General features: G+C 43.3%; 3 protein-coding genes across 15 annotated transcripts; 2 read left to right on the top strand and 1 right to left on the bottom strand.

Annotated features, from left to right (window-relative positions):
- Positions 1-4,405: 4,405 nt before the first annotated feature.
- Positions 4,406-10,779, bottom strand: COMMD6 (COMM domain containing 6). Its single transcript, XM_039365843.1, has 6 exons — positions 10,624-10,779; positions 10,277-10,342; positions 10,115-10,191; positions 9,744-9,912; positions 7,031-7,183; positions 4,406-5,100 (listed from the first exon to the last, which is right to left on the bottom strand). The coding sequence occupies exons 1-6, from the start codon at positions 10,705-10,707 to the stop codon at positions 5,050-5,052; spliced, it is 600 nt and encodes a 199-aa protein (XP_039221777.1). The 5' UTR covers positions 10,708-10,779; the 3' UTR covers positions 4,406-5,049.
- A 64-nt stretch (positions 10,780-10,843) lies between these two features.
- UCHL3 (ubiquitin C-terminal hydrolase L3) lies at positions 10,844-34,419 on the top strand. Its single transcript, XM_039365837.1, has 9 exons — positions 10,844-10,988; positions 11,112-11,123; positions 11,273-11,401; positions 13,304-13,460; positions 14,630-14,715; positions 17,470-17,517; positions 29,941-30,016; positions 31,977-32,035; positions 34,210-34,419. Exons 1-9 carry the CDS (start codon positions 10,947-10,949, stop codon positions 34,291-34,293), a joined length of 693 nt encoding a protein of 230 aa, XP_039221771.1. The 5' UTR covers positions 10,844-10,946; the 3' UTR covers positions 34,294-34,419.
- A 7,769-nt stretch (positions 34,420-42,188) lies between these two features.
- On the top strand, positions 42,189-191,914 carry LMO7 (LIM domain 7). 13 transcript variants are annotated; one of them, XM_039365765.1, is made up of 34 exons: positions 42,191-42,449; positions 94,523-94,593; positions 101,607-101,676; positions 120,262-120,368; positions 136,496-136,526; positions 139,129-139,242; positions 140,368-140,566; positions 143,795-144,047; positions 146,119-146,415; positions 146,670-146,807; positions 147,501-148,223; positions 150,304-150,333; positions 155,091-155,208; positions 156,514-156,656; positions 158,036-158,447; positions 159,514-159,810; positions 160,554-160,668; positions 161,413-161,574; positions 162,337-162,521; positions 163,701-163,758; positions 165,520-165,576; positions 165,723-165,764; positions 168,136-168,161; positions 169,508-169,612; positions 171,919-172,011; positions 175,025-175,848; positions 175,903-176,304; positions 177,910-177,966; positions 179,268-179,314; positions 180,194-180,413; positions 182,745-183,044; positions 185,646-185,754; positions 188,347-188,449; positions 191,386-191,914. In XM_039365765.1, the coding sequence occupies exons 1-34, from the start codon at positions 42,393-42,395 to the stop codon at positions 191,406-191,408; spliced, it is 5,988 nt and encodes a 1,995-aa protein (XP_039221699.1). In that variant the 5' UTR covers positions 42,191-42,392; the 3' UTR covers positions 191,409-191,914. The 13 variants fall into 13 exon arrangements, with proteins under 13 accessions (XP_039221683.1, XP_039221742.1, XP_039221699.1 ...); XM_039365723.1 differs by having other exon boundaries at positions 42,192-42,449; positions 175,025-176,304; XM_039365732.1 differs by having other exon boundaries at positions 42,193-42,449; positions 168,139-168,161; positions 175,025-176,304.
- Positions 191,915-258,790: the final 66,876 nt, after the last annotated feature.

The raw sequence follows: 258,790 nt of genomic DNA, 5'->3' as shown, positions 1-258,790 counted from the left end.
GAATAGAATTAGAGTAGAATAGAATAGAGTGAGAATAGAATAAGAATAGAACAGAACAGAATAGAATAGAATAGAATTAGAGTAGAATAGAATAGAATTATAGAATAGAATAGAATTAGAGTAGAATAGAATAGAATAGAATAGAATAGAGTAAGATTTAACTAGACTAAAATAGAATAGCATAGAATAAGAATAGAATAGAATAGAATAGAATAGAATAGAATAGTTGGAAGGGACCTTGGAGGTCTTCTAGTCTAGTCCAACCCTCTGCTCAGGCAGGAAACCCTATAGTACCATTTCAGACAAATGGTTGCCCAATCTCACTTCACAACAGATCTTGCTGCAAAGTGCAGCTTCACATTCAGTTCATTGTCCAGTCTCTTCTTAAAAACTCCCAGTGTTGGAGCACTCTGCTGCAGGCAGGCTGTTCAAACTGATTAATTGTGCTCACTGTCAGGAAGTTTCTCCTTAGTTCTAGGTGGCTTCTCTTCTTGATTAGTTTCCATCCGTTGCTTCTTTTCCTACCCTCAGCTGCTAAGGAAGAAGGAGCAGGAGCCCCCCACCCAGTGGGAGCTCTGGAGGCCACCCCCATCTCTTGGGGGCCCGAAAGGCACAGCACCTCTTCTTTCGTCCTTTTGTAAAATCAGAGCCTTAGTATCTCTGCTACTCGCTTGGGCGGCTTTAACAAAATGTAAATAAATCAATTAGGGCCAGGCGCGCTTTGAAAATGCTTTAGATTAGACCGCCCTCGAGCGGGACCAGCTGCTCCGGGCTGCAACACAACGGGACTCGCCCGAGTTGCGCCTGTCACAGCGGAGGATACATGCCCGGGCTTGCTGACAACCCCACAGCTTGCGCGTTTGCCTGGGAAACAGCATCTGTGCACTCTCGGGAGCTTCGCCTTGTTGGCGAAGGTGCAACAGCGGCCAAACACCTGGTTCTCTTGCAGAGACGTCGGGAGCAGGCCGTGCACACACCTTGGCGTGCTCTTCGCGCCAGACACCTGCATGCACCGGGCGATGAGAGAGGCGGGGGTTTCCGAGATAAAATGCCTTTCTTTGTAAATCAAGCATGGACCTCTTCCCAGCACCGTTGTGGCGGCGCCCCCTTTGCCTCTGTCGTGGTCGGCGGCTGGGACAATCCCTCTTCAAATTCTTTCTAGTCTAAAACAGGGGTAGGCAACCTCGGCTCTTTTATGACTCGTGGACTTCAACTCCCAGAATTCCTGAGCCAGCATGGCTCAGCTTGGAAACCTCTCCCTTTCCCCTCAGCATGGCTGGCTCAGGAATTCTGGGAGTTGAAGTCCATGAGTCATAAAAGAGCCAAGGTTGCCTATCCCTGGTCTAGTGTTTCTCACCCTCAGTAACTTTTAAGCTCTGTGGACTTCAACTCCCAACGTCCCTCAGCCCGCATCCTGAGGCATTCTGGGAGTTGAAGTCCACAGGCCTTTAAACGTTGCTGAGGTTCAGAAACAGGGTTTTTGTATTACTGAGCTATCGGGGCCATCTGAGCCTGTGGCTTTCCCCAAGTTTGATGTGTTTTATTGCCTCGTTTCTTGGATACGGTTAGAGTGAATAGGTTTACTTAGCGTCTGCGCTGACTATTCTTTCGTAATAAATGGGTTTCAAGTGTGTTCGTAACAGCTTCGTTGATAGCCATGCAACACATGGCTCTTTTTTAAAAGAGCTGCCAATTCTTTAATTTCCAATCTTAAATGTAAAAGTTTGGTCCCTTTTTTTGGGGGGGGGGGTTGGAAACTACAGAGTCAGGGCTCTTAAGGGTGGGTGCTGCATCCTTGAAGCTGCTGACTTTAGACAAGGAATGCTCCCTTACCACAATAGCTCAGGATGCCACTGGGAATGGGCAGGGGGAGAAGTAGGCCTTTGTCCTCAGGCCACGCTTCTCAGCTCTGTTAACTATTGGAGGGAGGGAGGGAAGGAAGGAAGGAGAAAGGGAAGGTGGAAGGGGACGGAGGGAGGAAGGAAGGTAGAGAAGCAGGGAGAGAGGAAGGAAGGGATAGGAGGAAGAAAGGAGAGGGAGGGAGGGAGGAAGGGGAAGGAGAAAGGAAAAGTGGAAGGAAGGGAACAGAGGGAGGGAAGGTGGAAGGAAGGGAAGGAAAGAAAGAAGGTAGCAGGGAGGGAGGGAGAGAGGAAGGAAGGGGTAGAGGGAGGGAGGAAGGAAATGGGGTAACTTTTCAGTTGGGCTAAATATATAAGCACCTGCTTTTGTCTTATAATATCCAAAACTTCTCAGCTCTGTTAACTATTTGAGGGAGGGAGGAAGGAAAGGTGGAAGGAAGGAGAGGGTGGGAAGGTGGAGGGGAGGGAGGAAAGAAGGAAGAGAGAGAGGAAGGAAGGGGTAAAGAAAGGAAGGAAGGAAGGAAGGAAGGAAGGAAGGAAAGAAAGAAAGAAAGAAAGAAAGAAAGAAAGAAAGAAAGAAAGAAAGAAAGAAAGAAAGAAAGAAAGGGGGTAACTTTTCAGTCAGGCTAAATGTATAAGCACCTGCTTTTGTGTTATAATATCCAAAGCCATTTATGTGACTCAGCGTTAAGGCCGAGCAGTGTAAAACTTTAAACCAGAAAGAAATGTGGGCTAGGCCAAGTAAGTAGGTGATAAAATCCAACTGCGTCAATCCACTCCTATCAGTGTGCAGAGATATAACTCTGAAGGAGAGAAACTCTGGACTCGCCTTCTACTTAACCTCTAGAAAAAAAATTAGATTATCCTGAAAGGAAAACCTTTAAACTTGAATGAGAAGTTGCAGCCAGCTAGCAGCACCTGAAATTTATTATTATTATTACTTGTCAAGAGACCGACAAGTGGAATCCAAAGTCCTTGGAACGGCTGCTTTTCTCTCATCGAAGAATCCCAGATCCTGCTTCTCTTCCTAAGGGCCTCCCTTGGTTTCATGCTGTCCTTTTCTGCTTTATTCCATTTGACTTTCATTGCTTCCAGAAGGCCACCAAGGAGAAACTGCTAGCCCGGAGAATTGCACATTTATATGGTGAGAAGCATGAAAAAGCATCTTGATGGGGGGGGGGGAAACACACCCTAGAAGGGTCTGCCTGCCTACTGCAGCAGCTCAGAACCACTGCCTTCCCCCCCCCCAGCACCAGACACACCCTGCTCTTTCTGCTGACCAAAATCTTGGTTTTCAGCTGGCATTTATTTATGGTTCATGAAAAAAAACCCATGAAAAGAACAGAGGTTCTGCTTTTGTAAAAACACAAGACTCTCTGCAAGATTTCCCCCCTCCCCCTTTTGGTGTAAATAACTCAATGGTGATAGCAAGTCATCAATGGATGGAGCCCTTTCCTTGGCAGCACAGATGCAGTGAGCTGAAGAATTTCTTTTTGTAGTCAAGGATTATTCAAAATTACACAGGTGGCTATACAGACCCATGCTTTTTTTCCCCCGTTGAATCAGTGGTATCTCCTGACAAATGCCTGGGCCATTTCTTGGCAAGGTTTTTCAAGAGTTGTTTGTCCTTCCTTCCTTCCTTCCTTCCTTCCTTCCTTCCTTCCTTCCTTCCTTCCTTCCTTCCTTCCTTCTCCTCACTCCCTCTTGAGAGAGGGGCTGGCCCAAGGTAATCCAACTAGTTTTGTGTCCAAGGCAGGACTAGAACTCTTTCCTTCCTTCCTTCCTTCCTTCCTTCCTTCCTTCCTTCCTTCTTTCCTCCCTCCCTCCCTCCCTCCGTAGGGGCTGGCCCAAGGTAATCCAACTGGTTTTGTGTCCAAGGCAGGACTAGAACTCTTTCCTTCCTTCCTTCCTTCCTTCCTTCCTTCCTTCCTCCCTTTCTTCCTTCCTTTCTTCCTTCCTTCCTTCTTTCCTCCCTCCCTCCCTCCGTAGGGGCTGGCCCAAGGTAATCCAACTGGTTTTGTGTCCAAGGCAGGACTAGAACTCTTCCTTCCTTTCTTCCTTCCTTCTTTCCTCCCTCCCTCCCTCCATAGGGGCTGGCCCAAGGTAATCCAACTAGTTTTGTGTCCAAGGCAGGACTAGAACTCTTTCCTTCCTTCTTTCCTCCCTCCCTCCCTCCTGAGGGGCTGGCCCAAGGTCATCCAATTGGTTTTGTGTCCAAGGCAGGATTAGAACCCTTCCTTCCTTCCTTCCTTCTTTCCTCCCTCCCTCTCTCCCGAGGGAAGGGCCAAGGTCATCCAATTGGTTTTGGCAGGACTAGAACTCACCGTCACCCAGGTTCTAGTCGGACACCTACACCAAACTGGCTTTCTATGTTTGGAATTAATGTGGTAGGTAACCTGACAAATGTAATTTATTCAATAAAATGTGATCAGTTGACTTAGTCTGATAGATAAGCTGGAGCAGCAGTTAAGAAGGGTCGGTATGAAACACCCAGCCCAAAATTGGCAGAACAAAGGCAGCAGAGAGACATAAACAACAGCCTCACATGTTTTCCACCCTTTTATTAAGGAATGGAAGGTTGCCTTCCAGACCCATTGGATTTTTTCCAGGCAGAGTTCTAGATGGTGACGGGTACCACTGCTTTCCCAATGTAGCTAGTTGTAGCTAGTTGTAGCTAGTTGTAGATGCAGAGATGAAGAGAACTAAGACATTATAGGAAGCCATATCTTGGATAGTTCTCCGGACATTATTGGGTTTATTTCTCCTAGACCAGGGGTAGGCAACCTTGGCTCTTTTATGACTTGTGGACTTCAACTCCCAGAATTCTTGAGCCAGCCATGCTGAGGGGAAAGGGACAGGTTTCCATGCTGAGCCATACTGGCTCAGGAATTCTGGGAGTTGAAGTCCACGAGCCATAAAAGAGCCAAGGTCGCCTACCCCTGTCCTAGACTTCCCTGGTCTTCTTCTGAGTGGCTGAGATAGGTTCCACCTAAATTCTGGGGTGAAGCGGGAGGTCCATTTTAGGAGGAGGACTCATGTGTAGAATTTCACTCCATACCAGACAGTTTGCACCTCTTCAGCTGGAGAAAGCCATGGTGGAAACCAAAAAGAAGAACAAACCTACATCTCTTTCTGGAGAACCATTCTGTAGAACGATCTCTTAGGAGGCAAGGGAAGACTGGACCCTTGTTCAAAATGTCTCAAGAACGCTTGCCATTTCCTTGAACTGGCTGTGGAAATTCTAAAGGGAGAAAAAAACAAAAGAGAAATCAACAGGCACCAACAAGGCCTGGTATGGTCACACTGAAAAATCTTACTCTAGAGCAGTGGTTCTCAACCTGTGGGTCGCGACCCTATTTGGGGTCGATCGACCATTTCACGGGGTCACCAAGCAAGGCTGTCCGCCATTTTTTTTCCTCTTTTCCGGCGGGTGCCTTAACTCCCTTGGGCTGGGCCAGCTGGTGGACCAGACGGTGGTCAGCCTGCTCCGTCTCTGCCGCTTGCTAGCTACGCCTCAGCCGGCACAGGGAGTGGCACCACGCATGCGTGGCACTCCCGGGCAGGGAAAGTCCTCGACTTACGACCGGTTGGGTAGTCCTCGACTTACGACTGGTTTAGTCCTCGACTTACGACCGGTTTAGTCCTCGACTTACGACCGGTTGGGGGGTCACGCCATTAAAAAGGTTGAGAACCACTGCTCTAGAGACACAATGTACTCCACAGCACGCCACACATGCATGCATGGCCAACACATCCCTCATTTCTTTTCAAGCCTGCTGCCTCTCAGCTAACCAAGGGCTGAGATGTGCCTACATCACGGCTGCCAGGAGTTCGACAGTTTGAAACTCACTGGCTCAAGGTTGACTCAGACTTCCATCTTTCCGAGATCGGTAAAATGAGGACCCAGATTGTTGGGGGCAATTTGCTGACTCTGTAAACCGCTTAGAGAAGGCTGTAAAACACTGTGAAGCGGTATATAAGTCTAAGTGCTATTGCTATCCCTTCCTTCCTTCCTTCCTTCCTTCCTTCCTTCCTTCCTTCCTTCCTTCCTTCCTTCCTTCCTTCCTTCCTTCCTTCCTTCCCTCCCAGTGGTTAGAATGGAGTATTGCAGGCTAACTCTGCCCACTGCCAGCAGTTCGATCCTGAATGGCTCAAGGTTGACTCAGCCTTCCATCCTTCTGAGGTCAGTAAAATGAGGACCCAGATTGTTGGGGGCAATGCGCTGACTCTGTAAACCACTTAGAGAGGGCTGTAAAGTACTGTGAACCTGTATGTAAGTCTAAGTGCTATTGCTATCCTTCTTTCCTTCCTTCCTTCCTTCCTTCCTTCCTTCCTTCCTTCCTTCCTTCCTTCCTTCCTTCCTTCCTTCCTTCCTTCCCAGTGTTTGGAATGCAGTATTGCAGGCTAACTCTGCTACTGTGAAGCGGTATATAAGTCTTAGTGCTATTGCTATTATAATCATTAGCATGTTCACCTTTAACTCAAAGCACCACATTGTAAACATTAGCACAACTGGCTTCAGTGTTAGCAACAGCCAGTGAAACAGCTGGAAAGCAAAGGGAAACAAATGCATGCTTGCATATAAAGGTTTACCACCACCCTTCCCCCCCACACAAACAGACAGATACACACTATGTTCCAATGAATCCCTAGTGTGCACAAAATATAATGTCCGCACAGCACAATTAAGACACTTTGTGTGGGGGTTTTTTTCCAACCTCTTGATATTGGACAGACTGAATAAATCTGATTTGCTAACTATTCCTGGTATTGGATGCTGGGCCACCAGGAATCCGCATGTAATTCAACTGTGACTAAAAAGTGCATTTCTGAAAGAATCCAAGTTCCACTGCAGCTGAAAAACTGCCAGGGGAAACAAAAAGACCCAGGCTACACAGGTGACAAAACAACCATTTGAATCTCATTGGTTGACATCCACTCATTCTGAAATACTTAATTTAATGCAGAACCTTCATTTCACCTGCACCATTTCATATGTTCAAATCATCAGGCCACGTTTTAATCCTCTTCGCCCATTGTCTTCTGTTCTGAGGATGAGCTGCTACAGAAGCCAAGCAGCAGAAGCCGTGTCTGCTACAAAGCGTGAAAAATACACAACGGGGCACGTTTTTTCAAAAAAGGGCAAAGATCAGGAAAGGCTGTTTACAAACCTGAAACTGAGAGATTGTCATTTCAATCGTTTTGCAGGTGACGTTCCCCAAACTGTCGGCAACTTTGAATGCCACTGTCACACAAGGCAACTTCAAGGATTTGCAGCTGTCGGCACTAATGGCCATTCCCAGCTTCCACTGAAAATCAATAAGCTGCAAAACAAGAAATGACTATTTTGGGTATTTGCAGTTGAGTCACCATCTTTGGGGAAGGAAGGAAGGAAGGAAGGGAGGGAGGGAGGAAGGAGAAAGAATGGATGGATGGAAGGAAGGGAGGAAAGATGGAAGGAAGATAGGAGAAAGGATGGAAGGAAGGAAGATAGAATGGATGGAAGGAAGGAAGGAAGGAAGAATGGATGGATGGAAGGAAGGAAGGGAGGAAGGATGGATGGATGGAAGGAAGGAAGGAGAAAGAATGGATGGAAGGAAGGGAGGAAAGATGGAAGGAAGATAGGAGAAAGGTTGGATGGAAGGAAGGAAGGAAGATAGGAGAAAGGATGGAAGGAAGGAAGATAGAATGGATGGAAGGAAGGAGAATGGATGGAATGAAGGAAGGAAGGAAGGGAGGAAAGATGGAAGGAAGATAGGAGAAAGGTTGGATGGAAGGAAAGAAGGAAGATAGGAGAAAGGATGGAAGGAAGGAAGATAGAATGGATGGAAGGAAGGAAGGAGAATGGATGGAAGGAAGGAAGGAAGGAAGGGAGGAAAGATGGAAGGAAGATAGGAGAAAGGTTGGATGGAAGGAAGATAGAATGGATGGATGGAAGGAAGGGAGGGAGGAAGGATGGAAGGAAGGATGGATAGAAGGAAGGAAGGGAAGAAGGATGGAAGGAAAGGAAAGGAAGGAAGATAGGAGAAAGGAAGGAAGGAAGATAGAAGAAAGAATGGAAGGATGAAATGAGGGATGGATGGGAGGAAGGAAAGAAGAAAGGAAGATAGGAGAAAGGATGGAAGGAAGGAAGGAGAAAGGATGGATGGATGGAAGAAAGGGAGGAAGGAAGGAAGGAAAGGAAGTACAATAAAGGTGTCCTTTATTGTGTGGGGACATCTGTCAAACAATCATCCTGAAGGACATTTCAGGTGAGCCGTGAAAGGCAAAATTCATGCTGGCTCTACCTGGCCCCGACCCCGATGCTTTTTCAAGCCTTGTGACTCAAAGTGGTAATACCTCCTCAGTCTTAGAGCTTCTCCGAGGACTTGGTCCCTCTACTCTCAGACCAATCTACTTCACAGGATTGTTGTTCTGGAGATGAAAGGAAGAGAATCTTTTCCGCCCTGGCCCATTGGTTTTCAATATCTGATGGGCTCAATTTCAGAAGAGATGGAGTTTAAAAAAAATCGAAGTGATGATAAAAGTCTAGATTCCAGAACAGGACTAGGTGAAAGCCTCAAAATCTCCAGGCCTAGCTAGAGCTGTTTCCTTTAGGAAGGCAGGAGGGTGAGTGGTTACAGGTAATCCTTGATTTACGACCACAATTGAGCCCCAATTTTCTGTTGTTAAGTGAGACAGGTGCCCCATTTTACAACAGCTGTTAAGTGAATCACTGCAGTTGTTAAGCTAGTGAAACGGTTTTTATGCGAAGCTGGCTTCCCCATTGACTTTGCTTGTCAGGTCACAAAAGGTGATCCCATGACCCCGGGTCACTGCAACCGTCATAAATACAAGTCAGTTGACAAGAGCCTGAATTTTGATCACGTGACCGTGGGGATGCTGTAACGGTGGTCAGTATGAAAAACGGTCAATCACTTTTTTCAGTGCCGTTGTAACTTTGAACAGTCACTAAATAGGTGGTACCTTGCTCAATAGTAGTAGTAACTGTGAGAGGGATCTCGGAGTCCTAGTGGACAATCACTTAAATATGAGCCAGCCGTGTGCTGCAGCTGCCAAAAAAGCCAACACAGTTCTAGGTTGCATTAACAGAGGGATACAATCAAGATCTCATGAAGTATTAATACCACTTTACAATGCCTTGGTAAGGCCACACTTGGAATACTGCATCCATTTTTGGTCACCACGATGTAAAAAAGATGTTGAGACTCTAGAAAGAGTGCAGAGAAGAGCAAGAAAGATGATTAGGGGAATGGAGGCTAAAACATACAAGGTATGGTTGCTGGAATTGGGTATGTCTAGTTTAATGAAGAGAAGGACGAGGGGGGACATGATAGCAGTATTCCAGTATCTCAGGGGCTGCCACAAAGAAGAGGGAGTCAAGCTGTTCTCCAAAGCGCCTGAAGGCAGGACAGGAAGCAACGGATGGAAACTAATCAAGGAGAGAAGCAACCTAGAACTAAGGAGAAACTTCCTGACAGTTAAAGCAATGAACCAGTGGAACAACCTCCCTCCAGAAGCAGTAAATGCTTCAACACTGGAAGTCTTTAAGAAGAGACTGGACAGCCAATTGTCTGAAATGGTATAGGGTTTTCTACCTGAGCAGGGGGTTGGACTAGATGACTTCCAAGGTCCCTTCCAACTTTATTATTGTTGTTACTGTTATTATTATTATATGAATATTGTAAGTCAAGGATTACCTGTAGTGTTGGAACAGGACTGGGAAGACACAGATTATAGTTCACCCTCCACCATGGAAGGTCCTTGGTTGGTATGGGGCCGACAGGGCAGTAGTTGGGGGATAAAACCGAGGGATATTTGTACCGGAGCAAGGAAGGAGACCAATCTAATATGTAGCACTTTTAATTTCCTTTTATTCTTTACCTGCCCAGCTGCTGCCACAGGTACTGCATCCTCCAATTCCACCAGGGATTTTCTTTTCTCATTCCACACCTGCTGGATCACCTGGCCAGATTGTTGCGGCAGAAAGCTGAACATTTTGCCTAGCTCCGTGGAAAATTCTTCGGAGGTGAGTTTATTTTTTGCTGCTGTGCTATAAGCCCCCCCCCCAAGCAAAACAAATTGTCCTCTTAAATTTCAATCTCAGCAACTTATATCACTCTTCCCCCCACCCTTCTTTTGGCCAGGGGATGCCAGCCTTCCCCCCCCCCCACAAAGAGTCCAATGGCCCAAAGTAATGGGCAGGGAGACCCCCAGCCTAGCTGGCTGGTGGAGAAGGAACAGAGGAAACTTACCCAAAGAGCCAGGAGAGGGCCTGCAGCGCCTGGGCCAGGTCGCCCGGGGCTACTTCCACGCCGGCTGTATGGCACCTCTTGGAGAGAAAAGCAGCTGTGGGGGTGGTCCTTCAACAGCCCACCCACCCACCCACCCACTCCCCATTCTGTCCCTAAGCTCACCTGGCATATCTGGGCGGCATCAAAAGCGACCCTCCCAGATTGCAGCCGCTGCACGGCTCGCTCGCACTGTGGAAAGAAGGCAGGTGGAGACCCCTCTGCAGACCCCAAGAAGAGGTAGCGTGGACCGGGATGGTGGGGGTCCCGGGCCCCCAAGAGGAAGCTCCAGCCCCACTCCCACCCAGATCCCTGGAAGGAAGGAGGAAGGGCAGACCCCTGTATAGGTATAGGATCTCCTGCTTGAGCAGGAGGCTGGACTAGAAGACCTCCAAGGTCCCTTCTAGCTCCATGCTGATCCTAATCCTGCCCTCTCGGGCGGAGGAGGCAAGGACGGGGAGGGGGGACCTCACCAGCTCCGCCAGCAGGTCCTGCGGGAGGGTCGCCAGCGCGGCAGCCCCGGCTCCCCCCGCCTCCCCCGGCGCTACGGGCGGCATCACGGAAGTTGCGCAGTGCAGGGAAGCCACCGGATCGAGGCACTTCCTCCCGCCCCCCCCCAACAGACACACACGGCGGGAAGGGGCGGGTGGGGCGGGTCTCTCCGCTTGACCACTCCCAGCAGCCCCGCCTCCCGGCGGCTTGGACGAGCCCACGCGGGGAGGGGGGAGACGCCGCCTTCCCCGAGCCTTGGTACAGGCCGGGGCGGAGCGAGATCCAGGCAAGAAGCCGGCCTGCCATGGAGGTTCAGCGCTGGCTGCCGCTGGAGGCGAACCCCGAGGTAGGTGGGAGGGGGCGCGTGGGTAGGTGGGAGAGAGGGAGGGAGGGAAGGGTCGCGTGGGTTGGACGGTCGCCTGTGTCCGGACCCGGACTGACCCGCTCCCCCCACCTTTCTGACTTGCAGGTAACGAACCAGGTGAGCTGCTGCGCCGCGCACGGCGCCCCTCGACGGTCCGCATCCCCCTCGGGTCGGGGGGTCTCCCGGGTGTGGGAGGGAAGCGAGGAAGAGGTGGGCGGCGGAGGCGATCAGCCCATCTGCCCGCCCGTCCGTCTGTCTCCCGGCAGTTCCTCCGGCAATTGGGCATCCACGCCAGTTGGCAGTTCGTGGACGTCTATGGGTCCGACCCGGAGCTGCTCGGCTTGGTGCCCCGGCCCGTCTGCGCCCTGATGCTGCTCTTCCCGGTCACCGAGAAGGTAGGTGGAGCCGGGGCTCTTTCCCCGCGGAAGGGGCTGCCCCCTCGAAAAAAGGTCTCAATGCAATACATTCAGAATAGAGCTGGGAGGTCATCTAGTCCAACCCCCTGCTCAAGCAGGAGACCCGGAGGACTCCTGATCCCTCCCTCCCGCACAGCCAGTTAGCTCCCTACCCACCTCGGGGTTCCCCTCTAGCTTCCAAATTGCTGGGCGTTCTGGGAGTTGTAGTTGTAGCCCAGCTACCCCTGGAGGGTGAAGCAGTGCACATACTACCGGGTCCTGTAGTCCTCGACTTAACAACTATTCCCTCCCACGCAGCCAGCCAGCCAGCCAGCTCCCTACCCACCTCGAGGTTCCCCTCCAAGCTTCCAAGCTGCTGGACATTATGGGGGTACTTACAACTATTCATTTAGTGACCGTTTGAAGTTGCAATGGCACTGGAAAGACTTATGACCGTTTTTCACACGACCGTTGGTTGCAGTGTCACTCGGTCACGTGATCGAAATTCAGACGCTTGGCCACTGACTCATATTTATGACGGTCGCAGTGTCCCGGGGTCATGGGATCCCCTTTTGCGACCGTCTGACAAGCAAAATCAATGGGGAAAACCAGATTCACTTCACAACCGTGTTACAACCTGACAGCTGCAGTGATTCAACTGTGGTAAGAAAGGGTGTAAAATCGGGCAAAAGTCGCTGAACAACTTGTCCTACTTAACAGCCGAAATTTTGGGCTAAAAGGTGATCGTAGGCCAAGAACTGTGTGTATTTGGACTTTGAGACTTTCTTGTCTGCAGGACACCCTGCGTGCAAAATAAAGGGGCATCCCCCCCCACATATATCTTTAAATCTTCTCTCTTTAAAGCCTTTTCAGCATCTTCAAAGTGATACCGCCCTGGGATATCCTTCCTCTACTGTCCTCTCAAATGTTCTGGGTAATGGGCAGAAGAGTGGCTTTAAAGACTGCTAAGCAGAGGGAAAGACAAATGTTCATGGCCCGCAGCCCTCCATAGAAACAGAATTGTCGAAAATGGCCTAGTTTTCTAGCTCTCTGGAAAGTAAAATGATAGTGTTTCTAGCAAGGTCACACAACACAAGGAAGGTGGGAGAAATGTGCACTTGGTGTGCGTTAGGGTGCAAACCAAGGGAGGGCATTGCAAGGCCTGCGGAACCTTCCAGTTGATAAATTTAAAAAAACAAACATTCCTTTTTAGACCCTGTAATCCAGTGGTTCTCAACCTGTGGGTCAGGACCCTATTTGGGGTTGAATGAATGCAGTCCGCCATTTTTTTCCCCTTTTCCTTAGGTGTGCTACTCCCTTTTATTCTATTGGCTTTTGAAAGCCAATAGAATAGACTCTCTTGAATAGAATCTAATTCTATTAGCTTTCAAAAACCAATAGGAATTGTCCAGGCTGTCTCTGCCTGCTGAGCCCGCCAAAAGTCCCATTCTGCAAACGGTGCTGCACCAGTTGAGTAGTCCTCGACTTATGACTGGTTGAGTAGTCCTCGATTTACGACCGGTTGGGGGTCGCGGCATTAAAAAGGTTGAGAACCACTGCTGTAATCCCTTAATTCGGGAAGGGGGTAAACTGGATGGAGCTGAGCGTTTACTGGCCAGATGCCCTTCCTGAAGCCACATAGAGTTTGTAGCCGATATTTTTTCCTTTGTGCCCTAGCTCTACCTAGAATTGAACTCTCAACCTTCCGAGTGCGAGGCGAGCGCCTTCACCACTAGACCACCATGTTCTAGTGGATAAATGTCTTAGAACAAACTTTTTCCCCTGGGTTCTTGAATGTCTTTTCTTTCTTTGATGAGCGCTGTTTATTTTTTCCAAAATGGATGCTTTGAAAAGGGGAATTTGAAAAAAAAAAGTCTCTTTTTTTCCTTCCTTGCTGCCTAGTATGAAACATTCCGGATGAAAGAGGAAGAGACGATCAAAGCTAACGGACAAGAAGTCAAACCGGGTGTCTATTTCATGAAGCAGACCATCAGCAACGCCTGCGGAACCATCGGCCTCATTCATGCCATTGCAAACAACAGGGATAAAATTGACTTTGGTAAAGCTTTTCCCTTCTCCCAGGTTACTCTTCCATGGTTGGGAAGATCGGTGGCAACTTTTATGATCCAGGGAAAGGAATTTACAGGGCAGCATATACACATAGTCCTCGACTTACGGCAGTTTATTTAGAGACCATTCGAAGGTACGACAGCACTTGAAAAAAGTGACGTATGACCCTTTTATTCACACTTACGACCGTTGTGGCATCCCCGTGGTCATGTGATCAAAATTCTGATACTTGGCAACTGACTCATATTTATGACGGTCTCGGTGTCACCTTTTGCGATCTTCTGACAAGCAACGTCTACAGGGAAGCCTGGTCTACTTAACAACCAGGTTACTAAACAGCTGCAGTGATTCACTTAACAACGGTGGTGAGAAAGGTTGTAAAATGAGGCAAAACTCATTTAACAAGATGTTTTGGGCTCAATTGTGATCGTAGGTTGAGGACTTCCTATACTAGCCAGAACACATTATCTTGGATAGGCAATGCTGGCTCTTTTATGACTTGTGGACTTCAACTCCCAGAATTCCTGAGCCAGCCATGCTGAGGGGAAAGGGAGAGGTTTCCAAGCTGAGCCTTGCTGACTCAGGAATTCTGGGAGTTGAAGTCCACAAGTCATAAAAGAGCCAACATTGCCTACTCCTGCGCTATCTTAACCATTCTAATGATGATGATGATATCCATTCAATTATGTCCAACTCTTGGTGATTCTGTGGGCCAAGTCTCTCCACATAGTCTGATCTTACACTGCTTCTTTGAGTTTTTATGTTGTCTGGCTCGTGTCTGGATGCCATGTTGTTTGGCGTCCTGGTTTCCTTTTATCGCTCACTTGTCCAAACAGAATTGCTTTCTCCAGTGAATTCCCCCCCCCCCATGACACGGCCAAAATTAGCGAGACCCAGTTTTGTAATTTCCACTTTAATGAAAAGTAGCTTATTCATTCTGGTATACATTCCGTAGCAACGTTTCCTGGTGTTTATGTTCTGTTTGTCAAGTTGATAAGCTAGAAAACATCTTGATTTGTAGTGTTACATGAGTGTTGTTTTCAGTGTCATTTTACCTGCAGTGTAAAAAAGAAACATTGGAAAGCATTGTGTGTCAGTGTTCAACCCGTCCCTTTGAATGTTAATTCTCTTTCTTTGTATTAATGCTGCCTCTTTTAGAAAAAGATTCTTCGCTGAAGAAATTCCTGGACGAGTCGGTGCCGATGAGTCCCGAACAAAGAGCCAAATACCTAGAAACTTATGAAGTGAGTGATGATGTATACTTGGAGGGCAATCTCTTTTCTGTTGCAGACAGTAGTCATTAAATCGGATAGGGCAATCCCAGCCACAATTATAGTGACATCGCTACAATATTAGTCTTCTCAAACTGAACTTTCAAACTATTAGAATCCTTTGCCGGTGGAGCTTCACAGTTGCCTGTAAAAGCGAAGGGTTTTTTACTGGGATGTTTTGCTGCATTATATGATACCATCTAATGCAGGTAGTCCTCGAGTTACAATTGTTCATTCAGTGACCGTTCAAAGTTACAACGTCGCTGGAAAAATGACTTGTGACCAGTTTTCACACTTAAACGACCAATGTAGCGTCCCCATGGCCAAGGGATCAAAATTCAGATGCTTGATAATTGACACATATTTATGACGGTTTGCAGTGCGTCCCGGGGTGACGTGATCGCGTTTTGCAACCTCTTAAGAAGCAAAGCCAGATTCGATGAATAGCAGCTTGACTAATTTAACAACTGCAGCCATTCACTTAAAGAACTGCAACAGGAAAAAATCGTAAAATGGGGCAAGTTCGGGTAACAAATGTTTCAATTAGCAACAGAAATCTTGGGCTCAATTGTTGTAAGTCGAAGACTGCTTGTGTCATGATAAGGAGATCGTCATAAAGGCATAGGCTAAGATGTTCAATATTTAGAGGAATACCCGTTCCCTTTTTTTTTTTTTTTTTTTTGTATAAAGGCATGAGTTATCCATCACAAGCCACAAAATTGTTTACAAATCCAACAATGGTTCATTTGTTACCTTCTAGGAGGAGGGGGCTCCGTGATATCTGAAGTAGAACATCCAGATTCAGTCCCAGTTTTGTTCCATACAATATTAACCTTGTGAATTCCAAAGCTTCCTCCCTCCATTATGTATTAAAGATGGACAGTGATTAATATTTATATGTTACTTATATGTAAGAGTGTAGGTCTATACCAGGGGTAGGCAACCTTGGCTCTTTTATGACTTGTGGACTTCAACTCCCAGAATTCCTAAGCCAGCATGGCTCGGCTTAGAAACCTCTCCCTTTCCCCTCAGCATGGCTGGCTCAGGAATTCTGGGAGTTAAAATCCACGAGTCATAAAAGAGCCAAGGTTGCCTACCCCTGGTCTATACATATGTTCCATAGAGAGCAAGCAACTAAATTTCATTTTTAATGGGTGCTGTTGTGCCCACAGGAAAAAAATGACCATAAAGGTTATCTAATTTAATCTCATTGGGGTTATCTGAAATTCAAGTAGTATTACCTTGATTATCAGTCATTATACAGCTAGTCCTTGACTTACAACACTTCATTTAGAGACCGTTCAAATCAACTGAAAAAAGTGACTTATGACCGTTTTTATCGTTATGATCTTTGCAGCATCCCCCAAGTCATGTGATCAAAATTCAGATGCTTGCTGGCAACTGACTCATGTTTATGACGCAGTGCCCCAGGGTCATGGGATCAACGTTTGTGAACTTCTGACTGGCAAAATCAATGGGGAAAGTCAAAGTTGCTTTACAACCGTGTTACTAGCTTAACAATTGCGGTGATTCCATTAACCGTTTCACAAAAGGTCATAAACGTGGGGCAAAACTCACTTAACAAATGTCTCACCTAACAACAGAAAATTTTGGGCCATAAGTCAAGGACTACCTGTACCTGAGTCCTGTGCAGCTTGTAAGCCAAGCTATCCATCAGCTTTGGAAGAATGCTACCTTTTTAGGGTGGCAGGCCAAGAGACATCATCATCATCATCATCATCATCATATCTGTAATACCATCAAACATCCACATCTGCCTATCCCAGGTCCTTGGTAAGGACTCGATAGGTAGACAAAATGTCAAATCCAGTCTGAACATCAGGCTGACTATGTGATGATCCATAATAATAAAGTTGGAAGAGACCTTGGAGGCCATCTAGTCTAACCCCCTGCTCAGGCAGGAAACCCTATACCATTTCAGACAAATGGCTGTCCAGTCTCTTCTTAAAAACTTCCAGTGTTGGAGCATTCACCACTTCTGGAGACAGGTTATTCCACTGGTTAATTGTTCTCACTGTCAGGAAGTTTCTCCTTAATTTCAGGTTGCTTCTCTCCTTGGTTAGTTTCCATCCGTTGCTTCTTGTCCTGCTTCAGGTGCTTTGGAGAACAGCTTGACTCCCTCTTCTTTGTGGCAGCCCTTGAGATATTGGAACATTGCTATCATTATTATTTATTAAATTTATTTGCAGACCATGATTCGGTCCTTTCAGTCTCCAGTCAAAGCTTACCTTCCAGCAGAGGCTGAGGACCTGCCAGAACCTGTTTGTCCTGTTGCTCAACTCCATTTTTGAGCTGGCACAACCCACTCAAAGAGAAACTCCCTGTCCCGCCTTTGGGCAACATCTGAGAAGAAGAGATGCCCAGCTGGTTGCCCATTAATCTTGACTGCAAAGAGGCTTCTGTGTTGAGCCCAGAGGGAGGGCTGCGGAAGAGGCCTTTTCTCCAGGTGGAATTCCAGCCCTACCTGGGCTTGCGTTGGTCAGAAAGGGCGGTTTGCTCTTTCCGGTCGTAAATCCTGGGGCTGCTTTGGGAGACAATTTGCAACGTTTCTGGTGCTTTAAGAAAACAGCAGAATTCTTCTCACTTCAGAAACTGGTGTTTGGCAAATTGGGTTATCTGTCAGATGATTGGGTTGGTGGGGGCTGAGGGGCTTTTGAATCGGGTTGTTCCCCGGCCATAAGCTAACAGTCTGTTTTGAAATTTCAGGCCATCCGTGTGACGCACGAATCCAGTGCTCATGAAGGCCAGACTGAGGTACACAATTCAATTATTCCCCGAGTAAAGCTTTTGATGTGATTTTTAAGAACAAGCAGTGACTTGTATCCTGCCGTGGTCCTGAAAGGGAGTGGGATAGAAGAAAGTTCTAGAACAGCACTTGGTTTAATTCAGTTGAGCAGGGGGCTGGACTAGAAGACCTCCAAGGTCCCTTCCAGATTCTATTCTATTCTATTCTATTCTATTCTATTCTATTCTATTCTATTCTATTCTACTATTCCATTCCATTCCTTCCTGATGCAGTCTCTGAGTTGCATTGGTTTTTTTTTAATAAAGCTGCTATGACCCAAGGCAAGGATTTGCACGAGGCCTTTAAAGAGACTCTTTGTATTGGGCTTAGTGAAAACTCTACCCTGTATCTCTATGATGATTCTCAGTCATCCGGGTCACAGTTGTATCAAAAGTGGTTTTTATTTTGGACTGATTTATTTTATTTTATTTTTTTTGTGGAAGAAGAAAACATGAACCTTCCAGGATAGGAAGCAAAACATCTTCTTCCTCCCCCCGCCCCCAAAAGGTCCAGTTGCCTTTTCAAAATAAAAACCACTTTTTGATTCTACCTTGGATGCTGGCTTCATCTGGGCTTGCCTGTGGCCCTTTGAGGAGTTGAGATCTGTTTGTGGGATGTTCCTGCCCAAGGAAGGAGAAACTGCCAGGCTAATTCTGCCCTTCATTTGTAGCAGCCCTGTAGGCCTCACCCTATGGCCTAGGCCAGGGGTAGGCAACCTTGGCTCTTTTATGACTTGTGGACTTCAACTCCTAGAATTCCTGAGCCGCATGGCTCAGCTTGGAAACCTCTCCCTTTCCCCTCAGCATGGCTGGCTCAGGAATTCTGGGAGTTGAAGTCCACAAGTGATAAAAGAGCCAAGGTTGCCTACCCCCGGCCTATGCCAACCAAGCAGATGGAAGAGAGTTGTTGGGACAGCGGGAAAGAGGCAGAAGTATAACTAGTTTTTTTGCTGACCAGTCCCTCTGTACCTGAGATGAGAAATCTCTGCTGCCTGACCACTGTGACCAGCATCTAGATGACTTTGCAGGGGGGAATTCAGCAAATTCCCTCTAGGAGGAATTATAGCTGGCAACATTAACTGTTAGCATTAACCATGCTTCTTTGCTTTGAAACTGGCTTCTTTCCGTGTCTCCTTTTAAGCTCGGACTCCACTTGGCTTCTCAGCCAGCTTTAATTCTTTAATTAAGCTTTAATTAATCTAGAAGGCTCTCGGTCATCTTTAAGCCAGGACCCACAGACATTGTCACCATTTTTTTTCCTAATAAGCATCTAAAACTGTACAGCTGTACTAAGTATTTGGAAAAGATATATTTCAGCATCCCAGTATTTGTACCTAGGTCTTATGTGACTGCTTCTCCAACTGTTTTACTACGTTTTTCTTCTGGCAAAATGGTTGCTCTTGTGCTTGCAGATAAAAAGACCTGGGAAGCAACTATGCAAAACTTGCAAGAATGCAGCTTTTTGACAGAAGTGCTTATAAAACTGTAACCTGTAGCCTGACCAATAGTTGTAGTTCTGCCCCCAGTTTTTTTCTAAGAGTCTGATTAGCCATTCATGTATGGTCCACTATCTGCTCATCTTACTTACAGCTTAAAAGACATGATCACCTCAAATGCAACATCTGAAAGCAGAGCACAAAGGTTGATTTAAAAATCAATGTGTGTAGAGTATAATAGTCCTGTAAAACAGATGGTTTTAAGTATCATACTTTTTTTTTGGCCCTTGTAATTTATTGATTGAGCAATAACACAAAAGAACTAGGATGAGCTCCTGGTGGAACAAAAAACTTTTGAAGTTTGCTAATATCCTAGGAATTTTTAGGGCATCATTTTTGCTTCTTTCATAATATTTTTTCTTCCTGTTTCTGATATTTATTTTTATTTACCAGTTTTATGTTATTTATTTGTTTTGTTATTCAGTTGCTTAGACAACTGCTTTTTAAACATTTTACAACCTTTAATCAGTAAAATCTACTCAGAATAATGTAGGTAAACCTCTGGGTTAAATCTGAAAAAAAAATATCCTGCTTGTGTTTGCTTCCTGAATGCAATTTAAAAAAAAATAAAAAATCAAGTGATTTAAAGATGCTGTTGCTTGAGTGTTCAAGTATTGAGGTCTTTGGCAGCTTCCCAAAATAGAAAGTGGGTCTTTTTCAAAGAGTCTCTGGGGCAAAGCTTACTAAGAAGGAAGGGGTAGAGTCTCAAAAAATTCCAGTCTCTGAGCTATTTCCTGTCTGAAACCAAGATCTCTTCAAGGTACATTTGGAATGAATATGTTTATTTTCTTTTTAACTGCCTTCCTGTGAAAGGGAAACAAACATAGATCTTTTTGCTTGCAGGTTGCAGGATGCAAAAGACTCAACATTTTTATTGGTTTGGCAAAGAGGCATTGTTATTAGAATAGAATAGAATTCTTTATTGGCCAAGTATGATTGGACACACAAGGAATTTGTTTCCGGTACATAAGTTCTCAGTGGACATACAAGCAACAAGTGATAAATCATGATCATAATCATCATAAAAATACATTCACCATAAATCGTAAGATACAACAATTATGATAGTCATAGGATAGTAAATAAGCAAACACCATAAATCATACTAGGATACTAAATGAAGCAATTAATATAAATGGTAAGATACAAGCAACAAAGTTATAGTCATAAGAAGATAAGGAGATAGATAATAGGAAAGATGAGAAGAATAAAGTTAGTACAGCCTTACTAAGTAGTTTGACAATGTGGGAATTAGTTGTTTAGCAGAGTGATGGCATGGGGGGAAAAAAACTGTCCTTGTGTCTAGTTCAGTGGTTCTCAACCTGTGGGTCGGGACCCCATTTGGGGTCGAATGACCATTTCATGGGGGTTGCCAAACAACGCAGTCCACCATTTTTTTCCCCCTTTTCCTTAGCTGTGCTACTCCCTTTTATTCTATTGGCTTTTGAAAGCCAATAGAGTAAACTCTGTTGAATAGAGTCTAATTCTATTGGCTTTCAAAAGCCAATAGGAATTGTCCAGGCTGTCTCTGCCCTGCTGAGCCCACCAAAAGTCCCATTCTGCAAACGGTGCTGCACCAGTTGAGTAGTCCTCGACTTACAACCGGTTGAGTAGTCTTCGACTTACGACCGGTTGGGGGTCGTGGCATTAAAAAGTTTGAGAACCACTGGACTAGTTGTTTTGGCATGCAATGCCCTATAGCAGGGGTAGGAAACCTTGGCTCTTTTATGACTCATGGATTTCAACTCCCAGAATTCCTGAGCCAGCATGGCTCAGCATGGAAATCTCTCCCTTTCCCCTCAACATGGCTGGCTCAGGAATTCTGGGAGTTGAAGTCCACGAGTCATAAAAGAGCCAAGGTTGCCTACCCCTGCCCTATAGCGTCATCTTGATGGAAGAAGTTGAAACGGTTTAGGTCTAGGATATGAAGGATCTATAGATATTTTTCTCAGCCTTCTCTCTCGTTTGTGCAGTATACAGGTCCTCCATGGAAGGCAGGCTGGTTGCAAATGTTTTTTCTGTGGTTCTAACTCTCCGTTGAAGTCTGTGTCTATCTAGTTTGGTTGCAGTGCCAAACCAGACAGTTATAGAGGTGCAAAGGACAGACTCAGTAATTCCTTTGTAGAGCTGTATTAGCAGCTCCTGGGAAAATCCAAGTTTCCTGAGTTGCATTCTGTAGCAGAACCCCTAATTGTTCATAGTGTAAAGAATCATTCAAAATGCCACAATCATATCATCCCGAAGCCTAAGTTCAGAGGATGTTGCGTTATGCAAGATTATTTTTGAAGAGAAAGAGCATGGTATAATTTGATAAGAAGTACCCTATTAAAGTGCTGTCTCTCCCAGCATGGGCCATCTAGAGAATTGGAGGATGCTGCCAGTGTAGTCAAGATGATGGCTGTCCTAGTAGGATCATGCAATGCATGTTAAAGATGGTGGGCCTCAGTCATGAAAGACGTGTGTTTTCCTTTCTCAAGGACTCTCTCCTTGAGATCAGGATTGGAATAGCCTGGATGAGTGACGTTTGTCTTCCCAGTTCTGGAATTTTTTCAATCAATTCAACCAGTATAGAGCTGGAAGGGACCTTAGAGGTCTTCTAGTCCAACCCCCTGCTCAAGCAGGAAATCCTATATCCTTTCAGATAGGTGGTTGTCCAATCTTTTCTTAAAAACCTCCAGTGATGGAGCACTCACAATTTCTGTAGGCAAGCTCTTCCAGTGGTTGATTGTTCTCACTGTTAGGAAGTTTCTCCTTAATTCTAGGTTGCTTCTCTCCTTGATTAGTTTTCTCCATTGTTTCTTGTCCTGCTCTCTGCTGCTTTGGAAAATAAGTTGACCTCCTTTCTTTTTGGCACCCCTCAAATACTGGAACACTGCTATCATGTCCCCCCTAGTCCTTCTTTTCTCTAGACTGGCCATATTCAGTTCCTGTAACCGTTTTTCATATGTTTTTGTCTCCAGGCCCTTAATCATCTTAGTTGCTCTTCTTTGTACTGTTTCCAAAGTCTCAACATCTTTTTTGAAAGATGGTGACCAAAACTGGATGCAGAATTCCAGGTGTGGTCTTACTAAGGCTTTATAAAGCGGTACTAATACTTCATGTGATTTTGATTCTGTGCCTCTGTTTATACAACCAAGGATTCTGTTCGCTTTTTTGGCTGCTGCCGCACACTGCTGTCTCATGTTTAAGTGATTGTCCAAGGTCCCTCTCACACTTACTGTTTTTGAGCCAGATTTCGCCTAATCTGTACTTGTGCCTTTGTTTTTTCCTGCCTAGGTGTAAAACCTTTGGTTATTTTGAATGGAACTGGCTTGCATGGGCCTCGGGCATTGCAGCTTTGTGGGTAACGTAGATCATCTTGCAGAGGGCCAGTTGGCTGTTCCTCGTGCTCAGATGTGATTTGTGTCCGAGTCTTTTAAAATGACTATTTGCCAATACAAGAACATCCTCCCTAAATTGTAGAAGTGTGATTTGGATCATGTGTGCAATTATAACAGCATTATATATTCAAAAATGCCAAAAGCTCTGGGCTGGGCCAGGGCCTTTGAATCTGTGGAAATCGGAGCTCCGTTTAGAAACTTTGTAGGAGGTGTCCATAAATGGATTTGATTTTATTTATTAAATTTATTTGCTCCCTGGACGGCTCACTCCTTGACATACTGGCTGGGCCTGAAAATAGCAGGAAATATTGTTATTTACTGTGGGGGCAAAAGTACAGATAATCCTTGGCTTACAACCATTATTTAGTGACCATTTGAAGTTACAATGGCAGTGAAAAAAGTGACTTACAACGTTTTTTCACACTTGCGAGGATCTCACGTGATCAGAATTCAGACACTTGGCAACTGACTCATATTTATGACGGTTGCAGTATCCCGGGGTCATATGATCACTTTTTACAACCATCTGACAAGCAGTCAATAAGGGAAGCCAGATTCACTTAACAAACATGTTAGTAATTGAACAACTGCACTAATACACTTAACTCTGACAAAGTAAAGGTCGTAAGGAGCCCTGGTGGCCCAGTGGTTAGAATGCAATATTGCAGGCTAATTCTGCCCACTGCCAGGCGTTTGATCCTCCTCGGCTCCAGGTTGACTCGGCCTTCCATCCTTCCGAGGTCGGTAAAAATGAGGACCCGATTGTTGGGGGCCATGTGCTGACTCTTTAAACCGCTTAGAGAGGGCTGTAAAGTCTAAGTGCTATTACTAAAATTGGGCAAAATCACTTAATAACTGTTTCACATAGCAATAGCAAAGTTGGGCTCAGTTGTGGCTGTAATTCGAGGACTACTTGTAGCCCTCTCTGGGTTTCTTCAAGACTGGTTCTTTCATGGTTTAATGACAGGGATTAAATTTGGAAATGGGGCAACCATCATAGGTGGTTAACTGTGGTGAAGCCAGATCAGGTTTCCCAGGTTGAGGACAATAGAACAAGTTTATTTCTTGATTAAATGTTCTTTACTCCTACTTTACTCCAGGCAAAACAGGTGCCATTCCTCTCCCTTCAACTTAGCCCTACAAATAATAGTCTGCTGACGTAGGATTGTGCTCATCCTACCTCAGCAGGCTATTATTTGTAGGGCTAAGTTGAATGGCACAGAAGGGTTGACTAGAATCTCCCAGTAAGTCTGCATAGCTGAGGATGGGTTCAAACTGGTTCTGACACCTTGGCATCTACACACCACTGGCTGATAATCAGGACTATTTTGGAAAAGGGCAAGGATCAGCTGATCCAGATTGTGAATTAAAGATAGTCCTTGACTTACGAGCAGAACTGACCTGGACATTGCAACTGTCATAACTACAAGTTAGTCAGCAAGCGTCTGAATTTTGATCACGTGACCAGGAGGATGTCCCAACAGTCACAAGTATGAAAAATATGGTCAGTTGATCAAAGTTCTGGTGAGATTTGATCAGAAAAAAAAATGTTGTCTTTTGTCTTGGAAGCAAATGGGTAGAAGTGGAGCAGAATCGCATCGCTCTTCATGAGCTTGTAGTAAAAGCAGCCCAACATTATGCCCGTTACAAAGACGCTGCTTGTCCCGAGTATAAATGGACACCCTTCCTTCAGTTTATATTCAAATTTGCAGTCACACATCCATCATTTTGATTATACTTGTGCATATCACGGTAAATAAATTCATGGTCTGAAGAATCGACCCGGATCAGTCCCCCATAGGTTGAAGGCCTCTTTGGAAAAGGTGAGGACTATTATCTCCCCAGCTGGCACTGGGCTATGAAAGAGACTAGCCTAGATTCCTCTTCTTCTGTGGGGGGGAGGGCGGGGGGAACTCGTGGTCCAGCACCTTCACCTTTCCCTCATGGCACACTTGTATGGCTGCATGTGCTTTGGGGGAGGGCTATTTTATTATAAATGTTTTTGTTTATTGTTTATGTATGTATTTATTTATTTATTTATTTATGAGACTTATATACCGCTTTAAATGCAAGCACTCTCTAAGCAGTGTACACCAAATGGCTCCCTTGCCATTAAACATCCCCTAGACCAGGGGTAGGCAACCTTGGCTCTTTTATGACTCATGGACTTCAATTCCCAGAATTCCTGAGCCAGCATGGCTCAGCTTGGAAACCTCTCCCTTCCCCCTCAGCATGGCTGGCTCAGGAATTCTGGGAGTTGAAGTCCACGAGTCATGAGGGGGCCATAGTTCCCTCGTGCTGGCTCAGGAATTCTGGGAGTTGAAGTCCACGAGTCATAAAAGAGCCAAGGTTGCCTACCCCTGCCCTAGAATCATCTTCTTACCACCGAAAATGAGTTTGCCACCATATTGTCAACAAGAGAGCTTGCTAGAATTGGGAAGTAGTTAAAAGGGGGGGGGGAAAACACGACTCCCTTCAGCTGAGATGGCAGCCAAACCTTGTCGCATCAAGTTGACGAGGGGATGTGGGGGGACCCTGCTTGCCTGATTCCGCTTTCCTTGCACGTCCAGACAGCCCAGAGTTTTATGGGGGGGGGGCTTATCTCTCCCCTCTCTGCATTCCTTCCTGAGTCTTGTTTTTCAAAGCAAAGTTCACCTGCTGGAAAAGCCATTTCCTCCTGATTGCCGAGCAGTCCAGAAAAGGCACACTTGAAGTCAACAATTGTTGGAGAAGGAAAAAAACAAGAGTGATTGAGGAAGCCAAGCCCTTCCCCTGCCAGTCTGGGCCAGGGCTGAGGAACGCAGAGCTTCATCCAGCCTGGGCAATTTCACTCTGGGGAAGCCACGCAGCAGCCAGACGAGTGCCTGGATGCCCTTCTGGTGCCTTCAGGCTGATGGGAAAAATCACACCCGCATCAAACAACACCAGTTCGATTGGTACCACCTGCCACATTCATCAGTTCACTGAAGCCGGGCACCCCACAAGCAATTCCGTCAACGGACACATTGATCTAAACCAGCCTATGAACCCCTCAGAATCCAAATCAACCGCACAGCCAACCGAGATGGCACCAACCCTCAACCAGCCCATGCAAGCCCCCCAACTAGCAGTTCACCTCCCAATGACCTCATGCAACCTCATCATAACACCTATCACAAGATTCTCACTGATGACTCACACCTGACCCATCATAAGACCCTCAATTGACACCCCCACACCTGAAGCCCTTATGAACAGAAGAACATTGACACTGACGTCCCCTATGTCTGTTATACAGTAGTGGCCAAAATTGTGGAAACCTTTTGGGAAAAGTGTATTTTTCAGGTTTGATGGCTAATAACATCACTTTTGTGGGGGCATAGTACCATAAAATTATATATCAATGGAAAGACAATTTAATCAAGAATGTAATGCAACGTAGTTTGTTCAATTATCTGTACTGTATTCTATGAAAAGATATAGCCAGATAACCAGAAAAAGGAAGCACAACTTGCTTAGGTTGATATCAGGTAGCTTTCCTTCATCTGATTGTAGCCAATGAGCATGAGTGTTTAGAGAGCCAATCGGGTGTCAGTTTGTTTTGGTAATGAGCCAATCAGATCACAGTAGGATTCAGAGATTGATGTCATGTTTTGAAGCTGAGAGGAGGACATTTGTCAGTGTGTTATGTGATCGCTATCAAGTTGGTTGGGTTTTTTTTTCATATAACAAGTTTTATTAATTTTCCATTTTTACAAACCTTCAAGTATTTAAGGAAGCAACATGTTGGTTGGGTAATACATAATCCCATAACACGCTTATCCATACTTATATCAGTTTACATCATCAAAAATTTCCTGTTTCCCTTAATCATTATAACAAATTCAAATTGGTAGGTTGCTAGTTATAACTCAATCATTTAAAACATTTATAAAGAGCTTTTAGATTATATATCTCCAAATCCTGTTTTTAACTTTTGTCTGGTTTCAATTAGAGTATTTGAGTTAGCTTACTGTCCAATAATGTTTAGATTTCCGATAGCCCACGGTTCCCTTAATTCATACAAAATAGTATCATCTCTAAGATACACTTATTGTTTATTCCAAAAAATTGGGGTTTTTTTTTCCCCTTTCCTTTAGTGAGCTTGAAAAATGTAATAAAATCAAAGTCATGGTGCAAAGAGTTGACTGGTTGCCCAGAAAGCAATGTAAAATGGAATTATTAAGTGAACAAGGCTACAATTATAAAGAAATTAGAAGAAAAATGGGTGGAAACTTAGCCAAAGGTGGCATTTCTGCTGTACACTTTTCCCAAAAAGTTCCCACAATTTTGGCCACTACTGTATATTCGTTACCTAGCGTGGTAAGGAAATGTTCTGAAACCGACCCACATGCTCAGAGAAAGAACCTTCACCCTCATGCTTTCTGCTTCTGGGAAGGTTCACGTGCATCAGACCCCAGGGAAGTCGGGCTCCAGAAGTTGGGCTCACCTGGGCTGTGACAGTCACAATGTGCCCCCTCTTCCCTCCTCATCTGGGCCAGAGTTGGGGGTGAAGGTGGCTTCTCAAACCATTGTCCAGTCATAGCTCGGATTTAGAAGGGGGCTCAAGATGACCTCACAGCTGTTCTCTGGACCAGGCTCCTTGCCCGCAGTTGGCGGTTCCAGCAGATGCTTGGGTTGGGGTGCTCTTGGACCAGAAAAGCAAAGTTAAGGTAGCTAAGGGGCTGCTCCCTTCCCTTCACAGCTATTTTTACACCCCCCCAAAAAATGCAAAGTGCAGGACAGTGTGAGGGAAATGGAGAAACTCGGTCAGAAATTGCCAGCAAGCGGGAAATCCAAGCAGGAAGTGGGGGGGGGGAGGGTCCATCATAGTTTTCCCTGGGAAGGTCTTGCTTGGCTATGAGTAAATTAATTTTGCCTATGAATGATGTCAATAAAGGAGAATATTTGTAGCTGAGGCTTGAAATGAGGGGTCCTTGGTGTTCTCCAAGCTTGCTTGTTTTCTTGCAGACGTTTCATTACCCAGCTAAGCAACATCATCAGTACTATCCTGATAGGGCAAACCACTTGGATATAAACAGAGAGCAAGCCTCATTGCTTCTAGCACTGGTGATGTTACCTGGTTTGGGTAATGAAACGTCTGCAAGAAAGCAACCAAGCTCAGAGAGCACCAAGGAGTCCTCGTGCCTACAAATGCCTGTCCTGCTTAGGAAAATAAAAATAAAAATAGACGCCTGTTTTCATGGGGTTTAAATGGCAGCTGGTTGCGGGCCACCGAATTGGGCTACATTGCTGGGCACAAGCTCTACCTGTAAAGTGTGTCTTTTTTCAATATTTGTATAGTCCTTGCCTGGCTTCTCCTCCTCCTCCTCCTCCTCCTCAACCCAGCCTGAATTTAGCCACTGCAAAAGGAAGGCCTCACCCTTGCATCGCTCAGCCTCCTTGACCCTGATCAGACACAGCCCTGTTGCCTGTGCCAAAGCCGCCAGCCCCATAGAGGAGGCCACAAGCCCTCCTGTCTGCCTGCAGAGTTGGCGGCCCACCGTCCCATTACCGTCTCTGGGGGACCCCCCAGCTGTAAGTTTGGTTTCTCTTCCGTCTCTGCTCGGGGGGGGGGGGACAATGCTGTGGCTTCCTTTTCCCAGTTCACGACATGTCTCCACCTCTTTGAAGCCTCCTCTGGGTTCGCTTTTCATTCTTTGAGGGTCCAGCAAACCCAGATCTGTACAGCTTTGCTATCTTCAGACCACTCCTGAAAAGTTCAAGGAAGTAATGGGGAACAAAGGCTGCTCCGTCTTCCTTGGATTTCTTCCTCCCTCCCGGTTGGTGCTTTTCTTGATTTCCAGACCTTCCAAGCTGGTCTACTTGGTTTCCTGAGTTCTCGCTTCTCTGGGCTTCATAGCAGTCTCCTCTCCTTCTGTTCTTCAAGCGAGGTCTTTCAGGAGTGATGCAAAAGGTGACTTCAGGATTCTGGACTATTCTTGGCCTTCTCCAAACGCCAGCAGCAGCCTTCTTTTTCTGCCAGTCAAAGATGATCGTTCATTCTTTGGCTTGTTTTTTTCCCCCCCTTTCAAGTAATTGGGAAGACGTCTTTCACTATAACTCAGCTGCTTAATGTACTTCATATGTTCTTATGATGTGGGAGTCAGGATGTCTACCGAAGTAGCGAAATCTCTGAGAACGTTGGTTAGGCTTCTTTGCAGAGCGAATGCAGAGGGAATGATGGAGTGTAGGTAGATAATATGATAGGGAAGAATGAAGATACGGGAAATTGTCCCTTATTCATTTATTCCTTCATTTTTACTTTATATGTTGGAGTGCAGTGGCCCACATGGTTAGGATGCTGGGCAGAAGGTTAGCGAGCCCATGTTTGAGTTCCGAGTGTTGCTACGGGGCAGGGTGAGCTCCCGTCATTCACTTCAGCTCCTTGACAGGGAGATGAAAGGAGCCCCCATAAGCATTTTCTGGGCAATTGTGATGTCACCAACTAAACCTTAACCAGTGCCTCTGACACAAATGGGATTTTATATGTTCTTTTGGGCTGCAAGTTGCTGCTAGTTCCAGGGTGTCTGACCTGCCCGCTACACTTGTTCCAATAATCTTCATAAACTTTATCTCCAGTCCTCAGTTTCATGTATGTGGGCTGCAGAATAGTATAAATTTGGACCACAGAGTCCTCCTTGAGATGTTTCACGTCTTCAGGTTTGGGGGCCTGGAGTTGGATAGTGGGCATTTATCAATCAGATGCAAGACAAGGTGACAGAAACTTGATTATATGGGAAGAAAATCCTTTGTCTATGCATTTCCATACATACATACATGCATGCATGCATACACACACACACACACACACACACACACACACACCTATATCTATCTATACATACATACATACATACATACACACACACACACACACACACACACACACCAAGATTTGTAAATAGCCTCATTCCACTCCAGGCGGCTTCCAATTCATTGAAATAACGCAAGAGAGCAAAAATGGAAACTAGGTTAGGAAGAAGAAGCACATCACCTGATAATGAAAGTGCAGTTTCTATAATCAACAAGAATGCACTGGATGTCTATGGAGATTCTCAGTCATCCAGGTCATGGTTGTCCCAAAGGTGCTTTGTCAAAAGGCAACTGGACTTCATTTGTTTTTCCTTGAAGATGTTTCACTTCTCATCCAAGAACTGAAGACGTTATATGCATGAGAAGCAAATCATCTTCAAGGAAAAACAAAGAAAGTCCAGTTGCCTTTAGAAAAAGCACCTTTGGGACAAAGCACTGGATGACATAGCCCCAAACCAGCATCTCTTCCCCAAAGGCCATCTGGAAAATGTGTTCTTTGTGGTTCACCAAAGTGCCAGTAATGAGGGAATGACCCCCAACATGGAAGGAGCAGATATGCCAAAACTGGGATCCAGGTTTTTCTGGGGTTGAAATGAGTTTTTGAGTAGAATTACTTTCTTTTCCAAGCCTACAGACAAGTTTTCTGCTCATCACTTGTACAAATTTTATCCTCTTTCTTGCAGGCACCAAGTATAGATGAGAAAGTAGATCTTCATTTCATCGCTTTAGTGAATGTTGATGGCATTCTTTATGAACTAGGTAAGAATACTGGATGCAAGACCCTCCATGATGTGTGCTGGCTGACTTTAGTGCCATTAATTCATTTAGTGCCATTCCTTAATTCGCCTTGTCCAGGGAGAAGCAGTGACCGTTTTCAAGAGGACTTAGTTTTTCTTCCAGTGTGGCAACAATATTTCTCGTTTGAGAACCACAGCTATAAACTGTGATCATAATAGCTTTAAACAAGGAGGAACGGATAACAGGAAGATACATTCATAAATATACATGTCTCAGGGTAATGTTGCAAGATCCTAATCTGAGTCACTGGGGTCAAAAGCTTGTTCTTCCAAATTTTTGGTCCCAGTGACTGACCCAGAATGGATCTTGTAAGCTACATTGAATTCAGAAGGCTTTTTTTTTTGATGTTTGCATCTGGGTGTTTTTAATTAATGTCTTCACACTTATGAGGATGGATTCTTCAAGGACTTGAATCGTAATTCTGGCACTTCTCCTGGGGCAGCACCTCCCATCCAGTGCCAAGAAAGACCCCAGGGAGAGAGGAAGGGAGGGTGGGTCTTATGGGGGTAAGGATCCTGCTGAAGAATATCTCTCTCACATATCATGAGCTCGGGCTGCCATGTCACTCCATGCTTTCTGGGAGAATGTCTCAGAAGCCAATGAAAGGCTTTTTAAAGCAAATTTGCTTTCCTCAACACCCAGCTGTTTGCATGCTCAGTGAGAGCTTCTGCACCAAAGACAAATTCCTTCTGGTGCTCTTGGTTCCTGGGTGGAGGGGGGGGGGCTGCATTCACGAAGAAGCTTCAGCTGTGCTATAGAAAGCGGTCAGTTTGCATTTGTGGATGACTTGTTCAAATGCCATTTCCCAGAATAGACTGGGAGAGGAATCCAGAGGCCCTTGGTCAGTGAAACGGGGGTGTGGTGGGGTGCCGGATGGCTCTGTTCAGCTCGATAGCTTGTTGAATAGTCCCTCCTTTTGGAGGTTAGCCACGTAAGTAAGCTGAGCATTTGTGGCATTTTAATCTGGTTTCAGATTCCTCCATGACAGAAATATAAAAAGGGTTACCCCCATTAAGTGATTTGCAGGGCCTGAAAACAGAGACAGTCTGACTTGACATAATAGGGGCTTCTGCTGTGGTGGAAAACTGGCATCCTATCCTTGGCCACTAAATTAAGTTGGGTTGGAAAAAGCAACACCATGAGGTTCAGTTACAGCTCAGCCTATCTCTGGATTTCTCACATGGAAAGGATGGGCTTTAAAGGAAATAAGTGTCCGGCACTGGTCCTCAGGGTGACTTGGACCTGGAGATATCCTTAATCAGAATAGAGCTGAAAGGGACCTTGGAGGTCTTCTAGTCCAACCCCCTGCTCAAGCAGGAGATCCTATACCATTGCAGACAAGTGGCTATCCAGTATCTTCTTAAAGTTCTCCAGTGATGAAGCACCCACAACTTCTGGAGGCAAGCTGTTCCACTGGTTAATTGTTCTCGCTGTCAGGAAGTTTCTCCTTAATTCCAGGTTGCTTCTCTCCTTGATTAGTTTCCATCCATTGTTTCTTGCCTTGCCTCCTGGTGCTTTGGAAAATAAGTTGACCCCCTCCTCATCTTTGTGGCAGCTCTTCCAATACTGGAATTCTGCTGTCACGTCACACCTAGTCCTTCTTTTCTCTAGATTAGCCTGGGATTTTTCGGGCATTCATCCAATAAGATGCCCAAGAAATTCCAGCACTTTGGAATCACTGTATTTGGAATGCAGATAAAGATAAGGAAGAATTAGAAGACTATCTAATACCATTCAACCTTGAGGGTCCAGGATCAGTAGCGGGCTTAGAGGTCTCCATCCTTGAGTGATGGTAATTGGCAGATGGCATGACCTTATGAGATGTTTGGTTCAGGATCAGTGGGAGGCAGTCATGGAGCTGGGAAGGTAGAGCCCTTTTCTTTTCTGAGCAATGAAGAATGACTTTTCTGCATCCCAACAGATGGACGCAAACCTTTCCCGATAAACCACGGGCAGTCCAACATCGACACTTTTCTAGAGGTAGGAATTCTCCACCACTTGCAACCGTATAATAACAACAACAACCTACAAATAGAAAAACTGTGGCAAAAGCAAGCAAGGGTAGTACTAATAGTCATAGGCACTTTGGGTGCAATCCCAAAATAACTGGAGCACCACTTGAACACCATTGGCATTGACAAATTCGCTATTAGTCAATTGCAAAAGGCGGCCTTATTAGGAACTGCTTCCATCCTGCGACGAGATCTGTAATACCATCAAACATCCACATCTGCCTATCCCAGGTCCTGGGTAAGGACTCGATAGGTGGACAAAAATGCCAAATCCAGTCTGAACATCGGGCTGATTGTGCGATGATTAATAATAATAATAATAATAATAGTTGGAAGGGACCTTGGAGGTCATCTAATCCAACCCCCTGCTCTGGTAGGAAACCCTATACCAGTCATGGTGAACCTTTTAGAGACCGAGTGCCCAAAAACTGTCCCGCCCCGGCCCACCCCATTCCACTGCCCCGCCTACTCCATCCCCGCTCTGCCCCGCCCCCACCCGCCCACAGAGCCACCCACCACCTCCACGGCCTACCACAAATTGCCCAGGCAGTGCTGCAACACCATGGCAGCCACTCCCTTTGCCCGTGCCCCGGAGCATCATCTGTGCATGAGGGCATGAGGGCAGAGTCTTGTCCTTGCTGCCCGGCTGCCAAGTCCTTGGCTGCACTGCTCCACACAGGCCGCTGCCTGGGGACGGCTCTCCTCCAGGGAGCTGCTGGTGAGGAGGGGGGCATGGGGGGGAGGCGGGGCTTGGGCAACAGCATGCGTGCCCATAGAGAGGGCTCCGAGTGCCGCCTCTGACACACGTGCCATAGGTTTGCCATCACTGCAAACAGACAAATGGTTGTCCAGTGTCTTCTTAAAAACTTCCAATGTTCACAACTTCTGGAGGCAGGTTGTCCCACTGGTTAATTGCTCTCACTGTCAGGAAGTTTCTCCTCAGTTCTAGGTTGCTTCTCTCCTTGATTAGTTTCCATCCGTTACTTCTTGTCCTGCCCCTCAGACACTTTGGAGAATAGCTTGACTCCCTCTTCTTTGGGGCAGCCCCTGAGATATTGGATCACTGCTATCATGTCATCCCTGGTCCTTCTCTTCCTTAAACAATTATTATTGGGTTTCCTTTAACAAACCAGCGGGGACTCATTGCCCTCCATTTTAGAAAGACTGAATCTCCTACTCTAGAAAGACAAAGGTAGTCCTTGACTTACGACCACAGCGGCACCCAAAATTTCCCTCGCTAAGTGAGACAGTTGTTAAGTGAGTTTTGCTCAGTTTTACGACCTCCTTGCCACAGCTGTTAAGCGAACCACTGCAGTTGTGAAGTTAGTAACATGGTTGTTAAGTCAGCCTGGCTTCCCCATTGACTTTGCTTGTCAGAAGGTCGCAACAGGGGGGTCACACGACTCCAGGTAACTGCAACCGTCATAAGTATGAGTCGGTTGCCAAGCGTCTGAATTTTGATCACGTGACCGTGGGGATGCTGGAATGTCATAAGTGTGGAAAATGTTTGTCAGTCCCTTTTTTCAGTGCCCTTGCAACTTCGATCGGTCACTAAACAAATGGATGTAAGTCAAGGATTACCTGTACATAACCTTAAATATGGACACAATGCTTCTAATTTGAAGCACTGTTAATTTTTTAAAAACAAATAGATTCTTCATTGTCTTCCAAAAAAAAAAAAAATTAGGGAGAGGCAAACAGATTTAAAATTCAGTACAGTAACAGAATTTAGTACAGTGTTTCTCAACCTTGACAATTTTAAGGCATGTGGACTTCAACTCCCAGAATTCCACAACCAGCAATGCTGGCTGTGGAATTCTGGGAGTTGAAGTCCACATGCCTTAAAATTGTCAAGGTTGAGAAACACTGGTTTAATACAATGTTTCCCAACCTTTAAGACCGATGGACTTCAGCTCCCAGAATTCCCCAGGCACTGGCTTAGTATATGAAAACTACAGCTTGTTTTCAAAGGCATCTGTAGGGAATCGTGAATTTAATTATATGATTTACTGAGAGCGCCTACGGACCTAAATGCTAGTTAGCAGAGCCCCTTATGAGGCAACCTGCTACCAATAAAAACAGTTGTGTACTCAGAGAAGATGGCATTGTGTATGTGGTTATCTCTTTGTGTGTTCTCTTTAGGATGCCGTAGAAGTTTGCAAGAAATTCATGGAGCGTGATCCAGACGAATTGAGGTTCAATGCAATTGCCTTAGCAGCGGCCTAAAATCACTGTTACGTAAGGGGAAATGGCATCTAACGCACTGTCACAAAAATTATGTTTTAGCCGCAAATCAGCAACGATCAAAATTTTGATAACATGGATGTGAATTAAATTTTGGATTACGCTTTGCTTCCTGTGACCTTTTGTCCGTGTTTACATGATCAGAATTTACAGTGAGAAGCTGTTAGGAAGGCCCTGACTTTAACACAAAAACATGCAATTGGTTTACTGGAAGAGGGGTGCTGTGTACATTTAACACAACAAGACATCCCAGCTCAACTAACTGACCACCTACCCCGAGAATGTTAATTTTAGCCCCATATTGATGCTCCAGATCTTATGGGGGTGTTCCTTGTCTCAATAAAGGAGAATATTTGTAGATCAGGGCTAAAATGAGGGGTCCTTGGCGCTCCCTGAGCCAAATTCAGGGAGCACCAAGGACCCCCTCAGTTCCTTGTCTGTTACAATAGAGGTCTCCAAACATGGCAATTTTAAGACTTGTGGGCTTCAATTCCCAGAATTCCTCAGCCAGGGATTCTGGGAGGTGAAATCCAGAAGTCTTAAAAGTTGCCAAATTTAGAGACCTCTGCAAAGGAGGGGGGGGGGGAAGGGAAAGACTACTGCAAAACGAAGTTGACAGAAATATAAAGTAAGAAAAGAATAAAAGTAACATTTTAACATGGCTATAGAACAGCCACTTAGATTTTAAAAAGTAAATTCAATGGGATTTGTTGTTGTTAGTTGCGAAGTTGTGTCCGACCCATCGCGACCCCATGGACAACATTCCTCCAAGTCTTCCTATCCTCTACCATTTTCTGGAGTCCATTAAAGTTCATACCTACTGCTTCAGTGACTCCATCCAACCATCTCATTCTCTGTCGTCCCATTCTTCTCTTGCCCTCCATCTTTCCCAGCATTTGGCTCTTCTCCAGTGAGTCCTTCTCATTAGGTGGCCAAAGAACTTGAGTTTCAACTTCAGGATCTGGCCTTCTAAAGGGCAGTCAGGGTTGATCTCCTCTAGGACTGACCGGTTTGATCGCCTTGCAGTCCAGGGGACTCGCAGGAGTCTTCTCCAGCACCCTAGTTCAAAGGCCTCAATTCTTTTGCACTCAGCCTTTTAATTCTGTTGCTAAAGAGCCAATCCTAAAGCGGGAGAGGAGGAGAGTCTTCAGGCCAAGATTTTAATCTTAATTCTGGAATGGGAAAGTAGAGCCCAGCCGAGCCAATCTGTTAGCTCTCTTCCAGACTCCAAGAAACCCACAGTTCTTCATCGGCTTGCCAAGTTCTCAGTGTGTAACTCACCATCGCCTTTTCTCTAACGTTTCTAGTTTCTCTAAGGAGTAGAGTTTCAGGAATGTGTGAGAATGACTCAGGGAGGAGAGTCCGGGAAAAGAAAAACAAGGTATTTGGTTCTTGGTCACTTGGTCACTCAGCAGGACTTCTAGCCTCCTCCAGCCACTGCAAAAGACTTGGCCTGGGGTCAATCTTGTCTTTTTTGTTCAGCCTGTCTGAACACCTCTGCCAGCCGGAGGAGGCCCTGCTGGATGGCAGGCCACTGAGTGGACAGCATCAGGACCAAATTGGGAGGGGAAGTAGCTGAGTCCCCTTACAGGTAGTCCTCGACTTAAACAGTTCATTTAGTGACCATTCTAATTTACAACGGCACTGAAAAAAGCGACTTATGAAGGTTTTTTCGCACTTACGGCCGTTGCATGGTCATGGGTGATCAAAATTCAGGTGCTTAGCAACCATATTTATGACGGTTGCCGTGTCATGTGATCCCCTTTTGCAACCTTCAACAAGCAAAGTCAATGGGGAAGCCAAGTTCCACCTACTAACTGTGTTAGTAACTTAACAAATGCAGTGATTCACTTAGCAACTGTGGCAAGAAAAGTCGTGAAATGAGGCAAAACCCGCTTATTAATATATGTTTCACTTAGCGACATATAGTTTGAGCTTAATAGTGGTTGTAACCCGAGGACTACCTGTATTAGGAAAGTTGACGAATGAGCTGGTTATTTTCTGTTATGGTAGTGGCTAATCCAAGAGTAGGCAACCTTGGCTCTTTTATGACTTGTGGACTTCAACTCCCAGAATTCCTGAGCCATCCATGCTGAGGGGAAAGGGAGAGGTTTCCAAGCTGAGTCAGGCTGGCTCAGGAATTCTGGGAGTTGAAGTCCACAAGTCATAAAAGAGCCAACCCCAGCCTACCCCTGGGCTAATCTACATCACCACTTTGGGGCTCACAGGCTTCGTGTGTGTTTACTGTGGCTGGACAAAGTGTTTGAGGGAGTGGTTTTTCCAGCACACTCGGGAGGAGTGAAATATCTCTTTAATTTTAATTTAATGTTGTAGCTACTAAGATTGTTGGATGAGAAGGCACAAAAACAGCCAGGGAAGAGCTTGAAGCCTGGAAAACGGGAGTGCTGATTTACAACAGGAGTGCTGATTTACCACCAGCTAATCAAGTACTGAGGAGGGGAGGGCTGGGCAGCAGAAGCAAACAACAGCCAATGACTTAATAGCCAGCCATCAACAAATACAACCTTATCCTGGGACACTTCATTCGTGAAATGTTTTCCCTTGAAGTACTCAAGCATCAGGTGTCTGGAGATTCTCAGTCATCCAGGTCATAGTTGTTTTTTTCAAAAGGCAACTGGTCTTTCTTGGTTTTTTTCCTTTGAAAATGTTTCGCTTCTCATCCAAGAAGCTTCTTCAGTTCTAACCGAAGAAGCTTCTTGAACGAGAAGCGAAACTTTTGAAAGGAAAAAAAAAAACAGCAAGAAAGTCCAGTTGCCTTTTGAAAAAAAAGAAAAGAAAAGAACCTTCGGATGGCACATCAGGTTTTTGTGAGATTTGCCCAGTTGTTCCAGAAGCTGCTCCTCCCCCCCTCCCCATATCCCAGTGAGCCCAGGGCAGGGGTAGGCAACCTTGGGTCTTTTATGACTCGTGGACTTCAACTCCCAGAATTCCTGAGCCAGTCCTGCTGAGGGGAAAAAGAGTTTCCAAGCTGAGCCATGCTGCTCAGGAATTCTGGGAGTTGAAGTCCACGGGTCATAAAAGCCAAGGTTGCCTACCCCTGGCCCAGGGGAAAGGCCTGTATCATCAGCCTTGCAAAAGTCCAGGGAATGCTATCCTCGTCCTTCTATTCTACGTGCCAGCCATCTTTGCAAAGCACTTCCAGTTCATGCTATGCATAGCCTCAGTGATGACAAGCAGACCTATTAAAATGCAAGTGTTTCTTTGATTTGGGCTTATTGTTAGATTGCTAGTGGAAAATGAGTCTTTTTTTAATGGGTTTTCAGACGTTTGGAAACACTGATGGAATTCATTTGTCTGCACTGTGTACTGTACGGTTAAATGTGCGAAATATCCAGATGGTTGGAGAGAAGTAGGGTGTGTATGGGGGGATTGACTTACAAGAGTTCATTTATTGACCGTTCAAAGTTACGTCCCTGAAAAAAGTGACTTATGACCGTTTTTCACACTGGTGACCGCTGCAGCATGTGATCAAAATTCAGATGGTTGGCAACTGACTCGTATTTGTGATGGTTGCAGCGTCCCCCGGGGTCACGTGATCCCCTTTTGCAACCTTCTGATAAGCAAATCAGTGGGGGAATCAACAACCGCATTGGTAACTTAACAAAATGCAATGATTCACTCAACAGCTGTGGCGAGAAAAGTCGTAAAATGGACACTTAATAAATGTTTCGCTCAGCAATGTAAATTTTGGGCTCAGTTGTGGGCGTAACTTGAGGACTACCTGTATCTGTTAGCTGAAACATTTGTGTGGACATCTCTGAAGAGGGAAGGTCACCCGAGGTCATCCAAATATCAAATCTCCCCGCTGACATCTCCCTGGTTGGACTTTCCAGGAGAACAATAGTTGTGATTGATATGGACACAGTCAACAAACGCCTTCCTTTCTGTCGCACAAAGGCTGCACAAAGGCTGCCTTCTCCCATGTGGGGACAAAGCCGCCATCTCTGAGTCAGTCGGGTGATGGTGTGGACCATCTAAGCTTACGTGAATATGGAAGCAGGCCTTACCCTGTTGCCTTCATGCTGACAGGGAAATGACTTTCCAGGATGGGTTATGTAGTGTTGGTCTAAAGCAGGGGTGGGGAATCTTGGCTCTTTTATGACTTGTAGACTTCAACTCCCAGAATTTCTGAGCCAGCCTGGCACAGCATGGAAACCTCTCCCTTTCCCCTCACCATGGCTGGCTCAGGAATTCTGGGAGTTGAAGTCCACAAATCATAAAAGAGCCAAGGTTGAGGACCTCCCTGCTCTAAAGTTTACAATAATCAAGTCTCTGCCAATTCCTGAGATTGTATTCTGCGACTTAATGACATTACAATTCTTATTTCCTCTTAGCACGGCCCTTAAGCCCTTTGTAAACCTTTTGTAGTGATGAAATGAAGCATGAAATAATGGAGTAGGCTCCTGATCAGCATCTTGACACGCTCAAGAAACAGACTTGAATGCTCTAAATTAATTGGGGAGTTCCAAAGAAAGCTGCTTTGTTGTTGTTGAAAAAGAATAAACGAACACTGCTAGGGCTATAAAATACACGCAGTCCTCAACTTACAGCCACAGTAGAGCACCAAATTTTCGTTGTTAAGTGAGAGATTGGTTAAGTGTGTTTGGCCCCATTTTAAGACTTTTCTTGCCAGAGTTGTTAAGGGAATCACTGAAGGTGTTAAATTGATGACACGGGTTAAGTGGATCTGGCGTTCCCCGCTGATTTTGCTTGTCAGATCATGTGACCCCGGGACACTGCAACAATCATAAATATGAGTCAGTTGTAAAGCAGCCGAATTTTGATCACATGACCATGGGGATGCTGCCACGGTCGTAAGTGTGAAAAATGGTCATAACTCCCTTTTTTCAAGGCTATTGTAACTTTAAACAGTCACTAAACAAACTGTTGTAAGTCAAGGACTACTTGTATCTTGTTCCTGAGATTGCATTCTGCAACTTAAATGACATAATTCCTACTTCCCCTTAGCCTGATCCTTAAACCATGTTATAAACCTTTTGTAGAGAGGAAAGGTGCATGAATTAATGGAACAGGTTTCTGCTCAGAATCTTGACACGCAGAAACAGCCTTCAATGCTCTAGATAATTGGGGTTTTCTAAAGAAAGCTTTTCTTTTGAAAAAACAAAATGCTGGTAGGGCTATAAAATAACAAACAGATGCATAACATTCCTCTCTGTAAATACATTTGTGGTAGGGATATTGGATGGACCGCCCTGTGCTATTAATCTATACTGCAACCTAATAGGAATATCTTACTATGTTTTTTTTTTTTAAAGAGCAGTTGCATTTGATACATTATTATTGAGTAAATCACAACAGGCCAATATACTAAGCCATCAGGTCTGTTGCATAAGCTATGATGGATGGAGTTGGGGGGGGGGGCTCAGCCAAAGCAAATTGGGACTTTGTAGTACCCGGGTCAGCAAAGAGGACTGCTGGGGTTTTCCTACCTCTTCAGTAAGCGCATTCCTAATTCTTTGGAAGCCTCCTTCAGGCAGGAAGTGGCTTGTGGTGTGCAGACGTGGTGCAGAATAAATCGCATCTGTAGCCCACAAGCTGCGTTCCAGATTTGCCTCTGGAAGAAAACTCGAGTTCACAGCTGGAGGGCAGAAGAGAAGAATTTGGGTTTTGCAAAGCCCCAGTCTAGAGCCAGTTTGGTCTAGCGCACGGGTCTTCAAACTTGGCCCTTTTATGACTTGTGGACTTCAACTCCCAGAATTCCTCAGCACAGGCACACTGGCTGGGGAATTCTGGGAGTTGAAGTCCACAAGTCATTAAAGGGCCAAGCTTGAAGACCCATAGTCTAGTGCAGGGGTAGAAACCAAGAGATGGGAGTTCTAGTCCCGCCTTAGACATGAAAGCCAGTTGGGTGATCTTGAGTCAGTCACTCTCTCAGCCCAATAGGATTGCAGTGGCTGCAATAGGTGGTGGAAAGTATATTGGATATGTTTGCTACCTTGAGTTGTATGTGAGGGCTTCTTGATGCCCTCTGAGCTTGGTTGTTTTCTTGCAGATGTTTCATTACCCAAACTAGGTCACATCAAACTTGGCCCTTTTATGACTGGTGGACTTCAACTCCCAGAATTTCTCAGCCAGCATGCCTGGCTGAGGAATTCTGGGAGTTGAAGTCCACAAGTCATAAAAGAGCCAAGGTTCCCCACTCCTGCTTTAGACCAACACTACATAATCCATCCTGGAAAGCCATTTCCCTGTCAGCATGAAGGAAACAAGGACCCCTCATTTCAACCCTGAGCTACAAATATTCTCCCTTTATGAGTTGTATGTGTATTATGCTTGGATGAAAGAATCAATCTGTCTATCAATGTCCCCAGTGCTTATCAGGATTCATGTCCTGACCAGCCACTCACGGTTTGGGGAATGGCGCTGGGACATAGAGCATAGAATAACAAGAGTTGGAAGGGATCTGGGAGGTCTTCTAGTCCACCCCTTGCTCGAGCAAGAGATCCTAAAGCAGGCACGATTGCTCCCGGAGGGGAGTTTATCCCAAAGTACACAGCTAAATGTCTATGGAGATTCTCAACCATCCAGGTCATGGTTGTCCCACAGGTGCTTTTTCAGAAGGCAAGTGGACTTCCTTTGTGTTTCTTTGAAGGCCTTTCCCTTCCCATCCAAGGAGCTTCTTTGGCTCTGACCACATGGTGGGCAACGGAAGGATTTATATTCCTGGCAGACAGCTGGTCATTTGCACGAGGACCCTGAGGACACAGGTAAACCTCCAAGTGGCCCCAACGATTCCCCTAAAACAGTGATGGCGAACCTTTTAGAGACCGAGTGCCCAAACTGCAACCCAAAACCCACTTATTTATCGCCGGATGCCAGGTGGGTGTGGCTGGGGTGGTCATGGCAGATTGGGTGGGTGTGGCCAAATTGGGCATGTTGATGTTGCTCATGGGGAGGGATGCCTGTGGGGGCCGGGCAGGGCTGGGGGAGATCCAGGGGGTCTCTGGCAGGTGGGGTGATGGGCAGGAGGCTCGCCCTGCGGGGTGAGGCGAGGCAAGGCGAGGCAAGGCAGGGCGGGGGTGCCATTGTCACAGGGCAAGGGGAGGCAGGAGTGGGGCAGCTGCTGCCTGACACCGTCAGCCCCTCCACACAGAGGCCAGCGAGCGCATGGGTGCTGGGATGCATCTGACTATGTGGGACCTCGGCGAGTTAGTGGGCGGCTAGTTGAAGAGGGATGGTTGCCATCTCCGGGGCATGATGCACGTGCCCACAGAGAGGGCTCTGAGTGCCGCCTCTGGCACGCGTGCCATAGGTTCGCCACCACTGCCCTAAAACAGTGTTTCCCAAACTTGACAATTTTAAGACATGAGGACTTCAACTCCCAGAATTCCACAGCCAGCGTTGCTGGCTGTGGAATTCTGGGAGTTGAAGTCCACATGCCTTAAAATTGTCAAGTTTGGGAAACACTGCCCTAAAAGAAGGCAAAGGACCAATATACATCCTTCCATTCCCCACCATCCAGTGAGAGCCGAAGAAGTCGCTTGGACGGAAAGCGAAACGTCTTCAAAGTCAAACAAAGAAAGTCCAGTTGCCTCCTTGGGGGGGGGGGGAAGCACCTTTGGGTCTCGGAGGGGCGCGCGCACCTAGCTGCCCAAGGCCGACCGTCCCGCCGAGAGAGGGCGCGCTCACAGCGCAGAGGGGAAGCGTCTGCCGCGCCCTCACCTGCCGCCAGGTGGAAGCAGGCGCGGGGACGGAGGGCTGGAGGGAGGGGGGGGGGGCGCGCCTGGATGCTCCGCCGCGGTCCCGGACGGGACGGGGCGGAGCCGGCGAGGCAAGCAAGCGCGCCGACAGCCGAGCTCGGCTTCACTCGGCGCTGCCGGCTTGGCTCGCGCGGAGCGGTGGCTGGCTGGGACGCCGAGCGCTGCCCGCTCCCTGCAACCGACGTCGAGGCAAGCGGACGACGGACGGACGGACGGACGGGGACCCCGGCATCCCCCGGAGCTCCAGGTTGCAACTCCCCAGTCCGGCGTCCCCTTTGGGAGGTCCCGGGCGCCCTGCAGGCTCCGCTCTCTCCGCCTCTCCACCCCGCAGCCTCGACTATGGACGGCCGAGAGGACAGGCGCGCAGCCTTCGTCGAAGCCCGCCGCTGGGTCGAGGTAAGACGCCGGGTGGGAAGGAAGCCGGGCGCTTAAGCGCGGGAGAACCCTCGAGGGCAGCGCAGCGGCGGAGCTGGGGACGGGGGGGCCTCTTAGGAGCCTCTTCCCACCCCGTGGCTGTCGCGGGGGGGGGATGCTGACCTCGGCATGTGGTGCTTCCCTTGGCCTCCCGCTTCTCCCCCCCCCCCAGGGCTTTTAACGGCTCCCCCGGCCGTCTGTGCGAGGAGCTGCTGGCGCTGCTGCTTCTCTTGGTGGGAATCCTGACTTCTCTTCAGCTTCTCCTTCGTGTCTCCCCAGCCCCGGGGCCGTTTTGCTGCCTACCTACCCTGTGCAACCTCTGAGTAGCTCTGTGCAGGCAACATTGCCCCGCTCAGGACAGAGGGGGAAGCTGGACCCTTCTGACTGAGAGGTCCTGGGAGGAAAGCCGCCTCCTTGGGAAGCCAGCAAAAAGTCTAAGAGAGGAGTGAGCAGGGAGCTACTCCCTCCCTGAAAGCCTCTTGTAACGTACCCCAAAGCTTCTGACTGGCTTCTGGCTTCTTTCCCAGAGAACAGCCAATGATGGACATGGATCCTTCTTTGTAGGCAGGAGTGGCTTGTCCCCTACTATGCCAAAAACCCTACAAAGTCCTGAGGAAGTTTAGGAGGGGGGGGGCATTTGTGTGTCTCCGGAGCCTTTGCCCGAAAAGGCTGAACTTTTCTCTCCTGAGCAATAAAGAGCCGGAGGGAAGGGGTGGGGCAGGGCCCATAGTAGCTGCCTTTAGGCTCTCTCAGCAGGCAGGTCTTTTAGCCCTCTGCTCAGAAATCTACCCAACAAGCTTCAGTTACTTATTTATTCCGAAGATTTATACGGCTGCCCACTCATTCTCTGCCACTCTGGGTGGCTTACAAACAACAAAAAGCCCAACACAGGTAGTCCTCAACTTAACGACCACATTTTTCTTTATTTTCAAATTTTATTTATAATACAGTTAAAAACAAACAAACATTGGATTTAACGTGACATTCCAGTATATACATTCTTATCAGATTATTCCACTTTTTACAATCAATTCTTCATCTCTACATATACATCTAAGTTTTATATACAATACTTGTTCTAAAATAACATATATTTCTATCTTAACCTTCGTCTTTAATCCCGACCGTCCTCTTCAAATTCCTCCAGCGGTAAAATTTATCCCAGGTTTCATAATAAACTGATCCACATTTATCTTTTAATATCATTGTGAGCCTGTCCATTTCTGCGCATGCTAATATTTTCTGTATTAACTCTTCCTCTGTGGGAATTTCCTTGCTCTTCCATTTTTGCGCTAAAGCAAGCCTAGCTGCAGTCAGGATGTGTAGCAGCAGGTAGATTGTTCCCTTGTCATATTTTTCTGTCGTTATTCCCAACAAGAAGAGTTCAGTTTTAACTCTAAGTCCAGTGAACTTAATGACCACAATTGACCCCAAAATTTCTGGTTGCAGATCCCTTTTGGGCAGTGCTACTGTAACTTTGAAAAGAGTCACTCAATGACCTGTTAAGCGAGACGTGGGTTAAGACGGTGTTGCTCCATTGTACAACCTTTCTCGCCTCGGTTGCTCAGTGAATCACTGCAGTGGCTAAGTGAGGAACCTGGTTGTTAAGCAAAGCTGGCTCCCTCCCTTGAACTTTGCTTGCCAGAAGGTCACAAAAGGGGCTCGTGTAACCGTGGGGCATAGCAAGGGTCATAAATATGAACCAGTTGCCAAGCGTCCGAATTTTGATCATGTGACTCTGGGGGGGCAGATGCTGCAATGGTTCTAAGTGTGAAAAATGGTCATAAGTCCCTTTTTCAGTGCCATTGAAGGGTCACTAAATGAACTGTTGTAAGTCAAGGACTACCTGTATACAAGAATAAAGAAGGATTAAAACCCCCCCCCATTCTCTTGGTGACAAAACACAATCAAACAAGCCAGCTTGATGGGCTCCCTTCTTCTTTGGGTTCCCCAGGCCCATTAGCAGAACCAGGGCTTCAGGGCTTTGCCAAAGAGTGTCAAGGGTGGGAACCAGTCTAAATCTCTACAGGGATGATGCTCCAAAGGGAGGGAGTCACCACGGAGAAGGCCCTTCTTCTGAACCCCACCTTAGGAGATGGGATTGGCAGCATTTCTTTCCTCCCTGCTCCAGTGGGTGGTGTGGATATAACCGGAAGAGATGGTCTCTCAGATAACTCAATCCCAACAAGTTGTCCTGTTGAGGTGACGGAGTGACATCTGTAGTTGATGCTTGATGGAGAACCCTTTGGGAATCGGGAGGGGCCCCTTGGAACTGCCTGATTCACAAGGGGTCCAGTTTGAGAGAAGCAAATGGCTTCCGTTTCACCACAAGCATCGTGGTCTTCGGGCTTCCGGCCTCCTCATCTCATCTCACTGAGTCTTGAACAAGATTATCATGAACTTTGGAAGTTACAGGGTGCATTTTGTTAGACTTCTGACAGAAAAATAGATCTGAAGATATTTTCTCTAGGGTTTCTTTTTTTTTCTTTTTCGCCTGAGAAGTGGATCTTCTGGAATTTTAAGTGCAGCTCTTGTCCCTTAGCCTGTTTTGGCAAGCCAAGGTCTCAACGCGGAGACTTTGAACTAAGTTTATATTTATGGTCTCTGGCTGGGAAGCACAGATCCAGGCTTCCTACGCTGCTGCTGCCGCTGCCGCAGGTGTGCTGGGACCCAGACTGTGCCATTAAATTCCAATCACGGCCAGTATTTCCAAGAGGAAGTGGCAGCTTCCTGGATATTGTTTTGGCCTGAGGTGAAAACTTTTCTGGACAAAGGTTGGCATTTCCCAAGGGCTGCTGAGGGGGAATCCCACCCTTTTGCTTTTAACCTGTGACTGGATTCCAGAGAGAGGCTTGTTGGAGCCAACTTCTTAAATGGCTCTCCTGTAATCCTCTAATGGCTCTCCTGTAATCAGGGATCTGTTGAGATTGCAAGTAACAGAATGTGGGAAACCGGACTGAATCAGGATTGGAATAGAGCTGGAAGGGGCCTTAGAGGTCTTCTAGTCCAACCCCTTCTCAAGCAGGAGACCCTATACCATTTCAGACAAGTGGCCATCCAGTCTCCTCTTAAAAACCTCCAGTGATGGAGCACCCACAACTTCTGAAGGCAAGCTCTTCCACTGGTTAATTGTCCTCACTGTTAGGAAGTTTCTCCTTAATTCCAGGTTGCTTCTCTCCTTGATTAGTTTCCCTCCATTGTTTCTTGTCTTGCCTTCTGGTGCTTTGGAAAATTAGCTGACCATCTCTTCTTTGTGACAGCCCCTCAAATACTGAAATACTGCTATCATGTCCCCTTACCAGGGGGAAGGCAACCTTGGCTCTTTTATGACTCGTGGACTTTATAACTCCCAGAATTCCTAAGCCAGCATGGGGGAACTATGGCCCCCTCATGACTTGTGGACTTCAACTCCCAGAATTCCTGAGCCAGCGTGGCTCAGCCTGGAAACCTCTCCCTTTCCCCTCAGCATGGCTGGCTCAGGAATTCTGGGAGTTGAAGTCCACGAGTCATAAAAGAGCCAAAGTTGCCTACCCCCGGCCTAGTCCTTCTTTTCTCTAGACTAGCTATAGCCAAATCCTGCAACTGTTCTTCATATGTTTTAGTCTCCAGGCCTTTGATCATCTTAGTGATTGTGGGAAGCTGAGCTACAACTTCTCCAGAGAATACCAGAGATAATTGTCTTCCAAGCAAGTGGCACAAAACATAGTTTATCGCAGTCATTTCGGACTGGCACTTGGTTAATCTTTCGTTAAACTTACTGAAACTTAACAGTTATCCTCAGAAATCAGCCAGTAATGAAAACCAGCTCTTGTTTCTGAGAGCAGGTAATTGGATGTCTCGGTATAAAACTCTCTCCTTATTTTTCCGCTGATACAAACTTGTCTTCAGTTTTAAAGGATCGGTTTATCCATCGCGGCTAATGCCTCTTAATAGGCTTATTCTCTGTAAATCTTTTCCCACCTTGTAGAATTCACCAGAACGACTGCTGCGCCTTACAGCACGTTCCGTGATTTTTCTCTTTAAAGGAGAATATTTGTAGCTCAGGGTGAAATGAGGGGTCCTTGGTGCTCTCTGAGCTTGGTTGTTTTCCTGAAGACGTCCCATTACCCAAACTAGGTAACCTCATCAGTGCTAGTTGGGTTGGGTAATGAAATGTTTGTGAGAAAACAATCAAGCTCAGAGGCCACCAAGGACCTCTCGATTTGAAGATTATGAACCCTTTTCTAAAAAGCAAAAGGGCTTCAGACTTTTCATCCTGGGACTTTCCCCGTGCATTGGAGAAGTTTTTAGAGAAAGTCACCTAAGATGGCAGTGGGAATGCCCAAGAAATTTAATGATGTTCTTAGTTGCGAAATGGTGTCCGACCCATTGCGACCCCATGGACAACGTTCCTCTACCCTCTTCTGGAGTCCATTTAAGCTCACGCCTCCTGCTTCAGTGACTCCATCCAGCCACCTCATTCTCTGTTGTCCCCTTCTTCTATTGCCCTCCATCTTTCCCAGCATTAGGCTCTTCTCCAGTGAGTCCTTCCTTCTCATTAGGTGGCCAAAGTACTTGAGTTTCAACTTCAGGATCTGGCCTTCTAAAGAGCAGTCAGGGTTGATCTCTTCTAGGACTGACCAGTTTGATCTCTTTGCAGTCCAGGGGACTCGCAGGAGTCTTCTCCAGCACCATAGTTCAAAGGCCTCAATTCTTTGGCACTCAGCCTTTCTTATGCTCCAACTTTCACAGACATTTAATGGGGGAGCCGTCTAAATGTGGGAAGCAGCGGAACTTAAATGAAACATGGGGATACTGATGCTAAGGAGGAAACCAGGCTTGGACAGGGTTGTCCTCCCCTGAAAAACCTGGCTTGTAGCCAGAAAAAGTCCCTTTGATCCTGATTTGCCCTATGTGGGTGGTAGCTGGACTGAGATCTGCCTTTGCACAATTGTGCCTCGTGCATCAGCCATCGCCGTTCAAGATCGTTGAACTTGGCAGAGGTTGCCTGCTCCTTTTCTATATCTCTGCTTAATGTCTCCTGGGGGTTGTCTTTTTTTTTGAGGGGGGGCTAATTGAAAAAAAGTGTCCAGAAGCTGAATGTAAGGCAAAACTCAACTACGGTACAAAGCAAGGAGCAGGGATCTTACGGTGTCCACTGGCTCGGGATACCAGTTACTTAGCATTTAATTGTTTTACGCCATGGTGGCACAGGGGTTAGAATGCAGGGTTGCCGGCTGACTCTGCCCACTGCCAGGAGTTTGATCCTGACTGGCTCAAAGGACCAGATTGTTGGGGGCAATATGCTGACCCTGTAAACTCTGTAAAGAGAGGGATGTAAAGTACTATGAAGCAGCATATAAGTCTAAGTCCAAGAGACTTGGTGGTGCAATGGTTAGAATGCAGTATTGCAGGCTAACTCTGCCCACAGTCTGGAGTTCAATCCTGACCGGCTCAAGGTTGACTCACTCTTCCATCCTTCGGAGATTGATAAAATGAGGAGCCAGATTGTTGGGGGGGGGGCAATAGGCTAACTCTGTAAACTGCTTATAGAGAGTTGTAAAGCAATGTGAAGCTGTATATAAGTCTACATAAGTTTTATTGCTGTTACTATTGGTCTTGGGCTTTAGTTTTTCACATGGTTTACAACCTGGTTTGGAATGGCTGCCTGGTTAGAATCAGTCTGTCTCTGGAGATCCGCAAAATATCTCTCTCCCCCCCCCTCCAGTAGAGCCCTGATTTTCTTGGGGTATGTATGGCAGAAGATCCTTCTCCTTTTTTTGTTGCCCCCAGCCCATGGCGGAGATTATTCAGGACCTGCATTTATCAAGCACTGCTCACCCAGCAGCCAGAACATCTGTAGAAAGACCTTTCCCCCCCCCTAGACTTTTTCCGTTGTGGAAAGATTATAGCGCCTGTTTTGATGTTCCCTTTAATCTTCTGTTTCAAACTTTACATTCTGTAAGTATAAAGCGAGAGCGAAGCAGTGTAGATAGATGCCTGTGTGCGCTGAATCCAGAATTATTTTTTATACAGCCTCTGCTTTAAATTGTCTGCCTCGCAGCGGCCACATTTCCAATGTTTATTGTAATCCTTTCAACCCCCGAGCAGTTTGTGTAAGTTGATATCCTTGATACTTAAAGAAAAATGTATTTTAAGGCTAGAATCTAAACCATGACTCTTCTTGATGGATAACACATTCTGCAAATGGGCCCCTACAATTATCCCGCCTTTCCACTGCCTGTAATGCCGACAGGGATGGCAGGGGCCATTTGAAATAGGAAAAGTCAAACACAAGTGTGTGTGTGTGTGTTTAAAGAAAAGAAGTGGAGAGAATTTCCACGGCGGAGCTGAGAGTAGGGAACAGATTTTTTTGTTTATTTTAAACACTGCAATATTTAGATGTAATTGCAAGAATACAGGAACCATTGCAATAAGATGAAGGATCTTTATTAAGCAGTGATAGAAAAGGTTGGGTGTCCTCAAATAGCCAGAGGTCAATCCAAGTCCTTCCATTCTTGCAGATGTGCTAGACTAGAACCTCCATCATTCCCAGCCAAGGATGCTTAGAGGACACCTAAAGGCAGGACCAGGAGCAATGGGTGGGCCCTTGGCAGAAGGAGATCCAACTGGAAATGAGGAGGAATTTCCTGACAGTGAGAACAATTAATCAAAGCTTTCCCTCCAGAGTTGTGGGTACTCCGTTGCTGGAAGTCTTCAAGAAAAGATTGGACATCCATTTGTCCAGGATGGAATAAGCCAAGGTCTTTTGCTTTGAGCAGGGGGTTGGACTAGAAGACCTCCAGGTTACCGTTCAACTCTGTTATTCTGAGTAGCGTTTCGTAGGTATAAAATGTCTGCGCCTCATGTCAGCCCTTTCCTCTCTAAGGAAAATGTACTACAGTTCCCATCATTCTCCTTAGTCCAGCTCAGTCAGGGAGTGGTGTCTTGAAAACTCATTGAATATTGCTCTGAAAACTCTTACAGCTAAATATGGCCAACTGCATTGTTTAAATGCAGTAATTTCCGTGGCAGCCCTCTCAAATGGACATAGAATTGATCTTTCTTTTCTTTTCTTTTTTTTTAAAATAATTTTTTATTTTTCCAAACTCTCCCCCATACATATACCGTGATATTTATCAGATGTTAATATATATTCTTTTTACATTCACATATAACAGTGATTCTCAACCTGTGGGTTGGGACCCCATTTGGGGTCGAACGACCATTTCACGGGGGTCGCCAAACAACGCAGTCCGCCATTTTTTTCCCCTTTTCCTTAGCTGTGCTACTCCCTTTTATTCTATTGGCTTTTGAAAGCCGATAGAATAGACTCTCTTGAATAGAGTCTAATTCTATTGGCTTTCAAAAGCCAATAGGAATTGTCCAGGCTGTCTCTGCCCTGCTGAGCCTGCCAAAAGTCCCATTCTGCAAACGGTGCTGCACCAGTTGAGTAGTCCTCGACTTACGACCAGTTGAGTAGTCCTCGACTTATGACCGGTTGGGGATCGCGGCATTAAAAAGGTTGAGAACCACTGACATATAAGATACTTTTAATAAAATGAAATAAATACATACACATGACTTTTGGTGTTGCTCTCCCATTTCCCCTTTCACTGTATCCACATTCCTTCTTCTCTACCTTCTTTCTCCCTCCCTTTCTTCTCTTCCCTACTTCCCTCTTCTTCCTCTCCTCTTCTCTTTCCTTCTCCCCACTTCTCCTCTTCTCCTCCAACCTTCCTACTTCCTTCTCCCCTCCTTCACTCTTTTCTCTCTCCTCTCCTTTCTTCCCTCTCATCCCTCTTCAGATACAATTCAGGGGTAATGTCTGAGCAACTCCTCTCTCCAAATTTCCCTATCTGTATTATATACAATAAGATTAATTTTCTCTTACATTAATACTTCTATTTATCTAACCTTCTCGGTATATACTTCTATAAATATTTATACAACCTCCAGTTATTCAATACTGTGTCGCCTGGGTCTCCCTCCTTATCTGCTGCTTCTTCTTCCATCTAAATTGATGTTAACTATTTTTTAACCGTATTCTCTTTTCAGCCAATCTGATCTTTCCCTAGGATAGTCCTTGACCCATTTAATGACCGTTCAAAGTCACAACGGTACTGAAAAAAAAGTGACTTATCGCCGTTTTTCCCACTTATGACCGTTGCTAGCATCCCCACAGTCAGGTGATCAAAATTAGGATATTTGGCAACTGACTCATATTTATGACGGTCGCAGTGTCCCCGGGGGGGGTCATGTGACCCCATTTTGTGACCTTCTGACCAGCGAAGTCAAAGGGAAAGCCAGATTCACTTAATAACCAGGTGACTAACTTAATCCCCCTGTGGCGATTCCCTTAATAACCATGGCCAGGACGGTCGCAAAATAGGACAAACTTAACCAATGTTTCACTTAGCAACATAAACTTTGGGCTCAGAACTCACTTAACAAAGATTTCACTTAGCAACCTAAAGTTTGGGCTCAGTTGTGGTTGTAACTCCAGGACTAGTTGACTAGTTTTGTTACAACCCTTTTGGTAACTAGTTAAAGAAACCAGGGATGTATTTCTGTACTGCGATGCTGGCATTCCCAGGAGGAGTGGGATCAGATCAATCTGTCTGGGAATCAACATCTTAATCCCCAAATTTGAAGTGGATTCTTTCTCTTTTTTTAAACAATATTTTATTAAGCTTAATTAAAGTAGGGGAGGGATAGGGTCAATATGGGTATTGGGGTTCAGGGTAAGGTTCAGCGATGGGGTTAGGATAAGGGTAGGTACAACAATGGGGTCACCCCCAGTAACATTTCCACGCTTTAGCAAGCAGACTATTGTCTGAATACAAATATTCAATAACAATAATTAATATGATAGTAAATACTGTAGCTATAATCAATAAAAATAACAGTGATCATAAAGAGTATCAATTAATCAATAAATATCATTCACCATCATTTCTTGCTAGTTTGTTTTGCTAACCATTGATAAAAGTTTTCCCATGTTTTAAAATAGACTGAGTCTTCTTTCGCTTTAATTTCTAAGGTTAATCTATCCATTTCTGCACATTCTAAGACAGTGTTTCTCAACCTTGACAATTTTAAGGCATGTGGACTTCAACTCCCAGAATTCCACAGCCAGCATTGCTGGCTGTGGAATTCTGGGAGTTGAAGTCCACATGCCTTAAAATTGTCAAGGTTGAGAAACACTGTTCTAAGATCTTCCTAATTATGATCTCATCACATGGTGTATTTTCATTTTTCCAATGCTGCAAATGCTATTCTTGCAGCTCTCAATATATGTAATATTAAATACTCATTCTCTTTCCCATGATTGGATCCTAATATTCCTAACAAAAACAGTTCTGGCTTAAATTCTATCTATATTTTAGAAGTGGGTTCTTTCTCTTGAACAAGTCTACAACGATGGAAATACACACTACAGGAGATCCATTAAGTCTTTCCATGTCTGCTTGTTATTTCCCTCCCTTTCCTTGGTGTGACTTGGTGTGACTTTCCAAGGGGGATTTTGGAATCTGTTGATATAGAAGTGAGATAGATAAGGTATGCATCCGGAACACTAGATGTTGGGGGGAATTGTAACAAAGGGAATTGGGGTCATTTAAAAATTTGGAAATGATAAATATTAAACGTTTAATTCCAATATCAACGCAAAATTAAAGCTGGGAAAATTCATAAGGTTATTGATGGTCCAAAAGATGGAATGTTAAAATAAGACATATAAAATTATTGATAAATGTAAGAAAGCTATTAAGTAGCTGATGGCTAGAATAAGAAGTATACTAATTTAAACAGACAGTATGGATTAAGGGGGGAAAAGAGAGGAACTATTGGCTGTAATAGTTGGAGATTTGTATTAATATTCATATGTAATGGAATTGTAACTCAGACACCACGTTGCTTTTCAAAGATATAATTGTAACATTCATTTTGTGGCAAAGGTCAGGCAATGTCTGAAGCCGTGCAAAGATTCCCAGCTGGCAATTGAGTCTTTGAAGGTGCTCTGATGTTAGGCTGGTTGCAACAGAGCCATCTCAACCCCTCAAAATGACTTGAAAGAGAGAACAGAGATGGCACAGAACTTTTGGGGCTGGTTTCTTTCCAAAATGCCTAAAAGAAATGTTGGGGAAGAGAAAGACTGCAGAAAAGCCCATGTCCCTTCCTGTTTACCGGGATTCTCAGTCATCCAGGCCACGGTTGTTCCAAAGATGTTTTTTAAAAAGCCAACTGGACTTTCTCGGTTTTTCCTTGAAGAAGTTTCACTTCTCATCCAAGAAGCTTCTTCAGTTCTGTCTGAAGAAGAACCGAAGAAGCCTCTCGGATGAGAAGCGAAACATCGTTGAGGAAAAACAAAGAAAGTCCAGTTGCCTTTTGAAAAAGTACATTTGGGATGTTTGCCCTCCTGTTACACTCTGGGGTTAGTATTCAAATGGATAGTAACAAAGGAGGCATGAAAACCCCTTGACCCTTAATCTTAAAATAATCGACCTTTCAGTGTTTGTCCAGCATAGATCCAAAGGACATCCACACAAAGATACAACACGCCATCTTGAACCTCCTCTGAAGTGACTTTTGCTTGCCAGAGTGAAGGTCACCTTTCTACAATAACAACATTTATTGTAGGAAAAAAATAAGAGTGTCTTTTTTTAAAATATATTTTATTTTTTTTTTAATTTTAACAAAAAGTACTTAAGACACACCATGGTGTTTGGGTAAACAAACATTTCAAGGTAAAAAACATACATAAACAGCTCAACTTAATACATTCACTATCATCTCTCTATTTCTCACAAATAACATAATAAATTTAATATATTCCATTTCTAGCTTAAATTTAATAATAATAGTAGTAGTAAAGTTGGAAGGGACCTTGGAGGTCATCTAGTCCAACCCTCTGCTCAGGCAGGAAACCCTACACCATTTTGGACAAATGGCTGTCCAGTCTCCTCTTAAAAACTTCCAGTGTTGGAGCATTTACTGCTTCTGGAGGCAGGCTGTTCCACTGATTAATTGTTCTCACTGTCAGGAAGTTTCTCCTTAGTTCTAGGTTGCTTCTCTCCTTGATTAGTTTCCACCCGTTGCTTCTTGTCCTGCCTTTCTGTTACTACTCCACCTGTTTTAAAGCTTTATCAATTTAAAATTACCATAATCAAATATTGTTTTACATCAACAAATTATCACTTCAAGTATCTCTACCAAGTATATTGAAGTTCTTAATCTCTCTCAGCCCTCTTAAAAATAAGAGTTTCTTGATGCGAGGGGGTCTTGCTGATGTACTTCAAACTTTCCACTGATCGCAGAACAAGTATTTGAAAAAGAAAACAGTTCTGGCATTAAACAAAAACAATACACTATTGACTCTCTTTCAGAGTTTGAGCTTCCGCTGTTGCACGTACACTTGTTCAGAAAAGGGAGTTTAGGGTTTGGTATTGCCAAAAGCCACCACCTGCTTCTGTGAAAATCTGGGTATGGAAGCCTCTGGACTTTCTTCGTGTCCATTTCTAGGAGTTGTAATTTTGATTTAGAAATGACATGTTGGAGAAGGACAGTTCCAAAATGATTGCTGGAGATTCTGGAAAACGTGACATGTTTCATACGTTGCGTGATGTGATTGATTTGCTTGATTTAATGATTGGTGTGAACAGAACCATGGTTGTTTGTAAGCCATGGGTTATGCTTGGTCAAGTTGCCTGCAGCTAATTATAGTTGTAATGTCTTAGATTTGTGGAGCATCTGTACTGTGTTGGTCCCTCCTGCAGAAGCGTGTTCCTTTTTTGCCTGCTAGCTAGAGGGGCTTTCTGTCCATTCATATATCTGAGAAAGAGGCCTCTCTTTGGCCCAGTAGCCTCCACCCCATTCCATCTAACCCCTGGTTGAGGTGCAGTGGGCTCTATAGGTCAGCAGCTAATGAAGAAATCTTGGAGTTACCTTCTAGCTGTTGGCATAATCAATTCAGGGATCCTTGGTGCTTTCTGAACTTCAGTCAAATCAATAGAGCTGGAAGGGACTTTGGAGGTCTTCTAGTCCAACCCCTTCTCAAGTAGGAAATCCTATACCATTTCAGACAAGTGGCTGTCCAGTCTCTTCTTAAGAACCTCCAGTGATGGAGCATTTACTGCTTCTGGAGGCAAGCTGTCCCACTGGTTGATTGCCCTCACTGTTAGGAAGTTTCTCCTTAATTCCAGGCTGCTTCTCTCCTTGATTAGTTTCCACCCATTGTTTCTTGTCTTGCCTTATGTATTTTCCAAAGCACCGGAAGACAAAAACTTGGTTGTTTTCTTTCAGATGTTTCATTATCCAAATGACTTTATTACCCAATAATGACTTCAGCAATAGGAAGTGTATGATTTCTGAGAGAGGGACACTCAGAGGTGACAACCACTTAAAATTAGCACCACTCAGCCATTGTTGTGGGAAATGGGCCATTCTGCCCTCAAAATGCCCAAGAGAGTCTGATGCTTAGAGCTGATTCATGTCAGGGTCCAACCATTTCCAGAAACCTGGAACTTTGGGCATGTTCCGTGATCTGAATTCTGTTTCTGTAGAGAGCCTAGAATTAAGTGCTCAAACTATTTGTGCTAATATGAGTGGTGAGTATGTTGCACATCGCTTGATGGTTGACCACTTGGAATACTCCTATCTTCCCTGCCCCTTGAATGAAATACAGATAGTCCTCAACTTACAACAGTTCGTTCAGTTACAATGGCCCTGAAAAAAGTGACTTATGATCATTTTTCACACTTACGACCTTTGTAACATCTCGGTGATCCCGTGATCAAAATTGAGATGCTTGGCAACTGACTCATATTTATGTCGGGTGCAGTGTCCCAAGGTCACGTGATCATCCTTTTGCAACCTTCTGACAGGTGAAGTCAATGGGGAAACTTGATTCACTTAACAGCCAGGTTGTTTTTGTTGTTGTTAGTTGCAAAGTCGTGTCCGACCCATCGCGACCTGATGGACAACGTTCCTCCAGGCCTTCCTGTCCTCTACCCTCTTTTGGAGTCCATTTAAGCTCACGCCTACTGCTTCAGTGACTCCATCCAGCCACCTCATTCTCTGTCGTCCCCTTCTTCTATTGCCCTCAATCTTTCCCAGCATTAGGCTCTTCTCCAGTGAATCCTTCCTTCTCATTAGGTGGCCAAAGTACTTGAGTTTCAACTTCAGGATCTTGCCTTCTAAAGAGCAGTCGGGGTTGATCTCTTCTAGGACTGACCGGTTTGAACGCCTTGCAGTCCAAGGGACTCGCAGGAGTCTTCTCCAGCACCATAGTTCAAAGGCCTCAATTCTTTGGCGCTCAGCCTTTCTTATGGTCCAACTTTCACAGCCATACATTGCAACTGGGAAAACCCTGGCCAGGTTACTAACTCAATAACTGCAGTGATGCACTTAACACCTGTGGCAAGAAAGGTTATAAAATGGGGCAAAACTCACTTAACTGCCTCACTGAGCAATGGCAATTTTTGGCTCCATTGTGGTTATAAGTCAAGGACTATACCTATATCCAAATATCTTGGGTGTCTTGCCTGCATTACATTAAAGGTCCTTGATGAGCAGCTCTCTCCCAAGATAAGTGAGGGGTTGGGAATATTGATGAGCTGGAACTGAAATACCTCCCTGTCTGCAATCAGGGTTTGTAGTGTCATGGCTGTAGAAAGTCTGGGCGGGGTGGGGGGGTGCCTATTGAGTTGGTAGCCTCCCAGCGTATTCCTTCTGAAAATGGCCTTGTGACCCAGCCTTTGGAAAACGGGCTGAAGTCTGAATAGTCAAATGTGTTGCAAAACGTCAGACAGTCTTTGATGGATGCTTGGTCACCAGGAATGCTAGATTTCCGTGTGAAATAAGACGGTGACTACATCTGGAGATTCGCTTCTAGAAATTGGGGGAAACGCAGGAAGGGCCGTAAAATAGTGGGGTTTTTTTTCTCCGCACGAACAGTTTGACTTTCTAAACGGTGAGGGTGTTGAGTTTCCCTGAAGTCCCTCAAGCGTTTCTGCTGTTTTAATCTGGACATCCTGCCTGTTCACGGTTCTTCATTTTGGTTGGCATGGTGTAAAAGTGAGCGATGGGGTAGTTGCAACGGCCCCCCTTCTCCCAAGGGCAGCTGAGATCATGTCTGCAATCGGTCCGGGACATAGTAATTTGGAAGAAATGCTACATTTCTACAAGGGGTTTTTTTTTTTTTTTTTTTTGCCTTTGGAGAAGATCATTTTGCCGTTGTTCCTAGGCAACTGCCCCAGAGCGATGCGGTTTGTGTGAAAGAAAAATATAGCCTTTCAAAAAATATTTTTTAAAAAAATCTGGTGAATGTCAGAAGTAAAACTTGAGGCTGTTTATCCAAAAATCTGAAAGAAATTACTGTAATGTCAGACAAACCACCTGAAAATAACCAGCTCCTGAAGTCAGCCGAGCAGATCAGTTGAAAAAAACAGAACCGTCCATTTTTGCATTGTTACTGTGAGAATTTTCAGAAAGAACAGAGACAAGAAACTTGTTTAATCAGCAACCAGCAAGTATTTTCATGCACTTTATCATCCCATTTTTCTTCCCCCACCCCATTGCCCAAACCTCCAACCCAAATGGAAGACCTTCTTTAATACCATGTCCGAACTGTGATTCCCACCTGCTCTTTCCCCAAATCAGGTTTTTAACCATAGTTAACCAGGGTTATTTACAGACCTCCTGGTTTGATATGCCATGAGATCTGCCTTGATTTGTTGGATTTCCCTGAGTGCCACTCAGTTTACGCTCAAAGCGGATTAATTGTCTTTCTTTGATTGTCGGTTGCCCATGTCGATGGTTAGAAATGCTGCATATACTGAATAATCTTCAAGGACAGGGGTGTCAAACTCAATTTCATTGAGGGCCGCATCAGCATTGCAGTTGTCCTCGGGGGGGGGCAGAGGGGGTGCGGCCTACTGGGTGGCGTAGATGGAGTGGGTGTGGCCTACTGGTTGGGCATGGCCAGCTCTACATCGTTCGCATCAAGGGTGCCTGTGGGAGCCTGGGCAGGAGTGGGATAGATCTGAGGGTCTCTGGCAGAAGGGGGTGGGACCAGGGCAAGCACCCAGGCATGGTCCATTTCTTCATTCCTCACAAAGGGTGACCCCCTCCCCAGCATGGACCCAGGGGGTGGGGCTGACACGGCAGGGGCTGGTACCTCACTGTTTCCAGACGGCCTTGTGGAGCTAAGACTGAATGTGTTTCAGCATAGATGGCCACCACAAAATTGTACATTGGCTCCCGGCTGGCCTGGGCCAGGACCAAGGCAGTGGACCGTTCCCTCACTGTTTCCAGGATGGCTTCACGGGCCACATGAAACCACTTCGCGGGCCGCATCCGGCCCCCGGGCCTTGTGTTTGACATGTCTGTTCTAGGAAGTACGGCTTTTAGAGTTTTAAACACACTTACTGTTAAGGTTAGCAGCCAAGGTTAGCTGTGTTAGGCTGCTATTTCTGGAATTTGCTTTAAGACCATCTTGTCTTTGGTGTTTTCAGGGTTTGCTTTTCTACCAAGGCCAAACCAACAACAACAGGAAAAGATTCATCTTGCACCGAGTTCCTAAATCTACATGAAGAACTTTCCATTGTCCTTAAATCTTTCTTGGGCTTGATCGGTCCAGTTGGGATGTTTTTTTGAGGGGGAAGGGGGGTCAGTCAAGACAAATAGGAGAAGAATCTAAGAAAAAGGCTGCTTGGTCTGTCTTATGGGCCAAGAGCAACTGGAGGAATATTCTGGGATTGGATAATGGTGTGTTTAACTGCCGGAGGGCTGAGTGAAGAAAAAAATCAGATGTTGATTTAGAAAAAGTCTGAAGGACAACACATAACCTACCAGCATCTCCATCAAGCAATGCAATCCTGTTGTAAAACCTGGGTGGGCTTTTTAGAGTTCCTCTGTTATGCTCTTGGCTTGATTCTTTAAACATCTGCTTAAAGGATATGTACAAATAGCTGCCAAGGGGATATTCGTGTCTCGGGGTGGGTGAAAACAGGAGTTGGGCAAAAACTTTTGGATTATTTCAAACTACATCGAGAGACTGCATCTCTGCCAAATCACAAATAAAGGAAGAAAAAAAATACCTTCATGTCAAATGTCAGAAAGGGACACTAGGTTCCTTCCTTCACCCACAAACATGGGGCAAACTGCACTCTTTTCAGATATCATCTTCATGGGCAAATAAGGTAGTCCTCAACTAAACAGTCATTTAGTGACTGGTAGAAGTTATGACAGCACTGAAATAAGTGACTTATGAGCGTTTTTCATACAGCCGTTGCAGCGTCCCCACGATCACGTGATCCAAATTTGGACGCTTGGCAGCTGACTCATATTTATGATGGTTGAAGTGTCCCAGGGTCACGTGATCCCCTTTTCCAACCACCTGACAAGCAAAGTCATGGGGAAGCCAGATTCACTTAACAACCGTGTTACTAACTTAACCAATGCCGCGATTCACTTAACAACTGTGGCAAGAAAGTTCATGAAATGGAGCAAAACTCAACAACTGTCTCACTTAGCAAGAGAAATTTTAGGGTCAGTTGTGGTCGTAAGTTAAAGACTAACTGTATACACACTGTATTTAAAATGGCATTTGCTGTGTTCTTTGATCTGGTGTAGTAATCAGTGCTCAGTCATTGCAGGGTGCAAAAAATGGCTGCTCCCTACGCAGCTTTTATTGTTTATTTAGAGATCACAAGAAGCAAAAGTTTCTACATGGCAACAGCATTTCATTGCCTAAAATCCTTTACCAATCCTCAAGAGCATAGAAGCTAGGGCCAGAAACAGGGAATAGTAATGGCAATAACATCTTGTTGATGCGAGCTAGCTGTTATCAGACTGGCAAGGTCAAACAGAGCTGCGCACTTTCACATCGCTGGCATGTGAAGGGGGAGATAGATCTAGAGAAGAAGAAGCACACAGGCATTGGAAGGGCAGTTTTCCACACATGACCTTTGCCTGGCCCCCACCTCTACAATCTGGTTTTGATTTGTATGGTGCAGGCCAGCGATTGTCCACATCTGTTTCAATGTGAACCACCCTTTCCAGCCCCACTGGATCTGGGATCTCAATGTGGCAATGTGAAGATGCTTCCCTTTGCTCAAGCTGCTTTCTGATCTCACCCCCAGGATCCCTTTTTGTGAGCAGGCATGTCCTCCCTAGAAAAAGAGCAGAGAGGATCAACAAAGATGATTAAGGGACTGGAGGCTAAAACATACAAAGAACAGGTTGCAGAAATTGGGTATGCTTAGTCTAATGAGAAGAAGGACGAGGGGTGACATGATGGCAGTGTTCTAATATCTATCTACTAATATCAACAGTAGTAACTGTGAGAGGGATCTCGGAGTCCTAGTGGACAATCACTTAAATATGAGCCAGCAGTGTGCTGCAGCTGCCAAAAAAGCCAACACAGTGCTGGGCTACATTAACAAAGGGATAGAATCAAGATCACGTGAAGTATTAATACCACTTTACAATGCCTTGATAAGGCCACACTTGGAATACTGCATCCAGTTTTGATCACCACGATGTAAAAAGATGTTGAGACTCTAGAAAGAATACAGAGAAGAGCAACAAAGATGATTAGGGGACTGGAGGCTAAAGCATATAAGGAACGGTTGCTAGAATTGGGAATGTCTAGTTTAATGAAGAGAAGGACGAGGGGAGACATGATAGCAGTGTTCCAATATCTCAGGGGCTGCCACAAAGAAGAGGGAGTCAAGCTATTCTCCAAAGCGCCTGAAGGCAGGACAAGAAGCAATGGATGGAAACTAATCAAGGAGAGAAGCAACCTAGAACTAAGGAGAAACTTCCTGACAGTTAAAACAATTAACCAGTGGAACAACCTGCCTCCAGAAGCGGTGAATACTCCAACACTGGAAGTTTTTAAGAAGAAACTGGACAGCCTTTTGTCCGAAATAGTATAGGATTACCTGTCTGAGCAGGGGGTTGGACTTGATGACCTCCAAGATCCCTTCCAACTTTACTATTATTATTATTAAGTCTGTTATTCTGTCCCAGGTAGCTCTCAGGGTCTCCCACTGTTTGAAGAGACTGCTCTGCTTTTCCTTGCAAGGCTAGAATGGCTCTCCCCCTCCTCAATGTGATCAGGATCCCAGTGACTCCATCCATTGGGAATGGTGGAGCTGCAAGTCCATCACAACTGGAGTGCAACATGGGGGGAAGGGAAGGAGAAACGGAGTAATACTGCTTCAGATTACCTTCTCCAGAATTTACCAATGGTCCCGTTGAGTGTAAGAAAAGAAAATACGCCTGTGGAATTATTCCCGGCCATAAACCCTCATTCTTTTTCGGTGGTTTCTTTAGCTTTTCCTGGACTGCTCATTCTATGGGGTTTTGGGTGAAGGGTCACTTTTTTCCAATTCTACCGGTAGGTCTTTGTGCCAAGCTGGGGCCAGCGAGGAAAATGGGACACATGGCAGCCATCCCCTCTGTAGCTTGGCCTTCGTTTGCCCCACGGCAGCCCATTCCAATCCCCATAAACATCTCTTGACTGCCTTTGTTTGTAACATCTTTACTGCCTTTGTTTGTAACATCTTCTGAGTGCTTGTGATGGGATCCAGATGTGGAGGTCCTGGAAAAGCCAAACAAACCTGATTGCAGTAACAGCAAAGTTGCCTTATTTTTAAGCAGTCGTACACGGAGCCTCTTATAGGACAACTATGCTTCCCTGGATTTAACTTGCCTTAGTGCAGGGGTCTTCAAACTTGGCCGTTTTATGACTTGTGGACTTCAACTCCCAGAATTCCTCAGCCAGTGCCTGGAGTTGAAGTCCACAAGTCATAAAAGGGCCAAGTTTGAAGACCCCTGCCTGAATGAATGGAAATGGCTTTGAAGTTGGGATTGAATGAACTAAGACAGTGGATCGATGCAGAGTCTTAGATATTGGTAGTTGGCCTTTCTTTGTTTGTGTCAGAAGCACCTTCAAATTCTAGACACACAACGTTAAACACTGAGCATGTAAGATAAGTATAAAATAGATCGTAGAAATACAGCACAAAGTATGTGAAATACAGTAAAAAGTATGTGAAATAAATAGGATTATAACTAAATGACACTCGCCCAGTATTGGGCCATTTTCTCAGGCTAGTGTGTTGAAGGACAATGTATGCACCTTAACATATGTGAGATGGATTGTTCTTCTCCACATTCACACATTATTTCCCTTTCTAAGGGAAGCCCCATTTTCTTAGATTGTCCTTGGCAGGCAATCTATTTAGCAGTTTCCATACAGGCCAAGGTTGTTCTTGACCAGATGGCAGTTAGTTCTCTGGCTGTTCCCAGCTGTCTGATAGTGCTTTCTATAGTTCCAGGGTGATCTGTGGCAGCTGGTTGTTAGAAGGGGTAGAAGTTTCAAGAAAGCTGTTCCTCAATTGTAGCCTCCACCTTGAAGGTTGATGGCTGTATAATAGGTGTATTTCACTTTAGATTTCACTTTAACCCACACTTTCCCGGTGGAAATTTGGAGGAAGGATAGCAGCTAGACCACAGGTCGGCAACCTGCGGCTCTGGAGCCGCATGCGGCTCTTTGAGCCTTCCCATGTGGCTCCCAGCCTCCTCTGCCTTTGCAGAGAGAGACAGAGAAAGAGAGAGGCAATTGCACTTCCCTGCTTCTCTCTCTCTCTCTCTCTCTCTCTCTCTCTCTCTCTCTCTCTGTGTGTGTGTGTGTGTGTGTGTGTTCTGGGCGGAACTCCTCCCTTTGCTGTGTCTCTGAAGGAAGCAGGAAGGGCAGGAGAGAGCTAGCTAACCCAGTTAGGCTGACTCAGGAATTCTGGGAGTTGAAGTCCATGAGTCATAAAAGAGACGAGGTTGCCTACCCCGGAGGTTGTTGGACAACAGCTTGAAGCTTGCCAGGTGAGCAGCAGATAGGAGGGGGGGGGGGGAGAAAGAGAGAGAGAGAAAGAGAGAGAGAGAGAGAGAGTGGGGGAAGAGGAGTGGCAGACCAAGGGCAGATAGGGAGGGAGGGAGGGAGAGAGAGAAACAGAGAGAGAGAGAGAGAGAGACCCTTTTGACATCTAAAATGAAGATAACACTGCATATATCCTTTTTTTACCTGTGTGTTTGTGTATGTAATTTTATTCTCTTAAAGCATTCTCTTGGTGATCATTGTTTTAATAGTATGGATATTCCCAAGAGTCATATTTTTACTTTTATTTTTAATGTGTATATGTGTGTGTGTGTGTGTGTGTGTGTGTGTGTGTGTGTGTGTATACACATACACACATACACATATACATACACATACACACACCTATAATAAAGGTAAAAAAGGATATATGCAGTGTTATCTTCATTTTAGATATCAAAAGGGTTTTGCGGCTCCCGGTGTTTTGTTTTTGGTGGGAAACGGGTCCAAGTGGCTCTTTGAGTGTTTTGGGTTGCCTATCCCTGAGCTAGACAATGTACCTTTTGTATAGGGCAGGGGTAGGCAACCGTGGTTCCTTTATGACTTGTGGACTTCAACTCCCAGAATTCCTGAGTCAGCATGGCTTATTCAGGAATTCTGGGTATTGAAGTCCAAAAGTCATAAAAGAGCCAAGGTTGCCTACCCCTGGTATAGGGGTTGGTTTCAGACATCCCATGATCAATTTCACTGCTTCATTTAGAGTTGCATCCACTTGTTTTGTGTGTTTTGTTCTGTACCAAGTGTAGCTCACATATTCTCCATTTGACCTTCTCTGGCTGACTTTCCTTGACTCATGAACCAAGCTTGAATTGGATCAGGGCTGCATCTATGAAATCAGAAATTTATCCTGGAAGAAGACAGTGCTAGCCCCTTCCATATCACGCCCAAGGAATCAACATGGACCATCCCAACGTTGAGTCTCCCTTGAAGGAGACATCACCACTATCTTCTAAGCCGGGGGTCTTCAAACTTGGCAACTTTAAGACTTGTGGACTTCAACTCCCAGAATTCCTCAGCCAGCCCTGCTGGCTGAGGAATTCTGGGAGTTGAAGTCCACAAGTCTTAAAGTTGCCAAGTTTGAAGACCCCTGTTCTAGGCATAGAGATAATGTGGACAACTGAAGGTCAAGATGGCATCTTCCAGAAAGGATCAGATTAGCCATTCAGACCACATTTTTGGGGGACTTTTGTAGCTGATGTGAACAAATGAAATGCCTTTGAAACATCCTTTATTAATTATGATTATTAGAGGTAACAATTGCATTTACAAACACACACACAAATCCCATTTGGAAATGGAATTTTCTTTCCAAGGATCATTTTAATTTGCAGATGCTAGTGGAAGTGGCTATAAATATTAAAGAGTCCAGAACCTCTTTGTTTTTGCTAGTTGATTAGAAAGGGGGGGAAGCCACAAAGTCAGCAGATTCACCTGTTCAACTTGCTTACTTTCTCATCTGGAACCACCACAACCATCATTTCCTTGCTGCTAATCAAATCTCTCCAGCCATTAGGGGCAGCTGCCCACCCCATTTGTCTTCACAGCACCTTCTCTCAGGCCAGGTGGATTGTCTGGAAAGACCCTTTCAAGTGAGCACAATAATATCCCCTTTACTGGGAGAGGTGTGGATTTGACGCTCATTTTGCAAGAGTAATTTTTTCTCCCTGATGGTAACTCCTAAGTATTTTTGTGGCCATCCCATTAATGAAACACTTCATAATTTAGAAGTAGAGACACAGAAGGAATGTGGGTAGGAGGTCCCCAGAGAAAGCAGTTGTGTGTGTGAGTGTGTGTGTGAGAGAGAGCTGTGTTGAAGAGTGGGCTGAGAAAGAGAGCTGAGAAATGCTAGAATTTTTTCCCCCTTATTGCTTGTTTGCGCTTTTGACCCGTGTTCTGCCTTGCCTAGCATGGGGAAATGGCTGTGATTTGTCTTAGAGTCAGATGTTTTCTCCTCCTTGACCAAAAGCTTTCTCCGAGTTTGCAAGGTGCTAAGGTTTTCCTCCGTGGTTCGCAAGGAAAGAGGTGTCAGATCAGGCAGGACAAACTTGATCCACTGAGGTCACCACATCCCAGCTGGGAGTCTGATTAGGGTCCCTCTGCCTCTCCCCTTTCAAGCTTTTCCCAAGGAAGAAAGCCCACCCGCCCTTCCCCTTACTAGCACAGGTGTACCTTCCTGCTCTAAGTACCGTGTTTTCCCGAAATTATATTTTTTTATATTCAAAAGAGGTCTTAATTTCGGATAATATCTTACCTGAGGACCACCACAGCCAGGCTTCCCACACCCCGACACCTGTTGCGCTGCTGCTTCACTTCTTCAGCGGTCGCTTGCCGCCACTTGCAGCCAGATGCCATCTGGTGCATTGCGCCGTTATCTGCTCCTCCCAGCAGGACACCTCATGGCACTTTGGGACGTTTCTACTGCTCACACGCTTTGGGACGCTTCTGCTGCTTGTGCAGCGCTTTGGGGCGTTTCTGTTGCTTGCAGGCTTCGGGCTGCTGTGGACACTGCATGGCTGTTTGGGCCATTTCTGCTGCAGAAACGGCCTGAAGTGCCATGTGGCCTCCTGCAGGGAGCAACAGAAGCAGCCCGAAGCGCTGCACAAGCGGCGGAAGTGGCCCAAAGTGCATAAGCAGCAGAAGCGGACCGAAGTGCCATGAGGCGTCTTGCCAGGAGGAGCGGCAACGGTGCAATGCACCACATGGCATCCAGCCACAAGTGGCGGCAAGTCAAGTAGTGGCGCAACAGGTATCAGGGTGTGGGAGGCCTTGCTGTGGTGGTCCTCCTTGGTAAGGTGAGCGGGTGCAGGGCACATGGAGCAGCTTCACCCTCCTACCCCTGCCTTAGCTTGATTTTTAGGAATGCGTCTTGCCCCAAAACTAGGGCTTAGTTTTGGAGCAGGGCTTATATTAGGTCCACCCCCCAAAAAATCAAGCTAGGGCTTACTATCAGGCTGGGTCTAACTTTCCGGAAAACACGGAAGTTCTGGAAGAAGAGAAGGCAGCCATGGTAGGTCAAATAGGTGGCTACCTCCACAGACTACACAGAGTTGTTCAGGACAGAATAACCTGACAACAGAGTTGGAAGGGACCTTGGAGGTCTTGTAGTCCCACTCCTTGCTCAAGCAGCAGACCCTATACCATTTCAGACAATCTCTTCTTAAAAACCTTCAGTGTCAAAGCATCCCCAATTTCTTGAGGCAAGTTCTTCCATTGATTGTTTTCACTGTCAGGAAATTTCTCCTTCGTTCTAGGTTGCTTCTCTCCTTGATTAGTTTCTATCCATTGCTACTTCTCCTTCCTTCATGTGCTTTGGAAAATATATGAAAGCAGCCCTGAATGGAGTTTAAAACCAGAAAGGAAAAAGAGATGGAAAAAGAAAGGAAGAGAAGAATATAAAAGGGAAAACACTTTTAGCACATTGAATAGGATTTGTAACAACTACCTACCAAGGTGTTTGTTTGGAAAGAGAGAAGCAGAATGGAGCTGGTCTTTTAGCGTGGCTAAATTGTTTTGATTTCTGCTTAAACCCACTGGCATGCCTTCCTTCTGAATGAGACTGAAATACAAGAAGAGAAAACTAGACATAAAATAGACATAAAACTAGACATAAAGCAGCCTCACAAGTTTTCTAAACAGCATTGTTTGAATGCTTTTCCATATCTGTCTCCTAAATAATCCGTATTTTCCTCTATTCAGCATATGCTTTTAGATTGATTGATTCATTCATTCATTAGTTGATTGACTGGTTGTTTTTGGAAAGATTAATCGAACACTATCATTCTGGGTACTTTAGCAGCAAAGTAGCTCTGACCAAATGGTAGGGGAATGGAAGTATTTGTACTCCTTGCAGACAGCTGGTCATTTGCCTTCTTTTATTTAGAGAGTCGTTGAGACCACCTGGAGGTTTATCTGTGTCATCAAAGTCCCCTGAGGGGTGCAAATGGGCCTGGAGCCTTCTTGGAACTGCTGAAAGGACTGTGTTGTAGATTGGAAGATAGATGATGTCGTATCTGCAAGGAATATAAATCCTTGCATTCCCCACCATCCCGTCAGAGCTGAAGAAGCTTCTTGGATGAGAAGAGCGAGATGCCTTCAAAGAAAAACAAGGAAGTCAAGTTGCCTCTTTAAAAAATATCTTCCTGAGATTTCCAAGTCCGGCTTACTTCGAGCACTGGAAATTAGTCAAAGGTGAAGTTAGATACGGATATCTGTGAACTGACCCATGAGAGGCTTGTACGCTGCCAGGAAAATATTTGCATCTTCATGGACATCAACACTGAATCCAGATTAACCAAGTTTTAAGTGTTTCTGTCCAATGCTAAGCATCTCTTTTTTCAAACCACCAGAAAAAGCTACAGCTTCAGATCTGTTCTTTTTCATTGTTTGGTATTTCTAAAAATAGAGCACCGGGCATATGTATCTAGAGATAAGTCCTGCTGAGTTTAGCTAGGCCAATTCCTTTTTTATGGCAATTGTAGGGATGGTGCTGGTCTGCCTCCTTCTGGAAGGCTTTTTCCACTTCCAGGCCAAGTTGCAGCTAAAACTCCCTGGTTGACTCCCACCCAGCTAGTCTCCTGTGTAACCTCAGATACTGCTGGCCCTTGCCATGGAGAAGAGGTCTTGTTGTATCAAGGCTTCCACTCCCCAGTTAAGGAATCAGTCATGGATAGTCAAGGCCATGGTTTTCCCAGTTGCAATGTATGGCTGTGAAAGTTGGACCATAAGAAAGGCTGAGCGCCAAAGAATTGAGGCCTTTGAACTATGGTGCTGGAGAAGACTCCTGCGAGTCCCTTGGACTACAAGGCGATCAAAACGGTCAGTCCTAGAGGAGATCAACCCTGATTGCTCTTTAGAAGGCCAGATCCTGAAGTTGAAACTCAAGTACTTTGGTCACCTAATGAGAAGGAACGACTCATTGGAGAAGAGCCTAATGTTGGGATAGATTGAGGGCAATAGAAGAAGGAGACGACAGAGAACGAGGTGGCTGGATGGAGTCACTGAAGCAGTAGGCGTGAGCTTAAATGGACTCCAGAAGATGGTAGAGGACAGGAAGGCCTGGAGGAACATTGTCCATGCGGTCGTGATGGGTTGGACACGACTTCGCAACTAACAACAACAACAACATGGATCTCCAGATACTTAATCCTTAATTCAGCTCTTGGTTAAATTAAGCAGCAGATGTGACCTGATGAGTAGATTAGAAACTTGATTGCAGCATGAATGAAGCCTCAGACCCAACTCCTCAGGGTCTGCTATGGAGCAGTGGTGCTGTGGCTTGCTAGCCATCTTCTTCTGCTGATCCTGCTGAACTGACAGATACTTGGTGGATGCTGAGTGGCTTTTGAGGCACCAGGACAAGTTTGCTTAATGGCCTCCTATAGCTTGGAGCATCTGTGTCATCCCTCACACCCAAAGGCCCCTGCTCAGTGTTTCTGGTTTATTATGATGCCTTCAGAGCTTGCATGTCACAAAGGAGAAGCTCAGATTTACAGGGGCATCCAACACTTTCAACTAACCAGATGCTAATTATATGAGGGCAATTTGGAAATAAACCTCCATTTGGTTATCAATGACAGACACTCACAAATACAGAACTTTTATTATACGCATTGAAAAACTACAACATTACTTTTTGACATAATCGCCGTTCAAATTGAGGCACTTGTCATACTGTCTTACAAGGTTTGAAATTCCTTAGTAGTCGTCGCTTGGTGCCAAATCTGGGCTATGGGGGGGGGGGTTGATAATCAAAAACATCCCAACGGAACTGCTTCAAAAGTTCTTGGTGCATCTAGCGGTGTGCGGGCGAGCATTATCGTGAACCAACCACACAGAAGTCAGCATGCTCCGACACTTGTTATGGATGGCTGGTCGGAGTTTTGTAATGTTTCACAGTAGACTTCTGAATTGATGGTAGAACCACGCTCCGTGAACTTCACTAGCTGTACTCCTTTGGCATCTTCATACTTGGTGGGATTTTCTATGGCACCACTTCCGGTGTGGTGTTGGTTCATGGTAATGCTCGCCTGTACACCGCTAGATGCACCCAGGAACTTTTGAAGCAGTTCCGTTGGGATGTTTTTAATCATCCCCCCCCCATAGCCCAGATTTGGCGCTGAGCAACCTACTAAGGAATTTTAAGCCTTGTAAAACAATATGACAAATGCCTCAATAATGAATGGCGATTATGTCAAAAAGTAATGTACTGTAAGGTTGTAGTTTTCTAATGTGTATAATAAAAGTTCTGTATCTGCGAGTGTCTGTCATTCATAACCAAATTGAGGTTCATTTCCGAATTGCCCTCGTATTTCACTGGGAAACCAGTGCCCATATTGTATATGAGCCACGTAGCTGCTATATTGTTGGCAGATTCTACCTCCCTCCCTTTGCTCTCTGCTCTCCACCCATTCATCTTTTTGGCTAATCAAATTAATGTGTTAGTCTCGTTGTGTTCCTTCATCATCGTTTATTTCATTGTTCTATTATTCAACTTCTGTTTACACGCCGTTCCTTTTTCTTCCTTTTTATTATTGTAAGCCTCCTGGAGTAGCTCTACGGCAGGGGTGTCAAACTCAATTTCATTGAGGGCCACATCAGCATTGCAGTTGCCCTCAGGGGGCCGGGTGGGTGTGGCCAGGGTGGGTGCGGCCTACTGGGTGGGCATGGATGGAGTGGGTGTGGCCTACTGGGTGGGTGTGGCCAGCTCTACAACATTTGCATCAAGGGTGCCTGTGGGGGCCTGGGCAGGAGTGGGACAGATCTGAGGGTCTCTGTCAGAAGGGGGTGGGACCAGGGCAAGTGCCAAGGCATGGTCCACTGGAGGAGCCTCACTGTTCCTCTCAGGCCATGTGGGGGAGGGCTTATGGAGCTAAGACTGAATGTGTTTCAGCATAGAGGGACACCACAAAATTGTACATTGGCTCCCGGCTGGCCTGGGCCAGGGCTAAGGCAGTGGGGGCCGTTCCCTCACTGTTTCCAGGATGGTTTCGCGGGCCACATGAAACCACTTTGCGGGCTGCATCCGGGCCCTGGTCCTTGTGTTTGACATGTCTGCTCTATGGCAAGATAGGTAGCCAATAAATTTAACAAATAATAATAACAAGAAATAAAGTTTGAGAAGCAGTGGGAATTGCATTTGTTAGTGGAAAACCTATTACACAGCTATGTGGTTTCAGGAAAAATACATGTTTGGGTTGGGAGGTATTAAGGAGGCGGTGACCAAGCCGGGTCACTGAACAGAGTTTTTCCAGTGGGTAGAAGTTACCTCTGCTCTAAGACTAGCCTGCTGCTATGTCTTCTGGGTGGCTCATGCAGCTCCAGTTTTAGATCAGCTGAGACACAGAACAGTTCATCTGGGATGTGGACGCTAGTTGACTTTGATCTGTGCCTGCCTTCTGATTGCAGGAAGCTGACTGAACATCTGACTCGGCCTAGGCCAGTGTTTCTCAACCTTGACAATTTTAAGGCATGTGGACTTCAACTTCCAGAATTCCACAGCCAGCAATGCTGGCCTAGGCTGACTCTTTTCCTTCCCGTCACACAAAAATGCCAGAATCCTTCTTCAGAGGAAGGGGGAAAATGGCACGACAATGACTGTGTTTGCACATATTGGGCAAGCCTGGTGCAATGAGGAAATCCCAACCCCATAGCTAGTTTCTGGTTCAGTGTTGCGTGCAAAGTCAACATTGGATCATTTAAGTAAACATGGTTAATTGTGAAGCAGTATAATTTCGGGTTGTATATGGTGCACATCATCTGTTCCTCCCAAAGGATTTAATTATAACCACATGCATAGACCACCCCAGCTTAAACTCTGCCTGGTTTTATAGACGGGTATGGCATAAAGACCAATGGCTCACAATACAGAACAGTTGCTGTAATACAGCAGTTCTCAACCTTTTTAATGCCGCAACCCTCAACCGGTTGTAAGTCGAGGACTACTCAACCGGTCGTAAGTCAAGGTCTACTCAACTGGTGCAACACTGTTTGCAGAATGGGACTTTTGGTGGGCTCAGCAGGGCAGAGACAGCCTGGACAATTCCTATTGGCTTTTGAAAGCCAATAGAATTAGACTCTATTCAAGAGAGTCTATTCTATTGGCTTTCAAAAGCCAATAGAATAAAAGGGAGTAGCACAGCTAAGGAAAAGGGGGGAAAATGGCAGACTGCATTGTTTGGCAACCCCCGTGAAATGGTCATTCGCCCCAAATGGGGTCCCTACCCACAGGTTGAGAACCACTGCTGTAATAAGACAATTGCCCCTTTCCTCCATATCTTTCAAGACCGGCCAAGGTCACTTAAAAGTGAAAATCTGGGGAGGTTTTCTAGAAATTGAGAGTGGGGGGACCAGGGCCAGAAAAGGCTTGCCTTCCTCCCCCCCCCCGCCACACACTTCCCTCCCTGCCCCACTGTTTCCAAAGAAATCTCTTTTATATTAGTGTGGAAATCTCAAAGGTGCTTTTTCAAAAGGCAACTGGACTTTCTTATTTTTCTTTGCCGACGTTTCTCTTCTCATCCGAGAAGCTTCCTCAGTTCTTGAAGAAGCTTCTCGGATGAGAAGTGAAACATCTTCAAGGAAAAACAAAGGAAGTCCACTTGCCTCTTGAAAAAGCACCTTTGGGACAGCCATGACCTGGATGACTGAGACTCTCCATAGACATTAGTGTGGAAAGAGCTTCCTTGGCATAAGACCTCGCTGTTTATTTGAACTGGATTGCTGATTCGTAGCTGTTTCCCAAAGAGGTTGGACCATTCTAGTCTCCTTGAATTGTTTCCAGATCCGAAAATCCCATCTCTTGGCCTCAGTTTGCGCCTCAAGACTCAGAGCACTGACAGCTGTGCACTTTCAGGACCACCTTGCCCTCCCCTGTAGCTAGGGGACATAAACCAGCCATTTAACAAAAGATGCTCGTCATGACACCATCCTTATGTCGTGTTTATGGATTCTAAACAAGCCTCGGCTGCCAAGGGGTTCTGGTTTTAATCTAATTTCCACCCCCTTTGAATGGTCTTTGGGGTATGCGCAGTAGTAAAGAGTTGTAAGTCCTTTAGTTGCATCCAGAAGAGTGGATTAATGTGCACTCTAGTTTATGGTGGGCTCACACTGCAAAGCCTTTGCTGAGATGTCTTCCACATGCCTCCGTTTCGTACAAAACGGGGCCAAGGATTTATGAAGACGTCTCATCTCGTGCAGTTAGTTCACAGAAAGCTTTTGGCAGAAAAAGCTCGGTAGGGCAGGGAATGAGTGCCAAATACTGTCCAGATTCCTTTCATTTTATTTTAGCTTTCCTAGACCTTCAACTCTTCTGGGGAAAGTCCGCAAAGCATAGAGGCTTGTGCATATGGTGTGCATTAAATCTGCTCCTTGACACCGCTTCCCTCTTTCTTTGAAGAGCTTCTTGATCCTTCTTCATCCTGAAATGATTTGGCTATTGGGTATTACAGCTGTCAGGAACCCGTGTGATTGATGCTGCTTCTTACTGACTCAATATACTGGAGCAGTCCAGAGTGCAGCTTCCTTCCTAAGTGCGGAGGCACAAATTAAAATTAAATGCTTTAATTTTTTCTTTTTGATCCAAGATGAGGTCAACGGCAACAGTAGTCACAATGATAGAGGTTTAGGATTTTAACAGGCATTTCCACATCAGGACAATGTGCAATATTTTGAAAAGGATTGCAGGAAAGTCTGGTTTCAGTGCAGTGAAATTAAACACACAGGCCTCTTTTCATTTCCTTGGACATCTGAACGCTGAACTCCAGCTTGCCAAAGTTATAATTCAACAGGCTGGTTTTCATTTTCCCACAAATCGAATTGTGTACATGTAAAAGAATGCGAGGTTGGATAAAGAGGCCTGCAGCATAATGGCATGGTTGGGCAGAGACGGCCAGAGTTTAAAACACCATCTGTAAAGTGTACAATTAAAGATTGTCTCATGGGGGAACCAATGTAAAGGAATTCTTCATTCTGGGCAAAAGTCCATCTAGAAAGCTGCTAAACTGGCAGTCGTGGGAAGGACATGTCAACATTCAGAATTACAGAACAACAGAGTTGGAGTGGACCTTGGATGTCTTCTAGTATAAACTTCTACCTAAGCAGGAGACCCTTTACCATCCCAGACAAATGGCTGCCCAATCTCTTTTTGAAAACCTCCTTAGTTCTAGATTGGATCTCTCCTTAATTAGTCTCTATCTGTTACTTCTTGTCCTGCGCTCAGGTGCTTTGGAGAATAGGTTGACCCCCTTCTCTCTGTGACAGCCCCAAATATTGGAATGCTGCTATCATGTCACCCCTAGTTCTTCTCTTCATTAACCTAGACATTCCTAGTTTCTGCAACCATACATCATATGGTTTGGCTTCTAGTCCCCTATTCATCTCTGTTGTTCTTCTCTGCTTTCTTTCTAGAGTCTCCACAGCATATAAGGAACGGCTGCTGGAATTGGGTATGTCTAGTTTAATGAAGAGAAGGGTGAGGGGGGACATGAGAGCAGTGTTCCAGTATCTCAGGGGCTGCCACAAAGAAGAGGGAGTCAAGCTATTTTCCAAAGCGCCTGAAGGCAGGACAAGAAGCAACGGATGGAAACTAATCAAGGAGAGAAGCAACCTAGAACTAAGGAGAAACTTCCTGACAGTTAGAACAATTAACCAGTGGAACAACCGGCCTCCAGAAGCGGTGAATTGCTCCAACACTGGAAGTTTTTAAGAAGAGACTGGATGGCCATTTGTCCGAAATGGTATAGGGTTTCCTGCCTGAGCAAGGGGTTGGACTAGATGACCTCCAAGGTCCCTTCCAACTTTATTATTATTATTATTATTTTGTATCTTGGTGTCCAACCAGCAATAGCCTTTTTGTTATTAATGTTGTATTTATTTTATCTGAGAGGAACACACACACCTGTAACACACATCAATCGGTCCAAGTCACACTGACTGTCCTGTTGGTGTTAGAAAGCCTCTGAGATAAGCTCTTTGGGCTTTCAGTGTAGAAGCTATGGAAGAAGCTTTGTCAACCTTCCCTGAATGCCCAAGAGAGAAACAGCAGGGAGGGCTACCAAGGGGAATGGAATTCTCTCCTTGGAGAATTGGGAGCAGCCAGGCAGGGAAAGATCCTCACAAATCCACAGAAACAGATTCTGCTGTCAGAGAAGGAACTTGCTCAAAAAAACCCAGACAGCAGAGCTGCTAGCCTAGAAGCACAAAATAACTTCTCAAAGGATCCATGATTTTCCTCAGAGCATGGAGAAGGGCCACTGGAGTTTTAAGGAGCTGCCAATGGGTGGTTTGTACCGTAGGAGGAGAGGCAGAACCTGGGGATGAAGTCAAGCAAGGAATCAACTTAGAGTCTCTACATAGCCACAAATTGACTACATCTAACTCTTCTTGAATTCCAATGACCCTAGTCCAGGGGTAGGCAACCTTGGCTCTTTTATGACTCGTGGACTTCAACTGGCTCAGGAATTCTGGGAGTTGAAGTCCACGAGTCATAAAAGAGCCAAGGTTGCCTACCCCTGCCCTAATCTATCACCAAGATAATGCTAATTATCAGTTGAGTAAATTCTTGTGCATAGGCATAGTTAGTAATATAATCAGTTTAATTGGAACTTCAGATGTGGTGGTCCTGATCTTTCACACCTGACTGTGTTATAGGAACAGCCTTCAAGGCCAAAGAAAATTTCTAGCCTCCAGCTGCATGGCCCAAGTGGACATACTGTAGGTGGAGGGGCAGACCTGCCAGATGGCAGTTGCAGAAGCTGTTGAATTTGGTAGAGTCTGGGACTCCAACTCTATGGTGTCACCTACCTTTTCAGCATTTCTTGTAAGCTCCCTTTAGGGGAGAGGATGTGCTTTGAAGCCTTCTATTATGTGGGGAGCCTCGTTCCCTCGACCAGATACCCATGCTTCTGTCATTGAAAAGGTAAGAGGGACATCTTTGGGGTGCTTCCATGGGGCACTGCTGGGTGGATAGAGAATGTGTCTTCCTGTGATTTGGCTGCTCTCAGGTGTGCTTTTTATAGTGGGTAGGTTATATTCAGAATAACCTAGTTGGAAGGGACCTTGGAGGTCTTCTAGTCCAACCTCCTGCTTAAACCCCATATGATTTCAGACAAATAGTTGTACAGTCTCACTTCACCACAGATCTTTCTGCAAAGTGCAGTTTCATATCCAAATTCCAACCACTGCTAAAGCCACTCTGCCTTATATTGCATCTGTAATTTTCCAGTGTTCTACCAACTAAGGGTTTTTGCACAAAGCATTTAAGTTTTGGCTGCCAGGGAAGCCCAATCAGAAAGATTACTCAGGTACAAAGAAAAAAAAAATCACTTAAACATTGTTATTAAAACCTGGATCAAAGACAAGGCATTGACCTGAAAGAACTGTCAGCATAGACTCAGTGTATTAACTACTGAGTAAGAATTTCTGCAGCTTATTATAGTATATGATAATGACCTAGGCCAGGGGTCTTCAAACTTGGCCCTTTTATGACTTGTGGACTTCAACTCCCAGAATTCCTCAACCAGGCAAGCTGGCTGAGGAATTCTGGGAGTTGAAATCCACAAGTCATAAAAGAGCCAACTTTGAAGACCCCTGACCTAGGATCAGAAAGAAAGAGGAAAAAATAGTAATTATGGAATTAATTCTTGAAAGCCAATGACAAATTCCCTGAACTCACAACCTTGCACAATCTAACTGCTATTAGATATGGGAATAAATGCAACATATTTTAAAGAAACCTGTTTCTTCACACTTCTGTGAGGGAGGAAAAGAGCATTTACTTGCAAATCCAAACCATTGTTTGCTTCTCAATTTTGGGGGGGGAAAGCTTTTGTCAAGGAGGATAATAGACTGGCTTGTAGCCGAGGAATGCCTGCCGATATATCTGATCCATCGTGTACCAGATCCAGAACTTTTCTGAGTGAAGTTTCGACCTGTGATTCATTTCTGTACACACAGCCTGGTGTGATGGGTTTAGGCAAGGCTTCTACATGGTTCCAGAAAATCTCAGCTAATCATTTACAAATGGCTGAATGAACATGCCCAGATTAATAGCATGCTAATATCTCAAAATGTGGTATGTTATACGCTTTTTTTATATATATCCCTAACAGCATTTCTTTGTTCAGGTCACACCCTTTTATACAATTGTGAGATTATCTTGGTGGCACCGTGGCACTTTGAACTTAAGGAGTCATTTCTGTCCTTGAAGAGGTCAGAAGGTCAAGTTGTGAATGTGGACAGCAAGGTCCAGCTCAGATCTATTGTTGGCCAAGAAGTGACTGGCCAGACACTCCCTCACTCAGCCTAACCTCATAAGACTGTTGGTGAAGGGTTAGAATCAGAGGAGACCCCTTTGCTTGCTGTTGAGAAAAAGATACAATATGAATGCAATCAATAATCAATAGTGGAAAGTCAATCCAGCTGGAAGGGACCTTGGAAGTCTTCTAGTCCAACCTCCTGCTCCAACAGGAGACCCTCTACAATTTCAGATAGATGGTTGTCAATGTCTTCTTAAAAAAACCTCCAGTGATGAAGCACCCACAACTTCTGAAGGCAAGATGTTCCACTGGTTGATTATTGTCACTGTTAGGAAGTTTCTACTTACAGTAGTTCCAGGTTGCTTCTCTCCTTGATTAATTTCTATCCATTGTTTCTTGTCCTGCCTTCTGGTACTTTGGAGAATAATTTGACCCTCCTCTTCTTTGTGGCAGTCCCTCAAATACTGGAATACTGTCACCTCAATGTAGATGAACTTCCAGATGCTTGGCTGGATTCAAGTCACTGTCCACCTTGAAAGAAATGAAGTCCTGCCTGCCCATTAAAACCTCCCACCTGGCAGAGAACATGATGAGAAGCTGAGCAGACAGGAGTTTGCAGTTTGTATATTATGAGTTTTATTAGATATACCATCTCTCTCTGCTCAAAAGCTGTTCCTCCTGCCTCACTGGTGGCAGAGAAGCAATAAAATAACCTCAGGATCCATGTCTACCTTTGGTCTCATAAATCATGGATAAACCTTTATACTTTATTTCTGATAACAAGTGATTTTGATGGTAAAAATCATGAGACTTCTTCGAACTTTGTCTTTAGAGTCATAGAAAAGCATTCTATTTTTGTCCCAAAACTGCTTTTTCAAGAGGCAACTGGACTTTCTTTTTTCCTTGAAGACGTTTCACTTCTCATCCAAACAATTTCTTCAGATCTTGAAGAAGCTTCTTGGATGAGAAGCAAAACATCTTCAAGGAAAAACAAAAGAAGTCCAGTTGCCTCTTGGAAAAGCACCTTTGGGACAACCATGACTTGGATGACTGAGAATCTATATAGACATTGTATTTTTGTGCTTCTTATCTTTACTGCTTATGTGGAAAAAGTCTTCTCCTCCTTCTCCCCACAGGAAAGAAGGTGGGGATACTTCCCAGAACATTTGATGTTGGGCTCTGAATCCGTTTCTTGGCAGGCCCAAATTCCCTTGATTTGTACTATCTCCAACTCTTCTCCCACCTCATTCCTCTTATTCCCCAGTTTCCATTTGGGAAAAGCAGATCCTATCACATGTTGCGTTCTTACGCCCTTTGCCCTGCCCTGGGAGGCAAAATCAGATCTTGGCAAAAAGTGTGGCTAAGCAGGCTTACAAAATATGGAGACAAAACATCCCAAATGGCTGTCCAGCTGGAATCCTCCCTCTGTGGGCCCAACAGGATTGTAAATCTCTCTCTGTCTTCAGAGAACCCCAGAGGAGAGGAGAGCTTTGAGTAGATGACACCTACCACCAAAAGCTGCTCCATTGGCCCCTTTTCTCTTTCCCTGGAGTTATTCCACAGGAAGAGTTCTCTTTGCACAATATGAACTATCAACTTCCATGAGATTAACTTGGATCCCTGCACGGTGAGTAAGAGATCTGCTAGATCCTCTCCTAGACCTTTCCTTCTTTCCCCACCTAGTCATCTCCTTATCTCATCTGAGAAGAATCCCTGAAGGAGGAGACCCCACCTCCAGTAAGCCACCTTGGCCAAACCCTCCCATCTCCATGAGAAGAACTGGAAGAGTTGGCTGGTTTTTCAGGAATAACATGCCTCACAAATTCTACTTGCACTGGAATTAGACTTAGTTAACTTTCTGATCTGGCGTCTTTGAGCAGAGTTCAGTATCTTTCCGTGAGATGGTCTATTTGACATGCTGCTTTATGGAAAAATGGGCTCTTTCGCTCTGGGAGCTGACAGTCTCCTCCTCCTCAATTTAAAATTCCTACTAGCTCAGATTAGCAGAGCTGAACAGCTGCTTCTCTTTCTTTGGGTCTATGAGCAAAGTAGCCATTTTGAACATACAGAGTTTCCTCAGCCTTTCAGCCATGAAGCTTCTGCTCCTTAACTTTATTTTTAGTGCTGACCAGTTTTCCAACTACTCTGAGAAAAGATCAAGACTGAGTGTGGATAAAAATGTCTCCCCCCCCCCAAAACTATGTTTAACCTACCCCACACTTTCAGCAATACAACCTATTTCCCCTTTAAACATGAGTTATTTCTTACAAGTAGCCCTTACAACAGCTTGTTTAGTGATGTGACAGCGGCATTGAAAAAACGTGACTCACACTTACAACCGTAGCGGCATCCCCATCGTCAGGTGATCAAAATTCAGATGTCTGGAAACTGGCATGTATTTATGACAGTTGCAGTGTCCCGGGGTAATGTGATATATATAAAGGGCTCAATTGTTGGAAGCTGAAAGGAAGAAATTGAGCTGTTTGGAATGAAGGCTGTATTATTTCTAGTGTGTAAAGTAACACAAATTTCTGTACCAAAAATTGTGCTCAGGTGCTGAAAATTGAACTGATAATTTGGTTGAGAAAATAGATGGCCTTTGGACTGGCTGCTGGAGAGGGCAATGAAGGGCGATAATGGCCGAACCAGCTTCCTCAGGCTATGTTCGTCAAGGACCTCTAACTGTATTGAAGAACAAGGGACGTGTCCAAACGTTGGGGTGATTTTCTTGGCATCTTGTGTTTTAAAGATTGGACTCTTCTTCCCAGTAGTGAGCTGAGTTCCATATTTTTCAGTCAAGTTTCAATTCATAGAGAAGGGTGGCTGAACAAAACCATACCATGTAAAACATGTACACGGCCACACATGGACTTCCTAGGAGAGGTGTTCACCTAGACCAGGGGTAGGCAACCTTGGCTCTTTTATGACTCGTGGACTTCAACTCCCAGAATTCCTCAGCCAGCTGGCTGGGGAATTCTGGGAGTTGAAGTCCACGAGTCATAAAAGAGCCAAGGTTGCCTACCCCTGACCTAGGCAAACCATGTTTGCATGGGTTTAAAAAAAACAAAAACAAATTCCATTTAAGAACAGCAGAGGTCAGACTGGTTACAACATGAACCAGGATTTCAGTCAAAAAATGCATTCTTTTCCAAATATACTGGAAATATACTTATGTTTAAAGTAGGTGCTCTTAAATTAGATATTTATGTGTATGAATCATTGCCAAAGCAGGTCTTGGAGAACAGGGGCCTAAAGTCTAAAGAAAGAAGCTTCTGATAAGTTATTAAAGGAAAGATTGTTTTGTGCTCATAAGGAGAAAATCATTACAAACACATGGTACTTTTCAGATAATTCTGTCATGCCAGAAAAGCCACATGTTTCCCTGCTTTGAGGATATTGAGGGTAGTCTGAACATGAAAGTGAACAAAAGAAGCTCAGTGCGAGGCTGGTCAAGGAAGAAGAAGCATATCAACAAAAAATGGTGGTTGAAAAATCACCTAACTTAGGAATGTCAAACTCGTGACGTCGCACAACGTATCGGGCCGATTTTGCCATTGCCGGCAATAGGGTGGGCACGGCTTCTGAATGACGCGTCCGGCCAGCAATTTGACACCCGTGACCTAAGTGTCCTCATGGGCTCAGAATACTTATCTAGAGAGAAACTTCATCCTGGAACGGTTAGTTCTAAGACAGGGATAGGCAACCTTGGCTCTTTTATGACTCGTGGACTTCAACTCCCAGAATTCCTGAGCCAGCATGGTTCAGCTTGGAAACCTCTCCCTTTCCCCTCAGCATGGCTGGCTCAGGAATTCTGGGAGTTGAAGTCCACGAGTCATAAAAGAGCCAAGGTTGCCTACCCCTGTTCTAAGAGAACTGAGCAAATTTCCTCTGTTAGTGTTGCTCAAGTATAGGTAGTCCTTGGTGTATAAAAGTTCAATTGCTGACCGTCCAAAGTTACAAAGGCACTGAAAAATGTCGCTTATGACCGTTGTTCACAGTTACGACCTTTGCAGCCTCCCCATGGTCATGTGATCAACATTCAACTGCTTGGCAACTGGTTCATATTTATCACTGTGTCCCAAGGTCATGTGACCACCATTTGCGACCTTTTGACAAGCAAAGTCATAATGGGGAAGCCAGATTCACTTAACAGCCAGATTGCTAACTGATCAGCTGCAGGGATTCACTTAACAACTGTGGCAAGAAAGGTCGCAAAAAATGGGTCAAAACTAACTTAACAAATGTCTCACTTAACAGCAGAAATTTGAGATCAAATGTGGTCGTAAGTCAAGGGCTACCTGTATGCAGCCTGCTGCAGATGCATTAGCACTCAATAATAATAATAATAATAATAATAATAATAATAATAATAATAATAATAATAATAATAATGAGCCGAGGTGGCACAGTAGTTAGAGTGCAGTACTGCAGGCCACTTTAGCTGACTGTGTTCAGCAGGTCAGCGGTTCAAATCTCACCGGCTCAAGGTTGATTCAGCCTTCCATCCTTCCAAGGTAGGTAAAATGAGGACCCAGATTGTTGGGGGCAATGTAAATATATATACATTGCTTACTGGTGTACACCATTTAGAGAGTGCTCGCACTTAAAGCGGTATATAAGTCTCATAAATAAATAAATAAATTATTATTATTATTATTATTATTATTATTATTATTATTATTATTATTATTATTATTGGAAGGCACCTTGGAGGTTATCTAGTCCAACCCCCTGTCAGGCAGGAAACCCTATACCATTTCAGATAAATGGCTCTCCAGTCTCTTCTTAAAAACTTCCAGTGTTGGAGCATTCACTGCTTCTGGAGGCAGGTTGTTCCACTGGTTAATTGTTCTAACTGTCGGGAAGTTTCTCCTTAGTTCTAGGTTGCTTCTCTCCTTGGTTAGTTTATGTCCATTGCTTCTTGTCCTGCCTTCAGGCGCTTTGGAGAATAGCTTAACTCCCTCTTCTTTGTGGCAGCCCCTGAGATATTGGAACACTGCTATCATGTCACCCCCTCATCCTTCTCTTCATTAAACTAGACATACCCAATTCCAGCAATATGTTTTAACCTCCAGTCTCCTCAACATCTTTGTTGCTCTTCTCTGCACTCTTTCTAGAGTCTCAACATCTTTGTTTATATGGTGGTGACCAAAACTGGATGCAGTATTCCAAGTGTGGCCTTATCAAGGCATTGTAAAGTGGTATTAACACTTCACGTGATCTTGATTCTATCCCTTTGTTAATGCAGCCTGGCACTCTAGTGGCATGCGAGCTTAAAATCTGAGGACCATGCACTAGACGCTATGACCCTTTCTCTGTTTCATGGTGACAAAGATGGAGGGTTAAGCTTCAGACCGGAAATGGCTGCAGTGACTCCATTGAGATTCTCAGTCGATGTATCTGCTGGCAGAACTGGTTAGAGATAGGCTTACAGTGAGTGAGGGCAAAACAGAGGTGTGCCATCATTCCAGTAGGATTTCAACACCTCTTTGATGATAGGATTCAGTTTTGTAGCCGGAAGCTCAGGTGGCGACTGAAGTGAGGAGTGCCTTGCCCAGCTTAACCTGATGCACCAACTGCTTCTATCTTTGTAGATGGTCAGATCTGACTTCACTGAGGCACGATTTAGCAACCACCAAATCAGATTAATGCAACACACGCGTTTCACTTGGGGGTTTCCCCTAAGGGGGGACTTTAGAACCGTATTCCATCAGAAAGACAACTGAAAATTTTGGTGGGTGTGTCTGCAGGCCGAGTTATTCCAGAGGTACGGATTTCACTACGAACTAAATGGATTCCATGTCCATTCCAAGTGTGGATCGTTACTATTGGAACCCTAAAAAATGTGGGCTCAGAAGCTCTCCAGGACTATCTTTTCTCTTCTCAGCTTGCCTGTTCCCTGGAATACAACCAAGTTTTTGGGGGGCCATCAAAGAGACCTTTTCAGTTCAGGCACTAAATTCTAGAACACTTTCTGGAGTGTTTTACTCTCTCTGCTCGGGTTCAATCTGGGTCTTCTGTTGCTTCATAGGAAAGCATTTTTTATACCAGCAATCTACATAATTAAAGTTGTCATCTTGCTCTTTTGCCGTATTGTGATTTTTTGTTGGATATTTTGCATTGTTTTGGGTTTTTTTGTAAATATTCTTAAGCTTGTCTTGTTTTTGTTTTGGCTTTGAAGCCCAAAAGTTGCCCTGATTTTAAAAAGTGGCCAGCTGGAACTGAAGAGCTGGAATAGAAACTCTTCTGTAAAGAAATGGTTCATGGAGGTAGGGATTGGTGGGAAGCTTGGAAATTTGCTCGCAAGCCTTAATTAAAGAAGGCTCATTCCAGATGGTGGAGATAGTTATGCTGTAAGCTTTTGCAAGACTTTTCTTTTTCTGTGCCTGGATCCTTTTTGAGATGGGTAGATTTGAACAACATGCAACTGGATATTTTTTTTTTTAAAAATGGCTTTATTACCATAATCTTCATCGTTAAACTAAAAATTATCACAGGGCCTGTTGGATCAGAGTGTTTGGCACCCACAGACAAAATGCAAATGTAGGAGTGTCTCCTTGTCAGTTCTTGGCAACAGGTCCTTTGAGGATGCTGTTTCTTGTGTTGGACCTCAGCAGGTCTCAGATCAGAAGTTGCTTCATTCATTGATCTGATGTAACTCTCCAGGCAATAATTTCCCCCATCTCCCGGGGGATCACATTGCCTAATGGTATGTGGGAATGACCTTGGGGGGCAGGGCAAAGAGACACAGTCAAAGGAGCGGTCAGATAAACAACAACTTAGCCCGCAGCAGGAATGTGGATGGGGCAAGCCTAGGAGAGACCCTCCCTGAGGTGAGACAGTTACAAAATTCTGTTAATGTAACACTACATTATATTGTGGTCCAAGATAATAATAATAATAACAACAACAATAACAATTGTCGATAAGAAAGACAAAAAAGTCTGGATAGTGGATGTGGCAGTGCCTGGAGCCAGCAGAATAGAAGAGAAAAGAGCTGGAGAAGATAACAAAATACAAAGACCTACAAATAGAAATAGAAAGACTGTGGCAAAAGCAAGCAAGGGTAGTACCAATAGTAATAGGCTCCTTGGGTGCAATCCCAAAACAATTGGAGCACCACTTGAACACCATTGGCATTGACAAATTTGCCATTAGTCAATTGCAAAAGGCGGCCTCACTAGGAACTGCTTCCATCCTGCGACAATATCTGTAATACCATCAAACATCCACATCTGCCTATCCCAGGTCCTGGGTAAGGACTCGATAGGTAGACAAAATGCCAAATCCAGTCTGAACATCTGGCTGACTGTGCGATGATCCATAATAATAATGATAATGATAATAATAACAACAACAACAACAACAACAATAATAATAATAGTAAAGTTGGAAGGGACCTTGGAGGTCATCTAGTCCAACCCCCTGCTCAGGCAGGAAACCCTACACCATTTAGGACAAATGGCTGTCCAGTCTCTTCCTAAAAACTTCCAGTGTTGGAGCATTTACTGCTTCTGGAGGCAGGTTGTTCCACTGATCAATTGTTCTCACTGTCAGGAAGTTTCTCCTTAGTTCTGGGTTGCTTCTCTCCTTGATTAGTTTCCACCCGTTGCTTCTTGTCCTGCCTTCAGGTGCTTTGGAAAATAGCTTGATTCCCTCTTCTTTATGGCAGCCCCTGAGATATTGGAATACTGCTATCATGTCCCCCTTTGTCCTTCTCTTCGTTAAACTAGACATACCCAATTCTAGCAACCGTTCCTTATATGTTTTAGCCTCCAGTCCCTTAATCATCTTTGTTGCTCTTCTCTGTACTCTTTCTAGAGTCTCAACATCTTTTTTACATCGTGGTGACCAAAACTAGATGCAGTATTCCAAGTGTGGCCTTACCAAGGCATTGTAGAGTGGCATTAATACTTCACATGATCTTGATTCTATAATAAATTTGATTGATTCTGTAATAAATTTATTAAACCTTACAGTAAAGTAGTATAAGCTCATCTGTGCACGTTTCATATCTGGTATACCTTGCAAGGCTGACCCATTGAGATTGGAAGATGGTCTCCGATTCCCTGACATACATCATGACTCGTGGCTTCCTCCCTCAGTTTCTAGCCCAACAGCCATTTCTCTTTGGCCAGTCTGTAAAATGACTCAGAGTTTGCTGTGAAACAAAGGGAAGTTTCTGTTGCAGGACTTCTGATCAATTTTGCCAGCCCAGATCCAACCTCTGTCTCTAGCACAGGAGTCCCCCAACCCCTGGTCTGTGGACCGGCACCGGTCCGCAGCATGCCAACAGCCGGTCCCCACAAACAAGCAAAGCACCATCCGTGGGATGCAAGCAGCACACAAACCCACCCACCATCCTGGTTTCTCCACAGAACCAGTCCCTTGTGCCCAAAAGGTTGGGGACCTCTGCTCTAGCACACTCCTGATAATCCAGCTAATTAGAATGTCAACCATTATTGGTTTGCTTGTTGCAGGTAGGGTGGAAGGCAGCAAAATCTTTAGGGAAACAAACTCTTCTGTATAGAGTATACATAGTAGAAGGCCCCTTGTGATGGGACTCAAGAATTAGTTCCTTTATCTGTCTTGCTGGAATTTGCAATGTCCTTTTTCACATAGACTGCAAAGGCATGAATAGTGGTCTGTCTGTCTGTCTGTCTGTCTTTCTCTTTCTCTCTGTGTCTCGCTTTCTCTCTCTCTCTCTCTCACTCTCTGCAGAACCAAGCTCAGCCTGACATTTAAACATTGATGGCTAAGCATTTAAATCCACTTGTTAATTTGTTGTTTCGTGCGAAGAATCAGCCATTTATAAAGCCTGAATAAATTCATAGCTCTCACTTTGCCTCCTGAATGCTTTAATTACAGTGGTTTTTCTTGTTTGAAGATTTCAGCAAAATGAACAAAGCCTCACAAATGAGGCATCTTGTGCTTCAGAAAAAAATAAATAAAATAAAATAAAGAAGGCAGCTGTTGACGGAGCTCCAGTAGAAGGTTGTAACAACTGCACATTCTTGAGAGGGAGTTGCACAATAGGTCCACATCCTGTTGTCTTACTGATTTACAGCCTAAAATGGAGCTAGACATACAGTTAATATCAGGTGTCTGATTCCTGTTGAAGTATATCACGATGCCTGTTCTGTGACTTCTGAGATCTATAGAACATGTGCATTTTGCAATAAATCTCTGAGATGATCCCTTGATTGAAGTAAAACCACATCTAAGAAATGCGAGAGACTTTGAAAAAAAAAATCCCTTTTTCTTTGTCGGTCTCTCAGTTGCCTTTGTTCACCTTTCTGGTAACATTTCATAGGATTTGCCCATGGCTTGTTTGGGTGAATTGTGTTGATGGCCCAAATCTTTGTACAGAAAAGGAGGGTAACATTGTCCATTTTGTCTCTAATGTGAATGAATTTAGGTTATGGGTTTGTTCAAAGTGGTTCTTTCACATAAATACGCTTCATCTCTGAATGATGGGCAGTCTCATTTTGGAAATGTTCAGGCAAAAAGGAAATGTTATCAACAGAACGAAGAAAATCTCAGTGGGGGAAAAAAAGGGATTTGATTGAGAATTTTAATACTTTAGCTCTTCATTTGATATTTTCTTCCTTTGGTTTGTAGCCGTAATCTTGTGTTTGAAGTCCCAAAAGTGCTTTCCCGAAAAGCAACTGGACTTTTCTTGAAGACGTTTCGCTTCTCATCCAAGAAGCTTCTTCGGTTCTGAAGAAGCTTCTTGGATGGGAAGCGGAACGTCTTCATGGACAACAAAGTCCAGCTAACTTTTGAAAAAGCACCTTTGGGACAGCCATGACCTGGATGGCTGAGAAACTCCATAGACACTTGCGCCTGAAGCATGAGCTAATGTTAAAAGCATCTACAAATTTGCATTTCTTACTTTAAGTGAAGGGAAAGAAGTATCTTGCCGTACAGGTTTGAAAATAACATTTTTATTTGTTCTAGGAAATAACTGCAGGGTTTAAGGAGCTGAGAACATGGGCAGGATGCCATGGCAGGGCTGCAGAAAATATATATATATATATATATACAGGAAATGGCCTGTTTTTTGTTTGAGTTGCTAGGTGGGGAGGGTTCGGACATGCTTAAATAGGAGCATTCCAGGGGGGGGGGGAGGTTGAAATCCTTGGGGGTCTGAAAACACCAACTTAGCCAGATATATAGAAGGCATTTGCACCACCCTGAGGCATGTGGCACCTTATGTTGAAAATAGCAGGTGTCTGAGTGGTATTTTTGTGTCAATTTGCAGAGAGAAGTCAATGTAATATTATGAAGAGCATGGCTGTTTAAAGACTACCCAAAGATAGTTTGATTTTCAGTGTCTCCTTTTGCTGAGTGGAGAAAAAGTTCTTGGAAGTCCGAGGAGGCTTCTCCTAATGGAAGGCTGCGTCCATGTGCCCAGTTGCAGTTTAGAATAGAATAGAGCTGAAAGGGACCTTGGAGGGCTTAATCTAGTCCAGCCCCCTGCTCAAGCAGGAGAACCTATACCATCTCAGACAAGTGACTGTCTAGTCTCTTCTTAAAAACCTCCAATGATGGAGCTCCCACGATTTCTGCGAGTAAACTGTTCCACTGGTTAATTGTCCTCACTATTAGGAAGTTTCTCCTTAATTCCAAGTTTAGTTCATTGGCAACCAAGTCAATTCCTTTGGCCCCCCCAAATGCCATGTTTTCCCGGAACAGACCTTCACATTTCAACCATTCAAACATCTTCAGAGATTCCATGAATGGAAGACTCCGGTCTCATGTTCAGAATTGTCCTGTGCGGTTGGCTGGGCTGAGTGGCGAATAAATGGCTCAGAGAATTAACAAGAGTCTCAGAGTCTTCCCAATCAGCAGTGGGGACAAGTGAAGCACCCTTGAAGGGGACAGATGTTGACTTTTTAACTATTGCAAAATGCTGGCTGTGGGTGGTTTCTTTTCCTTGTGCAATTAACTAGGGCACTTTTTAAAAAAAATCTACTAATTTCTCCCTTAAAATCTCATTTCATCATTCGGAAGTACATTTCATCAAATGTGGGTATTATCCTCCCGATGTCTTGCCCTGGTGGTCTATGTCCCTCCTGGAGATCTGTATATTCTGCTTAACCCATCTAGACCCTGACCTAGTCTCACCCCTTTCTCCTCCTGAGCCAAAATGGCTTCTTTTGAATCATTCCCTTCCCTTCTTTTGCATCACACCTGTGGCCCACTGCTTTCTCCAGGAACCCTCCATCTTTCCAAAGTCCTTATGCTGATTGCACAAAAGCTGAACTTTTACTGATAGGACAGGGCAGTCTTCTGGAATTGAGACGACTTCTCCTTGAGGGTCTCCAGAGGTTTGAGGGGAAGGTGGCCTTTTTAATATATATTTTTTTAAAGGACCATATTTGTAACTCAGGGTTGAAATGAAGGGAGCTAGGTCCTAACATCCTAGCGCTAATTTGTTGTTGTTGTTAGTTGCAAAGTCGTGTGTGACCCATCGCGACCCCATGGACAACGTTCCTCCAGGCCTTCCTGTCCTCTACCATCTTCTGGAGTCCATTTAAGCTCACGTCTACTGCTTCAGTGACTCCATCCAGCCACCTCATTCTCTGTCATCCTCTTCTTCTCTTGCCCTCAATCTTTCCCAGCATCAGGCTCTTCTCCAGTGAGACCTTCCTTCTCATTAGGTGGCCAAGTACTTGAGTTTCAACTTCAGGATCTGGCCTTCCAAAGAGCAGTCAGGGTTGATCTCCTCTAGGACTGACCAGTTTGATCGCCTTGCAATCCAGGGGACTCGCAGGAGTCTTCTCCAGCACCCTAGTTCAAAGGCCTCAATTCTTTCTAGCACTGATAATGTTACCTAATTTGGGTAAAGAAATGCCTGCAAGCAAACGACCAAGCTTAGACAGCACCAAGGACCTCTCATTTCCTTTTTACCCAGCACCCAGAGAAGAAGCTTGCAGGAGCTTCCTGAAGAGGCAGCTACCCAGAGTGGATGACGGTTAGCTTTGGAAATGGGTTCCTTAAGCTCTGTAGGAGGTTACAGGCATAATAATAGCTTTGGGTTTGTTAATCCTATAGCTGGCATGAGGATAATATACATAGCAACTAGGAGAGGGTAATTTGATCTCTTGTTCACAGAAACATGCCTGAGAAAGAGAAGAGGGTTCTGTCCAACTTATTTAGCTCATCTCAGTCATGTTTGCAGCAAAGTGGTTGGACCAAAGTCAGTTTTGCTCTGGTGGCCCTGATCAAAGGGGGGGGGGGTGCATTTGAGTCTTGCCAGCTCAGAACAAAACCCCTTCCTGAGCTGAGTGACCATACCAAGCTGGAGGGTTCTTTATTGTAATGAAGATAAGAAAAGGATGATTGAATTTGGCTTGGGATAGAGCAGTGGTTCTCAACCTGTGGGTCGGGACCCCATTTGGGGTCGAACGACCATTTCACGGGGGTCGCCAAACAACGCAGTCTGCCATTTTTTCCCCTTTTCCTTAGCTGTGCTACTCCCTTTTATTCTATTGGCTTTTGAAAGCCAATAGAATAGACTCTCTTGAATAGAGAGAGTCTATTGGCTTTCAAAAGCCAATAGGAATTGTCCAGGCTGTCTCTGCCCTGCTGAGCCCACCAAAAGTCCCATTCTGCAAATGGTGCTGCACCAGTTGAGTAGTCCTCGACTTACGACCGGTTGAGTAGTCCTCGACTTATGACCGGTTGGGGGGGGGGCCGCGGCATTAAAAAGGTTGAGAACCACTGGGATAGAGACACATCTTTTATTTTAGAACAATTATTTCTAAGCAAAATGAAATAGAAGCTTTTCGCTACCAAATTGCTTTGGTGTTCTATTCACTATCCTAAATCTAGAGTCCCTTTGCTCATCCAGTTTCGGCTTGATTTATGTCCTCACCTGCTGGTGTTACGATTTTAATGTCTGTCCCAGAGGCCATTTCTTAACAAGAAAGGAGCTTGATTTGGCTGAGTAATATTTTAGTCTTATATTGCACCTAAAATCTTTCCTTCAGTTGTGCGTGGTGGTGGCGGCATATTCTTTTCAGTGTTTCTGAATAAATTAAATCCAAATCTGTGGGAAGCATCAGTCATGTATTCCCTTAAATATGTTTAAGTTATTGTACTTATGAAGTAAGATTAGGAGTTTGGTCGTGCTGTTAAAGTTGATTGAGGGTATGTGTGGTGTCCCAATCTTTTTTTTTTTTTTCCTACTACAGAAATAGCAAGAATACAGAGGAAGGGGTAGATTACAGTTTCTTTGTTGTTGTTGTTAGTTGCGAAGTCGTGTCCGACCCATCGTGACCCCATGGACAACGTTCCTCCAGGCCTTCCTGTCCTCTACCATCTTCTGGAGTCCATTTAAACTCACACCTACTGCTTCAGTGACTCATCCAGCCATCTCATTCTCTGTCGTCCCCTTCTTCTATTGCCCTCAATCTTTCCCAGAATCAGGCTCTTCTCCAGTGAGTCCTTCCTTCTCATTAGATGGCCAAAGTACTTGAGTTTCAACTTCAGGATCTGGCCTTCTAAAGAGCAGTTGGGGTTGATCTCCTCTAGGACTGACCGGTTTGATCGCCTTGCAGTCCAGGGGACTCGCAGGAGTCTTCTCCAAAGGCCTCAATTCTTTTGCGCTCAGCTTTTCTTATGGTCCAACTTTCACAACCATACATTGCAACTGGAACAGTTTCTTAATGGTGCTTAAACCTCAAGGTTTGCTGAAAACATTTCATTAAATTAATCAATTAACTAATTAATGTTTATAGCTACCCAATTCAACCAAATGACTCTGGGCAGCTTGCAATTCTAAAATCATTAATTACCATTTGTTCATTTTATGGGAAGCCCAGATGCTTTGATTCTACTGGAGAATTTAACCTTGGTATTTTAAAGTTCCAATGGAGGTCAGGAAAGCTTTCTTCTGATTTATTGTGTTTATTCTGATCATAACTGGATTCTGCCTTGGACATGCTATGTATGCATGAATAGAGAGCCTCAAAATGTCAACACAGTCAGAGTTTACGCAGGAATCATATATATTTATTGTTGGATAAGTTTTAAAAAAAAGAATGCAAGCAACCACATTATTTGATTCTATCTGCCGTTTAATTGAAGCATGGCTTTCTCCCAAGGGCATCCATAATGCTTTAATTGATAGGGAGGGGAAGGGACCATTGCAGTCTCTTGCCTCTGTTGATGTCATTGGGAAACCTTCTTTGGATCCAGATGCCTCGAATGAATTTTTTTTGCAAAGCTCCTTCATGTGGTGCCACCCCCTCCATAATGCAATGTAGCTTGCCAGAAATGTAGAATCTGTAACCGCAGCTGTGGATGGGTTCCCGTGACAAAAAACCCTTGGCTTCCCAAAAGCACCACATAGTTGAAAGCGCCTCAGGATTGTGGAAATGTGGTGCTCAGTCTGGGATACCAGACTTCAAACACAAGAGAGATTTTATCTGAAGCAAGAATTCTGTAGTTGCTACCAGACATAGTTTCTGCGTATGTTGATTACATATTTTCCACAAGTGTTCATTTAGATGTCATTTCTTGTTCTACCTCAGTGTGAAATCTGTGGAGATGGCCAAGCCATAAGAAAAGAGGCAGAGATTTAATTTCCTTTATTCCCTTGATTAACTACAGCTCACTTTCTTCTGAGACCATTTTTAACTTCTTAGTGCAGAGTACCTGACCTTGAGTTATGGGGCTCTTACTTTTCCATGTCTGCTTAATGCCAGGAAGAAAACAATGAGTAAAGGCTTCCGGGGTGGGGGGGTTGGGGGGTTGGGTTGGGAAGGTGGGAAAATGTTGGTCAGCAAGGTCTGAGTTACACATAGGTATTGTCAGAAGAATAATTGGGGGCTCCAACTTGAGCTGAGGTTGCGCTAGAACAGGGGTAGGCAACCTTGGCTCTTTTATGACTCGTGGACTTCAACTCCCAGAATTCCTGAGCCAGCCATGTTGGCTCAGGAATTCTGGGAGTTGAAGTCCACGAGTCATAAAAGAGCCAAGGTTGCCTACCCCTGTGCTAGAATAAATAAAAATGAGATCCAGACAGTTGTGAGGAAAGAAGTAATATTTACAGTATTCCTAAAAGCAAATAGTTTGCCTTATGGGCAGCTGCAGAGAAATGGGGTACAATGAAACAGTTATAGAGGGGAGCTTATTGTGAATGCGGAAGTGTCTATGTGCTGATTCTAGGGTGAGACTTGAGGGGTGTATATGTATGTATGTGTATGTGTATATATACACACACACATATCTACACATACTTGGAAACCTAATTCTATTTGTGTTTACAGACCATCTCCTTTTATATGTGGAGTAGGTCTGGGTAGCTTATTTGGAGGTTTAAGGAAGTTTGAGTAAAAGATTTTTTTCCCATTTGCTATTTTTACTTGATTAAGTTAATTTCATATTGACTATTGATTATCTAGTGAAGACGCCGATTCTCAGTCCCTTGTGAATTCTGTGAATGTTTTAAGGGAAGATGGAAGCACTATAAAGTGTATAACATATATTTGATAGAAAACTTCCCACAGCATATAAAAGGATGTTTAGCTTAAGGTGTAAAACCAGCCTTAATGGCTGTTATTGGATCGGAACCAGATCATTGTGTTTTTTTCAACAAAGCATAGCCAAACATCTCTGCTCTGTTTCATCTTATGCATGAAAGCAGCTATACGTCTTTGGAAGAAGCCATGATGTGACTTTTTGAGTTTGGCTTGATGCAGTGTGTCATCCAGCTATTTTAAGGGCTGGTGCTGGCAAGGCAGGATCCCCAGTCCCTCGAGATGATTTATTGATTCAGAAGGGTGAGAAGGAGGTGCCTTCTACTCAGGACCCCGAGGTTCTTGCGAACATGTCCGTCTTTGCTCTGCAGTGTTATGTCTGCAGTAAAGTCTACAACCCAGCCAGGCTGGATCTGCCAGTCTCCTGAGAGCTGAATTTATGGATGAGCTTCTGGAAACCTTTGCAGGCAGCCTGGATGCGACATGTTCTCGGTCAAGTTATGTCTGGGAAAACCCAGATTAGAATCAAGTTGGCAGACTGCTCGGTCTTGGTAAGCACACTTGAGCCAGAAGATGAGAAAGTCTGAGCAATTGGCCTGGATAGTCAGACTGAGTTGGCTGATTCTGCGGAAACAGCTTCCCTTGATCTTGTAACATGGGTCTTCCTTTGGACAAGTTTAACGTCGTGGTCTGCGATAAGAATCCTTTATAACTTTGACCTCTTTAGTAATAGTAATAGTAGTAAAGTTGGAAGGGACCTTGGAGGTCATCTAGACCAACCCCCTGCTCAGGCAGGAAACCCTACACCATTTCGGACAAATGGCTGTCCAGTCCCTTCTTAAAAACTTCCAGTGTTGGAGCATTTACTGCTTCGGGAGGCAGGCTGTTCCACTGATTAATTGTTCTCACTGTAAGGAAGTTTCTCCGTAGTTCTAGGTTGCTTCTCTCCTTGATTAGTTTCCACCTGTTGCTTCTTGTCCTGCCTTCAGGTGCTTTGGAAAATAGCTTAATTCCCTCTTCTTTATGGCAACCCCTGAGATATTGGAATACTGCTATCATGTCCCCCCTTGTCCTTCTCTTCGTTAAACTAGACATACCCAATTCTAGCAACCGTTCCTTATATGTTTTAGCCTCCAGCCCCCTAATTATCTTTGTTGCTCTTCTCTGTACTGTTTCTAGAATCTCAATATCTTTTTTACATCGAGGTGACCAAAACTGGATGCAGTATTCCAAGTGTGGCCTTACCAAAGCATTATAAAGTGGTATTTACTTCACGAGATCTTGATTCTAACCCTCTGTTAATGCAGTCTAGCACTATGTTGGCTTTTTTGGCAGCTGCAGCACACTGCTGGCTCATATTTAGGTGATTGTCTACTAGGACTTCGAGGTCCCTCTCACAGTTACTACTATTGAGCAAGGTGCCACCTATGCTGTACTTGTGCATTTGGTTTTTCTTGCCTAAATGTAGAGCCTTGCTTTTTTCACCATTGAATTTCATTTTGTTAGTTAGTGCCCAGTGTTCAAGTCTGTCCAGATCCTTCTGTATCTTAAGCCTGTCTTCTGGAGTGTTGGCTATTCCTGCCAGCTTGGTGTCATCTGCAAATTTGATGAGTTCCCCATCTATCCCTTCGTCCAAATCATTGATGAAGATGTTGAAGAGCACTGGGCCCAGAACGGAGCCCTGGGGCACCCCACTACACACTTCCCTCCAGATAGATGCAGTTCCATTGAGGACCACTCGCTGAGTACTCTTTGTTGCAGCCTTCTGAAACAGAAGTTTAAAAGCAGGAATTCAGCAATCATTTGAGCAAATTTAGTTGACAACACATTGCAAAAATATTTCAGAAAGGCTCTTTTAATTGAAAAATCAAGGCCGGAACCCGCTGGCAAGGGAAAAAATAAATAAATACGAAATTCAATTACATGGGTAGAGTTTTTCCTTTGGGCATCAGATTCATAGGACTCTTTCAGTTCATATTTCTTATAGAAATGAACCGCACCCCTAATTCAGCCAGCTGGAGAGCAAATTTTTTCTTATGCTTTGATCAGATAAGAAATAATTGAACTTAACAGTCAGTTATTTTCTGATGTCATCATGTATTAGACACAAATTGTCTAATGCAGCCTTCCTACCCAATAAACTGAACGCCCTGGGCTATGGCTCCCACTAGCTCCAGCTAGCCTCTTTGAAAATCAGAGAGGGTTGAGCATTGAAAAGGCCCTTTGAGTAAGCAAACAAATAGAAATAAAATACTAGCTATTAAATAGCAATAGCACTCAGACTTATATACGGCTTCACAGTGCTTTATAGCCCTCTCTAAGCAATTTACAGAGTCAGCATATTTCAACAATCTGGGTCTTCATTTAATCGATCTCGGAAGGATGGAAGGCTGAGTCAACCTTGAGCAAGTTAAAATCGAACTACTGGCTGTGGGCAGAGTTATCCTGCAATAGCAATAGGACTTAGACTTATATACCACTTGGTAGTGCTTTACAGCCCTCTTTATGTGGTTTACAGAGTCAGCATATTGCCCCCAACAATCTGGGTCCTCACTTTACCAACCTCAAAACAGTCAGAATCGAACTCCTGGAGTAAGCAGTGAGTTAGCCTGCAATACTGCATTCTAATCACTGCACCACCACAGCCCACAGTCCATTCCAAATAGCTAAGTCAACCTTGAACCGGTCAGAATCAAACTCTTGGCTGTGGGCAGAGTTAGCCTGCAATAGCAATAGCACTTAGACTTACATAGCACTTCATAGTGCTTTACAGCCTTCTCTAAATGATTTACAGAGTCAGCATATTGCCCCAAACAATCTGGATCCTCATTTTACCAATCTCGAAACAGTCAGAATCAAACTCCTGGAATGAGCAGTGAGTTCGCCTGCAATACTGCATTCTAACCAATGCACCACCACAGCCCATTCCAAATGGCTTTATATTTTCACTATTATTTAATCAGTACGCTTTAATCTTAACAAACTTAATCTTAACAATACCCTTTAATCTCTGTCTCTAATGCAGGAGTCCTCAAACTTGGCCACTTTAAGACTTGTGGATTTCCAACTCCCAGAATTCCCCAGTCAGCTTTGTCTGACTTTGATGTCTGCTCCCATCGGACATCAAAGAGGTTTTTGGTCTCAAGCTGGTTGAGACCAAAAATCTCATAAGACCAAGATTGGATATGAATTCTGCAAGAGTTGGGCCGTTCCCCCCATTTTGTATTTTCTCTAAGCACCTATAACAGTGTCATACTCAGCTTCTTCATGGTTGAAAAGAAGAGTCTCCTGCTCTTCAAAGAAGCATAGGTGCTCCTTCTTGAAAGTTACCCATTGATATGTCTAAGTTTCCCATGAGATTGCTCATTGTTATTATTATGTTTTCCTTCGCAGGCAGTTACTGGGAAAAGTTTCGGAAGCAAGGGTTTTCGCGCTGCTTTGGAAAATGGAATCCTTCTCTGTGAGTAAGTATCCTGAGCCAGAAAAAATCCCAGGATTTCTTTGTAAAAAGCCCATACTCATGCAGCTAGTCCTTGACTTACAGCCACAACTGAGCCCAAAATGTATGTGTCAATGCTGCTAATATCGGATGTTTTTGCTTTGACAACATATGGAGATGCAACCATTTTCCCTCTAACGTTTTACTCTTAGAATTAGATGATACTGGGGGGAAGAGGAGGAATGTGGCTGGGAGTTAAGCTAGACATAACAATACTGAACCTAGTATGTGAACCAAGATTATTGACATAAGAGATGATAAGAATTGGCAGCTTGGAGAACTGGGGGGGAAGCCTGCATTTCAAACTAATTGGAGAATGTGATTTATGACAGTTAATTAGAGGAGGGAATTGTGCTTTGATACTATGTGCTCAGGGGAGGGGAACTCAGTTTTTGGCTTTGACTATGTTAGTGCGATGCTATGCTACTCAAATAATGATTCTTTAAGGTAAACAATGCCTTGAGGTTCTTTGAAGAGTTTCATCTGTCGGAACCATGACATTATGTTGCTAAGCGAGGCATTTGTTAAGTGGGTTTTGCTCCATTTTACGAACGTTCTTGACAAAAGGGTTGAGGGAATCACTGCAGTTGTTAAGTTACTAATCTCATTGTTAAGTGAATCTAGCTTCCCATTGGCTTTGCTTGTCAGAAGGTTGCAAAAGGGGATCACCTGATCCCAGAATGCACTGCCATCATCATAAATATGACTCAGTTGCCAAGTTTTAATCATGGAGATGCTGCAATGGTTGTGTGAAAAATGGCCGCAAGTCACTTTTTTTCAGTGCCGTTGTAACTTTGAACAGTCACTCAATGGACTGTGGTTAAGTCGAAGTCTATCTGCACTGTTGTCAATCATCTGAAGCTGCAGAAGCAATTCTGCTTTCATGATGGCCAGACATTTCATGATGTTTTGGTGTCTGATAAATAGGTTTATACTCGGCTATATCTGACCATATTGGGGGAAAAAAAAAATCAAGTTAGCATAGCTGGCTGAGGGATTGCTTGCCTCAAGTATTTCTGCCTAGCCAATATGTCAGGGAGAGTCAATGCAGCCTGAGTCCCATCAATTAAATACAGGCAGTCCTTCACTTTCAACAATTCATTTATCGTACTTTCCGGCGTATAAGAAGACTTTCACAAGCAGTAAAATCAGCACCGAAGTCAGGGGTCGTCTTATACGCCGAGACATCTTATATGCCGGAAATTACGGTAGTTTCCGGCATATAAGATGACTTTCTAGGCATGTGACTCGGCGCCGAAGATGGGAGTCGTCTTATACGCCGGGTCGCCTTATACACCAGAATATACAGTAGTGACCATTTGACATTACAATAGCAATAGCACTTATATACCGCTTCACAGGTCACATGATCAGAATTGAGATGCTTGACAACTGACTTGTGTTTATGACTGTTGCAGTGTCCAGGGTTCATGGACTTGCAACTTTTGCAATTCTCTTGCAAGCCAAGTCAACGGGGAAGCCCAGATTCACTTAACAACTGTGTTACTAACTTAACAACTGCAGTGATTCACTTAGCCACCATGGCAAGAAAGGTCATCAGATGGGGGAAAAACTCACTTAACAATGGTCTTGCTTAGCAACAGACACTTGGGGTTCAATTGTGGTCTTAAATAGAGGATATTGTCGTCCTGTTGTATGACCCGGGTAGGTTATCCCCCAAGAGATGATGTGTAGGAAATGGTTAAAAATGTGGTTGTTCTTCCAGGCTTTAGGATGGGATGGTTGGGGAGTGGCTATGATTTGGGGGTTTTATTGGGAGTGTATAATCTTCTGGCTGGTTGTGACCATTTCTAAATACGTTGTCTTTTAATTGTAAGCTGTCCAATTTGCTAAGGAGTCAGGCGGTCTCAAAATCAAATTAAATTAGTAAACTTATTTGAAGAGGAAACGGGGAAAAGAAAAAACATTGGGGTGGGGAGTGGGCATGGGAGGGAGGGAGCCCATTTGGAGCCCCTAGAAGTGGCCACATTTTTTTCCCCTGGATTCCCTACTTGGTTTCTGAATTGGCTGAAAGGTGGTGATCCAGATCATTGTAATAGTAAGTGTCATTTTTTTTAAAGCTTCCTTTAGATAATCTTGCTTGCTACCTTTCAAAAATTACTGCCCTGGGTCATGTTTGGCAACCTTATTTTTGTCAGAAATGAAATCACTCTGGTTTCAGAAACTCGGCAACCCGGAAACTTAAGTTTTGTTTTTGTTGGTTTTGTTTTTGTTTTTGACAAACTATCTTGCTGCTAAAATACTTCAGACAATCTTTCTCATATGTTCTAACCCTGCAATAAATGTCTCCCGGTGAAGTTTCCTTCCCGTCTTCCCTTTTAATCAATTTTCTTCATCTGGGTACCTCTTGGAAGTGGAGATTTCATACAAACTTTTGAGAGTATCGTTAGAACGCAGGACGTTTTAAAAAGTAAAAAAAAAAAAATTCAAAAGCAGGAACAATGCCTTCTGAGAGTCTTCCACTTTTTCCAAAGGTGCTTTTTCAGAGGGCAACGGGACTTTATTTTTTCTTCGAAGATGTTTCACTTCTCATCCAAGAAGCTTTTTCAGCTCTGACTGGATGGTGGGGAATGGAAGGATTTATATTCCTTGCAGACAGCTGCATTCTTTTAGAGAGTTGCTGAGGCCATTTGGAGGTTTACCTGTGTCCTCAAGGTCACCTGAGTACTGCAAATGTGTGTGAAGCCTTCTTGGCTGCAGGATGTTTTCCGCCCTGTGTTCCTTCATAATACACACAAGGAATTCGTCTCTGGTGCATAAGCTCTCAGTGTACATACAAACATAAGCTCTCTGTGTACATAAATAAGATCTGGATGACTGAGAATTTCCATAGACTTCCATCTTTCCGTTATCATCACCATCACCATCATCATCATCATCATTATCATCATCATCATCATCCTAGTGTTTTTCCTACGAGTGCAGGGTCCACTTTTTGGATAAACAAGTGCCATCTTGTGCGATCAGATGCAGCATCCAGGTCCAACTGGGCATTTTTCATTTCAGCATTTATTGGATCTTGCCCCATTTGCTTTGGCTTTCCATGGGGGCACTTGCCATCTATATTAAAATGAAGGTGATATAGGCAACAATGTGCGGGGCTGCTTGTAGAACATGGCCAAAACACTGTAGGCATTTCCCATACATTTTTTTTATATTGGCATGGTGCCCGTTTGCTTCCGAACTGAACTTTTTTGAAAACTGAACTTCTCCAAACTGAACTTCCACCTTTTTGTTTATGTATTTATTTATTTTCTAGAGCCACCCATTTCAAACAAGTGACTCTGAGCAGAGAACAATGCTAAACAATTAAAACAATTACAATATGCTACAAAAATAAACAATAGAATGGAACAGAACAGAATAGAAAATAGGATAAGATAGGATATAGAATATAAAATAGAGTAGAGTAGAGTAGAGTAGAGTAGAATAGAATAGAATAGAATAGAATAGAATAGAATAGAATAGAATAGAATAGAATAGAATAGAAAAAAGGAATGGAATAGAATAGAATAGAATAGAATAGAATAGAATAGAATAGAATAGAATAGAAAAAAATGAGTGGAGTGGAGTGGAGTGGAGTGGAGTGGAGTGGAGTGGAGTGGAGTGGAGTAGAGTAGAGTAGAGTAGAGTAGAGTAGAGTAGAGTAGAGTAGAGTAGAGTAGAGTAGAGTAGAGTAGAGTACTTTATTGGCCAAGTGTGATTACACACACAAGGAATCAGGTGCATAAGCTCTCATTATACATACAAACATACTGTGTAGATACATATATAAGCTCTTGGTGTACATACAAACAACAAAGTGATTAATCATAAATTATTAGATGCAACCATAAATCATAAGATACAAACAACAAAGTGATAAATCATAAGATACCAATAGGAGAAGGTAATAGGAAAGATGAGAAGGATAATAGCAATACAGCCCTACTACATGGAGAAATATCCTTAAGCTAAAAATAAATATATAAAGCAACTAAGAAAAAAAGTGTTCATAGATGATAATATATCCAGGAAATGGGGCCCTGAACACTTTTGGAGCCCCAGTCCTGGACACAGAACCAGGTCTTCAAGGCCTTTCAAGAGGCCAAAAGGCTGAAGGCCATCCTGATCTCCAAAGGGAGAAAGGTAGGCAGAGAAGGCACATCTCTTCATCTTTTTGCAAGCACCTCAATTTTAACAAGAACATTAATTTTATTGTTTCTGGCAGGCAATGAAATATGAGAATATACAACATTTGGCAGATGGAGACCTCCTTCTGAAGCTTCTTTTATGCTAACGAGCACCCACTTGCAAACAATGTTTTTTCTGATTTGGATAATGCCTTTTAAAATAATTTTTTAAAAAGGGAATAAGGAAAAAAACAACAAGCTTTTCTGGGAAAATGCATTACAGAATCCCCTGGAGGTCGTCTAATCCAACCACCTGCTCAAGCAGGAGGCCCTATACCACTCTGGGCAAACGGCTATCCAATCTCGTCTTGAAAAGTCCAGTGATGGAGCACCCACAACTTCTGAATAAATATGTTTTAACATTCTTGGTTTTCTTCCATTCAGTTGTGTTGTGTCAGATTCCCAAAGTCCCTGGAGTTTTCTTAGCAAAGTTTCCAGCAATGCTTTGCCACTGCTTCTTGACATTGGAATTACTTCAATCTATTTTTATTGCATGGTGGAAAAAAAGGAAAATACAAGCATGGTTTGCTTTGTTTTCTTTGATGGGGCACCTTGGCTTTACAGATGTTCCAGAGAACCAGAAGGCAAGACAAGAAAACAGTGGATGGAAACTAATCAAGGAGAGAAGCAACCTGGAGTTAAGGAGAAACTTCCTAACAGCGAGGACAATTAACCAGTGGAAAGAGCTTGCCTTCAGATGTTGTGGGTGCTCCATCACTGGAGATTTTAAAGAAGAGACTGGACAGCCACTTGTCTCAAATTGTATAAAGTTTCCTACTTGAGCAGGAGGTTGGACTAAAAGACCTCCAAGGTCCCTTCCAGCTCTCTTCTGGTTGATTGATTGATGAACTTATCACCACTTATTCATTGCTGAGCTATCAAAGATAGCTTATGTTACCTTATGTCAGTAGTTCTCAACCTTTTTAATGCCGCGACCCCCAACCGGTCGTAAGTCGAGGACTACTCAACCGGTCGTAAGTCGAGGACTACTCAACTGGTGCAGCACCGTTTGCAGAATGGGACTTTTGGCGGGCTCAGCAGGGCAGAGACAGCCTGCACAATTCCTATTGGCTTTTGAAAGCCAATAGAATTAGACTCTATTTAAGAGAGTCTATTCTACTGGCTTTCAAAAGCCAATAGAATAAAAGGGAGTAGCACAGCTAAGGAAAAGGGGGGGAGAATGGCGGACTGCGTTGTTTGGCGACCCCCGTGAAATGGTCGTTCGACCCCAAATGGGGTCCCGACCCACAGGTTGAGAACCACTGTCTTATGTTGTATAGAAGTATAAACACTGAAGGAATCCTTGTTCTTGGGTACCATGGGGGGATGAAGGTGATGTTGCTTAATTCACTTCTAGTTGATCATAATGCTTTGTGCATTGAATCAACCAGCAGTTCTTCAACCTCACCTAAAGTAGAGCATCCTAGTTCCCTCTCCTGTTCTTAATGTCACTGGAGCTGATTCATAACTGCTCTTTACTTGACAGCTTGGAAGATAAATCATCACCAATAAATGTTCCGTTTAATAGAAATGATCTCCAGTAGACCAGCCATAATAACTCACCGATCATTAAATAAAAGTGCTTATCCATAATTATGAGCAGAGCGGGAGCCAAATGTGGACTGAGTCTGGGTCTCAATAAAATCTATTTTTAGGAGACGTTGGGGCCTCTTCAAAGACAGTCATGTGAGAATCTGGCCATGATGGCTTATTCTGAGGAATTTTGAAAATCTGAGTCAGACTAGGGAACAAATTGGTTTGAGGCACCCTGGAGTAAAGATTTCCTTAGCTTCTCTGTTGTTTATACTCTAGGATCTTAATTCACACTATAGAGTTGACTGTATCCTGTTTCTCAGAAAGAACTGATAAGTACAGTGCAATAACTTTCTGGTATTATAAAGAGAAATGATATCTTTAAGCCTGCAGCAGTCTAATTGTGTTCCAAGAAAGTCAGAACCTTATCAGCAATTTATTCCACAACAAAAGAGGTTTTAAAAGATTTTGGATTGTTGATTCATACATAGTGATACTGAGACCAGCCAAAGATTTGGCAAGAACTATTCACAATCTGGGATGAATTTTTTTGCTTCAACGGAGTTTCCTTGAAAGCAAGAAAATTTTCAAAAACTAATATCTTAGATAGCCAGCTCTGTAAAGCCCATATTTACCATGTTTCTGTCAACGCTGCTAATGTCGGATATTTTTGCATTGACAGATGAAAATGTAGCCATCTTTTTCCCTTTCACTTTTAGAGTTAGATGATGCTGGGAGGGGGGATGTGAATGAGAGTCCAGCTAAATATAACAACACTAAACTCAGTATGAGAATCAAGGTTATTGGGCCCAGAGCTGATAAAGAATTGGCAATCTGGAGAGGTGGAGAGGAAGCCCGTCTTCAAGCTAATTGGGGAATGTGATTTATGACTGTTAATTGGAGGAGGGAATTGTGCTTTGATATTTTGTGCTAGGGGAGGGGAATTCAGTTTTTGGCTTCGATTATGCAGTGCTGATATTATGCTACTCAAATAAAAGATTCTTTAAGGTAAATAATGCCTTGAAGTTTTTTTTGGAAGAGTTTCATCTGCTGGAACCATGACAGTTTCATTATATAGAGTTTTAATTTTCCAATGCTTAAAAATATTTGTATTTAATATATATATATCAGGTATCTAATCTATGCAAAAGCTGAAGCAAACAATAATTTTCTACCTAATGAATTTATACATACATACTAAAAAATGCATTTACATTTTTGATTAACTCTCTCTCTTTCCCTTTTTTAATAGTCTAATTAACAAGATCAAACCTGGCATCATTAAAAAGATCAATCGACTGTCAACACCAATAGCTGGACTGGTAGGTAGTAAAATTATGTTTTGGCATTATAGGAGGGGTGGTTGGCACTGATCCCGGTTAAAGCTTTATTGCCTCATAATTACATATTATTTTTATAGAGGTGATGAAAATTTATTGGTTGCTCTTCATACTGGTTAGCCATGACATGACTAGTAGTTCCATTTTGTAGAAGTTTCTGTACACAAATGTCAAAAAGATAGATAGATATATGCATCTTAACCCTACACAACATAACCTTTTGTCTTCCATTTCTCCTTTCAAATGCAATGTTTTGTCCAAAGGCAAGAGGATCTAGTGGTCAGAAAAGCTGTTGTGGTCCATCAGAAAAATAGCCTGTAAAGACCACAAATTGTGACATTTCTGGGTTCTTCCCTGATGGAAGAGGTGTTGAATTCAGGCAGGCTTTGAGTTTGGTTCCTATGCAACATACCCAGCTGAGCTGAAATGGTCCCAATTCATATGGATGACATATTCTCTAGCTGACTGTCTGTCTGTCTTCAGATGGCTTGTGGCTTGATCTACAGCAGGATGCTGACACTAAGGATTAGATGAGGTGGTCTCGTCCCTTCTACCCTCTCTCTTCTTATGCAACATTCATTATCATTCCACGTGTTTAGGATTTATCCCCCCCCCTTTGATCCATTAACCCCAATCCCACACTATGTGTGCATGTTTCAAAGTCAAACTCCAAAACCTGCAAGGAACTATATGATTTTTTCATAACAAAACAAGGAAGGGAAAACTTTGTGAATTCTGCCCCTAATAATCCTGATCCAGATTAGGGTCCTGTGCACTTAAATTAAAAAGGAGGAGGAAGAGGCAGCCTCTTCTTAAGCATTATGCAATGCAAATCGACACACCATCTTCTAAATAAGGTGAGAGTGTCCTCAATGGTCAGTATTAAGAAGGATTTTTAAATCTATCTATCTATCTATCTATCTATCTATCTATCTATCATCCATCCATCCATCCATCCATCCATCCATCCACCTATCCATCCATCCATCCATCCACCTACCTACCTACCTACCTATCCATCCCTCCATCCATCTATCCACCTACCTACCTACCTACCTCTCTATCTATCTATCTATCTATCTATCTATCTATCTATCTATCTATCTATCTATCTATCTATCTATCCATCCATCCCAGGGGTTCTCAACCTTGGCAACTTTAAGACTTGTGGACTTCAACTCCTAGAATTCCTCAGCCAGCAAAGCAAAACTGGCTGAGGAATTCTGGGAGTTGAAGTCCACAAGTCTTAAAGTTGCCAAGGTTGAGAACCCCTGATCTATCATCTACCTATTTATCTATCAGTCTATCTACCTATCTACCTATCTATCTCTGCAAGGAGCATTTTAAAGGGCTCATGCATACTTTGGGTCAGCCTGTTGTCCAAAGCACCTGAAGGCAAGACACGAAGCAACAGGTGGAGACTAACCAAAGAGAGAAGCAACCTAGAAGTAAGGAGAAATTTCCTGACAGAACAATTAACCAGTGGAACAACCTTCCTCCAGGAGTTGTGAACGCTACAACCCTGGAGATTTTTAAGAAGACTAGACAGCCACTTGTCTGAAATGGTATAGTTCTTCTCTTTGAGCAGGGGGTTGAATGAGAAGACCTCCAAGGTCCCTTCCAACTCTCTTTTTTTGGTTATATCCACTGGATCAAATTCTGGCCTTTCATCCAAAAAGTGGGTGTAGTTTTAAGAACCAAATCTATGACCTTTCTTCAAAATACTGCTCATAGCAAAGTACATTTTTGGGTGTTTATTTGAAAATGTTTGGGGAAGAGATTGATGTCCTTGGTGGTTTTCAAATGGGCATTGTGTTTGTAGGCAGGGCAGTGTTCCAATTAGCAAATTCCATCTGTGCTGCTCTTTATAAAAAAAATATTCAGCGGGCTTTTAAAGCTGCAGCAAATAAACTGAGACATTTGCAAAAGCAAGCACTTGCCTAGGAAAGCTACTGTGGGAATGGCTGAAAAATAAATGAACGGCTCTACAGCCGGTTACAGTTCCTTAGGCAGCCCCAAATCTTTCTGAATATCTACCTCCTGAATATCCTACCTCTTTCCATAGGTCCTGTTTCAAAAGGCAACTGGGCTTTCTTCTTTTTCCTTGGAGGTCATCTAGTCCAACCCCCTGCTCAGGCAGGAAACCTGCCTTTTTCAAGAGGCAACTGGACTTTCTTGGTTTTTCCTTAAAGACGTTTCACTTCTCATCCAAGAAGCTTCCTCAGCTCTGACTGGGTGGTGGGGAATGGAAGGATTTATATTCCTTGCAGACAACTGGTTGTTAATCCTTCCATTCCAGTCAGAACTGGAGAAGCTTCTTGGATGAGAAGTGAAACGTCATGTACGGAAAAACCAAGAAAGTCCAATTGCCTCTTGAAAAAGGCAGGTTTCCTGCCTGAGCAGGGGGTTGGACTAGATGACCTTCAAGGTCCCTTCCAATTTTATTACTATTAAGTACCTTTGGCTCCAAGATCACCTCAGATGGGGACTGCAGCCAAGAAATTAAAAGACGCTTGCTCCTGGGGAGGAAAGCTATGGCAAATCTAGACAGCATTCTAAAAAGCAGAGACATCACCCTGCCAACAAAAGTGCGTATAGTCCAGGCCATGGTTTTCCCAGTTGCAATGTATGGCTGTGAAAGTTGGACCATAAGAAAGGCTGAGCGCCAAAAAATTGAGCCCTTTGAACTATGGTGCTGGAGAAGACTCCTGCGAGTCCCTTGGACTGCAAGGTGTTCAAACCGGTCAGTCCTAGAAGATATCAACCCCGACTGCTCTTTAGAAGGCCAGATTCTGAAGTTGAAACTCAAGAACTTTGGCCACCTAATGAGAAGGAAGGACTCACTGGAGAAGTGCCTAATGCTGGGAAAGATGGAGGGCAATAGAAGAAGGGGACGACAGAGAATGAGATGGCTGGACGGGGTCACTGAAGCAGTAGGTGTGAACTTAAATGGACTCCAGAAAATGGTAGAGGACAGGAAGACCTGGAGGAACGTTGTCCATGGGGTCGCAATGGGTCGGACATGACTTCGCAATTAACAACAACTACAACAAAGTACCTTTGGGACATCCATGATTTGGATGACTGAGAATCTCCGCAGAGGTTTACCCCTGATTTGTTCAGAATGGCACCCCTCTGTTTTTCACAGTCAAAGTAAAAGTGATGCCTGGGGTCATGTAGGGAAATACATTTTGTAGTTACTCATCCTGACCAGGCTCTCTGCCGAGACTTCCTATCTTTGGAGGAATCACCTAATAACACCTTACAATGATTCCATCACCAACATTCTGCCCCTGGGAATTAGGTTTGGAGTTCAAAAATGCCTTGAAACTTTCCTTTTTGTAGAAACTGTTTCTTCCATGAAACTGGAAGGAGCATTCTTTTTCCAAGCAGGGCCCAAACTTATTTAAAGGATGGTAATATTAGGTTTGCATAATGATGACTAAATAGATTATTCTGCATATGTACACTCGGAGCGGTGCATAAATTCCTGCCTGTCCTCCATCGTGAAGTTATTGCTGTTTCCTTATTCTGTAACCACAAACCAAATAAAAATCATCTCCTGTCATGGAGGCAGGACCATCTGCAAGTGGTTCGTGGGTGGTGGCTGTGTTTGCCCTTCAGCTCTGATGAAAGACAGGAAGAATTGTTTATAGAGGATGGAAAACATGGTCTCCCCACCCACCCCTCCAAGAATGGTGGAAGCTACAGGACGGATCGCTGGCTGCGTAGTAGAAGGTCCAAAATCAGCCTGCGTCTGAACAGGAATAGTGATTTTTAGATGAATTGCCATGTGAATTGAATTGAACACAATAACAGCATTGAAAGGGACCTTAGACGTCATTTAGTCCAATCCCCTACTCAAGCAGGAAACCCTACACCAGGGATAGGCAACCTTGGCTCTTTTATGACTGGTGGACTTCAAGGCTGGCTCAGGAATTCTGGGAGTTGAAGTCCACGGGTCATAAAAGAGCCAAGGTTGCCTGCCCCTGAACTAGACCTACCGAATTCTTGCAATGTTTTGAATTGAATTGAATCAAATTGAATTGAAGCCAATTCACCTCAAAAGCCAAGCATAGCTGGTGAACTGCTGGGCTTAGGCCAACATGCATGTGTTAATTTAATTTAAAACTTTTGGGTAGCTGTGTTTGCACTGTCCCACAACAAAGCATGGATTCCTGTTCGCATTAAGTGGTGAGATTTAGATCTGGCCTTTCCTCCAGGAGAGCAGGGCAGAGTACAATAGTCCTTAACTTATGACCACGATTGATCCCAACTGATACTTATTAAGTGAGTTGTGTCCGATTTCCATGACCTTCCTTGCCACAGATGTTAAGTGAACCGCTGCGTTGTTAAACTGGTCACACGGTTGTTAAGAGAATTTGGCTTCCTCATTGACTTTGCTTGTCAGAAGGTCACAAAAGACCCCGGGACACTGCACTCGTCATCGATACGAGTCAGTTGGCAAGCATCTGAATTTTGATCGTGCGACCACAGGGATGCTGCAACGGTCATAAGTGTGAAAAACGGTCATACGTGGCTTGTTGTATGCTGTTGTAACTTCACACTGTCACTCAACAAATGTAAGTCAATGACTGTCTGTACATGTCCTCTCTCTTCTGTTTTTTTTTTTTCATAGCAAGGAGCCCATGTAGTAGGCAGGGCTAGGGGGTGATGTCAGGACTAGACCCCAAGTCATGTAGGGCAGAGGTCCCCAACCTTTTGGGCACCAGGGACTGGTTCCATGGAGAGAGGTTTTTCCATGGACCGGAAGGGGCGTGGTTTCGTGTACTGGCTGCATCTTGCGGATGGGGCTTTGCTTGTTTGTGCGGCCCGGTTGCTGGCATGCCACGGCCCGGTACCAGTCCACGGACTGGGGGTTGTAGGGAGCTTCTGAAGCTGGGGAGGGGCTAGAAATGAGTCCTTCAACTGTAGTCCAGCAATACCTTAATCAGGATGACGCCAGCACATCTATTTCTGTACAGCAAAAGAGATTCCTTTTTTTTTACAGGATTTCTTTTTTATGTATAATAACCCTATCCCCCACCCCTGGGAAGGTAACCAGGGCTCTTCAAATTATAAATCCTTCAAAGAAGATGTATGATTTTGTCATTTTACAACCACAAGTTGTAAATATTAATCTCAACCCTAAATGTCATGGTTTATGAACTGAAGTTCTTCCCATTTTTCCTTTTATAATCGAGGGGAAAGATAAAAAAAATGATTGAGTAGCCTTCCCTAGCACACTCCCTATGCACAATTTTGTTTAAGCTTGAAAGGCTATTAGAGCCGCATTTAATTTGCTCCTATGATTGCCCAATAGCTATACGATCTGTTTGATTTATGGGTAAAATAAATGTTGAACTGTAAATAGTCTAGAACAGCTGGTGGTGGTTGGTAGCATAAAGTCCATTTTCACCATGAAATGCAAACAGAAGAAATGCTATATTCCAGCAATCAAACCTCACATTAAGTAGTTTTCATGAGCATCATCACCAGACACTCCCTTTAAAACTCAACACCTGCTCTGGAGAACCAAGATACCTTTTTGTACCCAAAAGTCCACATTGAACAAAACCCACCCCAAGCCTTTCCTGTCCAGATGTCCTTTTGGTCCTGCCTTGCCTGGTCACAAAAACCTTTCCCACAACCTTCTTCTTCTGTTCTGCTCTAGAATGAACAGTGGGACCTGCTGGAGAATGTAATCTATTTCTTCTGTGCTAAATTACAGATGGCAGTTCCTAAGCCACTGCTGTTAAAATTATATTTATCCCCCGGGTCCTGTTTCCAAAGCGAGTGGTGACACTAGGGCTCAGATTCAGGTTTCTAAGTTTGATCTTGCTTGCAGAGATTTCCAGATATAATTGACTTTGGACACAGCTTGCCAGGACAGGAATGATCCTTCCTTGCTTGAGGTCCTTCTACGTCAGGGGTGTCAAACTCAATTTCATTGAGGGCCGCATCAGCATTGTGGTTGCCTTCGGGGGGCCTGGTGGGTGTGGCCAGGGTGGGTGCGGCCTACTGGGTGGGCATGGATGGAGTGAGTGTGGCCTACTGGGTGGGCATGGCCAGCTCTACATTGTTCGCGTCAAGGGTGCCTGTGGGGGCCTGGGCAGAAGTGGGACAGATCTGAGGGTCTCTGGCAGAAGGGGGTGGGATTGGGGCAAGCACCAAGGCATGGTCCATTTCTTCATTCCTCACAAAGGGTGACACCTCCCCAGCATGGACCCAGGGGGCGGGGCCAACACGGCAGGGTCTGGTTCCTCGCTGTTTCTAGACAGCCTTGTGAAGCTAAGACTGAATGCGTTTCAGCATAGATGGCCACCACAAAATTGTACATTGGCTCCCGGCTGGACTGGGCCAGGGCCAAGGCAGCAGAGGCCGTTCCCTCACTGCTTCCAGGATGGCTTTGTGGGCCACATGAAACCACTTTGCAGGCCGCATCCGGCCCCCGGGCCTTGTGTTTGACGTGTCTGTTCTAGGTTGAGCTTCTCTGATGGTGGAGGGAAGACATCAATTCACAAACTTCAAATTGGGAAGCAATTTCCAGACCGTGCCAGCTTCCCATACCTGAAAATAAAACCTACTTGACTGTCCATCTCTAAGTTGGTTGTATTGTCCACGTGTGGTAAACACGGGAACCTCCTGAGCAATTGGGATCACGTTCACCGTGGTGGAAACACAAACAATGTTGTATTTGTGGCTGATTAAACCCAGCAAAGGCATTAAGGTATTCAAAGGTCTTGGGTGCATGCATTCTTGCTTTCCAATGAGCCCGATGACAAGGGATTATGCCAGGGAGTTGGCAGCTCATCCCCTGGCAGTCTTGAACCCCAAACTGGTTCAGCCAGAAGATGTGCATTCTAGCGAGTGTGAAGCAAAAAGAAACCTCGGAGGATCAGAAAGCTGTCATCTTCTTTTGCTGTCTTCTTGTTGTCGAATGTCCTTCAACATAGGAGACAGTGAGTAGGCAGCCCTGAGAATGGGTGGGTAAAATATGTGCATAGTTGCCCTGCCCTGAACACTTCCTGGCCAGCTATCTGGGAGCTTGTCTTTCTTCTCCATCTCTGGTTTCAAAGTGAGTTTTTTATGATGTGCATCATTGGGGCTAATCAGCATTCCCTTCATTTTTCCTGGCACTGGGTGGGGAAACAGCAAACTTCTGAAACTCTGCCCATTTCGGCAGGCTGTGGGTTGTGGGTTTGGTGAAGTTGATGGGGTGAGAAAGGAGCTACCACCAGCTGCCACAGCAGCCTATGCCTGGGAGAGAAATGAAGGATGGGTCTTAGGGAGCATCAGGAGCCTCCAGGCCGCTGTGCTCTAGGTGGGGATTAACCCCCTTTAGAGCAAGGGTCCCCAAGCCCTGGACCATGGACCGGTACTGGTCTGTGGCCTGTTAGGAACCAGGCTGCATAGCTGGAGGTGAGGAGTAAGTGAGCAAGGGAAGCTTCATCTGTCTTTGCAGCCACTCCCCAGCGCTACCATCGCCACTTCAGTTCCACCTCAGCTCATCAGGCATTAGATTCTCATAGGAGTGCAAACCCCACCATAAATTGAATGTGAGAGGGATCTACAGTAGGTTGCACACTCCTCCCTTCTCCTCAGTCCATGGAAAAATTGTCTTCCTGAAACCGGTTCCTGGTGCCAAAAGGTTTGGGGACCGCTGCCTTAGAGCATTCCTCTCAGTGAGGAAGAAAAGTTCCTAACAGTGAGGACAATTAATCAGTGGAACAGCTTGCTTTCAGACATTGTGGGTGCTTCGTCACTGGAGATTTTTAAGAAGAGACTGGACAGCCACCTATCTGAAATGGTACAGTGTCTCCTGCCTGAGCAGAAGGCTGGACTAGAAGTATTAATACCACTAGAAGTATTAATACCACTCTACAATGCCTTGGTAAGGCCACACTTGGAATACTGCATCCAGTTTTGGTCACCACGATGTAAAAAAGATGTTGAGACTCTAGAAAGAGTACAGAGAAGAACAACAAAGATGATTAGGGGACTGGAGGCTAAAACATATAAGGAACGGTTGCTAGAATTGGGTATGTCTGGTTTAACGAAGAGAAGGACGAGGGGGGACATGATAGCAATGTTCCAATATCTCAGGGACTGCCACAAAGAAGAGGGAGTCAAGCTATTTTCCAAGGCGCCTGAAGCAGGACAAGAAGCAACGGGTGGAAACTAATCAAGGAGAGAAGCAACCTAGAACTAAGGAGAAACGTCCTGACAGTGAGAACAATTAATCAGTGGAACAGTCTGCCTCCAGAAGCAGTAAATGCTCCAACACGGGAAGTTTTTAAGAAGAGACTGGACAGCCATTTGTCCGAAATGGTGTAGGGTTTCCTGCCTGAGCAGGGGGTTGGACTAGATGACCTCCAAGGTCCCTTCCAACTTTACTACTATTATTATTATTATTACCTCCAAGGTCCCTTCCAGCTCTATTCTGATTCTATTCTATTCTCTCTGTAGAATCTGGCATTATTTTTGTGAAATTGAGTTGAAAAAGCTGGGCCACCCTAAGGAACAGTTCGGAAAAAGAACCACAAAACCTGACCTAAACTTCACTCCCAGCCCCCTCCTATAACATTTTGTTCTTGCAGACTCTGTGACCTGCTTTTTGTTTCTGGGTTTGGAGTCTTGCATCCAAACTGAGGAAGTCGGAGAAAAAGAACTCTGGAGAATCAGTTGGGCTTTCTCCACCCACTCAGCCAAAGGGTACAGTCAGGAGGCTAAGAGAGAAAATGAAAGCAAACTCTCTAAATTTCAATTGCGTGCACTTTCTTGAGTAATTAATTTGTGTTTTTCTCTTTTCTCCCCTGTGGTAACAACTTCAGCCTATACCCCTAGATTCATGTTTTTCCTCCACTTCACCATCTGTTTAACTTCTCCAAGCCAATCAGTGACAATGACCCTCCCCAACTCCTAGGCAGCACAGCCCAAAGTACAGATAGTCCTCAATTTACAACAATTTGTTTAGTGACCGTTCAGTTACAACGGCACTAAAAAAAACAACCATTTTTCACACAAGACTGTTGTAGCATCCCTGTTGATCATGTGATCAAAATTCAGAGGCTTGGCAATTGACTCACATTTATGACGGTTGCAGTGTCCCAGGGTCACGTGATCCCCTTTTGCAAACTTCTGACAGGCAAAGTCAGCGGGGATTCCCTTAACAGCCGTGTTGCTAACTTAACAACTGCAGTGATTCACTTAGCAACGGTGGGAAGAAAAGTCGTAAAGTGGGGCAAAGCTCACTTAACAAATGTCTCACTTCGCAACATAACTTCTGAACTCAGTTGTGGTCATAAGTTAAGGACTACCTGTATACTGCTGGGGATGACGGTTGTCTAGTCTTTGGACACTCAGTGTGTCCATTTTCAACCCGCACACTTTCTATGCATTTGGTTTCCAATTATGCTCCTGGAAACCTTTAAAAAGTCAATTATCAAACATAACATTACGTGGAGTCTAGCGCTTTCATTAGGACCATCTTGACTTTTCCAGCCATTTGGACTATATTTTTAAATGAAGCAACGTGCCTTGTTGGGAAGTTTGTTTATTAACCAGATTTATATGACTGATGTTCAGTCACGGCTGAAACTCCCAAGTTTGGTTTACACCAGCCTTTGCTGCTCCTTTTCCTGCAGGATAACTGGAGGCATTAGCAGATAATCACATTTCTGTCCATCCTATGGAAATTCTTACTTGCTGATTGTTATATAGCAGTGCCGGAGCAAGTTTCCCTGGTTTTTTTTTTTTCCCTCCTCTCTTTTGTTCGTCTTTTCTTTTTTCTTTTTGATCCAGTGTCATTTTCTCCTTTTTGCCTTATCTCATCTTGAGGAGGATAACACTGATCACTAAGCTAGGCTATTCATTTGTCAGCTGCTGGGCTTATGGAATGGGTGTTTTGTCTGCACAAATAATTTCAGAACCAGGAAAAGTGGTTCTTCTGTTCACAAGGCTGTGATTTAAATTGGGCTGCTGGCCACTAATTTGAGTGTTTTGCAGAGGATCAGACAAATTAATAGGGAAGCAGGTTCTGGGTGACATCATGCTTCAATTAGGACTGTTGGGAGGATCAGTGGAGCAGGCTGATTCCTGTCTCTGAGACCCTGCTGGTCCTGGCCCTTCCCTGGAGCATGCTCAACCCAGCCAGCCAACCATGTCTACAGCAGGAAGAGCTGGTGGCTTCAGCACACCATGTCCCTCTCCCCCTTGGCCAGGCAGACAGCAGTGGGTCTGGCTGGGCCGTGGCAGGCGGATTGAGTTTGGGATATTGGGTTCAATGCTGTCCACCTTTGACAAGAAGAGTTTGGATCTGCCAGCTTCTCTCTGCCTTCAGCTCTTTCTCTAGGCCAGGGGTAGGCAACCTTGGCTCTTTTATGACTCGTGGACTTCAACTCCCAGAATTCCTGAGCCAGCCATGTTGAGGGGAAAGGGAGAGGTTTCCAAGCTGAGAGCCATGCTGGCTCAGGAATTCTGGGAGTTGAAGTCCACGGGTCATAAAAGAGCCAAGGTTGCCTACCCCTGCTCTAGGCCAACTGGGTAGACAGTGGATGGGGTTTGAATTCCCCCAAGGTAGCCCTCATGGTAGAGTTAATTGAATCCTGGGCAACACACCTGGTCAGCTGATCCTTTGACACCACAACGCAGTGTGCCAAATTGCCCTAAGTAGTAGGCCATTGGCATCCATCCATCAGAGCTGTTCTCATGCTCTTAACATGTAAGCTAAATTATTAGGGCCCATCCCCCTGAATACACACATTGTATACACTGCAATCCATCACCATAAATTTGCAGGAAGTTGCCTGCAAAAAAGAGAGTTTCACACTGAGGATAGTGATGCTTTGCATCTGTGTCTTTCAGTTCCTTGGCAGCTGTCAGATTCACTGCTTCCTTAAGACAGGATCTAATCCCTGCAAGCCTCTCTTAGCATCTGGGTTAGCCCTTGATGGGATCTGGAGATGCATAATCTTAATGCTATTCCATCTTCCTAAAGGCAGCAGCGTCCAAAGCGCATCCTGGATTTCCCTGATCTTAGGATCAATTCCTTGCCTCTTTGTAGGGGCCTGTCGAGAGAGAAGTGCATCTAGAACGTGGTGCCATGGAAGAAAAAAAAAAAACAAGACAGTGCAGTCGACATAAATAAATAAGGTGTGGCTACCAATGTGCAGCCTTAGTTTCACTTTACATGCAGTTCCACAAAATCAAACTAAGTACATGATCATATGGTCTTAGAGGCAACCCAGTGGATTTATTCGTTATGAAAGAGCTTATTTATTATTTCACAAGTCTTAATTTGTAGCCCAAGGTTCTGTGGTTTCATGTCCTGAATTTGTGATGTCCACAGTTCTTCAACAAAAGGAACTCGCAAAATAAAAATGGCAGCATCCTGGGATGTTTGATTATTGAGTTTTGGACAATTTTTACATCACCACGATGTAAAAAAGATGTTGAGACTCTAGAAAGAGTACAGAGAAGAGCAACAAAGATGATTAGGGGACTGGAGGCTAAAACATATAAGGAACGGTTGCTGGAATTGGGTATGTCTAGTTTAACGAAGAGAAGGACGAGGGGGGATATGATAGCAGTGTTCCAATATCTCAGGGGCTGCCACAAAGAAGAGGAAGTCAAGCTATTCTCCAAAGCGCCTGAAGGCAGGACAAGAAGCAATGGATGGAAACTAACCAAAGAGAGAAGCAACCTAGAACTAAGGAGAAACTTCCTGACAGTTAGGACAATTAACCAGTGGAACAACCTGCCTCCAGAAGCGGTGAATGCTCCAACACTGGAAGTTTTTAAGAAGAGACTGGACAGCCCTTTGTCTGAAATGGTATAGGGTTTCCTGCCTGAGCAGGGGGTTGGACTAGATGATCTCCAAGGTCCCTTCCATCATCATCATCATTATTATTATTTATTATTATTATTATTATTATTATTATTATTATTATTATTATTATTCTACCTATTAGCAGAACAGAAGAAAAGAGAACAATAGTCTTACTTTCTTTTCTCTTCTCCTTCTTTCTCTCTGATGCTCAGAACAAGGACAATAATGGGGGATATTTTCCGGGTCTGAAATATTGTTTAGCCCCACCTACATGCACGCCTGCACACAAACAAGCACACACACACGTATACACACACTGAAAATATTGCAACATATTTTTTTCCTTTGGAATACTAGTGGAAACTGTACGTTTCATTCAAGGCAGTGATTCATCAACGTAACAAGGTTGGGAAGGACAAAATAGTATTGAATTGACTAGGCTTAGAAGGTGAAAGAGAGCAGAGAACGTGAGACCAGGAAGGAACGGAAAAGGTATACAGCTAGAACTGCATACTGTCGTAAATGGAATTACATAAACTCGAAAGAGCTTCAAGGTTGTTGACTTTTCCAGAGATTTGTGATTAGGGTTGGTCTAGGTGTGTTTGTGTGTATGTATTCTGCCAATATGTAGATATACAGCAATTTGAATATGCCAGAATTTCAGTTTTTCTCCGTTATTTCAAGTGCTTAAAGAATGTCAAGGCTATAACGTTCATACAGTTACAGATAGTCCTCGACTTATGTCCACAATTGAGCCCAAAAATTACGTTGCTAAGTGAGACCTTTCTTATTATGTATTTTGGCCCACTTTATGACATTTCTTGCCACAGTTGTTAAGTGAATCATTGCAGTTGTTAAATTAGTAAAATGGTTGTTAAGTGAATCTGGCTTCCCGGTTAATTCTGCTTGTGAGAAGGTCCCAGAAGGGGATCACATGACCTCGGGACACTGCGACCGTCATAAATAGGAACCAATTGCCAAATGTCTGAATTTTGATCATCTGACCGTGGGGATGCTGCAACGGTCGTAAGTGTGAAAAACGGTCCTAAGTCACATTTTTCAGAGCTGTTGTAACTTTGAACGGTCACTAAGTGGACTGTTGTTAAAGTTGAGGACTAACTGAATTTCAGTTGCTTGAAGAATATCAAGACTATCTGTAACTTTCATACAATTGCAGATACTCGGCTACATCTACAGTATACCTGCAAGGTTTCACAGTTATCGCCATGAAAATATTTTGGAGTCTTTTTATTAATCAATTAAATATTTTCTCTTATATGAGCCGTGGTGGCACAGTGGTTAGAATGTAGTACAGCAGGCTGCTTCTGGTGACTGCCGGCTGACTGCACTTCAGCAGTTCGATTCTGACTGGCTCAAGTTGACTCCGCCTTCCATCGTACCAAAGTCCGTAAAATGAGATTGTTGGGGGCAATAGGCTGATTCTATAAACTGCTTAGAGAGGGCTGTAAAGCACTATGAAGTGGAATGCTTGCTATTGCTATTTCTATTATTGTGATCGATTAGAAAAGCATATATATATGCTAATAGATGGATGGATGGATGGATGGATAGAGCGATAGAGAGATAGATGATATAGATGGATAGATAGAGATGACAGAGAGATAGATGTAGATAGATAGATAGATAGATAGATAGATAGATAGATAGATAGATAGATAGATAGGAGAGAGATGAGAGAGAGAAAGAGATAGATAGATAGATAGTAATAGTAGTAAAGTTGGAAGGGACCTTGGAGGTCATCTAGTCCAACCCCCTGCTCGGGCAGGAAACCCTACACCATTTCGGACAAATGGCTGTCCAGTCTCTTCTTAAAAACTTCCAGTGTTGGAGCATTTACTGCTTCTGGAGGCAAGCTGTTCCACTGATTAATTGTTCTCACTGTCAGGAAGTTTCTCCTTAGTTCTAGGTTGCTTCTCTCCTTGATTAGTTTCCACCCGTTGCTTCTTGTCCTGCCTTCAGCTGCTTTGGAAAATAGCTTAATTCCCTCTTCTTTATGGCAGCCCCTGAGATATTGGAATACTGCTATCATGTCCCCCCTTGTCCTTCTCTTCGTTAAACTAGACATACCCAATTCTCGCAACCGTTCCTTATATGTTTTAGCCTCCAGTCCCCTAATCATCTTTGTTGCTCTTCTCTGTAGATAGATAGATAGATAGATAGATAGATAGATAGATAGATAGATAGATAGATAGTTAGAGATAGATGATATAGATGGATAGATATAGATAGATAGAGAGAGATGAGAGAGATAGATGTAGATAGATAGAAGAGAGATGAGATGAGATAGAGAGAAAGAGAGAGAGAGAGAGAGAGAGAGAGAGAGATGGATAGATTGAAAGATGACAGAGAGAGATGATAGATAGATAGATTATAGATAGGTAATAATGGATAGATAGACAGACAGACAGTCAGATAGACAGACAATATTCAATTTCTTGATTTTTGTTAATTAACGGGCTTAGTATGGTACATCATATGGTTTCCTTTAGGATTCAGAACATTTTCTTGAAAGGCCGTGAAATGAATTCATATGAAAAGGATTTAATCTCCTTTTTGATGAAGAAATCTCGTGGTTACGTGATGAAATTTAGACTGCTGATAACCCAGAGCCACGAATAGGCTGTGAGTATTACAAAGACTATCCCAAGAATCAGGAAAAAAAATCAAATCATATCAAAGGTAAATAGGAAGTTATGATTGTTCAGTTCCATGACAACTGTTGAGTAATGGAACAAAATTGTGCTGAGTAATCCCGTATCTACCTCCCACGAAACTCTGTCCCTGATTTCCTTCTTTGACTAGATTTGAGGAAAAAAGAGAAAGAGAAAAAACTTCATTGTCTATGTTCATCATTTATTATACTCTGATCTTCTTGAAGAAGAAGAAAAATACTTATGGATATTTATTCTTAGTATCTAGGGCATACCAATACACCATTCACATAATATGTAAATATATCCACTTTGTATAAACTATAAATTAACTGCTGTATGATATTTAGTGGGAAAAACGACCCAATCCAACTGTAATATTTTCATTTGGCTTATTTCTTATCCGGTATTCATCAGTGTTCCTGTTATTACAATGACATGATTTTTTATTTTGGCTCTCATTGTGTAGCGCTTAGTTACTACAAGCTACAGGGGTGTGCTGTTGAAGTTTTAAGAATTAAGAAAAATAACACTAAAACAACTTGAAGTGGCAAGAATAAATGCTTGAAGAGAAGTGTTTGTATAACTGACTGAAAGGTTTTAATTTGGTAGGGCCTACATCTACTAACTAATTCACAGCTATTACGACTCCTTCCTGTCTAACTTTTAGCCCTGTTGAAACTCAAGTAGAAGAACGAGTGCGTGAATCAAGACAGAAAAGAAATCCAGCATCTGTGCTGCAGGATCAAATCCTGGTATAGACTGTGATTTATCCCTTTCTCACACCTGTTTACACACCTCTTTCCCTCTTCCCATTCCTGGGCAACCTGCTAAAGAGGCCCCAAGGCTTGCAGTGCTGCCCAGCTGAAGGGCAGAAGGGTGATGTCAGTGATTTTCTGCCACATTCCAGAACTCTCATTGATGACGTGATTCCCGCCCAGCCCTTTGCTTAAGCAAGTGCAAAAAGCAGCCAACTCAAGCGTTGCTCAGCTGGAATTGAGTGCAGGCCAGGATTTTTATTTTTATTTTTTTTAAAAAAAAAAAAATACTTACTGCATAACATGTCCTGTCTCTCACATGCTTTTCTCATGATTTGGGTTCCTTTTCTGCAAACACTGCTGCATCTTTCTGCAAAATCAAAAGAAATAATCAATTGTCCAGTGATTTAGTTACTGAACTCGAGACTGCTCGAATTCAGTGGGGGTAGTTCTGCCTCTCCTGGTTTGCTTCTGTTCTTCCAAATGGATCCTGCCCAGCTGGGGAGAGCTGGAAAAAGAAAGATAAGAGTCAAGATCACGTGAAGTATGAGTACCGCTATATAAAACCTTAGTAAGACCACCTCTAGAATACTGCATCCAGTTTTGGTCACCACATTATCAAAAAAGATGTTGAGACTCTGGAAAGAGTGCAGAGAAGAACAACTAAAACGACTAAATGATATATAAAGAACGGTTGAAGGAATTGGGTCTGGCTAGTTCAGAGAAAAGAAAGAGTAGGGGTGATATGATAGCAGTATTCCAATATTTGAGGGGCTGCCACAAAGAAGAGGAGGTCAACCTATTTTCCAAAGCAACAGAAGGCAGGGCAAGAAGCAATGGATGGAAAGTAATGAAGGAGAGAAGCAACCTAGAACTCTGAAGAAACTTCCTAACCAGTGGACTGGCTTGCTTTCAGAAGTTGTGGGTGTTCCATCACTGAAAGACTGGACAGCTACTTCTTTGAAATTGTATAGGGTCTCCTGCTTGAGCAGAGGATTGGACTATAAGACCTCCAAAGACCCTTCCAAATCTATTATTCTATATTGGGTAAATGCAGCTATATGCCTTGGCACCTACAATCTTCTGAGCGAGAAAGAATAGAAGGGTGCATAATTCAGAGGGGAAGACGGCACTCAGGGAGGGAAGCACCTAGGCTGCAAGATGGAATGAGTGACCCAATAGTTGTCGATGATGATGTTATCCAGTTGTGTCCAACTCTTGGTGATTCCATCAACCAAGTCTCTCCCTATCTTCTGATCTTGCGCTACTTCGTTGAGTTGTTCTATGCTCTGGTTGGTGTCAGCTTTGATGGTGTTCAGCCACCGTGTTCTTTGGCAGCCTGGTTTCCTTTTACCACTAACTCTTCCACGCACAATTGCTTTCTCCAGTGATCCAATAATTATCGGCAGCGGTTCGATGGATTGCTGGCTGAAGCCAAGCTTGAGCACCAGAAGGGAAAACATTCTGGAATTCAGGAATTTCCAGGATGTTTGCAGAACAAACAGTAGTGGGTGGGCAGCCCTTTGGTATGGCCACCCCCAAAGCCATGTGGGAGTGTGCTGATCCCCCAAAAGAATTAGCATCCTGGGCACCTGCCCAGCTTAGCCACATGCTGTGCCAGGGAGCAAAGGCTGCTGGAGTTATTACAGCCCAGTGTAATCCGGAGACCTGTTTACAAGCAAAACTCCAACCTACCCTTCGCCATGGACTTTGAACCCTCACACACTTTCAGCCCACAAAATAGGATGCAAATAGGACAAATACAAATTTTTTTGACTGCGGAAATGAATGGTAATTTTAAGTGTTATAATCCCCAGCTGTCCTAGAAAAGAGCTCTTTTGGTTTTCAGTGTCAGGGATATTGAATCCAGAGCGTGGTTAGTTTTAGTCTTATCCTCTTGTGCTTGGAGGGTGACAGAGCTTCCATTCCTTCACTCCCCCCCTCCGGCCCCCTCAGACACGTGGGAATGCTTGCCGTTTTTCAAAAATTGCTAAACGGGGCTTCCCTCTGCCCCAGCTGGCCAGCCAAAGCCAGGAAAGAGAGATGACGGAGGATGTTCTGAATTGCAATTCAGCCCGACTGGAATTGCAATTAGCCCAACTTTTGGGGGAGCCGAGTTAACTGGAAACACCCCATTTCTGGACTGCTTGTTTCCTAGTTCGGCATGCTTCTTACCCAGAGTGTTGTTTTCTCCGGTGTTTAGAACAGTGGTTCTCAATCTGTGGGTCAGGACCCCATTTGGGGTCGCATGACCATTTCACGGGGGTCGCCAAACAACGCAGTCCGCCATTTTTTCCCCCCTTTTCCTTAGCTGTGCTACTCCCTTTTATTCTATTGGCTTTTGAAAGCCAATAGAATAGACTCTCTTGAATAGAGTAATTTTATTGGCTTTCAAAAGCCAATAGGAATTGTCCAGTCTGTCTCTGCCCTGCTGAGCCCGCCAAAAGTCCCATTCTGCAAACGGTGCTGCACCAGTTGAGTAGTCCTCGACTTACGACCGGTTGAGTAGTCCTCGACTTACGACCGGTTGGGGGGTCGCGGCCTTAAAAAGGTTGAGAATAACTGGTTTAGAATCTAGATCTGAACATTGGGGGGGGGGGAACTCAGAGAATTAGGCTAAAGAGTTAGACTAATTGGCATTCCCAGGCAAGGAGAACCTTGTTTCCACCATCTCTCTGCAGGGTTCAAGGTAAGCTCTCCCTGGAGCAAGTGGCACAAATCCCTGCCCAGCCACACCTAATTTGCCCAGTGAAACTGCAGATTCTGCTCAGTCTCTGCTCTTGCCTCGCCTTTTGCCTTGTCTCTCTCTCTCTCTCTCTCTCTCTCTCTCTCTTTCTTTCTCTCTCTCTCTCTCTTCCCCTCCCCCCCCCATCCTCGGTAACCAAAACCCACTCGCAGGTGGTGCTTTCTGCAATCCTCGGTGGCATAGTAACAGTTCCTCCTCCCTCGCTGCTCCTCCGTTGCCAACCATTCCTGGGTGGGTGAATGTCAGCAGCCGGAGTTATTTTTAAATGTGAGAGGTGAGGCTTGTCATGCAAAGCTTAAAAAAAAAAAAAAAAAAAAAGAGGGCGTTTGTTTGCAGAGCTGACACCGAGGGGAGGCTGCTCCTCACTGGCCAGCCCATGTTGCCTTTTTTACCTGCTAATCTTTAACGTGCCTGTCAGTCAAAGCAGCTCCTTCCAGAGCCACAGGAAATGTTCCTTGTCATCTGTGAATCCTGAGGACCACAGGCTGGACTTTGAGACCTGCACGCTTTCCGCCACGCTCCTTCACTAAGTAGCCGCCTCCTTCTGCTTCTCTTTCGCAGGATAATATCAACGTCTTCTTGAAAGCCTGCGAAAACCTTGGATTAAAAGAAGCTCAGCTTTTTCATCCTGGTGACCTTCAGGATTTATCTAATCGAGTTACCGTCAAGTAAGTACGGCTAAGTCTTCTGCTTCCTACATGTCTGTTGAGATGTGCAAGTTGAGATTCGCTGTTAAGTTCCAGGAAAAAGCTCGCCCAGTCCTGAGGAGTGTGTGTGTGTGTGTGTGTGTGTGTGTGTGTGTAAAGCTACTTGACAGATTAATAGTTACATTAATTCAGAGACAGAAATGCAAAACTTGACCCGGAAAAGTTGTTTTTACTCCATGACGGTAATGTTGAGTGTTTATTCTGCGCTGAGATGTTTATTTAGGGTGGTCTAGAGTTGTCTTCAGCCAAGCCTTCAGATACAACACCTGTAAAACTCTACTGAGAATGCAGACTCTGTCCTCTGTAGAGAAACATGGGATAGGTGGCATGTGAGCTGCTGGCTACACTCAGCGACGGTGGACCAGGAAATCTTTCGGTTTAACTTTAACCTCAGTTTTACCCGAAGCAACGGGTGACCGCGCCTTTAGCCCATGACATCCTTTCTGAGATATGGCATTCATCACCTTGACCCTCCCTAACGTTGACCCACGAGTGACGAACAGGAATTCCATCAGAGAGTTTTCTCTGCACCCATCAGGAAGTGTCAGAAAGTTTTGCTATGAACGGCTTGTCTATATCGGTGGGCCTGCTTTATCTTAGGAAGGGAATACACTTAGCAAAATGAACGTCAAGGACGCTGTGGCCGGATAAACGGACTAGCTTAATTGTTCAAATAATTATTTTAGATTTGCTCATTTAAGAGCACTGGACCTTGCACAGCCTGCTTGAGAATGCCAGAAAAGGTGTGTGTACGTGTGTTTGTCCACGTATGTGGTTTCTAAGTTTAAAAGCAGCGAACGGCAAAGCCCCTCACAGTTGGTCAAGACTATACGTATTCCTGAGTTAAAGGAGGCATTCGGCAAATTGTGGCGTTTCTGGAAGAGGGCACAAATGGAGGATCTCATACTCCTTTCCCACTTGGCTTTCCTTTGGTTTGGGAAAGGCAGCACGTGAAAGAACGGTAAACAGCTTTGCGAAATCCACCTGACTAAATCTTTTGCAACCTGCAAAAGCAAGTAATCAAAAGTGACCTCTCTGACAACTATGGCTGTGGGGTGCCAGAATTGTTCCCAGGCAGTCAAGCCGGGAACGCCATGGCACTGGTTCCCCTTCCTGTCAGGGGAAAGCAAAGCAGCCGGCAAGTCTCCTAACAGGTTCCCTTTCAACGTGTGGGCCTGACAAGAAGGGCTGGCAGCTTCCCGAGACTCAGATTTGCATTCCTGTGGAGCTGCCTCTCTCTCGGTCCCCTCCCGCAAGCGGCAGGAGTAAGTTGAGAAGGTGGTGCAATTCCCTCTCTCTCTCTGCTGGAAATGCTGTCGAACTGGCTGCTGCATGTATATGTGATGAGAGAGTTTTCGGCCACAATCTTCTCCTCCTCGTTGCGTTGTCGCAAACCCACGTTTGTAACCATTTCGAATACCGGTTTCCTTTTCCCTTCCCAAAGCCTTTGATCTGGGAGTGAGAGAGAAAAAAAGAGCACGGTTTTCTCTGAATGTTGTGCTGCAGAAAAGAAATATAGAATAATCGGATTGGAAGGGACCTTGGAGGTTTTCTAGTCCAACCCTCTGCCCATGGCAGGAGATAGTACGCCATGCTGGACTTTCTTTGGGCTTCATGAGATGGATACATGTAATCATAGAAAGAATTACAGAACAGAATAATAGAGTTGGGAGGAATCTTGGAGGTCTTCTAATAGTCTAACGCTCTGCTCAATCAGGAGACCCTACACCAGTGATGGCGAACCTTTTAGAGACCGAGTGCCCAAACTGCAACCCAAAACCCACTTATGCATTGTTGAGTGCCAGGTGGGTGTGGCCCATTGGGTGGGTGTGGCTGCGGTGGTAACAGCCAACTGGGTGAGACTAAAAAGTTCAATCAATCAATTCCAATTCTGCAAGATCTTTTTTTTTCCTGCGAGAAGTTGAAATTGACTGATTGAACCTTTTTTTTTTTTTTTTTGCACACGGCAGTGGAGGCCTAAAGCGAAAAGGTTTTATTAAACCCAGCTGAAGGCCTAGGACTGGGGCAACGGCGCACGTGCCCACAGAGAGGGCTCTGAGTGCCGCCTCTGGCACCCGTGCCATAGGCTCGCCACCACTGCCCTATACTATTTCAGACAAATGGTTGTCCAATCCTCTTAAAAACCTCCAGTGTTGGAGCACCCACAACTTCTGGAGGCAAGTCCTTCCACTGATAGTTCTCACTGTCAGGAAGTTTCTCCTTAGTTCTAGGTTGCTTCTCTCCTTGATTAGTTTCCACCCATTGCTTCTTGTCCTGCCTTCAGGTGCTCTGGAGAATAGCTTGACTCCCTCTTCTTTGTGGCCACCCCTTTTATGTTTCTTGGTTGATCCTATGAGAATGTTCCCTGGCTTCCCAGCTCTCACCTTTGCTCCCCAAATTGGAAGGCAACCGGTTTGCCATTAACTCTTTCAAAATAGTTTTTTTTTTTCATATTTTTCTTGACCTTTACGAGGAAAAACACCCTCTGTCAAGACTGCCCTGGTTGAAGAGTTGCAGCCTGGCGAAAGGCTGAAGGACCATAGTCATTCAGAAATGGTTCTTTTCTTCTGGGTTGGCTTAAGCAAGGCTGGAATGATAAGTCTGTAATAGGAGCTCATTGGAGGTGGCAGTCCCTGGCAGAGAAAATCAGCGGAGATCAGGCAGTTTAATAGTAAATCTGTTGTGTAAGAGTTGTGTTGAAACTCTCCTAGGAACCAAAACCCAACTAGTGCTGATGAGATTGTGGGCGAAACTGGGCAAATCGGTTGACATCCAGGCTGCTGATTGTTCTGAGAAAAGGCAATCTTCATTCTTGTGATGAACTCTCACTCCCACAACCCTTTCCTTTCCTTTTCAAGCTGCGCTTCCTCCATTTTAGCAAGGATATCTAAAGCAGGGCTTTTCTACCTTTTCACCCATTGTACCACTTTTAGGATATGGCAACATCCGAGTACCACCAGTTGCCTAGCAAGGGGTCAAAAACTTGATGACCAAAAAAAGGGAGGGGGAAGTGATAAAGTACAGGTAGTCCTTGACTTACAACAGTTCGCTTAGTGACTGTTTGAAGTTACAATGGCACTGGAAAAAGTGCCCCCCAAGCCACAGCCAAGCAAGACACCTGCCTGCCTGCTCGTCGGCACTCTTCCTCCTGTCCGAGGTTTTCATTGTTGTGAGCATTTCCATTGAGGATTGGCAGTGGGGGCGGGGTGGGGGGTGTTTGGTCTTTATTCCCCCCCCCCATCTGCTGGGTGGTTGTAGCAGGTTTTGGTCACTTCACTGTGATAGTCATAAATATGAATCAATTGCCAAGCATCTGAGTGTAAATCACAAGACCCTGGAGATGCTGCAACATTCCAACTGATCGGTGCTTCTTCTGGGTCAGCAGAAGCGCCAGGATCAGCGCCGAGCTCCAGCTGGAGCCTGGTGCTGATCCTGGTGCTTCCGCTGAGCCCTGACAGCCCTGCAGCTCCAGCCATCTCTCACTCAGGCTTTTGCGGTGCTGCCACCAGTTCAGCTCATTCCCCTCCCCCGCTACCACTTTTCTAGGATGGTCACGTACCACCTGCCAAGTGCCAATGTACCATGGGTGGTACCCGTACCACTGGTTGAAAAGCCCTGATCTAAGTACTTGGTGGTGTCTTCCAGACAAGTTGGACAGCAACTCCAGCCAGAACAGTGGAAGGCGATGATGAATGAAATAATGCATATCCTTCACCACCAACACCCCCCCCCCCAAGAGGGAATTTGGAAAGCTACTATCTTTTACAGAAGTCAGTTTCCAATTTTGCAAACCTTGGAACTTGATGCCTGTTTTAATCAGCTGGGGGAAATATATTCAAAAACTAGATGGACCAAGAGAATGAAAAGTGCATCCAGGTTTTTCTTGGCACTGACTTTCCGTACGAGCAGATTGTGCATTAATCTCTGCTTTCTGTAGGAAATGAGCATGTCTCGAGGTCAAAACAGCCAAGATTATTACAGGGTGCAATGTGAAACTCCAGCTAAAAATACTTGCAGGCACTTGGAGAAAGCTACACAACATCTTTTGGTCTTTTGCATCATCTGAGGAGGTGCTGCGCCCTGAGGCTTTGGGACCTTGATGTGGTTTTGGTTTTCCATGCGCCTTTTTTGTAAATTTTGACATATTTAATTTGAATTATTAGTTTCAACTTAAGAAAGAATCTTGCTCTGAAAAATGAATCCAATAATTAATAATAATAATAATAGTAATAATAATAAAGTTGGAAGGCACCTTGGAGGTCATCTAGTCCAACCCTCTGCTCTGGCAGGAAACCCTATACCGTTTCAGACAAATGGCTTCCCAGTCTCTTCTTAAAGACTTCCAGTGTTGGAGCATTCACCGCTTCTGGAGGCCGGTTGTTCCACTGGTTAATTGTTCTAACTGTCAGGAAGTTTCTCCTTAGTTCTAGGTTTGCTTCTCTCCTTGATTAGTTTCCATCCGTTCCTTCTTGTCCTGCCTTCAGGTGCTTTGGAGAATAGCTTGACTCCCTCTTCTTTGTGGCAGCCCCTGGGATATTGGAATACTGCTATCATGTCCCCCCTCGTCCTTCTCTTCATTAAACTAGACATATCCAATTCCAGCAAACGTTCCTTATATGTTTTAGCCTCCGGTCCCCTAATCATCATTGTTGCTCTTCTCTGCACTCTTTCTAGAGTCTCAACATCTTTTTTTACATCGAGGTAACCAAAACTGGATGAAGTATTCCAAGTGTGGCCTTACCAAGGCATTGTAAAATGGTATTAACACTTCACGTGATCTTGATTCTATCCCTCTATTAATGCAGTCTAGCACTGTGTTGGCTTTTTTGGCAGCTGCAGCACACTGCTGGCTCATATTTAAGTGATTGTCCACTAGGACTCCGAGATCCCTCTTACAGTTACTACTATTGAGAAAGGTACTATCTATACTATACCTATACCTATATATGTGCTCTTGTTAACTGTGGGAATAACCCAAGATTTTATCTGGCTAGTTCTAAGCATGCTTGCTCTGGAGTGTTCCTCAGGCCATTATATACATAATCCTCGTCTTACGACCACAATTGAGTCTCAAAATTTTTGTTGCTAAGTGAAACATTTGTTAAGTGAAATTTGTCCCATTTTAACACTTTTCAAGCTCCAGTTACTGAGTGAAATCACTGCAGTTGTTAACCGTTGCTAAGTGAATCTGGCTTCCCCATTGACTTGACTTCTGAGAAGGTCACAAAAGGTGATCACATGACCCCTGGCAACACTGCAACCGTCATAAATATGAGTCAGTGGCCAAGCATTCTGATTTTGAACATGTGACTATGAAGACATTGCAATAATCGTATGTCTGAAAAACGGTCATAGGTGACTTTTTTCCTGTGCTGTTGTAATTTTAAACGGTCACTAAGTGAACTATTGTAAGTCGAGGACTTGATTCCCTATGAATTCCCAGTGAATGGTGAGGAGATGTCCTGAATGAGGCCTTAACCCAGATGTCTCTTCCCATCTGGTCTGCAGCACAAGTATTTCTTTGCCTAAAAAGAATGCATCTTTATCAAGAGTTGACCTTCAATTGCTTGTTGCATAATAGTGTGGGACCTTGAATTTTCTGCCTTAAGCCTGTCTGTTTCTTATTTTGATTTATGAACTCTTAAGCAATTCTCTTAATAATTAGTCTGAATTGCCTTAATTCTGTAGATGTCTGACTCTGCAGTCTTCAGCAGATTATAGTAATTAAGTACCTTTGAACTTTTCTAGAAGGAATTTACCTGTGAAGCAGATTAGAATGAAACTGTGAATCCTGTGTCCAGATGTACAGTTATCGGCTATTATTATTATCTTAACAGGGCTAGCCAAAAAGCTCTTTTCCGGAATGGAGTGTTAAATGTGTGTCAGACCTAACGTGCTTTAAATTAAATTCCGAAATTCTGGAGTAGGCATGGTGGCCAAATCTTATCTGTCCATAAATAAATTAGTAAAGTAAATTGCTTCAATAGAAATTTTGCATCTAAGCGACTAAAGATTGGCCGAAATGCATAGATGTACCAGTTGTTTAAGCAATAGGAACAGTTGGAATTTCACTGAGACCTTTGCTTTCAGTGGTCTTGAAGGTAGTCAGATGGAACATGGATGTCATGACCATCACAGGAAATGCTTCTCCATGGAACCATTGATAGCCCCTAACTCTCCATAGTAAAGCTGGCTAATTTTTTTATTGTAGGAAGGAAAGGATGTCTTTCTAATTGACCTTTTTGTGCCACAAATTGTCAAACATTTTGAGATGAAAAAATTAGTTTGATTAGAAATTCTCTTAGCATTGCCACAATCCCTAGTAAAATATTAGAAAGAACTCTACCCTTTCAATCTAGCCCAGTGGTTCTCAACCTTTCTAATGCCGTGACCCCATAATACAGTTCTCTATGTTGTGGTGACCCCCAACCACTTATACATCACCGGGTGCCAGGGGCATGGCCAAAGAAAAGGGAGAAAAAAATGGTGGACAGCCTTGTTTGGCGACCCCCGTGAAATGGTTGTTCAACCCCTAATGGGGTCCCAACCCACAGGTTGAGAACCACTGCTCTAGCCTTCCATAGTACTGAAATTAGCTAATCTAGTAAAGAGAAGGACTAGGTGTAACATGATAGCAGTGTTCCAATATTTGAGGGGCTGCCACAAAGAAGAGAGGGTAAACTATTTTCCAAAGGACCTGAAGGCAGGACAAGAAGGAATAGATGGAAACTCATCAAGGAGTGAAACAACCTAGAACTAAGGAGAAATTTCCTAACAGTGAGAACAATTAACCAGTGGAACAGCTTGCCTTTAGAAATTGTGGGTACTCCATCAGTGGAGGCTTTTAAAGAGAGACTGGACAGCCACTTGTCTGACATGGTATGTAGTCTCCTGCTCCAGCAGAGAGTTGGATTAGAAGACCTCTAAGATTCCTTCCAACTCTGTTATTCTGCGAGGTTTTGTTAAATCCAGAGGGAGAAGAAGTTGCTTTTTGCTGCTTTTTCTGATTCTGCAGCTGAGACCCAGTTGAGATTGAGGTGACCAGTGAGTATGGATCATCTCGTTGTGTGAAAAGAGCTTATGTTGATAGCGCTACCAAAGTTACTACCATAATGAATTATTAGCAGCAGTCCCTTTTTAGAAGCCATTTTCATTCTGGGTTTAATCCTAAACAGGATTGTGCAATTGTACTTGAATTATTAAAACAATCTCATGTTTTTAAATTCATCCTAGACTGGAAAAGGAAAGTTCTCTTGATGCATGGATAATTGTGCAATTTAACCTTGGCGTATTGCGGTATTTTTAAAGCTTTACATTGTCACGTAAAAATTAAATGAAGTATAATTGAATTTCTAAATCACAGGAAATGTCAGAAAACATTTCCTATGTCCACAGAACACTTATTTATGGCTATTTTTTTTCATGTGTAGGAATGTCACGTGAGTACTTTCCATACGTTATCTATACAATAGGATCATGAGATTATTCCTGTTGATCAATGGCTAAACATATGTAATACCTGTAGAATGCAAAATAGATAGGTGTATTACAGAGAGATGAATAATGCTTTAGCTTTGAGATGAAGAAGTATATTGTGTCGTAGATTTACATAGCTTGTCTTCACTGTATATTGTTTTAATCTGACTACAAAGCTCATTGTCACTGAGTATCTTCCTTAATAATTCTCTTTGGAAGCCAGCTCTTCTGAAAGTCATAGCATCATAGCATCTTTAGTCGTAAGAGTTACCTGCTTGATGTTGTTGTTGTTGTTGTTGTTGTTGTTGTTTTCCAGAAGGGGGGAACCTGTGGCCCTCAGATGTCTAACCTCCATTTTTTTAAATATAATAAGGCAGTTCCTGAGGATTAGAATGTGACCAACTATGAATTAGAGCAGTGGTTCTCAGCCTGTGGGTCGGGACCCCATTTGGGGTCGAATGACTATTTCACGGGGGTCGCCAAACAACGCAGTCCGCCATTTTTTCCCCTTTTCCTTAGCTGTGCTACTCCCTTTTATTCTATTGGCTTTTGAAAGCCAATAGAATAGACTCTCTTGAATAGAGTCTAATTCTATTGGCTTTCAAAAGCCAATAGGAATTGTCTAGGCCAGTGCTTCTCAACCTTTTTTTTGTGGCGACCCTGGTCATAAGGACACGCCGCGCATGCGCGGTGGCGCCCCCATGCGTGGCACACATGCGCGGCGGCATCCCCCATGCACGGTGCGCATGCGTGGCGGCAGCCCCCATGTGCAGCGCATCCCCATGCTGACAAAAAAAATGGCGGATCGCGTTGTTTGGCAACCCCCGTGAAATGGTCGTTCGACCCCAAATGGGGTCGCGACCCACAGGTTGAGAACCGCTGGTCTAGGCTGTCTCTGCCCTGCTGAGCCCGCCAAAAGTCCCATTCTGCAAACGGTGCTGCACCAGTTGAGTAATCCTCAACTTACAACCGGTTGAGTAGTCTTCGACTTACGACCGGTTGGGGGTCGTGGCATTAAAAAGGTTGAGAACCACTGAATTAGAGAGTTGTGTGTATAAGAGAGAGTGTGAGAGACGTTGTCAGTGGTGGTTACTACCCAAAGTAGGGAGACAATGGACCCTGGATGGTTAGTCAAAGTTAGTCCTGTTCACCTTAATATATATGGGATGACTTTCTGTCTCAATAACAGTTTTGATATTATCCAGATTCTGTTTCTATTCTTGGCCTTAGGTAACCAAAGAAAAAGAAGAATGACAGGTAGATGTGTGGAATGTCTTTGAAGGTCCTATAAAGAACGTCCAATCCTTTTCTCTTCTAAGTACTCATCTAGTGTGGCTTAATCCCAAAGGGTGTGGATCTGTTTTTCTTCTGTCTATATGTGTATATGTTGGAACATGTTCAAATGCTGCTTTTTTGATCAAGCGGCTGTAATAAGAAGGAAAGTATTTATCGCCCAGCCCCTGTTTGCTGACAGCAGAATGTTTTGGGGCATGGAAACTGAACGGTCCTCCACCCTGAAGCAGCTTGTCCGTCTTCTGTTGTTTTGAAAGGTCCCAGCCAGTTCCATAGTTCTGATAATAGTGCCTGTATATACAAAGTCACGTGACAAACTCTGAAAGGGACTTTCTCTGCTGAGATTGCTTTCAAAAAGACACTTTATTTGTTGAAATGTCAGCTTGGTGCAATTGCAAGAATGCTACTGCTGATTCACTGATATTTGCCCACTTGAACGTTACCCTCCCATGTTTGTCCGCTTGTATCCTTAGAGGAACAACAGAAAATTCTTGTGGATGACTCACATGTGATGCTAATTTCGGGCAGCAGAGTAGATCGATAGCTATGCGGACAAGCACATAAGTGCAACCCCACACATGATTGGTGTGTCTAAAAATAAGCCCACAACTTGCCTGCACCCAGGCACTGGTGAGCACCTTCGTAAAGACAAATGAGATGTTTTGATCAATGGAATAGGGGGAAAGGTCTGTATTTCATTTTTTATTTGCCAAAAAAAAATAAAGTGGTCTTAAGTGATTTCCTAATATCACCTGTCAGACATCCCCTTGCACAAGGGGTTCTTCAGGAAACACCAACAAGTCTCACTCTGATTGATGGTTAATTTCTAATATTAGAGATAGCTGTGATTTTTCTTGGTGGATCACTTGAGACAGACAAGACTAAGCCATGTATTAAGATGCCTCCCATCCATGAGAAAGGAAAGGAACGGAGAGGAGAGGAGGAAAGGAGAGAGAGAGAGAGAGAGAGAGAGAGAGAGAGAGAGAGAGAAGGAAGGAAGGAAGGAAGGAAGGAAGGAAGGAAGGAAGGAAGGAAGGAAGGAAATTCTCAAAGTTTGTAGTCTATTTTCCCAGTGACAACAAAGAAGAATCCAAAGTATAGAACTTAATGTCTTTAATTGCAATCAGCTAAATTTATCCTCTGTTTACAATGTTTGGGGGCCAATCACCCAGGAGTCTGATTTAGAAACTTACAACTTTTAAAAAAGGAACTGTCAAGCTTTTCTACTTTCCAAGAAATCATTTTGTCATATCTTTGTCTTTTCTTTTGTGCTTTCTGTTTTTAATGTAATCTTTTATTTCAGTCTGTAGACCATAAAAAATGTACAGTACCAATTTTGGACAAAATGGATAGGTTTTATTTATGAGGTCATTTTTTGTCTTTTTAAAAAACAGATGAAAAGTTTGCTTTTAGCGTCTTTAGAAAGTTCCGATTTAGCAAACGTCTAAACTTTTGATTTTCTTTTTAACTGTGCGCATTGAGTATTTAAGTGTTTTGAGTATTCAAGATTTTAAATTGTCCTATTGCATCTGGACACAGCAATAGGCACTATACTACAGTCTGGTTGCCATGGATGGAAAATACAACATTTGGTTTTATCTTGTGTACAGCATTTTGTGAGTTTAAGCCATCAAGTGATAAACAAGCGTCAGAAGAAAGTTCCGATTTAAACGGCTCCAAAGATTCTTTGTGTAGTAGGTACATCTCCCAGAGATCCAGCGAAACAACTTGATAAGCAATGGGCATCAAGTGATAAACAATGGGCATCATCATTTCAGGAGTTTAACTCTTCTCTCTACTTTTGTGTGATAATAGAATAGAATGGAATGGAATGGAATAATAGAATAGAGTAGAGTAGAATTAGAGTTGAATAGAATAGAGTAGAGTAGAGTAGAGTAGAGTATAGAGTAGAGTAGAATTAGAGTTGAATAGAATAGAGTAGAGTAGAATTAGTGTTGAATAGAATAGAATAGAATAGAATAGAATAGAATAGAATAGAATAGAATAGAATAGAATAGAATAGAAGACTTGGAAGGGACCTTAGAGGTCTTCTAGTCCAACCCCCTGCTTAGGCAGGAAACCCTATACCATTTCAGACAAATGGTAATGATAAATTAAATTGATGGAGAGGACCAATTGCAAAATCTGTAGTGGGTGCACCAAAAGAAAGAAAATGGCAGTCCCAAGACCAAAGCCAGATTCCAAGAATGAGTGTCAAAAAGTATTCCAACATAGTTGTCCTCAAAGAAGATCTTTGGTAGTCAAAGTGGGAGAAGGCAAAGGTCAACCAGGGTTCATGCTTAGTCTAGGACAGGGATAGGCAACCTTGGCTCTTTTATGACTCATGGACTTCAACTCCCAGAATTCCTGAGCCAGCATGGCTCAACTTGGAAACCTCTCCCCTCAGCATGGCTAGCTCAGGAATTCTGGGAGTTGAAGTCCACAAGTCATAAAAGAGCCAAAGTTGCCTACCCCTGGTCTAGGAGTAGGGGTGACAGAAGATATCAGAAGAAGCCAAAAAATTGGTGTCACCGAGACCTTAGAATCAAGAGCACTCCGGCTGCTTACCCAAATCTAGCAAACCATCTCCTGCATCTGAGAAGAACCAAACTAGACTTGCAGAGCCATGAAAAGGATTCAGAGGTTTGAGGGAAGTGTGTAGAGCAACCAGAAGTGAAGTTCATCTACATCAGGGGTCTTCAAACTTGGCCCTTTTATGACTTGTGGACTTCAACTCGCAGAATTCCTCAGCCAGGCACACTGGCTGAGGAATTCTGGGAGTTGAAGTCTACAAGTCATAAAAGGGCCACGTTTGAAGACCCCTGATCTACATCGTATCCCCCAGGTTGCAGAAGAAGCTGTGAGCCTTTCTAATTTCAGCTAGGATTCATTCTGACTTTGACCCCGGATCCTAGCAGAATGTTGCCATCCAGATATACAGAGGGACCCAGGCCATGGATATGAGATTATAGCTGAATAATCTTAAGTCACAAAGGGCTAATGTGCTTTGGTCTCCCTTCCACAAAACCTACATTAGCACAAGAATTTTAAACTGGAGTTGGACTAGAGTCTGTGGTCAACTTTCACAGCCTTGGCTGCATCATGGAGTGAGGAGAAAAAAAATGGAGGAAGACTTCCTGCTTGCATTCTTGAGCTGATTTCAATGTAGGGTGTGTATTTGTGTGGGCTAACCATTCTGTTCAGAAATGGAGCATTTCCGGGATGGTTTGTGTGTCTGTCTGACTTCTCGCCTGAGATGAACAGTGACTTAAAATGTATTGAATAGCCTTCCCAGGAATGGACGCGCAGCTGCCCAGAAGAAGGTTTTTTAGGATGTGAATCTTCCTTTTAGTTCTGCCACACCTTCTTCCTTTCCTGCATTGGTCATCGAGGTGACTCAAGGCACAAATGGGTAAATTCTTGGTTGAGTAGAAGGGGACAGCAGATACAGCATGGCTAGGCCAATCGGCTCCCTCAATCTAAAGCAAACCAGGGCATCTATCTGTTCTGCCCAAGCCCTGCTCACTGAGGTTATTGTCCAAGATTGGAGTGGGCGATGGGCAGAGGAATGTGCAGCTGTGCAGGGCAGTAAAGGGTATGGGCCAAAGCTGTGGGCAGAACGAGAGGGAGACACTGAAAGACTGATGAAAGAAGAGAAGTTAGCCAGCAGATGTCTGGAAGTTGAGTCACGGCAACGGGACTTCTTTTCCTTTTGGTTTGAAACATTTAGCTACTTATCCAAGTAATAATACTAATAAAGTTGGAAGGGACCTTGGAGGTCATCGAGTCCAACCCCCTGCTCAGGCAGGAAACCCAATACCATTTTAGACAAATGGCTGTCTAGTCTCCTCTTAAAAACTTCCAGTGTTGGAGCATTCACCACTTCTGGAGGCAGGTTGTTCCACTGGTTAATTGTTCTAACTGTCAGGTAGTTTCTCCTTAGTTCTAGGTTGCTTCTCTCCTTGGTTAGTTTCCATTGCTTCTTGTCCTGCCTTCAGGTGCTTTGGAGAATAGCTTGACTCCCTCTTCTTTGTGGCAGCCCCTGAAATATTGGAATACTGCTATCATGTCCCCCCCTTGTCCTTCTCTTCGTTAAACTAGACATACCCAATTCCAGCAACTGTTCCTTATATGTTTTAGCCTCCAGTCCCCTGATCATCTTTGTTGCTCTTCTCTGTACTCTTTCTAGAGTCTCAACATCTTTTTTACATCATGGTGACCAAAACTGGATGCAGTATTCCAAGTGTGGCCTTACCAAGGCATTGTAAAGTGGTATTAATACTTCACGTGATCTTGATTCTATCCCTCTGTTAATGCAGCCTAGCACTGTGTTGGCTTTTTTGGCAGCTGCAGCACACTGCTGGCTCATATCTAGGTGATTGTCCACTAGGACTCCGAGATCCTTCTCACAGTTGTTACTATTGAGCAAGGTATCCCCTGTACTATGCCTGTACATTTGGTTTTTCTTGCCTAAATGTAGAACCTTACCTTTTTCACCATTTAATTTCATTTTGTTAGATAGTGCTCAGTGTTCAAGTCTGTCCAGATCCACCCATATCTTAAGCCTATCTTCTTCAGTCTAAGCAAGTTGGTTTGGGGGACCCCATACATGTCCTCAAATAGGCGAGGAATCATTGCTCCTATACCCTTTCTCCTAGGTGGGTCATTAAGCATGGCTTCCTGGTGAACCTGTGAAGTGGTCTTGATCTTCCTGGGAGCTGATACAAGAGAAGAAGAAATAATGGGGAACAGGCTGTATCTGAGGATTAGGGTTAGGCCTGTTCTAAGCAGATGGCACCCATGCAAGATCTTGGCTATCTCAGATGGCAGGTGGTTGAGAAGCCACTGTTGTTTGATGCCATTCATGATGAGTCCTCTTATGGAAAGAAGGCCAGGTGAAGAGCACTAAGGATAAAACTTGCTACTCATTTCTATGGAAGCTGCTTAAAAAAAAGCACTTCAAGGCCATTGTCTTCAGCTTCATCTGTGACTCTCCAAGAACAAAAGAGCTTATGTAAGAGCCAAGAGGAAATATCAAGCATGTTATTGAAAGGAAACAGAACAAAATAAAACTAAGCACCGTGCCATAATCACAATGGAAATGTTCCTTAGGTGCTAGCAATTTCAAGCATCTCAACAATTTGTTAAGCTGATGAGACTCAACGTTTTCCAGGAGTAAAAAATTAAGAGTTTCAGAAGGCTTCCGAATCCTTGATTAGCCATCTCAATCCTTCTCTTGATTGGCTGAGCTGTCTGCATTGCCTTGAATAAGCCCCTGTTTAAGCCAGCCCATTGTTTTGAGTCCTAGACTGAACTATCCAATGCAAATTTTGCCTTAACCAGGCCACGTGGTGTCCTGTTGCTGAGTTCAGAGTAATCAAAAGAACATTCTTCTCCTGTTTCAACTGTAAATATAATAGAAATATTTGTATTGGCCAGGAGAAGGAAGCACTTTGAAGTGCTGGTGTCTTAATTTCCTTTTACTGTTTTTATTTCTTCATTAAACAAATGGTGGGTTTTGCAACCTTCACCCCTGGGAACAATACTAAAATGTTCAGAATGCTAAGTGAGTAAAATTATATTATGCATGGATTTTTTTTCCCCTGTACTTGAATTAGTCAAATATTAATCCATCACTGAGAATAAAAAGTCACAGTAATGTTTATGACGGGCATTTAATTGTATCCTTCAGTATAGATTTGCAACAGCACGTAGGATATAAGAGCTTTCGACATATTTCTCCACTCTAACATCGTGTTCTTTTTTCTTCTACCAATGTTCTCATTTATTTCATGTAATCATTTTATAAATCAATTATGGTATCTTGAAGCGAAAGTGACCTTTCGCTTTCTCTAAAGAGGATGTTGCACATTCAAGAGATGATTCTTTCTCCAACTGGTCCAGAGATAACAGAGGTCAGTCCGAGAATGTGCAACCAACCTACACGTTGCTGAAAATTTTGAGATGAATTTTCTGTGTCCACCATCAATTATCTGATGTATACTGTAAACTAGCAGTTTTAAACAGGACCGCTAGAGCAGGGGTCCACAACCTTGGCAACTTTACGACTTTGCTGGCTGAGGAATTCTGGGAGCTGAAGTCCACAAGTTGTAAAATTGCCAAGGTTGAGGATCCCTGCCCTAGAGAGATATGATTCCCATGGTGCCTTTCTCTGAAGCCATCTTACTTTTGTCACTGATTTGACTTCTGGCCTTTGAAAATTGCATTATTATCATCGAGATCCTCCAATCCTGGTCACTGTTATAAGTTCACTGGATTGGTCACTAGAATCAGAGGTTAGTCAGTGATGGGATTCAAATATGTGAACAACTGGTTCTCTGTGTGGATGCCACTTCCGGAAGTCCGTTCTGGGCCTGGGCAACAAAAAATTAGCTACCGGTTCTGCCGAAGTGGTGCAAACCAGCTGAATCCCACCACTGGGTTTAGTGTTCTGAGCTTTCACACTTGTGCTGGAGCCCATCCTTAGGGAACTTCTTTCTCACCCACCCTGGTGAGAGAGATGTTCCCTAAAGATGGGCTCCAGCACAAGTCCAAAAGCTCGGAAGACTAAACCTCTGGATCAGGTGACCAAACCAGATTGGATCCTGCAACATTATCCTGGGACACATATATTTGCCTTCATTTGCAAGTTCATTTTCTACCTGATTTTTTAGAAAAGTGAACGTTAAATAAGAATTCAGTGCCAATTATCCATTTTTTTTCCCCCAGAGTTGGAGTGAAGGAAAGTAGTAAAATTTACTTTACTCTGTCAACACAGAGAAACACAATTATAAACCAGTAACTTGAGACTTGTTATAACTATTGTTAGCTATTCAATCAGCTACTGGAATTGCAGAATTGCAAGGAAGTGTTGCATGCATTTTGTCTCTGAAATGGGACCCACTTCTTCTCAAGGGAGTCCAATTTTCTTACACAACAAAAATATTTGCTTTTTTATTTTTTTAGTGAAATTCTCTACCAGGCAAAATGCCTTTGTTCCAACTTAATTAATGGATGGAATATTTTGTGGGATTCTATATTTTAAATTCTTCTTTAAAACTTGAGGACTTTGAAATTGCCCAATGAAGAGATGATCCAAATCCATTTTGCTGTGCTTTGGCTGGGATGTAAGAGTTCTCCAAGCATCTGGGCTCTCTGCTTTTAAAAAACCCTTTCCTTGAATATTATGGTCTCCGTTAATTGTGTGAGGATGGACTATGACAGACAATTTTGTTCTGCAGTTACTGCTCTGTAATTAATTATGCTAAACTATTAATCTAAGTTAACTTTCTGACTCTGTATGTGTGTATTTCTTGCAGACAAGAAGAAACTGACCGAAGAGTAAAAAATGTAAGATATGCATTTTTTTCTTTCTTTTGCTGTTAGTTTGATCCACAGATTGATAGATTAAGGAAGAAAAATAGGTTTTATCCTTTTATCTCGTTTGTTCTTGTTAGACTAGGATCAGCATAGCCATAATGTGAGCTGCTTGCCTCTGGTGCAGTGTTTCTCAACCTTGACAATTTTAAGGCATGTGGACTTCAACTCCCAGAATTCCACAGCCAGAGTTGAAGTCCACATGCCTTAAAATTGTCAAGGTTGAGAAACACTGCTCTGGTGGGTTCAGTAACTTTTATGATTCCAAAAATGTTAGAAGCAAATGTGAAACAAAAGTAAAAGTTTTCCCTGTAGCCCAACCTGAAATGGGCTACAGCATGCATTCAGAATCCAGAACGCATGACTCCTGTGGGATTGAAATTTGGCAAAGTTGTGGTCATTACAATACTGCTGTGCTGCTGTGGCACTGCACTGCAGCAATCAGCTGTAGCTAATAATCACCATTTTCAGCACTCTCTGCCAACTTTCTATAGGAAAAATCAATGGGGAAGCTGGCAAGTAATTGTTCAGCTCTTGGGGTGATGCTCATCTCCGTTTCTTAGCTGAGGGAGCCATTGTTGTCCAAAAACACTTCCATGGTCATGTAGCCAGCATGACTACACGCCAAAGCACATGGAATACTGTTATTTTTCCACCAAAGTGGTACCTATTTACCTGTGTTGAAGGAAAAGTCTTCATTGTGGTTCAGTCCAAGCCAGGAATAAACAACATGGTGACTGCTTTAGAAAGAAGATTGCAGTTTATTGGAGAGGAGAGCCAGACAGAAAGATGGCTCTGGAAGAAAAGAGAGCAAGCACATGTAGGGAGTGGGTTTTTATACTCTCTGGAGCCTTTTGTTTGGACTTGTTCCTGTGGCATGAACTTTGACCTGTGTCCCTTTGAGATCTGTGGGTTGATCCTATTATGTCCTATCTTAGAGTTTGGGTGGAGTATGTAGATTTTAGGTGTCTTTGTCTTCTTAATCTTCTAGCTGGGGGGCTCCAACCTTCCTGGATTATTTACATTTGCATTTCTACAGAGCTGGTTTCTGCTTGGGGGAGGGAGACTTGGGGCTATTAAGAAAACTGAGCATGCTTTTCTGCCTCTTTAATATTTCCTTCTCTGGGGGGGGGGCTGACTTCCCACACCTACTCACATTTGTATGCTTTTGAACTGCTAGATTGGCAGCAGGTGGGAGAAGTAACAGGAGCTCACCACATTGCGTGGCACTCGGGTCTTGAACCCGGACCACCAGCTTTCCTGCATCTTTAACCACTGAGCCATCGCGCCCCTCAAGTAAATGTTACAAGAGACTAATTATTAATATTAGTGACTAGCAAACTTTTGCTGGGAGGAGCAGTGGTGGAAGATCAAGGAGATAGGAACTTTATGTTTAGTATTCCTCTTTTCCAGCTGAGTTTCCAGGATTTATTTCAGCTGGGAGAAGGAAGAATTGGGGAAGTATGAAGCATCTGTTTCAGGATCTTCTGGTCCTGCTTGTTTCTTTTAAGTATGTTAGCTGGGCCTGGAGAGGTCTTAAGGGAGAAGGTAGTGGTATAGAAACACCATTCACTGCACAACAGATACTGTTGTGGAAGCGTTGCCTGTAGCTGTTGAAAGGGTTGGTTTCTGAATGATGCTCATGTGACATGGGGAGGATAAGAAAATATGGGTGTGGGCCGATGGCATTACCAACAGTATTAGCAAACATTGGCTAAGGATCTTGGGGTGAATGCTCATGAACTAGAACACAAATGCTGATGCTTAGCTATCAGTTTGAAGAAAATCTTTAACAGATAAGCCGTATAAGAGAGAGCTGGGGTGTGGGAATAGAATTAAGAGTGTGGGAATAGAATTGGAAAGATCTAGGTCAGGGGTCTTCAAACTTGGCCCTTTTATGACTTGTGGACTTCAACTCCCAGAATTCCTCAGGCAGGCATGCATGGCTGAGGAATTCTGGGAATTGAAGTCCACAAGTCATAAAAGAGCCAAGTTTGAAGACTCCTGATCTAGGTTCAGGCCGACCTCAGCCGTGCAACTCTCCCTGGGTGACTTTATCCCTGGCTATTGTGTTCATTATGGGGAAAAATGGGAATAGAGGGGAGCCACCTAGGTTCCTGGGGGGCATAAATCTAACACCCAATTAAATAAGTAATTAGGAAGCTGTAAAAAGCTGTGCTCTTGACATTGAACCACTCTTGAAGACTTTTCAGAAGTTCTTCTCTGGCTCATGACATTCTTCCATTTGACATCTCTATCTGAGGATGTGCTCTGGTTAAGAGTTCCCTTCCAGATACAGTTCCTGGTTGTTACCTTTAGAACATTTCACAGTTTAGGCCCAGGTATCATTGAGACATATCTCCATACACTGAGATCTGGTGAGTTGATTTAGAGATCTCTGAAAGGAGGGTTTTTGTGAGGATGTTCAAGCCCAGTCCTGGTTGCAACACACACATAGTCCAAAGAAACCACTCATGGTCAGCTCTTCTAATACAGGAATGTTAGAATTGAGAAATATCTTCTGGAACTACGTTTGATTACTCTAACTATTCTCTATAATTCTGTCATTTTTAAGGTTTTGATTACCTTGTACTGGCTGGGCAGAAAAGCAGCCCGCAGCCCTTCCTATTATGGCCCCCACCTTGATTTGAAAGCCTTTGAGAAATTGCTTGGACAAGCCTTGACCAAGGTAAGGCCTCAGTGGAAGGATCATTTTAGAAAAGACAAACATCACAGGCCTCTCTGTATCTCTCATAGTACCTTGTTCGGCATCTGCCTTGCTTGACAAATGTTTGTCAACAAACATTCAAACTGGCAATTCAAATGGATTCTCAGTGATGTTTCTAGGAAATCTTTTCCGATGACTTTCACTCTGAATTTCCAAGGGAAATACCCCAAGGATCTAGGACAGGGGTGTTCAAACTCTGCCCTTTTATGACTTGTGGACTTCAACTCCCAGAATTCCTCAGCCAGCATGCCTGGTTGAGAAATTCTGGGAGCTGAAGTCCACAAGTTATATAAGGGCAGAGTTTGAAGACTCCTGGTCTAGGATACCTCAACGCAGTCAACTTACCACAGCCATTTTGACATGGCTAACCCACGACGGCAATCTTGCCACAGGACAACTCGCTGTGGACAATTCCACATTGTATAACTCAACACGACAAATGTTATCCACCACTGTTTCTTTGATGGAAATAACACTGACAAAAATGGAGATAATGTCAAAGAAACAGTGGTGAATAACATTTATCTCACTAAGTTATCCCACATGGAATTGTCCCACAGCAAGTAGGCCGCAGTGAGATGGCTGTGATGGGTTAGCCATGGCAAAATGGCTGCAGTGAGATGGCTGTGTGGTGAGATGGCCACGACGAGTTGGCTGTGGCGAATTGTCTCATTTCACTGGCCCTCTTATCTGCTCATTGTGTACAGACAAATCAGGCAACAAAGATGGTAGACATCCCTCAGAATGAATGAACCCTAAGCTTCAAAATCATTGGCAGAGATATCAGCCATCTGATGTCAGAGGCCTGGCAATTTTAGTGCCTTTCTTCCCCATGAAAATATGAGACTCATCCTTGGTTGTTGCTGTTTCCCCCAATTGTTTCTTGCATAGATCTCATTTTAACCTGTAGACTAAAACAATAGCCTTTGAGAGCTTCAATAGGAGCTCTTTTTTCTGTCAGTTGTGATACCCCGGCAAGGAGAAGAGGCTTTGGTCTCTGAATCCTACAGGCTTTCTGCTGAACTTCACACACACACACACACACACACACACACACACAACTCTTTTGTGCTTTTTCTCCTACAGGCCTTGGGGGAATCCTACAGCCCCAAACAAAGTGGGAGAGATAGCGGATACGGGGATTTTTGGTGCACCGAACGTATTGATCCGCTTTCATTGTCCACCAATCACAAGCGGGACGATTCCTTAGACAGCTTGGATTCTTTTGGCTCCAGATCTTCCACCAGCTTCTCTTCGGATCTCACTCTGAAAGGTGGCAGTGAAGGTGATTCTTGTGCTTTGGGTTAATTTTTTATTATTATTATTATTTTTAGAAGACAGGCTTTGGAAACAATTCCAGTGTTGTTTGGTGTCGTTGCTGCATTCACTTTAATGTGTTATTTTTTCTCAGGTTATCCTTTAGATTGTGTGCTAGGTTGCCCGAAGGCACAGAAAATTTAATGATGAGCAACTGATTAAAAAAAAAATGCATTGTAAGCTATTTATTTAAAACATTTGCCGATTGCTTCTCATTAAAAACAGAAGCAAAAGTCCCAAAGCAATTTACAGTAAACTTCAAGCTGTTAGCTTCGAACGGTGGCTTAAAATGATTGGTAAAACATAACATTAGATATACAGTCATCAATGCAACAAAAAATACAAGAGAATTAAAAGAGCAATCAATTTTTAAAATGCCCTAGCTTGGATGCACAGGCTAAAAAAGTCACACCACCCCTTCACAAACATCTTCTATTTGAAGTTTGAATTTTTTACTCCTTTGATCCTCCTCACACTGATTTAGAACTTCATTTTCATCATTCCTTTTCTTGGGCATTAAAAATATAGCCTTCGTTTCAACTCTGCTCAATATATTTCATCATTCAGACCTCTAAAAATAATTACATCAATACTTCAGTGCTTCAGTTCCATCCCAGCTGATTTCCTCTTCAGCCTCACGTGCTCTGTGGGAGATTCATTTTCTTTTCACTCACTTCCAAACCTAACTTTCCTTTCTAGCAAAATCCCTCGAGTTTGCACTGGAAAACGTTGATTTTCTTTTTTAAAAAAGTGGGTTCTACTTCAGCATTAGAGTTTGTTTGTTTGTTAGTTTGTTTGTTTGTTCGTTCATTCATACTGATTCATTCATATGCATACTGATACAGTCTTTGACAGGCCACACTTGGAATACTGCATCCAGTTTTGGTCACCACAATATAAAAAAGATGTTGAGACTCTAGAAAGAGTACAGAGAAGAGCAACAAAGATGATTAGGGGACTGGAGGCTAAAGCATATAAGGAACGGTTGCTGGAATTGGGTATGTCTAGTTTAACGAAGGGAAGGACGAGGGGGGACATGATAGCAGTCTTCCAATATCTCAGGGGCTGCCATAAAGAAGAGGGAGTCAAGCTCTTCTCCAAAGCACCCAAAGGCAGGACAAGAAGCAACGGATGGAAACTAACCAAGGAGAGAAGCAACCTAGAACTAAGGAGAAACTTCCTGCCAGTGAGAACAATTAACCAGTGGAACAACCTGCCTCCAGAAGTGGTGAATGCTCCAACACTGGACGTTTTTAAGAAGAGACTGGACGGCCATTTGTCCGAAATGATATAGGGTTTCCTGCCTGAGCAGGGGGTTGGACTAGATGACCTCCAAGGTCCCTTCCAACTTTATTATTATTAGTAGTAGTAGTACAGCCATTTATTTAGTGACCGTTCAAAGTTACAACAGTGGTGAAAAAAGTGACTTATGGTTGTTTTTCACACTTGTGTCCCTTGCAACATCCCCATGGTCACATGATCAAAATTCAGACGCTTGGCCACTGGTTCACACCTATGACGGTTGCAGTGTCCCGAGATCATGTGATCATTTTTTTGCCACCTTCTGATAAGCAAAGTCGACGGGGAAACCAGACTCACTTAACAACTGCAGTGATTCGCTTAACAATCGTGGCAAAAAGGGTCATAAAATGGGGCCAAATTCACTTAACAATTGTCCAACTTAGCAGAGGTGCTTTTTTTCAGGAGGCAACTGGACTCCCCTGTTTTTCCCTTGAAGACATTTCACTTCTCATCCAAGAAGCTTCTTCGACTCTGACTGGATGGTGGGGAATGGAAGGATTTTTTTTTTTAATAATTTTTTATTTTTCCAAACTCTCCCCCATACATATACCGTAATACTTATCAAATATTAACATACATTCCCTCCACACTCACATACAGATACTTTTAACAAAATGAAATAAATACATACACATAACTTTGGTGTTGCTCGCCCATTTCCCCTTTCACCGTATCCACACTCCTTCTTCTTTACCTTCTTTCTCCCTTTCTTCTCTTCCCTACTTCCCCCTTCTTCCTCTCCTCTCCTTCATCACTCTCCTCCCCTGGGAATGGAAGCATTTATACTCTTTGCAGACAGCTGGTCATTTGCCTTCTTTTACAGCAGGCATGTCAAACTGCCGGCCCGCGGGCCGGATGCATCACGCCGAAACCACGCCCACCCCATTGCCGGCAATGGGGAAAAAGTCCCGATACGTCGCACAACGTCACGTGATGTTGCGAGTTTGACATGCCTGTTTTAGAGAGACACTGAGGCCACCTGGAGGTTTATCTGGGTCCTCAGGGTCAACTGAGTGGTGCAAATGTGTGTGGAGCCTTCTTGGCTGCAAGATGTTTCGTGCCCTGTGTCCCTTCAGTGTTGATGACAGGTGTGGGCTGTTGGGGATGAGTCTGTGTTGTCTGCCTCTCAAACTGAAGTGCAAATGATTCCTGTAGTCTGCAATGTTCTCTGGAAAACCATTCATACTCCTGCACCATTCAAAGGCTGTTCATCCCAAAGGGCATAGCTGAATGTCTATGGAGATTCTCAGGCATCCAGGTCATGGTTGTCGCAAAGGGTGCTTTTTCAGGAGGCAACTGACTTCCTTGTTTTTCTTTGAAGAAGTTCCGTCTTCAAAGAAAAACAAGAAAGTCCAGTTGCCTCCTGAAAAAGCACTCTTTGCGACAACCATGACCTGGATGACTATCTCCATAGACCAGTGTTTTTCAACCTTGACAATTTTAAGGCATGTGGACTTCAACTCCCAGAATTCCACAGCCAGCATTGCTGGCTGTGGAATTCTGGAAGTTGAAGTCCACATGCCTTAAAATTGTCAAGGTTGAAAAACACTGCCATAGACATTTAGCAACAGAAAGTTTGGGCTCAATTGTGATTGTACGCAGAGGACTACCTGTACTGCAAATTCTAGAATGGAACATTGTCTGTGGCATTGCGCTGGGACTAATGCATCATTTTGCAAGTCTAAAATAGGAATTAAAAAATAATGATGGATCTCCTGGAAGATGAACGAAGTTAATTTGGGTGCGATATTATGGCGTTCATCTAAAAAAAGCCATTTGGTCTGTTTGTTTCCAACATAAAGCAATATAACCAGTCAGTATTTGATTGTCACTTTGTGGGTCCCCAGTTCTCACATTTTAACTGGATCTTTGTTCCTTCTTATATCTGTCAAAGATTTTGAGAGTGACACGGATTCTGAGACACGCGCCAGAATGCACGACCCTGGCAAAGATGACATGTCCTACCGCCGAGTTGCCTTAATTGAACCCAAGCCTGCTGCAGAATTCAACCGTTTCCTGCCCAGCAAAACCAAGCCACCAACTTATATGCCAGCTCCCTTAAGGAAGAAGAGAATCGAGAAGAACGAAGATAACAGAAGAAGCTGGGCGAGTCCCGTATTTACTGAACCGGATGGAAATTTTTCGAGGTATTCTCGCAATGCTCAAAGGTCAAACCCTCTGATTACCGCAAAGGCTGAGAAAATCTGCTTGCTGGACCGCAATGTACCATCTTCTTTTCTGATGCAATTTTCTTTTCCTGCTGCTGTTTCCCTTAGCAATGGTTTAGCACAGTGATTCTCAACCTTTTTAATGCCGCGACCCCCAACCGGTCATAAGTCAAGGACTACTCAACCGGTTGTAAGTCGAGGACTACTCAACTGGTGCAGCACCGTTTGCGGAATGGGACTTTTGGCGGGCTCAGCAGGGCAGAGACAGCCTAGACAATTCCTATTGGCTTTTGAAAGCCAATAGAATTAGACTCTATTCAAGAGAGTCTATTCTATTGGCTTTCAAAAGCCAATAGAATAAAAGGGAGTAGCACAGCTAAGGAAAAGGGGGAAAAAATGGCGGACTGTGTTGTTTGGCGATCCCCGTGAAATGGTCGTTCAACCCCAAATGGGTCCTGACTCACAGGTTGAGAACCACTGGTTTAGCATTTCATCTTTAGGAGCGGCAAGGCTTAATTTGAACCTTTTAGCTCCGAGGACAAATTGTGACTGAGCCTGACGCTGATGGGATGCTTTGCTAAACCAAAACAAACTGGGAAAATGAGAGACCCAGTAGGGAAGAGAAAGTTATTTCCATTTGCTAGTTCTGTCTATGCCGTGGCCCCTTTAATAGCCAAGAATCTAAGACTTCAGTTGATCAGGTTAATGAATGTCAGATGCCTCCTGTCTCATAGCCTTGGTCCCTCGGATTCCCTTTCAGCTGCTAGTAATTCAAATTACAGTGAAAAACCACTGAGATAACTTTGCAGTGATGGGTCAGTTCTGTTAGTAGTTGTCACCAATTCTGCCGTTTAACTGTGTAAATTAAAACTAAATCAAGTACACTTAATTGAAGAACATCTTAGTTTAATTTGAGAACTCTGAAAGATAATAATAATAATAAAGTTGGAAGGGACCTTGGAGGTCATCTAGTCCAACCCCTGCTCAGTCAGGATGTCTGGACAATGTTGGGTTCTATTTAAAGCTTACTAGGTTTATTAATCACCATCAACCAGTACACGTCTTTTCTTATGGTAAAATTGGAATCTTTGTGTTCTGTCTCTTTAATAGGATTATTGAGAGTAAAACTGCTGTTCATTGGTTGGAACCTGAAATAAGCTATAACTCGCATTCCGGCTCCTTCTTTCCCTCCCACCCCAGACAGGCTGTTCTTCAAGAGCGTGGAAACTGTAGGGTGGTAGACCAGGAGCGTCTTTCCTTGTCTACCTTCTGAAATTCATAGAGACTAGCTGCGCCTGACTGCAAGTGTTTGTTTGCTATGGTTTTTGTACGTCACACGATTCTAGTGTATGCCACGGGCATTAATTATATTCTGTCGCTTTTCTTGAGGGGTCCTGGGTGCTTTCTGAGCTTGGTTGTTTCCTTGCAGATGTTTCATGAGCCAAACTAGGTAACATCATTGGTGCTAGTCTTTTCTTTCTATTCTTCAACTACTATTTGGGCCAATCTCTGCAGAGAATCGGACTAGGTGATAGTGACGTTGCATGGCCACTGATGATCTGCTGGCCCTGACGGTAGCATCTCTGGGGAGAGGAAAGTGAGAATACTTCAGGTGTTTGTAGAGGACTTGGCAAAATGTGGGTCCTTGGGAAAGAAAAATTTCTGCTCCTTTTGGTAACCATCAGAAAGGATTGGGGATCATTGTCCCCTTGACCCATTCATCATATCCAGCTCTCTCGATCAAAATAATCTGCTCTTGAAAAGCTTTCTGTAAATAATGTTTTGGCAGTCTCTTTAAGACATGTCTTCCATCAGTAGGGTTTTGGGTTTTTTTAATAATGATTCCTATAATTTTATTCTCTTAGAAGGGTTACAATGCATTCAACATTTTCGTACTTGTTTAGTACAATGGTTTTGTACTCATAATTCCTTTAGCTTCATTCACAAGTCAGTCATTTTAAGACAAAGGGCAAGATGGTCTTCTGTATTCAATAGCCAGTTTTTCTATTTGTGTTTGAATATATCCAACTTCACTGGATGTTTTGTGCAGCAACCACAGAAGAATTTTGGGGCCCGGGATGGAACGCAAGTCAGCAACTTACATTCTTTCAGACTTCTCCAACTATTTGGAGGAGGAAGAAGAGGAGGAGGAGAAAACCACGGGCATCCCAGACATTGAAGCCGATGACCTTTATGCTCGCAAAATAAGTGCTGCTGTATCAGCTGTAAAACTTTCCTCTCATAAATTCCTCCCTAAGTCTTGGGCTCCGGGTGAAGAGTTGCACTGGAAAAAAGCACAAAGGATATCTTTTTCCAAACAGTGGTATAAGGAAATTCAAGGATTCAGGTTTGTCATCTTGCATGTTCTTTCTGCATCCAACCTGATTTCTAGAAAACGCATTTTAGCTCATTGGAGTCCATGCACATGGGGGGAGGGAGGTGTCCATTGTAGCCTGTGGCAATTGCAGTGGATAGTTTTTCTGTTCATCGTTGCCTGTGGCCTCTGTGTTGGGTGCTGAAATAGATTGCTGCAACCTAACTTTTCGGTCAGGGCTTATTTTTCTGCCTTTTCTTCTTCTCTCAATGTGGGATCCTATACAGTAACTTGGCAGATGCTGAAGAGGAGGATGCAAAAGTCCAGCCCAGCCACAGCATCATGGACAGCTTGGGCATCAGATGCCAAGAAGATGCTCAACCCACCAAGCCAACCACTGAAATTGCTGCAGGCGAACTGCCAAGGTTCCTACAATTGCATGAGCCAGATGGGTTGACCTGAGTGAAGGCATTTGTGCTTTGCTAAACGGGGATGTGAAATATTGATACGGAAGCTGTCTTTCTAATACAATCTCTGTACCTGGGCATTTGGAATTCATGCTACTGAAGTGATCTGGATTGTTTTATGTCTGCTGGTTGCTACTCCTGTGCCTGTTACAATGGCTGGCCTGCTTTGCTGTTACCCCAAAGTAGAAGTCTTGTCCTTTTAAAGAACTGGGCATCCAAACCAGCCTTGCTTCCGTGTGTGTTTGTGCACTTTCCTGGAGTGCCTGCATCTTTTGGTCTTCCTTTCCGTTGAGTGCTTGTTAAGTCGGCAAAACTTTCTCTGGGTTGTATCACTTCAGCAGCTGAAGACCTCTTTTGAGGGGATGTTCCTTAATAGATATTTTTTGAAAGCCTCCAGCTATGATAGTAAAAGGAGAGAGGAAAGCATTGCAATCTTTTCCCTCTCTTTCCTGCATCCGTTTCTGATGTGGACAGATCTTTGCCTACGGGGACAATCCTTCATTCATGTGCAGAAATGACAGAGCCCAGAATCGATAAATTTTGCTAAGGTTGCAACCTTTGCTAAGGCTAGCAACCTTTGCTAAGTTTGTGGTCTCTGTGACCTACAGCATTCTGCAAATCTAATGTTTATGTGTATCTTTTGTATCTCAGCCAGTTTTTATTTCTTCGAGCCCTGCAAAAGTATTCAGAGGGCCACCTGTCTTCTGACCATAGAACCGAAGTTGACCCATCTTCAGGGCCTCGGCTCATAACATGCAGAAAATATAATTACCTTAGGCCAGGCTGTGACCAAAGAATCCACGAGATTAGAGACTTTTACCCAGATCTGGAAAACGACGATTTGTTCGTCCGTAAGACCGGTGCCTCCCACGCGAATCCAGTCGTTCTCCAAGATTTTGAGTATTTTAGGAGGTCTTGTCAACAAAGTCCACGGATCGAAGGAGAAATTGTGCTTCAGCCCAGAGATGGGGAAGAGGAAATATTTCCAGATTTAGAAAAAGATGACTTCACTGTTCGCAAAGCTCAACTGCAAAAGAAAGAAGTGCCTTTATCGGGTGCCCCTGACAAATACCAGCCAGCCCTCTTCCCGGACCCTTGGAGTCTGCCCCCAGAAATCCAGGCCAAATTTCTATGCTTGCTGGAGAAGTCCACCCTTAAGAGTGAACGTGAAAGCAGAGGAAAAGTCTTATCTCCTTCTTCAAGGCAAAAGAAAGACGATATGTTGACCCGAAAAATGGAGCTGCTCTGCCTAGGAGGGAACGTGCAACGCAAGAGCTTCTTTCCAGGAGTGTGTAGCAAACAAGATATGGAAAAATGGGAAACCATCAGAGAGGCCAGCAGAATCAGGCATAAGAAACGGCAAATGGTTGACAGGTCAGCTCGTGGTCATGCATGGATCGTACTTGCATCTGAGTATTTAGAAATAGTGCTTGGAAGCGAACGGTGGTGTTTGGTTTTCAACAAAGCATGTCGTGGTGTGACGTCTAAGCTTGATGTTCATGTCTATCCCCATCAGTTCTGTTGTTGCTCATTCAGGTCATCAAAGGCTCGCAATCCATCTGTCAGAAGTTAGAGATCTATTTGTGGAGTAACTCCAAGACTATATTTATTGTAGTGGGTCAAGAATACAGGCTTCTGTTGTTAATAAGAAGCTGGTACCCCTTAGTATGCAATTGTTCTCGAAAAATGATGTATGTTTGAAGTCTGTAGTTGAATAAACATAAGCCATAATCACTGACAGCCTATTTCCAGAAAAATTCTTAGGTGAACATAAAATGCTTCTCTTGAGTTGAAAATCATCTCTGAAAATGAGACAGAAGGAAGATAAACTCCTTTTCCAATTTTATTTTCCTCACAAAGGGCTTAATGTGTTGCTGCTCAGCCTGCAACTCCTTTGATCAGATCAAAGTAGAATCTATATTTTGGCAATATTTAATCTGTTTTAACTATTAATTAATGTCTATTAAACTGTTTCAGAATGTGTGCTCCTGAATCATGCCGGCTTAATATTTGGTTTTTTTAAAAAAACAGTTTCTATAACCCCATTTTTTCCCCAAGCCTTGTTAATTGTCTGAATTGTCCAGAATTGTTTCCTTGTTGCTCAGAAAACAAGCCCAGTTCCAAAGAAGTTGACATGTTTGTTTATACTTGAGGGAGAGGGAAAAAGGCAGAAACATTTCCACTGATTTTTGTTTTTAATTCCCCTCATATGGGAGGGATTTTACAACCTTTACAGAAGAAGTTTGGATTCTAGAGAGCTGATTATTGGCCCCATCGTTCACCGCGAAGACACAGTCTTGGGTCAATCTTAATGAGATTTCTGATGTTCATCTGGTAAAGTCTTTTTCGTCTTGAAATGACCTCATCCATTCCATTCTCCTTGCACCAGCCATAACTTCTTCTTTAAGTGTTCTGTATCTTTGCTCACTGCCTCATTCCAAAGGACCAATTGTGCATTTTTCATTGGGAAACAAGTATCTGCAAGCTGATCGTTTTCTTAAACGTAAATATTAAATTTAGAATAAACACTTGATCGCTCCACCCATGTATTGAGTTCTCTGCTGGCAAGAGCCTTTGTTACTGGGTTTCTTTTTCTCCTGTGCCCACCAACTGGGCAGGGGCCAGGCATTCAATTCACATGGTCTTTAAGCAGTTCTGGAATTAGTCCTCGGCTTACAGCCATTTGTTTAGTGACCATTCAAAGTTACAACAGCACTAAAAAGTGATTTATGGCCGTTTTTCACCCTTACGACCATTGTAGAATCCCCATGGGTATATGATGAAAATTTGGGCGCTTGACAACTGGCGTGTATTTAGGGCAGTTGTGTTGCCCCGGGTTCATGTGATCATCTTCCCCAGCTGGCTTTCGACAAGCCGAATCAATGGGAGAAGCCAAATTCACTCAATGACTGTATGATTCAGTTAACAACAGTGGCAAGAAAAGATGGTGAAATGGGGGAAAACTCTCTCAACAACTGCCTTGCTTAGAAATGGAAGCCTTGGGGCTCAGTTGTGGTTGTAAGTCGACAACTTACCTACATTCTAAAAATCTACCGAGTCTAAAGCAGCTGCAGCTGGTTTCTTTCCCACGTGTTAAGCTTTGGACATGTCTTAATATTTGTTTGAAATAGTGAAAAATGCTCTATGTACAACTGTGATGTAACCGTTGGCATTTTCATAAGTGAAGCTCATACATTTGCATGGTCCATATCAAACAATGAGAAACAGAGGTCAGAAAAGTGTTTAGGGTCACATTGAAAAGTTAAAGTTAAAAGTTAAAATGGTTCTTCAAAAGACGAAGCTGTTGAATTAGTTGCAGGGACCTCGTGCCCCTTTTCCAGTTCAATTGCTGCTATAGCTGATAAGGTGGGCATGAACCTGTAGGCATCGTTACATACGGCAATGCCAGTGGAACGGGACGCATGAACTTTGTTGGTTTTCTGATTTCCCCCAGGCTGTTGCAAAAGATTTCTGAGGAACATGGGTAAGTGGAATGACGGAAGCATGGCAGACTGTGAACGCCTCTAACCTTCCCATTGATTTCCTTGTAACTCTGCTTGAGGCCACGTGTGCATGTGCTTTGGGTCTGGCGCCCAACTGGCTTGCAAAGCGCCCGCGGAAGCATCTTTGGGACTCCCCCCAAGGGGTTGCAGGGGCTGCTGCTGCTGCTGTCCCTGAAAAACCACAAGAGACTAACTTGGAAGCTGTGGGGGTGGGGTGGCGAACTCTAGGTACAGCTTTGCAAATTCTCACAAACAGCTTCGGTTCTGGTAAACTTTGGCAACTCTGCTCCTGTTTGGCTAAAGACCCCAAATAAGTCAGAAATAAATACAATAAGTCAAAAATAAAATGTAGCTGTTGCTGTGTAAGCCAGTTGCCACAAGCCATCATGCTGATGTTGTCTGTAAGTGTGGGAGGTGTTCAGTTGCATGCAGCTGTTTGTCCCAGGTCTCTGAAACAGCCGCACTCAGAGCATTGTTTAATCTTAAATTATTTGGTTTTTGAAATGTTATAGTATTGATTAAATTGTATGTCGCTCTGAGCCCGTCTGTGAGGGAGGTGGGTGATTAAGCAGCTTAATAAACAAACAAACATCTCACCCGAAAGTCAAAACCTTCCATATTATGTAGAAGAATGCCTAAAATGTTTGAGGGGCCACAGAATAAGGACGATTAGAGCCCATGCTGAGCAGAACATGGATTGAAAAACATTTTTTAAAATGTTTCCTTCCCCATAGCCAGCAATAGTACTCAACAAGAGTAGAAGCTACAGTATTAAATGCACTGAACAACTTACAAGCCACACAATAAAACCTGAAACCTGTATTTTTTAGGCTTGTTATCGCTTTCTAATCCATGCACACAATATACGTTTTATATTTTGGCAATCGTTTGAAAAAAAGAAATCACAACCTACAGGAAGGTCGGCCTTACGTTGCCACTCCTGGACTCTTAATTCCAGCTTTTTCTTCCTAATTCCAGCAAAGAATTTTAGAGAGAATATAAACAATGTCTTAGGCAGCAACCTCTTACTTAAGTTCAAAATTATTCTCAGTCTGCGAATGTGTGCCGAACCAGCTCCCCCACACTACCCTTTCAGGACTTGGAGGAGTTTAAAAGAAAACGGGCCATTTTTGCAGCATGAAGTTGAGTGGCCTGTTCTCTCCTGAACTCTGGATAGAAATCTGATACCAAAGAGAATGCTTGAGTCCAAAACAGTCCAAAACAACTGGTTCTCTGCGTGGACGCCACTTTCAGAAGTCTGTTCTGGGCCTGAGCCTCTGAGGCTCAGAATGGATTTCTGGAAGCAGCATCCATGAACTTCCATTGGACTATTCTGGGCCTGGGAGGCCTTCCCCAGGCCTCTGAGGCTCAGAACAGACTCCTGAAGTCGTGTCCACACACTTCCAATGCTCCGTTCTGAGCCTGGGAGGCCTCCCCTGGGCCTCTGAGGCTCAGAATGGACTTCTGGAAGCAGTGCTCACGCACTCCCAGTGGTCCATTCTGGGCCGGGGAGGCCTTCCCCTGGGCCTCTGAGGCTCAGAACAGACTTCCGGAAGTGGCATTCACACATTTCCAGTGGTTCATTCTGGGCCGGGGAGGACTCCCCGGGCCTCTGAGGCTCAAAACAGACTTCTGGAAGTGGCATCCACACACTTCTGGTGGGCCGTTCTGGGCCTGGAAGGACTCCCCCAGGTCTCCGAGGCTCAGAATGGAGTTCTGGAAGTGGCATTCACACATTCCCAGTGGGCTGTTCTGGGCCTTGCAAAAAACGGTTAGGCCTTCAGCTGATTTGCCAAAGTCAACAAAAAATCAGCTACGGGTTCTACTGAAGTTGTGTGAACCGGCTAAATCCCAGCATTGGATTGATGGATGGATGGATAGACAGACAGACACAGACAGACAGACAGACAGACAGAGGGAGAGAGATAGATAGGCAGGTAGGTAGATAGGTAGACAGACAAATAGAGACAGACAGACAGATGAGAGAGATATAGATACAAATACATCAGTAAAGGCTACTCCATTTTTTTTTTTTAGCTGATGGCAGAGATAGGGCAAGAGCAGCCCATCTTGCCAATATAATTTGAAACATCTTATAAATCTTATTGGGTGGCAGAAGAATAAGTGCAGGATGGCCATTTTGGAAACAGATGCATATTTTCAGCTTTATTTATTTATTTGCATTATTCAACCCCACGAGCCATCTAGTTTAGCCAGAAAAGAAGTTTATAAAAACAATTAAAAATAGGATTTTGAAGGGCCTCTTCAGTTAGGATTGGACTAATGTTACTAAGAGGTTGTCAATCTTAGTATTTCTAAATTCCGATAAAGACGAATATTTATTGCTCAGGGTTGAAATGAGAGTTCCTTGGTTATCTCTGAGCTTCGTTCTTACATCTGTAAGAAAACAACCAAGCTCAGGGAATAACAAGGACCCCTCATGTGTAAGATCTTCTAATCACCATTCACCACGCTCTTCATCAGGACACTCTACAGCCCAAAACGATCCATGAAAATGAAAGGGTTGTTTTATTTCCAGATGGAAAGAAAGCTTGTGGCTGCATCTCAGAATTTAATATGCTATTTGAATTATTGTTTGCCCTGGATTTGAATTAATATACTGTAATCCTCTTAGGAAGACAATCTATTTGTCTGGACAATGAATCAATTAGCTGATAGCTGACAAGATTCCTTTAACCCTGAAAAAGAATGGAAGGAAGGAAGGAAGGAAGGAAGGAAGGAAGGAAGGAAGGAAGGAAGGAGAGAGAGAGAGAGAGAGAGAGAGAAAAGAAAGAGAGAGAGAGAGAAAAGAAATATAAAAAAGAAAGAGAAAGGAAGGAAGGAAGGAGGAGGGGGAGGGAGGGAGAGAGGGAAAGAAAGAAAGAGAAAAGAGAAATGAAAAGATAGGCCAGGAAGGAAATGCTGGTCCAGGCTGAGCTCTGAGAGTTGCTTTGGCTGATGCTGATGCTGCTGATGTGCATGGGGGCTGCCTTGGGGTTGGGGGGGGCACATGAGGATTGGGTGAAGATGCATGAGTTTTTCATCACTTCTTTGAAGTCTTATCTAGTGGGGGGAGGTGTTGGAGGGCAGATGGATTTGGAAGAGGACCAGATCCGTGATCAGTCTGGAGATTAACTCCATCCTAACCAGTTATCAGCTTCCAGAATCATCAAGGGTCACTGCGAGGGGACATATAACTGTCGACTCTGATGTGCTTAGATCTTTTGTTATTAATTATAAAGTGAAGAGTTTTGTCATATGTTACTTTTCTCTCCTTTGTTTTCTCCTCCTCCTCCTCCTCTTTCTTCTTCTCCTTCTCCTTCTTCTTCTCCTTCTCCTTCTTCTTCTTCTTCTTCTTCTTCTTCTTCTCCTCTTCCTCCTCCTCCTCCTCCTCTTTCTTCTTCTCCTTCTTCTTCTCCTTCTCCTTCTCCTTCTTCTTCTTCTTCTTCTTCTTCTTCTCCTCTTCCTCCTCCTCCTCCTCCTCCAAAATAAATATAAAATAGATATATTAGTTTTATGACCTCATTTATAATCTCATTTATGCAATTTTCTTGGGAGATGAAGAAAGATTATTCTTTCTTCTCCTCTTTTGCTTTATTTTTGGGATTCTGAAGGAACCTCCCATCTGGAGAAAGCATTTAGAGCACAATTAATGGTCTCGTTTATGGCTTGTTAAATAAGCCATAATAGCTTATCTCACCTACTATGGGATTTGTTTGTCTCTTGCCCATGCCTACACCCTATCACCCTTTGTTCAATGGGGGAGCCACATAGCTTCATGGTGCACTTTAGGGGATAGTGCAAATGTTGGGGTACTCCAGCCACACATAATGGACAAACCTAAGACGATCTAGATTTAGCGTTTCTCTCTCCCCCCCCCCCCCGTTGTTTCTCATAACTTCAACTGTGGCCACCTGCATTTATGCATGATGTCAAAATCTGTTGGAGGGAGGGTGGATATTGGTGAGATGATGGAGAAACTCCCACTTGCTCTGTCATGCTTAAGATCAGATGCAAAGGGCAGTGTTTAGTTTTTTGTACTATGGTTTTGCAGTCTATTTTGCTCAGCATATTTTAGGGCTACAGGAAATACGTGATCACAGAATCTTTTTTTTTCCCTTCTCCTGCATCCCAAGAGAGTCCTGACCATGAAGTGGGAGGCAGACTTTGATATTCAGTGTAGTAACTTTCAGAGTGTCCTGAGTTACGGATTTGGAAGAGAGCTCTTCTAAATATTGACCCAGAGCCTTGAAAAGACGGGTGGAAATGGCCATCTCATATTTAGACCCTTTCATTAAAAATCATTAAAAGTTACGTAAAGTGCTCTATAAAAGGATAACCCACGGAAGACGGTCAGGAACTGGATTTAGAAACCTGTATTTCATTTAAGTATAAGGAGAAAAAAATCTGATGGTAACGTCTGTTGCATCACAGTGTGACAGATGTGGCTTCTTCATCTCTGGAGTTTCTTAAGAAGAGGCTGGAGAACCACCTCTCTTAATTGGTTCTCCCTTGTAAAGGTTGGACCAAAGGATCCTTCTGGCTTTTTCCAACTCCACAATTCTGTGACTCTCTGAGATGGCCATTTCATAGGTGCAGCAAAGCATTCTCACCCTACACGCTACTAAAAACTACCTGGTTGTAGAACACCTAGTCTTATTTCTGCTAATCAGATTATTCGATCCCTTCTTGAAGAAGGAAATGGTCTGGAACTCTAAAAGTCTGTCTCTAACTCTAGGAGTAAATCCTTGAATGACGTCAGTGCAGATGAGCTACAAACGATCCGGCAGATGCGTTACGAAGAGCTCCAGAAAATAAAAACTCAGCTGCGGGAACAAGATCAGCAGTGGCAAGATGTAAGACTTGGAAAGACCCCTCTTTGCAGTCCCTCTTGGTGGTTCTAAAAGACGGTCCACAAGAAACAGAATGTGGGTGGCAGCCATTAACCGCGTGCCTATCAGAAGTAGGAGATGGGATGGCACGTGGGTTGGGTTCTCCTTTAGAAGTGGAAGGAGGGCTGAGGGTGGGAACAGAGTAATGGAAAATGGATTAAAGGCCCAGAAGAACTTCAAAAGATGCTTTCGCTAGCTTTGGTCACCATATCTTCTAATAGACATGCTAGAGAAACAATGTGATTTTTCTTCCAGTGGTGATTCTTGGCCTCAGACGAGAATTCAGCAAGGTGCATTTTCTGCCAGAGAAAAAAACAGACAGAATCAACTGACAGCTGCAGATAGCAAATATCGTAACAGCAGATATAAAATTGATTAGCAGATCATGATACAGAAAGATCATACATGATTAAAAGGCCTAAATTTTGTTGGAGCCAAAAGAACAACAGAGAAAAATCCAAGACTGGAAGGTGCAACCATTAAGGTGGCTAGTTCTTAAGAAATTGCCTGCCACACATGTTCTCATAGACTAAAGTGTGGGAATAACAACAATACATGAAAGTGAGGCTAAGATTAACATCAACAACAATAGCAATAGCACTTAGATTTATATATCGCTTCACATTGCTTTACAGCCCTCTCTACAAGAGTCGGCTATTACTCCCAACAGTCTGGGTTCTCATTTTACTGACCTCGGAAGGATAGAAGGCTGAATCAACCTTGAGGATTGAACTGTTGGCAGTCGGCAGAATTTGCCTGCAATACTGCATTCTTACTACCATGCTACCACGGTGAAGTAAATGCATTCCTCAGTTAGGGCATCTGAGAATCCAATACTGTTTTGGTTTTCAGTCACCCTTTTGAATTACACCAGGTAATTCAAGAGTATGTGAAATGCTCCTGAGCTGGGTGATCAGGTTAATAAAAAAAATACCAGCTGCCATTGCTGCTTTGAATAACAAAGCCTAAAAAGTTGGAAGTTAGGATTTGTGTAGAAATTAGGAAGGAATATTGGGATTTCGAGAGCTTCCATTTTAGAGCAGCAGGTGCATTTTCTCCTGCAAAACCTTTTAGTAAGCGTCAGGAAGCTGAAAGGCTGCCATTGTTCAGATTGAGGACAGGCTGGTGAAAAGACACTTGAGAAGGCAACACAATAGGTATCTCAGGTGAAAACAGTCAGCTGCTCACTCTTGGTCAGAACGTTCAGCTGGAGGAGCTTGTAGACCGAGGCTTTACCTAACCGTTGCTTGCTGCGGCTTTTTTGTATAGGATCTGGCAAAATGGAAAAGTAGGCGCAGGAGCCACACCTCTGATCTGCAAAGGAAAAAGGAGGAGAGAGAAGAAATTGAGCGAAGAGCTTTGGAAAGCTCGGAACGGCGCAGTAAAACCCTGAAAGAAATGCAGAGAGACAGGTAATACTAGCCAGCCATGTCTAGCAGCTTTAAAGGCTTAATCCTTGCTACGTTGGCTGGAATTCAGCAGCAAACTGGTTTTAATTGATTGTCTTTGACTTTATTTACACGCTCAGTTGCCGGCATATTTAATTGTCAGTTCTTCTCTCCGGAGTGATTGGATAATTGGATTCCTAAATAATGAAAATGATAACCATCTCATATCAATAAAATTAATTAACCAAATACGTTGATAATTTCAGTACATCATTTCGAAAGGAACTTTTTAATTTAAGCCTCATTGATGTTGCCATTTTAACTGGGTTCATTTTCAACTTCCTTATTTGTTTTCTCCGTTACAATATTGATTTGTCTCTGGATCTCAAGCCAAACTCGCTCTGACATAAGCTCCATTTCTGCATTCTTAATACAAGTCTTATATAACTATTGAGGAGAATTGGAGGGGGTGTGGGGGAATGGGTGATGTTTGCCCTGCAAAAGAGCCTTTTAAAGATCTTTCTTGGCCTGCTTCATTTTGTCCTCGTTTGATGCTATCAGGTATCCAGAGTTCTTTTCAATGAAATGCAGGAGGCGCTTTGTGCTTTCTTAAAAAGGAGCGCACAAATAAAATTCTGTTTATAGGTAGCCTTCTACCTGCGACCCCAATTGAGCCCAAAATTTCTGTTGTTGCGTTAAGTGAATTTGGCTCCATTTTACGACTTTTCTTGCCACGTTTGTTAAGTGAATCTCTGCACTTGTTAAGTTAATAACAGGGTTGTTAAGCAAACCTGGCTTTCCCATTGATTTTGCTGATCAGAAGGTTACAAGAGGGGATCACTTGGCCCCGGGACACTGGAACAGTCATCAATTCATGCCAGTTGCCAAGCATTTGAATGTCGATCACATGATCATGGGAATGCTGCAGTGCAAAGTGTGAAAAACAAAGTCTTTTTTTTTCCCCAGTTCCCCCTGTAACTTCAAATGGTCCACTAAAAGAACTGTTGTAAATCGAGGATTGGATTTGATACCGTTGGCTCTTAAAATATATTCCCCCGATGGTCAAGCGGCATTGGAGATTTTACCTTTTAATTTGAAACGTGGACCAATCCTCTTTATCTACCATAGAATTATTTAAAAAAAAAAATCCAGAGGAAAAGTGTGCCACCAGCATCGTGAAAATAGTACCTGTTACTCTGGGGACAGAAGAGTGTTGTAGAACAGCCCTGAATCCTGCTGTGTCCTCTTTGAATCAACATAACTGCAACCTTGCAAGTTGTATACACAGAGAGAGGGGGGGGGGAGAGAGAGAGAGAGAGAGAGAGAAAGAGAGAGAGAGAGAGAGAGAGAGAGAGACTACTTGGGAGGTCATAGATTACCCAAAGCTTTTGCTTTTCTTCTAGAGAGAGGCGAGATCAAGCTCCTCTGAGGAACTCTTGGCAAGAGATGGAACAATCGTATTTCTCAAACGAAGACGTCTTTAGGGAAGAGAAAGCATCTCCCAAAGTCTGTGTTCCAACCGAGGCAAATGGAGGCTTGAAAAGGGAAGATGATCATGAGCTAAAGGACCAGAAACCAGAACGTGGGGTGAAGGATGAGCCTCTCACCTCAATAGACAGCCTGGCTGGAGTAAGGATGGAGCCCCCATTGCCAAGTTCCCGGTCATCAAATGCCCAAACTGGATCTGGTCAGGTTTCAGCATCTCTACCAAGAAGTTATCAGAAGACCGACACCGCCAGGTTGACATCGGTGGTCACCCCGAGGCCTTTTGGGGCCCCTATGAGAGGAATCGCCTCGCTTCCCAGGTCCTTTACGGTAAAAAAAACTGGCTTGTATCTAAAGAGAGCAACTCTGGCTAATTTCACACTTTAATTGCTTTTATATCTGCAGTCTCATATCTAAAATATAAAAAAGAAAATATAATGTATATCTATTCTTGTATATAGATACACAACCCCGTTAGGGAGATTTCCAGGAGAAATGGTAAAACTACTCACTTAAAAGGAATCAAAATGATTTTACTTTGGATTTGCAACTATTTGTCTACTATTTATATATCAACACATCAGTCTCAGTGTTTTAAATCTGGACCTATATAGGTTTGTGTATGAGCCATGCTGGCGTGGTGGTGAGAATGCAGTACTGCAGTTTGGCAGTTCGATTCTCACCGGCTCAAGGTTGACTCAGCCTGCCATCCTTCCAAGGTCGGTAAAATGAAGACCCAGATTGTTGGGAGCAATATGCTGACTCTGTAAACTGCTTAGAAAGGGCTGTAAAGCAATGTGAAGCGGTATATAAGTCTAAGTCAGTGGTTCTCAACCTTTTTATACCGGCGACCCCGGTCATAAGCACACGACGTGCATGCACAGCGCGCATGCGCGGCACCACCCACTGCGTGGCACGCATGCGCAGCAGTGCCCACTGTGCCACCCCATGCATGCTGCGCATGCGCTGTGCGGTGCTCCATGTGGTGCCCCATGCGTGGCGCACATGCGCGGTTCCCCCCATGCGCAGTGACACATGCGCAGCGCACATGCGTGGTGCCGCCCCCTGCGCCGGCTGAGGAAAAAAAATGGCAGACAAAATGGCGGATCGTGTTGTTTGGTGACCCCCGTGAAATGGTCGTTCGACCCCAAATGGGTCGCGACCCACAGGTTGAGAACCGCTGGTCTAAGTTCTATTGCTATTATGTCCTTGCAGCCTAGTCTTTCATGCTTTTATCCAGACCAGAACTTTCTGACTTAAAGCAAACAACAATGCTGTATTAACACTGCAGATAATTAGCAAGGCACATAGGGGCTGGGAAAACATGAGGAAGATTTTCAGTAGATGCTGCCCAGGCCAATGTTGAAAATGTCTCTTTTAAAAATCTTTCTTCCAGATGGATGCAGCCATGAAATACAATGGAGGAATGGAGGGGCCCAGGAATGCTCAGTCAGGGCACAGCAGGGGCTCTGAAGCTCAGACAGGAGGGTCACAACAAGGCCAAGGCCAGATGGAGCAACGAGTTGCAGAAGGCAGCAAAACCAGGACAAGCCGCTTACTGGAGGAGCAGAGAAGGAGAACACCTGAGTTGGACCCTAAATCAGATCATCACACCGGTCCTGATTCAATGACCATTAGATCTTCTGCTCCCAAAGAGAGAACCCTTTCAGGCACTGAGGAGTCAAGACAGCACGTAAGTTGGAAAAATGCTTCTGTTTTCCAAAATACAGGAAGCTCTACCCCACAAAGAATCAGGCATTACTTTTAAGCTAGAGAAAATCATGAATAACTTTCCTAGAGAAGGGAATCTTGAGGTAGTCAACCTGGGGAACAAATGGGAGGTTCTTCTAATGAGTCATAAATGTGAGGGAAGAATTGGACTTGAAACAGTTTTCTAGGACTCTCTGTGGCTCAGCAGACTTTCTCTAGAGAGGTCAGAAGAGGGCTGGAGAGTGCCAGAGCTTATGGAGAACAGTTTGATGGGACAAGAAGTAGCCTTCTTAGTTGCACTACTCTGTGGCAATTAATCCAGGATGGTCTCAACTCTTGTCTGTCAAGGACTGTTATATTTGTTGGATATCTCTTAGTTTAGTGCAGGGGTCTTCAAACTTGGCCCTTTTATGACTTGTGGACTTCAAGTCCCAGAATTCCTCAGCCAGGCAGTGCCTGGCTGAGGAATTCTGGGACTTGAAGTCCACAAGTCATAAAAGGGCCAAGTTTGAAGACCCCTGGTTTAGTGTTTTGATTGATTTCTATCACTTCAAACCACATGAAGGTTCTTAAATTACTTAAAATGTCAGGAGAGACAGGACATAAATAGTGAATGCTCCAGCTGTGCCTGAAACAATCTAAAAAGACTAGCTAAGGTAATGTGAACGAATGACTGTTGACATTCTTTCTTTGGTATCTTCCTTCTCCTCTTCCTTCATTTTTTAGGAGCAATACAGCGATATGAGAATCAGTATAAATCAGAAACCAGGCAGCAGTCGTAGCTTTGGATTTGCCGTGTACCAGAATCCTTCTGGTGTCTTTGTAAAATCAATAGAAGAAGGTAAACAACAGTATTTAAATCTTGCATTTTCCTTGAGGAAGGGAAGGGAAGGGAAGGGAGAAAATGGAAAAGGAGAAAGGGGAGGAAAGAATTCAGCTTGCAAGAATGTGAAAAAACAAAGTTTGTAGACATGCAAAGTTGACTTGCTTTTAGGATCGGCTGGTTCCTTCTAAAGCCCCAAACAGTTTGATATTAATATTCAAATGCAGGACCATCTCAACTCCTAACAGCTTTTACTATGGATCTCAGGGCTATGCAAGAAATTCTGAGCTAACTTTCCATCCTGGAGTGTCTCATTCCAACATTGATCTCCCCCCCCCCCAATAAAAAGGACTTTTTCTTCGTGAGAAATATCCCTTCCTTGGTGTCACACAAACTTTCATGACACCCTCCGGCATTCCAAAGGGGCATTTTTGCAAAGCCTTGTGACGAGCTCAGAGCATTACTTCACCCCCATCGCTTTCCCACACCTGCTCCAAAGGGTGCCAATACAGTCAATACGACCAATGAGCCCGAATCTTGAAAGCAGGTTTCCTTAAAACTTTAGGAGAGAGTTGCTTGGACTAACATGCTCTACAATCTGATGCTGGATATATGGAGGTTGCAATACGACCAATGAGCCCGAATCTTGAAAGCAGGTTTCCTTAAAACTTTAGGAGAGAGTTGCTTGGACTAACATGCTCTACAATCTGATGCTGGATATATGGAGGTTGTATGTGACTTCATTGGCCTTTCTCTCGACAGGGAGCCCTGCAGATTTTTGTCAGTTGAAAGTTGGGGATGAAATCCTGTCCCTTGGGGGCACCAGTGTTTCACACTTGGAGCAGGGCGAGTGGGAAGCCGCCATTTGCCAGGCCCTGGAAAATGGATGCCTTGTTATGGACGTGAGGCGGCATGGAAGGAAGGGTGCGTGTTTACTTGCACTGAGTGCAGTGGGAATTGTCTCCTCTTTCCTCTAAGTTGTATTATGGTGGATGAGTTCTGTATTCTTACAGCCTTCAGCAGGAGCTGGTGGTTTGTTTCCATTGAAGTATCTGCAGTTAGTATTTCTGCTTTTGTAAAAAAAAAAAAAAAAAGCATTTGTAGCAAGAAATATATTTATTATTTTCTAATTGTTGCATGAATTACACTGTCACCAGCTGGTTGAGCAAGTTTACTTTCTAGAAATTGGGAAGTCATTTCCTGGAGTAAGGATGTTCTTGGAAAGAGTTGATCTCAATGTACTTTGATTTTGTCTATGCCCCCATTCATTAGGCAACAATATGTGTGAAGACTCTAAGGTCAACTCTACTTCCCAACGTTTTGAAATTCTTCTAATTTAAAATAAAGTTGCTGTTAGTAAACTTGCTATTTATTGTGCAAGCTTTTGACTAATTATTGCTTTGGGCAAAAGGTGGTCTATAAAATAGTTGCTGTTAGTTAACATGCTTTTATTGTGCATACTTTTGACTAATTCTTGCTTTGGGGAAAAGGCGGTCTATCATAAAAACACCTAATAGGATATTCCACATTAACACCCCAAATCACTCCTTCCTTCTCCTGTCCTCTATTATATTTTTTTTCTCCTCTTTATGTGTTGTTTGGATGTATTTTTGTCAATTCCCTTTACACTTTGACGTTCCCCCTGTCCACCTTTCCAATTTCTTTTGATCTCCACATATCAATCAGATTGGGGCAAAGACCAGCCTTTCCCGCCATTTGCAAGGCACAAAATCCTCAATCTTACCAGTATGGCTACCAAAATTATAGGTACATCTGAAAACAAATGGATTGATGCCACATCAGGAGATCACGCTTCAACGCAAAGTCAACAGATGTCCAAAAAGGAGTTGCACAGCCATTTGCAGAATGATGTAAGTTATGGACCTGTTTCCTCCAGAAGAAGGTGTTCACAACTTCTAGTCATGGGTGATTCCAAGATGGAAAATACTGTTCTTTTGCCCTTAAACCTGGGGGGGGGAGGTGTCTTCATCTCCTTCTGTAGAGGTATTAAAGTGATCTGGAGATAAAAGAGTATATTCAATATTTTGAGAGCCATTCTGGGGTAGTGGTTAAGGAGCTAAAAACTGGGAGACTGGTCTTACTTTAGACATGAAGCCAGCTGGGTGACCTTGGGCTAGTCCCTAAAATTGCAGGGACTAATCCAAGCTGTAACCAAAGAGTCACACAAAGGTGACACAAAGGCATGCATGCATGCAGAACCACAAACACATGAGAGAGAGAGAGAGAGAGAGAGAGAGAGAGAGAAGAGCATTTGCTTTAAATTGGGATCGTGAGAATTTTCTTCAAATTCTGCTCTGCCACTCCAAAATCAATTGCAGCTGTCAGATTAATCTGCCAAGGAAAATGTGTTCTTAATCTTTTGTAAATTTTAATCAGTTTTTACATTTCTAATTGTTTTTGGGTGTGTACTGTACGTTTCGTTACGTTGTAAGCCACCCAGAGTTGCCTTGATCTGCCTGATGGGCAGCTATAAATTTAATAAATATTAAAGAATATTTAATATATAACATTTTATTTAATATAATATAAAATATAGATTATTTGTAAATTCCAATAAATAAATCACAAGGCCAAAGAACAGCATTTTTAATGCAAAGCTACAAGACTTTAGCTTTAGAACGTGGGTAGCCCAATCAGATGGTGGGTCTGTGCTTGGTCAAAGAGTCATTAACAGTCCATAAAGGGGGTGTTCAATCCTGCCAGAGTGAAGACAAGGAGTTCTTAGTGAATTAGAGGCTAAAACATATGAAGAAAGGTTGCAGGAATTGGGTATGTCTAGTCTAATGAGGAGAAGGATGAGGGGTGACATGATAGCAGTGTTCCAATATCTCAGGGGTTGCCACAAAGAAGAGGGAGTCAAGCTATTCTCCAAAGCACCTGAAGGCAGGACAAGAAGCAGTGGTTGGAAACTAACCAAGGAGAGAAGCAAGGTAGCTGGTGGTTTGGTTTGTCAGATGACTCAAAGTCAGGTATTACCTTCTGGAAGTGGAAGAAATTAAAGCCATCCTCTGCTAATTTTCTGTTTTCAGGGTTCTGAAACAAAAGTCAACGGAATGCAGGATGATGCCAGCTGCTGTGAACAAAAAGGTAAAACTATACAGTGCACTTGAAGTAGGAGAGCTTACTGTTAGTTAAGCCACAGAAAGGGACCGGATCTATAAAAAGTACATAAAATAAAATATCATTAGCTGCTAATAAAAACACAGTGGTTTTAGAAATACAAACGAGGCAGAGATGCACCAAGTCAATAGCAAAAGGAGAGGTTTTTACCTGCTTTGAATCATCTGCCTTCCAACGTCATTTTTACCTGCTGGGCAGGTTAACAGCCTCTTCCAGAAGAATGGGTAAGGGGTTTTCAAGCTTAAAAAAATCCAACCTCTGCCTCCTGGCCAGGTATATTTGTCTGTGTGCCTTATAAGATTTGGGATTTTTTTTTATTGTTAGCCTTTACTGGAAAATAAAAGAAGGAAAACATAAGCTGTAACCTAATACTAGCCTGCATTGTCTGCTAAAACTGTGTGTGATGGTCAGAGAGCAGAAAGCTTACAGTACAGCTTGGGAGCAAAATTGCAGCCATCCCGGAGTGATCTTTAAGAGTGACCAATAAGCTCTTCTGCTTATTGCTGGCCTGGAAAACCTCTTTAAATTGGAGCAGCTCCTTCCCATTGAATCAAATAAAGTTGATTGAGAAGACCTGCCTGTCCTCCAAAGAGCTCAAGACCCTGTGTAGAGTTACCACATCAAGGGGTTTAGGAGTCCTTGGTGTTCTCTGAGTTTGATCGTTTTCTTCCGGATGTTTTATTACCCAAGTAGGTAACATCATCAATAGTGACTCTACTATTGATGATGTTACCCAGTTTGGGTAATGAAACATCTGCAAACAAACAATCCAGCTCAGAGAGCACCAAGGACTCCTCATTTCAAATAGTCTCCTTTACAAGTGGTTTAGGCTGAGAATAGCATTGGGGTCAGGCAACTTTGCTAGGGCAAAATTGGTACTCGGACCTACCCGGTTGCAGGAACTGCTGGTTTGGCTTTGATCTGGTGATGCTTCAGTGGGTTTGGGTCACTGAAGAGCAGAGCTTTGATTTAGGCTCTGAAAAATCAGGTCCCCCTACCCCCAAAGCGATGACCCATTTGTTTGAATGCAGTCAAGCCAATGCCTGTCAATGTAGAGCAGACATGTCAAATTTGCAATGTCACGTTACGTCATGCAACGTATCGTGACGGTTTTGCCATTGCCGGCAATGGGGTGGGTGCGGCTTCCGGATGACGCATCCAGCTTGCAGGCTGGCAGTTTGACACCCCTGATGTAGAGGAACAGTGGCTCAGTGGCTTAATGATACTAGAAATAGTCTCAGCTCCAGCAGTTTGAGCCCTAGCACTGCATGGTGGGGTGAGCTCCTGTCACTCGCTTCAGCTTCTGTCCAGCTAACTGTTCAAAAGCACGTTCTATGCAAGTAGATAGATAGGTACCACTTTGGTGGGGAGACGAGCTGGTGCGCTGTGCAGGCAGTCAGATTCCAGATGGCTCTGAACCTTCCCGATTGTGGTGTCTGCTTGTGAGGCAGCTCTGGGAAGGAAGAGGGCCTTTGCTGATGCTGCAGGACGAGCCCGCTCATCTTTCACTCTGGTGCAAAGCCAACCCGCCCTCCTGTGGCGCACCTTGGGAAGCACGCAAGCAGGACTGGTACCTTGTCGAGCCAAACTATTACTCTGCAATAGCATTGTGGTTTCCTGGCCACTGTATCAATGCCATACAGAAAACAATAATACCTTGGATATTTTCACTAAAATCAGACCACACCACACTGACCTGTTTGTATCTCCGTATTTTTTTCCAAATAGACACAGAACCTATTTCTTTGAAAAACTTAAAAAGGCGATCCCAGTTTTTTGAACAAGGTAAAAGCAATCAGTATTCCCCCCCCCCAAAGCTAACATTTCATGTAATTTCATGAAATTGTGCCTCCCCTGCCTTCTCTTAATCAGTCTTGGTGTTGGGTTCTATCACGCCAACTTTCGTAATCTCTTTCCATTCTTTTCCTTAGGAGCATCAGGTTCCCTTTACAATTCATGGGTGTATCTTTGTGGTAATGGGATTTGTGTGTTCCTTTTCCCTCAAACCTTTGACACTCTTGATAAGTTCAAATCCTGTTCATAGTGAGCACCAAATGTAGTACGGCATATTTTCATTCAATTCGTAATCTTTTCTCCTATGTGCTGGAATTCAGCAAACCTGTGTTATGTAAAATGACCAGGCTGAAAGAAATGATCAATGTTAAAAGTCATGTTTATTATTACAATTGGTGCATCCGTGTGCAATAGCTAGCTTAAGGAATAGATGTCCTATCTCCATGGGACAATTTTAATCCTTCAAAAACTAAAGGAAGTGTTTTGGGCCAGGAATCCTATACCTGAGTTCTTAAAAGCTGCTAGGAGTGTGTTTTGCATGCCACACCTCACCTTTTTCACCTTCACTTCAGAAACCTGTGCTTGTTTTACTTGTTACACATGGAATGTTTTGAAGTGATGAGGACAATATTTCTCACTGATGTTAGTATGATGTATTAGCCAAAGGTCTTTTTTCCTCAATGTTATTTTACCATTGTCTCCGTTTCTTCAGAATAATGTTTCCATACAAAGGATGAAAGGCCCGTCTTAGTCTTAACCATATCTTGCCCTCAGCATCTCTCTCAGGCGCTCTTTTATGGCAAGGCTTTGTGCGCAATGCAGGCCAAACTTCCCTAAATGCAGCGTGTAACTTTATCACAAAAGACAGAAAGACAGATAGACAGAAAAGAAGGAAGAGAGAGAGAGAGAAAGAGAGAGTGAGGAAGGAAGGAAGGATGGAAGGAAGGAAGGAAGGAAGGAAGGAAGGAAGGAAGGAAGGAAGGAAGGAAGGAAGGAAGGAAGGAAGGAAGGCAGACAGAAAATTGCAACTTGACTTCTTTGTGCAATCTTTTCCCCAGTATCAAGTTTTTACATAAGGAATGCATATTGTTTGCAGTTCAAATATAATTTTAACAGTCAGTTGGGAAGCACTTGTGGAAAAGCAAAGATGGATGCCAACACTGTTTCTCAAAATGTCTGGCATGGGAAGGAAGTTTTGGCCAGGCAAGGGGGTGACTCAGGCTAGTGGGGAACGGAAGTGGGGAAATGAGGGCTGACGCTGCAGGAGGGGGCAAAGAGGAAGTCCAGGTCTGTGCAGGAAAACCATAGAGTGCAGTACCACAAAGAATTTTGGGAGGCCCTGGATCTGGGGCTAGAGGGCCAGGTGTGTGTCCCAATCTATCCATTCTGGAAAAATAAAAGAAAATAGATTATAAAATGAACAGCTCTTGAAGTTTGTGCCTCTTCAGGGCTGGATTTTTCCATGAGATGTGAAAAGTATATGACAAGAGTCAGCTGGAACGCTGGGGCTGAATTCCATTTCTGTCTCATATTAATGTTTTTGGATAAACTACTTATCTGTTAGCCTTGAACTTTGCCTCAATGAATGTGGCCATTGCAACAGTGATTTCATAAATAAATATACTCAGCTCAATTTCTTCCAAATTGCTCAAAATTCTAGATTAGTCCCCATCAGCCTACCAAGGTTGGTGTGACATGTTTGTTTTTGAAGACCACACATTTTTGATTGGTTGGGGACTGGGATATAGTTTTGCAAAGAAGAGATAGTTGGAAATGATACAGGAATGTGAACTCCCCAACAAAACAGTATACTACCATAACATTCTTGGAAATCTTCTTCTTGAACTGTCTTCTCATAGTTTATCTGTGGTGTACTGGCATAATAATCAAGGAGGTTACCGTCAATACTTTATTGTTTTCTACGTATGGCAGATTTGATTAGAAAAATGTGCAATTCACTGTGTATGTATGAAACCAATGCAGGTAATCCTCAACTTACGACAACTTCTGCTGGTCAGCGAGAGAGTTGTTAAGTAAATTTTGCCCCATTTTACTACCTTTCTTGTCACAGTTGTTAAATAATCACCGCAGTTGTTAAATGAGTAAAACGATTGTTAAGTGAATCTGGCTCTCCCATTGACTTTGCTTGTCAGAAGATTGCAAAAGGCGATCCAGGGACGCTGCAACCGTCCTAAATATGAGTCAGTTGCCAAGCAGCTGAATTTTGATCACGTGACCGTGGGGATGATGCCATGGTCTTAAGTGTGGAAAACCAGTCATACATCACTTTTTTTTCAGTGCCGTTGTGACTTTGAATGGTCCCTAAGTGAACTGTTGTAAGTCGAGGAGTACCTGTATAATAATTTTCCTTTTTTTTATATGACCTTAAGAAATATTTGCCTGTTGGAACATGTTAGATGAGTCCTTGATCCAAAAAAGGGGTGGTTCCAGGGCGGCCTTTTTGTTTGGGTTGAAAGGATCTCTTCCAGATAAGAGTAACAAAGATTTCCCACCCTCTTCTTGTTCTTCTTTTTTTCATAAATCACCCAGGAGGTCAGGAGCCTGCAATACTTGATGTAAGTAATGCTCCATTATCATTATCTTTTATTCATTAGACATGAATCTCAGTCAACTGAACATTCAAGTTGGCTGGCACTGATGGTTGACACAGGTTGCTACCGGCATCCTAGGTGTCAACCAGGTATCTCCTTAAAATATAAGATGTTCCGAGTAGCACAGTTTTTTGTAACATTGCTGGAGTTATTGCAGGAAGCTGCAGTTTCTTGATGTATTTTGCAAAGTTTTTGGACATAGTTCCCAGTGCCCCGATGACAATGGGTATCACTGTTACATGTTATTATTATCAACTAGTCAGCCAGATGGTTAGGCTAGAGTTGGCATTTGTATCCATCTATCAAGTCCTTCCCAAGGACCTGGGAGAGGCAGATGTTCCTTCCATCATCTTGACAATTTGTTCTCCAAAGTTTTCCCCTCCCCTCTCCATTCCCATCAAAAAAGTTAAACTGGATTCCAGGTGGGTTGAATTGGAAGGGAAGCGTTATTCCCTGAAGGCTAAAACATTAGAAGACCAGTGGCAGGAATTGGGTATGTCTAGTTTAATGAAAAGAAGGACTAGGGATGACAGGATAGCCGTGTTCCAGGATTTGAGGGGCTGCCACAAAGAAGAGGGGGGTCAACCCAGTCTCCAAAGCACCAGAAGGCAGGACAAGAAGCAACGGATGGAAACTAATCAAATAGAGAACCAACATAGAACTAAGGAGAAATTGTCTGACCGTGAGAACAGTTAATCAGTGGAATGACTTGTCTGCAGAAGTTATGGGTGCTCCATCACTGGAGCTTTTTACAAAGACATTTGTCTGAAATGGTCTCCTGCTTGAGCAAGGGGTTAGATTAGAACAGTGGTTCTCAACCTTTTTAATGCCGCGACCCCCCAACCGGTCGTAAGTCGAGGACTACTCAACTGGTGCAGCATCGTTTGCAGAATGGGACTTTTGGTGGGTTCAGTGGGGCAGAGACAGCCTGGACAATTCCTATTGGCTTTTGAAAGCCAATAGAATTAGACTCTATTCAAGAGAGACTATTCTATTGGCTTTCAAAAGCCAATAGAATAAAAGGGAGTAGCACAGCTAAGGAAAAGGGGAAAAAAATGGTGGACTGCGTTGTTTGGCGACCCCCCGTGAAATGGTCGTTCAACCCCAAATGGGGTCTCGACCCACAGGTTGAGAACCACTGGACTAGAAGAATTCCAAGGTCCCTTTCAACTCTGTTATTCTGTTGTTTATTGCCCTGCAAAGGGTTCAGCACCCATTTTTCCTATCAAAAAGTGATAGGAAAACTGCTGTTTCCCCAGCCCTCTACAGAGAACCCTCTGGGCCTGCTCACCTTTGGTTTCTTGTTTCAGCTCCCTGTCCCACCCATTGCGGCTCCCAGCCGTTGGACTTGGGATCAAGAAGAAGAAAGAAAAAGGCAAGAGAAATGGCAAGCAGAGCAGGAGCGCTTACTCCAGGTCTGGATGTAAACTGTGCGGTTGTCCTTCCTGCTAAAACTGCTTCTGCTCTTGGAGCAGAACACCCTGACTAAAACATGTCTGGAAGCTGACCCTCCCTCAGGCCATCTCTTCTAGGTGAAACACTTGAGGATAGAAAACCTGCCCCAAGATGCTACTTTAGGTGGCTACTGGCAGGGTGATTCTATCCAGGTGCACTTGGTTACACATTTAGTAACGATCAAAGGATTTTTGCCCAAATAAAGCCAGGATGTTTTGGTGGCTGAGTGTCCTTCATAGGTCTTGGAGATCTGTCTAGAGCAGGGCTACGCAACCTTGGCTCTTTTATGACTCATGGACTTCAACTCCCAGAATTCCTGAGCCAGCCATGCTGAGGGGAAAGACAGAGGTTTCCAAGCTGAGCCATGCTGGCTCAGGAATTCTGGGAGTTGAAGTCCACGAGTCATAAAGCGGCCTAGGCCTAGGCCAGGTAGGCAACTTGGCTCTTTATGACTTGGCTTTTCAGCTTGGCACTTCTTCACTCATCCCAGAATTCCTGAGTCAGCATGGCTCAGCTTGGAAACCTCTCCCTTTCCTCTCAGCATGGCTGGCTGAGGAATTCTGGGAGTTGAAGTCCACGAGTCATAAAAGAGCCAAGGTTGCTTACCCCTGGTCTAGAGAGAAGAGTCAATAAAGGAGAATATTTGTAGCTCAAGATTGAAATGAGGGCTCCTTGGTGCTCTCCAAGCTTGGTTGTTTTCTTGCACACATTTCATTACCCAAACTAGATAATGCACTGATGGTGTTACTTAGTTTGGGTAATGAAATGTCTGCAAGAAAACAACCAAACTCAGGAAGCACCGAGGACCCCCTCGGAGGGAGGAGTTCAAGGGCAAAACAGGCTTCCCATAGCATTTTTACTACATATTCCAGGTCTTACAACAGTAGTGGTGAACCTATGGCACGGGTGCCAGAGCTGGCACTCAGAGCCCTCTCTGTGGGCACGCGCGCCGTCGCCCCAGTCCTAGGCCTTCAGCTGGGTTTTATAAAACCTTTTCGCTTTAGGCCTCCACCGCCGTGTGCAAAAAAAAAAAAAAAAAAGGTTCAATCAATCAGTCAATTTCAACTTCTTGTGGGAAAAAAAAGATCTTGAAAAATTGGAATTGATTGATTGAACTATTTGGTCCCACCCAGTCTGCCATTACCACCGCAACCACGCCCACCCAATGGGCCACACCCACCCAATGGGCCATGCCCACCCGGCACCCGACGATGCGTAAGTGGGTTTTGGGTTGCAGTTTGGGCACTCGGTCTCTAAAAGGTTCACCATCACTGTCTTACAAGTTGCTAAATGTCTATGGAGATTCTCAATCATCCAAATTATGGTTGTCCCAAAGGTGCTTTTCTAAAAGGCAACTGAATTTTCATGTTTGTCTGTTTGTTTTTTCTTGAAAATATTTTGTTTCTTATCCCAGAAGCTTCTTCCATTCTTCAGAATTTAAGAAGCTTCTTGGATGAGAAGCAAAACATTTTCAAAGGAAGAAAACCAAGAAAGTCCAGTTGTCTTTTGGAAAAAGCATTTGTGGGAAAGCTAAAAAGTTGTGGGGGGAAATAGTAGTAAAGCTAGTGTTGGATACTTGGCAGGATGATAAAATGGAAGAGAAAACTCCCAATAAGAAAATATATATATTAAGGTGGGAGGGACCATATAAAAATGATAATGAAAGAAAAATGGCCCACAACGATGAGGCTGGGTGTGTACCTGGGAAAATGTTGCAACATGGACGCGGTTTGTTTCTGGGGTGATTGTACAACTTGTTTAGTGTGCGTGGAAAAAGGCCACTGTCATTTCCTTTGAGAAAGGGAGTGCGGCAATACCAATAGCACTTTGATTTATATACCACTTCATTGTGCTTTATAGCCCTCTTTAAGTTTACAGAGTCTGCATATTGCCCCCCACAATCTGGGTCATTTAACTGACCTCGGAAGGATGGAAGGCTGAGTCAACCTTGAGCCGGTCAGGATCGAACTCCTGGCAGTGAGCGGAGTGCTAGCCTGCAATACTGCATTCTAATCACTGCACCACCACGGTGGAGCAAGAGCCAGTGAGGCCAAAATGGCTGGCAACAGAGACTTCTATCTCATCTCAATGTGTTTAATTTCCTTGTCTTTGCGTCTGTCTATTCCTTAGTCCAATCCTTTGCATGGTGTTGCTTACAAAAAAGGAATGGCTTGGTGGGTGAGTCGGCAGGAAAACATCCTGTTTCCTGGAGTTTGTTTCTCTTTGCATTTGTAAGATTTTGCCTTGATTTGCTTCTTCCCATCAGGAGCAGTACAAGCGTGAGCAAGAGAGGCTTAAGGAAGAATGGCTGAAAGCCCAGCGGGAGGCAGAAAAAGACATCTCCAGTTACTTAAAGGAGGTCAGTGCTCAGCCGGTTTGCAGTTTGACCTCTCTTGCAGAAAGGCAAACATTGCTGGTGAGCTTGTCTAGGCCATTTCTAAAGCAATACACCTGGAAGGCAGAAGCACAGACCTGCCTTGTTCCTTTGTTGAGGAAAAGCTGAATGTAGACAAAGCATAAACCGCAAAGGAAAAAAAAAGCAAAGTGTTTTGGTAGCCAAGAGAACTGGGCAGTTAGCACAAACCCAGCAGAAAACTCTTTGTCTTTCCTTAGCTGCCAATAAAAATTATGAATGAGCTGCCAAAGTCTGCCAAATTGTTCTCAGGCACCGGTAGAGTTGAAAATTAAAATTAGGAGAACTTCTGTTCTAACACTGAGAGCAGTGTTCCAATATGTAAGGAGCTGCCACAAAGAAGAGGAGGAGGTCAAGCTATTCTCCAAAGTACCTGAAGGCAGGACAAGAAGCACTGGAGGGAAACTAATTAAGGAGAGAACCAACCTAGAACCAAGGAGGAATTTCTTGACAGTGAGAACAATCAAAGAGTGGAACGACCTGCCACCAGAAGTTGTGGGTTTTCCAACACTGGAGGTTTTTAAGAAGAGATTGGGCAGCCATTTGTCTGGAATGGTATAGGGTCAATGGCTATGGGACTTGGGTTTGGCTAGTCTAAAGTAAAGAAGAAATAGGGGAGACATGATAGCAGTGTTCCAGTATCTAAGGGGCTGCCACAAGGCAGAGGGGGCCAAGTTGTTCAACCATTTGTCTGATACAGGTATAGGTTGTCCTGCTTGAGCAGGGGGTTGGACTAGAAAACCTCCAGGGTCCCTCCCAACTCTTTTATTGCATTATTCTGTTATGGTCTATGATCTTCACAGGCATGTGTTACAAATAAACTCCAAAACAAGGATGCTAGAGAAAACAATGGAAGGGACCCTCTGAGATACTTGACTGAATTTGGTGTGTAGTTACACACCAGATGTTACAGATTAAAAATGCAGTTAAAATTAGTTGGCAAAAAGACAGAACCCCAGAAAGACCCATCTAAAGAAAATACTGGTTGGTTGATTGGTTTGTTTTGGATGCACAACTTTATTCATTTCAAAAGATGCAAATTCATCTTTGAAAAATACAGGATTCTTTGGTTCTTTCTGGGTTCAACCAGCTAGCCTAAAATAATATTAATTTAATCCAGCTATAAGATGCATTTGGTCCCATAGTGTGCACTTTTGCATAAGATTACTAGGTTCAGTCCCTGATATTTGTATTCAGAAAGAAAATAATAATAATAATAATAATAATAATAATAATAATAATAATAATAATAATAATCATTGGCATTGACAAATTTGCTATTAGTCAATTGCAAAAGGCGGCCTTATTAGGAACTGCTTCCATCCTGCGACGATACCTGTAATACCATCAAACATCCACATCTGCCTATCCCAGGTCCTGGGTAAGGACTCGATAGGTAGACAAAATGCCAAATCCAGTCTGAACATCTGGCTGACTGTGCGATGAAATAATAATAATAATAATAATAAAGCAAGCAAGGGTAGTACCAATAGTCATAGGCGCCTTGGGTGCAATTCCAAAACAACTGGAGCACCACTTGAACACCATTGGCATTGACAAATTTGCCATTAGTCAATTGCAAAAGGCGGCCTTACTAGGAACTGCTTCCATCCTGCGACGATACCTGTAATACCATCCAACATCCACATCTGCCTATCCCAGGTCCTGGGTAAGGACTCGATAGGTAGACAAAATGCCAAATCCAGTCTGAACATCTGGCTGACTGTGCGATGATCCATAATCATCATCATCATCTATTTTGGGTACAGGTAATTCTCCACTTACGATCACATCACAGCCCAATATTACTGTTGCTGAGTGAGACAGTTGTTAAGTGGGTTTTGCCTCATGTTACAATCTTTCTTGCCACTGTGTTAAGTGAATAACTGCAGCTGTTCAGTTAGTAACACCGTTGTTAAGTGAATCTGGTTTTCCCCATTGACTTTTGTTTGTCAGAAGGTCACAGAGGGTGATCACATGACCCTGGGACACTGGAACTGTCATTAAACGCGAGTCAGTAGTCAAGCATCTGAATGTAAATCACATGATCATGAGGATGCTGCAATGGTCGTAAGTGTGAAAAATGGTCATAGTTGACTTTTTTCAGTGTTGTTGTAAGAACGGTCACTAAGTGAACTGTTGTAAGTTGAGGGCTACCTGTCTGATTTCAGACAAGTGGCTATCCGGTCCCACAACTTCTGGAGGCAGGTTGTTCCACTGATTAATTGTTCTAACTGTCAGGATGTTTCTCCTTAGTTCTAGATTGCTTCTCTCCTTGATTAGTTTCCATCCATTGTGTCTTGTCTTGCCTTCTGGTGCTATGGAAAAATAAGTTGATCCCCTCTTCTTTGTGGCAACCCCTCAGATATTGGAACACTGCTATCATGTCACCCCTAGACCTTTTTTCCCCTAGAGTAGACCTGCCCAATTCCTGCAATCTCTCTTCCTATGTTTTAGCCTCCAGTCCCTTCACCATCTTAGCTGCTATACTCTGTACTCTTTCCAGAGTCTCAACATCTTTTTTTATAATGTGGTACTAGAACTTCACATTGTCAAGTGTCTCAATTTTAGTCACATGACCATGGGGATGCTAGTGTGAAAAATGGCCCTAACTCACTTTTTTTCAGTGCCATTGTAACTTCGGACGATCACTAAACAAAGGCTGTGAGTGGAGGACTACCAGTATTGTGGAAAATCCTCTGCACAGGAACAGAATTTCTTGTTGATGTAGACAATCAGCTAGAGATTTGGATGATCTGAAGTGACATAAAGTCAGTTCCAAAGACAGGTGGAATACCTTTTGCTTGATTTTTTTTTAAACCCATTGATCCAAATCTCTGTTAACCAGCTGGACTATCTTTCCAATGAAAGACCCATTATGTGTACCTCAATTCAGAGCAAAACGTACCCAACTTTCTCTTCTGTATTTAACTTCTTTAAAACTTGTATTCTTTTTTAGGAACAGACTAACCTGACGTGCCCTGCTCTAACCGGGAGTGTACAGGAGGTCCCAACTTTTTTGTGGGAAAGAAATGGAAGTAACAAGACTGATTGTCATAGTTCTGAAAGAAATTGGGAAGAGGAAAGCAGGCCGGAGTACCAGGGGAAAGATAGTGAGCTAGCGAGAAGCAGCTTACAACAACAAGGAGTTTTACAGGTGGAGCAAAAGAGAAAGTTACAAGGAATAGAAAATGGGAAGGGATGGAATGGACAGGACACCGTATACTATGCAAAGGAACCAAGTTATCCAGAAGAAGTACCTCAAAAATCCCAGGTAGAAGTTGTCAAGGAACCAAGGCATTGGGAAGAAACATCTCAAAATCTTCTGATGGAGCCAATTAATGAACCAAAATATGGTGGTGAAACATCTCAGAATCTACTCTTTGAACCTATCAAAGAACCAGGGTATCAGGAAGACACATCTCAAAAGTTACTGCTGGAACCACTCAAGGAACCAAGATTTTGGGAAGAAAAATCTCACAAAACTCATGTGGAAATAACCAAGGAATTAAGATACCAGGAAGAACCATCTCCAAACCTGCTGATGGAACCTATCAAGGAACCAAGGTATCGGGAAGAAGCATCTTGTGAGCTGCTGATGGAACCTATCAAGGAACCAAGGTATCGGGGGGAAACATCTAAGGACCTGCTGATGGAACCGATCAAGGAACCAAGGTATCGGGAAGAAACATCTAAGGACCTGCTGATGGAACCGATCAAGGAACCAAGGTATCGGGAAGAAACATCTAAGGACCTGCTGATGGAACCGATCAAGGAACCAAGGTATCGGGAAGAAGCATCTAAGGACCTGCTGATGGAACCAATCAAGGAGCCAAGGTATCAGGAAGAAGCATCTCAAAAGCTGTTAGTGGAACCTATCAAGGAACCAAGGTATTGGGAAGAAGCATCTCAGGACCTGCTGATAGAACCTATCAAGGAACCAAGTTATCAGGAAGAAGCATCTCGAGACTTTCTGATGGAACCTGTGAAGGAACCAAGGTATCGAAAAGAAGTATCTCGAGACTTTCTGATGGAACCTGTGAAGGAACCAAGGTATCGAGAAGAAGCATCTCGAGACTTTCTGATGGAACCTATCAAGGAACCAAGGTATCAGGAAGAAACATCTAAGGACCTTCTGATGGAACCAATCGAAGAACCAAGATATCGTGAAGAAGCATTTCAAAAGCCGCTGGTGGAACCAGTCAAGGAGGTGTCAGTGCAAAGATTTCAGTATCAAAGGTCTGCATTATTCTATGGCGGGGGTCCCCAACCTTGGCTACTTTAAGACCTGTGGACTTCAACTCCCAGAATTCCCCAGCCAGCATGGCTGGCTCAGGAATTCTGGGAGTTGAAGTCCACAAGTCTTAAAGTGGCTAAGGTTGGGGATCCCTGCTCTATGCTATAATCTTAAATTTAAGATTTAGGGAAGAATTTGTGGAAATTCTGTAAAAGCTGGATTATTAATGCATGTCACATAAAGCCATAGTATTTTATGGGCTGCTGCCCAGACTGGACCTGCTATCTTAGCTCCCAGGCAATAAATAGATGTGATTTTTCCCCTAGTTCCCAGTATTTATGGATGAAGGTTTTGTCCAAGTGTGCGGTGTGAGTGTTCCTTACTGCCTTCTCGGCTTAGTAAAACTGAAGAAAGGACTTTTCAGAGTCCCTGCATCCAGAAAGTGTGTTCCTTCCTCAGACTCCTTAAGAAGTTGACTGAATCCTCAATGCCCCTAAAACCATAGAGTGATGAGACATTGGTTGCTTGGTTGCTGTGGGCCATTTTTCTTCATAGGCTTCCATCCATGGCTATCTTTGGTCCTCCTGTGGAGGCATTTTGTTCTTCGATGCTTATATATTTTGATGCTGCTTTGTTATTTCACTTGAAAGCCTTTCAATAACTTCACACCAAGTCATGTTCAGCAAATGTTTAAGATCGGGGGGGGTCAAACTGGCGGCCCACGGGCCAGATGCGTCACGTGCAGGCCATGCCCACCCCAGCTCTGCAAAGGCAAAATATGTCGTGATACGTCACGATACGGCACATGATGTGATTGAGTTTGACACCATGGTTTAGATCAGTGTTTCTCAACCTTGACAATTTTAAGGCATGTGGACTTCAGCTCCCAGAATTCCACAGCCAGCATTGCTGGCTGTGGAATTCTGGGAGTTGAAGTCCACATACCTTAAAGTTGTCAAGGTTGAGAAACACTGGTCTAGATAATCTCAACAATCTTACTTCTAAAGGTAGCTTGCCAGTAAAGCACTAGTTGCCAAGCTCTTGCAGCTGCCTTGACCTGATAGTAAAAACTGACACGAGAAATTCAAGTCAACTATTTATTATATTGTAGTATACAGATCTGTATTCCTAATTCAGATGTTTGTCCAAGACTAATTACGGAACTTGTGATCCAGAGAACTATATACATTTTTTAACTGGATGATCAAACATGAGGGCTCCTCCTAGCCTATGCAATATCTGTCTTCTGGTGATTGCACAGAGAGTGAGTCCCGTCAGCCAAGGAAAGACAGCTGGCAGGAACCAGGAGATGCATTTCTTTTGTCATAGCCCCTATCCTTAGAACATTCTGTCTTCGGAGAGTAGGATGGCCTGACATTCTTGAATGCCTATGTTCCTGGGTCTGGGTATGTGAAGGGCCCCATCTCCTGGTTATCTACAGTTATGATTTTATGATTGTTCATCATCCTGAGGCATTTGTTTGAGATTGGCAGCCAATCTCGATGGATGGATGGATGGATGGATGGATGGATGGATGGATGGATGGACGGACAGAAGCTCTTGGCCTTTACTCTAGCTAACTCTTGTTTATGGTCTCTTTACTCCAGACATTATGAATCACCAAGACTCTCCAATGAACAAGGAAAGTACTTCAGTGTGGACAGGTAAAAATCAATGAGTTTTTACTGATGGTGCTGTTTGGAATTTTAAAAGGAAAAGTTGCTTCCTGGTCCTTCACTTCTGGAAAGTGAATCACTCTTGATTGATTCCTTTTTTTTTTTTTTTTAGTTACCTAATTTCCTAAATATATCCCTGCATGTTGAATTCAAGGTTTGGTCCAGAGCAGGAACAAACCAGGACGACCAGATGTTGTTCAACCCTTTAAACTTAAGCTTCCATCAGTGTTATCTAGCACAAGCATCAGCATTTACAGACATGGTGTCACCCATGATTTGGAAGCTGCTGAAATGGCTCTCTTTGCCTAGAATAGAGTAAGGTAGGGTAGGGTAGGGTAGGGTAGAGTAGAGTAGAGTAGAGTAGAGTAGAGTAGAGTAGAGTAGAATAGAATAGAATAGAATAGAATAGAATAGAATAGAATAGAATAGAATAGAATAGAATAGAACTGGAAGGGACCTTGGAGGTCTTCTAGTCCAACCCCTGCTCAGGCAGGAAACCCTATACCATTTCAGACAAATGGTTGTCCGGTCTCTTCTTAAAAATGTCCAGTGTTGGAGCATTCACAACTTCTGGAGGCAAGTTGTTCCACTGATTAATTGTTCTAGCTGTCAGGAATCTCTCTGGGCCATTTCTCCCAAGGTTCTGCTCTTTAGACTGGGACCTCCTGCCCACCAGATGTGGCTGAACCTCTCTCATCACTGGCTGGAGCGACCCAGGAAACTGGATGAAGGATATCTGCAACTTCTTCAAGACTGATATCTACTGACACTGCCCTAGTGTGGGATTAGATTTGCGTGCTTCGTTTGCAGACACTAAAGATGCAGATATACCGTTTAATAAAAGCCAGCCCTGGACGTTCAGCAGAGAAAATGCCATTCTGGTTTTGTGCCTTAGGATAGATTTTCCTCCTGGAAAATATGTGCTCAACATCTGCAATAGATTGGAAAAAACAGTTGGCAGCTTATATGTAAAAGGCCCAGACCAATATCTTGAGATTCTTGGAACAGAAAAAAAAAGAAAAACCACACGCTAACTCTATTCTTAGCAGCTCTTGAGTAATACTAAAGTTATATCTCGAAAATTCCTATGAGAAGTCATATTTTCTGCCGTGAAGTTATTACTTCCTATTTTTCAGGGGCTTTTTTAGCCCCTTTACAAATAATCATTAAATCATCCATCAAAGTTGTTATAACATGCTTTGTGCGTCCAGAGATGGTTATGTATGTTGCAAGTGATACGTCATTCTGTGAAGAATGTCTATAATATAATTTCTCATTTTTTCCCCCAGAAATAAATCCAGATCAACCACTGATTTAGACAATCCTCAGCCCAGTGGTAAGTTCTTCTCCTGGAAAGGGGAAAAAAACAGGCAGAGAGCCAGGAAAAGTGAATCTGTAAATAAAATATAACTCCAAGGGGTCATGACTAATGTATTCTTAATAATAAATGAGGCCTTAGGGTTTTCTGTAGTCTTCACTCTATTTAGCATAAAAGTATATATCCCTTGTTTCAGATGAGGTCTTGTTTTGTTCTTAATACCAAATTATTAAGAACTGCACAAAGGTGATCCTGGACAGACCATAACGATTGGAGTGATTTGTGGTGAATATGAAACTGTGTAGATTTTCTATGAGTAACAGACTGTTAACAGAGTGCTTTGAACTTTAACTTCACTGTTGGGTAACCTGTTAGCTATTTTTTTTCTTTCATATATGTAATGTATGGCAGGTCAACCAAATTGCAAATAATCATAGAAGCTTATAAATTTTGGACCAGCTTTGCAAGGGGGCGGGGGAGCTATTCTTGTTGTAATAGATTTGTCAGTGTTCAACTGGGGACATAATATGTAGAATCAGAATAGAGCTGGAATGGACCTTGGAGGTCATCTAGTCCAACCCCCTGCTCAAGCATGACATCCTATACCATTTCAGACAAGTGGCTGTCCAGTCTTTTCTTAAAAACCTCCAGTGATGGAGTACCCACAACTTCTCTTCAACTGGTTAATTGTCCTCATTGTTAGGAAGTTTCTCCTTACTTCCAGGTTGCTTTTCTCCTTGATTAGGTAGGTAGGTAGGTAGGTAGGTAGGTAGGTAGGTAGGAAGCAATGATGAACAAATGGTTTTGTGTTGTTGATTTTTTTTTTTAAAAAAAAAATTGTATTTTGAATTTGTATTTTGCTCTTCCGAATGAAATTTTTAAAAAAAATCAAATTAGGGCTGAAGAAGAAGTTCTCTGAGCAATCCTGGAATGCCACCAACTCCCTGAAAAGATCTCAGAAGGAACAGGGCTTGTCATCCGCCGAGCTGGAAAGGCAGCAGATTCTTCAGGAAATGAGAAAAAAGACCTCTCTGCACACAGACAGCAGCTGGATCCGGCAGCGCAGCTCCAGCATGCACAAAGAGCCCTTCAGTCTGGCCGGCAATAGAATGAGGAGGTAATGGAGCCACCAGGAACAGCCCTACCGTGACTGAGCACCCCCAGTTCTGATCTCCCCCTTTGACCCATGGAGATTCTCTGGAGTCTCTGGAGATTCTCAGTGATCCAGGTCATGGTTGTCCCAAGTTTGTTTCCCCCCCCCACACCAAAAGGGCAACTGGACTTTCTTGGTTTTATCCTTGAAAAGATTTTGCTTCTCATCCAAGAAGCTTCTTCAGTCCTGACTGAATGGTGGGAAAGGGAAGGATTTATAGTAATGGCCAAAATTGTGGAAACCTTTTGGGAAAAGTGTACGGTGGAAATGCCACCTTTGGTTAAGTTTCCACCCATTTTTCTTCTAATTTCTTTATAACTGTAGCCTTGTTCGCTTAAGAATACTATTTTACATCCCTTTCTGGGCGACCAGTCAACTCTTTGCACCATTACTTTAATTTTATTACATTTTACAAGCTCACTAGAAAGAGCACAAAAAGACCCAAACCAACTTGATAGCGATCATATAACAAACTGACCAATGACCTCCTCTCAGCTTCAATACAGGACATCAATCACTGAATCCTACTGTGATCTGATTGGCTCATTGCCAAAACACGATGACACCTGATTGGCTCTCTAAACACTCACGCTCATTGGCTACAATCAGATGAAGGCAAGCTACTTGATATCAACCTAAGCAAGTTGGGCTTCCTTTTTCTGGTTATTTGGCTATAACGTTTCATAGAATACAGTACAGATAATTGAACAAACTTTGTTGCATTACATTCCTGATTAAATTATCTTTCCATTGATATGTAATTTTATGGTACTATTTCCCCCCCCCCAAAAGTAGTGTTATTAGCTTGTTGTTGTTGTTAATTGCGAAGTCGTGTCCGACCCATCGCGACCCCATGGACAACGTTCCTCCAGGTCTTCCTGTCCTCTACCATCTTCTGGAGTCCATTTAAGTTCACACCTACTGCTTCAGTGACTCCATCCAGCCACTTCATTCTCTGTCGTCCACTTCTTCTATTGCCCTCAATCTTTCCCAGCATTAGGCCCTTCTCCAGTGAGTCTTTCCTTCTCATTAGGTGGCCAAAGTATTTGAGTTTCAACTTCAGGATCTGGCCTTCTAAAGAGCAGTCGGGGTTGATCTCTTCTAGGACTGACCGGTTTGAACGCCTTGCAGTCCAAGGGACTCGCAGGAGTCTTCTCCAGCACCATAGTTCAAAGGCCTCAATTCTTTGGCGCTCAGCCTTTCTTATGGTCCAACTTTCACAGCCATACATTGCAACTGGGAAAACCATGGCCTGGACTATACGCACTTTTGTTGGCAGGGTGATGTCTCTGCTTTTTAGTATGCTGTCTAGATTTACCATAGCTTTCCTCCCCAGGAGCAAGCGTCTTTTAATTTCTTGGCTGCAGTCCCCATCTGAGGTGATCTTTGAGCCCAGAAAAATAAAATCTATCAAACCTCAAAAATACACTTTTCCCAAAAGATTTCCACAATTTTGGCCACTGCTGTATATACTACTGTATATTCATCTAGTCATTAGCCCTCTGAGAGTCGTTGAGGCTACTTGTTCAGAGTCACCCAATCAGAGTGCAAATAGGGGTGAAACCTTCTTGGGACTGCTGCAAGGACTGTCTTGTAAGCAGGAGACACGTAGTGTCGGATCCACCTAGTGCAGGGGTAGGCAACTTGGCTCTTTTATGACTCGTGGACTTCAACTCCCAGAATTCCTGAGCCAGCATGGCTCAGCTTGGAAATCTCTCCCTTTCCCCTCAGCATGGCTGGTTCAGGAATTCTGGGAGTTGAAGTCCACGAGTCATAAAAGAGCCAAGGTTGCCTACCCCTGACCCAGTGCTAATGACCAGATGACTTGCAAAGGATATAAATCCTTCCATTCCACACCGTTCAGTCAGAACCGAAGAAGCTTCTTGGATGAGGAGCGAAACCTTTTCAAGGATAAAACCAAGAAAGTCCGGTTGCCTTTTGGGGAAGAAGAGATCCAACTTCTCTCTTCCTTCTCGGAGATGAAATTTTCCCCTTTTCAATAACATTTTCCCCTCTCATAAGCTGCCTTTGCAAGTGCCTTCTCAGTTACATCCGGGGCTTCTTTGGGTTTCATTGTGCGTGCAGTTCAAGATGTTCAAGGGTCAGCCCTTAGATCAGTGTGTGGAATTCAGCATCTTCTCCTGTGTCAAACTGTGATTTTTCTGCACCTTGCCATTATGTTAGCATAAGCGACTTCATCACCTTTGTTGAAACCTCGCCACAATTATTCTCCAGTTATAGCCGTATGTTTTGTGTAGAATGATCCACTACAGCCACTATACGTTTTTCTTCCAGAGGTGAGAGCTTAGATAATCTTGACTCTTCAAGGACAAACTCCTGGAGACCTCATTCCTGGGTGAACCAATCTGCATCTTCTACATCTTTATCAAGCAGCCAAGAGTTAGGCCAGCATGTTGCTCCCGTGGTGTCCACCTCCAATCGGGCCTACATGCGCACCCCGTCTTCCAGCCTGCCCTCCCCTTCCTCTGCATCTATGAAAACGTCCTCCTTGCCCCACATCCCCCCATCACCAACTGTTCCTCAAGCTCCTTCGCCAACCTCTTCTTCTCAGTCTGGGACGCAACAGCGCAACAGGTATCAGAAGCATCTACTGAATCCTTTTTTGTTACTCCCTCGTCTTTTTGGCTGTGGGGGGGAGAGAAACAACCTGGCAACCCCCGAGATCGGCTGTGAGTTCCTCACAATGTTATTGGGTGTGTTATACTACCAAAAATGTATACAGGTAGTCCTCGCCTTACGACCAAAATTGAGCCCCAAACTCCTCTTGCTCAGTGTGAGAGTTAAGTGAGTTTTGCCGCATTTTATGACCTTTCTTCGGTGTTAAGTGAAACACTGCAATTGATAAATTGGTGACACCGTTGTTAAGAGAATCTGGCTTCCCCGCTGAGTTTGCTGGTCAGAAGGCAGCAAAAATTGAACGCAGGACCCCAGGACACACTGCAACCGTCATAAATAGGAGAGTTGCCAAATGACAATGTTGATCCTGTAACCCAGACAGTCAAACACAAGGCCTGGGGGCCGGATGCGGCCTGAGAAGCCATCCTGAAAACAGTGAGGGAACGGCCCCCTCTGCCTTGGCCCTGGCCCAGGGTAGCCGGGAGCCAATGTACAATTTTGTGGTGGCCATCTTGGCACTTGCCCCAGTGGACCATGTCTTGGCACTTGCCCCGGTCCCACCCCCTTCTGCCAGAGACCCTCAGATCTGTCCCACTCCTGCCCAGGTCCCCCATAGGTACCCTTGACGCAAATGATGTAGAACTGGCCATGCCCACCCAGTAGGCCGCACCCATTCCATCCATGCCCACCCATTAGGCTGCACCCACTCTGGCCACACCCACCTGGCCTCCCCAGGGCAATCACAATGCTGATGTGGCCCTCAGTGAAATTGAGTTTGACACCCCTGCTGTAACCAATGAGATGCTTCAGTGGCTGTAAGTGTGAAAAAGGATCATTAGTTGCTTTTTTAAGTGCCGTTGTAACTTCAGTCACTAAGTGAATGGTTGTAAGTCAAGGACTACTTGTATGCCTTTCTCTACAACAGGTCATCCATCCTCTTGAAATTACCATGATTCTGATGCTTGATACTGCCATAGTTGGCTGATTCATCGATTTTTAGGGAGATTTATCCATACTGTCCCTCCATTTGAAACAATTGGCTGCTTTCCTCTGCTTTAGTCACTCTGCTGCTGTGAACAGGAGAACAGGTCACCATTTTTCAGCCTGTATGTAGTTATGGTGACTGAATACAAATAGTGAACGCCAACAGAACACCTTTGCATCTCTTTTGCTGTTCCTTTTTCCAAAGTGGCTGAACCCTTTTATTTTTTTAATCCCTCGATTTTTCTGTAAAATAAGAATTTACGAGTGTGCTCAAAGCTACTTGCTTATTCTTTTTGTGGCTGTTGTAAATCCTTGACCACAACTGAGCCCAAACGTGAAATTGCTAAGTGAGGCATTTGTGAAGTGAGTTTTGACAAAGGCTGCTGTAAAGCAGACTCTGGAGTTTCAGCCGTCACTGAACATCAGTCATATAAATTTCATCAATAAACAAACACACTTCACAACAAGGCGCATTGTTTCATTTAGAAATATTGTCCAAATGGCTGGAAAAGTCAAGATGTCCTAATGAAAGTGCTAGATTCCATGTAATTTTATGTTTGATAATTGACTTTTTAAAGGTTTCCAGGTGTGTAATTGGAAACCAAATCCATAGAAAATGTGCACACACTCAGTGTCCAAAGACTAGATAATCGTCATCCCCAGCAGTATACAGGTAGTCTTTAACCTATGACCACAACTGAGTCCAGAATTTATGTTGCTAAGTGAGAAATTTGTTAAGTGAGTTTTGTCCCATTTTACGACTTCTTTTTACCACAGTTGTTAAGTTCGTAAAATGGTTGTTAAATGGCTTCCCCATTGACTTGGCCAGTCAGAAGTTCGCAAAAGGGGATCCCATGACCCAGGGACATTGCGAACATCATAAATGTAAGTCAGTTGCCAAGCCTCTGAATTTTGATCACATGACAACAGGGATGCTGCCACAGCTTTAAGTGTGAAAAATGGTCGAAAGTTACTTTTTTCAATGCTGTTGTAACTTTGAACTAAACTGTTGTAACTTAAGGACTACCTGTACTTTGGTGGCCTTCTTTAAAACCGAGAGCCCTGGGCTTCTTCCAGGAAAGTGAGGCTAGTTGAAAGCCAAAAGGGAGGGGGAAGACTCCCCCAGCCCAGAAACATCTCTGTGTTACCAGCATTGGCAACTGGGAAGAGGCTGGCTAGGGTGGGTCTTCAGTCTCGCTCGCCACCTTTAATATCGCCTGACTTACTTCAAAGGCGTTTCTCTTGGGCATCACGTTGCCTAAAGAAGAAACAGATGCTGCGGTTTGAGAACTGTCCTCCACCCATAAGGAATGAGTTGGGGCCCTCAACTGTATGGGGCTGTTTTCCTAAATTTAGCCGAGGGTTCAGTGATTTATGCTAACTCCTGAGTTGCGTAATAGCTGTGTTTCATTTGGAGAAGAAGGTAACTCTTTCTGGTGATTCATTTCTGCTTTTCTCCCTGCAGTCAGTCCTGGGGTTTTGATTCATTGCTCCTCCTGAGACCATGCCTCGTCCTTGTTGGGTTGCTGGTCTCCTGCCATCTGCTTCTCAACCACGTTCTTGTTCTATATTTAGGTCGGTGAGTGGAAAGCGAATGTGTTCCAGCTGCAGAAACGCTCTGGGCAAAGGAGCGGCTATGATCATCGAATCTCTTGGCCTTTGCTATCACTTACATTGTTTTAAGGTGAGAGGGGGAACCGGTGAGAGGCATGGCGGCCGATACCCCCCCATCCTGGCTTTGCTAGCCTCCCTTATGTAGCGTGTGCAAGACCTAATGCAACCAGATCCGTCTGCTAAGGGGAAACCTTCCACCATCGACTGTTGCTCCTTGACTCCTTGATTTAGTGATTTTTTTTTGGGGGGGGGAACAAATGAGAATGAAGCTCCTCTGATGTAGAACACATTAAGATAAAGCGGAACAGGCCATCTGGGTTTAAACCCTGGTGTCTCGGGCTTCCTTCTGTATCCACTTCCTTGCACACATTGCCATCACAGCAGGAAAAGTACCATCACAGCCACTGCATAAAAGTAACTTTGGCCCAGATTTTATGTCTTCCTCTGTGCCTAGATATAAATGCATATCAAAAGTACTAAATTGCTAATGGTTGTCTCAAAGGTGCTTTTTCAGGAGGCAACTGGACTTTCTTTGTTTTTCTTTAAAGACGTTTCGCTTCTCATCCAAGAAGCTTCTTCAGCTCTGAGTGGATGTGGGGAATGGAAGGATTTCTACTCCTTGCAGATAGCTGGTCATTTGCCTTCTTTTACAGAGTCGTTGAGGCCACCTGGAGTCTTATCAGGGTCACCTGTGGTGCAAATGGGTGTGAAGCCTTCTTGGAACTGCTGAAAGGACTGTGTTGTAGACAAGAGACAGATGATGTTGTATCCCTCCCCCTCTGTTGAGAGAGGGCTGTTCAATTTTGATATAGGTGGCCTCTTTGACCCTTCTTTCAAATCTTCCCATTCCCCACCCTCCAGTCAGAGCTGAAGAAGCTTCTTGGATGAGAAGCAAAATGTCTTCAAAGAAAAACAAGAAAGTATGTACTGCACGCTATCCAAAATGGTCCTTACAAGATGTTTTAAAGCAGACATGTCAAACACAAGGCCCGGGGGCCGGATGCGGCCCACAAAGTGGTTTCATGTGGCTCGTGAAGCCATCCTGGAAACAGTGAGGGAACAGCCCCCTCTGCTTTGGCCCTGGCTCAGGCCAGCTGGGAGCCAATGAACAATTTTGTGGTGGCCATGTATGCTGAAACGCATTCAGTCTTAGCTCCACAAGCCCCCCCCCCCCCGCATAGCCTGAGAGGAACAGTGAGGCTCCTCCAGTGGACCATGCCTTGGCACTTGCCCTGGTCCCACCCCCTTCTGCCAGAGACCGTCAGATCTATCCCACTCCTGCCCAGGCCCCCACAGGCACCCTTAACACCAACGATGTAGAGCTGGCCACACCCACCAAGTAGGCCACACCCACTCCATTCATGCCTACCCAGTAGGCTGCACCCACCCTGGCCACACCCACCTGGCCCCCTGAGGGCAACCGCAATGCTGATGCGGCCCTCAATGAAATTTGAGTTTGACACCCCTGTTTTAAAGCAATTAAATGTCTACAGGTAGTAGACACTTACAATTGGTCGTTTAGTGACTGACGTGACTATGGAAGACCCCAGGGCCACTTATGACCCAGATTCAAAGTTCTAATGGTTACACAATCACATTTTGTGCATTCAGCAACCAGCCTACATTTAGAGCTGTTTGCAGTGTTCCACAGTCACGTGACTGTGATTAACATTTTTAGTCAGAAAAAGGCATCTATTTCTGGTTTATGCCCCCCCAAAAAACCCCATTCATTCCAGATTAGCAACCGTGGCAGTCGCTTTATGACCGCTATCATAAATTGAGGACTCCCTGTATATTAAATGCAATCCTATTCTAGTGTTATAGAATAACATTTTTAGCAAATGAATCACATTGTGTTCACACCGACCCAATGCCAGGGACATTTGGACACAGTTTTCATCTAGAACAGGGGTAGGCAGCCTTGGCTTTTTTATGACCCGTGGACTTCAACTCCCAGAATTCCTGAGCCAGCATGGCTTAGCTTGGAAACCTCTCCCTTTCCCCTCAGCAATGCTGGCTCAGGAATTCTGGAAGTTGAAGTCCACGAGTCATAAAAGAGCCAAGGTTACCTACCCCTGATCTAGAACATAGAATAACAGAGTTGGAAGGGACCTTGGAGGTCTTCTAGTCCACCCCCTGCTTCAGCAGGAGACCCTATACCATTCCAGACAACTGGCTGTCCAATCTCTTCTTAAAAGCCTCCATTGATGGAGCACCCACAACTTCTGGAGACAAGCCGTTCCACTGGTTAATTGTTCTCACCGTTAGGCAGTTCTCACTGTTCCTTGATGCATTTGAAACAGGCATATTTATGATTCTAAGTAAAGTGCAGCAGGAAGTCATTCAGGAAGGCTAGCTGAACTGAAACACGAAGAATCTGCATGGGAGTATTCAAAAGAAACAGCTTGGTGCCAAAATCGTTGCTTTCTCCATGTGCCATACGTTCAATTCTGTTTCAGAAAGCAAGACGTGACTCTCTACGGATCTCCATTTCTGTGTAGACCATGCAGCTTTTTAGTCTTGTTTTATTCCGCTGCTCCACATCTCTTTGCATAGCAGGATATTAACCACCCTGTTCCTCTTGCTTTCAAAATCCCTGGCTGAGAACTCACCTTCCGATTCCCACTTTGATTGGGTCTAATTGTCCGATTTCTCTGCACAGTGTGTTGCTTGTGAGGGGGATCTTGGCGGATCACAAGCCGGAGCAGAAGTCCGTATCCGAAACAGCGAACTCTTCTGCAACAGCTGCTATCTCAGATTTAAAAGTAAGAAGCTCCTTCTCTAGCCAGTCACAATACAAGCTTCCTGATCCTGAAAGGATTTTTTAGTTTTTTTTCAGAAATCAGATGCGTCACTTGGTTAGATAGTTAGCCATCGATGTTGGACAAGATGGTCTGCTCTGAACGAATGGGTTATTCTTCCATTAAGAGCCATGGTGGTGCAGTGGTTAGAATGCAGCATTGCAGGCTAATTCTGCTCATACTGCCAGGAGTTCGATCCTGACCGGCTCATGGTTGACTCAGCCTTCCATCCTTCTGAGGTTGGTAAAATGAGGACCAAGATTGTTGGGGCCAAAGTGCTGACATTTGTAAGTTGTTCAGAATGTGCTATAAAGCACTATGGAGCAATAGATATTGCTATTCTAAATTGGAAACAAGTGTAGTGTAAATGGTGCAGTAAAATGTAGCAATAGCTGAATAAATTGATGTAAGGTTTTCATGACTTTAAAAGCATTGCAGCGTATTTCTAACTTACGATTGTGCGCCAGTTAGGGAACTGGAGGAAGTGGCTTTTAAAGTCCCTCCAATTGGAGGGGAAAAGAAACAACACGCCTTTTTAAAATTGTTTGCATTTCATTTTATGCATCAAAAAAACCCCAAAAATAAAAATAGCCTGCTTTGTGTTAAAATGAGGACTAAGTCACAGAATGTATACAGGGAAACTCATGCTGAATTTTAATCGTTTTATTTTGTAAACAAACTTTTTATGAAAAAGAAATATGTTATTTTAAGCCTTTTTAAATCCCCGATGGTGAAATAATGCCAAAAGGCATGCCGTGAAAGGCCGGTCCCATTGTGACTTAGGTTTGCCTTGTGACGTTACTACACCCTTTTTGTGATTTGCCATCCTGCCCTCTGCACAACAAAGCTTTTCATATAAAAACCATGCATGCAAAGTCTTGTTTTTTTTTTCCTTTAAAGACATCTTGTTTGTTATCCAAGGAGTTTCTTCACGTCAAGGATGAGAAGCAAAATGTTTTCAAAGCAAAAAACCAAGAAAGCACATTTGAGACATGCTTGGTTGTCTCAGTGGTTAGAATGCAGTATTGCAAGCAAACTTTGCCCACAGCCAGGAGTTGGATCCTGACCGGCTCAAAGTTGACTCAGCCTTCCATCCTTCCGATGTCGGTAAAATTAGGGCCCAGATTGTTGGGGGCAAGAGGCTGACTCTATAAACCACTTAGAGGTGTCTGTAAAACATTATGAAGCGGTATATAAGTCTAAGTGCTATTGCTATTCCTTCCTTCCTTCCACCTCTCCCAGTGGTTAGAATACAGTATTGCAGGCTAAGTAGTTCGATCCTGAATGGCTCAAGGTTGACTCAGCCTTCCATCCTTCCTATGTCAGTAGAATGAGGACCCAGATTGTTGGGGCAATAGGCTGACTCTGTAAACCGCTTAGAGGTGTCTGTAAAGCACTATGAAGTGGTATATAAGTCTAAGTCAGTATTTCTCAACCTTGACAATTTTAAGGCATGTGGACTTCAACTCCCAGAATTCCACAGCCAGCATTCTGGGAGTTGAAGTCCACATGCCTTAAAATTGTCAAGGTTGAGAAACACTGGTCTAAGTGCTATTGCTATTTATACTGTTGCACGTTCCATCCATCTCTTTCCACTGGCCTTCTTTGTCCAAGCTTTTGGGAGACTTTGGAAGAGCAAAGAACTTCTGATATCAAACGGAAGGCAAATGGAAGGCAAAAGGCCAAATGTGCTGAGCTTGGTGTGAACTGCTGTGGAGGGACGATGGGCTACCAAAGCATGGAAGATGTTTCTCCTGGCCTCCGATGCATCTTCCATGTTGGGTCTAGAAGCTTCTAGACATCGTGACTAGTAGTTACCAGGCAGCCCTTGATGTCACTAAATTGTCCTTCCTTCCTTCCTTGCCTTTGAGGCCTGAGAATCAAGGTCTATTCTTAGAGCTACGCCTGCTAGCTACGGAAGGGCTCCCAAAATGGCACTTTAGAAAACTTCTTGTGTCACGAATACATTTCAGCAGCCATTGGGAAGCTGGAAGAGAAAGACCTCTAGGGCAGTGTTTCTCAACCTTGACAATTTTAAGGCATGTGGACTTCAACTCCCAGAATTCCACAGCCAGCAATGCTGGCTGTGGAATTCTGGGAGTTGAAGTCCACATGCCTTAAAATTGTCAAGGTTGAGAAACACTGCTCTAGGGAGAGTCTCAATCATCCAGGTGATGGTTGTCTCCAAAGGTACTTTTCCAAATGGCAACTGGACTGTCTTGGTGGGGTTTTTTCCTTTGAAAACATCTCACTTTTCATCCCAAAAGCTTCTTCAGTTCTCTGAAGAAGCTTCTTGGAGGAGGTGAAACGCTTTCAAAGAAAAAAAAACAAAGTCCAGTTGCCTTTTGGAAAAGGACCTTTGGGGAGAGGAAAGACCTTTTTATTTAAAAGCACTGTAAATAAGGATAATTAGAACAGGTAATCCTCCACTTACAACCACAAGTGAGCCCAAAAGTTATGTCACTCAGCGAAACATTTGTTAAATGAATTTTGACTCATTTTACGACCTTTCTTGCCTACGACATTTGTTAAGTGAATCCTTGCAGTTGTTAAATTAACAACACAGTTGTTAAGTGAATCTGACTTCCCCCTTGACTTGGCTTGTCAGAGGATCGCAAAAGGGGATCACGTGACCCTGGGACATGGCAACCGTCATAAATACGAGTTAGTCGCCAAGCAAATGAATTTTGATCACATGACCATGGGGATACTGCAGCGGTCATAAGTCTGAAAAACGGTCATAACTCACTTTTTCTGTCCTGTTGTGAACTTTGAACTGCCACTAGACAAACTATTGTAAGTCAAGGACTAACTGTATACAAACATTTTTTTTTAAAAAAAATACTCTGAATTTACTCTGCGCTTAGCAGTTTGTCTTCTTTTCTTTCTGATATTGATAGCTGGACAGGCGACCACCATGTGATCCGAAGAAGGAGAAGGAGAAGCCTCTGCAACAGACAGAGAAGGAAATGGCTGCTGCAAATCTATAAATATTTGGAGTGGGTGTGTTTTATAGGACCAGAAGTTTGGCTGTCTAGATCATGTAGAAGACACACTTCCTCCTTCATAAAAAAAACCCCCTATTTTGAAATATTTATAAGGAAGTCATCACGTTCTAGAGAGTTGTGCAGAACTTTGCGAGATTTACATTTGAAGACACGCGGAGGTGGTTGCAGTCTTTATCTCAGTTAAGCTACGCTTAAGTAATATTACCCTTTTAAAACTGTCCACTTCACTTTCTTCCATCTCCCTTTGTGCTTTAACAGTTTGAATCCGGTTGGGGAAATTGTGAAAACTCCTTTTTCGTCCCGTGTTTGAAAAATGTAACTCTCCATTGCACCTCAAACAGGTTAATATGACTGAAGAATTTTTTCTTTCTGTTTTCTTTTGTATTTGTAAATAAAGTTGCTGATGCTGCACTTAGACAAACTGGTTGAATGTCCTTGCTGTGTCTCTGGGGGGAAAAAAAATGTGCAGAAAGAATTTGTAACATGAGTGGCTTCTTTTGAGTACAATATTTCCAAGCTAAGATCCCAAATGCATGGGGCAGACATTCCTTCTTCATTATACTGTACATTGCCTAAATTAAATCAAGATTGCGAAGCTTTAAATTCTAGATTAAAAAGTACATAGAAAATAAACTAAGTGGGAGTTTAAGTAAGGAGCACAATATTTGACAAACCTCTGCATCTGTCTAGACCAGGGTAGGCAACCTTGGCTCTTTTATGACTCGTGGACTTCAACTCCCAGAATTCCTGAGCCAGCTATGCTGAGGGAAAAGGGAGAGGTTTCCAAACTGAGCCATGCTGGTTCAGGAATTCTGGGAGTTGAAGTCCACCAGTCATAAAAGAGCCAAGGTTGCCTACCCCTGGTCTAGACTCTGGAACATTCAAAATAAAAGCCAAGCACTGAGAAATGAAACGTCCTCTATTATTTTACTTTTAGTTGGCCAAAGATGAACTAGGCTGCAGATAGCGGCCTGGTTCACATCTAACACTAAGACCATATTGTTTCATGTAGCAAAAAGACAAGAACAAACCATGTTTTGGCTTAGTGAATTGTGTGAGTGCAGCTTTTCTCTGATATAACAGATAGTTGTATCTGAGGCCCCATGGATTCACCTTAAGCAAACACATCTATTATGGCCACCATGACAAATAATGAGCAATCCACACCCATGTTGTTTATAATGGTAAACCTTCAGGTGTGTGGCTTTATTGTAAAAAAAATAAAATAACTAGAAATGTTATAGGTTATGATGCTGAAGTTTCCAGATGAGCCTCTTCATTAGGTTCACAAATCTTGAACATCACCATATGCCTATAGCAGTGGTGGCGAACTTATGGCACGGGTGCCAGAGGCGGCACTAAGAGCCCTCTTTGTGGGCACACGCACCGTCGCCCCAGGCTTAGGCCTTCAGCTGGGTTTTATAAAACCTTTTCGTTTTAGGCCTCCGCCGCCGTGTACAAAAAAAAAAAAAGTTCAATCAATCAGTCAATTTCAACTTCTCACGGGGAAAAAAAAAGATCTTGCAAAGTTGGAATTGATTGATTGAACTTTTTAGTCCCACCCAGTCTGCTGTTACCACCGCAGCCATGCCCACCCAATGGGCCACACCCATCTGGCACCCAACGATGCATAAGTGGGTTTTGGGTTGCAGTTTGGGCACTTGGTCTCTAAAAGGTTCGCCATCACTGGCCTATAGCATGTGGGCTTTCTGACTGAAATTCCCTTGTTTTTTGGCAATTGTGAAGAAGCATTTTTGGACACACAAGGGCAAAATCAAATGTCTAGATCATGTAGAATTGGATTCAAGGTTCACATCCCTTACACAGAGATGGAAGTAGAGATGATTTGGGCCATTGTACTTTTTGCAAGAAGATTGGCAAGTCAATAGTCATCCGATGACTGGACAAAGGATCTTACAAGGATTTGTCTTGAAAGTCAAAGTTTAGGTAAGATCCCCAGATGAGATTATTTTTTACAAAAACAAATAATAAGAGTTAATATTTTATGAAAAAAGCCAACAGTCTAGAACCCAATACCTATGGGGAGTCACAATAATCCAGATCATGGTTGTCCCAAAGTCAGCTGGACCTCCTTGATTTTTCCTGGAAAATGCTTCATTTCTCATCCAAGAAGCTTCTTCAGTTCTGACTGAATGGTGGGGAATATCATTCCAAGAAGCTTCTTAGATAAGAAGCAAAACATTTTCAAGGGCAAACCAAGAAATTCCAGTTGACCTTTGAAAAGCACCTGTGGGATGAGCAATCAAATCCTTTTACTAGAAAAAGAAATCAGATTCTAGAGTTTAAAAATGGCAGGGGAAAAAAAAAACCAGCTCCACCGAAAGTGGAGCCAAAAACCATGGCAAAAAACCGAAAAGGCAGTGAGTACACCAGCTGTTCATAATTTTTCTCTGAACAAGGAGAAGACTTGAGATCTCCCACAAGTGCTCCAAACAGTTGTTCCTCACAAGACCACAAGAGAGCGAGTGAGAGAGAGAGATCCCTTTTGAGCAGAGGTCTTCAAACTTGGCCCTTTTATGACTTGTGGACTTCAACTCCCAGAATTCCTCAGCCACAAGTCACAAAAGGGCCAAGTTTGAAGACCCCCTGCTTTTGAACATTGGGAGATGAGAGAATAGTGTTTGCCCTACGAATTACACTTATGCAGTCTTGTTGGGTTAGGCTGGATTCATTAAGTTCTTTTCTCTTTATGAAGCAAAAGTATTTTTCCCTGACAAAGGAGATTTCATTGTCATTGCAATAAAAGGTAGCCAAACTTCTCCTTCGAAAGCTGGTTAATGATTTCACTCAGTTCATGCGACTTGCAGCTGACATGGAAAAAAAATATAGGCCAGCATATCTTTCTTACTTCTGTTTTTGGTGAGTAAATAGCAAAAAAAAAAAAAAAAAAAAAAACCACCCACACACACATACACACACCACATTTAGATGTTTATGAGAGATTAGCCATTTAAATTGTGAAAATGTTCAAAGTGCATTAAAGTATAATATGATGTGAGAAAGGCAAACCGTTGACTTATTTTTCAGTCTTTTAAACTAAATATTTCTCATTAGTCCAAACATATTTGTATCAGCTCCTGGTCATCAGTGTTTGGTTTTGCATTTTCAGCATATTAAAAATGCTACAAGTTAGCATCTGTTTTGGAATGTGTTTCTGTTAGCTCCTATAAAATAAACAATATGATGTCTATTTTTTTTTCTTGCTTGCTTAATTGTGCTTGCTATAAAAATGTGACAGGTTTATCCTGTAGGATTTTGTTTTGTAGTATCTATGGAGAGTCAAACCTTCTGCATTGTTGCATATCTGGGAAGTTTGATTGTCAGACCGAAATGAGGAACGATTGGTTGCCTGTTGCTTGCCTCAGCCTCGTGGTTGAGTCTGGGGTTGCCCCAAAGGATGTGGACACAAATTGTCTCAAGACTGCAATGACTATATGGGGTTCGTGCAGGAAACGGGTTTGAGGCACTTTTGGGCCAATATGGAGTCATTTTGGGTGGAATCTGTTTCAGGGCTCCTGTTCTCGTTTTGCTTAAGTCAGGGGTAGGCAACCTTGGCTCTTTTATGACTCGTGGACTTCAACTCCCAGAATTCCTGAGCCAGCCATGCTGAGGGGAAAGGGAGAGGTTTCCATGTTGAGCCATGCTGGCTCAGGAATTCTGGGAGCTGAAGTCCACCAGTCATAAAGCGGCCTAGGCCTAGGCCAGAGGTAGGCAACCTTGGCTCTTTTATGACTCGTGGACTTCAACTCCCAGAATTCCTAGCCAGCCATGCTGAGGGGAAAGGAGAGGTTTCCACGTTGAGCCATGCTGGCTCAGGAATTCTGGGAGTTGAAGTCCACGAGTCATAAAAGAGCCAAGCCTAGCCCTGGCCTAAGTGAGTACAAATTCTCTCCCTCCTTCTTGCCAAGGGCTAGATAGGTCCTGAATTATCGTTGCCTTGGGGGCCAGAAGTGCAAGGAGGAGATCAATCACTCCTCCACTTGAACTCTTGGCTCAGGTGGGATGGTGTTTGTGTAGTGGGGATGACATTTGGAGGAAAAGTGTGGCCTGTGGAGGGCACAGAGGAAACGCCTTTTCTGGAAGAAACACTGGAGCAGAAACTATGGAGGAAGAAATTGCTGCAAAGAAATTTTACAAACCGCTCTGAATTGGTGCTTCCAATTGTTGATCTACCACCAAGAACACTTCAGGGAATGGAGACAATTCTCTCTTCCGTCACTGCAGTTTTGATCCAGCGGGATAGAAAGGTGGTGATTTTAGTTGAAGAACAGGAGAGGGACTCCCTAATGTTTCCTATCCCTGACTTCCCTCAGAGACTCCTTCTGAAATTGACAGAATCCCTTTCCATCTCTTCCTCCTCCCATCAACAGCCTGCTGGGCGTTGGGCTGGGTGTCTTCCTATTTTTTTATGGCTGTTTCCCACTGCTGATCTTGTGCTGTTTTTCCCCTGAAAACAATGACTTATTTCAGTGCCTTGACAAGGCAGATAGTCAAATGCAAACAAAATCTTGGAGGCGTTAAAGTAATGAATTGGAATGGAATGGAATGGAATGGAATGGAATAGAATAGAATAGACTTAGACTTAGACTTAGACTTAGACTTAGAGTTGAATAGAATAGAATAGAACAGAACAGAATAGAATAGAATAGACAATATGGAAGAGAGAATAGAATAGAATAGAATAGAATAGAATAGAATAGAATAGAATAGAATAGAATAGAATAGAATAGAATAGACAATATGGAAGAGAGAATAGAATAGAGTAGAATAGAATAGAACAGAACAGAACAGAATAGAATAGAATAGACAATATGGAAGAGAGAATAGAATAGAATAGAATAGAATAGAATAGAATAGACAATATGGAAGAGAGAATAGAGTAGAGTAGAGTAGAATAGAACAGAACAGAATAGAATAGAATAGAATAGAATAGAATAGAATAGAATAGAATAGAATAGAATAGAATAAAGCTGGAAGGGACCTTGGAGGTCTTCTAGTCCAGCTCCCTACTCAAGCAGGAGAATCTATACCATCTCAGACAGGTGAATGTCCAGTTTCCTCTTAAAAATCTCCAGTGATGGAGCACCCACGATTTCTGAAGGCAAGCTGTTCCCCTGGTTGATTGTCCTCACTGTCAGGAAGTTTCTCCTCAATTCCAGGTTGCTTCTCTCTTTGATCAGTTTCCAACCATTGTTTCTTGTCCTTCCCTCCGGTGCTTTGGTGAACAACCGGCCCCCCTCTGCCTTGTGGCAGCCCCTGAGATACTGGAACACTGTTATCATGTCTCCCCTATTTCTTCTTTTCTTTAGACTAGCCAAACCCAAGTCCCTTAGCCATAGATCCTATACCATTCCAGACAAATGGTTGCCCAATCTCTTCTTAAAAACTTCCAGTGTTGGAGCACCCTCAACTTCTGGAGGCAAGCTGTTCCACTGATTAATTGTTCTCACTGTCAGGAAATTTCTGTGATTTCTAGGTTGGTTCTCTCCTTGATTATTTTCCATCCATTGCTTCTTGTCCTGCCTTCTGATGCTTTAGAGAATAGGTTGACCCCCCTTCTTTTTTGTGGCAGCCCCTTATACATTAATATACATTAATAAGATTTCAAATCTGCATGTTCTTCAGTTGCAAATGCAAAATATAGAATGTTGGCTTTTCGATTAAAGTTAGATCCGTTTAGGCACAAGGTGGCAGTGTTTAAATGCAATTTGTATACAATAAGGTTTTTCTTTTTGAAAACTTCATCTCACCATTTAAAATGAGAAGCAAATGTGTCCCTTTGTTTAGATCTCTTTTGCATCTGTTCTCAATTTGTGTGGGGGGGTCTGTTTTTGGTTTTGTCACACAGGAAATTAAGGATTGGATCAAAATCCAGCCCATTGCAAAAATCTGGGTAAGATGCAGGCCTAGTTCACCCGCGCAAAATAAGATAAAGTTGAATATTTTTGGAAAGATATATGCGGAAATTATTGGCACGGGGTCACTGAGATTCTGGATTGGGAAAAGGCTCAAAGAGTGTTTTAACAACTAATAATTGGGAAATTCTGGGGAAAAGGAATCAATCAATTCATTGCAAGAGGCAACTGACAGGTCAAAACCAGGAATGACTTTTGCTAGCATTAGAACAAGTTTGTATAACAAAGAAAGTAGCTCCTTAATGTTGCTCTGCCAATCACCAAGGATCTGAGAAAATGAAACCTTTTGTTAATCATGATTTGATCATCCCATTTCTGTCACATGAAGAAGGCATGGGAAACTGTAGGAAGGAAAACCCTGATTATGTTTGGCTAAAGATCAAAAACAATGTCAAAAAAAGTAAAAAGGTCATGTTCAGTCATGTCCAAATCTGGGGGGAAGGGGTGCTCATCTCTGTTTCCTAGCCAAGGGAGGCAACATTGTTTGAAGATGCTTGTGGCCAGCATGACTATATCCTGAGGTGCACAGAACATTGTTACCTTCAAGCCCAAAGTAGTATCTATTTATCTACTTGCATTTGCAAGCTTTTCAAGTGCTAGCTTGGCGGGAGCTGAGACAGGAACAGGAGCTCACCCCATCACACAGTACTTGGGTCTCAAACTGGCAACCTTTCTATCAACAAGCCCAGCATCTAGCTTTTTACCAAATGAAGGCCCATGATGAAAACCAGGGTCATGTAAATCAGGATGTTGAGTGGGTTGAAAGGAGAGACATGTCCAAGCAAGGACCACTGAGATAAACAGAAAAGATGATGAAGAAGTCTCTTATTATGTGACTTACATTCTGATGATAGAGAAGCATCGTATTTTTCTCATTGGTCATCACACATGTGGCTTTGACGATACATCAAGGGCCAAAATTCTAAAAGAGAGACAGAAAAATGGGAATAATCTGGACATTGGCTACATTTCATTATTGAAGTTGTATTATAAATCAGTAACAGTAGTAGTATTTTACTTCATATGACTAACATTTTTTCTCCTACACATTGAACATAGTTCAATCAAGAGCCAGGCTCACTGCTTCCAAGGATCACAAAAGATTTCAGGTTGGATATTGCAATCAGCTACGATTGATTGAACTGTGAGTCACTGTGGACATGTGATAAAGCAAAGAAATATTGGAATAGGATTCATATTCTAATACGGAAAATTCTTAAAAGTGAATCTAAAGAGAAAACAAGAAACTTTTCTTTTGGGTTTAATGGAAAAAGACTTGGGGGGAAAATGGAACTTTGAAATTATATCTGTCTATCTATCTGTCTATCTATCTGTGTGTGTGTGTATATGTGTGTGTGTGTGTGTGTGTGTATGTGTGTGTGTGTGTGTGTGTGTTTTCTGAGGTTTTTGCAGGTGTTTGTATATAGGTCTTTGGTTATTCAGGTTTTCTCCCGCGTAAAATTGGAAGTGTCTTGGCGACATTTTGACGAAGTCTCATTCATCATCTTCAGGCTGGTGTTTTCGGCTTCGTGCTTCTAGGAGCAATGTGTGATTGTAGCTGTTTCTTCCTTTTAACTGCCAGTGGAGGTATGAACTGATTAGGTGGGAGCTTGGTCCCCACTGGCAGTTAAAAGGAAGAAACAGTTATGATCACACATTGCTCCTAGAAGTATGAAGCCGAAAACACCAGCCTGAAGATGACGAATGAGACTTCGTCGAAACGTCGCCAAAACACTTCCAGTTTGGCGCAGGAGAAAACCCGAATAACCAAAGACCTACACATATACATATATATATACATACACATACACATACACATACATACATAGGACATTTCGATCCTGACAATAGACAAATGGCTGCCAACGTTGATGAAATTAGCAGAGATGGCTAAATTGATTGCTTTGATCAAAGAAAAAAATACAAATACTTTTGTTTCTACTTGGAAACTGCTTCTGGACTTTTTCCTTGAGATGGGGAAAAAAAAGAAACGTTGATTTTGGGTTTTACCGATTAGATAGATTAGTTGTTATAGAAATGGCTAGTTTAAACTATTACGTAAAAGTGAAAAATTGAAGTTTGATGTTAATGCCTTATTCTACTGCACCAAGGGAGTTGGAAGTCAATGCCTTTTCTTTCTTTATCCCCTTCTTTTTCTCACTCTTCCCATCCCTTTTCCGTTCCCTACTACTGTATCTGCTTTTGTTTTTGTTTTTGTTTTGGTATGTTATAACATATACTAATAAAACTGTCTAAATTGGAACTAAATTGGGTCACTTCTAGAGTTGGAAAAGGCCTCAGTTCAAAAAGCTTTTAACAATAATTGGGAAAGTTGCTGCTTGTTGAATAGTCCACAACAGATTGGTTTCACGCATTACAATGAGTGAATTTACATAGGACAGAAAGAAAAATTCAACAAACCATGTTGGTGCAAATACAACATGTGAATAAAACCTTAAGTTGCAGAAATTGTTACTTTGGAAAATCGTGCCTCAGAAAAAAATGGTTTTGTATTAATAGTTCTGTAACTGAATTTATATACTTCCTCCTCTTTTTTTTTCTTTTTAAAATGATGTGTCATAGTAACTTGGATTTAAATATTGTATTGATTGGTGATAGATATGATGCTTAAAATGAGTTGCCATGAAACTGTAATATATCCTTGACTGTTTTTTAAATCAATACAAACAGTGTTTACAGCCAAGAAATAACTCCACATTATTCAGCTGAACAAGGCAGAAACCACAGAAGTCAATAGACAAAATGCACGATCCTGGCTTTCTTTGTGTGAAAGAAAAAAAAAAAAAGGATTCCATCAATTAACAGACTGTGTCCACGCAGACGTTAAATTCTAGAATTCTTTAGAAGGAAGGAAGGAAGGAAGGAAGGAAGGAAGGAAGGAAGGAAGGAAGGAAGGGAGGGAGGGAGGGAGGGAGGGAGGGAAAGAAAGAAAGAAAGAAAGAAAGAAAGAAAGAAAGAAAGAAAGAGGGAGGGAGGGAGGGAGGGAGGGAGGGAGGGAGGGAGGGAGGGAGAAATAAAGAAATAAAGAGAGAAAACACAAAGAAAGAAAGAGAGAGAGAGGAAGAAAGAAAGAGAGAGACAGAAAGAAAGAAAAAGCAAGAAAGCAGAATTATAATTCCTGGCCAATCTCTAAGGGGCTGTCACAAAGAAGAGGATGCCTCCAAAGCACCTGAAAGCAAGACAAGAAACAACAGATGGAAACTTATCTAGGTTGGAGTGACCCAACCTTGAACTAAGGAGAAATTTCCTGGCAGTGAGAACAATTAATCAGTAGAACAGCTTGCCTCCAGATGTTGTGGCTGCTCCAACACTGGACATTTTTAAGAAGAGATTGGACAGCCATTTGTCTCATATGATATAGGGTCTCCTGCCTGAGCAGGGGGTTGGACTTGAAGACCGCCAAGATCCCTTCCAACTGTGTTATTTTTCATTTCTAATATTTCCATCCCCCAAATACCAAAACATAATGCAAACATATAGGAAACAGGAATTAAGGATGGTTAATAATTCATTGTTTAAAATTGCAAGAAAATGCCTTTTCATTTGCATTAGGGTTTCTTTTTTCCTTAAAAAATAAAATAAAATAACACCTGAAGCATTGCATTTATCTTCCATGAAGAAGCACAACTGCAGCTAAATCTCAGCCTTAATCAAAGGCATTGATGGTGGTTTGGTCCAAGGTATACCCATTGATTCGCACTTTGCTTTGCTTTTTGGCAACTTTAAGACTTGTGGACTTCAACTCCCAGAATTCCTCAGCCAACTTTGCTGGCTGAGGAATTCTGGGAATTGAAGTCCACAAGTCTAAGCGGTGTACACCAATAAGCAATGTATATATATATTTACATTGCCCCCAATAATCTGGGTCCTCATTTTACTTACCCCGGAAGGATGGAAGGCTGAGTCAACCTTGAGCCGGTGACCTGCTGAACACAGTCAGCTAAAGTGGCCTGAGGACCCCTGCTTTACAGCATAGCGTGGGGTATATGCCCAGCCAATTGTCATTCATTCTGCAAAAGTTAGTTAAAGAAACGGCTGCCTAGCTAAATGTCTAAGCCCAGGGACTAAACAATTCAACATGGGCCTTCATTTCCTTTCTGTCATAATGCAGCCTTGAATTGGAGAGAACTACTGAAAGAGGGCATGTCAAATGAATGTGGCAAAATCAAGCAGCTTTCCTCTGCAAGCAGAGAAAATGTTAGCCTTTGACCAAAGCCAGCAGATTTGGGACAAGAGGCCATCTGTATTATTTTGAGAGAGTGTAGAGCACGGGTGTCAAACTCGATCGCGTCACGTGACATATCATGACGTATCGTGTCATTTTTTGCCTTGGTGGAGCTGGGGTGGACGTGGCCTACAAGTGACATATCCGGCCCGCAGGCCGTCAATTTGACACCCCGGGTCTAGAGCATCTGGGAAGTCCCAGACATCTTAGTTCTATTATAAGTGCCCCCTCTTTCCTCCCCCCCTTTAATGACTCTGTAATCCCTTGCATTGGGGTGGAGTTGTGCTGACTGAATGGATCTGAGTGTTTACTGGCTGGATGCCCTTCCTGACACCTATCTGGAGTTCTCAGCATATATTTCCTTTTTGCGCTCAGAGAGAAATATCTGCCTCTATCTAGCATTGAACTCACAGCCGCCTGATTGTGAGGCAAGAGCTCCACCTCTAGGCCACCACACTACTCAAGTGTCCCCTCTTTCCTATTTTTAGCAAATGAAATAGTGTTATATTTAACAATATATATATATTTCCCTTTCACTGTTGTTATGGCAACAGATCGTATGCATGCTTAAATTGACAGAACTTTATATAAAGTCAGATCAATAATGTGTCCTAATAATGTTTGCCACTATGTCTAATAACTAGAGTTTGTGTTTATGCAAGTTGAAGATATTTTCTCGAGTCGCAAATAAACTTTTTAAAATTCCACAAGCATTCTTTCATGTGTAATCCATTCAGTTTCTTCCCAGTTTTGTCTCAGCTGCACATAACCATCACAGAATTCACTTTCAGGATAAGTTATATTACAGAAAAGCTTGGAAAAAGATTGGAGTTAAGTGGGATAGATTGCACGTGACTGAATATAACTGAAATGTAATAATATGGTTCTGATGCTACTTTGAAAGCATACATAGAAAAGTGGGAAATGTTTATATTTTCTTAGAAAAAAAATAAAACCGTTTAATCAAATATGGGGTTTTTGTATTTAATAAGATTAATCTTTAGTCAGAGCTGGTACAGCCTACAAAATATGAACCAAAAGCATTTGTACGTTTTCCATAAAATGCATCTAGGAAAAAATAATTGTAGCACTAGCCACCTTCTCCCTCCCCCCCCCAAAAAAAATTGAAGTGGTAATTCAGGAAGCATCACTTCCGATCCAAACAATTAACATAGGGGCCTTTTATATTTAGAAGCTCTGTTGATTCAGAAAGTCACCTTCAAACATTCCAAGTAATAACAGAGATAATTATCATAGGGTGGAAAGTTTCCAACTTGAACTGCTGTTGGAAAGCAATTGCAAAGGAGAGGCTGTTCATTGGTGGGGGAAAAAAAAGCATTTCTAATCTGTAGAAATCCCTTCCCCCCCCCCCAGGCGAGGCGTGCACATGTACATTGAAGCTTGACCTCTCAACTTGACAGTCAGCCATTTCAGAAATCAAGGTTCACCGGAGGATAGTACAGTGGAATAATCTCCAGAGTGGAGAGATCAAAACTAGAAATATAAATCGTGTATCTGTTAAGTTATGAGAAACATTAATGAGCCAGCACTTGAGACCAAAACAAGTGTGGTAATTTCCCACTACTTCGCTTGCTGTGTTAATTATCAGGGTTGAAAATTAAAATATCATGCTGCATTCCAAGAGGTTGATGAATGGGATGGCATTTTACCTTGGCAGATTTAAACCAGTGGTCCCACTAAGAGCCAATTCAGAAGGAGGATTGAAAGTTTTTTGGGATGATGATGATGATGATGGTGATGATGATGATGATGATGTTGAAATCCTTGCATTACTTTTACAAAGGAAGGAAGGAAGGAAGGAAGGAAGGGAGGGAGGGAGGAAGGGAGGGAGGGAGGGAGGGAGGAAGGAAGGAAGGAGAGGGAGGGAAGGGGAAAGAAGGGAGGAAAGAAGGAGAGGGAGGGAGGGTGGGTGGGTGGGAAGGAAAGAAGGAAGGAAGGAAAGAAGGAAAGAGGGAGGGAGGGAGAATGGGAGGATGGGAGAAAAGAAGGAAGGAAGGAGAGAAGAAGGGAAGTAGGAAGGAAGGAGAGGGAGGGAGAGGAAGAAAGGGAGGGAGGGAGGGAAGGAGGAAGAAAGGAAGTTGCAAGAAAGGAAGGAGGATGGGGGAATGAAAGAAAGAAAGAAAGAAAGAAAGAAAGAAAGAAAGAGGAAGGAAGGAAGAAAGGAAGGAAGGAAGGAAGGAAGGAAGGAAGGAAGGAAGGAAGGAAGGAAGGAAGGAAGGAATCAGTACATTAAAGAAGATCTCCTTTTTTGTGTTTGTGTTGGGACATCTGTCAACCAATCATCCTGAAGGACATTTCAGGTGAGCTGTGAAAGGCAAAATTCATGCTGGCTCTACCTGGCCCCGACCCCGATGCTCTTTCAAGCCATTTAACTCAAAGTGGCAATACCTCTTGGCATCTCCCATTTTGTGCGTGCAAAGACATTTTCCATATCACATACTTTGGACAATGAGCACTGGAGTTGATTCATTTAGAAACAGCTTGTTTCCATGGATATTTTAAAACAAAACCATAAGCAGCTGTAATTCTAGTTATTTGCAATTTTTTTAAATGGTACTAAAGCTCAGCAGGAGTGTCCTGTTCCTCCAGTAGACCCCGGCAATGCCTACTCCTGCCCAATAAATGGCTGAGGTGGATGGGGGGGGGGGAGCTTTATTCGACTCTGCTACTCGTGTGGTTATCAAGATTGCTCTCCAAAGAGAACATTTTGTCTCCCAGCCCTCTCATAAACGTGCTAGTCTTCTTTTTTATTAAACGATACTTGTCCCCTTGTGGGCTGCTTGAAGTTAAATAAGCTTATTTCCTATAAGATTGGAAAGCGTTTGAAGGAAAAGAAATGTTCTGATTGTGGTTTAAATTTATGAACTGTTTAAAAACTTTGATCTGTGATAAAGTATTGAGAAGGGAAGTTACAGGAAGGATTTCAGCTGGTTAATTATACTAAATTGACAATTGACTCCTGTAAGAAAAGAAATAATTGTTATAAAACATTGACTTTACTGAAACTTTGACAACTGAAAACTACAGTGGATTACAAAAATTATATGTAACAACCAGGGCTTTTTTTCTCACAGAACGCCCAGAACGGAGTTCCCGCACCTTTTTTGGATGGAACCTTGTAGGGTAGGCAAGGTGGGTTGTATGACATGTGTGAGTTCCAGCACCTTTTTTTTTAAAAAAAGAAAAAAAGCAAGAACTATACAAAATTGGACTGTATGGATGTTGAGTTTTGGTTAGCTGGACAAGGCTAACTACAGAGACTATGGCATTTATGATGGACTACTCGAAAGGGGTAAACAACATGGATATGACATACTCATCAAAAAATGATAGAAAACTACACCTAATAACTACTCCTGAAAGATTTAGCTTGAAAAATCAAAGATCTTTAGAAACACTTCAAGAAAAAACAAATACTTTCCAAGACGAAATTTATGTAATGCTATGACAGAAACAAACTACAATAGACTTAAACCATGAGGAGATTAAATATAATTTTGATGCTATAAGTGAATATACTTTTAACTTAAATCTACAATCAAAAAACATTCAAAGAATGATGGTAAAGAATGAACAAACAATCCAGACAACAGAATGTGAACTAGAAAAAAAATGACTTCACTGGTGATGCTACAATTGAAGGGAATTATACCTTAATTCAAACAAGAAAAAACTTACAAGACTTGGAGACAATGATAAATATGGAAAAGATACCTTATGCAATAGAATGTCAAAACAAACCTGAGAAGAAAGAAAACTTAACAAAATGGACACTGCTAAGAGAATCATTGTTTGGGAGGCAAAAAGCACACATCTTATCTACTACATATCCTCCACTCCTAACAATAACAACGGAAATACAAGAACTGAACAAGTTGAAAATATTAATTTGGAGAACAATTTGGCAAAGGAAGATTAGAGACAGGCTGAAGAGACTGGATTCACCCTACTACATGGAATATTATATGAGTAAACACCTGTTTGAATATAGCTAAATAAATAAATAACTTTGGTCATAAAGGGACTTTAGAATAAGTGGGATAAGTTGTTAGTTGCAAAGTCGTGTCCGACCCATCGCGACCCCATGGACAACATTCCTCCAGGCCTTCCTGTCCTCTATCATCTTCTGGAGTTCATTTAAGCTCACGCCTACTGCTTCAGTGACTCCATCCAGCCACCTCATTCTCTGTTATCCCCTTCTTCTATTGCCCTCCATCTTTCTCAGCATTAGGCTCTTCTCCAGTGAATGGGATAAGAGACATAAGTAATATAGTATTTTTTGATAAGATACAAAATGTAAAAATATTAGGATGTTGTAAGTGAAGGAAAAATTTGAATTTTAAAGATAAATTAAGTTTGAAAAGATTTAGGATTAAGGAAAGATTGAAATATTGAGGGAAAATTAGGCTTAATAAGAATTCTAGAAAAAAAGGATATATAGTGATTTAATTAATTTTTACAAATAGAAGTGAAATATAATCTGACTAGAAAGATGTTATGGATAGATGTTATGATAGATAAGTAGTATAGTATCTCTATAATATATGAAATATGAAAATACTGGGATGATATGTTTAAATGGAAAATTTGGATAGTTAGATGTTAAATACTGGGAAAATATGACTGACAAGAATTGTTTGAATATGTTGGAGAAATTGAGCTTAAACAAGATTTATGAAAATAAGATACATGGTAAATCAATAAGATGACTCTTACGAAAATAACATTAGCTGGAAAAAAATGCTATATATCGATGCTACTATGGTTGGTATAAATATAGAAGAAAATGTTTTTACTTAATCATTTAAATATGGAAAATGTCAAATATTAGAAATTATATTTCTTTAAGGTTATAGAAGGAGAATATCATTGAGTGAAGAGAAGATCTAGGAAATATATTTACAATTGATATACTAATTATGGAAATATAAAAATTAATTACTATTGATCGTTTATTCAACTGTATATTTTTTTTCTAAAAAATTTATGAACCAAGACAACACACTGTACACCAGGCATTAAGGATGTTATTGTAAAAAACCAATAAAACTTTTTTTTTTTTTTTTTTTTTTAAAGAGAGTTTTGTCTGCTGCAGGAAGACTAGAAAAGCAGTGACTACAAATGCCCAGGCTGAGAGGTTGGTGCCACAGAACAGTGACCCTCCCCCAACCTTTCTGGCACCAGGGACCAGTTCCATAGAGAAAGGGTTTTTTTCGTGGACTGGAGGGGCTGTGGTTTTGCACGCTGCCTGCATCCTGTGGATAGGGCTTTGCTTGTTTGCGTGGCCTGGTACCTGACATGCAGTGGCCCAATGCTGGTCCATGGACCAGGGGTTGGGGACCCCTGCCACAGAGGAAGATCCAGTGATAAAAACATAAGCAGAATCCAGGGGTGTGCAGAAATTACCTGAAGGACCACATAAATTCTAAAGGTAAAGGTTTCCCCTTCCAGGGGGATGATGCTCATCTCCAGTTTGTAGTCAAGGGAGCCAGCATTGTCCAAAGACACCTCTATGGTCATGTGGCCTGCATGGCTATACACCAAAGAATGCTGTTTACCTTCCCATCAAAGTGATACTTATTTACCTAGTCGCATTTTCATGCTTTTGAACTGATGGGTTGGCGGGAGCTGTGGCAAGAACGGGAGCTCACCCCATCGTGCAGTGCTTGGGTCTCGAACCAAGACTGTCAGCTTTCCCAACCGACAAACTCAACGTCTTTAACTGTTGGGCCATCATGCCCCATCAAATTATTACACTGTGGTATAATTACACAAATTATACCCCTGTGCTTTTCTGCTGACTCCTGACTTCAGGCTGGCCTTAAATGCACAGCCCAACAATTCGCAATATCAGAACACTCTGCATGGAGGCTGCATCTGGGAAGGATGGCACGCCCTGAAATGAACTACTCTCTAGTCCAGGGGTGTCAAACTCGCGACGTCACGTGACATGTGGCGACGTATCGTGACTTTTTTCCCGTTGCCGGCAATGGGGTGGGCGTGGTTTCATCGTGACGCATCCGGCCCGCAGGCTGGCAGTTTGACACCCCTGCTCTAGTCCAACACAACCACTGTCTTTCTATACAAAAGCCTAGCAAGCTGAACTTGCTGTGAGCCTCACACTTTCTGCTGATTTGATATATCTTTGATGCTGTCATCCCAGTGTGATAAGCAACATTTTGGAAAACATTTTAAATTAGCTCCTCTTTATTTCTTCCCATGGGGCTAGTATGTGACAGTATGTTTGTGTGTTGTTATAGAGATACATTCCTTCAGGGAAAAGAGCCTTTCAAAATCACATTTTGGAACCTGGAAAAACAGGTGCGCTTTTTTGATGACAATAGAAGCCTTGTTCTCTGGGTAGCCATTTTTCTCTCATTAGCAGAGTTGGGAATCAGTGTTTCATATTAACACTACACAGCGATTTAATTAATAAGGATTGCTAAATCTGACTCTCTAACCAAGGGGCTAATTAAGTGAGCGAGAGAGGTGGCAACAATGCCAACTTGCAAGAAACTGTACCAATCGCAAAAGATGTAAGTATGCCAGTTGTTGGGTGGTAAGAAGGGGCAGATAAAAAGAACTTTGGGAAACAGCCAAGGAGGTGGTACAGCTTACAGATAGATGGCATTATGTATGCTGAAAGTCTGCCTGGAAGGAAGGGAAGTAGCAGAAAACAAATGTGGTGACCTGTGAACTCTGGACCTATTTCCTGCATTAGACCTAGGGCTATAAGGTCTGGGACACCATCACAGGGCAGCAAAGATATAGGGAAACTGTTGACTCTTTGTTGCTCTCATGTGGTTATCTGGAGCTTTGCTGTGAAGAAGAAAGGAGGAGGAAGAGGAGGAGGAGGAGGAGAAGAAGAATGAGAAGGAGCAGAAAGGAGAAGGGGAAGAGGAAGGAGAAGGAGAAGAAGGAGCAGAAAGGAGAAGGAGAAGAGGAAGAGGAAGAGGAAGAGGAAGGAGAAGGAGAAGAAGGAGCAGAAAGGAGAAGGAGAACGAGAAGGAAAAGGAGAAGAAGGGGAAGAGGAAGGAGAAGGAGAAGAAGAAGGAGGAGGAGGAGGAGAAGGAGAAGGAGAAGGGGAAGGGGGAGAAGAAGAAGAAGAAGAAGAAGAAGAAGAAGAAGAAGAAGAAGAAGAAGAAGAAGAAGAAGAAGAAGAAGAAGAAGAAGAAGAAGAAGAAGAAGAAGAAGAAGAAGAAGAAGAAGAAGAAGAAGAAGAAGAAGAAGAAGAAGAAGAAGAAGAAGAAGAAGAAGAAGAATCCTGTTCCTTCTCTATGAAAGCTTTGGGATGCTATCCGTCCCTCTCACTCACTCTCTTTTCTCTTTCATGATCAAGAATGCTTTGCTGTGTTACAAACCTAAACTGGGTTATCTTGTGGAAGTCTTCATATAAATGGGAAAAAGTGGTTGTATAGTCTTGCAGAGATCTCTAGATCTTCAGAGATAACGTTTGAGGAAAAGAATGTCTGAACTTCATAAATGGCAACCCATTTGAGAATGATGTGGAAATAGGGCTCTAAGAAATACCGCATTCCTTAGATCTCCCTTTTTCAGGCCAAGAGAAATCAACATATTTCCTGGTTTGCTTTACTAAGGATTTGGATGACTGTTTTAGGAACCTACAGCTTCTTTTCTTGTCTGTGTTGATTCAGGCTGAACGGGCAGCAAAAGGAGAGAGGCATTCCCACATTTAGATATATAAACCATCATTTGTTAATTCCTACTTGTATTCAGGCTAGGCCAGCTTTACCACTCTACCATTGGAGTTCCTGCTCATAAGATAGTATGGAGGTGAGGAAAATTATCCGAGGAGCTTATTCCCTTGCCATTTGTTTTTCTGCCATGTCTGTGTGGGACAGACGAGTATGAGAAGTGAGAACAAGGAGGAATAACTGAAAAGTAATCAAGGGTCTTCCTGCAACTGAATATTTTAGAATATTTTTCTACTGATTTGAATGAAAATGGTAATTTTGTCTGGATTGTATTCTGTTTACAATTCTATTTATTTCTAAGCTGCTTAGAAACTTACTGAAGTGGTATACAAGCTCGACCAAGTACATTTATAAGTAAATACATTTTGAATTGAATCTGATTAAAAAAAAAACAACTTTGACAGAGTTCAAAGTTACCCACTTTATATTTTAAAGCTTCCCCTCAAACCACCCACAGCATTTTAGGAATCATTAGGTTAATCTTTTGATTAAAATTAGAAGTCCAGAGCCTTTTTCATAGACATCTGAGTTTCTGTTCCACTGGAAAGTGGATATTTCCTTCGTCGTGAGAATAGGAGAGGCTGGGGACCATCCCTCCCCCCCCTATTTTTTAAAAACATTTTAAAGGAAAAGATAAAAGCAGAATCCAAAAAGAAGCAAGAACTGAAGTCCATCTAGGGATCTTCTGTCTCACGTGCTTCTAGCAAGGTCTAAGACAATTTGCCACAACCAACATTCCATGGGACAATGCACTAATATCAAAGAAATGGTAGAACAGAATCACTAAAGAAAGGATGCAAAAGGAGGGATCAAATGAAATGTGAATGACAAAAATTAAAATAACTTTTTTAATTATTTTAAATGATTGAATTGAATTGTTGAATTGTCCCATGGTGAGTTGGCTATGGTGTCCTGCAGCAAATTGACCATAATGAGTTGGCCATGGTGAGTTGTCCCACAGAAAATTGGATGTGGTGAGTTGAATGAGGTGAATTGGCCGCAGAGAGTTGTCCCATTCTCCTCTAGGAAGCCCTCAAGAGGAAATCAAGATATCCCCTTGATCTTCTGTAGCTACTGTGCACCAACCAGGGGGAGACGGGCTGCCCTGGGCCTTGAACACAGCTGTTGCCCCCAAGATTCACTCTAGAACAGGGGTAGGCAACCTTGGCTCTTTTATGACTCATGGACTTCAACTCCCAGAATTCCTGAGCCAGCTATGCTGAGGGGAAAGAGAGAGGTTTCAAGCTGAGCTATGCTGGCTCAGGAATTCTGGGAGTTGAAGTCCAGGAGTCATAAAAGAGCCACGGTTGCCTACCCCTGCTCTAGAACATTTTTGAAGCCACCCAAACATCTTACAGATGAGGACCATTCTATTCTCTTCCATTTCTAGTCTCTTTCCTATGCATATTTTATTTTATTTTTTTAAAAAAATCTCTCGGTTTTGTATTGGCCTTGTTTTCTATTACTGAATTGAGGATTGCATTCACTAGAAAAGGCAATGATTTTCTTCAAAAGCTTTAGCAGCTCATTCTTTTCTCTATTATTGTCTTGGGACTTTAATGTTAGTCATCCATTGTAAAGAAGGAGAGTGTTCAAAAGAGCATCAGCAAAATACTAAATAGCAACTCCTGTGACCAAAATTACCTGGTGTTAAGTATTGTTTGTTCTAGAAGTGTCTCTTTCTCCCTCTCCTGTGATATCATTCCCACAAACCACAACAGAAAATATGACTGGCACTCCTTCAGTGCTGCTCAAAACCACTTTCTTATCATGGTCTGCAAAAGTATTTACTGACAATAATCTTTTTTCTTCTTAGGGTCATCAATCATAACTAACAACAATTAAGTAAAGGTAAAGGTTTTTCTGTTCAGTTGTGTCTGACTTTAGGGTGTGGTGCTCATTTCCATTTCTTCAAGGGAAATATGGCCAGCCTGGCTATATGCCAAAGGTGCCAGAATGCTGTTACCTTCCCACTGAAATGGTACCTATTAATCTACTCGCATCTGCATGTTTTCAAACTCCTAGGTGGTCAGGAGCTGGAGCAAGGAACGGGAGCTCACCCCATCATGCAGTGTTTGGGTCTCAAACTCAGGCTGCCAGCTTTCCAGCTGACAAGCTCAGGGTCTTTAACCGCTGAGCCATTGAGCCCCCTAACAACAATTATGTTTACCAAACAAGTTTGGTAACCTTAGAATGAATAATTATTGGTGTGATTCTTTTGGCTGTTTCTTAATTTTAGTCAGATTTTTAGGGTGGCATTTCTGGAGCCTCCTTATCTGCTCAGAAAGAGCTGCTTTTTTCAGTCATAGTTTCGTTCCATATAGTGTTAACCTGGTGAACTCTAAAGTTTCTCTTTCCACTATGTATTCAAGTTGGACAGTGTATAATATTTATGTTATTTATAGGTAAGGGTTAAAGTTTATATATATGTTGTATATAGCATGTTTAAATGTGTGTTAGTTGTGTACACTTTTGAGAGCAAGCAACTAAATTTCATTTTTAATGTGCGCCAGTGTGCCCATAGTAAAAAATGACAATAAAGGTTCTCTTCTCTTCTCTCCTCTCCTCTCCTCTCCTCTCCCCTCCTCTCTGCTCCTCTCCCCTCCCCTCCCCTCCTCTTCTCTCCCCTCCTCCTCTCCTCCCCTCCTCTCCTCCTCCTATCCTCTCCTCTCTTCTTCCCTTCCCTTCCCTTCCCATCTCATCTCATCTCATCTCATCTCATCTCTTCTTATCATCTTATCTTCTGCTCCTGATCACCCCTGACGTATTCCATTTTACCAGATAGAAAGCTTTTTGAAGGCAGTCAGAAAATTTCAGTTGTGTACTTTGGATTCATCGTCTCAAGTCAACATGGGTAAATAGAAAATGCCAGGGGAGATAATCAATTTTTGCAGATGAGAGTAAATTGAGAGAGGGGAGGAGATCCCTTGTCATTCTTGTAATAGTCACACATTATATTTGAGTGCTGGATTCCTTTTTTGTAAGCTCCATAGGTTGTCTACAAAGAAGGAAAGAACAGCACTTGTGGTACAAATACACACCCACACATGTACACAGAGTTGCTGGAGGTGCTGAAGAGTTGGAATCGCACTGATTTCCTGCATACTTCAAAGTATTATGGTGTCTCAAGGGAATGGGAGCCTGTTTGATCTAATGAGTCAACATGAGAGGGTGAGGTCTCGTCCCGCCTTAGCCACGAAAGCCAGCTGGGTGGCCTTTGTTCAGTCCCTCTCTCTCAGCCTATGAGGTCAGGTTTGGGCGACAAGCCAGTCAGTCAATTCCTATTGCAACGGATGGATCAACACTTGGTTGATCTGAAAAAAAACAGGAGCTATACTTGAGGGAAACGCTAGGAAGGGAAAAAAAATGCTGTGTTTATGCAGCTAAACAAGGAAGATTGATTTGCCTATTTTTATATCTTTGGTTAGAAAAAGCTTCTTTGAAATAGACTTATTCACATAAGGAATGACTGGAATTTTACTAAGATTTCACCTTGACGTATCTCAGAAATGAAAGATCCCGTACTTGTACTTCCTGTTTTCTGTACAATATCTCTTGTAGCCATTTTATGGCCCTGAAAAAGGCCTCCTCTGGTTTAACTCTTGGCTTATACAGCTTTCCCTGCTTCCAAAGAGGGCTTCCTACAGCTTGGTCATCTGGGACTCCATCATAGAAGACCTTTATCTTCCCTGGAGATTGGGCTGGGTGGAGGAATTTATGCCGTTTTTTTCAGAGAGATAGAACTTGTTGACTTTTCCAAATGAGGGTGAAGATCCAGCAAGAGGGCACCAGATACATTGTGTGGGGCAGATTGCACCTCTGCCTACTCTCTAAAATGGGCTGAAGCTGGGCTTAAAACAGCGTCCCTGGTTGGCCATGCTGTGGGAGTGTGGGCTTGGACGTAGCTCAGTGTGTTGATGGAGATACATCTCTCTCCACAAGCTGCTAGCGGGGAAACTGCAGCTTCTTAGTATACATTGCAGCAGCTTTGAGTTGTGCTCCTCCACTCTCCAAACTTTATGTGCTCAGAGCCAGTGAAATTAAATGTTACTGGAGAAATACAATTTTCTAACTGACATTTTCCAGACAGGAAATTTTGCTCTTGGAAGACAGTATAATTTGCACAAGAGACGAACCCCCATGAATATTTTATAGGGTGCCAATTGTGTCCCTCTTCAGCATGCCTTGCTTTTCAATAGCATCCTGTGTTTGTTTCTTTCTCCCCTTCTCCTACCCCAGGGTGGGATAGCAATAGTAATAGTAATAGCACTTAGACTTATATACCGCGGTGCTCCATAGTGGTTTTACAGCACTTTTTGAGTTGTTCACAATATTAGCATATCTTCCCCAACAACCTGGGTCCTCATTTTACCGACCTCGAAAGGATGGAAGGCTGAGTCAACTTTGAGCCATATCAGGATTGAACTCCAGGCTGTGGGGCAGTGGAATGGGACAACTCGCTACAGCCAACTCATCATGACCAACTTGCCAGGGTCAACTCGCCATGGCCAATTCACCATGGACCACTCGCAGCAGGAGACCTCGCCGTAGGACAACTTGCTGCAGGACAATTCAACAATTCAATTTAATTATTTAAAATAGTTAAAACATTATTTTAATTGTTGTCATTCACATTTTATTTTGTCCCTCCTTTGGCATTTTTTAATGATTCTATTCCACTATTTCTTCAATATTAGTATACCTCTTGTCCTGTGGCACATTTTCCAGTGGCAAGTTGGCTGTGGCAAATTGTGCCATGGCAGAGTTGGCTACGGCAAGTTGGCCATGCTGAGTTTACTGTGGTGGGTTGTCATAGACCCATGGGCAGAGTTTACCTAAAATGTTGCATTGTAACCACTGAGCCACCAGGTTTATGCCTCCAGCGATGGAGGGGCTGGTTAGGGGCTGGTTATGGTTATGCTGGAGAAGACTCCTGCGAGTCCCTTAGACTGCAAGGCATTCAAACCGGTCAGTCCTAGAAGAGATCAACCCTGACTGCTCTTTAGAAGGCCAGATCCTGAAGTTGAAACTCAAATACTTTGGCCACCTAATGAGAAGGAAGGACTCACTGGAGAAGAGCCTAAAGCTGGGAAAGATTGAGGGCAATAGAAGAAGGGGACGACAGAGAATGAGGTGGCTGGATGGAGTCACTGAAGCAGTAGGTGTGAACTTAAATGGACTCCAGAAGATGGTAGAGGACAGGAAGACCTGGAGGAACGTTGTCCATGGGGTTGCGATGGGTCGGACACGACTTCGCAATTAACAACAACAACAAAAATGGTTATTGCCAGTCTCCCTGTTGAGCTTGCTGACATTTGCCTGCAAGGTTCTAAACATGCAATACATTGCTCAGGGTTAAGGTGGTAAGGAAAAGTTGTCAGTAAATCAAAAGAAAGGGATCAAATGGGGCAAATAACCAGGAACAGCAGAGACAGACAGCTGGTGAACTTCCAAGTGGGTTTTGGCTTAGTTTTATGAAGCCCTAAGCAGGGATCTCCTGTAACAGATAGCAATAGCACTTAGACTTATATATCACTTCAAAGTGCTTTACAGCTCTCTCTAAGTAATTTTACAGAGTCAGCATATTGCTCCCAACCATCTGGGTCCTCATTTTACTGACCTCAGAAGAATGGAAGGCTGAGTCAACCTTGAGATGGTAGGATTGAACTGCCAACCTGCAGGCAGCCAGCAGTCAGGAGAAATATCCTGCAGTACTGTATTCTTGTAGGTGTGAATTCCATTGACACTTACCAACCGCCAATTTGCTTTGACCATTAGTAGTTCAGATTCAGCTGAACCTGGATCGATAGCAATAGCAATAGCACTTAGACTTTACAGTGCTTTACAGCACTCGCTGGGCAGTTTACAGTTTCAGCATGTTGCCCCCAACAATTTGGGTCCTCATTTTACTGATCTCAGAAGGATGGAAGGCTGAGTCAATCTTCAGCCCTGTGAGGATTGAACTCCAGGCTGTGGGCAGAATTAGCCTGCAATACTGCATTCTAACCACTGTACCACCAGGACTCCAGGGTACAGGTGTACTTGTACCTAAGACTATGGAGAGATGAATCTTAATCCCAGTAAGTGTTAGGAAAAAAAATCTCATTCATTTCTCAGAAGACACTGAATCTACTCAGTTATAGTGCATCCCGTTTCAAAACTGACATCAGATTAATAAATGCAATTAATCAACATATGCTGGTGACAGAGAAGTTCCCTGAGGATGGGCTCCAGCATGAGTCCAAAAGCTTGCAAGACTGAACTCCTGGTCCCAATGACCGACTTGGGTTGGATCCTGCAATTAATTCAAGGGACATTGGCCAAATTAATTTTCCGTTATGAAATCATCGTGAATTGGACATTTTGCGAAAACTTTCATTGTTGTTAGCCATTCAGTCATGTCCGACTCTCAGAAACTTTCCCTAAAGTTAATTCTGAGTTGTTCTGTTTAACTGGGAGGTCAGCTTGACTGTCTTGTGCAGATCTAAGTCTGTAATTAATTTCATGCAGAAACCACAATCATTTCTCTAGATTATTAGTGCAGACTTTCATATTTCAAAGGCAAATACAAAGGCAAAAACTTAATTCATATAAAAGAAAAAGATGGAGAGAGGAGATTAAAAGAGAAATCCCATGGAGACCATCAGCCTTTCCAATTCTGGAAGGTGGCTTGAGCCCAGCAGAATAATGTGTTGGGAAGAGATCAAAATGAAACAAAAAGATGAAAAAGAAATTAAATGAAGGATATATCTGCAGCAAGAGAAAAGCTTCCCCCCCCCCAAAAAAGGCTGTTTCTTGTGGGTCTGTTTAATGGCATCAAATAGTACAAAGTCACTGCAATAGATGGAGGATTTGATGAACAAGAAATTGGCAAGCAAGCTTATCAAAACAATATTTGTAAGACTGTTTGTTTTGTGCTGCCTTCCACTTTTGAGAAACTAAAAAATCGATGAATGTTTACAATCTTTTCTGTGGTCAGTTTTATAGGCTGAGAACATAATAATTTATAAGTTTCTACCATGGGTCTTCCTTTGGAAATTATATATATATATATATATATATATATATATATATATATATATATATATATATATATATTATAATGATTATGTGCTAACATGCACACAGCCAGGTTTGAATCTCAGAAGGGTATGTCTGGCTGAAGAGAGTTAAGAAACTCGAAATAGCTATTCCAGTTCTCCCTTTATTCTTTGTTAGCAATCTAAAAAATGTACCGTATATATAATAATTATATATATTGTTGTAAGTCGAGGACCATCTGTACCTATGTGAAAACTGAGAAATAAATTCCACAGGTATGACTCTGTAAGAAGAACTGACCTCCTTCTGCAGCTATGCAGGGAATAACGTCTTTTGGACTCCAGGTTGAACCCCCGTGAACATCTGCAGACCTTTGTTCCTCAAAGTCTTGCCTTGTGATGGTGGAAGGGCTTATAGGACATTTTGCAAGGGATAATAATAATAATAATAATAATAATAATAATAATAATAATAATAATAATGTTGGAAGGGACCTTGGAGGTCATCTAGTCCAACCCCCTGGTCAGGCAGGAAACCCTATACCATTTTGGACAAATGGCCGTCCAGTCTCTTCTTAAAAACTTCCAGTGTTGGAGCATTCACCACTTCTGGAGGCAGGTTGTTCCACTGGTTAATTGTTCTAACTGTCAGGAAGTTTCTCCTTAGTTCTAGGTTGCTTCTCTCTTTGGTTAGTTTCCACCCGTTGCTTCTTGTCCTGCCTTCAGGCGCTTTGAAAAATAGCTTGACTCCCTCTTATTTGAGGCAACTCATGAGATATTGGAACACTGCTATCATGTCCCCCCTCATCCTTCTCTACGTTAAACTAGACATACCCAATTCCAGCAACCGTTCCTTATATGTTTTAGCCTCCAGTCCCCTAATCATCTTTGTTGCTCTTCTCTGTACTCTTTCTAGAGTCTCAACATCTTTTTTACATCGTGGTGACCAAAAGTGGATGCAGTATTCCAAGTGTGGCCTTACCAAGGCATTGTAAAGTGGTATTAATACTTCACGTGATCTTGATTCTCTCCCTCTGTTAATGCAGCCTAGCACTGAGTTGGCTTTTTTGGCAGCTGCAGCACCCTGCTGCAAGTGTTAAAAGGGTGGTTCATCTCAATTCATTTTGACCTAGGTCATCATAATACAATTGGTAAATGTGGGTTAATCCACTTCGCAAGGACATCTGAGCAGACAAAGCTCTCTGCCTTAAATAAGATATACCGAGGGAAGGGACAAGAGGCTAAAACACAGCAGGACCTAAAGGATGAGCACAAGGCATAGGGAAATCCTGGTCGGCACCAGGAAGGGCAGAAAGAAAGAACAGAGAAAAGGAGCAGATGGCTGCATGGGGAAAAAAAATTGTGTGAATATGCATGCAAAGAAGCAAATGTGTTGAATCCTCCTTTAAAGCTAGCTGGGTCCAGACAAAAGAAAAAAACAGCAGCTGGACAGAAGGCAGACTTCCTAGCAGAAGAAAGCAATTTAATGGTGAGGTGGGTGCGCATATTTATTGCTCACTTTGAATAGAAAGCCATATCTTTCCAAATTCTAGCTTCATCATCACCACAAGGAATTAGAAAATATCACGGCCACCTATATCGCTTGAGATCCTCAAGTGTTAAAAGGGTGCCTCATCTCAATTCATTTTGACCTAGGTCATCGTAATACAATTGGTAAATGACTAACGAGGCTATGATTAATAAATCCAGTTATGGCTGATTCAACAACAAATAATGGGTTAGCACAATATATGAACCAGCAGCTCATCTGAGTGATCATCCATCATCTTGTGTATTTTTATAGTCTGAAAGTATGAGTCTTCTTCCACTTTGGTCCAAGAGCTGAGTTGGGGACATACATGAAGTATTTAATGTGGTGATTGGAAACAATTATAACAGAATAACAAAGTTGGAAGGGACCTTGGGGGTTTTCTAGTCCAACTCACTGCTGAAGCACGAAACCCTATACCATTTCAGACAAGTGGTTATCCAATCTCTTCTTAAAAACCATGGAAAAGGGCACATCAGTAGTCCTCATTTTCATCTCTAGTTAGGAAAAAAAATGGCTGATAAGAAAGGAGAATATTTGTGTCCAAGGTCATGGAAACAGTAGACCAGGCGAAATGAACCCATTGGATGGAACTGCTTACTGGACTAAATGTTGCCCTTCCCAAGAGTTTATTATTTAGGCTGATGGTGGTGGCACTTCCCCAACCTTAGCTGATCTTAAAAGCAGGATTATCATGGTTACTTCTTGGAGGGAGACCACCATGGCTAAGTGGTGAAGCCATCTCCATCAAAGACCATTTTAGCAGCAGGAGGGAGTCCCCGTCTGGAGAAATTTGTCCTTCTCACCATTCAGGAAACGTCCTATGCAGAGTTCCCCACCTCACTGCTTCTAACATCTTTTTGCAGGGGATTATGGGGACTCACCTCCTGAAACAGGTTACCTGCAAAGGTGTTTTTCAACGTGTATCACATTTTTTCCTTAGTCAATTAATAACAAAATAAAAGATGGAGCTATCCCAAAGGTGCTTTTTCAAAAGGCAACTGGACTTTGTTTTTCCTTGAAGATGTTTCGCTTCTCATCCAAGAAGCTTCTTCAGTGGATGAGAAGTGAAATGTTTCCAGGGAAAAACGAAGTCCAGTTGCCTTTTGAAAAAGCACCTTTGGGACAACCATGGCCTGGATGACTGAAAATCTGTATAGACAAAAGACGGGACTGCTCATTATTTTCACCTTAGGCTTCTCAGTTGACTCTCCCTTTTTCCAATCACACTGAGCGTTGTCAAGATGGTTATAAATTTCCTGAAAATCTATCAATAGGGATCTTTGCGTATCTTTATGAGGTCTGTGCAGGGAGGGAAGCTGCATGTAGCCTTCTGTGAAAGCCCTGAAAAATGTTAACGACCATGTTAAGGGACTAATTATGCAGATGGAGTGAGTACTGTAAAAGCTTTGGTTGCCTCATTAGTTCTTTGCAAGTGTTTGCATCTGGAGGAAAACTTCCATTGACGGCCATCACAAAGTCAGCCCAGTTGCTGCGGTACTGCATGGACTCTGTTTCCCAGCAGGGTGCTCCCTCTTGCAATAATAAATCTAGAAAATGCTTGTCTCTCTTGAGGAGGGCAGACAAGGTGCCTTGTTTGTTTTTAGTTTTTATTAAACCTCTATTGCATCTCCAGAAAATATAGGTAGGCCCAAATTAGAATTAAGGGCGAAATGATAGCAGTGTTCCAATGTTTGAGGGGCTGCCACAAGGAAGAGGCAGGGTCTCCAAAGCACCAGAAGGCAGGACAAGAAGGAATGGATGGAAACTAATCAAAGAGAGAACCAACCTAGAACTAAGAAGAAATTTCCTGACGGAACAATTAATCAGTGGAACGATTTACCTCCAGAGGCTGTGGGTGCTCCAACACTGGAGATTTAAGAAGAGATCACGTGAGATATTAGTACCGCTTTATAAAACCCTAGTAAGACCACACCTGGAATACTGCAGCCAATTTTGGCCACCATATCACAAAAAAGATTTTGAGAGTTTGGAAAAAAATCAGAGAAGAGTAACTAAGATGATCAAAGGCCTGGAGACTAAAACATACGAAGACTTGGGTTTGGCTACTCTAAAGAAAAGAAGAAATAAGGGAGGCATGATAGCAGTATTCCAGTATTTGAGAGGCTGCCACAAAGAAGAGGGAGTCACATTATTCACCAAAGCACCAGAAAGCAGGATGAGAAACAATGGCTGGAAACTGATCAAAGAGAGAAGCAACCTGGAATTACGGAGAAACTTCCTGACAGTGAGGACAATCAAGCAGTGGAACAGCTTACCCCCAGAAATTGTGGGTGTTCCAACACTGGAGATTTTTAAGAAGGGACTAGACAGTCACTTGTTTGAGATGGTATAGATGCTCCTGCTTGAGCAAGGGGCTGAACTAGAAGACCTCCAAGGTCCCTTCCAGCTCTATTCTATTCTAATCTCTGAGCCATCTAATTTACAATAAGAAATGGTGCAAAGATAGAAAAGATGGGAAATTAGAAATTGGATAACTATTTGTCTGAAATATAGGGTCTCCTGCTTGAGCAGGGGTTTGGATCAGAGGACCTCCAAGGTTCCTTCCAACTCTGTTATTCTATTCTATTCTATTCTATTCTATTCTATTCTATTCTATTCTATTCTATTCTACTCTACTCTATTCTCTCTTCCATATTGTCTATTCTATTCTATTCTATTCTATTCTATTCTTACTCCTATTCTGTTCTGTTCTATTCTTACTCCTGTTCTATTCTACTGTACTGTACTGTACTCTACTCTACTCCATTCCGTTCTACTCTGCTCTACTCTGCTCTACTCTATTCTATTCTATTCTATTCTATTCTATTCTATTCTATTCTATTCTATTCTATTCTATTCTATTCTATTCTCTCTTCCATATTGTCTATTCTATTCTATTCTATTCTAGTCTAGTCTAGTCTAGTCTAGTCAAGTCTAGTCCAGTCTAGTCTAGTCTAGTCTATCTAGTCTAGTCTCTCTTCCACATTGTCTATTCTACTCTTCTCTTCTCTTCTCTTCTCATCTCATCTCTTCTCTTCTCTACTCTACTCTACTCTACTCTACTCTACTCTACTCTACTCTACTCTACTCCTATTCTATTCTATTCTATTCTATTCTATTCTATTCTATTCTATTCTATTCTATTCTATTCTATTCTATTCTATTCTCTCTTCCATATTGTCTATTCTATTCTATTCTATTCTATTCTATTCTATTCTATTCTAGTCTAGTCTAGTCTAGTCTAGTTTAGTCTAATCTAGTCTAGTCTAGATCTGTAAACATAATTCATACCAGGAGGGCTACAATGCATACAATCCTAGAAGTACCGGGCATCAAATTTTCTCCTACCACAAATATAAGCAATCTTTATGAAAACCATTCAACAAAATGTTGAATATATTGTCCAGCAGCAACTTCTAAATTCAGCTCATTTTACTTCTTTTTCATTATGGTGCTCATTGCAGGAGGCACATCATTGTTTGTGGTGCAATTCATGAGTCTCATTTAAAATTAGTTTGTGACTAATCTCCAAGTCTCATCTAGTAGTTAATTATTTTATTATGTATTATTTTAATTTCAAAGAACTAAAAAAGGAAAGCTAGAAAATAGAACACTGGCTAAATGCCTGTTCAGAAAAGGTTCTGGTAATGCACAAGTTGCTCTCTGTAAATTGTGGACTGTTATTTAGGCTCCCAGAATAAAATTTGCCCTTTTCTTCATTTCTCCTCCTTACCTCCTTCATTTATTTTAGTGCAAAAGGACATTTAGTCAAAAAAATATTGAAAACCTGGGTATTTCTGATGCTTTGGTTCAACAGAGGAGGTACTGGTTCAAGGGATCTGTTATACAGAAGTGATTTTGAAATAAACACACATGATAGGGTTTTAAAAATAGTATCTAGGCTGAATGGCGCATTCTGCATAATAGCAAGAGTGGTCCTCGACTTACAACAATTCATTTAGTGACCATTTGAAATTAAAAGGGCACTGAAAAAAGTGACTTTATGACCCTTTTTCATACTCTGCAGCATTTTCATGGTCACGTGTTCAGGACGATCTGGACAGACTTGAACACTGGGCGCTATCTAACAAAATGAAATTCAGTGGTGAAAAAAGTAAGGTTCTACATTTAGGCAAGAAAAACCAAATGCACAGGTATAGTATAGGGGGTACCTTGCTCAATAGTAGTAACAGTAAGAGGGACCTCGGAGTCCTAGTGGACAATCACTTAAATATGAGCCAGCCGTGTGCTGCAGCTGCCAAAAAAAGCCAACACAGTGCTGGGCTGCATTAACAGAGGGATAGAATCAAGATGAAGGCATGAACTTTGACCAGAGTCTGAGTGTGCCTTTCTGGTATTCTGATTGGTTAATCCTATTATGGCCCAAAGGTCATATCCTGCTTCCCTGGAGCTGTGGCTGATGACTCTTAGATTTTTGGTGTTGATCCTAGGGATCTTTCTTCCTAATCCCAGGTTCCTGATTCCAGTCTTTCGGACAAGATTATCACATTTGCATTTCTGCAGACTTGGTTTCTGTTTGGGACAGAGAGACTTGGGGACAGGGTTGGTTTCTGCTTTTAAAATCCTTTAGGGAAATATATTCTGCCTTTTAAATATTTTCAAAAATATTTCTTTCTCGGGGGGGGGGGCTGACTTCCCACACCATGACGGAATAAAAAAACAGGAGCCAAACAAAAACAAAAAAACTGGTGGATCTAGTTCACAGAATCAAAACATAACCACAGAAATGTGCAGTAAAATGATGTGCCAATAAAGGAGAACCATCGGCCAGAAGAGAGGAGTCCAGAGGCTTCAAAGAAAGAAAATAAACCAGAAGATAGGAAAAAAATAGGTTCTGTTCTCATTTTAATTCCGAGTTGTTCCATTTGATTGTGCGATGACCCCAATCCCCAGCAGAAACACTGTTATGCACTAATATCATCATTTTTCCAAATTTCATAAAGCTGCTGTCACGTCAAAGAGATAAGTACTAAAAATGCTTATATGCATAAGTTTCCAAAGAGTACATATCACAAAAACCACTCAAAACGTTTGCAAGGAAGGGTACACATAAAAGCACTAGGAATCAAAGCTTTTGAAAGGCACCAGCTGCCTTTGAACCAGGATGAGAAAAAAGAAGCAGGGAAAACCAGAAAAGAAAAGCTTCACCATCCCTCAGGGTCCTACGACCAGCAAGTCTGGTGAAGTCTAAAACAGACACTGTTTTGGTCATCACAATATAAAAAAGATGTTGAGACTCTAGCAAGAGTGCAGAGAAGAGCAACAAAGATGATTAGGGGACTGGAGGCTAAACCGTATGATGAACGGTTGCCGGAATTGGGTTAAGTGAAAAGAAGGACTAGGGGTGACATGATAGCAATCTTTCAATATCTTAAGGGGACGCCACAAAGAAGAGGGCGTCAACTTATTCTCCAACGGACCTACAAGCAGAACAAAAAGCAATAGATCAGCGGTTCTCAACCTATGGGTCGCGAGCCCATTTGGGGTCGATCGACCATTTCACGGAGGTCGCCAAGCAAGGCTGTCCGCCATTTTTCCCCCTTTTCCGGTGGGTGCCTTACGTCCCTTGGGCTGGGCCAGCTGGTGGCCCAGCCAGTGGTCGGCCTGCTCCGTCTCTGTCACTTGCCAGCTGCGCCTCGGCCGGCGCAGGGGGTGGCACCACACATGCGCGGCACTCCTAGGCAGGGAAAGTCCTCAACTTACAACCGGTTGGGTAGTCCTCAACTTATGACCGGTTTAGTCCTCAACTTACAACCGGTTTAGTCCTCAATTTACGACCGGTTGGGGGTCGCGGCATTAAAAAGGTTGAGAACCACTGCAATAGATGGAAGGAGAGATGCAACCTAGAATTAAGGAGAAATTTCCTGACAGTGAGAACAAATTAATCAGTAGAACAACTTGCCTCCAGAAGTTGTGGGTGCTCCATCACTGGAGGTTTTTAAGAAGAGACTGGACAGAAATGGTGTAGGGCAATGGTGGCGAACCTATGGCACGCGTGCCAGAGGTGGCACTCAGAGCTCTCTCTGTGGGCACGCACTCCATGCCCCAGAGATGGCAACTATTCTCTTCAACCAGCCGCCCGCTAACTCGCTGAGGTCCCATGTGGCTGGATGTATCCCAGCACCCATGCGCTCGCTGGCCTCTGTGTCCAGGGGCCGATGGTGTCAGGCAGCAGCCGCCCCAGCCCCTGCCTCACCTTGCCCTGTGACAATGGCACCCTCGCCCTGCCTTGCCTTGCCTGATTGAGCACTTGAAACTTGTCTCCTGCCCACCACCCCACCACCAGAGACCCACTGGATCTCCCCCAACCCTGCCCAGCTCCCAGAGCCATCCCTCCCCAGGAGCAACATCGAGCTGGCCACGCCCACCCTGGCCACGTCCACCCATCTGCCATGACCACCGTAGCCACGCCCATCCAGTGGGCCACACCCACCCAGCAGACCATGCCCACCCGGCACCTGCCGATATATAAGTGGATTTGGGTTTGCAGTTTAGGCACTCGGTCTCTAAAAGGTTCACCATCACTGGTGTAGGGTCTCCTTGGACAGGGGGTTGGGCTGGAGGACTCTGTTCCAATTCTGTTATTCTGTTCTGTTACTCTGTTATTGTTTCTATGATCACATGTATCCATCCCATAAAGCCCAAAGAAAGCTCAGAATGGTATAGGATCTCCTGCCATGGGTAGAAGGTTGAACTAGAAGGTCCATCCCAACTCTATTATGTTCTATGACTTCCCTGAGGTTTCCCAATTTACCTGCCCAGAAATTGGACTGATTTACATCTGTCGTATGCACAAAAAGCAGAATAATCAATTCAAATGAATGGGCTGGAGATCAGTCATTCACTTCTTGGGTCCCACTCAATGAATGCCACCAACTGCCCAAGTGGAAGGACTCTGGACACTTTCAAATAAGCCTCATCCAGATCAGGCTGTCCCCTACATTTCAAGCAAGCTGTCCATCACTCCCTAATAATTGCCAACAGTGGAAGATGAGAGGTTTTGAAAAGAACAATATAGTTTGGTTATTAAGACTGTGGATGGATGATAGCATAACAACTGTTTCCAATCATCAACCTTAATACTTAATATAGTAAAACTCTAAAATTATTTAAAGGAATATTAGTGTTTTACCAAATGTCAGTTGAACTATACCGATTTATTCTTATAAATGTCTAGTATTATATAAACAATAATACTTAATATGAAGATCCGGACGACAGTTTGTTCGCTTAATTATGTATTTACTGTAGTTATCCACACCCTGTCCCTTTTATCCCGATTTTCCTGTACCCACACCGACCCTACCTTTTTCCTACCCATATAAAATCTAATAAAATATATTAAAAAAAAAGACTGTGGATGGGAACAGGTTCAGACCTTAGTGAATTACTCAAGCAAGCTGCTGATGAAGAACTGGCATGTTTTGCTCAGGGCAGCCCTCTTCCAATATCCTGGACTCACCTGAATTAATTTTCATGCTGAAAACAAAAGAGGAGCAAACTAGCATTTGGAACACAGCCTTCTGATCCTTCCTCGACAAAAATGAACCCCATTTTTTATGCCAAAATAAGCTAGAAATAGTTTCTGCCCTGGGGAGTTAGACTTTTGCTTCTGATATGTTGTTGCTGATAATAAGTGGTTTCTTTGCTTGACTGTTTCCGAGATGATGGAGCTGAATTGTAAATACCTTGGTGACCTTCTCTTGATGTTCTTCAAGGGCTCTTGCCTACTCTTGCTCTGCAAACATTAACACCACCAGCAAGGCCTTTGGGATTTGGCCAAAGACACCACCACTGCCTCGCTCTCCTCTCCTCTACTTTTGCTACTCACCTGTTTCTTGCTTCCAGCCCATGTCAGCCAGTTTTGGGAAGTGATGCCCTGCCGTGCGTTTGAATTTTAATTGTGCTACATTTCATTGCCTACTTTTGCTCTGTGAGTTGCCAAGAGTCCCGTGGTTGTGGCAGGCTACAAATTTGATAAATAAAACCTCTTTTTTCCTGCCCATGGATATACAGCTCCAAAAGCATCTGAAAAGAGAGGCCTCACTGAAATTTGTATCAAGCAACAGTACTTTTTCTTAAACGAGGTCAACATATCTTTTTTTTTTTTTTTTTAAAAAACTTGTTAGAGAAACTTACCAGCCAAAAAATTGAAGAGGAATTAGCTTGTTTGTTGGGGGTTGGGCGGAAAGCTTTTGAGCCATTTAAAGTCAGCAGGAAAAGATGCAGAGAATGCTTTCGTACATACTACATATTATGTACTTTCATGTACTATGACAATGGTGGCGAACCTATGGCACGGGTGCCAGAGGCAGCACTCAGAGCCCTCTCTGTGGACATGCGCTCCATTACCCCAGTCCTAGGCCTTCAGCTGGGTTTTATAAAACCTTTTTGCTTTAGGCCTCCGCCACTGTATATATATAAAAAAAAAGGTTCAATCAATCAGTCAATTTCAAGTTCTCACGGGGAAAAAAAGATCTTGCAAAGTTGGAATTGATTGATTGAACTTTTTAGTCCCACTCAGTCTGCTGTTACCACCGCAGCCACGCCTACCCAATGGCCCACCCCCACCCAATGGGCCACACCTACCCAGCACCTGATGATGCATAAGTGGGTTTTGGGTTGCAGTTTGGGCACTCGGTCTCTAAAAGGTTTGCCATTACTGTCCTAGCACATCTTAGTGCTGGGATAAGACTTTGGAATGCCTTGTGCTTCAACTCTACTTTACTCATGGATATGGCTCCTAAGGTGTGGTATTTAGGGGAAAGGTAGAACAAATTGTACATGAATTAGCTGGTCAAATGCTTTGAAAGGGAAACTGTCTATTGTAGAGGGATTACATGAGCCAGCAGTGTGTGGCAGCAGCCAAAAAACCGAATAGAATCCTTGTTTGTATAAACAGAGGCATAGAATCAAAATCACGTGAAGTATTAGTACCATTTTATAAAGCCTTAGTAAGGCCACACCTGGACTACTGCATCCAGTTTTGGTCACCATATTACAAAAAAGATGTTGAGACTTTGGAAAACATGCGAAGAAGAGTGACTAAGATGATTAAAGGCCTGGAGACAAAAACATATGAAGAATGGTTGCAGGATTTCGGTTTGGCTAGTCTAGAGAAAAGAAGGACTGGGGGGGGGGGACATAATAATAGCATTCCAGTATTTGAGAGGCTGCCACAAGGAGGAGGGGTCAACTTGCTTTCCAAAGCACCAGAAGGCAAGACAAGAAACAAGGGATGGAAACCAATCAAGGAGAGAAGCAACCTGGAATTGAGAAACTTCCTAATAGTGAGAACAATTAACCAGTGGAAATAGCTTGCCTTCAGAAGTTGTCGGTACTTCATCACTAGAGGTTTTTAAGAAGAGACTGGTCAGCCACTTGTTTGACATGATATACTGTAGGGTCTCCTGCTTGAACAGGGGGCTGGAGCAGAGGACCTGCAAGGTCCCTTCCAGCTCTATTCTGATTCTGATTCTGACATCTCCAGCCCATTTCTCCTAAGCAACATGTTTAATAGAAGACAGACAGCAAACATATGTTACGTGAGATACTGGAGAAAACAACCTTTGGTGCTGGAAAAACATAGACTGTGCAGGAATTCTAGACATGTAGCCCTGGAGGCTGAACCAGATAGCTAATTACTGCTCAACTGAGCAAGTATTATGTGGAGGAGGGAGAGACTTCAGATTTGAAGAAAGTCCAAGGCACAAGGACACAGTGGCCCTGGAGGAGTTTCAGGCTGTAGGCAAGGTTTAAAGAAGAAGGTCCTGACTCCATAGATACAACTCAAGACCGATATAATTGATAAGTGCCAAAATAGCAGAAACATCTCTTTGCTTTTATGGTCTTCAAGAGTAATTATTTTTGATATAGCCATCTTGCTAATTATCTATAATTTTACAGATTCAATAAGATGGTAAAAGATATGCAACCACTTATAAAATTGGTGTTTTTTTTAAAATCTAAAAATCATATCTCTTGTCATAATAATTTGGAATGTGGGAAAATTACTGTTTCGGTAATCTCCATAAAACTCTGAGGAACTTTGCAGCAAACATCTCTGAGAACTCTGCTTCAGAAGCAAAAGAAATTCTATTTTGTGTCATGGGATACACTTTACTTGCAGAAAGGCCATCTGGGTTAGTTTCATTACTGTTATTTTTTGACCTTGAGGAACCTTTGGCTCAAGCCATTATTTCCTGCCTTCCCTGGCACAAGATACCGGCAGAAACAGAATTTTTATCTTTGTAATATCCATCCATGCTTCCTTGAACCTTCTATGGTTCAAGAGTGTCAGTGTTCAAGCATGTGCAGAAATACTAGACAAAGACTGGAAGTCACAGATTCGAATTTACTCTCTGTCAGGGATTTTCTGGGTGTTTTTAGGCCAGTCCCTCTCTCCCTTTAAATAAAGATGATTAGGAGTCTGGGGGCCAAAACATATGAAGAATGATTGCAGGAATTGGGTATGTCTAGTGCAGAGTTAGGCAACCTTGGCTCTTTTATGACTCGTGGACTTCAACTCCTAGAATTCCTGAGCCAGCCATGCTGCCTCAGGAATTCTGGGAGTTGAAGTCCTCGAGTCATAAAAGAGCCAAGGTTGCCTACCCCTGGTCTAGTGAAAAGAAGGACTAGAGGTGACATGATAGCAGTGTCCCAAATCTAAGGGGCTGCCACAAAGAAGAGGGAGTCAACCTATTCTCCAAAGCACCTGAAGGCAGGACAAGAAAACAATGAATGGAAACCAATCAAGGAGAGATCCAATCTAGAACTAAGGAGAAATTTCCTGACAGTGAGAACAATTAACCAGTGGAACAACCTGCCTCCAGAAGTTGTGAATGCTCCAACACTGAAAGTTTTAAAGAAGAGATTGGACATCCATTTGTCTGAAATGGTATAGGCTTTCCTGCCTGAGCAGGGGGTTGGACTAGATGACCTCCAAGGTCCCTTCCAACTCTCTTATTCTGTGCCCACCCAGCACTCATTTAGCCGATGAAACCATCTTGAACTCCTGGAGAAAAGACAAGATATTAAAGATGCAGCAACATGCATTGACATGTCCCACTTATTTCTTATGCTGTGAAAATTCTTCACGTTCTCTTTATGTCATTTTTCCTCAACCTGTTTTTCTCCAGCAACGATGTGTTTAATCTGAAATCAAAATCTGGATTTTTTTTAAAAAAATCAGATAAAGGCTACCCATTTCACAATCATAGTTTATTTCATGGTTTGAGCTGGGAAATATCATACTCCCCATTATAATATTCAATGAAGCTTGGTTAAAATACATCACAAACAAATCTTGGTTATAAATAAAAGTTGGCTTTTAAAATGAAACTGATGTAGTCATACAGGTCATCATCCACTGTAAAGCAAGTCAAACTATTTTGGCAAAAGCTGTAAAACTTATTTAAAATGCCTAGCAGAGATGGGCATTCTTGCTGAGCAAGCCATAACTGAGATTCTCTGGAACCTGGATAGAATTAGAATTCATTGTTCTGAGAGAAATTAGTTAGACCTAACAGCTTTGCAGACTTTAACCAATCTGCCAGTCCTCTCCCTACTTTTATTCTGATTGAATTTCTCACCTGCTAGTAAGATGCTTAGGCAGAAATCAACCCCTGCCTGTTTGTGAACAAAATATTTCACAGCTGTTTCTCAGCTCCATTGTTGAAGCAGGTGCTGTTCTTTTCTCTTCACACACCTCCCAACACCCAACATTCATAAACCCAAATGTCATGTTTAGATCTTGATGAGTTACGAGATTGTGTTTCAGCCTTGGAAGTGATCCCATCTAACAAGAAAAAATTTTTTTTTCCTCTCAGGACGCTCACATTGTAATTCATCGCGTGCGATGGATGTCAACTTTTCCACTTAGCAACCAGTCTGCATTGATTCTGTTGCCATGATAACCAGGTATCCCATCGTGGCTCTGTCCTGGGTCCAAAAGCAAACTAAATGCTTGTAATTTTAGCTAGTTCAGACTTATGATTCTGGGTCTAGCTTGAGTTAACTGGAAATTGTTCCCTTCAGCTTGTTTGTTGCTTGAGAAGAGAAAACAACAATTGAAGAGAGACAGATTCCTTTACATTAAACAGCTTTAGAAGGAAACCAAAAAGATTCTGTCCAAGCACTGATAGCCTTACCAAATGCACAGGTATAGTAGATGGTACCTTGCTCAATAGTAGTAACTATGAGAGGGATCTTGGAGTCCTAGTGGACAATCACTTAGATATAATAATAGTAGTAAAGTTGGAAGGGACCTTGGAGGTCATCTAGTCCAACCCCCTGCTCGGGCAGGAAACCCTACACCATTTCGGACAAGTGGCTGTCCAGTCTCTTCTTAAAAACTTCCAGTGTTGGAGCATTTACTGCTTCTGGAGGCAAGCTGTTCCACTGATTAATTGTTCTCACTGTCAGCAGTGTGCTGCAGCTGCCAAAAAATCCAACACAGTGCTAGGCTGCATTAACAGAGGGATAGAATCAAGATCACGTGAAGTATTAATACCACTCTTCAATGCCTTGGTAAGGCCACACTTGGAATACTGCATCCAGTTTTGGTCACCACGATGTAAAAAAGATGTGAGACTCTAGAAAGAGTACAGAGAAGAGCAACAAAGATGATTAGGGGACTGGAGGCTAAAACATATAAGGAACGGTTGCTGGAATTGGGTATGTCTAGTTTAATGAAGAGAAGAATGAGGGGTGAGATGATAGCAGTGTTCCAATATCTCAGGGGTTACCACAAAGAAGAGGGAGTCAAGCTATTCTCCAAAGCACCTGAAGGCAGGACAAGAAGCAACGGATGGAAACTAATCAAAGAGAGAAGCAACCTAGAACTAAGGAGAAATTTCCTGACAGTTGGAACAATTAACCAGTGGAACAACCTGTCTCCAGAAGCAGTGAATGCTCCAACACCAGAAGTTTTTAAGAAGAGACTGGACAGCCATTTGTCTAAAATGGTATCGGGTCTTCTGCCTGAGCAGGGGGTTGGACTAGATGACTTCCAAGGTCCCTTCCAATTTTATTATTATTATTATTATTGTTGTTGTTGTTGTTATCTCCAAGGTCTCTTCCATCATCATCATCATCATCATCATCATCATTACCTCCTCTGGTAATGAAGAAAACCAAGCTTCATAACCCTCTCAACCTGGGACTATGAATGTTCTCCACTAATAAAGAAACTGATTTTCTTAAAACCCTTTTGTCTTTCCTTAATGCCTGTGTTCAACTCTACTTGAGCCAAAGACCACATGCAGTGCTTTTTCCAGCTTCAGCAGAGTAAGTGCTGGAAGGTTTTGGTAGCTGCTGTTGGGAGATGTTGGTGGAATCAAAGATGACTTCCTGCAGGCATCTGAGCAGGATTGCAGAGCTCAATGCCAGGATTTCTTTCCCAGCATCAGTTCTTCCCCAGGCAGAAGAAAAAAAAAACATCAAAGGACTGCCCTTGACTGCTACAGAGCTATGGCTCTCTAATCCCAGGGGCATTTGTTGGAAAACAAATCATGGTCAAACCAAGGGCCAAACACAGTGCGCTTGCGCACAACTCATGAAGGATAAAATGGCCTTAAGCAGTGGTGGGATTCAAATATGTGAACCACCGTTTCCCTGTGTGGGATGCCGCTTCCGGAAGTTTATTCTGTGCCTGGGGGACAAAGAATTAGTTACCGGTTCTGCGGAAGTGGTGCGAAATGGCTGAATCCCACCACTGGCCTTAAGGGAACTTCCAACCCCAGAGCTTTCTAGCAAAACCATCCAAGAAACCACATGGCCACTGAAACATCTTGGCCATGCAAACCATCTTTAATGGTTAATAACACGGAATTCATATATTCTCACCAAAAGAGGAGGAAATGATCTGATGTTTTACTGCTACTTAATTTGAAACTGCAGCATCTTGGGGCTAAAAGGTCTCTTCTATTTCTCCTCTGGTTCTCCTGTGCATAAACTGTCGTCCATTTCCAGGGGCTGATTTATAAGCAGAGAAGAAACTACATCTAATGAAATATATCTTAATAAGGAGGCTTCTTTCACCCACTTAGCTGTTCCATTGAGACATGTTTCTTCCTTCATTGTGGAAAGAAATATTTGAACAAATGCTCGGATGGTGGTTAGCCCACAAGAAGCACCCATGTTCTTTCAGGAGTTTGCTTTGAAATGGGAGGAAGATTGTAAAGAAGTCAGGTGCCCAAACTTCCCATCCCTGCTCTTCATTATCCCTGTTTTGTACTAATAATAAGGTGACCAACCGTCCTCCTTTAGGGAGGACAGTCCTCCTTTTGTAAGGTCTGTCCTCCCTCAAAAAGTGTCCTCCTTCATGTCCTCCTTTTTGATATTTGAAGACTAATCTGCAGGGCTTTTTTTTTTTCCTCATAGAATGCTCAGAACGGCGTTCCGGCATCTTTTTTTGATGGGTTTTTTTCAACTTTTGCATGAGCTGTGCTACTCCCGCTACTGGCTTTCAAAAGCCAATAGGAATTGCTGCTGAGTGCGCCAAAACACCCTGGCTGGCAAACTTTGCACATGCAAGTTGTCTGCAGCGAAGGCAAATTGGCAGGAACTTTGCACCCCTCTCTGCTACCCAACTACATCATCTCCTAGTTAGTTCCGAAGATACCTGGAGGAGATTGGAGCGGTAAGTTTCTCTTGATCTTCGGCTCTGCTAGGGCAATAATGGGTGCAGAGGCAGGGGCGGCAGGGGTGCTGTGGGCGGGGGTGTGAGGGGTGGCAGCGGCTGGCTGCCCCCTGTGCTGTGGGAGCCACGGGGCTCTCTCTGCATGGGGCTGCGCAGGGTGGGCGGTGGTGCTGGCGGGGCAGCTGCAAGCAGGGTGTGTCAACAGTGGGCTACCCCCTGGGGCCAGAGCTGGCGTGGCTGGTGCTTTGGGAGCCGCGGGGCCCACTCTACACGGTGGGGCACTGGTGCTGGCAGGGCGGCTGCGGGCGGGGGCACGGCGGGCGGTTGACCTTCCCTGGGCCAGGCCAGCTTTTATGATATTTTTTTCTTCAATTTATTTGTGTCCTCCTTTTCATTGTAAAAAAGTTGGTCACCTTACTAATAAAGGAGAATATTTGTAGCTCAGGGTTGAAATGAGGGGTCCTTGGTGCTCTCTGAGCTTGGTTGTTTTCTTGCAGACATTTCATTACCCAAACTAGTGCACTGATGATGTTACCTAGCTTGGGCAATGAAACGTCTTCAAGAAAACAAGCAAGCTCAGAGAGCACCCAGGACACCTCCCTAGTTTGCTTTCACGTTCTTGCTTCTTCCCAAGTAATCAATCTACAGATCTAAAAATTCCCCTCTTCTTCTAACTCCAGACATCTTGATTTTGCAACAAATAATCCCAAGCAATAGCAAATCTTAAACGCCTGATTATCTTCACATGCATCAACAAGAGGTTGTATTTGGCTAAGTGGGTCTGAGCTCCCAAGCTAAGCAGGATTGGGCCTACCCAGTATTGGATGGAAAAGCATCAGAACATGCAGGGCTGTATTTTGGAAAAGTTGAAAAAAATAAGTGACCTGGGAGAAGTTAGTGACTAACCACTTCCATAATCTTGCCAAGAAAACCACGTGGTACCAGCAAAAAGAAGTCTTCTCTAATATTGCCCCTCACATCATCTGAGCATTTTCTGGAGCTCAGAGATTTGGAAAGCTCTTGCAGACCCTCAACCTGGCTTCTCATTCTTCTGCTGGCTCCAAAGCTGGGAGCCAGGAAGGGGACTTGGGGGGTGAGCAGGTTTGGGTGCTGACCAGAACTGGGACTTAGCCCCACATTTCTACATCTATGCCTTATGCTTCCCAGCTCAAGGGAATTGTTTTCACTGCCCATTATTGCACAAGATGAAACCCTCTGCTTGGTGAGCACTCAATCTGACTTTCAGCTTGCTTAGGGGTGCTCATAAAATATAAGACCCCCCCCCATACATGCCTGAACAGTTATAGGTCTTGGGCAAAAGAAGTACATGATAGCAGTATTCCAATATTGGAGGGGCTGCCACAAGCCACAAGAATAGGGGTCAACCTATTCTCCAAAGCACCTAAAGGCAGGACAAGAAGGAATGGTTGAAAAATAATCAAGGAGAGGATCAACCTAGAACTAATAACAATTGCACATAGACTTATATACCGCTTCACAGTGCTTTACAGCCCCCTCTAAGGGATTTACAGAGTCAACATATTGCCCCCAATAATCTGGGTCCTCATTTTACCGACCTTGGAAAGATGGAAGGTTGAGTCAACCTTGAGTTGGTCAGGATCGAACTGTTGGCAGTGAACAGTGAGTTAGCCCAGAGGTCACCAACCTTTGTCGGTTGGCGGGCCAGAGGAAAAGGGTGGGGAAAACATTTTACATGTGACCATGCATGTGCTCACAGGGCTACAAGCACATGTGTTCCACAAATGGGGCGGGGCTAGTGCCCATGTGATACTCATTAGCCCTGCCCCATTCTTGCGTGGCACAGAACCTTGTCTCTGTGCCTCGTGGTGCCATGACGGCCATTTTTGCACCTTGCAGCGTGGTGGCAGCCCATTTTTGCATCCCTGAGACACGACGGCATCCTGTTTTTACACCCTGGGCCGCAGCGCTGGCGCAAGTGAGCAGTGTGCGCGCGCACACGTTCACTCTGGCCAGCCTGTCCTGCGACCTGGTGGCCATCAGGCCATGGCCCATTACTGGGCCACGACCTACAAATTGGGGACTCCTAGCCTGCAGTGAGACTCGAACTGCCAAACTGCTGTCAGCAGGGAATCAGCAGAAGTAGCCTGAACTTCTGCATTCTTACTACTGTGCCATCACAGCTCACTAAGGAGAAATTTCCTGACAGCGAGAAAAATTAATCAGTGGAACAACTTGCCTCCAGAAGTTTTGGTTGCTCCAACACTGGAGGTTTTTAAGAAAAGACTGGACAGCTATTTATCTGGAATGATATAGGGTCTCCTTGATCAGGAGATTGGACTAGAAGACCTCCAAGGTCCCTTCTAGCGCTGTTATTCTATTAAAAGGAAAACAAGTGTTTCCTCTTTCCAGAGTTTGATTGGAGTGATACATATTCTAACAGTGGTTTGAAAACATTATCTAGAGGGTTTATCGAATAACTATGGAGGCAATTTGAGAAAAATGAAATCAATACACTGGAATGTCTAGTACATGTCTAGGAGAGTTCCCTGCTATCCAAGACCTCCATATTTTTTTTCAAAACGGGGTCTGTAGGTCTGGATTTGAGGAGGCTCGCACAAGCACCGAGATTTTGCAGTGAACACTCAGGTTCCCCCCCTCCCCAAGTTTCAGTAACCATGGAAACAGAAAGTGACATCCTAAATGAGCTTTACTTTGTGTGGCTGGAGGTAAAAATGGGAAGATGCATATGCAGAAATCCAAGCTTAGAATTATATTTTAGTAATGACCCATTATGTTTGTTTTTAGACTTCTTATAATGGTGGGCAATATGGCATTTTGATTCCATTTCCTCCATGCCAGGAAGGATATTTCAAAACCCATTTAAATCTAAATTTGATGACCCTGCTTTAAATGCATTAAATTGCATTTGAAAAAGTCATTTCACTTGCATCTCAACCCACCGTGCGTTTAATTTCATACAATTCTTCCTGCACGGGCTGAAGAATATTTCGATAGCAAAGCAGATGTAATTAAAAGCATGAGTTTAGATGAACATTTTTCTTTCTTTCTTTTTTCTTTTTTTAAAAAAAAGACTTCTCTTTTTTACTTTTATTAGTTCTGTAAAGACTTTGCTCTTCCATTGGGATGCTTTCAATAATTAATGGAGTGTTTTAAATTACTAGGATGGACTTCTTGTATGACAACAAAGACATGATAAGGCATGATAAGTAATTGGAGAAAATATGAATTTTGTTCGATGAATCTGAATGAATTAAGGTTTAATATTATCTTGTTATTTTAAAGAGATGGATTGACTCTGGGATTACATATGTATAGGGCTGATCAATATTTTATTGCTATTAGGATATCTATTGTGTAGTGGAAGAAGAAATAAATGAGATTGGTGATAAAATGAGGGATGTGAGAGATTAAGAATTAGAATTGATAATTTCTTGTTTTAAATTTAAGCTATTGTAATTGTAAACTGATAAAGTTATAAAACAGGTTTAATAGTAATAGAAATTTAAAATAGAAATGGAATATTTAAATGTATCATGTTAATTGAGGGGAATAGAGAGGGGATAGTGGACATCTACACATGGACATCACCAGACGGTCAACATAGAAATCAGATTGACTATGTGCTCTGCAGCCAAAGATGGAGAAGCTCTATACAGTCAGTAAAAACAAGACCAGGAGCTGACTGTGGCTCAGATCATGAGCTTCTCGTTGCAAAATTTAGGCTTAAATTGAAAAAAGTAGGGAAAAGCACTAGGCCACTCAGGTATGAACTAAATCATATTCCTGATGAATATACAGTAGAGGTGACAAATAGATTTAAGGAACTGGATCTGATAGACAGAGTGCCTGAAGAACTATGGATGGAAGTTCGCAACATTGTACAAGAGGTAGCAACTAAAACCATCCCAAAGAAAAAGAAATGCAAGAAAGCAAAATGGCTGTCTGAGGAAGCTTTGCAAATAGCTGAGGAAAGAAGGGAAGCGAAAGGCAAAGGAGAAAGAGAAAGATACACCCAATTGAATGCAGAATTCCAGAGAGTAGCTAGAAGAGATAAGAATGCCTTCTTAAATGAACAGTGCAAAGAAATAGAAGAAAACAACAGAATAGGGAGGACCAGAGATCTCTTCAAGAAAATTGGAGATATGAAGGGAACGTTTCATGCAAAGATGGGCATGATAAAGGACCAAAATGGCAGAGACCTAACAGAGGCAGAAGAGATTAAGAAGAGATGGCAAAACTACACAGAAGAACTATACAAGAATGAGCTTAACATCCCAGATAACCACAATGAGATGGTCATTGACCTCGAACCAGACATCCTAGAATGTGAAGTGAAATGGGCCTTAGAAAATCTGAGCAACAACAAAGCTAGTGGAGGTGACAGTATTCCAGCTGAGCTATTCAAAATCTTAAAAGACGATGCAGTAAAAGTGCTACATTCAATTTGCCAGCAAATTTGGAAAACTCAACAGTGGCCACAGGATTGGAAAAGGTCAGTTTACATTCCAATTCCAAAAAAAGGCAATGCCAAAGAATGTTCAAACTATCGCACCATTGCACTCATTTCACATGCTAGTAAAGTTATGCTTAAAATCCTACAAGCTAGACTCCAGCAGTATGTGGATCGAGAACTACCAGAAGTACAGGCAGGATTTCGAAGAGGCAGAGGAACTAGAGATCAAATTGCCAACATACGCTGGATCATGGAGAAAGCTAGGGAGTTCCAGAAAAACATCTACTTCTGCTTCATTGACTATGCAAAAGCCTTTGATTGTGTGGATCACAACAAATTGTGGCAAGTCCTTAAAGAGATGGGAGTACCAGACCATCTCATTTGTCTCTTGAGAAACCTATATGCGGGTCAAGACGCAACAGTGAGAACTGGACACGGAACCACTGATTGGTTCAAAATTGGAAAAGGAGTCCGGCAAGGCTGTATACTGTCGCCCTGCCTATTTAACTTATATGCAGAGCACATCATGAGAAAGGCAGGGCTAGATGAATCAAAAGTTGGAATTAAGATTGCCGGGAGAAATATCAACAACCTAAGATATGCAGATGATACCACTCTGATGGCAGAAAGTGAAGAGGAACTAAAGAGCCTCTTGATGCGGGTGAAGAAGGAGAGTGCAAAAGTTGGCTTGAAACTCAACATTAAGAAAACCAAAATCATGGCATCCGGCCCTCTCAATTCCTGGCAAATAGATGGGGAAGAAATGGAGGTAGTGACAGATTTTATTTTTCTGGGCTCCAAGATCACCTCAGATGGGGACTGCAGCCAAGAAATTAAAAGACGCTTGCTCCTGGGGAGGAAAGCTATGGCAAATCTAGACAGCATTCTAAAAAGCAGAGACATCACCCTGCCAACAAAAGTGCGTATAGTCCAGGCCATGGTTTTCCCAGTTGCAATGTATGGCTGTGAAAGTTGGACCATAAGAAAGGCTGAGCGCAAAAGAATTGAGGCCTTTGAACTATGGTGCTGGAGAAGACTCCTGCGAGTCCCTTGGACTGCAAGGCGTTCAAACCGGTCAGTCCTAGAAGAGATCAACCCCGACTGCTCCTTAGAAGGCCAGATCCTGAAGTTGAAACTCAAGTACTTGGCCACCTAATGAGAAGGAAGGATTCACTGGAGAAGAGCCTAATGCTGGGAAAGATTGAGGGCAATAGAAGAAGGGGACGACAGAGAATGAGATGGCTGGATGGAGTCACTGAAGCAGTAGGTGTGAATTTAAATGGACTCCAGAAGATGATAGAGGACAGGAAGACCTGGAGGAACGTTGTCCATGGGGTCGCGATGGGTCGGACACGACTTCGCAATTAACAACAACAACAGTGAAATGTATTGAATTGAGTTGTTTATATATGTCTTTACTTTTGAATGTTTGACCATCCAACCACCAAGGTGGGTCCTGAGTACTTTTTCTTAAGAATTTAAAAAAAACAATAAAATGTGTTTTAAAAAAAAGACTCTGATCTTCTGTTTGGTTATTCCCTCAGTCCAATTGTAATCAAAGGAACTTCTCAGGAAATATGTAAATATTTTATTTTATTTATTCTTTTTTTTTTTGAGAAGGAGAGGAATGGGGTTACCTAGTAAACAAAAATACTTTAGATAATTTAAATTATTAAGGAACAGTTATTTTGTAATTGTAGCCATTCTTGGTAAACGGAAAAGTAATATTAACAATGTAATTGTGCACCCTGGATGAACTAGTGAGCTGCAAGTAATTTCTCGCGCTTAAGACTTAGAGCAGGGGTGTCAAACTCAATTTCATTGAGGGCCACATCAGCGTTATGGTTGCTCTCAGGGGGCCAGGTGGGTGTGGCCAAGGTAGGTGTGGCCTACTGGGTGGGCATGGATGGAGTGGGTGTGGCCTGCTGGGTGGGCGTGGCCAGCTCTACATCGTTCGCATCAAGAGTGCCTGTGGGGGCCTGGGCAGGAGTGGGACAGATCTGAGGGTCTCTGGCAGAAGGGGGTGGGACCAGGGCAAGTGCCAAGGCATGGTCCACTGGAGGAGCCTCACTGTTTCTCTCAGGCCATGCGGGAGGGGGCTGGATGGTGGTGCGGGCTGCCCGGAGCCCTGGGCAGCAGAGGTCAAATGCCCAGCCTGGACCTTGAGCACCCGCGGCACCAAGCCCAGCCCCACTTCCTCAAGGCTGCTGCTCAAGGTTCTCCTGGTTCCTCACTGTTTCTAGATGGCCTTGTGGAGCTAAGACTGAATGCGTTTCAGCATAGATGGCCACCACAAAATTGTACATTGGCTCCTGGCTGGCCTGGGCCAGGGCCAAGGCAGAGGGGGCGTTCCCTCACTGTTTCCAGGATGGCTTCGTGGGCCACATGAAACCACTTTGTGGGCCACATCTGGCCCCTGAGCCTTGTGTTTGATATGTCTGACTTAGAGGAAAGAAAGTAGACCTTTCAGGCTTTCCTCAGTTAGCCTATTTTCACTTACTAGCAACAAAAAGAAGTTCCTAGAAGTTCTGAGTCTGCCCTCAGAAGGACCCTGGACCAAGAGATCTTTAGTCTGGAGAAAAGATACAGAATAACAAAATAATAGAGTTGGAAGAGACCTTGGAGGTCTTCTAGTCCAACCCCCTGTTCAGGCAGGAACTCTAACCCTAACCCTAACCCTAATCCAATCTCTTCTTAAAAACTTCCAGTGTTGGAGCATTCACAACTTCTGGAGGCAAGTCGTTCCATCAATTAATTGTTCTATCCGTCAGGTAATTTCACCTTAGTTCTAGGTTGCTTCTCTCCTTGTGTGATGATCCAGGGCCCCGAACGGAGGCAAAGCAATGGCAAGAGCAATAGTCTTTTTAATCACTGCCAATGTTCACCCAAAAGCCCCCACATATGCTGGCACGAGTTCAAACAAAACAGCCAGGGAAGTTTACACTGTTCTCAAGGCAAGACAGATAACAAGAAAATGTAGAGTTCTTTTAACTCTCAGCTTGCCTGTGAACTGCAAACTGCAAACTGCAAACTGCAAGGAGAGATCAAGAATGTAGTCTGTGGTCATGCAGCAGGAAACAAACTGGTCCGGAATACAAAGTGTCCAGGTTACACTATCTCAAGATTTCACGTTTGTTCCCGGCAAATGCCCCACCCCACAGCGTCTCTTTAAATACCTACTCCCCAGGTGTGCCTTGTGGAGTGGGGGCGGGATGCTCTCCTCCTGAGCAAGGGAACCTGCTTCCATTGTTCCCTCCTCCTCTCTGCTCTCCTTGCTCTAGGATCAGGTGCGGGGGGCTTGCTCCTCCCCTGAGCTCTGCCTTCCCTGTTCCAAACCTGAAGGGCCCTGGCCTGCCTCAGCCTGTTCCTCCCCACAGTCCTCCAAAGCCACAGACACCCCCCTCCTGGGCCTCAACAGGGAACTCCATGTCTTCCTCGGAGTCAGGCTCGGAGGGAGGCAAGACACCTTGATTAGTTTCCATCCATTGCTTCTTGTCCTACTTTCAGGTGCTTTGGAGAATAGCTTGACTCCCTCTTCCTCTTCAACTTCCTCTCACACAGAAGAACAGGACTTCCATTTCTCATATTTCACAGCACAGGACCTGGAAAAATAAATTTCAGTTAGGAGAAGGCAGACTCCAAGGGAGTGTTAGGAAAACCTTCCAAACAACAAGGCCAGTCAGCCGAAAGGCCACCTTCCGTGGAGATGGCTGGGTGGCCACCTGCCAGGTGCTTGGACTGGGACTCCTGCAATGAGCAGGCAAGGGCTCCGCAGCTGAAGGGCCCCTTCCCACTTTGCAGTTCTGCCAAGTATCATATTTAGCCCTCGAGCATTTCCAGATCCCCCCCCCAGCAATTACTGTCATCCTGAAAGATGTTTTACATTTTAAGCTGTCAAGCTTGTTTACATGGCTCTGTCATTTCTGATGCTGCAGAGAGGAAACCGCACTGCCTCCCCCCCCACCTTGCAGTCAGATTATTTCATCTGCAGTTGCGAGCATGGCAAGACATGGTGTTGCTAATTATCTCTATTATTATGCCCTATTAATACCCTGAGAGATATTTGGCTGCTCATTCATAGTAGGCATTATGCTGCCCAGAACAATCCAGACTCAGCCAACTTAGAAGACAAAGTCACAGGGAGAATGGGCCCCTTTCAACAGAATCTCATTTGACTGTCCCAAAGCTGCTTTTTCCAAAAAAGCAACTGGACTTTGATTCTTCTGTTTTGTATGTGTGGGGTTTTTTTCATGTCTAAACGGTAGGGTAGAAAATTTGCCCTTTCTGTTGTTCTTTGCTCTTGTTGGGTAGTGCTGATTGTGCCTTCTTAGTAAATTTTGTAACTTCCTCCAATATTTAACTTACAGTTTGTAGCACTTCCCAGCAAGCTCTGGGCAGTTTAAATGCAGTTTAAATGCAATGGAGGTCCAATCAGCAGGGCCTCAGCTACTTTCCTGCTCCACCCTCTGTTGGTAGAAGTGATTTCAGCTCTTGGAGTTTGTGTTCAACTCTCTCTTTCAAAACCTCAGTTGTAAAATTAATCTGTCTTACTCTTTCGTTAAGACGCTGGAGCTGCGATTTCTGCAGAAGGTTTTCTGCCCTGTGTCCTTTCACTGTTGAACAGGTTATTGGGGATGAGTCTGTGTTGTCTGCATCTCAAGTTGAAGTACAAAGGGTTCCTACCGTGTCTGCAAATTTTCTGGAAATCTGTTTGTACTAAGGTACCATTTGAAGGGTGTTCATCCCAAAGTGCATGGCTAAATATCTATGGGGATTCTCAATCATCCAGGTCACGGTTGTCCCAAAGATGTTTTTTTCCAAAAGGCAACTGAATTTCTCCATAGACACTCTCTTTGGCTAGATTTTTGTTCTTGTTGTTGCTGTTGTTGTTCAAATATTATTTTCATCCTACCACCATTGTTTAAGGAGCATATCAAGTCTTCCCTAGTTCCTTTTCTCCTTACAAGTAACTTGGAGGACAGCTTAGGTTCAAAGCAGTGGTGGGATTCAAATATGTGAACAACTGGTTCTCTGTGTGGATGCCACTTCCGGAAGTCCGTTCTGGATCTGAGCAGCAAAAAATTAGCTACTGTTTCTGCCAAACTAGTGCGAACTGGCTGAATCCTACCACTGGTTAAAAGTATACAAATTCTGAAGCCAGAGCATTAATTCTCACTGCTGGAATTTGCCCAACTATTGCAACATTTTGGATTGACATTTCAACAATTATTAATGTGACTCTCAGTCAATCAAAGATGCATATCTTCCGCTTCACAATATCCCTAGAGACCTAATCTACTAACAGATGGGCACCCCAAAATTATATCATAAACTCAAACTCATATTATTTTCTTAATTCCGTTTATTTTCTTTTTCTCTGTAGTGTCTCTTTTTCTGTTAATTAGTTTGATGTAGGAGTGGATGAACTACCGGTGGAACTGTTAAAAAGTCTTATAAGATGAGACTGTTAAAAAACTATGTGCAATTTGAAGACAGGTATGGAAAGCACAGCAGTGACCAAGGAGGGAAAAATATCAATTGATATTCCAGTCTTCAAATAAGCAGTTCTAAAAATAACATTTAAACTAACCTACAGTTCTGCTTATCTCAAATGCTGATGCTCAAGATTTTGTTATCCGATTTCCACAGTAGAGGGATTGAGAACTGCCAGATGCACCAGCTGAATTCAGAAGAGGCACTTGAGATAACTTGGCTAACATCTCATGGATAATGGAAAAGTTTCAAAAAGAAGGCTATTTTTGCCTTTTGATTATGCAAAGGCTTTTGACAGTGTAGACCAGAACCACTACTTAAAGGCACACATTCAATACTACCTCATTGAAGCCCATTGAAGAATTCATATAATGACCAGGAAGCAAAAGTTACACTCAAATTTGGATATTCAGCTAGTTTAAAATTGGGTTAAATGTTCCAAGATTGTATAAATGCCAAGGTTATATAATAAGGGAGCCATGGTGGTGCAGTGGTTAGAATGCAGTACTGCAGGCTAACTCTGTCAACTGCCAGCAGTTCAATCCTGACCGGCTCAAGGTTGACTCAGCCTTCCATCCCTCCAAGGTCAGTAAAATGAGGACAAAGATTGTTGGGGGAACAATATGCTGACATTGTAAACCACCCAGAGACTGCTATACAGTAAAGCACTACACAAGGGTATATAAGCAGTATGAACTCACACTTCATACAACCCGCCTTGCCTACCCTACAAAGTTCCATCCAAAAAAGGTACCAGAACTCTGTTCTGGGCATTCTATGAGAAAAAAAGCTCTGTATAAGTCTAAGCACTATTGCTATAACACAGGGCTTTTCAACCAGTGATATGGGTACCACCTGTGGTACATTGGCACCTGGCAGGTGGCACGTGACCATCCTAGAAAAGTGGTAGCGGGGGAGGGGAATGAGCTGAACCAGTGACAGCACTGCACAAGCCTGAGCGAGAGACAGCTGGAGCTGCAGGGCTGTCAGGGCTCAGCGGAAGCACCAGGATCGGTGCCGCTTTCCAGCTGGAGCTTGGTGCTGATTCTGGTGCTTCTGCTGAGCCCAGAAGAAGCGGCAATCAGCTGGAATGTTGCAGCATCTCCAGGGTCTTGTAATTTACATTCAGATGCTTGGCAACTGATTCATATTTATGATGATCACAGTGTCCCAGGGTCATGTGAAGTGACCAAAACCTGCTGCAACCACCCAGCAGACGGGGGGGAATGAAAACCAAACACCCCCACCACACCCCCACTGCCACTCTGCAACAGAAATGCTTACAACAGTGAAAACCTCAGAGAGGAGGAAGAGCGCCGCCAGGTGGGCAGGCAGGTGTCTTGCTTGGCTGTGCCTTGGGGGGCACTTTTTTCAGTGCCATTGTAACTTCAAACAGTCATTAAGCGAATTGTCGAGGACTACCTGTATTTTATCACTTTTTTCCTTTTTTTTTTTTTTTTTTGGTCATCAGGTTTTTGACACCTTGCTAGGCGACTGGTGGTACTCAGATATTGCCATATCCTAAAAGTGGTACAATGGGTGAAAAGGTTGAAAAGCCCTGCTACAACACATACATTTAACTTTACTTAACTAATATGTAGATTATAAGAAATAGAAATTGGACCAAAATAGCTGGGAGAAATACCAACAACTTCGGATAGACTTAGAGAATCTTTAATTGTAAATGAAAGAAGAGTGTGCACAAGTTGATATAATGATCAATAACTATCTTGAAAAACTAAGTTTATATTAACAGCCTAAACCAACCTAAAGCACATTATAAATCTTTCTCTTCCTGGTCTCAAAACTTCCTGGGAATAGCAACCCTGGGGACATGAAAGAGATGTCAGATACCAGTGAGAAAGGCCCCACCAATCACTGAGGTTTGTATAGTCCCCTACAGAGGTTGGTCTCTGTTGGTCACGTTGTGTGTTTCAGTGAATGCTTTTGTGGACAGAGGCTGCCACAACCCTGAAGCTCTAATAGAGTCTTAGTGAGCAATCACTTAAATATGAGCTAGCAGTGTGCTGCAGCAGCCCCCCCCCCCAAAAAAAGTCAATGCAATCCTAGGATGCATTAACAGAGAATAGAATGAAAATCACGTGAAGTATTAGCACCACTTTATAAAGCCTTATAAGGCCACACTCAGAATGCTGCATCCAGTTTTGGTCACAACAGTATAAAACATTGAGACTCTGGAAAGAGTGCAGAGAAGAGCAACTAAGATGATGAGGAGACTGGAAACTAAAATATAGGAAGAACGATTTTAGGAATTGAGTATGTCTAGCTTAATGAAAAGAAGGACGAGGGGGTGACATGATAGCAGTGTTCCAATATCTAAGGGGTAGCCACAAAGAAGAGGGAGTCAACTTATTTTTCCATGGTACCAGAAGGCAAGACAAGACACAATGGATAGAAATTAATCAAAGGAGAGAAGCAACCTAGAACTAAAGAGAAATTTCCTGACAATTAGAACAATCAACCAGTGGAACAGCTTGCCTCCAGAAGTTGTGAGCGCTCCATCCCTTGAGGCTTTTCAAAAGAGACTGGACAGCCACTTGTCTGAAATCATACAGGTAGTCCTCAACTTACAACACTGAAAAAAATGACTTATGACCTTAACAAATTTCTCACTTAGCAACATCAATTTTGGGCTCAGTTGTGGTTGTATGTTGAGGACAACCTGTACAAGATCTCCTGCTTGAGCAGGCAGCTGGACTAAAAGACCTCCAAGGCGCCTTCCAATTCTGATATTCTGTATGACTTCTATCTAAAGAAGTCTGCCCTGGCAGAGAATCCTGCTGAAACAATGTTCTTAGATTCCCAGAGTGACAAACTAAACAAGTGAACATCAAGAACCAATGTGGGTTTTTGTGTGAGAGAAGGAGAGACACAGGAAGGCGATCAGCTGAGCAGAAAGGTGATCTTGGGTTCTCCTAAATAAAATACCTTCCCTACTGAAATTGCTCTTCAGGACAAGTTTACACAGATCGAAGCAGAGAACATACGCCAGGAAGAATTTTGTTTTTATTTATTTGTGCATTTATTTTATTTTCCTTTTCATGTTGCCAAAATATTTGATACACATACGTTCCTAATGAGGAGAATTCTTCGCAACGCCTCCAGACAACAAATTAGAATTCAGTAATCAATTATTCCCACATGCCTGAAGCATCGAAGCAGGCAGGAGATGCAGATTCCTTCAAACATGGGGGGGGGGGGGGAATCCCAGGATTACAAGACGCTCCTGCATTTGGATTCTTTGGTTGAAGGGATGCTTCCCTTCAACCAGGTCTTTCCCCCTTCCCCCCTCATGACTCGGCTCTGTAATTACACCATCCAGACTCTTCCTGTAAAGTTTCTCTTGGGCTTCTTACTCAGCTAAGGCCTTGTTTTCCAATTTGCTGTGAAAATGGCTGTATGAGTTTGTGCAAATGCTGAAGAGGAATCTGCTTGAATGTGGTGAGAAATAATTTTTTGGGGAGGAGAAGGAGGAGGAGAAAAAGAAAGAGGAGAGGATGAGGAGGAGGAGGAAGAGAGAAGGAGGAGGAGGAGATGATGGCCAACACGATAATCTAACTAATTCCAATTTTGATCAATTACATTCACTAGGTTTCTGCATAGCTTTCTATCTTGAAGAAGAAGAAGAAGAAGAAGAAGAAGAAGAAGAAGAAGAAGAAGAAGAAGAAGAAGAAGAAGAAGAAGAAGAAGAAGAAGAAGAAGAAGAAGAAGAAGAAGAAGAAAGAAAGAAAGAAAGAAAGAAAGAAAGAAAGAAAGAAAGAAAGAAAGAAAGAGAAAGAAAGACTACTCAGGAAAAAAAAAAACTCATCCTTAGCCAGCTACAGATGGAGACTGAAGATGAGCAATTGGGATCAGATTAAATTCGGCCGTGAACTGGGGTATTTCTCTTGCAGAATGGGATCACTTGTGTTTGGATGGATCCTGAAACAAAGGAAGATTGACCGTCAGAATTGTAACTATTATTATAGAATTGTTAGTATGGAAAGATTCATCTCCCTGTCTTTATCTCTGGTTAAATCAAGCACCCTGGCATTTCTTTTGCTCCCTCTGGTGGAAGGAAGTCTCTTCTAGAGATTACATATATGTTCTGTCCAGATGGAAGGGGATCTTTGCATGAAGGGCATTTGCTTACTGGGACCAGATTTATGATGTTCTTCCTAGTATTATTCCCATGCTATGGCAGGGTCCAATTAAGCTCCCTTTTTACGACTCTCTAATCCAGTGATGGAGAACCTTTTAAAGACAGAGTGCCCAAACTGCAACCCAAAACCCACTTATGCATAGTCGAGTGCCGGGTTGGTGTGCCCCATTGGGTGGGCGTGGCCCATTGGGTGGGCGTCACTGCAGTGGTAACAGCAGACTGGGTGGGACTAAAACGTTCAATCAATCAATTCCAACTTTGCAAGATCTTTTTTTTTCCCGCGAGAAGTTGAAATTGATTGAACCTTTTTTTTTTTTTTGCACATGGCGGTGGAGGCCTAAAGCAAAAAGGTTTTATAAAACCCAGCTGAAGGCCTAGGACTGGGGCAACGGCACGCGTGCCCACAGAGAGGGCTCTGAGTGCCACCTCTGGCACCCGTGCCATAGGTTCGTCACCACTGCTCTAATCCCTTAATTTGGGGTAGAGTTGGGGCAAATGGATGGGGCTGAGCATTTACTAGCTGGATGCCCTTCCTGATGCCACATGGAGTTCGCAGCAGATATATTTTTCTTTTCAACCTAGGAGAGAAGTGTCCACTGCTAGCTACGATTGAATTCTCAACCTTCTGAGTGGGAGGTGGGCATCTTTACCATTAGCTCACTATGCTACTCTTGAAGGAAGTCTTTTCTGGATTACATATACATACAGGGAATATTTGCATGAAGACCATTTACACACACACACACACACACACAATCCATAGCTGCTGAAGAGCTAACATCTTGCCATATGTTAAAGAGATGAGTGACAAGCATTTTCCAGAAGGAAAGGAATAATAAAGAAATAATGGGTCTTTCTCTGTAAGATGTGATGTTACTAATTCTTTTTGCTAGGACAAGGGATCAACTCCCACCTTTGATTATGCTAATCTCACCTCCTCCTTAAATTAACTAAAATTAAACTGGTTGAGTGTATGAAGCAGAACTACAAAATGTTTTTTTTTTTTTTATAAAGGCATTTCAGCAGACAGCTACGTATATAAATTGTAGCTAAGCCTCTCTGGGTCTAACCCGAATATTAGAATATATTCACCAACTGGGCCTATTGTAAATCCTTTCCTGTTTTTTTTTTTAAAAGGTCTACCTCTTAAAGGCAGAATTGCTAGTTATTAAAATGCCATCTGTTACAACACAGAGGAATTGTAATGACTGTGAATGTTTATTATCTCATCACAAAACACAGGGAAATGTCTGTATTCTTTGTTCAAAGAAAGATTATATATCTGAAGAGAAAATATGCTAATAGTTTTGGAAAAACCATGAGCAAAACCAGCCATGTAGCTCATCCTGGTAATTTATTCACAAACAACATCATTTTTCCTTATTTGGGGAGTTTTAATGTGTTAGAATCAAGTTACATAATAATAACAACAATACTTCTATATAAATCACAATGGAAAAAAATGCATATTTAACAGTGTGTGTTCATAGGAAACAAGATTATTATTTTAAATATCTAAGACATGCCAGTGAAATTTTTAAAAAGCATAAAGATGAAAAATGTGTATGAATCCAATGGGCAACCTGCTGGTGATTTTATTACAGTAACTTTCTGTAGAACTTTAGCAATGTTTTAAAGTAAACTTCTGAACATTGTTGTCACTAAGCTAATTGTCTCCAAATTATAAATGCAGGTTGAAACTGTTGGGCTTGGACCTTATTCCATGTATGGGGGAACAGAGCCGGAATGTCTCTATGGCCATTAATACCAACAATGGTCCTGATTACGTTCTGTTGAAATCAGTCATACTTACCATAAATAAATGAATGGATTTTGAGGAATGGGAACATGATAGAAGCAAGCATGGTTTGCAAAGATGGAAAGCTATGTAGAAACCTAGTGAATGTATCTGATCAAAACTGGAATTAATTAGATTTCTGCCTTTGCCGTCATCTCCTCCTGCTCTTTTTGTCTTCCTTCTCCTTCTTTTCCTTCTTTCTCTCTCTTTCTCTTTCTCTCTTTCTCTCTCCTACTCCTCCTCTGCTTCAAGTGTTGTTGTTGTTGTTAGTTGTGAAGCCGTGTCCAACCCATCGCAACCCCATGGACAATGTTCCTCCAGGCCTTCCTGTTCTCTACCATCTTCTGGAGTCCATTTAAACTCACACCTACTGCTTCAGTGACTCCATCCAGCCACCTCATTCTCTGTTGTCCCCTTCTTCTATTGGCCTCGATCTTTCCCAGCATTAGGCTCTTCTCCAGTGAGTCCTTCCTTCTCATTAGTACTTGAGTTTCAGATTCAGGATCTGGCCTTCTAAAGAGCAGTCAGAGTTGATCTCCTCTAGGACTGACCTGTTTGATCGCCTTGCAGTCCAGAGGACTCACAGGAGTCTTCTCTAGCACCGTAGTTCAAAGGCTTCAATTCTTTTTCAAGTGTTGAGGGAGATACAAGGTTCTGGCTCTTGCCGTTCTGGTAGCCTCTACCATTGTTAATTGATGTTGTTGTGGTGTATCTTTGCTGTTGTCTCTTCATCTTCTTCTGGGTCTGCGTTCTGTCCTTTGACCTTCTCCTCTTTTCGTATATGCCATGCATGGTATGAAATCCCACAACATCCTCTCAAGGTGAGTAAATCACTTTCTTTGCTGTTTTTGTATGTAATTTAAGATTGGTTCTAGGCCAATTCTTTCTCTTAGGGTCTCATTTCTGATTTTATCTCTCCCAGTCATTCCAGCAGCTTTATCTGCTGCCTTGATTTATTTTACCTGCTGCTTTTCACTGCTTGTCAGCATTCTGCATAATGTTCCTATCCCAAGATGGAATAATGTGATAGGTGTAGATGCTTTTGGCAAGCAAGTACGAAATGAATCCCCCCCCCCCGGAGTAGTTGGTTAAAGTTCAGCCATACTCACCAAAACTCACCCAAATCAGTGGGTCCAGTAATTTATTAAAAAACCTGATCTAATCCATAACCATTTATCATTGAGAATGTTTATGCGTTTTCTTTCTGTGGCTACTGAAATACACTTGAGAAAAAGAATTACTGCTACAACAACAATAAATTAGAAAGCTCTATGAATTAGAAACCTACTTCAAATCAAGTCTGGCTGTTTATGCATAACTATATTGTTATGTTTGGTGTTCTGTGAGGCATCGACGAGGCAGCAGGTGAACAAACAACTCTTTATTAAAGGTGTAAATAGAAGCCTGGATAGCTGCAGCTCCATCCCTATTTATACACTCAGCAACGAGGTGGCAGTCAATAGGATTCAATCACTTAAATATGAGCCAGCAGTGTGCGGCAGCTGCCAAAAAGGCCAACACAGTGCTAGGCTGCATTAACAGAGGGATAGAATCAAGATCACTTGAAGTATTAATACCACTCTTCAATGCCTTGGTAAGGCCACACTTGGAATACTGCATCCAGTTTTGGTCACCACGATGTAAAAAAGATGTTGAGACTCTAGAAAGAGTACAGAGAAGAGCAACAAAGATGATTAGGGGACTGGAGGCTAAAACATATAAGGAACGGTTGCGAGAATTGGGTATGTCTAGTTTAACGAAGAGAAGGACAAGGGGGGACATGATAGCAGTATTCCAATATCTCAGGGGCTGCCATAAAGAAGAGGGAATTAAGCTATTTTCCAAAGCACCTGAAGGCAGGACAAGAAGCAACGGGTGGAAACTAATCAAGGAGAGAAGCAACCTAGAACTAAGGAGAAACTTCCTGACAGTGAGAACAATTAATCAGTGGAACAGCTTGCCTCCAGAAGCAGTAAATGCTCCAACACTGGAAGTTTTTAAGAAGAGACTGGACAGCCATTTGTCCGAAATGGTGTAGGGTTTCCTGCCCGAGCAGGGGGTTGGACTAGATGACCTCCAAGGTCCCTTCCAACTTTACTACTATTATTATTATTATTAGTTCCCACTTTAACACAAGATAATTAGCATGTAGACAGCAAGTCTGGCTCTTAACTGACAGAGTCTTATAACCTTTTTTTCAACAATTCCAAGTAATTCATCTCAATACATTACATATATGTTAACTTGGAATGTGTGAACGTAGAACATTGATAGGCCTAATGGTCGAACTTGTCTTCTGTGCAATAATCCCTTCTCAAGCAGTGTAGGCTTCCTTGCTTTTACACAACAGGTCCCTACAATTCTGCTTCAAAAAAAATGCATATTGCATTTAATTTTTAACACTCTTAAACATTAGCTTCTAGAATGGTAGCAGCACATCTGCATCATTTCCTTGTTTAAATATTTGGCGGCATTTTTTCCCCATTTTCAAATTGCCCAGGAGCATAACTGCAATAAAAGTAACCTCCTTAAAACAAATAGCCCATGTCTAAAAGCAGTTGCCTCTGTAGCTTGCTGACAAATAGAATGCAAATACAATACAGACAGACAAATAGGAGCATTTGGACCCCCAACAAAGCAGTCTTGGCCTGGCCACATCAGAGTTGGCATCCCTGGCCTCCTTGCAGGTTGAACCACTATGTTGCAGCAGGGCAGCGGGTGGGGCTTTGATGGAGAATTTCTGGGCTCTGTTGCCTGGCAACAGAGAAGTTGGAGACCTTGGGGTGGGTGGAAAATGCTTTGAAAAGAATTTAGGCAGCTGCTAAGAAGGCAAAGGCATTAGAGCTCCATTTGACACAGAGAGCCCACACCAGCTCTTTGTTTACAAAAGACAACAATCAGCCATAATCCCCAAAGCCAACCAACCAGTCAACCATGAAACCTATCAAAGTCTACAATAAGAAGATGGATCAAAGAAATAATAGACCAACCCATAGACTGGAAACCAGAGATCTTTTTGCTGGGTATTTTAAACAAAAAAATATAGTAAAGAAATATGGTACTTAATTTTACATATAATAACGACGGCAAGAATAGCATATGCACAGTGCTGGAAAAATGAGAATATACCATCAGAGGAAGAACTGATAAGAAAAATCCTGGACTGTGCTGAGACGGACAAATTAACAAAAGAGATAAAATAAAAGGAAGACACAGAGTACTATATAACATGGAACAAGTGGTATGACTGGTTGGAGACTAGAAATAATAGAGGAGAATAAATATGGAAAGGTCAAAAGTGAAAATATGTGTATAATAATGTATAATAATAATAATATGAATTATTCTTAGTAAGAAGTAGAATATGAAGGAAGAAAAATGTAAATAAGAAACAACGGGGCAATAAGGACAAATATTCTAAAGAAGAATAAGGGGGGGAATGTAAATAATAGAAGATTACCGTTACATAATCGCTGTTAAAAAAGGGGGGGGAGGAATATATACTGTGTGTGTATGTGTGTTATATTTCGCTTTGTTTTGTTTTGTTGGTTAAAAATAAAATAAAATTAAATGAAAAAAAAAGTCTTTTGAATCCATGCAAAAGGGGAGAAGCAGAAATATCCACCTTCTCAGATACTCACTTGCAATTGCTCTTAGTCTTCCTTCCCATTTTTGTCAGATACAATGGCCTTCCCCCCCAAAAAAAATTAACATAAAATAGAATAAGGAATTTATTTTGTCTTTTTTTCTTGAAGAAATTCAGTCCCCTTAGAGCAGTGGTTCTCAACCTTTTTAATGCCGCGACCCCCAACCGGTCGTAAGTCGAGGACTACTCAACCGGTCGTTAAGTCGAGGATTACTCAATTGGTGCAGCACCGTTTGCAGAATGGGACTTTTGGCGGGCTCAGCAGAGCAGAGACAGCCTGGACAATTCCTATTGGCTTTTGAAAGCCAATAGAATTAGACTCTATTCAAGAGAGTCTATTCTACTGGCTTTCAAAAGCCAATAGAATAAAAGGGAGTAGCACAGCTAATAAGGAAAAGGGGGGAAAAAATGGCGGACTGCGTTGTTTGGCGACCCCCATGAAATGGTCATTCGACCCCAAATGGGGTCCCAACCCACAGGTTGAGAACCACTGCCTTAGAGGCAGTTCTATACTTCAGAGATTTCACCATGTATGAATCATGACATTTTCTCTTTCTTTAAGAATAGATGCTCTTCTGTTGTTGATATGACAGGGAGGAATTTCACTTCTTCATATCTTTGTGGGGGGGGAGGGGAAGTGCCAGTTAGGGGAAAATGTTTTATCCTCTTTCCCATGAATGCTCCTTGCTCCCCCGGCTTCCTGCAATTGTTTGCTTTGCCCAGGAGATGCCTTCTGTATCTTGATACCAGGGAGAAATTAGTCTTAGGGGCATCCTAAGGAGAGAAGTAGTTGATTCATCTTCAAAAGAATATAAGGACGTAGATTTCAGATTTCCACCTTCTTCCTGTTGACTTGAAGTCTTCCATTTGTGAATTGGAGAACTTTTCTGATCTTGGAATCCCAGTGGACAGTTGCTTAAATATAAGTCAACAGTGTGCAGCAGCCACCAAAAAAATCAATGCAATCCTAGGTTGCATTAACAAAGGGATAAAATCAAGATCACAGGAAGTATTGGTACTGCTTTACAAAGCCTTAGTAAGACCAGACTTGGAATACTGCACCCAGTTTTGTTCACCACTCACCATGTTGAGACTCTGTAAAGATGCAGAAAAGAGCAACCAAAATGATTAGAGGACTGGAGGCTAAAACATATGAAGAACAGTTGCAGAAATTGGGTGTGCCTAGTCTAGTGAAAAGAAAGACGAGTTGTGACATTATAACAGTGTTCCAAAATTTAAGGGGTTGCCACAAAGAAGAGGGGGTCAATTCATTTTCCAAAGCAGCAGAAGGCAAGAGAAGAAACACTGGATGGAAACTAACCAAGGAGAGAAGCAACCTAGAATTTAGGAGACATTTCCTAACAGTGAGAACAATAAAACAATGGAATGGCTTATCTTCAGAAGTTATGGGTGCTCCATCACTGGAGACTTTTAAGAAGAGACTGCATAGCCACTTGTCTGAAATGGTACAGGGTTTCCTGCCTGAGCAGGGAGTTGGACTAGGAGACCTCCAAGGTCCCTTCCAACTGTTATTCTGTTATTCTGACTCCCAATATTTTTTTCTTTTTTCTATTCATTGCTCCTCAGAGAATGAAGGTGCTAAGACACATAAAAGGAATGTTCATTAGATACTATAGTCATAATTCAAATTAAATATTACCTTCGGTTTTAGAAAGGTGAAAATGTAATCTAAGGTCCTATTCAGTTTTACATTTTTCTTCTCAGTAGGCTCTGCATATTGACTAATTAACACAAAGGTCATCGTTCTCATTTCAGAATATCAACAGATCATTAAAATAGCACGTCTGTGATTATGTTGATAGATGTAGGAGCTGATGTCAAGAGAGAATTTTCCATTTCTTCTCAAAGGCTATAAACAATCTTCATAAACTTTAACAAGAGCATAATTTATGGAACAATGTGTTCAAAATGTGTTTATTCCCTCGCTCTAAAGGATGAAGAGGAAGTATTAAGCTATAAACAGAACTAAACAGACAGACTGGGTCTCAGTCTACCAAAATAATTTAAAAGCAGTGTTTTTCAGACTCTATCCTAGGATGGGAAAACCTCATAGATGTCTTTTGAGGACCATCAGACAAAAGATCAGTCTTATTGGACAGCTGGCTTACCACCTAGGACAATAAAACATAGGACAGACCTCCATAAGTGGTAATATTTCCCAAAATGAAGGCAACTCTAGATGTAACATGACTTCACATTGCAAAGAAGGTGAAAATAGATGTAGATTAACAAGATCTCTATGCAGAGACCATCTTCCCCATCTTGCTAAGCATATGGATGCAGCTCCAACTGAAATCATTCTTGGTGGGATTTCCAGGAAAATCCCACAAAGACACCATCTTTCAAACAAGAGCAGAGCTAGGGCAAAAACCAATTAGTATTATTGAAGAAGAAGAACTGTTGGTTAAAAATAATTGCCTGTAAAATAATGTAACCTGCTTGAAAATATTCATCTACATCTGCCACGTATCCTGTCTGCCATACACAATACATTCTCACACACAAAAGCACAAGACTACATTCCTTGTGCCTTCATTTCCCTCTTTTCAGCAAAAACAAATTGGAAAGAAGGAGAGGAGAGGAGAGGCAAAGGGAAGGGGAAGGAGAAAGAAAAGGAAAGGGAGAGGGAAGGGAGAGGAAAGAGAGGGAAGGGGAGGGTCAAAATTAAATAAGGGTTTGGGCTGGGAAGGAAGACATAAGACCAGCTTAGGTATTAAGAAAGGGTTAAATTAACCAGGTGTATTCACCGATTTTACTGCTTCTGGAGGCAGGTTGTTCCACTGGTTAATTGTTCTAACTGTCAGGAAGTTTCTCCTTAGTTCTAGGTTGCTTCTCTCCTTGGTTAGTTTCCACCTGTTGCTTCTTGTCCTGCCTTCAGGTGCTTTGGAGAATAGCTTGACTCCCTCTTCTTTGGGGCAACCCTTGAGATATTGGAACACTGCTATCATGTCCCCCCTCATCCTTCTCTTCATTAAACTAGACCAGGGGTAGGCAACCTCGGCTCTTTTATGACTCATGGACTTCAACTCCCAGAATTAGCTGACTCAGGAATTCTGGGAGTTGAAGTCCATGAGTCATAAAAGAGCCGAGGTTGCCTACCCCTGAACTAGACGTACCCAATTCCAGCAACCGTTCCTTATATGTTTTAGCCTCCAGACCGCTAATCATCTTTGTTGCTCTTCTCTGTACTCTTTCTAGAGTCTCAACATCTTTTTTACATCGTGGTGACCAAAACTGGATGCAGTATTCCAAGTGTGGCCTTACCAAGGCATTGTAAGCAGTACTTCAAAAGCAATTGCCGGGAGGCCTTTAGACCAGTCTTCCGAGGCCTCCCAACTTTTCTGCAGTTTTGTAAGAAGCAATTGGCCATAGGGCCCACTCACACAATGTCTTGTCTTCTGCTCAGTGAGTGTGATTCATTGTTCATTATTTGGTATGTGTGAGGTGGGGGGAACACTCCTTGTTCAGAAAATGACAACGGTATTCTGCTGGGATCAAAAGTCATTCTGAACACACACACACACACACACACACACACACACACATGCAGGCATCACATTATATTGCAACCCACAAAGATCTTATTTTGACAGCAAAGAATGTAAAGGTAGCAATATATTTGCCTCTTAGACAGGCAGAGCTCTTTTTCTTATTTTCAAAATAGTCCTCAAGTCTCTGAAGACTGACTTAAGTGCCTGTCTCTATTCTCAGCTAGCTTGACTCAACAATAGCAAGGACAGAATCACTTTTCATGACTCACCTGTCTCCAACTCCCCATGGCTGGGAGGAACTCCAAGAACGGAATGGGACAACTTGCCACAGTCAACTTGCTGCGGCCAACTCGCCGTGGGATATCCACCACAGCCAACTTGCCACGGCCAATTCACCATGGCCAACTCACCATGGGACAATTTGCCACAGCCAACTCACCATGGGACAACTCCCTGTGGGACAATTTAACAATTCTATTTAATTATTTAAAATAAATTTTAAAAATAATCATTTTTGACCATTCACATTTCATTCTGTCCCCCCTTTTGCATCCTTCCTTTAATGATTGTGTTCTACCACTTCTTTGATATTAGGGTAACTCTTGTCCTGCAGCGAGTTGGCTGTGGCGAGTTGGCTACAGTGAGTTGTCATAGACCCCTCAAAGAAGGCATGCTAGCTGTAAGATGTCCAATGCTCTAAGCAACAAAGATAGCCTTGTTCTGCTTTGCCTGAGCTCAGGACCTGCGTGTAAGGATCTCACCTGAGGCAATCTCCAGGACATGGAGACCTCTCAAAATGCCTTGGTTCAGTGTGGAATTTTTTTGAGGGAAGAACACCCTGGAGAAGCAACCTTGGAGTCTGTCCATTGGCAAATGCCCTAACTGAGCAGGTGTCATGGGATCCAGTGCAGGGACACCAATTGGAAGCATGAGTTCCAGGGCATTCTGTGCCCTGTAGAATAAATTAAACCAAGCTATTCACCCTCCTTAAGGTCTTGTCAGAACTCATATATTATTAAAGGGGACTCTTTTCTATTTCTGTTTCTGCCATACTCCTGAAGAGGAGGGGGGAAGACACTGCAGGCTGTCTCTTTGTTTCTCTCTATTGCTATAATGTATCCCTTTCGCTATTCTGCATATTCACTCTTTGAACTATATCTCCTTTGATGTTACCTTGGGGTGAGAAAGGAATGTGCCTCCAGCCATCTGGCTTATCTCCCCTCTCAGAAGGGAAGGCGCAAAGACCCAGCTTTTGCTGTGAGCCTGGGAAAGACCGATGTTATCAGCTCCTTTCCCCACAACGGACCTAACACCTGAGGATTGGCCCATTCAAACTGACCAGATGAAGTATTGGGGTGTTTTTTTGGGACTCTTTTAACCTACTGATCTGAGCGGGAAACCCTCAGATCCTGCCTACTATGCCTACTATCAATTTCTCCTAATAAAAGTTTCTTTTGGAAGAGATTGCTTCCATGAGTCCTGCTTTCTTAGGATGAGGTTTTGAAATTGGCCCTGACAGATCTTAGCAATCTTGTCCAACAACACAAACAGAATTGGTTTCAATCCCCTAACAAGCTAAGGGGTTGCCCTGAAGTTGAGTCATGGCAACAAGACAACTTTTCTGATTTGGTGTGAAACATTTTGCTGCTTATCCAAGTAGCTTCTTCAACTTGGATATGTAGAACTTTATCTACTTATGAAACTTGAAGAAGCTACTGGGATAAACAGCAAAACATTTCAAACAAACAAACAAACAAAAAGAAATCCAGTTGCCGTGATTCAATGTCCAGACAACTCCACCTGGATGACTGAGAATCTTGATTGAAGGTTTGCTTTGAAGGCTGTTTCAGGCTCCCCAAAGGAAAGAGTTGCTTACAGTTGCTTAGAGTCCTTTTGATTTTGCAGGCCACCTGCTACCTCAGATGGTGGATCTGTTTTCTTCTCACTCCCTAATGATATTCCACTCAGAGAGCCTGGAGGGACACAAAAGGCTAACCAAGCCTGCACACCACTTTCACTTCCTCGATCTCTGCCATCAGACCTGAGATTGGCAAGAATGCCCAACATGGTTCAGGCAGGGTTCACCCTCAGCAAGTGGGAACAACCAGGCACCCCATTTCTTTGGTAGATGCAGTGGTGGGATTCAGTCGGTTCGCAACGGTTCGGCAGAACTGGTAGCTAAATTTTGCTGAGTTCAGAGAACCAGCTGAATGCACACTGCTTCCGGAAGTCCATCCTAGGCCTCAGAGGCCTGGAGGAGGCTTCCCCAGCCTAGAACAGCCCACTAGAAATGCATGGATGCCACTTCCAGAAGTCCATTCTAGGCTTCGGAGGACTAGAGGAGGCCTCCCAGGCCTAGAACAGCCTGCCGGAAGTGCGTGGATGCCACTTCCAGAAGTCCATTCTAGGCCTCGGAGGCCCAGGCTTGCATCCAATAAGAGAACCAGTTGTTCAGGTACTTGAATCCCACCACTGGGTAGATGACCTGAAAACATTAAAGGGAAGGATGAAATCAAGCCAAGGAATAACATAATAATAGAGTTGGAACAGTCCTTGGAAATCTTTTAGTCCAACCAAGCAGAAGATCCTATAACATTTTAGAAAAATGGCTGTCCAATTTCTTTTTAAAAACTTCCAATGATTGAGTTTTTCAACCACTAGCCTGCTTGGGCTAATTCCTATAAACCTATCTACCTGGAAATGGTTATCTTTCTTATTTAATTTTGTTATATTCTGAAAGTATAATTCATGGGCTCGTTGTAAGACTAACTGTAAACAACAGAATCCCCAAACTGATTTTAGAATGAAGAACAACAATGTCAGCCTCCTATAAAGAAAACCTATACAAAATGTTTTATAGATGGCACTTGCCACCAACAAGATTAGCAAAAATGTTTAAAAAGATGTCAGAGAAATGTTGGAAATGTAAGCATAAACCAGGTACTTATCATATGTGGTGGACATGTGTTAAAGCAGTGGTGGCGAACCTATGGCACGGGTGCCAGAGGTGGCACAGAGCCCTCTCTGTGTGGGCACGTGTGCCGTTGCCCCAGTCCTA

Source organism: Crotalus tigris, unplaced genomic scaffold (assembly GCF_016545835.1).
Source record: "Crotalus tigris isolate CLP2741 ecotype Arizona unplaced genomic scaffold, ASM1654583v1 scf7180000017596.1218436, whole genome shotgun sequence".
Taxonomy (NCBI): domain Eukaryota; kingdom Metazoa; phylum Chordata; class Lepidosauria; order Squamata; family Viperidae; genus Crotalus; species Crotalus tigris.
Note: the sequence above shows the minus strand (reverse complement) of the source record. Positions and strands in the feature narration are given on the sequence as shown.

Coding starts and splice junctions, on each gene's coding strand:
- COMMD6 (XM_039365843.1), bottom strand. CDS start 10,707: ATGCCGCCCGTAGCGCCGGGGGAGGCGGGGGGAGCCGGGGCTGCCGCG. Junction 10,192..10,276: donor ATGCCGCCCAGATATGCCAG/GTGAGCTTAGGG, acceptor TTTCTCTCCAAG/AGGTGCCATACAGCCGGCGT. Junction 9,913..10,114: donor GCCCTCTCCTGGCTCTTTGG/GTAAGTTTCCTC, acceptor GGGGGCTTATAG/CACAGCAGCAAAAAATAAAC.
- LMO7 (XM_039365723.1), top strand. CDS start 42,393: ATGGACGGCCGAGAGGACAGGCGCGCAGCCTTCGTCGAAGCCCGCCGC. Junction 94,594..101,606: donor AATGGAATCCTTCTCTGTGA/GTAAGTATCCTG, acceptor CTTTTTTAATAG/TCTAATTAACAAGATCAAAC. Junction 158,448..159,513: donor CGCTTCCCAGGTCCTTTACG/GTAAAAAAAACT, acceptor TCTTTCTTCCAG/ATGGATGCAGCCATGAAATA.
- UCHL3 (XM_039365837.1), top strand. CDS start 10,947: ATGGAGGTTCAGCGCTGGCTGCCGCTGGAGGCGAACCCCGAG. Junction 13,461..14,629: donor CAGGGATAAAATTGACTTTG/GTAAAGCTTTTC, acceptor TGCCTCTTTTAG/AAAAAGATTCTTCGCTGAAG. Junction 14,716..17,469: donor AATACCTAGAAACTTATGAA/GTGAGTGATGAT, acceptor TTGAAATTTCAG/GCCATCCGTGTGACGCACGA.